The sequence below is a fragment of the Danaus plexippus genome, chromosome 5, assembly GCF_018135715.1.
Source record: "Danaus plexippus chromosome 5, MEX_DaPlex, whole genome shotgun sequence".
In the NCBI taxonomy this organism is placed as follows: domain Eukaryota; kingdom Metazoa; phylum Arthropoda; class Insecta; order Lepidoptera; family Nymphalidae; genus Danaus; species Danaus plexippus.
In genome coordinates, this window is record NC_083539.1 from 8,091,821 (window position 1) to 8,380,178 (window position 288,358).

General features: G+C 32.6%; 21 protein-coding genes and 2 long non-coding RNA genes across 29 annotated transcripts; 13 read left to right on the forward strand and 10 right to left on the reverse strand.

Moving 5' to 3' along the window:
- Positions 1-22,220: 22,220 nt before the first annotated feature.
- On the reverse strand, positions 22,221-25,758 carry LOC116769324 (uncharacterized). The gene is made up of 9 exons (XM_032660390.2): positions 25,622-25,758; positions 24,250-25,552; positions 23,986-24,166; positions 23,744-23,878; positions 23,500-23,596; positions 23,315-23,413; positions 23,086-23,234; positions 22,731-22,904; positions 22,221-22,551 (listed from the first exon to the last, which is right to left on the reverse strand). Exons 1-9 carry the CDS (start codon positions 25,622-25,624, stop codon positions 22,413-22,415), a joined length of 2,280 nt encoding a protein of 759 aa, XP_032516281.2. The 5' UTR covers positions 25,625-25,758; the 3' UTR covers positions 22,221-22,412.
- Positions 25,759-28,496: 2,738 nt separating this feature from the next.
- Positions 28,497-34,908, reverse strand: LOC116768954 (phosphopantothenate--cysteine ligase). 2 transcript variants are annotated; one of them, XM_032659889.2, is made up of 7 exons: positions 34,546-34,908; positions 33,801-33,958; positions 33,466-33,694; positions 31,850-32,064; positions 31,278-31,463; positions 31,065-31,167; positions 28,497-30,896 (listed from the first exon to the last, which is right to left on the reverse strand). In XM_032659889.2, exons 2-7 carry the CDS (start codon positions 33,930-33,932, stop codon positions 30,820-30,822), a joined length of 942 nt encoding a protein of 313 aa, XP_032515780.2. In that variant the 5' UTR covers positions 33,933-33,958; positions 34,546-34,908; the 3' UTR covers positions 28,497-30,819. The 2 variants fall into 2 exon arrangements, with proteins under 2 accessions (XP_032515780.2, XP_032515779.2); XM_032659888.2 differs by having other exon boundaries at positions 33,801-33,955; positions 34,546-34,907.
- Positions 34,909-35,185: 277 nt separating this feature from the next.
- LOC116768953 (putative transporter svop-1) lies at positions 35,186-39,979 on the reverse strand. The gene is made up of 11 exons (XM_032659887.2): positions 39,830-39,979; positions 38,506-38,667; positions 38,274-38,436; positions 38,081-38,202; positions 37,763-38,007; positions 37,560-37,693; positions 37,092-37,218; positions 36,733-36,828; positions 36,222-36,412; positions 35,613-35,740; positions 35,186-35,321 (listed from the first exon to the last, which is right to left on the reverse strand). The coding sequence occupies exons 1-11, from the start codon at positions 39,882-39,884 to the stop codon at positions 35,254-35,256; spliced, it is 1,491 nt and encodes a 496-aa protein (XP_032515778.2). The 5' UTR covers positions 39,885-39,979; the 3' UTR covers positions 35,186-35,253.
- A 2,613-nt stretch (positions 39,980-42,592) lies between these two features.
- LOC116769325 (synaptic vesicle glycoprotein 2C-like) lies at positions 42,593-48,145 on the reverse strand. The gene is made up of 11 exons (XM_061529460.1): positions 48,054-48,145; positions 47,733-47,852; positions 46,372-46,533; positions 45,884-46,046; positions 44,761-44,882; positions 44,437-44,681; positions 44,214-44,362; positions 43,972-44,113; positions 43,450-43,739; positions 43,253-43,380; positions 42,593-43,081 (listed from the first exon to the last, which is right to left on the reverse strand). Exons 2-11 carry the CDS (start codon positions 47,827-47,829, stop codon positions 43,029-43,031), a joined length of 1,551 nt encoding a protein of 516 aa, XP_061385444.1. The 5' UTR covers positions 47,830-47,852; positions 48,054-48,145; the 3' UTR covers positions 42,593-43,028.
- Positions 48,146-53,984: 5,839 nt separating this feature from the next.
- On the forward strand, positions 53,985-61,363 carry LOC116769136 (synaptic vesicle glycoprotein 2C-like). Its single transcript, XM_032660164.2, has 12 exons — positions 53,985-54,213; positions 55,761-55,855; positions 56,215-56,376; positions 56,461-56,623; positions 56,698-56,819; positions 57,016-57,248; positions 57,913-58,061; positions 58,558-58,660; positions 58,753-58,937; positions 59,433-59,531; positions 60,692-60,819; positions 61,261-61,363. The coding sequence occupies exons 2-12, from the start codon at positions 55,765-55,767 to the stop codon at positions 61,317-61,319; spliced, it is 1,494 nt and encodes a 497-aa protein (XP_032516055.2). The 5' UTR covers positions 53,985-54,213; positions 55,761-55,764; the 3' UTR covers positions 61,320-61,363.
- Positions 61,364-67,681: 6,318 nt separating this feature from the next.
- LOC116769137 (uncharacterized) lies at positions 67,682-80,208 on the forward strand. Its single transcript, XM_032660165.2, has 11 exons — positions 67,682-68,126; positions 68,253-68,340; positions 74,659-74,820; positions 75,535-75,697; positions 76,549-76,670; positions 77,331-77,575; positions 78,302-78,459; positions 78,629-78,752; positions 78,914-79,197; positions 79,450-79,577; positions 79,745-80,208. Exons 2-11 carry the CDS (start codon positions 68,262-68,264, stop codon positions 79,843-79,845), a joined length of 1,566 nt encoding a protein of 521 aa, XP_032516056.2. The 5' UTR covers positions 67,682-68,126; positions 68,253-68,261; the 3' UTR covers positions 79,846-80,208.
- Positions 80,209-87,396: 7,188 nt separating this feature from the next.
- Positions 87,397-93,015, forward strand: LOC116769340 (putative transporter svop-1). The gene is made up of 11 exons (XM_061529453.1): positions 87,397-87,426; positions 87,743-87,816; positions 88,047-88,208; positions 90,738-90,900; positions 90,971-91,092; positions 91,175-91,419; positions 91,569-91,726; positions 91,974-92,091; positions 92,173-92,462; positions 92,544-92,671; positions 92,740-93,015. Exons 2-11 carry the CDS (start codon positions 87,753-87,755, stop codon positions 92,835-92,837), a joined length of 1,548 nt encoding a protein of 515 aa, XP_061385437.1. The 5' UTR covers positions 87,397-87,426; positions 87,743-87,752; the 3' UTR covers positions 92,838-93,015.
- Positions 93,016-95,106: 2,091 nt separating this feature from the next.
- LOC116769051 (uncharacterized) lies at positions 95,107-101,748 on the forward strand. The gene is made up of 7 exons (XM_032660028.2): positions 95,107-95,240; positions 95,406-95,579; positions 98,033-98,235; positions 98,677-98,824; positions 99,169-99,437; positions 99,885-100,097; positions 100,699-101,748. The coding sequence occupies exons 1-7, from the start codon at positions 95,189-95,191 to the stop codon at positions 100,750-100,752; spliced, it is 1,113 nt and encodes a 370-aa protein (XP_032515919.1). The 5' UTR covers positions 95,107-95,188; the 3' UTR covers positions 100,753-101,748.
- Positions 101,749-102,281: 533 nt separating this feature from the next.
- On the reverse strand, positions 102,282-109,624 carry LOC116769041 (BTB/POZ domain-containing protein 17). Of its 2 annotated transcripts, XM_061528184.1 has the most exons (13): positions 109,304-109,624; positions 108,986-109,126; positions 107,913-108,092; positions 107,596-107,715; positions 106,735-106,868; positions 106,134-106,250; positions 105,806-105,918; positions 105,239-105,510; positions 104,728-104,820; positions 104,400-104,488; positions 104,214-104,306; positions 103,754-103,835; positions 102,282-102,821 (listed from the first exon to the last, which is right to left on the reverse strand). In XM_061528184.1, the coding sequence occupies exons 1-13, from the start codon at positions 109,391-109,393 to the stop codon at positions 102,762-102,764; spliced, it is 1,584 nt and encodes a 527-aa protein (XP_061384168.1). In that variant the 5' UTR covers positions 109,394-109,624; the 3' UTR covers positions 102,282-102,761. The 2 variants fall into 2 exon arrangements, 1 of the variants encoding a protein (XP_061384168.1); XR_009753689.1 differs by lacking the exon at positions 102,282-102,821 and having other exon boundaries at positions 104,400-104,484.
- A 3,500-nt stretch (positions 109,625-113,124) lies between these two features.
- Positions 113,125-120,630, forward strand: LOC116769193 (peptidyl-prolyl cis-trans isomerase FKBP4). Of its 2 annotated transcripts, none has more exons than XM_061529490.1 (7): positions 113,125-113,486; positions 115,491-115,633; positions 115,947-116,067; positions 116,413-116,805; positions 117,063-117,328; positions 117,521-117,631; positions 118,462-120,630. In XM_061529490.1, exons 1-7 carry the CDS (start codon positions 113,285-113,287, stop codon positions 118,642-118,644), a joined length of 1,419 nt encoding a protein of 472 aa, XP_061385474.1. In that variant the 5' UTR covers positions 113,125-113,284; the 3' UTR covers positions 118,645-120,630. The 2 variants fall into 2 exon arrangements, with proteins under 2 accessions (XP_061385474.1, XP_032516112.2); XM_032660221.2 differs by having other exon boundaries at positions 113,126-113,486; positions 117,521-117,638; positions 118,462-118,525.
- A 62-nt stretch (positions 120,631-120,692) lies between these two features.
- Positions 120,693-127,975, reverse strand: LOC116769192 (zinc finger protein 26-like). The gene is made up of 7 exons (XM_032660220.2): positions 127,732-127,975; positions 126,803-127,194; positions 126,596-126,691; positions 126,049-126,525; positions 125,685-125,894; positions 124,617-125,434; positions 120,693-124,545 (listed from the first exon to the last, which is right to left on the reverse strand). Exons 2-7 carry the CDS (start codon positions 127,066-127,068, stop codon positions 124,229-124,231), a joined length of 2,184 nt encoding a protein of 727 aa, XP_032516111.2. The 5' UTR covers positions 127,069-127,194; positions 127,732-127,975; the 3' UTR covers positions 120,693-124,228.
- A 402-nt stretch (positions 127,976-128,377) lies between these two features.
- On the forward strand, positions 128,378-134,217 carry LOC116769048 (mitochondrial protein C2orf69 homolog). 2 transcript variants are annotated; one of them, XM_032660027.2, is made up of 10 exons: positions 128,378-128,542; positions 130,759-130,912; positions 131,351-131,478; positions 131,806-131,910; positions 132,100-132,202; positions 132,438-132,463; positions 132,719-132,874; positions 133,161-133,267; positions 133,468-133,580; positions 133,960-134,217. In XM_032660027.2, the coding sequence occupies exons 2-10, from the start codon at positions 130,784-130,786 to the stop codon at positions 134,092-134,094; spliced, it is 1,002 nt and encodes a 333-aa protein (XP_032515918.1). In that variant the 5' UTR covers positions 128,378-128,542; positions 130,759-130,783; the 3' UTR covers positions 134,095-134,217. The 2 variants fall into 2 exon arrangements, with proteins under 2 accessions (XP_032515918.1, XP_032515917.2); XM_032660026.2 differs by lacking the exon at positions 128,378-128,542 and having other exon boundaries at positions 130,401-130,912.
- On the forward strand, positions 128,742-130,378 carry LOC133320421 (TWiK family of potassium channels protein 7). The gene has a single exon (XM_061528853.1). The coding sequence runs from the start codon at positions 128,889-128,891 to the stop codon at positions 129,960-129,962; it is 1,074 nt and encodes a 357-aa protein (XP_061384837.1). The 5' UTR covers positions 128,742-128,888; the 3' UTR covers positions 129,963-130,378.
- Positions 134,218-135,221: 1,004 nt separating the features above from the next.
- LOC116769282 (adenomatous polyposis coli protein-like) lies at positions 135,222-171,524 on the reverse strand. Of its 3 annotated transcripts, XM_061529397.1 has the most exons (15): positions 171,409-171,524; positions 170,701-170,765; positions 170,301-170,362; positions 148,039-149,424; positions 146,002-147,955; positions 145,499-145,664; positions 144,975-145,087; positions 142,895-143,013; positions 142,548-142,648; positions 142,327-142,370; positions 142,181-142,251; positions 141,853-141,918; positions 141,658-141,734; positions 140,653-140,723; positions 135,222-140,444 (listed from the first exon to the last, which is right to left on the reverse strand). In XM_061529397.1, the coding sequence occupies exons 4-15, from the start codon at positions 149,407-149,409 to the stop codon at positions 136,231-136,233; spliced, it is 8,367 nt and encodes a 2,788-aa protein (XP_061385381.1). In that variant the 5' UTR covers positions 149,410-149,424; positions 170,301-170,362; positions 170,701-170,765; positions 171,409-171,524; the 3' UTR covers positions 135,222-136,230. The 3 variants fall into 3 exon arrangements, with proteins under 3 accessions (XP_061385381.1, XP_061385379.1, XP_061385378.1); XM_061529395.1 differs by lacking the exons at positions 170,301-170,362; positions 170,701-170,765; positions 171,409-171,524 and adding exons at positions 150,416-150,720; positions 164,651-164,874; XM_061529394.1 differs by lacking the exons at positions 170,301-170,362; positions 170,701-170,765; positions 171,409-171,524 and adding exons at positions 150,416-150,809; positions 164,651-164,874.
- LOC133320784 (uncharacterized) lies at positions 161,311-162,419 on the forward strand. Its single transcript, XR_009753927.1, has 3 exons — positions 161,311-161,366; positions 161,495-161,593; positions 162,221-162,419. It is a non-coding gene; the product is annotated as an uncharacterized LOC133320784 (long non-coding RNA).
- A 192-nt stretch (positions 171,525-171,716) lies between the features above and the next one.
- Positions 171,717-177,183, forward strand: LOC116768995 (FAST kinase domain-containing protein 4). The gene is made up of 11 exons (XM_061528885.1): positions 171,717-171,833; positions 172,038-172,203; positions 172,427-172,611; positions 172,692-172,919; positions 173,070-173,242; positions 173,495-173,720; positions 174,178-174,328; positions 174,803-175,033; positions 175,304-175,370; positions 175,806-175,911; positions 176,669-177,183. The coding sequence occupies exons 2-11, from the start codon at positions 172,038-172,040 to the stop codon at positions 176,783-176,785; spliced, it is 1,650 nt and encodes a 549-aa protein (XP_061384869.1). The 5' UTR covers positions 171,717-171,833; the 3' UTR covers positions 176,786-177,183.
- Positions 177,184-177,813: 630 nt separating this feature from the next.
- On the reverse strand, positions 177,814-182,142 carry LOC116768996 (carbonic anhydrase-like; the record flags this gene model as incomplete). The annotated part of the gene is made up of 7 exons (XM_032659956.2): positions 177,814-177,978; positions 178,462-178,634; positions 178,908-179,031; positions 179,194-179,306; positions 180,796-180,898; positions 181,235-181,361; positions 181,953-182,142. Coding segments are annotated over 7 exons (858 nt in total), but the record flags the coding sequence as incomplete, so codon positions are not given.
- Positions 182,143-190,674: 8,532 nt separating this feature from the next.
- Positions 190,675-198,011, reverse strand: LOC116769079 (carbonic anhydrase 7-like). The gene is made up of 8 exons (XM_032660060.2): positions 197,838-198,011; positions 194,752-194,784; positions 194,497-194,664; positions 193,771-193,894; positions 193,400-193,502; positions 192,731-192,840; positions 192,437-192,560; positions 190,675-192,314 (listed from the first exon to the last, which is right to left on the reverse strand). The coding sequence occupies exons 1-8, from the start codon at positions 197,875-197,877 to the stop codon at positions 192,063-192,065; spliced, it is 954 nt and encodes a 317-aa protein (XP_032515951.2). The 5' UTR covers positions 197,878-198,011; the 3' UTR covers positions 190,675-192,062.
- An 18,216-nt stretch (positions 198,012-216,227) lies between these two features.
- Positions 216,228-225,207, forward strand: LOC116769019 (synaptic vesicle glycoprotein 2C-like). The gene is made up of 11 exons (XM_032659990.2): positions 216,228-216,455; positions 218,158-218,319; positions 218,904-219,066; positions 219,305-219,426; positions 220,156-220,400; positions 220,862-221,010; positions 221,141-221,267; positions 222,234-222,371; positions 223,430-223,575; positions 223,807-223,934; positions 224,637-225,207. Exons 1-11 carry the CDS (start codon positions 216,404-216,406, stop codon positions 224,717-224,719), a joined length of 1,515 nt encoding a protein of 504 aa, XP_032515881.2. The 5' UTR covers positions 216,228-216,403; the 3' UTR covers positions 224,720-225,207.
- A 573-nt stretch (positions 225,208-225,780) lies between these two features.
- LOC116769088 (uncharacterized) lies at positions 225,781-226,486 on the forward strand. Its single transcript, XR_004353427.2, has 3 exons — positions 225,781-225,989; positions 226,160-226,258; positions 226,386-226,486. It is a non-coding gene; the product is annotated as an uncharacterized LOC116769088 (long non-coding RNA).
- Positions 226,487-237,280: 10,794 nt separating this feature from the next.
- Positions 237,281-247,467, forward strand: LOC116769318 (synaptic vesicle glycoprotein 2B-like). Its single transcript, XM_032660381.2, has 11 exons — positions 237,281-237,370; positions 237,928-237,993; positions 241,289-241,450; positions 242,282-242,449; positions 242,677-242,793; positions 244,171-244,400; positions 244,591-244,763; positions 244,857-245,082; positions 245,395-245,672; positions 245,907-246,034; positions 246,418-247,467. The coding sequence occupies exons 1-11, from the start codon at positions 237,340-237,342 to the stop codon at positions 246,540-246,542; spliced, it is 1,704 nt and encodes a 567-aa protein (XP_032516272.1). The 5' UTR covers positions 237,281-237,339; the 3' UTR covers positions 246,543-247,467.
- An 812-nt stretch (positions 247,468-248,279) lies between these two features.
- Positions 248,280-255,459, reverse strand: LOC116769183 (synaptic vesicle glycoprotein 2C-like). The gene is made up of 10 exons (XM_061529083.1): positions 255,341-255,459; positions 254,163-254,321; positions 252,969-253,131; positions 251,570-251,691; positions 250,841-251,091; positions 250,313-250,461; positions 249,800-249,953; positions 249,293-249,576; positions 248,998-249,125; positions 248,280-248,686 (listed from the first exon to the last, which is right to left on the reverse strand). The coding sequence occupies exons 1-10, from the start codon at positions 255,387-255,389 to the stop codon at positions 248,628-248,630; spliced, it is 1,518 nt and encodes a 505-aa protein (XP_061385067.1). The 5' UTR covers positions 255,390-255,459; the 3' UTR covers positions 248,280-248,627.
- A 10,332-nt stretch (positions 255,460-265,791) lies between these two features.
- LOC116769171 (synaptic vesicle glycoprotein 2B-like) lies at positions 265,792-278,567 on the forward strand. Its single transcript, XM_032660198.2, has 11 exons — positions 265,792-266,135; positions 269,434-269,595; positions 270,340-270,502; positions 270,685-270,806; positions 274,893-275,131; positions 275,279-275,424; positions 275,537-275,660; positions 275,893-276,031; positions 276,429-276,585; positions 278,003-278,130; positions 278,342-278,567. Exons 1-11 carry the CDS (start codon positions 265,958-265,960, stop codon positions 278,419-278,421), a joined length of 1,638 nt encoding a protein of 545 aa, XP_032516089.2. The 5' UTR covers positions 265,792-265,957; the 3' UTR covers positions 278,422-278,567.
- Positions 278,568-288,358: the final 9,791 nt, after the last annotated feature.

Here is a 288,358-nt window from a genome sequence, read left to right on the forward strand (position 1 = left end):
ACACGTATAAAATGTTTGGCAATACGACTTGAACAAAGTTATTTTCACCTCTTTACTACAACGTGCAATCCTGTGGGCAAGCATACACTTGGCGGCAAGTGCTCTTCGTTCACGTTCAATATCTGCATGGTCTCTGAGATCCTCGAAAATGTATTCACCAAGATATTTAAATACTTTAACCTGACTTAACTGTTTCTCATTTAGTTTTAAAACCGGTTTGTAGTCGATTACCCTTCCACGGATCCCAAAGACCATGTACTCAGTTTTATTGACATTGTACGTAAGGCCATGTTTTAATGCATATTTCTCACACGTCTTTAAGGGACACCTAATAGAACCAGCCGTAGGACCCAGCAGAACCATGTCGTCTGCGTAACTAAGGTTATTGACACACACACCGTCTATCCAGCATCCGACTGGCTTGCTGCTGAGTCCCACGATTAGTTCGTTTACGTAAAGGTTGAACAGCTTAGGTTATAACCCCCTGCCTCACTCCGCATTCCAATCGATACGAGTCTGACATAGTTTCACCCCACTTTACATGGTTGTCCTGGTTTAGGTACCAATACTTCAATAAATAAAGAACTTCCGGCTGTAAACCCGCTTCTCTAAGTTTCGTCCATAGCAAATCGTAAGAAACTAAATCGAAAGCTTTTGAGAGGTCCAAAAAGCAGGCATACACCGGTGTTCCCCTGCTCGTGTAATATTTGACAGTCTGTTTTAGACACAAAACAGCATTTTCTGTTGAGAGTTCAGGTCAAAATCTAAATTGCGCGTCGTGTATATTCAAATATTTATTCAAATTTTGGTCTATTAGACTGTCCAATACCTTAGCAAGTACCGTGGCTAGTGATATGGGCCTATAATTAGACTGATCAGAAACATCTCCAGTTTTATTTTTAACCAGTTCACCACCGTTCTCATCATATCGGCTGGAAGGTTTTAAGCACAAGGAGTAAAACAACGCCAATACTCTATGTAGACAAACCCCCGCATGTCTTAGATGTTCAATGCTGAGACTATCATGACCAGGCGATTTACCTCTGTTCATTCTTTTAATAGTCTCTGCTACCTGAGCAGCAGAAAAACTCAAAGGTGTGGCCGTAATGGTCTCAGCATCATTCATTGGTGACGCAGGGCCCAAGGGAGAAGTTACTTGAAATTGACTTCTGAACATAGTGGCAATCCCTCCTGGCTCACTGTAACCCCTATGTTCGCAGGTCGACCAGTCCTCACATTTAATTTGTTTGTTGCTTTCCAAAATTTTACAAAACTATGAGGCAACCTGTGTGAGCCAATAATTTTCATTCTAACTTGGTCTTCATGTTTTTGACACCATTTTAATTTACTTTTAAAAATCTTTCTACTCTGTATTCCTTGGTTTGTTCATAAGCAAACAGTCGCGGAACTTACTATGTGCATTCTCATATGCCTCACGTACATGTTTATTCCAGCCGATTACGCGTTTTTTATTATTAAAGGGGCCCTCATATGTAAGTTCAGCTGCTCCGCTAAGAGTAGCAACAATTTGAGAGTACAAATCATCCAATAGATGCTTATGATCGACATCACGACACATTCCGCCTGCACAAGTTTTAAAGGAGTATGTAAAATCGACTTTTTCGAGCTGCTCGCGGCATATGTCGTGATAGCGCTCAATCTGTGCATCAGACCTAGAGCGCCACAATATTTTATTACATACATAATCCGGCGTTTGAATTTTTGAAACCATTATATTTAAGTTACACTCTATTATAAGCGGGAGGTGGTCAGACCAGTACACATCACTATCAATTCTAACATTTGAAACAGTATTCTACGCTGTCAGTGTCACTATACAGTGGTCTAACCACCTCATACTACCATCGATATCACTAATAAATGTAATAGTGCGAGATATGGTGCCCAATTTTTCCACATCAGCACATAACCACTATTTATCTAGAGAATATCGCTGTAACTCTAACCAAAACGGTTCACCTGGGTGTGAATTAAAATCTCCCAAAATATAGACTGCTTCAATAGCATCTATTTCCCCCAAACAGTTCACAAACTCAACACTGTTGTCAGGGGCATCCGTGGGCATATATACAAAAAAAAACAATAAATGATTTTTCGCCTACGGTTCCTTTGATAGCTGCTAGTCTAACACTACAACAATGTGTGACAGAGACAGTGTCAAATACATTTTTTCGCCACAACAATGCAACCCCACCGTGTGGTCTCCCTTTAAGAATACCAGCGGTGGTGTCGACAGCTGTTTTACATGTAAAATCAAAGCTACCACTCACCTTGCCCAGCAACGGCAGGTCATGAGCAAGGAGCCAAGTCTCTTGCAAGGCTATAACATCAGCGGACACACACAAGGCCCGTATTGACTGCAGTGATCTTTTAAAACCTTTACAATTATAAGATACTGACGTACATTTATTTTTGTATAGTCGATTTTTTTTCAACGACATTTGTATTTTTGGATCATCTTTACTTGAATAATAACAACATAAAAGGATGTGAGAGATGAAAAAATAATCTATTCCTTTTTCACTTGAATTATATAATTTTTGGTTCAAGTGTTGTTTTTTTTTGTATATTTGATAATTAGAAGAGGTATTTTTTTGTTTTCTTATAATAAATGAATAATGGCTGATACGTGTTTAATTCTATAAGGTCACTAATTGTTTCTTAATTTTAAATATCACAAACACAGCCGCGTGCATAAGTAGTTAACATAAGAAGAATAATATTTGATAAATTGCATTCACATAAATAATATATAAATAAAAACAAACTATGGGGTTGTATAATACGATAAGTTATCGGCTGCGCAAACAATAAGAACGTCAAAGTGATAAATTAAACAATGATAGTGTACGTCAACTATTTATTGCGAGATTACTCAAGATTATGACACACCCCAGACCTAAGACCCAGACCCTAGACCCTAGCACGTGTGGGTGTTACGTAACAGATCATTCAAATTTACGTTTTTTATAGTCTGTAATATATACTCTTTTAAACTCATTTCACATTCCGTGCATTATTGTTAGCTGTAAATCCATTTGTTGTTTTTCTTTTGTTTTCTTTAGAGTTCAATTGTTTTTATATCTTTTTTTTTTTGAAACTTCAACTGTCTTTTGGACACTATCTTACTTTTTCTTAAAAAATAGTTACAACCATACTTAATCAGTGAAATGTTTGTTTGGAAATAGATAAAGTTGTTTTTTTTTTATTATTAATGTATTAAATTTTATAGACCAAATTGACATACAAAAATCTGCTAGCGTTTAAAAAATTGACAAAAAGCCTTTTTTCTGTATGTTGTTGGTAATGAATCAAAATAATAATTTATAAAATATATAATTTAAATATGAAGTATTTTTTTGTACTTCTTCTTATAACATATCCTGCATATCCGTTTAAAAATTTAATAACATTTAAGTCTTACTTTTTTATAATTGTGAAATGAGGTTGGTTGTCAGATGTCACTTTTAAACACGTGATGTCATCACGCCACTTTTTGTTTTGATACGTCGCTATTACGAATCGTTTCGAGATAAGAGCGGAGCAGAAAAACCTTAATCAATGCGATTAATAAACTCTATTAATATTTCCATATTACTGAATTATAGTTGTTGAAAATATTATGAACTGGATCTTATTAAGTTTATATTACATCTGTCATTTTGTTGCTCGACAAATATAATACTAACAGTGATAAAAAAGCGTGTAAATCCGAAGACTATAGTTTTATTTTAATTTGATATCAACTTATAATTTAACTGAAATAATACATGGCCCAAATTATAAGTCTCAATAAAATTACAAAAATGTTACATATTTTTCCAACATTTTAGCGACAGAAACTTCAAATAATTTCTTAGGAAACAATAGCTTTATGTCCAGATGTATTTACATTATATATTTTAAATGAGACATGTCTTGTCGTCAGTTCAAGAAGCCGGTATCAACTTTTAAACGCGTCGTTAACAAAAGACATCAACGTAAGCCGAGCAACGTGGTTCATTGACAGAATATATCTTCTTAATGTATAATAATTTTAAAATAGATATACGAAATTATTTATATAACGAATGATTCACTTATAATTCTAGATATTACCTTTTTGAATTTCGAATTCCTTTTTACTTGTGTTTTTTTTTTCATTGCAAATACTTGATCTTCCAAAATGCCTAGCCAGATATATCTGCATTCTAATAAGGTTTTACCAGAATCATGTATGGATTAAAAGTATAAAAGGATCAAGAATACATAAAAACATAATGAATAAATACTTACGTATATATATAACCTTTTTTATACACGAGTAGAACTGTTATATTCATATTTTTGTTGACATTTGGCCACAACAATCGTACTGTTATCAGTATCTTATCATGTCATTTCAATTGAAAGCCGCATCGCTATCATCAGCGATAATATAACGTTTTAAATTAGTATCGATACGCTTAAATCAAATATATAATATAAAAAAAATATATAACTATAATTGTTAAGATTTAAGATAGATAGATAGATTATTAGAAAAAAAAAAAGTTGTGGTGGCCTGGAGGTTAAAAGGACCGCCTCTCATACGTGAGGGCGCGGGTTCGAAACTTGGCAAGTACCAATGTGATCTTTTCCGAATCATAATATTTCTAAGAGTATTTAGACACCACTGACGGACGGTGAAGGAAAACATCGTGAGGAAACCTGGTCTTATAATTTCAAATTATAAGATTGAAATCGCCAACCCGTCATGAGTGATTAATTCTCTAACCTTCTCCGTGTGAGAAGAGGCCTTTGCTCAGCAGTGGGCTCCTATAGGCTGGTGATGATGATGAGATAGATTATGATAAATTAAAGCCTCTTATAATTCATAATAATCTGAAGGCTGTAAGATAAAAACACTTCTTCATTTCTCCCCAAATAATTACAACAACAACTACAACATAAATATCGATTTTAACTGAAGTCTAAACATAGCGATAGCTCAAAATAATGAAAATTATGGAATTTTAATTCATATAAGTAAATAATATAAATAGGTACATCACAATACGAGCTCTATTATAAGTATTTTTTCAGCATATAGTAATTGAGTTGCAGTATGAGGTAATATTGCTTAATTATCTACGTATATTTATAAATTGTCTATTTTCTCCAAAAAAAACCTATTTCCTAAGCGGAGCTTTAGTTTGTTTAGTTGATAATTGGAGTCAAATAATGAAATGTTTGCTATTTAAAGTTCGTTACTTTTTTTTTTAGACTCATTACGTACAGTTTCTAGTTTTTAGTAGTGTGAACGGAAATAAATGTATGTTAATGTAAAACTGAATTTACATGGAATGTTGTATGATGCAGAGTAGCCGATGATTCAGAGGCAATTCGAGTCCATTTTCACTCTACCTGTAGTGTCTATTAACCTCAACTACATAATATTTTTTTTTATATAACATAATGAAATATAGATTAAATAGAATTTTTTATATTTAAATATACAATATAAAACTATGCCTAGTGGTGGTGGCCTAGAAGTTAAAGACCCGCCTCTCGTGGATAACGGCGCGGGTTCGAAACCTGGCAAGTACCAATGTGATTTTTTCCGAGTTATATGTACTTCAGAAGAGTATTTAGACACGACTAAGAGGCGGTAAACGAAAATATCGTAAGTAAACCTGGATTTATAATTTCAAATTATAAGTTTATAATCGCCGATCCGCGATGAGCAAGCGTGGTGTTTAATGCTCTAACTTTCTCCGTGTGAGAAGAGGTGAGAAGAGCCCACTGCTGAGCACTGCTCAGCAGTGGGCTCCGTTGGGCTGATGATGATGATGATAAACTATGCGTACTAAATACTATAATAATAATCATTTTGTATTGTAATAATTTTAGATTATTTTCAGTAAATCACATCAAAATTCACATCTTATCTGTCCGTGATCACGGTTGCTGCAAAGTAACCGAAACTTCGGTAATAGGTAGTTGAAAATAATACAAAACGCGTAGTACATCCCGAAATCTTATTTAAATGAATATTCGCGTAAGTCTTCGATATCAATATTAAAATAATTGCAGTAACAGATATAGATTCAGCATAGATAGTAAGTAGGTACCTAAAAGGGATAAGAAGATTAAGTAACAAAATATTTCTATTGAAGTTTTAATGAAATCAAATTTTGAAAGAGAGAAAAGGACTACATTATATAGTGACTTATAGATGTTAGGCTTTATGTTTTGAGAAACTCTTGAAAAAGGAGATCCTAATAAATCATAAAACACGGTAAACAAATTTTTCCCTTTTGCCGTAAAGCCTTAAATTTTGAATATAAAATAAAAGAAATTCATGTGTCAAACATGTTTCAGTATCATTAGTATGTAAATTAAATTTAATTAAATTAGACCTACCACGATACCGTGTTTAAGACTATCGTACATAAGATTTTTGTAATAAGTTATTATCAAACATGAGTTGAATTTATCACGAGTCTATTAATAACACACTATTAGGACCTTACGTGTTTGTCACGAGCCAACCTTTGGTATAACGTGAGTCGAGTCTCACAATTACCAAAAGGAAATAAGTAAATGTAAACTGTATGAATGAAAATGACTGCGTAAATTTGATGGTTTTTGTGGCCGTTTCATCACTAAAATTAAATCACCGTTCAGAACTCGCGAAATATGTTTTTGTTCAGTTCTTACGCTTATTTAGACTGTACCAAGGCTTAAACAAACTTTTTTGGATAAAGATTGTGTTTATAACGGCTAACTAGAACATTTATAGATATATATTTTTTAATTTTTATGTCTTTCAGTTTATTTTTTTAAATTTTATTTATTTAAATACTTTAAATTCTATGCATATAATTTTTTAATGTCAATTTAAAATTCTGAATTAAGATAAAACACACACAGGGGTTATCGGAAAGATATAACTAATAAGACATGTGTCTATCACTCAGAACAGATAAGTAGAGAGATATAGAATATCATGAAAATTTTCATAAATTTTAATCGTTCCCGCTGAAATATACAATTGCTTAGAAAATTTAAAATTTTTAAGATTAATTAAACCATAACTTGAACTTAAGTACAACTTACAAATGTTATAATTGATGTTTTATTTTACACAATTACTTTCGTTTAGTAATTAGCAAAAAAACTTTTGATTCACTTGTGATGTTCACAGAGCGGGGCGGGAAAGAAAAAAAAAAGAAAGCACAGGTAATGTAAAACTTGACATAGACTCAGAAAGGCGCGAAATTTAAATGTTATTATTACAATAATAATACACGCTTCAATACTTTTAAAAATAAGTTCCTTTGACGTTTAAAGGAACTTATTGTCATACAAATGAACCATATATCTAACTTTTATTAAACCAAAATAATGTGGGAACTATTTCATCATGTAATGAAAATTACAAGACGTAATTAAAAATGATATATTTAAAATTAAATTCTTAATGTATTTAATTATTGTATCTTTGATAAATAAATTTAAAAGACCGCTTCTTCGTCACGTCTTTATGTCATGATATGCACGTGGAACTGCTATATACTTTTGGCAAAGAAAAAAAAATTTTTTCTTCCATTCCTATAGCTTACCTTACAGGTTTTTTACAAAAAAGACTATTTATATGTATAAACCTTCCTTTTAGTACTATGATATATTTCTATCGATTAACCTAAAAATGATTGCATAACGTAGTTTTCAAAATTATTTGCTTTCTAAGAAATGTTACGTTCAAGGGTTTTGATCGGTAATATTATTCTTTTTGGAATTATTAACGACGTACTCTGACATGTTGAAGCGGTGCTGATAAATTTTAAGACGAGTCTAAAAAGGCCATTGAACGGTGACGGATCATTTATTCCGTCTCTTCTCCTAACCATTCTTAAGTGGAAAGCACTTCTTAATGTGCTTCATGATGGAAACGGGGAAGGATGGACTGTAGTAGATCAATGATTGCTTCAAATCTCTTATTTATTTAACGAGGCGATATATAAGAATCTGACATGCATGAGTAAAAGTGAAAACTGCCCTTTAGTGATGTGGCCATCAGCTGTAAGTTAACACAAGCTTGGTTCAAGGCTTACATCTTCGACTAGGTATAGTAATGACTTATAAAAACATAGAAAAGATGAAGGAGCTTCAGTCTGCAAATTCGTCTGTAACAAGCTACTGCAAATGGATTAGCTATATTGAAAAACAAGAAATCTCGCGGAAAACTCAAGACTCAATCCATTTGAGTAAAACTAGTATTTGTACAAGAGAACACAAAACTTCCTTGGGCATACATATACATTCTGTACTTTATGCAAGGTAGCGAAGAATTTAGTCGCGAAAGCAATACTTAAGTAGGCTAAAAAGTAGTTAAATCCTTACCTAAGCGTAGGTGCCACGGCCTAAGTGCGAAACACTTGGGTTAAGGTCATTTCAAAGTCAAGTCAATGTACTTTTCTACCAAACTCCCGATAATTAGATATTTAGACTTCTAAATTAAGGTAAGAAAGGTAATTGAGCTATATCCGTCATTGTAATCAGAGAGGTTCAGATAGATAGTACATTTATTTCATTATTAATATAAATATCTTCTGATAGGATTTACTTATCGTAGTACGATCGTGAAGCAGGTGTTCTGTTTAGTCCAAGTTGACGTGGTCAAGCGAGATGCGGAGCATTGAAAGTTTCTTATTCATTTATCTTCGTAAACAATACAATTAACCTAAGTTATTGAATGAAAAAACCCATAATATATGGAAATGCTACTGTTAGAAAAGAGTTATGTAAATATACTTTTTTGATTTGCTCACTACGAAACAATAACGCAATAAATAAAAAAAAAAATACACAGACTAAACATTAAGTTATAAAAATATCTTATCGCTCTGTTATCGAGCACCTGTTTTAAAGTCTGATGCAATGATAAGCGAATGTTACCAGAATGTAAAATGTACTATTTATATTTTATATGATACGTATGATGTATTTTGGATTTCCACTATCCCTGGTTATTGGAATTGGATATAATGGGTAACATTAAATTTGATCTTAGATTTTTTTTCACTGAAAGGCTTTAGTTTTTTATTCGAAACATAATATTAATGTAGTGAGATCTAACACTTTCGCGAGTATTCACTTAAATAAAACTAATATTTTTCGGATTATAATACGCGTATTTTATTAAATTAAAAAAGATGTCACTTCTCGTCTGCTCCGTGATCAAGGTTGCTGAAAAGTAACCGAAATGTTGGGAGTATGTAGTTTATAATATTAGTTTTATTAATATTAATGTGTTTAATTTGTGGAATAAAGTAAATTTTGATAGTATTTAAAGTCCAAAGTTCACAGTTTATATTGAGTTTTGATAAATCCAAAGTAACCTAAAAAGTAATCATCGTTTTTAAGTATCGTCCTGATCATTCTGATGAAATATCTTTTAAGACATGCGAGATAATCATATTTTAAAAATAAAATGGAAGTCAATAGAAAGCATTATTCGATTTTATTTTAAGGAAGTTAATATTAACTTTGTATGAGTTACATTCTTAATATTTTAATACTAATTGCTATTTTCTATAATTTCTTTTATAAAAATAAATCAAATAAATTTAGAGTAACGAATTAAAATATCTTCGTTTGTACAGAGATCAAAAGAACAAATAACGATGATGAAAAATGAGTATGAAGTTACTATATGATAAAACAAACCGTTTTAATTCATGCGACACGTGCTATGTGATAAGAGAGTTTGTGTGAGAGGCGTGGCGGTGTACTGGCTATTACGCAAGTCTTAAAATAGATTTGGGAAGCTGAGCTTATTATCGATACATATCCGCATTTTATTGCGTGTTATTGTAAACTATTACTACTCATGTATTTTTTACGTGTGACTTATTGTATTATAGCTGTAATTTATGATGGGAGTGACATTTTATTTTTTTTATTTATTAATATTGTGGTCAGCATCGATCTAGATCGTATACAACCTTTTTTGTTTCCTTGGAATTAAGACTTTATACAGTACCATATTTATATCAAAAAATACATTTCCATGAATCTATTATGTGTGAAGAAGACTTTTTTTTTTGTTTTTATAGTAATAAAAAAAAAATAACGATTTGAATAAAATATTGTTGTTTAAACTTGTGTAAACTGGATTTAAAAAAATATTGTTGTAGCGTTCAAATTCAATGTTTTAATAAAAAAAATATTTGTTAATATTTAAAGTTTTTATTCATACGGTTTACATTTATTTATTTCCTTTTGATAATTGTGAGACTCGACTCACGTTATACCAAAGGTTGACTCGTGACAAACACGTAAGGTCCAAATAGTGTGTTATTAATAGACTCGTGATAAATTCAACTGATGTTTTATAATAACTTATTATAAGAATCTTACGTAAGATACAATTAAACTCGTTATGGTGTTAGGTTTACAGAGGATAATTAAATTTTAAAATGGCTTCCATTTAAATAATTTCAATAGGAGATATAAAGAATTCTTCGAAAACTTCAACCCTCGTTTATGAATATTCTATATCATTGAAGTGATCAAAGTAAAAGTTATTCATCGAATAAATAGTTTAAATGTTACCTAAAACTAAGTTTTCAGACGAAGCGTGGTTAAATATTAACAGTTAGAATCAGACGTCTCGCTTAACTTCCTTTTTTTAATATGATAACAATGCAGTTTATTTGTCCGTTCTATCAAATCTCTTGTCATAATGTATTGTGTTATTACGTCACACTTATGTTATTCCTTCAGGACATTAAAATTTACAGGCCAACCAGATGACTTATACTTTGAGGTAACTGCTCGAGAGCGGACAAAAATAATGTATAGTTTTTTAACGCACTAATGACGAATGACACATTTATCGATCGAAATCACACTAAGATATTTAGTTGCTACGATTTATATCCATTATCGCTACATAAAATCAAAAATGTTATTTAATGATGTCAGAGCGTGGTTATCACGTAGATATTTTAGATGACAGATAATATACACACATACAGATATACAGATATTATATTTACATTATATACTATACATATATTTTTATATATATATTTCAGGCTACTAATATAATTATTCGCATCCTAAAGGAAAAGTGTAGTATATTATATAGTAATACAAATTTTAGGAACAGATTATTCGTATAAGTATACGTATTAATTAATTTTAATTAATATATATAAATCTTCGATTATTATAAAAAAAAAAATATATGTCATTGACGTTTGTTTCATATTGTAAGGTCGTACGTTTATTGCGTCATACATATAACATATTCAAAAAAGTTTATCGGCTGTATACTTTTGGGTCAAATGGTCTGGGTAGTACAAGAATATGGCTACGCAATTAACGTTGGAATTTTTCTAAAACAAAGCTATTGAGAAAAATCAAGATGACATAGAATTTGAATTAAATATTAGAATGTTATGCCAAAAACTCTAGAAAAAAAATGTGAAAGTCAATCTGTATTCTCAATCGTAATTTTTACGTTACTTTAGCTTTAGTTTAGCTGAGCTGTAAGTTCGAAATAAAAAAAAACCAAATTAAATTAATTTGACTTGTATATTAAGATTTAAATATAAAATGATTTATTTAATTTCTATATTGGTATTCTTTGTCTTTCAACATAAAATCTTCATTTATTTTTAGGAGCTTTAGATTATAAACACGCAATTACTTACGACCGTTCAGCTCGTTGCAAAATTTCTTTCTCAAATACCGAACCATTGTATATATTCAATATGTAATGTTTGGGTATAATGGAAAAGGTCTTTAAAAATAATGCTAGGTATAACTTATTCTTTTTATGTTAAAAAACTTTTTAAAAAATTTGTTTTCTATTACCATTAGGCATATAGCGAATTAAATTGGATTGGATATTAGAACTGTGCCCTTTATTTAACCTTCCTGATTGGTCAAATCAATGTCAACGAACTTTGTATATAAGATAATTTACGAAAGCCCAGATTTTGGAGCTGGTGAGGTGACCTCAGATGTGTTGTAGGAATACGAGAAATTATCGTACATATGATAAGAGCAGTATCAAGTTATAACCAGATATACTTAATTATTACTATTTGATCACTTTGTATATCATTCACTTTTACGTATATAATAGATAAGTTTTATTTATTTATTTATATATAATATAAATATAAAAATGAAAAAGGATGTTTTTATTTTTAAACAGACTTATCATTTAAATCTATAGAGACGAAAACTCTTACTTCTTAGCATTCAACGGATTCTCCGTGCGGGTGCCGCGTCCATCGCGTAGCGAGGAAAGGAGCCTCAACAGCGCCCGGGACTTGCGACCCAGGTGTACGTTTGAAGGGTCCCTATCTAACGCGCGTTTAATGCTCACCTCCACCGTCGAAGGTCCTCTCTCTGCCTTACCATTTAATAATTACTGTAGAAACAAAAATACGTAGATTACTATTTTTATGCAATTAATTATTAACTATAACTTATTGATAATATCACGATTACAGCAGAGTATGAAGTATCATATTATTACTTGAACGTTGCCTAACCCAGTTAGATAAATGCTGGAGACTTAGTCTAGTATCCAAGGATTTTTAATCTCATTGACCCAATTGGCTTTTAATGAGGTGACATGTCAGATTACGATAGAAACTTAAAATTATATTTGTCATGGGTTTTGTATGTCAAATGTCATTTATAGATTTGTCATTAGAATTTCTGTGTATGGTGTGTAGTATAAAAAAAATTGTTTGTCTTCTATTCCGTCATTTCAATTTTCTATTTTAATATAAAGAAATAATAATACTAATAAACGTGCTTATAATAAAAAAAAAGTTTGACGTTTTTCATGCAAAAGGAAACTCTTACGTAACAAATCAAACAAAATACACAATATCGTATCATAAAATTAATGTAACATAAATATAAATAAAACGATAAAATTTATGATAAATAAACCGGTTGTTTCTATTGTGTATGCTGTAAAATGATTGATACACTCCATGAATAATCTTCTTCAAGTGCTCAATGAAAACATCACCTATGTCAGTATTACGAGGTACCATAACCTATGACAGATAATTTTACTACGGTAAATCGAATGACATTGAGCTCCAGTCATCGAACTCACGTAATCACAATTCGGCGGGTTATCCAACACGCGCGAGATAACCTCCAGCCCCTATATAAGACAGAGATAGTTATTCAAATCATCAGTACACAGACAAACGTCAATCATATAACACAAAATTGTCTCGCTGATATAAAATATACAACTTGGACGTTTGAAATTACTGTGTGTAATAGCATTTTATTATTGTATTTAAAAAAGTGTCCAGAAAACAAACAAGATGCGTCCGTTGAACATTATCTTCTTTGTAATCACTGTTCTTCTGCTGCTGGGGCAGCTAGAAGCTCGGCCTCCTAGACGCAACCACGTGCGCAAACGTTCGTGGTGCCTCCTCAAGCTGTGCAGCTATCCGCCGATCTACCACCGAGTCGAGAGTCTTCAATGATCGCTGCTGCATTGGAAATTAATTTTTATAAATTAATTGTCACGATATTTCGAGTATTTACTCGACCTTTCGGCCTATATTAGGCCACCGCCTAATAGATGTAATGTCTGTACTTAAATATGTAATGGAAGTATTTTTTTTTGGTTCTAGTTGATAGTGTAGACTCGATCAAGGTTTCTAGTATTGGTTAGACTTAGACATATGTAGTCATAGGGCTTTTTTACTGTAAGCGATAATTATTAATGTATTTATAGCCAACCAAAGATATAGTCTTCCATATAGGATTGTAGCTACGTAATAAAATATATTTATTCTCTGAAAAATGTTTTTTATTGTTCCAATTTGTGAAAATAAGAAAAATATGAACATTATCAAAAAAGCATAACAAAATAATGTAGCTATTATAGCTATTATTTTGTTATGATTTGAAAGACAAATTATAAAAAAAGGAAATCTTATTAGTTAAATTTCTATGAAGACCAGAAAAACCAAAAAAAAAAATTATAATGTTATTTATATTCGTTATTATTTATTAAATCGAATTGTGCATGGTCAGTGTTTCAATTAAGTAAACAAAGCTAAGATTGAAATTAATTTATTAAAAAAAAATACTTTATAATAGCAATATTTAATTATTGAAATATTTATAGCAACATAAAAACTGTCTCGGTTCACATGGCGTTAAACTGCTCGGAATATAATATCATTGAATTATTTTTTTTGTCATTTTAGGTGTTGTTTTGTTAAAGAAAACGTTAAATTTAAAGAAAATTTCAAACCCGATATTAATTGTCATACATTTGTTTTACGATTCCACGATTAGGACTTTCATTACGTTTGATAGTCGTCTTAGACGATCTGAAAATACAGTTTCATTTTGAAAATATTATATTTTGTAAGAAAATTGGATAACAACAAACATAGAAAATGTATAATGGTTGTTATTTACATCACTTCCGCCGGATAGTTTTAAATGAAGCTTTCAAAATTTAAATTGGGACTTGTATAAATGAAAAATACATTACCAATTTTTTTTTATATTATTTAAGACAAACGCTAAAGTATGTAAATGGTAAATCAATCAATCGATCAATCAATCAATGGTAAATGGTAAATCGTTTATCTAGTTTCATACGCGTATATTTTGTATGTGAGCATATTTACGTTTTATTCGTATCCTAGCTGATCTAGTGTCGCTTGAACCGCATCATGTGAATGGTGGGGTCGTCGTTAATGTAAAGTTATAGCTGAACTTTCTTCTCACAATCTGAGTTATCTCATAGAATAACGTCCCGCACGTCATTACTATATTATCAGCGAGCTGTTTTAAAATTAATATATTAAATATCATTGTTGATAACATTAACAAACTGTTAACTTGCTTTACAAACATTTTCGATCACACACGACGTATTTTTAGTTATGTATAGCATTACTGTCAATATTTCAAATAAATATTTTTTCTACAGACATCACCCATCTTGGTGATATAGTTAATGGGAATCTGTAAAGCCGTTTCGACTGAACGAGCCATAATTTTTTAAATATAAATTTAATATGTTACAACTCTGATAAAATAGAAATGAAAATCTTGATGTAAATATGTCGTTGTAGATAAAGAAAAGTTAAACAAATGTATTTATAAAATACGTATGTATATATTGTTATTATCTCAAGAACAACCGGTCGCTGTATTCATGATTAATGGCGTGATGTACAATATCTCCACATCAAAACAACTCTACGTCTATGATAGACGTAATTGTAATTAGATATTTTCAATTGACATACTCGTGTATCACATGCTATGCACCTCTTTGATGGTTGATTATCTTCGCATCGCCTTTCAGAGATTTTCGGCATAAATAGCTTCTGTTTTGGTATAATTCTGTAGTTTTCGACAGATTAATGTATAAAATTTTATTGTTACTATACTGAGTGGATAATAAAAATGTCTCATCGTGTGTTATGAATGTATTGATGATATACATTTATATTTTTTCTGAAACTTATTAACTGTTAATGTAATAATACTTATAATGATTACAATTGATTTATTGATACGAAATAAGTTTTCTAAATTCTGTATTTTTAAACGTAAAAGTAAGCAATTGAGACAATTTAATGTAACGCTACTTTATATTGTTCTGTGGCTAAGGCAATCTGTTAGGGTGTATTTTGAGTTGTGTAAATTAATATTTTTTTTTGACCGACGATGTCAAGGTTTCTAAGCAAAAAAATCCTATTTAATCTAGATGAATAATGTTAATGTCTTTAAAAAAATACATAGGAGGTTTAACTTAGAAAATTTTAAAATATTCTTTCAATCAAGTTTTAAAACCGTATTAATACTATAAATGGCTTTGAACGGACGAACTGTAAAATAAAGTTTTATGTATTATATAAATTTTATCTTATATCTATATATAAACAACCCTGGTGCAAACGCAGCCTTAGATTGCACTGTGACTATAGGGTTTATCGTGTAGCGAGGGTCACAGGTCGCTCGTTTATTGTAAACAGAGAGTGTTTTCACTGAGCATATTAAGATTGTGCACGTCGTGGGTGGGATAGAATCAAGGACGTTAAAGTTCATTCGAACCCCTTCCATATCTTATCTATCTACGCGTGTATTACAATTGATACATTTATTGAAATTATCAACTGTTTTTCACGATTTTTTTTTCCAAATTCATACTAATTATATAATGTCACTATATCATTCTGTTATGAAGTCATATAGCGTCGGATTAATAAAACATAGTGGCTGTAACAAGTCTTTTTGGAAGGGTTTTTGATGAGATGTACATACTTAAGTATAACTGTAGATGTGTTTTATGTTGTCTTTTAGCTAAAAATTATAGAAAAGAACGATATTATAAAAAAAAATTGGTAACTTCGGTCTTTTTCTCGTCAATTGTCTGTATATAGACTAATTTCTATCCACTTTTTCTAGATTTCCTCAAACTTACCAAGAGTAAGTTCCAAATTAGAGCGCTTTTAGGGCTAACGCGATTGATATTTTCTTTGCAATTAATTTCCAAGTTACACACATGCTCTGTTTTTTTTTATAAAAGTTTTTTGAAGAGATAAGAAATGCAATTAATCTTTGTAAAAACATCTGCAATTAAATTAATCGTAGATATAAAGTGAATAAATATTAATAATTGCTTTTAATTAAAATCCAAACCGAAAGTTATACTTGTATCTTAAGATGAAACGAAACCTCTCAGCATTCCATGGATTCTCCGTGCGGGTTGCAGAGAGAGGAGCATCAACAGTGCCTGAGACTTGCGACCCAGGTGTAGGTTTAAGGGGCCCCTATCTAATTTTTTTTACAAATAAAAGTATATTCGTTTAATGAAAATGAAGATAATTTAAATTTATTTCTATAACATATTATTTTTTATCAAAGTAACTGTAGAAGTGTTGAAAGTGTTGAACTGGCAGCGGAATGGGCTCATACCTTAATGGACTAATACTCGATGGTCCATAAAGGGGTGGATTCTTTTAGTGGAAACAACATACCTCTAGGTGCTGCAGCAACCAGTGTTGTCTGATTTCGGTGATCAAGATCATGACAAGGGTTAGAGGACTTCAAGCAGTGGGTGGTCATAGGCTTATGATAAATTTATTTGGATTTTTCTATGCTTCACACTATATTTTAATTATCCTTCTAATATTATAAACGCGAAAGTCTGTGAGGATGTCTGGACGTTTGTTGCTCTTTCACACAAAAATTACGTAACCCGTTTTAATGAAAATATAGAGTAATGCAGCTTGGATATCATCGGCTAATATCTATCCCGAAAAAAGCAAGATTAGGGTATAAAATTTTCTATTGTGTACGAAGTGACAATATAACTGTTAGTACAAAAAGAATGTAGATGTCGCTTCTGGTTGGTTACAATATCTATTTTTTTACACGCTATAAACATTTATGTCTACGTCTTATCCGAAGTCACGAATATAAAATCGCGGGAAAAACTAGTATTATTATAATATTTGTTTTAAAACAAGATATAGACGACCATAATATAAAAATTGCATTTGACCACAATGACATATAGTCATTACACTATCAATATTCTTTTTTATTAATAATCTTCATCTCTAAAAAGTATGCATGGCATATTTAGCCAAAGTCACGTGAAATAGAGAACACCTTATAGAGATTATTTAACGTATAAAACGTTTTCCACTCGAGGCAACAGCTGATATCTACTATTATCTTATGTCGATGAACTCATCTATGCACATGTTGCTAACTCATTATAAAAGGGTTTTTATAAATGACTTAAGAATCAATTCTTCTTACGTATAACAAAAATGTTACTTATGGAAAAAGAGTTCCTCGTTCTTTTTCACAAATAATCTTCTGTATGCTGTCTGGGTGTATATTAGCGTTTTATAACGGTAAGGTCGTATGTATGAAGAGGTTTTACTGATTGGTTTAGTCGGTAGTATTGAAAGTTATTTGAAATATTCTTAAAATATTTTTTTTTATTGGAAAATTTTCATCATACAAAAAAATTCTATTAATTTTTGGGAAAAAAAGTACAGGTTATGACGTAAGTACCTTCCAAGAGACATTCGCCCTTTAACATATGCTTGCTGGCACGTAGTATATACCCAGGCACTATGCATGCAACTTTCCAGTTTTGACCTGTACACGCCTTTGTCGACCATTTAAAGAAATATATTATTAAATGACATAAATGTTATAGTGTGCATCCAGCCTTATAATATTGACAGAATGTATTGTCCAATGTTATTTATAATGATATCTACATTGAGATTTATTTATTACACGAGTACTGGTGCACTTGAATGTGAGTGCAGGCGCACTTGGGCTTAACGCTGATTGTAAAACTAGTGATATGACGTTGTAGTGACACGAACTTGTCACTAATAATGAAAAGAGAAATGATATACACGTAGTACGTTAATGTACAAAATTATATGGGAAAAAGTATTAATAGTATTATTATTTTTTATTAAAATATAACGAGCATATTTGTACTAATAAAATATCATATAAATAGTGATGCTCCTGTCTCCACGGCGCGAAAAACTGGTCGTGTGTACCACAAGGTCCCTGATGTCATAAGTAATGTGATGGTATTTAGCAAAACCATCACATTGCGTCACATCACGATAGTTTTATGGACATAGGTATAGGTTTTAAGTTTTCGAAATGTATTTGTTATTATAAGTAACATGATCATCATCATCATCATCATCATTGGCCTATCGGAGCAAAGGGTGCAAAGGGTTCAAAGGAGCAAAGGGTTCTCCTCACACGGAGAAGCTTTGAGCGTTAATCACCTCGCTTGCTTAAAGCGTATTGGCGGTCGGCGAAAAAATAATTAATAGAAGAATAAGTACATTTTCTTAGTTCTGAAACTTCTGGCTGGCCTTGGACAGCATCATATAGATTTTAAGTCTTTCCATCAATAACAAAATTCAGCTTTCTACTAGTGCTATTAGCTTTATGAAGTCACTAAATTGTTAGACTATACATAAATATAGTTTGTTATAAAAAATAACTTCATTAATAAAATTCAGATTTCATAGGAATTATAATAATAAAAAAAATAGCGAGTGGAGTCCCTCCGCGCTGAAGAAGTGAAACTTCGTAATGTGAAAATGAATATAGGGGAGGGTAACTATTGATTTTCAATGAATTCATTTTGTTTCTTTAAGACAAACTTTTAAAAATTTGCTTACAATTAAGAATTGACTCATCCATTTACTCTCGCTCCGTCTCTCTTTATTCCTCTCCCCACGAACGTTGAACGTGCAACGCAACCTTGTTGGAAGTCACATTATAAGTTTCACTTCAAAGAATTACATTACACTGTATATTTTTATATAAGCTTTCAACAATGTTTATATTATGAGTGAATAGTGACGAATACAATATTTTGATTGTAAAATTCTAAAATTCATTAATTTTGAATAAAGTTTTTTCAGATTTGATTTGAAATGATTGTATTTTATTTTCCAAGTCATTGTAGGTAACTGTTTACTAGTAGAAGGTCGTGTATGGAATTTTACCAAAGTACTAAAGGATTCGCAAATGAAAATATTTTCATTTACAATATCAATACTTCTGAATTGGGTGAATTTTATTATGAAATATAAAGAAATTAAGCAAAAAACAGAATGTTTCTGTATGAAGGGAGCTATTATAGAAACTTTTTTATGAACTCTGAATTAAATCATATTAAAGTTGTACAAATTTTGCTAACTATTCTTGTTAATAGACATAGTTTTTCTATAATAGAACAAAAACTTCAGAAGTCCATGGTGGAGCAACAATTTTACCATTTACCTATAAAAAAATTACTTCTTCATACAATAATACGTTCTTGTCTGTTTTTTTTTCGTCTGGCAATTATTTTTTTTGTATGGCAACATTTAATCCATGGCACAAAAATGTCATTTTTTAAATTGAAATAATAAACAAAGATTACAAGCTCGGATAGAAGTTTTAAATATGTTTATTTAAAAGTTGTATTTAAGAATTATTATTTTAAACAAATAACATTTAAGGTTAGCTTTCTTTTATCCAATTTTTCAATATGTCATCAAACTTTTTCTTTAAATGGCAATTATATCAAAATAAGCTGACGTAAAACTGGAATAATTAATTACACGGGTAATTACTAATGACAGCTTCATCTAGTCTATGGAGAGAATAAAAAGAAAAAAGACGTTTTGTAAACAATAGTAGGTACATAAATCTAATTTATGTTTGTAATTCACATTTCTAACTCTGAAATGGACGCAGATGAAGTCGCGGCCAATATATATATTATATATATATATATATATATATATATATATAATATATATATATATATATAATATATACATATATAAAAATGGGTCCATATTTCCCTTGGTCACGCCCTCGCACGTTAACGGTTGGACCGATTCCATATTTTTTTTTATTGTTGTGTTTGTTTTCGTCAGGGCAAGGTTGTTATGAAAGAAAATATAAAATTAAAGAAAAATTTACAATAATCTTTATTACAAACTTTTTTAATATACTTTTTGCTGAGCATATATTAAATAGGCAACTGTCAGTTCGGATAGACGCATACCTTCAATATCATTTACAACAAATAGAAACGTTGACCTTGGCAAAATGTTCCAAGACTCCAGTGCGAATGACGCCATAGAATAAAATCATAATTCTAGAGTAACTTTGTATTATTATTTGCTTTAATTAGATTTATATTTGTCACATATACGGACTTTATTCTTGAAATCCACGCTCACGACTTTATTGTTGAAATCCGAGCCCAGTGGTGTGAATGATACTTGTTGTATAATAAAAAGACCAGTTAATAAACAGACATAAAAAATGGTAAATGCGAAATAATGTCTTATATATTTAAGGCAATGACAACCCTTAAAATCACTCGTTTTGACATTTTGACAAGGTCTCATTTTGACAAGGTGGACCTAATATACTATGAAACAAAGTTCCTAATTGTGACTTCAGTAGAAGCTGTTAAATTTTATTACATATCTAAATTAATCCCGGATCGTGTCTCCTCCATTCTACAGGACACTGGCACAACGTACTGTGTACGTCTTTGCACGGATGGAGGCCATATTTAAAACTAACTAATATACTATTAAATGATTTGTATGCATCTATTTATTTACTTTTAAATAAGAAAATCCACTGGAAACATATATTGTAGTTAATGATAATGTTTGTTATGACACTAGATGTATCTGCTGATAAAAAGTTTCATTTTATTTCTAAACCAGAATATAATTTGTAAACAATACGCGCTGCTCTTATCTAATTTATAGTTTTCTAGCGGTTTCTATTTAACTATGTTAGGAGGTTTTAGAACCAAGGTACGTTTTTGAATATAGTAAATAGAAAAGAAAAGTTATTTTTTTGTAAATGGTTACAAATATCTACGAGTTCTCGTAGCAATCGTAGCGGGTCTACGAAATGCGTGTTTTTTTTGTATTGGTTAGTACGTATTTGGAAATAGATTTATAAGAAGTAGATTAAAGAAACCTTTTTGAAAGCCATGTATGACGCATGTCTCTTAAAGTTGTTGCTTAAAACTTATATATTTGATTGAAGGATATAAAAAAATTCTCCTATTTTCTCTTATTGTTAGAATAATAAGATTATGGAACAAAATGAGCAAAGTCACTAAGCAGAAATATCGTTGTAAATTAATTATTGTCGATTGATAACGTCCATGACTAAGATATTTTTTTATAATATGGCCTTCATCCGTGCGAGGACGTGCACAGTATATTCTGCCAATGTGGTGTAGAAGTTATAATTATTTACAATTAAGTTTTATGAATACATATGTCAATTTTTATCATAATTGCCTGCCTACAACCGAGTCATTATATAGGGCGTTTAAACGTATTTAAATACATTAACTATTGAATTATTCTAAGACGCATTAAAAGATTTTCCAGTTCGAGAGTTCATAGATTATAATTACGTTGATTTTAGATATTTGCGATACAAAAATTTTATCTATGTTATTTTCCGTGAATTACTTTAAACTCCTAAATTAACCTTAATACAATATTTCATTTAATCTTTTTATTACTTCAGGTAATGAGATGGAACGTAATATTATTATCGTGTAAAAAATAATTTTAAAAAAATCTATAAAAATACTATAAATAAATAATAAAAAAAAAAACAAAATTTGCATTTTATATTTTCTAAGATTTAACAAGACATTTGGTCTAATGTTACGAATGTTACGTTTAAAAATTTATGAATTAACAGTTGCACATAAATAAATATACACATAAAAAAAGTTTTCGTTTGAATATAGCTTTTACTGGCACATATTTGATGAAACTGTTGTTCGTCTATCATCTGGGTTGCTTGTTGAGGAGACGGTCGAACTTCTTCATGTGCTGCGAGGCAAGTTCCACGTCCACGTCTGTGAGGAAGTAGGCTTCGAAGTTTGGTAACGGTCGAAGCATGAGGTAAAGCCTTTCAGCATATTTCCTTTATAATAAAATAGCAATAATTAAATTGATGTAAATTCATTAAGACAATATTAGTGAGCTTCTGATAATTTTATCTCTACTGTATTAGAAAAGAGAGATTTAAAGACGTAAAATGTATGATGATTCCACCGGTGATAAATTTTAGCTAGACATGCTATCTCATAGTCCATCCACCACCTGGTATCGGTATTTTTATCATAGAGCAGTTCCGCCAGCGCTCTCAGTGCGTGACGACGGGCTGCGGCGGCGGTTGGCGGTCGCTCCCGGAGAACGCGTCTCCCTCCACCGGCCATAGCACAACATACCACCAGCAGACGAGCGGAGGCACAGCGTACAAATGGACTTTTATGTCTAGACATAGATTATACATGAGAGAAAGAGAAAGCATTCCTATTTTGTTGAAATGAATCATTAATTTTTTCTACAGGACTGTCTTTATAGACCTAACCTAAGCTTGCTTGTCTTGTTATAATATACCTATGTATGAATAAGGTTATGTCCTAATCAAAATTTATGTAATTCAGTATCTAACCCAACTCCATATACGCATATAGCGGTAACAGACTGTGTGATGTCGACACTACAGACTATGTCGTCTAGCGCCACGTTAGCGGCGCGCCTCACCGGCCGACTGAAGCTGCCTGTTTTAATAAGTAAAATGGCTATAGCTTCGTAGAAATCCTGGAAAGTAACAGTAGGTTAATTAGGTAGGAAGAGGTTTAATTTATATTATGACTGTATTATAAGTTATTATGACTAACGGGTTTCTTTGTGTAATTAGTGTTCCTTAGAATATCAGCCAGCGAGCTGCAGGCTGCTTTAGCAACCTGTGTACGTGGCGACTCAATGTGTACAATGACCTGAAATATAATCAAACATGTTTGTGTCAGATTTGAATAAAACATTTTTCATAATTAATTCGTAACACTAACTACTTGTTACTGACCTGTCGTATTAATGTCGCGATCCGGTTTTCTGTGATAACACACCAAAATGAGTCCAATGCTTTGGGTAAATTTTCTAAAGTTTCAATCACCTCATGCCTAAAAAACATTTAAGACAAATAAAATTCCTCACAAATTTACCATGTCTTGGATCGCATTTCTTTTGAAAAAAAAAACTTTTGGATAATGCTCTGCGTGATTTAATAAAGTTTTTATACTTATTTTATTGGGAATATGTGGAATTACCAGGACGAAGAACGCAGTCTTTTTAATAATTCTGAACAAAGTGCATCACAGCCCTTTTCAGCTACATCACTCAGTTTGCTATCTCCAGGCGATGAGGTGCTGGTAGGCGAAATACTTCTGTTGCCAGATCTTTGCCTATTTATTTGATCCGATTCCGTTTAAGAACAAGTTTTTTTTATAAAAATATATTAATTAATGTATGTACTCAGTAATATATATATTAAAAAATCTTAATAACAAACCTGATATCGTTTGAGAACATCTTTAACTCCCCTATTTTTCCTTTAATGCTGATAGCATCGTAATCTTTTGAAAATTCTTCGAATTTCGTAGCTAGGTCCATTCTATTTTCAAAACTAGGGAAAACGCCTTCCAGATGAATTGGAGGTAGTTGGTTAGAATTGTTAATCGGTTTTGGAGGATCTGTAAAAGAATAACATATAATACATCTTTTTAAATGAAAAGTATATTGACAATAAAAATGAGCTGGTAATTTGTATAGTTACCACTATTGCCACTTATGAAAGCACTTTCTCCAGACGCCAAATCCCTCCGCGTCATTTCCCAACGGTCTTCAATTTTATAATTTTGACTTTTGTATAGATTCGGTATAGGTTCTTCCCTTTTTGTAGTCATTTGAGGCGTGTTCAAAGAAAATAAGAAATTAAAATGCGTACTATTTGGGCATCTTGGACTCTTTTGAATCGGAGGTAATTTCAGTATGTCATCTGCTGCTGAACCTCCGTTTTTATCGTTCAACATTTTCACTCGAATACCGCAACTATTAACAAATATGGTGTCATTGCTATCCTCATTTCCCGTCAATGTCTTTTCACTCGGTGTGACATCTACGATATTATCTTTTCTATGTGAAGTTTCTTCGGTTAATGGTGTGAGCGGGGAAAAGTTACGGTTGCAATGTTCTGGAGAATGCGTTTGTAATAGCAATAGAGGGCTTTCTGAAATTTTGTTGTACAGTTCCTTAACATCGTGGTCCACAAACTCAAATTCCCCCTCATCAAAGGTATCGTCTTTATTACATTTCTTATGGTAATTATTTTCCATCAGAGAATCCTCTTCCATATCCGAGTCGAATGATGAGTGATAGACACTGGTACTATCGTACGGCGTTTCGTTTTTACTTTCCGACAAATCCTCTTTCGAGTCCTGATCTATAAATCGAATTATTGTATCATTCGAACTTTGTCTTGTTACATCATTTTCCGTCTCCGATTCTTTGTAAATTGAAGATTTGTCTTCTAAGCTATTCGCTAGGATGGGGTGGCTTTCGATGTTTGTATCGTTGAGATTGTTAACGACATCTCTTTCGTCAGTTCCATTAGCATTAACGAGATGGATTCTGTATTCTAAAGTCCTGTTTTCGGTTATCGATACAAATGATGTTTGTGTTTCTAATGTACTGCATTCAATTTTATGTGGATTGCCGTGAACCAATTCAATTATGGTTTTACTTGTTTGCGTGTATGTCTCTTGAGCCAGTATGGATATTTTTGAAGAATTTGTGCACATGGATTGGTCTTTCGCATATATAATGTTGTCTGGAGAATTTCGGTTTACAATGAAACATGTATCGGTTACTTTGTGAGGTGTCAAGTTTTCTTGCGTTTGAAACATCGCCTCACTGACATCACTGTCTTCACAGTCAATGACGTAAGTAGCCTTCGACGTGGAGTTGTTTCCATCCGGGCTGCTGTCGGTGAAATCGAATGAATATACGTTAGATGTGGTTACACTCTTCTGAGAGTCTGTGTATCTGACGTCTCCCACTAGATCTTCGATTTCATCTTCCTAGTAAAGTTATACAGGATGCGATTATTTTTTTTGTTAAAAAGTTTCATCTAGTCAATATATTCTTACCATTGTTATCCAATTTTGAATAAAAATGATATAAAATCACAACATCTAGGCGCAGTGTAACCACATACCAATATTTTAGTTTACTGAATATTTACGTACGTTTCTGACAGGCCATGACACTTTGAACTAAGAAACTGTCAGTTTATCCTTTTTTTGTGTTTATTTGTTGTATTTAAGACAACAGCTTTAACGAGCTACAAGGCAATGTGGCTTTTTCATGAATTGATAGTCATTAAAAACTTAAAATCTATTATCGTTACTAGAATGTTAATGAAATATAGTTTTTAAACGGATTTATAAGGAGGTTATTTATAAGATATAGTTCAGTACTATTTTTATAATATCAGTATTAACCATCCACAAAATGTTTCAAAGAAATTTCGAGACTTTTTAAAAACTTCCTTTTTTCTTGTCACACCTTCAAAACCGCCTCCCTCTTGAAGAAAATTCTAAAATCTTTCAATTTTTAGCCGCCTATCTTGTTCTAACGTATGAATAAATCTAAATAAAGTTCGTAAATATTTAAAGTTTTTTTATTTACGTGTAAGTTGCGCAATAATTTTCAACTCGTGACGTCATGAAGCTCCTGATCACCCTTGTCACTATTTCACACTATGGTGACACACTCGCCCTTTGCAGGTTTAATTAAATATTGAATTTATGCATGACAGTTATATGTTAGGATATCAAACAAGTAACCAAGAAGTTTCAAACATATATTGTGCTCAGTTTCTTAGAGTGTATTAAATATCGTGTATTGCTAAATATTCTTTTATTACAGGAAATAGTCAAGGTTATGCTTATATATGTGTAGGTTATAACTTATAAGGAGACTCATAAATTATAATCGGTTACTATTTGGTATCCGGCTTTTATTATATTCGGTCGAATACTAACTATTTGAGTTAGAGTATGTATGTTATCTACCTATAAAAAAAAATCATTAGGTATATATAATTTTTTTATTTTTCTTATAAACATTTCAGTTGTCTTTGGTACATAAACATCTGTTATATTGGCAAAAGTTAAAAGAAAACTCTATGCCAATGAATTATTATCATAACACAAATTTATAAGAAGTTTATGGTGCAGAAAGACAGATTTTTTTGTACCTTTAGGAAGAAGTAGTTTACTACTTTTTTGAGTAATTTCTTTCGGATGAGTCCATTAGAATAAACGCTTGAGAAATAAAAGAAAAAAATCCGGCTAAACTTACGTTTCATATTCGGCTATTCGGTCAGGGGGTTCCCCGAATTTTCAATATACTGCCGATGTACAAAAAATGATATAATATGAATAAGGAACCCTCATTGAAATACTAATCTTTTTTGCGACATTTTTATTTTAGATATAAATTTTTAGTCATTTTTATTTTTTGGTTTACTATTCCGAACAATGGATTAGTGTTATCTTAACAACCTTAATGTTTTTAATATAATTAGTCTTAATGTTATTAAGAAGGCTGCTTTTTAATGCTGTGGCTTTATTTGCTCTGAAATTGTGGAATATCTTGAGTGCTGTGTGGAGGACACATTGAGAAGGTTATTGGCAATCTTATGTTCAAACGCCACGGTTCACAGGCACCTATTTGAGATTAAGTTTGTACTTTTTTTTTGGTAAAACTCGAGTATGATTCGTAACGTACTAACGCTTTATTTCAATTCAGAGAAGAGTTTACACTTAAGCTCACAGGTGGCGCTAGTTGTACGTAGACAATATTTTGGTACCATAGATAAAATATACAATGTTTTTTACATTTTAAAATTTAAACCGTTTCTTTTTCATTTACTTTAGTAAATAATTTCACAAAAACAAATTTGGGTTCGATTTCCTCATTTCACATCAATTCAATAAACGATATTGGTGTCTGACTAACAGCTATAGGTTCCAACCAATCCAAACACGTTATATCTGAAATATTCTTTAAGTATTGTATGCAAAATATTTGCTAAGTATTTGGGAATATGTATGAGAACTACCCGGAGATATACTCGCTCACTGTACCGTAACCTCCTCTACCATGAGGAGAAAGCATTCATTGTCATAAATTCCTTCCTCCTCAACAATGTAGACACTATCGCAACTTTACAGATGTCGTACAATTTACTGCTGTGTTGAACATGTGTACTATGACAATGCATTTGAGTTTTATATTTGGGCTTTGTCTTCCGTCTTGTGGATCAGCTTTTAGAAGTTACAATAGAAACTTTACCTGCCCTAAGACGTGTACTAGATGGTAGATTGGGAAAAATATTATAAAGCCGATATTAATGGCAAATAAGGTTAGTATAATTTCCAATCAGAAATATTCTCTATTTTAAGTCCAAGTAGTCGAATCCAAAATTAGGTAGAACATCTTTGTTTTTTTTTTAATTTTACCATTAGTTTTCAAGTAAGAACGAAGTAACTTTACCTGCGACAAATGATTCCGATCGACAAGTTAAATTTCTAGAAATTGTATTTGAGTAAGTCATAGAATATTTTGTTTTTTTTTTTGATTATTCAGTAGTAGTGTGCTGATTTCAAAGGTATCGAACGTGTGTCATTAGTACAGATATGTACATTATTCTCCTTTTATGTTAGTCATGAACAGTGCCTACACGAGCAATGGAGAAAGCTGTAGCAGGTTCTTCCTACCGATAGAAATGCATTTTGAGAAAAATGTAGGATAAAAAAGTTATCTATCACAAGTCACAATAACCAAAATTGGTGTTCGCTAGAACATCCGTTTTCAGAACCGGAACTGGTTTGTAGTTAGAGATCATGTCTCGACGCGCTCACGGAAAAAGGTGATATCTGTTATACATAAAAATGTCTTAACCAAACTACACAGCTATTACAGGATTGACATAAATGTATGAAATAAAATACAGTATTATTTTTAAACGATTTTATAAATGATAACACAAATATTATAAATTCGAGAAACATAATTATCAAACCTTACCAATTTTTTTTAAAATTAAATATAATACTATTGCTTACATCTACTATTTCTGTCACACGTAGACGATGAGAATTCGTTAAACAGAAAACGACTTATTGTTAGTAACAACTTAAATATGCTGAATCTCCGTATAAAAAGTAAAGTTGTTATTTTTTTTTTCTCTAACATCTATTTCATTTGTAGCAAAATCTAAGAAATATTTTTTCATGGAATAGATAACGCGGGGAAAGTTTCATGAAAAAAGTAAGTTACTTATATCGACCTCGCGTCTGGATATGAATGTGACTTATGGGATCACATTTATATTTTGATAAACTTTTTTCATTAATTAATTTGAAACACGGAACATTACAATATTTTTCCATCAAAAAGTCAATATGAATATTTACAATGATTTGGATACTGAAAAGAGAATCACTGCCTTTCAAATAATGTTATGAATAAAGTATTTCTCATGAAATGTAATTAAATTCAATGAAAATATACACTGTTTTTGTTAGAATATTGATAATCGAGTTATGGCTTCATAATTTTCATGATAATTACCAAATGCAGCTGTGAAATTGTTGTTCCTTATTCGAAATGTAATAGGTTTTGTGGAAAAAAACACAACAATAAATAACAAATGTGAAGTAACATTTTACGTAAGCGAAAATAGTTAAATAATTATAATAAATTTAAAGAATTCTCATCAATAAAATATATTTACGTATTTTAATTCAAGTACATTGGAATCTCAAAATTAATGCATACACAGATAAAAAAATACCAACCGTCAAGCACTATCGTCTCGCCCTACTTTGAACACGACCACTTCAAAGTAATAGAAACGAGTCAAAATTCATTTACTACCATGACAACATATATACTATCAATAATATATTTATACACTCAATTTAACTCCATTGATATGTACTTTTGTAAAACGACCAATTTCATAGCAACATATTATATGCGATATGGACTATAGTCGAAAATATAACAGCGAATTATCGCAACTCGAACAGTGAAATAATATTAAAAATTTATTTATTTTATAAAAATATACAGCTATTACAAAAAGTATATATATGTATATATTACATTGAGATTATTGATATGGCTACCAGCTGTCACAATAGAAGGTACATTTTAAAATTATTAAAAGGCATCCCCGAAGGTTTCGATTGAAAAAAAAAACCGAACGCAACGCTGATATAACAATCATAAGTAAATCATTACTAACCCAAGTTCATATAATGATGGTCACTCGTCCTCTAGAGTCAGTCACGCCAATAAACATTTACTTAAACTAACACCAATCGTTTAGCACACAATAATTTTCCACCAACACCGATGTAAATTCATTTAACAATAGTTTAAATACCATAAAAAACTCTGAATACACGCGTTTTAGACTGTATTGTCTTCAACTAACTTACTTTTAAATATATTACTCATACAGACTATACGAACAATATCATAACAAATATCTTCACGGAACTTAGTCACCTTCGAGTGTGGATTTTAATATTGTAAACAAATTGTTATTAAGGTAGCTAAACTAACCTTAATAATAATATGGATCCAACAGACTATCCGAAGCAACACGCGAGCTAGTGTGGATCACTATCTTATCGTAACTTATTATAGTCCGAACACCACATATATTTTAAACACACCAAAAAAAACACCAACAACATTAATTTATCATCTACATATCAATATAATCAAAAACACAGCACGATTCTATATATCTATGTACTTGGCAATATTGAAATTCAAACATTCATATTATAACGTTTTTTCTTAAACGTCTCGTCACCGGAGTTATGTCAATACATCTGAGGAGACTTCGAATATGATATCAACTTTTAATTTCACAGCTTTCGATCACTAAATATAAGGACACGATTACATTGTAGAAATATAGTCCAGTATATATATATCTACTATCACATAGTACACAAAGAACGGGGTCAAAACATTATCTTAATTAAGTTTAATACACGGGGAAGGAATATATGTCCAAAGGCCACTAGCCACTCGAATGACTTGGAGAGATACATAAAAAAACATCGCTAAACGATATATACAATCAATTAGTAAAAATTTTAGAGGTAAATCGGATTTACAAACACAACATCGACACTGACAGTCCATCGCGTATAGTCCGCGGTGTAAATAGTCCGCGATGCGTATAGTCCGCGGTGTGTATAGTCCGCCGCGCCTAGTCCGTGAGGTAGAGCCTCGCCAGGCGGGCGCGGGATACTCAGCGTGGACGAGCAGACATGTGCTCGGCGTGCTGGCGGACCAGCTCACCAACTATCATACTCTCGATGTCCACGCCTTTATATTTATGCAATAATTAGACGACACGAAGATTTTGTAATGTACATTTTTTGTACAACGTTATGGAGAAGTAAGAAAAATTAACACTTTTATATTTTTTTTTATTAGCAAATAATATTTTGTTTTGATGAGCTTTATTAAGATGGAATATTATTAACAACTTACCCGCGTGTACTTCTTCCCTGGTTAGTACAATTTCTTGTACGGCGTTAGAGGTGACCAAGATAACCCTGTGATGGCGGGTTTGCAGCAGGTTGGCTACGACCATCTGGAATATTGAAAAAAAAAATGCTTATATTGAAATAGTTAGGAAATTTTTTTTGGCAAGAAATCTCAAGCGTAATATTTGAATCGCTTAAGCAATCTTTATTTGCATACCTTATGCTTATATTTCTCCAACGCAGCCCGGGCTTTAGGTATGAGGAGGTTTTCATCGGTTTCCAGCTTGAACGACACCACGTAAGCTTCAGGCACCCAGAGGTTGACGAGAGGCGCCAACATCTTAGGAACCAGGTGGAGCTGAATCACCGGGGCTCCGCTCGCTGATTGCATCTTGTGGGTTGGCTGACGTCACAATTATATTGGAATTAATACTTATCTATTCTCGCGTGTACTCAGTGATATGAAACTTAGGTTTACGGATTATGCCTCCATAATACGGACTTTTCACGGGTAGACGAGATGAAAGTGTCTGTCAGCTAGTCTTGTTATTTATCATTTACTTTTAATCATAAAATAACAAAAAACGCGTACTGTTACTCAAAATCTTTAGTTTCGTTTATATAAGAATTCTATGTCGTCCCTGAAATATTACGCAAGAAGTTTTTAATGCACATTGGAACTGATGGAAGGCGGATAGTAACTAGAAGTCGAATTGATTCATTTTTATTTGAAACGCAAACCAGTTAAAAAAAATTAAGAATGCAAGCTAAATTTCGCCGTATACTCACGACTCTATCCTTAGGTATATAAAAGTCTGATACAGCCGCGGCCAAGTACAGGACAGCTCTTGCGCCAGTGTGGGCGAGGCATTCACAGGCTGCTCTCAACAACCAGAAGTATTCTGATACTGTTGTGAACGATACATGCAGGAGTGCACCAGCTGCATGAGCGGCCTGATACCGGGCGAGGACCGGAGCGAGTGCGAACACGCTGTCTGGCTTCACTGGAATAACGCCGTACAAGCTAGATATTTTGCAAGGCTATTTGATCACAAGTTACGTGAGCTCTGTTTACGTAGTAATAAGTGATACTTAATAGTACATTTTTGAATGATTAGATTAAAAGTTGAGCCTACGCTGCTATGTATTTTTTTGTCAGACCTTGCTCTAACGTGAACTTGACGTTAACGGGTCATCCTAATGTTAAGGAGGTTTTTGTTTTAAAGTTAAATATAAAAAAATATTTTTTGGAAAAACAAAACTATGAGTATCCGCTCCACTAGAAATCCTTAACATAAAATATTGCTTATGGTGTTTAGTGATTTCTACATCTATAGAATATATGACATTTACAATTGAAAAAAAAAATCAAATTATTCAATTAAGTACTTAAAATAAAAAAAAATGCGATGATAATTTTTTGATATAAAAAAAGACTTGATAATTGTCAGCCAAAATACTACCAACGAATAAACGAAGGTCTTGTTATATATAAGAGATTCTTTGAATAGTTTTTCCGCGAGCCATCACAAGACGTGCTCAAATCGACTCGGTCAAGGTTAATGAGACTCCACAATTAAGTGCCCTCTCTGTGCACACTTTAATGACGGCTTGTAAAACATAAGAAGCGTTCTTATGACACGAAAGTCAGCTACAAAGAAGTAAAGCCTTGCATATTATTTATGAGAGATTAAATAATATTTAAATTTACATATATATATATATATAAGAGGTATATTAGGGATATATGTTAGAAGTCTTTTCATCATACCTGGTTAGATTAACGTGATGATAGTAACAAAATTTTATTAAATTATTATTAACTTTCATACACAGATTATACTGGCATGCGTGAGGTAGGTACTGTTTCGAGTAATCATAGGCCAAAAATGCCTTACATCATTTTTCAAAACAGCTGACGGTCTTAGACTATTTTACCGATTTTAACCAAACATAGCTAACTGGTTACGTACGTTCTAAGGGCGCCTAATAAAAACTAAGATGCCAAAAACGGATATACACACACACACATAAACACACTCGTACAGGTACTCTCACACGCACACACGCACACACACACAGCTAGAATTATCTTATATATACAGTTGCATATAAGATTTGGTCTAAAAATAGTTTCCGTTCTTTTGACAAAATTATTTAAAAGAGATGGTAATTTCGAATGTTATATTAAAGTGTCCTTAGACTATAGCTTTTACTTTATTTTAAGTCACTGTGCATTTTTTCAGTAAATTTATATTTAGGTAAGAATTTTTTACTTATTTGGTATAGACCATAGATAAAAAATGTTTGGTAATAGAATACCTTACTGATATTTGAGACCAGTAAAATAGTTCTTAACTTAATCATAATAAGAAATGTTGAAATAAAGTGTCAGCTATATTAACCAGTTATAGTGGTGTTGGGTCCTCTCTCTTGTAAATCCAGCATATCCAGAAGCTTTTGTCCCGTGAAGTGTCTCGTGAACGGCTCCAACGACTTTTGTCTGTGCATGAATATCACCGCATAGCCGTGCTCGAGGAAGTACTCAGCCGATGCTGAACCCCGTGTACCAGCACTGAAATTATCTACAAAACGAACCGTATTGTGCTCCAACGGCACTGTTGTTCCTCCGGACTGTAAGAAATTTATTAACATGTTCTTAAATTGAAATAATTGTCATATATTGATTTAAAAAATCATATTTTAATTTTAGTTTCCAAAAGTCATGGAAATAGCTTACCGTGACAAGGACAATCTTATTTCCATATTGATCATGTCTCTCACAGAACTCCTTCAACAGAGATCTATTATCTTCAAAGTCAGTTGGAGGCAAATGAACAGCAAAGAATTCTTCCCAGGAACCGCTCGCCATTCTGGATTTTGTTCGGAACGGCACTGCTTTGAAATTCACATGTTAGATACAATGTGTAAATAAAAATATTTTTATATCAAATGAACTTTGTATGTAGCTGTAGGCGCTATGTATAATATTTTTGTACTAGAGGTATATTTAAGAGGCATCAAATATGTATTTAATATCTTAGAATTTTATATTATAATTCAATTAGCATTTTTGGTAATTGGATTACATTAACATAAATAAGTTATTATAAGGTTTCAATATATATAAATCTGTTTTTATGCTGCTGTTCTCTACATTTTATACATATATGATATAAGTACAATTCTATAAAAGCCGCATTATTCATAATAATCCAATTAAAATTACATATTGAGTAGTAGATATGGCAAAAATCATGACACTTTTGGTTTATCTGTACCTTTAAAATTATAATCTCTATATAACATAAATATTTAATATATTTTGTATCTATTTCATTGCCACTATATATTAATGCTAATATATTTTTAAGAATTCATGTTCTGTATTTTAAATAAAACTTAAATTTTTCCATAAATTCGGAACGCATTATTAACTACTTGTTGCTAATTATTTAAGAAGTTATTACTTTTAAGTTACTTACCTAAATTATGAGATTGTTTGACGCGATGGTACAATCTCAGTAGGGAGTGCACTTTCTTAAACAATATGATATTCTTACACGTTTTTTCTGCTAGATATTTAAACCATCACAACACTAAGTCATAACCTCTACTACACGAAAGTATTTAAAGTCTGCCCTAATCGGGTTTATTGGAAAATCGATGCCTTATACACCTTCAAAGAATATGGAACACGAATTGAGTTCAGTGGTGTGTGTTAATTGGGGAAAGATGTCCGAGTTTACGCTGATACATAAGTTCGAGGGCTTCGTTCCTCGATCGATGTCTTTTAATTTGATATTAAAGAAGGCCGCAATACTTCGTTATCTCGGTTATCATTCAAGCAGCTGTGACGGTGTCAGCTGTCAAACTAAACTTCAATCTGACATCGTTGCTTATATATGTTTTAAACTCTTCTTTCCTCACTGAGTAAAAGTTTATACAGACAAAGATTGAAACATTTATTATATCTGTATTTTTTCACTTTACTTAATTTTATATATTAGTCGTATTAGTTTCAAATTGCATTTTTATACAAAACTGTTTGTTAAATAAATAAAACGTCATTTTTTTACTATTTATTTACAACCAAGTTAACAACTTACTTACATTTTAAGGAAGCTATAAATGATGTAAACTTTTCTATTACAGATTCTAATTAGAGATGTTAATTGCTTCCCAATTACGTTCTATTCCAATATTTTTTTTGGTTGCAACTGACGATCATCGACTAGAAAGGCAGCAACTATAGCTGAAGCTGAAAAAAATAAAAAACACTTAGGCTACGCTTACAAATCAAATTTGATAATAAACCATACATCATACAAACAATAAATAAAACTTATCGTACTATTTGCATTATCTACTTAAATATAATTAGTTCACTATTAGTTGTTTAATACTTTTTTTATCATTAACAGTGTATTTAAAAATTGCATTCATTTTATTTATGATAATTATGTCTTATCTTACCAGCTAGAAACTGGTGTTAAACGTAAGTTAAACTCTACAAATGTTCTTGAAATAATTAAATTGTAATTATACTTACATGCGAATATACCACCGTAAATATAGAAACTAATTTCACAGTTATCGTTAAGTAAGCGATTTAGAACTTGCACTGACACAAAAGTTCCTATACGACCAATTGTCATAGTAAACGCAACCGCCAAGGCCCTGGAAGATTAGTATAGTATTAAAAAAATTATCTAAAATAAAAAAAAAATCTTTTCCTTTTTTTCTGATTTTTTATTATTCTATTTGTTTATATTTATTATTTATTAATTTTTATCATAGCAGAATTACTACAGATTAAAGTAAGTCAAACTAATGTACCTACGTCATGTGGACGAACTCAGATTATGTTTTGTTTTCTAAATTGAAATTTATTTTATTACTTAAAAGATAGTGAATCTAATATTTACTTGGAGATATATAAGATGTCTTAACAAATTCCCATAATTCATTACACACTGTAAAAATAACAAAAAAAAAGTTTTCTAGATTATTTTAGGCTTGATATTCGAAGTAAAGCAATTTTCATCGTAATTTTATGGTTTTGAAAAGCTGAATAATCTAAACAAAAAATATTTTAGCTTTCCATTCTACTCTGAAATTTTATTAATTAATAAAATTAAACTAATGAATTATAGCATACCTCAAATAGGTGGGGAACAACGCGACCGCGATCGCGGAGTATAAGCCCAGAGCAATAATCCCAATGAGGAACACGATGTAAAGAACAGCGCTGCCGATGGCGTTTGGGACGAAATTGACCAGGATTCCCGCTATTCCGCAGAATGCTGTTACACATATCACCACATTTCGACGACCTGTCCGGTTTATTATCTGTCGAAGGACTTGCATACACATATGTTCTTTATACTTTTTATAACATTAATGTACTGCACTTATAATACTGGATTATATTTTGGTGTTATTTTTGATAATCTAAGCCTAAGTCTAACGACAAAGTCGTTACAAAATAGTTGCATGGAAGAATTATTTAACATTTAAAACATTTATACTTTATAATCAACAATAATGAAATAAAAACCTGACATAAATTTTATCAATAACTCTAAGTCCCTTGGAAATTATCACTAAGATTTATCTGATATGCAAAAAATTTTTATAGTCGAATAAATAAAACAAATATTGATATTTACCAAACTTATGAGGCCATTTGCAATAGATTGTAGTGCGCTAACTGATAGCACGAGCAATAAGGAGGTGACATTCAAGGCGCAGGGCGCGGTGGTAGTCTAAAAAATACAAATAAAACTAGTGCCATAGAATGTCCTAGTTAGGAGCTAGTTACCAAAAAAGGTTTAGTTCTGATTCGTTTACAAATCGTGTTTAGTTCTCTAACCAAAATATGCTAGTTAAATTGGTCCTGATATACAAAAAACAATAATAGCTATGACAATTTTCTCTATCGTCTTTACATCAATTACAGATAATGTTATGGGATAACAAATATTTATTTTTAATAACTGTATAAATACATTATTGATATAAAACGTACGTCTGGTGGTGTGTTAATACTAGAACGTATTATTGCACAGAGTGTGAGATCAGATCCCTCCCCGGTCTCTAGAATACGGACGAATTGGTTTGATACTGTCGGCAGCCACAACACGAATGATCCCACCCTGGAAAACATATTGTTTACGTATTTTTTATAAGAATTGGAGTTCATTATTAGAGCAAATATATTTATCTACAAGAAGAGGATTCGGAATTATGATCTCCTGATTATCGCGTGGAGTGGGGAAGAATTCCATCAACATTATTTTTCAAAATTTAAATCTAAATTTCGTCATTGTGCTTAAATATAAACCATGAACACTTGAGTCTCGTTGTACGATAGTTATCTTATGGAAACTACCCTCGTAACTTATTATTTAGGCACAGATTGTGTTATGAACAGAGAAAAACATATATTGAAATATATTGAAAAATTACATTTGAAATACTTAAATAGAAACTCAACTGTTGAAATAAGAATAGGGTAGATAGAATTATTGTATTTTTAAGTAACGGTCTCTTGAACAAGGAACTAAATGTGTCCGTAAGCGCTGTTTTAGTCTCTGTGGTCTGTGGTCTGTCTCTTTGGATGTCTAAAACCTAAAACAGATGTTATAAGAAGTATTTAAAATAAAAAATTGAAAATAATATTATGCAATAACTACTTACAGGAAATTCCTTTTTCGACCATATATTATTTATTTTGTGAATTCGACTCACAACAGACAAAGCCTCTCTCTCTAAACCTTTGTTAAAGAGGAACTTTGGACTTTCAGATATAAATAATAAGCCTATTATTGATATTAAGCTTGGAGCGCTATATAAAAGCAAAAGAGATCGCCAGGAGTTCCAGTATATGCCCAGTGTTGGCATGTAATACGAGAAAGAAAGAGGAATAATTGGTATTGCCATCACTGAAAAAAAAGTATACAATTGTTAAAAAAGTGTCTGACATCACGATTATAGGTTCTTATAATGATTGCTAACATGCCATAATTCCCTGCGAGAGTAAGAAAATACTTCCAACAAGCAACACTACTATATTTCGATTAGCCATTGGAACACTTTCGCTAAGAATGGACATAGCTTGAGAAAACTGGCCCGATGAGCTGTAAACGAAGTTAAATGAGTTAAATACTTGATCAGATCAAAATATATAGACATTGTAATATTAACATACAAAAACGTAGATAAAAACTGTAAGATTAACAACATGATCCAGTTTACGGATATAGAAGCTAAGCCGTTAAATACGGCTGAGGAGGAAAGTAAGATGATAAGCATTCTCTTGCGTCCGTAGATATCTGTGAGGTAGCCCCATGGCACAGCCCCCAGTAGTAAAGCTGGAAAAGAGAACGGGTCAAAAACTTTCAAATATTTTAAAAGTCAGAGTTAATTTGATTCTTGTTTACCAATGACAGGAACAGCCGCTAAAAGTCCCTTTTGCGAGGTCGTAGTTTCCAGCTCGCAAGCACTAGCTGGAACTATAATAGTGCTGGCGTAAGCTATACAAACCAGAGATATTATAATAAGACCAGACAGGCTGAGGAGGACCACGCTATACAGCCCAAAACCTGAGGAAACGATTTAAAAATACATTTCTAAAAGTACACTAACAAAACAGATATAGCTATTCAATATTAGGAATGTTGTCTTATAACTTTTGTCATTTTCAAGGTAGGCAAATCAAAAATTCTTGAGATGGATTTTACAAACGAATCAATGGAACCTCTTTCATAACAACAACAATAAAAATACTAATTTAATTCTCAGTATCCCGATATATAAGTCAGGGCTGTGAAGGGAGGCTTGTTTCCTTATGCATTTTATTACAGCGTTATCGATTATGCTACCAATCCTGATGATTCTCTAAGTTAATTTGATCTCGAATAAATGTTCAGGCAGTTATCTTTGTATTCGTCTAACCATAGTATATAAAAACTTGTATAATGCAAAACTGTATACATCTTAATCATTGAGGTAGACCAACTTTATAACAAAATCTGGTTCAACATGTATTCTGTCAATTAAGAAGGCCTAACATATTTGAATCAAATTATTTCAATTATTGCTTTTTGTTATTCGCTGAACTGTTTGTCTTAAAATTCTCAAATATAATAAGTCGAACGGATTGTAAGCACACAATCCATAAAACTATGTTATTGTTGTAATGTGAATTGTGACTATCCTGGCAGTTTTTTTTTTATTTTTACTAACAAATTTAAGAAGAAGATCACTTATTAACAATAATCTAATGTCAGGGTTTGGAATGGAAACACGGTGCATGCATTCAACAACACTTGTAGGTCTTCTGAGAATAGTTATGGTCTTTTTATATCTGTGAGGTATTTATAAGTACGTTACACTTAATCTACTGTATTTCAACCGTAATTAGATTTCTTGCTACTTTTTTTTCAATTTTACATTTTCCTTAATACTATCACGAAAGATCTTTGTACGAATAACTATCAACTACATTTAACTATGGTTACTCATGCTGAGAGTATTCTTTACATATTGGTCAAGAACGTCGCCATTTTTTTTGTCTCCCTCCATTTCTACTGGCAAGCTATTATCAAATACCGGAGGCCTAGTCGAGATATATGATAAATAATTGTAGACACTGTATTCTTCAGATCATAATTATTATTTTGTCTATAATCGTTCACATTGTGAATCTTTTTCTAATACGTTATAGATTAAGTAACAAGAACATTAGAAACCATAAGCGGATACCTGCTTCGTTCAATGCTTCTTCGAATGTGACCTTGCGCCCATCCTGACGATCCATATCATTTAGTGATTTCAAATATAAACAAAAAAATCCTTGCTAATAATCACGTGTTTACGGACTAACGATATATTATATACTGACTTCCAAATTTCACAAACGAACGGCAATCGCGAACAACATTGTTTATTGCTTTAATGTATCCGATAAGTATGTAAAAATGGTCCTAATTCTTTTTTTTATCCGATTTTATGACTAAGAAAATTATTAAAGGTTATTAACATTAAATAAATTAATATTATTAAATGTAAACTTCTGTTACAGAAAAGTAGTGGAAAGGATTTTAAGTCTCTTGTATTAAAATGGTTAGGCCGTCACAGAAGGACTTCTTTACGGTGGGATAAGAGATGCTAGAGAACCTTTATAGTCATGGCTTTGCGGTTAAGATAGAGTTTCCTAACTAAGCACGACATTCTTATAAGTTCTTCTTAAAACTAACAAGCTAAGGGGTGTGTAAATTCGGAAAGAATTACCGCATAGTGCAGTCACAGAAGTAGCACAAAATATTTTTCGTGTTTATTATTTGTATCTAATCACAGGTTGACTGTGTAGATTACATAAAGATCTTATTTCATTACAATAGTAGTGATAATAATACATATTTTATTGTAGCGCTAATATCACAAATCAACAAAATGTATTATTCAACTCAAACAGGTTTCATTGAAAAAGGAATATAAACATGTGTGTGTATTCACATTTGGACGTCTAATTTAGTAATAAGAATGTAGTTGACATTTTCGACTCTGAATACAATCGCTTGTTTGGACAAAACATAGCCAAGGATTGAAGAGATTAGACATTTTAATTCTAAATATGTGTAATATTATATGACTTTACTTTTTAATGTCTAGCAAGTTATTAGTATAAATAAATAAAAAAAATAAAAGCCTTTATTGTTGAACTTATTTTAAATTACAGGTTGTGTTCCTTGTATCTTCTTTTTCAATTTTATTATTAACTAATAGACTATTATACTATTAAACAAACATTTTAATTGCTATAAAACGTTATACTATTAATTAAACCCAACTACTATAACATTTTTAAATCGGCGAACGGTTACTATTAATCAACTTGTCTTCCGACAAAGGCCTCCTCTAATGATTTCCATGTTGTCCTATTCCTTACTGTTCGGCTCCACATTGGACCCGCTATTTTCTTGAGATCATCTTCCCATTTCTTAGTCTGCCTATCTCTGTTTCTTTTACTGTCTCGTGGGCAGCATTCTGTTACTGGTTTACTCCATTTTTTTTATTCCCCCCTTGACATATGGCCTGTCCACCTCCACTTTAGTTGTTTGCACTCGTATATTAAGTATGCATTGTTAAATTTCGTTTTTCTCTTTATGTGTTTTAATCTTTCTCGGTCTTTTCTTTTAACTCCCAAGACACTTCTTTCAATTCCGTTTTGACACATATGTATTTCGTTTGCTAGTTGTTCTGTCACTGCCCACGTTTGACACCCGTACAGTAAGCATGGTAGAATACACATATTATAAACTTTTCTTTTATCTTTCATTGGCATTTCTTCGTTCTTCATTATTTTACTAAGTGACCAATATTTCCATGTATTGGTTATTCTTCTTTCTATTTCCTTTTTCATGCCGTCTTCAGTAGATATTAACTGTCCCAAGTAAATGTATTCATGTACGTATTCTATGTACTCATTATTTTTTTTATGACATCGGTATGCGAGGAATTAGATATAATTTTCGTTTTAGTTAGATTCATTGTTAACCCTGCCTTGCCACTTTCGTCGGCGAGCCGTTGCAGCATCGTTTCGAGTATTTTGGCTTCTCTGAGAATACGATTATATAGTCTGTAAAACGTAAGTGACCCAGTTTTTCCCCGTTTATATTTAGTCCTCCAATTATCCAATTTAGGTTCCTATTTCCTAAATACTATTTCTAAGACGGCTTTGAATAATTTAGGCGAAATAGGGTCACCTTGACGTACGCCTCTCTTGATATGAAATTCTTCACGTATATTTTCTAGTTCTACTTGCGCTGTACTCTTGGTGTAAATATTTTGTAGTATTCGTATCTACTTTGTTTGTACACCCTGTGTTTTTGTCGCATCCCAGATAAATCCATGTTCTAGTGTATCAAATGCTTTGTTAAAATCAACAAACCCTAGATAGTAAGTCTTGTTATATTCTTTATATTTTTGTAATATTTGTCAAAGGCCGTGTATATGATCTATGGTTGAAAAATTTGAACGAAATCCAGCTTGTTGTTAGTACCAAGTTATAAATATACGTCTGTTTTAGTTTTTTAACAGCTAGAACTCCCATAACGACAAAAATATACAAATACATTGTCATTGTACGTAGATAAAGTTTACCCTCATTTGACAAAGTAATTAAAAGAACACCTTATTTACTTCGTAATTATATAAATTTTTATCTAACTTTGTATATTTAATGTTAGGAAATTTATACATATAATGTTATCAACATCATTTCATTTTTATCTATTTAAAATTGTTGAAACGTATAACTAGCTATGGAACACCATAGCTACTTATATAAAGAATAAAATTGTAGAAGACAGAAGTAGTGTGTGAAGCAACGAGTTAATTTGATGGAATGGACATATTATCACACACTGCCAAGTTAGAATTCAAAAGAAAACAAATTCTATTATATAATTATATTTTATTTATAACATATAATAAATTAGCATAACTTATCTATTGATAACTTCCAGTAAAGATCATATACAATAAAAACATTTAAACACAGTATCACATATTATTTACAATCTTAAAATGATAAATACGCTTTTTTATTGTTGCCCAATAGGTAAATTATTTGTTTTTTTTTTTTATAAAAATTTGACAGTCTCAAATTATTTATTTAGTGTAATTTATATATATAATGTTATTTTCTTTGGAAATCAAAATTAATCATATTATATAGTTTCAGACTTTTCAATAATTACCTTAAACTAATGTTTATTTAGTTAATAATAATAAGTTTATTTTTAACCTTACGGGAATTCTTTGAAATTATAATTATATTCACAGTGACTAGTACTAAAAACTTTCCCCTGAGACTCAGACAGTTTTTACCTGATATCCATTTTGCCAGAAACTTTTCTTCCAGACAATTTCTGATGGCTACATCATTAAATCGAGTATTTCATTTATTTGGAACCTTGTCCTTGGGTAAATACCAGGACAATACAACGGCAGCTAAAAAAGAAAAAGGCATTGTTAATTCAGTGTTTGGTCCAGTCGGATAGTAACCAAAATACAACATACAATTTTTGGCTTTTACAGTTTGGTAATGTCCATTGAAGATTTTTTTCAAGCTCATGTGATGGTAATTTAAAATAATAATGAATGATTTAGAAGTATCCTTACTAAGTAATAAAACAGCCCAGCCGTAGAACGTCGCCTCACAATTGGCAGAGATAAGAGCTCCAATCGCATTCACACCAAGAAACGCGCTAGATCTTCCCAGCATCACCGACAAACAGGACGCCATTCCTCTATAAGCCACATTATAGTAAGAAAAAAAAACACAAACGAATTTTAATTAATGCTAGAAGATTTCTTACCTCAATGAAGTAGGGTATAATTCCACAAAATACACACTTAAAATTCCCATAGAGAGGGCACAGAGAAGGAAGAAGAAGAAGAAGATGCCACCTGCGATGGGAGTAGCAATGACGTTCAGGAGTACAGCAGCTACAGCGGATGTTGTTACGATGCAGATCATAGCAAAGCGCTTTCTTGAACCGCAAGTGAGAGAGAGCACTAGGTTACTAGAACTCGCCAAGGCACCGTACGTCATAGCAGAGAAGAGGGTCGTGTCCTGAATTGTATCGTTACATACTTCCTGGATCATCTGAAATATATATTTTATGGGTATATATACTATAAAGGTATATTTATTTGAAGACAAAAATATTCATTTTATGTTTATGGCGAAAGACAAAACTAATACGTATAATATAAGATCACCTTTCCTTTATTTAAGGATACGGTGTGAGATATTAAAATAATGTCTAGAATATTCCAAAACAAATTAGTCCTTATAATTAATTAGAGTTAACGTTGAGCGTGTCATAAACACTAACCGTGTCATTTCCTGAGACGCCAACACTTTCAGTTGAGTATCTGATGATAGTGCAAAGATTCATGCCTTGTCCTCCTCCGGCTTCCAGAACCGAAAATAGATTGTTCATAATGTATGGCAGCCAAAGAATGAAGCCACTCCCACTGCAAGAATAAACGATAAAATGTAACTCATATACTTATTCAATTCATATAATAGTTTTAATAATATGATTAATCATTTTAACGGAAAAGTTCAACTCACGTCATGTAAATGATGGCGACTAAATAAAAGAGCTTCAGAGTAACTTTAAGTAGAGGAGGTTTAAACAGGGCGGCTGTCTGATGCCACATAGTCTTAAAGAATGATTCTTTCTCTGAGGATTGCTCGGCTTTGTCCACGATTTTCTTGACCTGAAATTAGAAAAATCCTCTCACTCATTGTTCATATCGCTGTACTAAAATATATGTATATTTTAATATCTTACATTAAAGGTGTTAGCTTTATTGCCACTATTACATGCGTATATTTTCTTTAGTACTTCTATGGCTTCTTCGTTTTTTCCTATTGAGACCAAAAATTTGGGACTTTCGTGGAACAGTTGCAGTAAACAGGCCGTGGCTGCGCAGGGCAGAGACATGACAAGAGCTAGGAGACGCCAGGATCGGTACTTGATGCTAAGGAAATCAATCCAATACACGAACTCCAATGGAAGTATTGGATAGGCAAATACTGGAACAAGCAACAATATAATATATCATAACACAATATTTTTTTATTCAATGAATGTACCAAGTCGTTAAATACTTACAAGCAACAACAGCCTGCGAACACATGAGAAAACAGTTGCAGAGAAGCATTGTGCGACCGCGATAGAATTCAGGACAACTCTCTCCAAGCAGAGTGTAGGAAGCGGAGTTACTGGCTGAGGTACTAAAAAAAATTACATGTTTCCTTTTGTCATTCAAGAAAACATATTGTTTTCGAAAGGACACATTCGTGTCATCAGATTTGTTTTGTTGCCAAATATAAATGAGTTAAAATCAACATTAAAGCTAACAATAAATATTTTACTTGTGATATATTAAGCCAGTCAAAACATTATTATTTACAAAGTAAACAGAAATGAAATAAATTCACAAAAATACGTTTCAACGATTTAGATAATGTAAACAATTGTGACGCGATACGACATAAAATCATCACAAACTGTAATGACACAACCGCAGTGACAGATACATTATTAGCATTTCTCTGGGAAATACCAACTTAAGTAAATAGAAGTGACGTAAAACGCTCTAAGTAAATGTTGTATATAGACTTAAATCATTATAAGACCAGCTTCTTCGCTTATAAAAGACGTTAAAAATTCGCGTCACATACAAATTTTTGATAAAAATAACAATAAATCGTACTTTTGTTATACATATTTGTTCACAATTATCAAATACATGCCCAATGAAAATGTAACAAATTTCAATAAAATCTATGTTATAAATAAATACACCGAAAAACAATAAAATTTGCTCAGCTTAATTTACAGTTGGATTATACCGTATGCAGAATGTAGATGTTTACCGGTTTTTTTGTTTGTAAGCAAACAAACTGAAAGCGTCTTAAACTTTTTGTTTACATATAGCTGACATCATTCTGTAACTTTTTATTACTCAATGTCAATGGCAAAGTGAACAGCACGCAGCATTTTTTACATCATACTATGCTAAACAGTACTAGTAAATTGTCTTTCACATATTGCCGTCATTAAGAATTTTTAGCTTCCTTGAAAATTTTCCATAACCAAAAACGGAAGTATTTAAACCTAGTTTCAGAAACTTCTCCTTAACAACAACTGAAAGGTCGTTTATTTGTGTTTAATTGACAGACTTATTATAATAAAATAATGAAGCAAATTATGTTTCATTCAAGCTACTCACAAGGTAGAAGATACTAGTTTAAGCAGTGCCATAATCTTCCAATTCGGAGCAAAGCTACTGAGGGCTGCGAACACGAAGCCAATAGACATGGAGAGTACAAGGGTTAGCCGGCGACCCTTGGTGTCGGAGACGTAACCCCAAAGTTGTGCTCCGAGAACCACGCCTTACCATAGAAATGGGCCGATTAATACTTATTCTAAGTATATATAAGAGCAATTACATAAAAATATTAAATGTATAGGCTAAGAGTCCTAGTCCGATGTTGTCCTTTAAACAACTGCATTACAACACAAAACTAAGCTAGAGCTTATATAACCTGTGTAACACCTTTTCCACTACAAAAAATATTCTAATACTAATGATATTCTCATTGCTTTAATTAAATCAACGAGTTTATAAAAAATAGGGTTGATAGAAGGGAATGAAGAAAGATCGAATGTAGTAATCAATTAATTTTACGTACGCGCAACTTATTAAAATTAACTCACCTATAAGCGGAGTAGCCGTCAACAAAGCTCTCTGTTGCATACTCAGCTCCAGGTCGCAGACCGCCGCCGCAACCACGAAGCTGGTGCCGAACAAATCCATACCCATAGCCTGCAACGTCCAGCTACACACCAGCATGAGACCAAGGTTGTATTTGCCGAAACCTGAGGAAATATTTCAAAATATTATAGGAAACTTCTGCTCATGGTTGATATATGATCATATATTTTAAAATATATATTTTTTATTCGTATGTCGATCTTTTCCCTGACTACAAATTTCTGTTATGTATGTTTGTCCTTATGTGTAATTTTCAGTATCTCTCATATTCTTTATTCAGGAAGTATTCATAAAGGATTGTTTTTAACATATACTTCATATATTAATTAATATTTTGTTTTGAATATAAGTTTCATTTTCCATCTACTCTTTTAAACGCAATGAATTGTGACAAAATCAAGTCGGGATTTTGAAAAAACTGTTTTTCTTTCTTTTTGATTTTCTTCTGTTTTCAAGAACGACAGTGTTATGGTTGTATGAAGACACTTAATTATTTAGAGGTCCTTGAACGCAGATATCTAAAAATTTTATTATTCGAACGAAAAAAAATTTATATATTAAAATTAACCTAAGCCATAAAACCTTTTTTTAATTAAAAATCATATTGAGTTCACAAAATCAATACTGAATGCCAAAATAATACATTAATAAATAACTGCCAATACTTCATTTTGTCTGTTATTGATGTGTATTTTTTAGATCAATTGCTTCAAAAAGAAGGTTCTACTGAAGATGGATTAAAAACAGGTTTCAGTAAAAAATTACCAGTTCCTAAACTTTTGAAGTCCTTCAAATTCTTCCAAAAGATTGAATTCTCGAAACAAATACTAAGCATTTTCTAAATCCTAAGAAAACATTTCCCATGTATAACATAATAAAATTCTTTCAATAGTAACGAAAGTATTTCTTTCTAGATGATTAATTGCTCTACTAAATTCTTGGACGATTATGAAATTCTCATGATGTCGATGAAAATATAAGCTTGCCTTGGCTTTGATGTCGATTGTTTCTAAAAAATCATACTCATTTGGGTAAAATAACCAGATATGCTTAACATAAAACAAAAATAGATTATAAATAGTACATTGAGAGCTACAAAAGAAGTAACATGATAAAAAAAATTAATAAGAAAATATATAAAAGCTATCTTGTAACACGAAAGTTGAATTGATTAAGTCACTGAAACGCATAAGTCGTTGGTTTCAGATTTGAAAATTTCTCGTATCAATGAATTTTTCAGTCTAGATTTTCTTATTTAAATTTCAATATAATTTCCATAGTGTTTATCTAAAATAGTAAATACCTGTAGCAGTGATCGCTTCTTCAATAGTAGCCGAATGAAGCGCCTTGTCCTTTTCAGTGTCATATCCTTTTTCTTTAAGTTGATTTTTTAAATGCATCTTGTGGTTTCAAGATCTTCTTTCTATACACAATATATTAAATTTCAGTACACATTTAATATTAATTAAACCCTACCATTTACAAAGAGAGTAAAATATGGTTAATCAAATCTTTAATTGCTTTTAAAGTCTCCCATAATTTTACTATTTCAAGAAATACATTTTTTAATATTACCTACAATTATTTACCACGTATCCAATATATAAAAATTATTATTTCTTACCTTACAGAACTGTAAGTTTAACTAAATAATTAAGAGTTATTTTTATACTTTAACTTAAATGTTAATGAGATCTTTACACTGTCGTAAATAATTTTGAATAATAAAATATCTATCGAAAGTATCAACTTTATATAGCAAGAAAGAAACGCGTCAGTGCGACTTAACACTTTTTTTAACTAGTTTTAGCATCCTACTTCTCTTGTGATTTTTTATTGCAAGCATCTGTACTCTTTCACAAATAAGCAGATATTTAAAGGCAGGTAGCTCGCAAAGTTAAGTACATACATGCTAAAAAATATAAATAATACCAGAACACAGTCTAAAAAGTCTAGTCTATACATATGTAGCCTATGTCTGGACATATCATAGTCTACTAGGCTATGACTAGACTAGTCTATTTGAAATGTAGATAACAACCGAGAGACCGTTTAAGTGTATTCTTGTAAGTTATGAAATTTATGTGACAATAACATCCATAAAAACCGCTTGAAAGTAAAAATGTGTATTAAATTTAATGAGGACGTACGGACGGTAAAATTATTATATATATATATATTGTGAATTGTGATATTAGCGTATCAGTAGCGAGATCTCCTATCAACAGTAAGTTTGTGTACCCTTCGTTGTTTTCTCAACTATTCTATAATTAGCTTCACATTAACCGCTGTTTGTTTGTGTTACGTTGAATAAATAATATATGCTTTTAATATATATGTGTATTGTAAATGAACTTGGAAAACCCCATTTCCTATTTCCCTGTATCTATTCTAGTGCAATGCTATGCAAACTTTGTACGTATAATTTTCACTGCGCCATTCACTGTGCTGCAATTGCTATAAGAAAATACAAAATTTGTAATTGAAAAATTTTCGAAAGCTGAATTTAAAATTATAGAAATATATTGCGATTATCGAGAGAGACTCGCGGATTGCGTTGACATCGATAGTTAATTAAACTCTTATATATAAATCAGATTCTTGTTGATTACGCAAAAATATTAATGACTAAAAAAAAAAACTTTTAATCTAATATGTATGTCGCGCCGACAGCCTTCTCGTATCGAAAATATTCCTTTTCGTGTATTCGTTCATTATAATTGTTTTCAAATTACCCACTTCACCGATGTTAATAATTTTATTAATACATCAGGTGATTAGTTTTTTTCAATTACCCACAATTGTAATACAGAATTTACCATATAAAAGTCCAAGCATAATCGTACTGAATTCATTCAACATTGGTCGCTCTTGGGAGCCACAGTGGTAGAATCTCTGCTACACAATTCTTGACATTCATTGTAAGAATTTGTTAGCAATAAACAAGTATCATTTTGAGTAAAGACTATCTTTGTTTCAAAATGGAAGCCTGTCCATCGTCATCGGTACTTAACGCCCAGACTCGAAAGCCTTTTGAAGGACTCGGGTCTTGGCCAAGGTTTCATGAGGATCCCCTCACTCTCCTATGTTTCAATAAGATATCCACAACCTATACTAAATAAAATATTGTAAGCAGGATTTATTTTAAATAAAAAAAGAGTTTCAAAATCGCAATTCAAATCTTTATATGAAACGTAATAAAATGACTGAAGGTTAAAATAAGTGAAAGTTATTTAATTTGCAGTGAAATCTAACTGGTATGTTATTGTTTTTTTTCACAAAATTTAAAATAAAGTTCTGTGAGTGGGCCAGGTCATTTTTGTTTTAGAAAATTTAGCTTTCATCATAAATTATCTGACATCACGACGTAATGTAGTCGAGATTATAATTATTTATTGCTCTTGGGCTTTTTTGGATAAAACATTTTTTGACACAGTACCATGAAACATTTTAAACGAGATACTCGTACATGTGCGGGGATTAAAACGAAATTTTAATTTAATCATCTCTAAGGTAACAACACTTTCTGTTAAAATAACGTACCGATTTAAAGTGTTATATTATCTGTTTGTATCCTATCTAGTATTTACATTATAATCACAGTCAAAAGCATGTAGTTTATATTTTTGTTATGTCAAATTAGTACTGAAGCAGTACAATAACCACAAGTTTCATCGTCAGACTACAGACGGAGCGTTTACAGTTTTTCATAATACGAGAAGCGATTCGTATGTAATGTGACGTTGCAAACTCTTAATAAGCATGCAGAATAGTAAATTTGTTTAAGATATTACGTATAATTATCTAACTGGGTTTTCCCTAAATAATATTCCGTTTTTCTTTGTCTTGTTTCGTTAAAAATAATCTGTCAGGATAACAAAACAAAACAAATGAGGCTCTATTTCAATAATTTTGATAGAAATTTATTTTATTATATTTTATTTTCTTTGGAAATTTTATATCAGAATTTTTGTTCAACTGCCCGGAAGCCAAATAATACATGATGAATCAAGAACGTTGTTAATAATTAAGAAGAAGAAAAAAAAAAGAATTTTATACACATAGGCTTTTAAACAAAACTGTTTTGTTGTTTTATTTTGTAGAAGAAATAAAATTCGAGGTAAAAAACTTGGGTACACAGTAATTGATATTTGATAAGTCAAATAACTAAGTAACCAAAAATATTATAATAATAAAAACAATAATATGCTTATAACATCGAAAGTGTTCCGCACGTGTGTCCAAACTTGCACGGGAATTCTCAAGATGTGGCGTGATGTTCAAATACTATAGGCACTTTAGAAAATACTGTTAGACGTAAAATTTATTTGAGAACATACCTCGCCTACATGAGTACACTAGTAAATCTCACTGCCCTCATGTGTGAGTTTCCACTATCGGAGTACACTAAACCGAGCATTCTAATCATAACTTTTGCTACTCTTGCATCGGTTTTTGCTACGTCAAAGGATACTTTAATATTTATTACATATACCACCTTAAATCAGCTAAATCAGCCTTGATCTTTGATCTAAGGACCAAAACCCATATTTCGGCGCTGAGACAGCGGGTTGTGTGTGTGGTTCTCGGTGATTCGTCAATCTTGTACGAAGGGGCTTATCATGCCTGAACATATTCCATGTTGATAAGACGTACACTGAGTGACGTGATGCTTGACCAAGCCAAGATGGCTGCAGACTCCCCGCTCCAACTGATCTCATTAGCATAATTTTCGATACTTGTCAATTTTAACACCGATTGGCTAAGCTCGTGGATAATCAATCATGCCTCTAGATGCTTTTTTGCTGCTGCAGCGATAAACTGATCTAAACCGAACGAAGACATTACAGAAGCTTATAGACAAGTACTTTCAAAAGGAGGCTTCTGAGGTAATCATAGTCAATTACATAAAAAACTCTGTGAACGATCTAAAAATTAACTTCTTAACAAAACTGATCACCTCCATGTTTATCAGAGATATTTACGGAATGTAATAGAAAGAAATATTTGAAACAACTTAAATACGGTGAAGCTCCTCGTGATGTATCTTCCCAAAGAACCATTAGCTTAAAACGATTACATAGAGTTTTATAAAAAGCATCATACCTAACATTTATTTACGTAATACGAGAATGTGCGATACAGTGCGATAGAGCAGGTGCACAAGCTGTTACAAGAAATGCAAAAAACCTCTTCTCACATGAGGAAGGTTAGACTATTAATCAGAACGCTTGCTCAAGGCGGATTGCGATTTCAAATTTATAATTTGAAACTATAAGTCCAGGTTTCCTCATGATGTTTTCCTTTATCGTATATATTTTTTTTTAATACTCTAAGAAAGTACATATAACTCCGAAATAAACCACGTTGGTACTTGCCAGGTTTCGAACTGGCGTCCTCATGCAAAAGAGGCGGGCCTTTAACCTCAAGGTCACCACTATTCGGCTAACAGTGCTGAATGAAAACCCCTAAAAGCTTAACCATGGAGTATAGTTTACAAAAACAGATTCGAGTAAACAAAATCGAAAAATAATCTATTCTTCTTTCCCGCGATCGCTTACTCGTAAATTGCATCTGATTAAACTAACAATTTTAATGATATTGAGCTTGTCTAATTACTTATTGTTTCGGTGCTGTTAAGGGACGGTCGATTGTAAACAGAGACAAACAAATCTGACTCGGAATGCTCTGCTGACATCGACCTGGTTAAAACTGTTTACAAATAAATGCCTATAAATAAATAAACAATTAAAACATGGAAATAAATCAATTAATCTAAATGTAAATAAAATTATTTTTTTATTTGTTTATATATTTATAAAAATTTATTGATTACAATTATTTATTACTCGAGTGATGTTTTTTTAGTAGTCCCTTGTACAATGTTTAAACATTGCTCTTTAAAAGCTTATACTTCCATTCGAAGTTTTTGGGAGGTGTGTATGTTTGACTCTTACTATTTTGGGACTTAAAATAACGTGTTTGATGAATACATAAAAAAAAAATCCTAAAATGCAATCGTAGATTCGTAGTATATATTATTTTTAGTGAAGAGATAAGATGGAGGAAAATTTTATAATATTATTGACGAGTGCTATAACTGATAGCTTATCTTGTTTGTGTCGCTGGGGGTGGTTTTATCTGAAAACTTATATTAATCGGTCACGAAAAATCTCGGATGTTACCTTGAAAATAATACAACATGAAGAAACAGAATACGTCAGTGGAAATTAAGTTTTATTTGGACAGAGTACTTTGTATCCGAATGCTTACGCTTCTTGATTATCTACATTAGTACTATCACTTGTAAAGATATGTCGGTCCCTGGAACAAGACCCCCAGGACCCCCAAGAAAGCGATGGCTGGACACCGTGACGCAGGATATGAGAGCCAATGGACTTACCACCGCGGATGCTAAAGACCGTGCAAAGTGAAGGAGTTTGAGCAGGAAGGCAGACCCTGGCTAATGCTGGGATAATTGCCAGGAAGAAGAAGAAGAAGAAGAAGACTATCACTTGTAAAGATGAATGACTCAAATACTGGTGATGATCCGTTTGTAGAAAACAAAAATTTTGGTACAATTTCATCGGAAGTAGATCATTAATGGATATTTTCTAAATGCTTCTGATTCGGAAGAGGCTCGTCAGCGTTTTCTTGGCAGATTTGAATCTGTGGCTATGTTTGTTCATCAATTGTTTGGGTAGCCAGTTCCATTAATGTACATTCAGACACTAAAGTTGAAGTTGTTGTGATATGTTGTATCTTAACTTCAAGAAAAAATATAATAACAAGAAGATTATAATTATTATATTCATATATATATTTTGTCTGTTTTATATTGCTTTTTCTATGCTTTTATTTTCAACAAACAAAAAATTATCGTCTCTTTTCACTTCATTTCTTAAAAAAAATTATTTTAATTGTAATAAATAAAACAAATTAATTTTATGTTACCGGCGACGTTGCTTTGCCTTACATCCTTTAAGTTGTATTTTTTATATCAAACTGAAACAAGAACACAAACATAGCATTATAAATTGATACACCGATGATTACATCGTTAAAACAATGTATAGTTCAATGGACTATCGACAGCTAGTTACAGTAACAATATAATTATATCGGTGTGAAATAAGTTATCAAGAAATTACAATAAATAGTACAATACTATATTAGGGATCCGTAGTTTGAAACCATTGACACGAGACGAAGCCTCTCAGCATTCTAAGGAGCCATCGCGTTGCAGGGAGAGGAGCTTCAACATTGTTTAGAACTAGCGACCCAAGTGTTGGTTGAAAGGTCCCGTATATGCTGAAAAAACTACAAAGCTTGGTAATTTTATAAAGAAATGAAATAAATATAATAAAATAAATTAAAATAATAAAAAAAAGAATTGATATAAATCAATAAAAGCAATTTTGTAATAGAGTAAATTAATTATTAATTATTGCAGTCGTACGATAAATAAATTATTTACTCATAATAACTTATTCTGCCTTCCGTCGGGACATTTGTCAATAAATTTAAGATAACTGAGTGGACTGGTATTGTTTGCTATAATTAATTCCCAGCGATACTCCAAGATAGCATGTAGATTTGTGAGTTGCGAGGACTTTCTACTACAACATTTATCTCACAGACGAATATTTACTATTGTCAATATTCTTGATATATACTGTATGTGACAGAAGATTCGGGAGGAAAATTCTCTTTTGATGTAACCTCGGTGGAATGATTTTCGGTTTATCAACTTAGGCTTGTTTAGTTCATGTGTATAATAACAGGTATGTATATATATACCTATAAGATTTTTCTAAAAAGGTTTGTTACGTGTGCTTAAAATTTAAAAATACTAAAAAATGTTTATTCACCAGCCAACAGTACTTAAATAATCCTATTTTAAATGACTGGAAACTATTATGATAATATTAAAAAGAAATAATTTTATTTATATATTTTTTTTTTAAATGTTTATCTACCTTCTTATTATTTAAGGTTATTTTAATTGTAATGCAATTTTCTAGTTACAATCGCTTACAGGACAGAGATGCATTATATGTAATTTGAACTTTAATTCAAATAAGAAATTTAGAATTTTTATATTTTCTAAATATTTTTTTATTCTGTTTTGACTTTACAATAACACGTTATTAAGATATTTGTAATGCGAATAATGTAAAAACCAGTTAAAGTTTATTATACAAGGTCAGTTCCTTTGTTACTTACGATGCATAAATCTTGTGTTACAATTAAATTAACATAGTATTTATATCAATTGGTTATTTTTTTTAAATTTTAAATTGTTTTATTAATATATTTAATCTGTAATAATGATATTAAAATTATCTGTTATTTAAAGTTGGTTTCGCTGAGTTTTTGAACTTAAGAGATGACGTTGTGAATGACAAATGCTTTTAATGTTTTTTTTGGTTCCGGCCAATGTTTTTTTAAATAAGATTAGAAGAGATTTTTTTTATATAAGATTTTTTTTTCTGTCATCTATTTTCGGAACTATTTGTTGAGGATCTGTTTGACTAAATCATCAAGCAGAATTATTTTTTTAGTTTTGGAGGTAATTATACCTACTAAAACAATTACGTTAAATAATATACACCAATTTACTGAGAAAACAGCTATTTTAAAACTTTCACGTTGAATTTGTATAATTTTTATCAATCAATACAGACTATATATACGTATGTTCTTAAATATGGGGAAATTGATATTTATTATATTTACATATAAAAAAGAAGTTTTGAGTACAATTTCCTTTCGTACGTCTAATTATTAAATAAAAAAATTAAACTTCATTTAAATTGTTAATATTATAAAAGTTATTCTGTCATATATATATTTTATAAATAATCACTGAATACTACAAGAGATTTATTTGATACGATTTTTAATTGATGATAATTGTATACGTTTTGTGATTAGTAATTTTAGGTTTACAACCAAATATATATCTAGTGACAAGGTTATAAAAAACTGAAATATTAATTTCGGTTTCATTAACCTCGTTACATTGGTTTTGAGCAATAGGCTTTTGGACAACAAAAGATATTTAAAAAAAAATTCCACGCCCACACTGCTGTTAGTTTATGACCGAGTTTGTCTTCTAGGCATTGTGTTAAACGATTGTTTTATTAAATTGAAATATTATTTTATAACTTAATACAGAAAACCTATTAACAGGGAACACTTAAATGTTAAATGTCCAATCCTAAGCTATTTATTGACAAATTAGAGAGAATTACTTTAACTTATGTTTGCGCGTATGGTCATTTACCTTATCTGTATACCATATGTTAACTATGTAAATTTTCATTAGAAATATGAAACCGGAAAAAGAAGAGTTGCCCTCACAAAAAAATATCCAGAACAAATATATGGATGTGGATCTGGATAGAGCCTTGGACCTCTCTGGTAAGTGATTTTCACTTTATACATACCTACTTAGGAAAAACAAACAAATAAAACGTGCATTTGATGCATTAAATATCGTTTTTATCAGAATTTTTACTTATACTATTATTCAAAATTTTCTTTGCATGAACGTGTAATAAATGAATTAGATAATAGTTATATTAATTAATAAATTTTTTGAAGATTAATGTTTTATTTACAATAAGAATAGTGTTCTTAAAATATTAACAAAAATATTAAGTAACTTTAAATATATCGATGACAACCTTGACGCAATTTAAATATAAGTATTTCATATATAAAGCATCATCCTTATACAATAAAATAGCAATGTATCCGTTTTACAAATTTACTTTTAGGCGCCGGAAGGTACCAGGTATTCCATTGTGCAATGATGTTGGCCGTTATTAGTACTGTCATCGTTGAAATGATTGGAAACGCATTTATTTTACCAGCTGCGGTGTGTGACCTTGGATTGTCTAATAGTCTACGGGGTTTACTTACATCTGTTCCCAATATCGGTATAATACTTTTATTCCTCCACATATCTTGGTTTTATATTAAAGGTCTTTTTTTTAGTAAAATTTGCTATTATCTGATTATAGGCGTCATATTAACTGCACCCGTTTGGGGCAGGGCAGCCGACGCGTTCGGTAGGAAACCAGTGCTGCTGTTTTCTACAGCAGTTTCAGGAATCTTTGCACTTGTGGCAGCTTTCATGCCGAACCTGATAAGTTTTGCATTATTCAAGTTTGCAAGTTCGTTATTGTAAGTTTTATTAACTAGCAAACTGATTCACTCTTGTGGATTAAGCAAATTTTTATAGGGAACATCTTTTTTAGCCTTTCCTGTCCATCGTCACTGGGTTTCGCGTATGCAGGAGAATTAATGCCACGACAAAAGAGAGATCTAGCAGTTATGATTTGCAATGCACTCTCAATGCTGACATCCACTTTTTGTCCCCGTAAGCAATTTAATTTAATATTTAAACTACATATATTTAATTGAAAAAAAAAATCTTAACGGATAGTCAATCGCTGTTATTAAAATAGTTTTTATTATTTCACCGTCGGCTGCAAGCGAGGTTATATTCTTTGTCTATTTTGAGATTCACGTAAACCTTATAGATCTTGAACTGATTAATCAAAATGTTCTTGCAGTCCTTGCATGGGGCATTCTTTCATATAATTGGGACAGTAGTCCAATACCGCTACGTCCCTGGCGAGTGTTGACAGTTGTATACGCCGCTCCTGTTATATGTGCTGCTATATGGGTCACCCAAGCCAAAGAGAGCCCAAAATTTCTTATGGCTAAAGGCAGACATGAAGAGGCGCTGGATGTCTTGAAGCACATCTACGCTTTTAATACTGGATTAGACAAAGAAAATTATTGTGTGAGTATGATTGTAATTTTTGACATAAATGTGCACAAAAGATACATAAGAATGTCTCCTTGTTATGACAATATCTATGGTGTTGAGATCTAAGACTTTCGCGAGTTTTATTCATTTAAATGAAACTAATATATTTCGGATAATCTACGCAGATTTTATTATTTTAAAACTACATACTCCTGACGTTTCTGTTACTTTGTGGATTACTTTGTGAATAACAAGGACCGACTGACAGACATTTTATGACCCTTTTTTTTTAAACTCCATTTGATTTTTATTGACAATTGACCTGGGTGATATCACTCCACAACTGTTTTTTAAATTGTAATTAGTATGGCTGTTAGCCCTGCGTTTTTAATAGAGCCACCGGTAGGGTTGGCGGATGCTAGGATCAGACCGTAAAGAAGGGTCCTTGAGAGCCCTACCGACAATTACGCTGCGCCATTTTTCTCTCTTAAAAAAATTCAATAAAACAATTAACAGCATTTTTTTATCATACAAGTATACAAATCCTATAGGTAGTTTTTTTGAGACAATAGATTCGTATTAAATAGGCGGTCCTATAACTGTTGGCCTATAACAGAAAAAATTTTGTTACCAAAATCATAGTTGTAATAACAGTATGAAGAGTGCGTCCAAATCAAGTTACTCATTAAATTTTCAGGTAAAATCATTGAAGATTTGTTCCGACGATACAATCGAATATAACAGCGACTCGCCGAGCAGTAAAGAGGATTCATTATCTTTATTAAAACCGCCGCATTTAAAGTGGCTCGTCTTGATTGGTTTCCTTATGTTCGGATTATTTTCACTGTAAGTGATTTATTCAGACATTGTAAGAATAATTTACAATTCTAATATCTGCGACGGTAAAATACTAAGACAATTAACACTAGCCTATTGGTTTGGTTGAAGGATTATGAATTAACCGACGTAAATTGATCGTTGACGTGCTTGCAAGAAAAATATCCGCTCTTTATTATTTAGATATATTATGTCTAAATTATATTTCTTTGACATAAACACAAAGTATTTGGGAGCTGAAAATAATTACATGTTGTTTGTTTTTCAATGTTTTGCTTTTCTTAAGTAATTCGAGATTTTTATGTCTATGAAAAGACAAAGATGTCGATAATTTTTAAAGATAACGATCTTTTATTTTTATGACAAAAAAATCATGATCCCGATATTAAAGAGTGGGTTATTATAAACATAAGCCTATTAAAAATATTCATGTTACCCACGTCAAAGTGTTATCAAATGGACAGATCAGTGAACACAATATATCTGAATATTTTATTTGTATTAGGTTGAACGGGTTGTTTCTGTTCGTGCCTGACACTTTAAACAAAGCGGTGCTGTCAGATAAACCACGAACTGTATGCGAATTAATAAACCAGCCTCAGAATCAGGTAATTTAAAATTCAATAGGAAATCTTTGGCTTTTTTAATATAATATTCGATGATTTGAATGTTGAGATTTTTTTTTAAACATCGTCTTCAGACGTCGGCTGTTTGCTCTGACACTATCTCCTATGGGACCTTCCAAGTCACAGTAATCTGTTCTCTCGTCTATGGAACCCTTGTGATGTTGGTCAGCCTCAGCTCCGTCTCCAAGAGGACCCAGCTCATCATCATGTACAGCCTCGTGGGCGTCACTTGCATCATATCTGCCTTGACTACTAATAAGTAAGTTCAGGGTTCAACAACAGACTAGTTGACTTAAATGAAACTAATATTTTCGGATTATGTACTTTGTAAATATAATAAACTATCCCTAGTAAGAGTATTTACCAAAAATATTATTTGCTCTGCCTGTTTACTATTGTCCATTATTTTATGGATTTATATATTTATTTGAAAGAATTGCTTAATATAATGCATTAATATTGTAGAGCCAGAGATTGTGTAATTCCGTTAAAAGCAATATAATAGCATGTTTCCACTTAAAGCTAAGCCTTTATGAGTGAACTTTATTATGGATGTACTCACACGCACATGCACACACACTCGCACATATATACATATATGTTCATTTATGTACATGACTATCTAAATGTATGTTTATAGGTAACCGTCTTTCTAACTCTACATTTTGTACAAAATGCTTTAAGTCCTTCAGTGTTAAATTACAAAAATCAGTATAATTGTAACAAAAATATAGTTTAATATAAAATTCTTTAGGTTACTGGCAGGCATATCAATGTCGGCGCTTCAAATAACCGCTCTGGGAATCGGTCCGCTAACAGCTTACGCCGTAGAGATGTTCCCAACCACTTTACGGTGAGATGAAGATCACTTTGTTTCGTTTTTGGACTTCTATATAGTTTTATCAATCATGAATACACACAAACGCTGTTACGTACAGTCACAACTTAAAGTTTCAAAGAAAATTATATCACAAAGTCTATTACTTTTCCGGTGTTCACATGTTTAGTTGTCAACGAATTAAAAAAATTGCATGTTCTTAACCTTGTAGTCTTACTGAAACCCAGGTCACAGAATGATAGGGCTGCTGTAATGTGGATAGCATACTTTATGAATAGAAAAGGAACTCAAGAATAAAGCTACGTATATTATAATTGGTAGAGTCATTTAGCAATTAAATTTCATAGAGAATAACTCACTAAAATTCTTTTAATCAATATCGATTAGTAGATGAAAACCATGTAGATTTTTTATAAGCAAAATAGGTGATGACTTCAAAGCTGTTTTTAAATAAATAAATTCTAATTGAATTCTCGTTATTAACGCAAATAACTTCCGTAGCTCAATGCAAACACATCCAAAAGACAATCATAGTAACCACAATAACCGAGGACGATTAGGCGTTGACAATGGTTCAGTTAATTTACTGTTATGCTAGTTAATTCAAATGAAAACACAGAAACAGCAAATAATAATTTGTAGATGTAATATTTTTGTTGCACATATTTAAACTAGCTTTATATCATACATATGTTCAGAGTTTATATTTCATAATCATCATCATCATCAGCCTATCGGAGCAAACTTAGCGAAGGCCTCTTCTCACATGGAGATGGAGCATTAATCACAACGCTTGCTCAAGACGGGTTGGCGATTTCAATCTTATAATTTGAAATTATAAGACCAGGTTTCCTCACGATGTTTTCCTTCACCGTCCGTTAGTGGTGTCTAAATTTTTAGAAAGTACATATGACTCGGAAAAGATCACATTGCTACTTGCCAGGTATCGAACCCGTGCCCTCACGTGGCCTTTAACCTCCAGGCCACCACGACTATCATATTCATAAGCCGGTACTAAAAACACTAATTATTTCTTAGCTTGTTCTTTTACAGGCGAACAAAAGTCAGATTGAAAACCTTGTCTGAAAAAAAGTATGCGAAGTGTGTGCTAGAAAATATCTTTATGTATACATTAAATGTGACTTTGTGATGTAAATGCAAAATTATTACACCAGGGGAACAGCTGTGGGTGCTGTTCTTATGTTTGGACGTGTGGGTTCCGTAGTCGGAGCCAACTTGGCTGGGGTCTTCCTCGCTGGATCCTGTACAGCCACCTTCTATGGCTTCTCAGGACTGTTATTCCGTAAGATATTAATGTTTAATTTATATCCTATACGTCTCTTCTCTGCCTTTTTGCAATTATTTAAAGGTATGAAGGTTTTTATTGAACTTTGTCTTGTAACACTTAAACCATATTTCTTGTTTACCAAAATATTATTTCAATATGAATTAAAAAATATTTATCATCTGATTTTTGAAAACAAATCTTAAAAAACGTGCTATAGTTACATAAATTAAGTGGCTTATGTACCTAATTATTGGAGGTAAAGATCCAAGGCATTAAAAATTGAAATTAGGCAGTATTCATCACATTAGAGGACATGAAATCTTTTTGTTATAACAGAAAATATCGATGACATAATAAATTCAATTTAATTCTTTAATCTGTCACCTTTACTAATGTCACAAATTAAAGAGTTGAAGTCTTGAATGTGAAGCCAACGATGTTTCGTTTTTGTTCCAGTGTGTGCATTTTTGAGTGCCTTCTTACAACGAGAACAAACTACCAACCAAGTTACATGAAGGTGCCTATTGAGTAAACAATTTAGTTTAAAGTTCCTTACATTTTTAAATAAAAAAACAGCTAAGTTACAATACATGTAATTTAATAACCTGTATACAAGGTATTATTTAAAAGTAATTTTGGCAATATAATTAACAATTTAAATGTATTACGTAATAAATATTTTTAATTATTGACATGTGTGATTGTGTACCTTCTTGATCTCCGAACAGGTTCTTATTACGTATTAAGATAACATATTTAATAACCACAAAACGCATATATTTATATTACATTCAAATGTTACATAGTGTTTACTACAGGACGAGTGTATCGGTAATTGAGTTACGCGGTACCCAACACTATTTTCAACATAACAACTAACGCGGTAGTAAAAAATATAACACTTTCAAAATAGATTGAAATCAAAAACTTTAGTCGAAGGTTTTTAAGATTTTTTTTTTATTTATAGCTTTATTCGCACAGAAATCGTCGAATATTTTGCCAATGTCAACGTTTTTATTTAATGGACGTATATTATAATCTTGAGTACTGTTTGGAGAAAACACGAAGGAGGCTGTCTAATAACTGACATTTGTAAAAAATACAATAACTATATTTGACATCACCTTCTCATATGTGACATTTGTTACATTGAAATGCTATGACTTGAATAGCAGACATAAAAATTAAAATTACTTTTGTTTTAAAACAACTTAAACCTAATTTATTCTTACAATATTTCAAGCTACAGTTATCAAATCAATTAATTATTATACTTATTTATTTTTATCTTAATCTTAAATAATGTTATTACATATTTATGTCATTAAAAGTTAGCGAGAGTTATGATTACGATAATATATTTTAACCGATTACATGGTATTCAAATACACGTAAATACAGTCAAAATTGATATCCATACACAAAATAAAAAAATAATAAAAAAAACAAGCTCTGTAAAATATGAGTTTTAAGTAGTTTCAACGTATATTTTTTAGAATATGAAAGGTGTCTTCAGTCTTATAAAAAAATTTAAATTCCTTCTCTATAGCTTTTATTTACATTAGATTAATTATGTAAGTCAAAATTGTAACATATATTTTTTTTTTTTACTTTAAACTGACGGAAATGTAGAAATATACGGAATGAAACTGTATGACACCGAAATTATTTCCTTACTTTCTTTCTTAAACACATTTAATAATATATTTATTATATTTATTTATTTATTATCTATGTTCAATAATAACGTGTTTTTCTACGTAATTATCGTAAAAACGTTTGGTTTAAAATATTAAAATCTTGTTTTATTTTGAATGTAAAATTAATGGCTATTTATAATCAACCGTAGTTCTGATATCAATTTATACGTACAACACGTTTAACTATAATGAGATCTAAGATTTTCACCTCCATAGCCCGTGATCACGCTTGCTGTAAAGTACCCGAAACGTCGGGAGCGTGTACTTAAAACAATAAAACACAAGTAGTATGTAATCCGAAAAATATAATAAGTTTTATTCAAATGTCTTATGATATCTGAAGTGGAATTTTTAAATTTATTTAAATCTGAGATTAATTCGAATGAATTCGAGAGCTGACGTCAGTCGTCGACGCCGCCATATTGGCCTTGGCAGCTCTGCCAAGCGCCTTTTACTCTTATTCTGCTGCCGTCTATAATGGGACATGAATGACAAAATTATTAAAAGAGTATATGTAAACCTCAAACTTGACCCAAAAATTTTTAGGGACCATTTTTAACAAATTATATCACAGTGTAAACTGAGTCAGTATGACACGAAACTTCTTAGCATTCAGTGGATTCACTTCAAGCTCCTCTCTCTACCTAACCAAATTTGAAAAGAGCCTACTAGGTCTGCCTTTGACTCACGTTCCAAGAATGAATTAATGTTAGCTCTGGACAGGCCCAAGTCTTTTAGAAGGTTGTGGAGATATTTACCAGTTATACCTGGTTATACTTATTGGCTTTGATGGCATGGCCTTTGGAGATGTTAGTTACCCAAGGAACAGTAAGCTCTATTAACTCAACGTCCTTTGAAATTCGTGAATACATAAATTGTGTATGATCTGGAGGCCGACGCACAAACATACAACTACAATTTTTCCACGTATAGGTTAAGTTATTCCCTTTCTTTCTTTTATTTTATGCTAAACCAGTTCAAAAGCTAAACATACACATATAGTAACTATCATTATTAAGTAACAATAATCAGTAAGAATTCAGCATATATTTCATACAAGCAGTTTTTTGCGGCATCGCTTGTAATAAAAAAACAATTGGGTATTTTTGGGAAATTATCTTAAAGAAATTTGCATTACTTACATGTGAATATACCTCTAGCATTACGATTATCACAAATAATACTATGAATTAATAAATTTTTGAAATTCCTTCCTTTTTCTTCTTCTGAAGAACTGGTATAGTGCTGCTACCGTTTATCCTTAATTATGTATAAGCAAGCTGACAGCTTCGTTAAAATTCCTCATGCAATTAACAGGCTAGAGGCTAGAAAATTCATCTTAACACAGAGGAAAGAAATAAAATGAGGTCAAGAATAATATTTGCTAGCGATGACTTTTCTATTATTTTATTTCAATGGAGCAGACAATACTTATGTATATATAAATAAATTAAGACTGAACTATTTAACAGAAGCGTTTTATTTTGGTTCATTAATATTAATATTAACTATTAATTCATTTTGTATAATTAAACTTCAAGGGATTATATCATTTCACTTTATTTAAATCATATATATGATTACCTGTGTAGGTCTGTGCTTGTTTAGTTAAACTATTTACCCCCTAAAAGGGGTAAGTACAGTTCGAAGTCCGGACAACCCGAGAACAATAAAAATGTACGTATTGATATCTATGATTTTCTTGAGTACACATTTAGATTAAACTATTTTATTTTCGGATACTAGGCGTTTTATATTATTTTCTATCTACAAGATCATGATTTCGATTCATTTCTTTGCCTGATACTTTTACCTCGTCTGCCCGCGATGACGGTTGCTGTATAAACATACTTCACGTAATTCAGTCGTATTTCACACAATTTATAATTGAACACGATTAAAACTGTATATATTTAAGACACTGACATTACGTAAATCATATTTTATATAAAAATTACGTTAAAAAATGTTTCCAAAATAGATATATGACGTACATATATTGTGTCATGCTTGCTGATTACTCTGTTTTTCCTAACGTAATCCTAAATCAGTATATGTTATCAGAACGTAATACGGTCTGCAAACAATTACAAGTCGGGAAGCCCAGACTCTCGCCATAATACCTTGTTTGTGCTGTGATAATGGTTGTATCTTCATTACAATTTAGATCATGTCATATATTTTAATAACATTAATAAAAATATTTCATTATGCTATCTTCAGTTTTTTTTAAATTTTTTATTCGTCCAAAGAAAACTAGCATTTCCGGATGTTTTTGTTGTTGTTCTTTTATTATTTTAGAACTACATAATCCCTGTCACGATTGCTGTAAATAAAACAAAGATATATCCGAAAAACATAACTTTATTTAAATGAATACACGCTAAAATCTTAGCTATAACTTTGGTTAGTCTCTGCATGTTTATGTAGAGTATGTTAGTTTTAATATATTTGAAGAATTTGTTAAATTTATAAATACAGTGAGAGATTTTTTTTTATTACATACATAAAAATATTGTTGAGTTTTTGTTCAAAAAATATATATAACAAGAATTTTGTATAATAGAAATAAATATTTAATCAATAAGTAGTAATCTATTCAGTCGGTCATCATCAAGATCTTTCAATTTACCTTATTTTTACATTCAGAGGAAAAACTCCAAGTAACAAAATCTTTATTAAAAAAGACAAAAAAAAATATGTTTTATCCTAAAGCAAAGATAAGCCAAAGATAACCATGATAACGTTAAATCGGATTGCCAATAAAATTAATTATTTCAAAGAAACATTGCCGTTGCCAGAAAATTTAAATCCATAACAACTAATTATTATTTTTAATTTAGTTTAAAACTTATAAATACATAAATATATATTTTTTATAAACTTACTCTAACTTTAACATAAAAAAACAAGTAATCGGTGACCCTTCATCAAGCAGGGGAAGTCGAAAATTGGTAAAATGATTAATCTGCGACATTTGCAAATATTTTCTTTCGAGGTTTTTGAAAAATTCATTGAAAAAAAAACATTTACCATATTTATATAAAACCAGTCCATCATCAGAAGTGGTTATATTAAATTACGACTTGTGTGGTAATGATATTTTAAAATTAATCCTCCTTTTTAAAAACCTCTTAAAGGAACTACCGTATCTTAATTATCCATGCATGTCAGCTCTCAAATACCTTTGCCATACTAAGCCATAGTAAGTTTGACAGAAATAAAAAAAAAACTGGAATAAAGTTTTTAAATATTGTCTGAGATTTGACACAAATAAAATAAACACTTATTTTATATACTAAGGACATTAACTTGATAAAAATCAATGAAGACAAACAATAATAATGAATAGGCAGCATGGTCTAAGATTTTAGTCATCCCAAGAAGACGAAAAAAAAAATGAAGCCATGGTACAGATTGAAAAAATAATAGTTTAGGACCTCAACCCGCATTCTTGGACGAAATCTATGAGATGTATTGTTATAATATTGTGTTACTCTGGTTACAAATTTATCAAAAACAACACTTTGCCTTATTAATAGTAGTGTTTTGTGTTGTTTGTATTTATTCGTTCTCTTTTTCGTATTATTAAAAATGTACTTCCATAATACTTTTAACAATCTTATTGTACGTTTCAAATAAATCTTCGTTACAAGAACCTTGTAATAATAAATCATTAACTACATAAATGCAAGTTTGTTTAAATTATATGTAAAGAACAGTGAGAATTTGTATTTTTTTTCTTTGAGTGGTGTATTAAATCATATTATATTTTATTCTAAGAAATTTCGAAGTCATACAAAATACAAATTATTTAAAAAAAAAAACCCCGTACTTTATGTTCAGAGTTAATTTATCTCATGTAGCAAATAAATTATCAAAATAAATGTACACCCTTATCTTATGTGATTCCGTAATATAATAATTTATATAACTTTCAGCTATATAAAACTAAAAGCACAAACGAACAATTATTTATTTGCTTTCTTAATTTTATAGCACTATAGGTATAAGAGATAAAATTTGATTATACAGACGGTAAGACAATGAAGTTACAAACGCAGTAGACAGCCTAAATTTATCACTATAGCGGGGGGCAATTCAGTCCAATAAATTATTTTAAATCTATCAGATAACACATATGTAGGAACTTTCCAGATTATATCACCTCATTAGTTACATGATTTATTTTTTCAAAACAAAGCCATATATTAATAATATAATCTTAATCCGATGACTGGCGATGATTCAATCAGAGGAACATACGAAAACTTATCACTAAAAACGCTTTTATAATGATTCCGTCATTTCTCCATTTTTGCGTACATTATATCAGATAATATATGTTCGTTGCTAAGTGCATTTACGAAGCAATACTGCCACACCTTAAAATTTATAGAGAGCGTTTGATAATTCATTATTGATTATTATTATGAATTAAAAACTGTATTATTTAAACTTTACTTATCACGAATAATGAATTAAAGGATTGAAGCTTGCCATTTAAAAAAACTGGACTAATAACGTTGTTATTCAACTAAAATATAATCACGTCTACAAGTAATATGAATATGCCTGTAATGAAATTATATATATGTTTAAACATTATTAACTAAATAAAACCATGTGGTATGCATTTGTAAGAAGCAGGGTGTTATGTGGGTTTAAGAGTTTATAAAAAATATTTAACAATTCATCTTAAAGCCATTAGTTGCTTGCTTCGTCACACTACGTACTTAGGGTTTCAAATTTTCTATTCATAAATCCTAACACATGATAATCGATATCGGTTTGTGAAAACTCGTAACTCATTTGTTGTGCGGGAAGAAAAATTGTAGTAGGCGTACAGGAGTGGCAATCTCTATCCACGGATACGATCTACTACCGCCTCGCTGATAAAATTTATCCTCTACAATCAAACTACTTTCGAATGTATAATCTGTGGTTTAAGGAACAGATTAAATGTCAAAATTTTTGATAAATATTATAAATTAATTTATAAAACTCGTGATTAATGATGTCAATAATAAAGCATAAACATTACCATATATGTCACATGCAACTGGCTGCAGTCTGTTTCTTAGCTATGCATGTGTGTGTGTGTGTATTTTATTTAATTATGCACAAATACATGCATGTTTTTTGTTATAAAGTAATCTGTTTAACCGGTCTTAGTCATTATTAGGATGGACACAGTTCAGTAAAAGCTTTACAATTCGTTCGAGTGTAAATTTCTTTGTGTTACGTCTATAACGTGTTAATTACGATTTTTTATGCATTTCATATAAAAATTAGATTAATTGAATAGTGAATGTATAGTTGTGCATGACTGCTGAAAATTTTAATCTAAAAAATGTTAGTGCAGGAAAGGAAAATATAATTCGGTTCATACATCGATTTTAAAAACATGAATGAAGATTTCGTTACTGATTAAATCTAAACAATAAAAAGTTTTTAAACATGTCAAAGACCCGTCATTGTCACGGTCAATTGATAACTACAGACCTACAGCACGCTTAACTTAGTACATAGACGACAAGGAGCCTTATTCGTTAATGAGAAGCCGTCCTGATAGCATCCAATGTTACATGCTTAATTAAGACGTGCAATTTATTATCTGAAGTGAGTTTTTATATTTATTTTTATGTAAAAATACATATCGCGAAACAGAATTGTATTTTTTTTTCTGTAAATTATACCGCTATTTAAACAAAAATTAGTAATTAATTTTTAAATATTTGTTTTTAGTTATTGAAAATGACAGCGAACGGAAAAATTGATAAAGGGAATAAAAATGACGCGGTGGCAACACTGGACGAGGCAATGTTACACACAGGTGAGACTGACAAATAAATTTTTTTTTAGGATGTAATTATTAATTTAAGCTGTGATTCTGACAACATATTTTCTATAACAAATATTTTTTAAAACCCAGTGTTAGATCTATATGAAGAAACATTACAAGTTCAAACTATTCACATAGTTGAAAAAAAAAAAACAAAATTATAACTGGCTAAAGGAATCGCTGATATATTTAATTAAAAAAAAATATATAAAATTAGTCTTTATATGAATTAATAATTATAAACAGTATATATTAATTAAAAAGATACATAATGAAAAAATATAAAATTATTGTAATTTATAAAACAGGAAATATAATGCAATTTAGAGTAAAAATCTAGATTCTAGACAATAAATGTGCTTCTGAAATGAACCGGTCGAAGGAAGTTAAACAAACGTGTACCGGTGGAGCAGCTTCACATAAAGATGTGTTGGTTCATGAATAATTAAGTTTTATTATACTTTTATGTTTTTATTTGTATATTATTAATTTATTCATATATTTATTGTAAAATATGGTGTAATATTATCTGGAGGCTAGTTTGGAAGCGATACATTTATGTTATACTGTCTTTACGTTTTATCCTCATCGTATAAATAAAAGTGACATTTGGAAAAACTAGAGGACATTTGGAATAATTATAAAAAAATATATACAAAAACTTATCCTTATATGTTAGTTTCTTTATTGTTTTGATGTAGGTATAGTTATTAATATTTTTTTAGCTGTTTGTAATATTTTTAATCAACAGACCAAAAACAGGGATTTTGTATAAGTTTCACGTCGATATCTGTCTGTCTCTATGTGTGTGTCTATCTGTGGCATCGTAGCTCTCGAATTATCTAGCAATTTTTTCTTAAAAAAGTCATATTGATTACGGCTTTATGCTGTGCTTGGTTAATGTCTGTACAACTAAGCTAGAGTACACGCCGGTTTACAAAAATTACTCGATTAAAGTATGATCTTTAAATCGCCATTAGTTGCTGGGGGCTTTTTTTATTTCCCAAAAAATATATAATATATTTAAATAAGATTGAGTCGCATTATCTTATCTTTGTCAATCATCATGTTTACTTTATATTTCGAATCACCTAATATGTTTTCTGTCACGATAAATTCTAAGTAGCCACTTGACGTACGATCTTAAAACTATGTTAATAATCAATGTAATGCCACACCGAGTGCCATAAGTGGCATTGGCTAGATAACGTTTGAAATATCTAAGATCATTAAATTTTGCAAGTAAACAAACATTTGTGGTGGTAGTTCTTTTAGACGGTAATTTTCATAAGCTTCCACAGATACCCGTACCGGAAACCGTCCAAGTCTTGACATAGAACATAAAATACTAACGTCACGTAACGTAACGTACGTAACGTCCAAATATTGCGTGCGTTCCGAAGCCAATTAAAAATATTACAAAGATATATATACATAGATCTTTTCTCTTTTACTTCTCAGCTAATTAATGATTAATGAGAGCAGATATATATATATTTTACGTACGTATACTGGTAATGATATCTGATCTGATATACGGACCTTGGAACACTAATACAAAATTGCGAAGGAACTTTACCTTATTTCAATTGAAATGAGATAACATTTGATTTCTAACACCAGGCGCAGATTCAACTGTCCTTATATTAACCACATGCATATATATATCAACGGAAATTAATTAATACATAACTTTTGACTGTTTGTATGTTTATACCTCTTATATATTATCAACAAAAACATATAGAGCCATCAATCTGTTTCAAAGTTATGACAAATAGGATAAAATAATTTTGCCGACATATGTTTGTCTGTAAACAGATCTAGCAGATCTAAAAAACAATAATATTATGATTCACACATAGATATATAATATATATGTGTGTGTGTGTACGTGAGTGCGTGTGCGCCTGTGTGCGTATCAATACACGCATGAGCTTGTTTGTTTGTGTCTCACAATGCAAGCTCAGTTCACCCTCCCTAAGTTCTCACGACTGACTCCACAATAAGTACATTGCTTTATGAATAATTAATATTCTAAGACTCGGTTGTATAAACGTTTAGTATGGCACAAGTAACTATATTATTATGATTGTTTTCTATTATTATGTAAATTGAAGAACTGCAGTTATAAATGTAGATATATTATGTTAAAATATTAATATTTTATATATTAAATCAGGATTAACTGAAATTGTAAAGGAGTTTTCATTCCTTTATCCTCTAGTTTCGTTACTTCGTTTCGCTTGTTTTTATCTGTATTAAAAAGGCTGAATGGATTTTGATTGTGCTTTAACTATTATAACATTTTCAACTAAAAACGTCCAAGATAAATTAATTCGATCTTTAAGTTCTTAAAATCTTTATATTTAAACGAATTTGTCCGCGCTGAAATTAATTTAATAAACAATATTATTACTAAAGAATCTTTTATTGCAGAAAAACTAAAAATATGTTTGCAAATTTCAACAAAATATAATTTGAAAAAATTTACCATAATGAGATCCAAGATTTCCGCGAGTTTTATTCATTTAAATTAAACTAATATTTTTCGGATATACTACGCGGATAATATACACGTAGGATACGCGGATCCGTGTTGTATATTCGAAAAATATTAGTTTCATTTAAATGAAAAAAATATACAATTTTTTTAATCACGCAAGCTTTATACTGTATTATAACCATAACTGTCTCATAATATTTAATTTTAAGGTTTCATTTAATGAGTATTTCTCGAATATAGATACGTACACACATGGAAATATGCTGTAAAAATTAATGTTTCTTATATTCAAATTTTATTTAAGATTAATTATTCGTGTCAAAACTATTATTACAGAAACCTTTTATTTTATTCAAATAAGCTAACTCTTGAAACAGCATGACGTAAATACTTCGGAAATGTATGTTAACTTTGTATTCTTAAATAAATAAATCACTATGTTCCTTTAAATTTTCGTCATATTTGAAATAAAATTATTTTAACATAATCAAATACAACGAATATCTTTTTGATTTACCAACCAATTATAATTGTATCTCTGTACCAGCTAAACTGGCAATAAATATTATCAGTGGCATAGATAAAGCAAATTAAACCGTGTTATCGTCTGACCCTCCATAAATATCTAATACATCATAAAATCAAATCGTAATTGATAAACGCGGACCCCTGCGAACTCAAATGCCCACGTCCGAGAAGATAATTCCAGTGTGTAGCCATAAAAGTAAATTCCTACCACAACAGGTCGAGACCAATTATTTGATTTTACCTTACACTATAGTAGATGAAGGAAAGTTTTATCTCACATATACTTTTTTCTAAACGATTATAACTCTATATTCTAATGACATTTCATTATTAAACAAAATAATATCATATCTATGCAGAGAATTAAAATAAAGTAACAATTAAAGTAGGAAAAATTCATGCAGCAAAACAAGTTAATACAATTCTTAGAAAAATAACATTCACAAATACTATTTTATCATAAATATCGTAATTATCATAAAAGGTACGACTACAATAGATATAATATATAAATTACAAAAAAAAAAATAATAGCAACGACTGATACAAGCTATCAGCAAACTAACGTCCGGTCTCTGTTATAAATATAAAAAGGTCGTCAGAATCTTAGAAAGAACAAAAAAAAACATCAAATAACATTATTTATTCATGAAACTAAGCTCTTCGGATACTATGCGTTTTTAATTTTGTAACTACCTACACGTAATCTGGACGTTTCGTTTCCTTTACAGCAACCGAGATCACAGGAAGACGAGATGAAGGTGTCACTGACACTTAGATATAGAATAATAAAAACTAGTAGCATCCAAAAAGTTCAATTTCATTTAAATGAATACACGCGAAAGACTCAGATTATCATTATATAGGTATAATCTATAAAATTACCTGATGTTTAGTTAATCCTAACATACAATCAATGGTCGCTTTTCTCTGTTCATTTATGAAATATAGTTTTTCTATCGAGTTTTTTTTTAACGCCCATTACCTTAATGTACCTCCCGGGAAACCCCGATCATAAAAATCGTCACTATTATATCGTTTAACGCTTAAACAAACACAGCATCTTAATGTTCAGCAAATATTGAGAAAAGAGATGTGTTTATGTTTAAACGTGGTGAGGAAAGTAGGTTGGAATAAAAACAACTTGATAAATTGAAGTCGTATTTTTATGTCATTTCTTAGCAAAAACTCTGGGTGATTTCCTAACCGGGGTTCAGAAGTAGCATTACCAATAATAGGGGTAAATAAAAGCAGGGGCTTCCTGACTGACTGACTCAAAGGAGTAACATAGATGTTATATGACACCAAAATGTCACCGAATTTGAATTGTAAATTGAAATTATTTCATTGAAAAACTCAGTAATAAAAAACAAGATAACAATTTTAAAGTTTATCACAATAAAAAAAAAACACTTCCAGATAAACGAGAAACTGATTTAAAAAAGGTCAAGGAAAAATGTGATGAAATACTTAAGATATTGTTTTATTAAGAAATGCAATAGAATTCTCGTATAGGTTTTCATGCATTAGTAACTCGATTGACTCAACTAAAACAGTCAGTTGGTGTTAACCGTGCCAATGTTCATAAGAATTGATGAAAAAAAAGATAGGCGGAAAGTAATTAAACTTTGTATGAAACGAAGCTATTTTTAAAATATAAAACTCATTATCAAATTTCTTCAGCATGGTTACCACAAGTTTGTCTCGTCACACTACTGACGTATCGTTTCTCGTTTTTAATTATATAACATACGTTAATACAATTGTGGTAATAATGGTAATACTTTATACAAGGTTTATAACAAAAAAAACTATAAATTCTAAGTATTCAATGATACTTTGTAAACTTCTAGTAAGCATATGGCTCACACTTCAACTAAATAGGTCAGGAGCTCTAATACTGGTTCATAGTTTACATATAGCTCAACCATTCTCTCATAATGCAGGTTTCCTGAATGTTTTTTCTTAAACAACTATACATTTGCATGATAAATATATTTTTCGTCATCCGGGAAACGAAACTTACAGTCTCAACGATCATACGAAAAAAAAACGTCAAAATAAAACGTTCATTGTACAGGTATAATTTTTTTGTATTCTATTATTTTAGATTTAATCTCATATATAAGCATTATAACCTAAAGATTGGTATTTTGAAAGTTATTATTCTATAGGAATTAAAAATCCACGAGACGTCATTGAAGATAAAGTCTAAATTCGGCCATTCAATACAAAATATTGATTGATATGAGTAACTTAAATTCAATGTCGTAAAAACAATTTATTAATATGTTTTTTTATAAAGAAAGTAATCAGTGACACGATCAGATTATATATTTCTATACGACCTCGAGTAACCGTTTATAAGGACAGTTCCAAGGACAGTACTTAAAAAATATATATACAAAAGACTTATATATATATCAGATACAAAAGAATTATATATATATATATATATCAGAGCCGGGAATCGAATACACCAGAAATGTTAAAACCAGACTTATAAACCAGAATTAGACTTACCTGAGGTAATTGAACTCTCTCATTTAATTTAAGATATGGAAAAAGAGAACAATGAGCTATGTATGGAAAGAACAATGGAAAATGTAAAGAAAAAAGGCTCTTGATCGGAACTCTCAAGTATGAATAGAGCGGTTGCAGTGACTGGACTATATAACACAAAATAAGCTCTGGAATGATCGTCACTCAAATCACATTAGACGAACTGAATTAAAAATAACCAGTGTAACTCTGCTTGTCTGAAAGCATTAATTAGACGAAACCAAGTTTAGTTTATTGGAAATAAATAGTGTTCCATCTCAGTAAAATCTATATATTTAAATTTTGTGGGTGCTTTTTACGAGTCATATATTTTTTGTTTCGTTATACATATATTATTTAGAAGGAGAACAGATTCAACGTTTAAAAACACAGATAGATAAATTCAATTGCAATTTTTCCTTAATATTTTTCTAATGACAGAGGCAAGGAATTCCACAATATTTTTTTTATAGATATCAATTTTCAAACGAGGAAAAGGAAACTTTATTATAATTTCTCCCATTGTCTTATTTTATATAACTTTATAGGATACAAGGACAAAAATATGTTGGCAATCACTAAAATCGTAATATGAATATTTTCTGTTGCCACATCACTATCTATGTATTTATCCTTTACAAATCAATGATGGTCATAGTCATCATGACTGATCACTATGGATATTGGCAGTAAACTGATTCATCTACATTTGTGTTATATTATTTTGTTTCCAGGCTTCGGTATATACAATATTGTTCATATGCTACTGAGCGGTATGATCTTGATGGGGGTCATTGTCCAGAGCTTACTCATGGGATATGTGATGCCGGCTGCCCAGTGTGACTTGGGACTTTCGCTTCAACAACGAGGCTGGCTGGCTGCTATACCGTTTTTAGGTAATATAGGATCAATTTAAAATCCACTAATAGCCTTGAGTGATATTAATATAGTATCTTTAGAACATTTTTATTTCATTTGATTGTATGATAAAATCGATAAAATATACATATGCATTTGATAAGAATGAACCGCTTTAGGTATTTTACGGACTGTTCTACAAAAAACCCGATAACAATCGTCTGGCGTTGAACGTCGTAGAGACAGGGAACTAAGTGTAGCGAAAACGTATATAAAACACTTAAATAGCATCCGAGTAAATTTTAACTATTTCATAATTTATTCAATTACTTATCAGAAATAGTGATTTCCGATTTTTGCCATGTATAAAGGTAAAATGAATAGTAGCAATATATTGTTATGATAATTCTTGACAAACAAAATATATCTATTACGCTTGAACACGTCAGTAAAAAAATACAACATTATTGTCTAATATTCTTGTTATCTGACCTTATATAAGGTTGGAAATATTAAACTATGTTTATGTGTTTTTATACGTATTATATTTTACCCGACGTTTCATAGAGAAAGGAAATTAAAGTATTTATATTCAATCTTGTTTATATCCGAGAAACAGTCGCGGAAATCTTATATCATAATGTGATCTATCCTTTCTTATTAATTGTAAATCATTTGCAGCACATTCAGCTTGATCTTTGGATGTGATGAACCCTTTTATATGTTTTTCTAACTACCTCTTCATCTACCAGCTATCATCCTGACGTCGTACATGTGGGGTTGGCTGGCTGATACTCGCGGCCGTCGCTTCGTGATGCTGCTCTCGATGGTGCTGTCAGCGTTATTCGGCATCGTATCCAGTTTCGCTCCCAACGTACTGACCTTCGGACTGCTGTCTTTTCTAGCATCAGTCTTGTAAGTATTTGTGACATATTTTTCAATACATATATCATTTCATGCAAATAAGTTAGTCAAATCAATTATAAACTTTTGTAAGTTTTACTGTTGAAGATATGTGAGATTTTCGCTTGTACAGATTTAAATGAAACTAAGTTGCTTTTTTAACGCCTGACCTCTAGAAATCACTTTTAAGTCACAGTTAAAGGACAACACTTAGTGAGATTATTATTTAATTATCGAAGAGTAAAATTTGTAAAAACTATCTCTGAGTGCTTTTTTGTTCTTTAAAATGTATACGTAACTAAAATTGGCCTGTCATAATATTCTTAAGAAAAACAAAACTAGAAGTTTCTAGAAATATTAATAACAATGAGTTTACATATTAGTGTATATTCACGATTGTATTAGGTATATTAATCAATAATTACATATATATATGGACGAAATATAAAGAAGTAACTTAATTTTAAAGAAATACCGTCTAGAATACCTTGGATGAGTAGAATTGGTAGCGAAAAAAATTTATACTTAGGGCTTAAAACAAATCCTAAATCATTTTGTTCGCTGTATTAAAGTACTCCTAGACTCAATACTGATCTGAATTATTCGCTGTTATCAGCAGTAAACATAATTCACTTGAATGTAACAGAACAAATCTGGACATAAATAAACAAAACGTAGACAAAAAAGCTCCTTTTGTGAAGAAATTTTATAACGAACACTATTTTATGTCAAAAAAGTTTAAAATTTTTAGGCTAACGGCAAAGTTTAATCTATAACCAATATATTTAACATAATATGACCGTTATCTCGACCTATTAACGTCAACAATTATCTAAAGATATAATTATCGTAAATTATTCCAGCATGTCCGGCCCATCAGCTGTGGTTTACACTTATCTGGGAGAGTTCACAAACCTTCGACACAGAGATAAAATGGTGGCATTCGGATCATCTTTCGTTGGCATCGGAACTGTTGTGTTACCTGGTAAATATGACGCACATCCTCCTCCGCACCAAAAGTTTTGTCACATTACGAAGAAGTCTTTGTAGTCATGTGTGAGGGTATATGACATATAATCTGGAAACCCTCATTATAGTGTGACAATTCACACTTGTGATAGTATAACTTTTATATCGCGAGGAAATTTGAAGATGGAACCAGATAAAAATTTTCGAAAATTATTTTTAAATAATCAAAATAAAGCTCAGAGAAAGATTAAACAGAATAAAGATATCGTAATTGCTAGTGGATATCCCTGTTTGATGACTTGTGATAATATGGCTGTTTTTCCTCATCATCTATCATAAGTTACGATCATTATACATATAAATTAATGGCTTTTATTTTTTTTATATCGTAATAAAGTCGTAAATACCTTTGACACGTGATAGTCTGCACGTGCAGGAAACTGTGCAATGTCTTAAAATGGGACTGAAAGTGTCGGGAGCTGAAATAACGACATATTTATGACGTCACCAACTTCATCCCTATTCTTGAAATGTCACTTTAAACGTATAACTTAACCTTCAAAACTATTATTACTGCTTGAGCCATATTTAGCTCATTTATTAAAGAGCAATAAAAATACGAATAGCTAATATAAAATGAATGTATTATATAATCATTCATGTATTTAAATTCTAGCCGTGTCCTGGCTTATTCTACCGCTGGAATTCTCCTACCCGATTTCGTTCCTGGATATCTCATATCGACCCTGGAGGCTGTTGGTTGTGGCGTGCTGCATTCCATTCATGATCGGTACCATCTTTCTCATCCTGGCACCGGAGAGCCCGAAATTTCTCAGCGCATCCGGAAACTCGGAAGCAGCTTTGAAAGTTTTGAAGAGAATATATTCTGTTAACAATAGAGTGCCCGAAGACACGTTTCCGGTAAGCAAATTTATATTTTCTATACTGATTCTTATACATACATATATACATATATATATATATATATACCGTGGTTGATATCGTAGGCACACCATGTATATATCTGACAAGGATGTATGGATCTACAACTACGATTACAAGCCAATTAATCACATTCCAAGTTAGTCATATCAATCTCCGTTCTGGTTTTATTATTGCAATTAATAGATATGGAATTTCTATCGATAACTAACCTTACAATATCGTTAACTAACTCAATTTTATTTCTATGGTTAAGATCGTTATCGTATTCTGATGATGAATTGTATTTTATAATTTAGTAATCACGTTCAATATTACGAAAGATCAATTTTCATCTTACGTATAGAACGTAATCACAGTATTAGATATATCATGTCGATTCTCTGTGGAATTCAAAATATGTGGCGCCAAAATCATTACTCATTCATTCAATTCATTCATTCATTCATTCAATTAGACATTAATATTCATTTAAATGAAACTAGTATTATTCGGATATACTACGCGGATTTTATTATTTAAAAATTCACGCCTCGTCTGCCCGTGATCACGGTCGCTGCAAAGTAACCGAAACGTCGGGATTATGTAGTTTTGAAATAATAAAATCCGCGTAGTAAATCCGAATAACACTAGTTTCGTTTAAATGAACACTCGCGAAAATCTTAGATCTCATTATTAATATTCCTTTCCGTGACTTTCTTCCAGGTTAAGAGTCTAGTGTCGGAAGGTCAAGGCGGCAAGTCCTCAACCGGCTTGCACGGTGTGCTGGTTTCAATGCGAGACCAGACCCTGCCGCTGTTCCGAGCACCGCTGTTGCCTTGGACGCTTCTTGCGTGTTTCGTGCAATTTGGAATATTTGCCAAGTAACGTAACTTTTCATTATAAATATTGTTACCACTTTAAAATAATGTTATGTTTAATTCAAAATAAGTGTAAAACTTGTTCTGATAGACCATGCCTCATGAAAAATGATCTAGTTCTCGATATTTATAGCTTTTCTTTTACTCATTTAGTATTCTTTACTATTTTCAGCACTAACGGTTTCTACGTGTGGTTCCCTACAATATTGAACTCTCTGTTGACACACGACGGTGACGAGTCTAGGATCTGTGACGTTCTTCAATCAGGACACAATTTTCCTAATAATAACACGGAAGTTAGTAATATCTCTCATAATATAAATATGAGCAGCCTAACTTGTGCTTTACAATCATCTTTACCAGGACCCTTAATTAATGTCTCGTCTTTAAAGTTGTGAAATACGATTATTCTGTAAATTATGTCAAATATTTTATAGAAGCAACTATTATTTTGCAGGTCGTCTGTGATGATACGATCAATGTGGCGACATTCGAGATGTCCATCTACATCGGCCTCGTGTTTAGTTCCATGTATATCATCGTGGGCTTTCTGGTGGACTTCGTGGGCAAGAAGAGCATCTTGCTGGTGCTCTTACCTTCCACCGGCCTGTGCGGTATCGGAGCCCATCTCGCGTCCAGCAAGAAAATCGCAGTAGTACTGTTCGCCATATTCCAGATGTGCGGTGCATGTATCGGCCTCATGAACGCGGTAGCAGTGGAGCTCTTTCCCACAAAAAATAGGTGATTATTGCCCTTCAATATCAATTATATATATAACTTTATGTCAAACAGACAAAAGAATCGTTCGTATCATTTTAAAAATATACTCACAAGTAATGAAATCACAAATAAGAATAACTATAGTGACTGTCTGTTTGTTGCTAGAGATTCTTAAATAATTATTAGAATTTCGTACACCAGTGAAATATATTTAAATAGTCCTTTAGTGCCGAATAAAAATTGTATCAAATGCTCTTCACCTCAATCCTCCAGAGCTATGGCTATTTGCTTGTCGATGATGATGGGCCGAGTGGGATCGATGGTGGGCTCCAACCTCATCGGATTCTTCCTCTCGACCAACTGCGGACTCAGCTTTTATCTTTTTGGAGGAGTTTTGATAAGTGAGTTCACCAGTTCCTCTTTCCACAAACTTCAAACTTTCGATCAAGACTTGTAAATACTTGTCACTTGACGTTTTTAAATGATATTATTAGCCTTATGATATCCACTGTTTGTTGCGTCTTTGTATTCTTTGCAACGAATTTAAGTATTTTTTTATGATCTGCAGTTTGTGCTTTGTGTTGCTTCGCTCTGCCGGGAAGGAGTGCGAGCGACTCCGCCAAAATCTGTAAGGCAAAGAAAACTGAACAGACAAATGAAACAGCCTGACGTTCAGCGACAAATATACTACAAGAGGCTATTATTAGGACCATTGAAAGAATGAATGAATAGTGAATGGCTGAACGAATGAAGAATTGAATGAAGTAATTGAGCATAATTCTTATCTCTGTATATAAAATGTAAATAAGAGTTTTATCTATGTACAATTTTTCTTCAATGTTCTTAATGGTACGCTTATTTTGTTTATATTTTAAATATAATTAACTCTTTAATCTCTACATTACAAGATTCATTACAAATTTGCAATTGTTTTTAAATAAGCTGTGATGTAAATATAATTAAATTAGACCTAATTATTTATTTAAGTTATTCTTAATTTATGACAATAATTAAACAGATTAAGAAATATTATATTATTGGGTATTATTGCAACTAACTTTCAAAAGCTATGTCATACACACAATTTTTATTTTTTTATTACGCACAATCCATTCGTTCAGAAGTCAAAGTTTTTAATTGACTGTCCTGACAGGTACAACGGTTGTAATGTGAATGAAGTCACGCGACACCTACTATAGATGTCGCTGTCGGTTGGCTGCCATATCTATTTTTTAACTCTATACAAAATCCCTCTCCGCGTCTAATCTCACATGAACAAAGTCAATGGCAAAAACTGGTATTAAAATATATTGTCTTTTATAACTATTTTACTGCCTCCCCAACTTTTAAGTTTTGAAAGATGGCGGCCCCGCCACGATCAACTTGCTGATTTTATATTGTTACAGCGCATGCGCGAAATTTTGTTAAGTTTCACATGTTCTGAAAATGAAACAAACCCATTGAAATTAACCGATACACAGAAAATTCAAGCATACTTAGGCGGAAACTGTTGTCATCGCCGCCCTGCAGCACGGAAACCGAGGGTCTTAGTTTCCGGGAAAACCTGGAGGAGGGCAGGAAAATTTCTGAATTGTGGGCGGCGGTACCAGGACTGCATAGAGTTAGAAGAGCTAGCGAAATGGCGCCTTTAATAAGCGCGACACCACGCATGTGTCGAAGTATTGATTTTCGCACCCTCTGTACTTAAACATGAGTGTCGGAAGAATTGGATAGGGCAATATAAATTTCATAATGTTATAAGTTATTTCTAAGCAATGTGATTTATTTAACGTGTATAATTAATGTAATCATAAGTATTATAATTAAGAAATCTTTTTTTTTTCTATTATTTCTGTAATATATATATATTGTATCTCAATTTGTCCTACTGAAATTTTTGTCTTTCAATTTAAAAACTTTTCGAACCTTTGAATTTCTGGAACAATTTTAATTTAAATATATACATAATTACTAAAAATATTTCATTTTATTTATGAAATATGACAAAGAAATTTTTATATTTTATTTAAGCCAAGAAGTCTCCATTTTCAAGACATTTCTCTATCCGTGGCAAAATATTTACAGTAACTTTTCGATTTATGTTCCCCTGGTACTTCGAATATGTGAAAAACCTGTTTACAATGGGTTGCTAAGATATTTTCTAAGTCATTGAAATTTTCTTCGATCATAACGTAGCAAGCATTTTTATAAAGATTATATTTTATTTAGAAAGAGCGAATTCGGAAAAAAGGTAACCCAATCTTACGTAATTATTTACTTTTGGTGAATAAATAATGAATATCAAATATCATGTTAAAAATAATTACAATACAAAATAACTTAAAAACCAAAACTTGTTGACATGAAGCAACGTCACTCCGATGACGTCTGATTGATCCGCCATTTTAGTCAGAAATACCAGGACATCAGACATTATAAGGGAGTGTTGGAAATTTTCCACCCTCGAAACGCTAACGCAATATTTTCCATCTTACTCACACGTATTGAAAAAATTTCAGTCAGTGAAGTATTTCGAGATTGAAGAATGCGATAAAAAAAATTTGATTTTATGAAATTTAGAATTCGAGTTTATATATTTTTTATCTGTTTTCAATTTTCTTTTTTTCATAAAAGAAAAATAAAAAGCATGGTTCTTCGAATATATTTTATATTAGCAGATTTACAAACAATAATTTAAAAAGCTTTCTGATATATATCCAAATAAAAGCATGTATCCACAGAAAAGAAAATAAAAAAAAATTCGTACCAAAATGAAAATCTTCTAAGGAGGACTTCACATTCCTAAGCAAATTTTCCGAGCATTCTTATTACCAGGAGAACATCACTTTAACGGAGACTAACACAAAGAGTAGGCTGAGATGTTTTACTCTTCGCTTGTAATACCATTTAATATTTTTAATAACAAAATTGAAAATAAATTTTTATACACTCTTCATACATTATTAATATATTATATCAGTTACATATTCGAATTAATAAATATATTAATTTTAATTTATAATAAATGATTCCATTTTATTAAGTAAGACGAGGGGTTGTATAAGTTTGACGGCGATGTGTGCGTGTGCTTGTGCGTGTGCGTGTGCGTGTGTGTGTGTGTGTCGGGTTCGCAATAGTTTTGGAATGAGTCTTAAAAGGCCATCGGAGCTCTATAAACACTTGAGAGTTTTCAAGAGATATATGCTGGGGAAATCCCATGATTACGTCGTTACATCGCTCCCAAAAGACAAAGTACCCCGCAGCTAGAGTCAAGGCTTCAATTCCACAAGCAGTTTATGATAGGAGCACAAAATAACAGAGTACGGTTAGGATCAAGTAAGAAAGTCCAAGATACGGATATATTGAAGTCTTTTATTCGGCAAGACGAGAATGATAAATATACGATCCATGCAATGAGTTTAGAAATGCAGAACGAGTGGTTAGACATAAGATTTTCGCAGCCCATTAGCACTAAAATGGCGCACCTTGATCCATGATTGGTCGCCAGCATTGCTAAAATTCTATCTCAATGCGTTCCAGATGACTCTCCCAGGTCACAGTAATTTAGTAAGATGGGGTAAAGGTACCGAAAAGACTTGCTATATCTGTGGGAAGGCAGTTGGAACTGCTAGGCATTTGTTAGTGGGATGTAAGGTACTCCTGGATAGCGGTCAATGCTCGCGTCGTCACGATAGGGTTCTGGAACTCATACGTGAAGCGATTAGTCTTTCGGTAGCCAGAGCGCAAATGGAAATAACCACAAATGAGCGATCAGTAGCTTTTGAGAGAAAGGCACTAGGGCTATAAAATCAAATGTCAAGCTTTACTCCATCCTTAAAGCGGCTACGGATTGGACTATAATGATGGATACGTATGAAAAATAATATAAAATCCCCGAGGATATTTGTGCTTCGGCCTCCAGAACAGACATATTTACGTATTCGCGAATTTTAAAGCGCGTTGTGATGATAGAGCTTACGGTTCCTTGGAAGAAAACATCCCCGAAGACCATGCCATCAAGGTCAACAAATATTTCGAGCTCACTAACGAACTCACTCGAAATAGGTTCTTCGTGGATTTATACGCGGTAGAATTGGTAGCGAGAAGTATAACAGCTAAATCTCTCTATAACCTATTAAAAGCCTACTCAAGACCGGTCCAGAACTAAAATCAATTCATTCTTAGAACATACTCCGAAGGCAACCCTAGAAGGTTCGGTTCAAATATGGTTAGGAAGAGAGAGCAGCTTGGACGGTGTGAGTGAGCGTTTAATGAGCGTTAGATTGAGTAAGGGATCCCTTAAACCTAAACTCACCTGGGTTGCAAGGGACAGCTCCTCACCCTGCAACGCGATGAACCCGGCACTAGCACGGTGAATCTATGGAATGCTGACAAGTTTCGTCTCTTAAATAATATATATATTGAAATTATACTTATTTGAATTAATTCTACAACTTTTTATTTAACTTGAAATGTATGTATCTTTGTTAGAAGGTTTCTTAGCTTGAAAACTTTCAACTCAGTCTTAAAATGGATAACTTCAAACGATTGATCAAATGTCCTCGACAACTCTAGATAACAACTTATTTTTAGGTATGTGACATCATACTAAAACTAATTTTTTTATCTACATTCTACAGGGATTTCCAACTTGGAAAACCGGAAAAGTTATCGATTTATTAATCAAATTACAACTAACAAAATATACAAAATGTAGAGTGTCGAGTCTGCATTTAATTACTTAAACAGGAACAAAATTTAAAGTTTTAAAAACTACTAACGTACCTATGAAAGTTATGCTATGAAATAGTATGTTTGTTGAATAGTACATTAATTACATATGAGATACAAACTAAGTACTTTTTTAGAAAGAAATTTAAACAGTTAAATCATAGCTTTAATTTAAATTTCAATAGTTTGCTATATATAATAGGAAATCAGACGAAAAATGTATCTTGGTTAGACAAAACTAAATGTGTTGTAGTACTCAATGAAAATGTTCTGACGATCATAGAAGAAGCGTGGTATAGTTATATTTATTAAAAGAGATGTATCCTTACCACAAGTTTACATTATCACAGTCAATACGAAGCGTAAAACGTTTCTCATTCAATAATTTGCGTTAACATAACGAGATCTAAGACTTTCGCGAGTTTTATTCATTTGAATGAAACTAATTTTTTTCGGACATACTACGCGTGCTTTATTTTTGTAAAAAATACATACTCCCGACGTTTCGGTTACTTTGCAGCAACCGTGATCACGGGCAGACGAGGTGTGAGTGTTATGTCATATTAGTTTCATTTAAATAAATTTACGTTAAAACTATAATGTATAGATTTAGGAATAAAAAACTATTAACGATCCGTATTAAGTGTAACGACTTACTCATATTTCCCCCTTTCATATGCGAATCTATTTTTCGAGGTACCATTTACAACCAATATCAAAAATAAATTACAATCCCTAATACATGTATATGTAAGAAATTAGCACTTTACCTCAAATGTTTTGTTTACTCTCAAATGCTTTTGTGTATATATATGTTATTAATATTACATTATTAATCAGTTATCAACTTCATCGCACTGATTTATAGATTATTGAGTATATTGATTTGTTTATAATACTCATCAACGTAAGTAGGTACGGAAATTATTAGTTCCACAGATAATAGCATGTTAATCTAGTTCCAATACTAGAAAAAAGTAATGGATTATTGCACTCTGTGGCGACTGTCGTTTGTGACTTATGACGCTCCCAATATGTGGGGTTGTGGTTTTGTATTAGATAATATTTTTCTTATATATAACCTACATGTTATTGCAGATAAGAATTTAAAAAACAACACAGACTAAACAGTAAACATCTATTCAAGGAACAAAATTAAGGACATCATTAAATAATTACGTGATATCGATAGCGTTGCCAAAAAACCCGTGAAAATTTTCGTGTAAATACGAAGGACATGACGTATTATATCGCTTGAGATCCTTTATCATGTCGATATGAAGCGCTCGGGGTTATACATTTAATCATTTAATATTTTTATTTATAAAATTATTATTTATTGCAGTTAGTGTTGTACACTTAAAAAAATATTGACAATCTTTATCCCTTCCAAACTAATTTCAACACTAAACTAGTTCAGCCCAATATTTTTAATGTCAATTTATAATTAGAAAAATGAATATTCTCTATCCAATATTGTCCAATAAACTGCTCAATACTGGCAATATAGTGGTTAAGGTAGTTTTATAGATTACTCTGATGGGTTACCTATTGCAGTATTTACCTAGGAATGTAGAATTTTTTATTGTATTTATAGTTTATGACATTTAAATTTACTTTTTATTAGAGAAACACAATATATTTCTATTTTCTTGATGAAAGAAATAGATCACTCTTAAAGCATCGTTTGACCTGTCAATTTTATTACTTAATAAGTTAAGGATGATGCAATGTTATATAAAGTGACTTATTTATTTATTTTAATAACTGTTCTTTTTTTGAAAAAATTTTTTTTTCGTACCTCACTACTAAATATGAGTTAAATTGTAGATAATGGTTAAAAGGCAGGTTTTTAGACCTCTTAGTTCACTAAACTTATTGTTCACCCAACATTGCACGGTCACAATATTTAGGGCTTAAAGTTTTTCATACAAATTTAAATCAGTCTTAACGTAGGTTGTTGAACAAATACGGGACACTCTCCGTATGTAGGGTGACAACGCATAGTAAGCATACTGTTTAAATATTATTCAACAAATTCCGATGTACTTAGCAGCATACTTACTGAAATACTAAAGTTCAGAAGTTTATGTAAACACACATTTTAAAGGTGGTAGAGAAAAGCTGTAGACGAGTTACTACAGCTCGAACATGGGCTGGCTCGACCGGGGAAGTACCACCCTCTCATAGAAGATCATAGCCTTTAGTGGCTGTGTTTCGTCAGATGAGTGAGTGAGCCATTTGCCCTTTACCTGTTCCCACCCTTTCCTGCTATTTCCTTATTCCCAGCCCTCCCTTTTCCTCATCAATCAAGGATGGCAATGCATCCGCAACATCTATGTTGCGGATATCCATGGGCGACGGTCACTGCTGCCCATCAAGTAGGCCGTCTGCTCGTTTGCCACCTTTCACATTAAAAAAAAGCCAACTAAATTTTGTTTCACTCAAACATGATTTGGATAAGATCTTTCGAGTATACATTCAGACTTCTGAGGAAATATAATAATTAAATAAATAGTAATAAACAGAAATGAGGTTCATTATTATCCAATAACGCAATTAATATATAAAACCGCTTTTACAATACTTCACATGCTATATACGTACAATTATACATGACCTTCTGTTAGTGGTTAAAATTGACAATGTTAGATCACGGCATGTCTTGACCCTATTTCGGCGGCATATCCACTCTTCCTAAAAAATTTTATCATAAATTTAAAACAATGCACAATTTTTTTTAAGGTCTGACGATTCTAAACAATATGTATAAGTGTGTTTTTTAAAATTACCGTTTCTGACAGCTAAATTAGGAAAATGTATTTAATAAAAATTTTGCGAAACATAAAACTTATTTGTATTAAGTGGACACAAATAAAAAAAATTAATAACTTATAACTCTTTGCGAGTTAAACTAATATAAGAATATATGGCTACAAATACATTTGTTCAACAATAAAACAATTATAATTAACAAACGAGTATGCTTATAACAAGTCAGCAGCCGCACACTACAGACAGAGCGTGTTCAGTTCTTCATAAAAAAAAAACCGTCTCACATCGTAGTATTAACGTAGGTTACAAACTTGTGCTAAACACACTGTTTCACAAATTAAAAAACAAAGTTTTGTTGATGAATTACAGTCACGAGATAGTTAGTATTACATTTTGAGTTATATCACTTCATAAAATACGACACAGAAAAAACTTAAAAACCCAAGAGATAAATGATTTGTACATTAATACTATATACATCATTTTGAATAAACATCTTGTCACAAATAAACTAAATAATGATGCGATGTCTTCTTAAAATACTATTTTAATATACGGCTTGCTCTCATTTTGCCAGAACGTTAAACATTGGCACATCAATTATATTCTATATTAACTAATACGATATACATATTTTACATCGCGGTTTCACGTCTTTTCATATGTATTCATGAACTGCAGAATGTGTAATTGTCTATGAAACAATGTCTTGTTTACCTGGACAAGATGTGACCGAGGCATAGAGTAAGTTTTGACAGAGCTACTCATGATTGTTGTTCAGTCGATTATATAAATATTACGAAGTTCTGCCGTGACAGTACTCTGTGCCGCATACACGACTTGATAAAACCCATCACTATGTCTTGTCATAGATATTATATTACAAAATATAATATAAATTGTTCTACAAAACTTCATTCAGTCCGAGCGATAAATCCGCAAACACCAAGTCCGCAAACAACGGCTCAGAAAATATTAATTTTTCACTAAAAAGTTTATACATGTGTTTATTTTTATGACTTTTATTTATATTTAATTTCGACTGTTTATTTTATCATAGTATAATTAAAATGCCAGGAGCAAATGAAGATGTTCCTAGCAAATGTTCTTACGAGGACGCGGTGAATTTGAGTGGTATGTACTCGATTATATTAAGTGTACAGATACACAAACATTATTAAAACAACTTTAATTAAAAAGTCTGCAAATATGCTTCATGCATAGCGGAATGTTAAGGCCACATATCTAAAGCTTGTTAATAGAACTCTCTGCTAAAACTTCTTAAATTAAAAGCTCTAACTGTTTTTATATATAGCAGAAATAATGAATATTGAATAGGATCTATTTTTATTATTGTATAACAGGTATCGGCAAATACAACGTGTGTCTCCTGATGATCTGCTGCCTGCTCATATTAGCTATGTACATCGATATATTTGGCTTCTCTGTTGCGTTACCGATAGTTGCCTGCGACATGGGACTCTCTACATCCGAGCAAGGCCTACTCTCCGCTATGCCATTGATTGGTAAGATATTTTCATACACACAGAAACAAATTATAAATAAATGTATGCTTTGAAAGTAATAGTAATATAATCTAAATATATACGTACGTGAAAAATACCTAAGTACCAAGGTGATTCTTCCGAGTCATATGTATTTTGTATAGAGTATTTAGACACCACTGACGGACGGTTAATGTTTAATGTTTTCACCATAGCGAGGAAAACTTGACTTATAATTTCAAAATATAAGTTTGAAATCGCCAATCAGCTTTGAGCGAGCGTGCTGATTTATGCTCAACCTCCCCCATGTGAGAAGAGGCTTTTGCTCAGCAGTGGGCTCGGATAGACAGATGACGATATACGTAACGCGCGTGAGAATACTACAGCGCCCCTAACATGAGTAACCCTAACAGACGGTTTTCAAGTTTTCTAACATAAATCTTCGCACGGAATAACTACATTGATAGTATGATTTAAAAACTCGAAACTATGTAGGTTTAATTTGACTATTCATACTTATAGTAAAGCCTCCAAAAGTTACGCCTACTTTAGACAAATAATGGATCAACGCCCTGGAAAACCGTTATGGCACTGTCACCATTTTGAGACCTCAAGAGTATCTAATATATAAATTGTTGGCATCACTTCTTAGATACATCTATAAATAGAAATCGTTAATGGTTTATTAGTAAAAAATAGCTTTAAAAACAATCACTCGGACCCTTTACACTGGTTTAGTGTGAAAGAAGATTAATAGTTATAAATAAATATTTAAATTTGGAATTTTGAATAAAATATAAAAAGCACCAACAACCTAAGAAGGAGTATCCTAAACTGAACAAAAGTATATATATCTTTTTCATCATCAGTCCTAGAGGACACACGAATATATTTTCGGGATAAAGACAGACCATGGAATAACAAGAAAATAAAACACAATAATTTCTTAAATTTTCACGAGTAGCCAATGTTTTAATAAGTTTCCAGTAACATGGTTCACGGTAGCAAGAGATTAAATGTATGACTGTGTGTTATAATTACAAATATATACGAGAAAACAAAGCTAGCCGAAGTGTTATTTTTAAAAGACTTCAAATTGTATGAAATGGGAAGTAACATGAGAATTCTGAAGAGATCAATACTGTAAAATGAACCAATAATTTCCATCGGACTGGTTTGAAACAGAACATTTATATAAAAATTAATTAATTATCATCTCATCGTTTTAGATATTAAAATCTAAACCATATTTCGTTGTATGCCAATAAGTCCTTGCTGTTGTTGTTTGTTATAACTATATAAATATTTTTTTATTGAAATAGAACTATTTATAATCCTTTATCTGAGATGATCAGTTTTCATCATTGTCTCACTTGGACATCCAGCAGTTATTGCCACTTCAATTTCTCCACACACATTAATGTGTGTACCACCTAGAATATTTATATTGCAGTTTTGACAACAAGTAGATATCAGTGTCATAGTTAGTTTACTTAACTGAAATTTCGGTCAGAATTTTATCGTTTAACATCTTAGTAAGCCCAGTCTGGAACATTCGATTTAAGTCATTGTTGGTAACTTGGAATTGTCATGTATCGGACAAACAGAATATTGTAACAAGCTTCTGTCATACGCCTGTATAGTTTAATTGCTTCAATATATTTTTTTGATTTTTTTACAATGATGGTTACTTTTCGACGAAAAACAGTTCTGTTCTCTGTTGTTCGTGTTTTATTTATACCCTGTCGTGTCCTGTGTCAATGAAAATGGAAATATTTGTCCAAAATGTTATTGAATGTATCATCTTTCAGCTATACCCCACACCACACTGTGCAATAAATATTCATAAGCTTTGAATACGGAAAAGTTATGACGTCAGTATCGATTTTTTCTTCAGAAAATAGTCATAAACGGTGATAACGGGTAGGGAAATAATAACACAGGGTCACCGGATACTCACCATGCTTTTTGTTCGTTCAAGTCACGGACATAATTGAAGTAACTTCGTATTTAGGCTTAATCTGATTAATCAGTATTTTTATTTTAGACGTGGGCAAAATCCTTATAACACTAGCATTGACTAAGTTTATTTAGAACTACCTTTTATATTATTTATATCTATCGATATGTATCTAAGATATTGATTTATACCATCAGACTACTACTTCGCCTCGGTGAAATTGAATTTCTCTTCAGCTAAATACTATAAGTCCTATTAAGTGCATATAAATATATGTCTAGAATATATTTATTTATATTACTCGTCAGTAATTTTCTGAGAGCTTTACTTATTATAAATAATAAGTCAAAGAGAATGTATAGGTATAAATTTGTAGACCTGCTCTACTCTTTTCATCTATGATATAAGTATCATAAAGCCGACGGTTGGCGAAATCATAAAAATTCCACTTTCAAGGATCGGTGTGAACTTTACCAGATTTAATTACAGAATAATTTCTAACGTGCCAGTGCTTTTTTTAATTCATTGGCAATTATTTTTATGTTCGCCTTCTTTATGAATTTCGTTTAATTAAATTTGATTATTTTTAGGCGTGATGTTGTCTTCGTACGCGTGGGGTCTCACAGCAGACATTCTGGGTCGACGGAAAACATTATTAATCGCAATGCCCATCGGAATGATTTTGAATATCGCCGCTAGCATGGCCCCGACTTACATAGCACTGGCTATTTTAAAGTTTTTCTCTGCTGCATTGTATGTATTTATTTATTTTCTTATTTAATATAATAATATGTAGCCTGATTAACAAATTCTGCTTTGGCAGTACATCTTCAGCAAACGCCGCCGCTTTTGTGCTGTTAGGTGAAAGTATGCCCAGTAAATATCGTGGTCGGTCTATGTTCCTGATGGCCAGCGCTACCATGTACTGCCAATTTATTATTTGCAGTAAGAATAATCAAAACTCTTTAAACCATAAAGATTTAAGTGATTGTTAAAATAATTATCTCTTCATTCATTTCCTTTACAGTCATTGCCTTACCAGTTATTAAACTGTCGTTTTCTGTGGACGTTTCTTGGCTATTACTCACATACAGACCATGGCGATTGTTGCTGCAAGCTATCAGTCTTCCTGGTATTATTGGTGTGATCGGATTATTATTCACTCTCGAAAGCCCCAAGTTCCTCCTAAGTAAAAACAAAGATGTCGCCGCTCTCGAGGTCCTAACAAGGATTTATACGATAAATAAGGGATTGCCAAAAGATACTTATCCGGTGAGCACTTATTGAATTGTTTAAATAAGTAATGTCTATAAAAACTTATTACATTAAAGCTATTTCTTCTTAAATAATAGTGTCGTTTTAAGCAAAATACGAATCGAAACTATTAAGTTTAATAAAAATTGATTTTTTTGGCGTTTTAGGTAAAAATTATAATTCTAGATGAAATAACAATGCCCGACATTAAGGGTAATGAATCGTTTTTACGAAAAATGTGGAATCAGACCGCACCTCTCTTCAAACCTCCGCTTCTTAAGAACTCACTCATCATTTATTACATTTTACTCTGTGCTTATATGACGTAAGTGTTTTCAGTTTACTTGCAAACATTTTTACACCTATAGGATAGCTTTGAACTAAATTTTATGTATAAACTCCTTTTTGTGATAACTTTAATCTTATCTTTACTATTCATAATCATACTAAGTTTTTTATATGACTCGGGTATTTATTTATATATTTTAACTATAACTTATCACTGGAAGTGGAAATAAAAGTATCGTCTAACATGATCTACAAAAAATAATGTAAGATTTTTCTTTTATCAGGTCAACCGGTTACACTATGTGGGTACCGACAATAACGAATGCATTTTTCGATGGTGAGGAGAGCTGGGGGAAAACATTTTGTGAAGTCGCCAGCACGTCAGCCTCCTCCAGCAACAACGTAAGTTCCTATTCCATAAAATAAAATCCAAATTCCTGTTCCTATTTATTGCAAAAAATTAATGCTGTCTCTGTTTTACAGACCATAACCGATTGCGATGATATAGTGAAGCCAATGACTTTGTATGCCGTCATGTGTTACTCCGGCATTTCTGGAACTCTGAACATATTCTTGACATTTTTGGTCGGACCCCTCGGCAAAAGACGTTTGACAATGCTGGTCTTCGTCGTCGCTATAGTTTGCGGAATAATTCTACTCTTCGTAAGGATACCATTAATGAGCATCGCACTGTTTTACTTCTTCCTCTACGTGGCGCTTATTTTGGGCAACGCAAATACTTATCTCGTAGAACTTAATCCAACTTATTTGAGGTGAGCATGAATTATAAGCAGCATTTTATTGTGATACTTATTAAAGCCGGAACGACATTACTAATGATTGATGTTGAACAGGGGTATGGCTACGTGCCTGTCTGTGGTTGTGGCCCGAGGGTTCGGCTTTATCAGTGTTCAGCTCATCGGAAGATTGCTCGCAGACCACTGCACTTCAACAGTAGCTGGTTACATCGGCCTCATCTCTAGTAAGTTGACAATTATTTTTATTTAATGCGAAAAAAAGGATCTATTTAATTATTTCTTTTCTTTTCAGCTGGTCTGATTGTTTCTTTCTTCCTACCCAAAGATAAATCAATGAAGGACGATGTCAGTTTTACAACTATGGCTGAAGAAGATGGAACAAAGTTGTGAATCTAAGAACCTAGATTTATTATTGTAAATACATAGTACATAATAATAAGTAAAATTAAAAATAATTTACAATCGATCATATCTAAATAACATCTAGTCTATTTTTTAAGTTTATCATGATCCGTAAATTATTTTATCTCTCATAATGTTTATAGAATTAAATAACTAATAATTTATATTTTTAGTATTGTAAAATAAACAAACAAATTAACTGTAAAACTTCTCTTATTTTTTCGTAAAAAAAAATATATCTATCTCAAGATATATTTCTTAAATAAAACTAATATTTTCGAATTACTACAAGTCATTTTATTATTTTTAAAAACTAAATCCTTCCGAAGTTTCTGTACTTTGCAGCAACCGTCCGCAGACGAGATGAAAATATCTGTCAGTTGGTCTTGTTATTTTGTCATCTACCACCATCATCATCATCATCATCATCAGCCTATCGGAAGCCCACTGCTGAGCATAAGCCTCTTCTCGCATGGAGAAGGTTTGAGCATTAATCGCCACGCTTGCTCAAGACGGGTTGGCGATTTCAAACTTATAATTTGAAGATTGATTGATAGATTGAAACCATCTTCTCTATTGAAATTAGGAAGTTCTTAATTTCAATAGCCTCGCGGATTAATCTCGGTATGTACCTGTCCTCACGAGCGAGAATCTGTGGTTTATAGAACCAAATGTAGTGGCTTGGTTTGTCCATTGTGTGTTCACAACACTGCTGACTTTGACGCGCGCCTATTTTTAATGTCTGAGAAATGTTCCTTTACCCTTATACCGATGCTCCTCTTTGCCTGTCCAATGCATGACAAGCCGCAGTCACAATCAAGTTTATATACACCCACTTGTTGTAAAGGAATAGTACTCTCAATAGATCTACAGAATTGGCTCACTTTCTTGACCCAAAGTATTGTCAGGATCGAGATCTAAGATTTTCGCGAGTTTTATTCATTTAAATGAAACTAGTATTATTTGGATATACTACGCGGATTTTATTATTTAAAAAACTACATAATCCCGAGGTTTCGGTTACTTTGCAGCAACCGTGATCACGGTTTTAAATAATAAAATCCGCGTAGTATATCCGAATGATACTAGTTTCATTTATTGTCAGGATTCCTTATAACAAGTATGAATACTTTGGAACATACTGTTTATAGGATACCCCGACATACGGATGAGTATCTCAATGGTAACTCACACCATCACCCTATCCAATTAGATACCGTTGATAAAGTTTTGTTTCAGTGAGCCCAATACCGTTGTGATGCTGACCATCTAGAGGCCGAGCTGCAGCATTTAAACAGTGCTCTCACCACCAAAAACCTGCCCATGCCTCGCCAGCATCACGAGAACCACTTGAGATTAACTTCTTTATTTCCCTTTTGTCGAACTTTTTATTTTAATTAAATTAGCACAGTGTTCTTTTTCACTAATTAATCAGTTCAAAATATAAAAGCCCTCCCAGCACTACACTAAGTTGTTTTTACAGTAAATAACATTCAAATTAAAAATCCAATATGAGAATCTCATTTCTCATTGGAACTGTAATTATGTTAGGTCGATTCGTTGAACATTTCGCTCCGAAAATGTAAAGTAACTTGTGGCCCAATCCAACCTGTAACAAAGTAATCCTATCCTAACGTCCTACTTATACCGCTCGAATCATTGACATGCTGAAAAAACTTATCACTTTATAAAGAGTAGCTTGACAAAGTAAGCTACTAAACAAGAGCATTCTTTCTTCACTTATTCACATAAATCTCTAAAACCATTTTAAAAGTATGTTTGTAAAATTTTATGCTGTTATAGTGTTTTAAAAAAATTATTATTGAATAGAATATAATGGAACAATATTGGAACAAAATACGTATTTATATTTGTGTTTTGGTGACACTTTTTGGGTTTCTGTATAAAGAGGAACCTCTCGGGTTACAATAATCAATAGATAACTTTACATTAGACTATAATATAAATTAATATCTTCTGTAGCATAATAATAATTACAATAATGTAATGCCAACTGCAATGTGAAACAATTGCTTCATTCCTTTAATAGTGTACTCAACAGAGCCCAAAACGTCTTTGTGTGGCCCCCACCAAAGCTTACTATTAAAAGGTATTCATAAAAAACCTTTCAGTCAACTCTTTATAATTCTTGATTGTTGTTTTATATTAAACATTTATTTTAAAAAAATTGCATTCGTTTACCGTGCCATTATTTTATGTATTATAGCAACATTGATCACAAGTTATTTAAATGTCATCACTCCCAAATGTCAAGTATGTCAACGAGTAATGTCATTTGTCAGTGACAGTTATTCACTTTACTGGAACCGCTAACGAGAATGTCGGATTCCACCGGTGATAATTCAAAATCTCGAGTTATAGTTTTAGGAGGTATAATATTATATAACACTACTTATTTTATAAGAATAAGTGCTATGCATTATTATTATTTTATATCTATCTTAGTTTTCCTCTTTTGAAATCTATAACGGTCGGTGTGTTAGTCATCCGGTGACCTAAGTTTTTTTTATTGTCTGATCCTGCGGTTTTATTCAGGGTGCGGCTTCATCGGTCGGAATCTGGTGGATTATTTAATTAGCAATGACTTAGTTAGTCACTTGCGTGTAGTGGATAAAACTCCTCCACAATTGGCCTTCCTGAATCCTACACACTCGAAAGCCTTCGAGGACCCCCGCGTTGAATACAAAAGCGCAAACCTCATAAATCCAGGTGAGTCTTTACATTTGCTAAAATTTAAAGATTTGATCATACCAATTCTCATGCTAAGATTGTTATCTCTCTATAAAATTATTTTATACATAAACACTATCAAATAAAGTTATATAAAATTGTTTTAAACAATATGATAGAGAGTATTAGCACTTAGCTGTTAACAGTGATAGCTATTAGGTACAAATATTTCACCAGCAAAAGTACATCAATTACCTACTCGAGAAGCCATAGTTACAATTAAGTGGGACTCACAAAATTAATGAAACCTTATCTTAATCATTGACATTTTGAGCAGTCGGAATTACTTAAAATTCTGTTTCATATCGGTCGGTGAACAAATTTTTTTATTTATGTGACAACTAATAGCATCTTAGTGCAATATTAAATGTTCTTTACACTCATGTCTTTAAAATCTCAGGAACATTGTGTTCTTAAGAAAGAGTAAATGTGACATGTATATTAATATGTCTTATTAATTATTATCAAGGCAAAATTAGTCTGAAAATATTAATATAAATGACAATTTATCTATATCATATATCTGAATAAAGCCAACACTCGCCTCACAGGAACTGCTGTCAATAAAATTACGCCTGTCTTAAAATATCTGTAATATTTTGACAGTTAGTTTATTTGAGGATTCCCAAAATGTGTATATCATTGTCATGTCCTTGATAACTTATCAATCATGACTCATTTCCATGTAGCAAATTGGTTTGTTTAAATAAAAATACTTATATTCACTGCTAAGTTTTATAATTATATATATATATACATACATATATATATATATGTATGTATATGTGTATATGTGTGTGTGTGTGTGTGTGTCAGTTTTTGTGATACAGTTTGGAATTATTAAAATTTATATCAATATAGATTTAATCAATAACCAATCTATATTGATATTAATTACGAAAACCCAAGGATATCGATATAATAAAAATAAATGTGCCGTTTTATTAAGAAATCGAACCATTTCCTAAGTAATTCGACGGAAAACATATTTATTTATGTGGTATAAAGACAACGGTGATTTGCATTCAGCACTCGTTTAACAGAACGCCCGAACGCTTCCTTTACGATAGTATAAATATTATTACATGCAATATTAGTGACAATCAGCCAATGTACCGCCTTTCAAATATTGATATATTTACTTAAATAGTATTTATATTTTTATATTAATGATTTATTTATTAATATTATTTCCTGAATAATTTTAGTCTTGCCTTTGACGTAAGCTGAAACAGTAGGTATGTTTAGTGGTCAATGAAGAATGAAAAGAATATACGAGCAGTTTCAATCCCGTGCACAACAAGGGGTGTTATGAGTTGACGTCGATGTCTGTTTGTCTGTGTGGGTATATCTGTCTTCGCGTTGTAGCTCAGAAACGGATTTCACGCAGATTTTTTACACCCTCAGAATATTATTGATACATCAGAATAACTTGATGCTTTAAACTCGTTTTAATAAACAGCTGTTCATTTTAGAATGAGTTGCTGCGGTCGATTTAAAAAAGCTCCTTACGTGATTTCTGAACGTTCTAAATAAATGATATCTGATGAAGCCGAGTTCGATATTCCTATAACTATTACTTCACCTGTTTCTCGTTTTATAACTTTATGTATTATTCTTGTAGAATATATTCATTGTTAAGTATTTTGTTTCCAACTTGTTCATAGTCTTTTCTGTATATTATTTACACTGTCTCGTCCAAAACGTCCTATCCTCTTCTAGCATTAGCATTAAGTCTAATCTAGTCCTCTTTGTATACTGAAAATAAACAATAAATAAAAGATAGGAAGTTACATCGTAATAACATACATTAATTGTAAATATCCTTAAGGAAAATTTGTACGTAAATTGGTTCTCAGTCGTTTCGCAACCATCCCCCCTAATGCGTTTATTACGGTAAATTACGTTCGCTTTAATCTCTCAAGCGGGGCCGCCATTAGTAATATGGCACATGCTCTTACATGCCTAAAAACCGACCCCTGTTACTTAATTTATATATAAGGAGATACATAAAGCACTATGTAATATTTTGTAACATTCAATCCTGTTACATAAGACATGATTTAATTATTATGTTTTAAGAAAAATAAGTTTTATTTTCGTCGTGTAATTCGTGGATTTAGACGAAAATAAAGTTATTATAATGATTATTTCAATGGTAGGTATAGTCTCTTACGAGTTACGACACTCAACAATAACACTTAACTCAGTTCTCTCAAGTGTTACTTCATTCTCAATGAAACTGTTATGCCTTGATACCCCTTGAATTATACGGAATTCCAAGATAAATCATAGCTCATATCTTATTAATTACTGTAAAGTTAAACAGTTTTCACGTGACAGCCCAACAAATAATTCATAAATCGTGACACTTTCGCAATTGTAACAAGAATTACAGCCAAGACTAAAAATATTCGCTTCTAAACCTGCAGTATCATGCGCCAGTGCCCTCGAACCGTCGGAGCAACCCTGGTCCTTGGTGGTGAACTGCGCGGGCGAGACTCGCTTTGGTCAGACGGAAGCGGTCTACGCCGAGGGCATCCACAACCTCAGCGTCACAGTGGCTAAGCAATGTGCTCTCATGAAACTACGACTCATTGAAATATCCAGCGGATGCATGTACAGCAGCGACAAGGTATTGTATTGCTGGTATCATAAAACACCAACCTATTTTATTACTGTATTTTTTTGACATTAATTTTAAATGAATTCTTAAATTCAATTCAAGAATATATGGAATGAAAATCTCGATACGTGCTGTATTCCAAGTACCTTAACGTGGTAAACGTGGTTTTAAAAAAATACAATACTCGCGTCGTCACGATAGGGTTCTGGAAATCATACGTGAAGCGGTTAGTCTTTCGGTAGCCAGAGCGCAAAGGGAAATAACCACAAACGAGCGATCAATAGGTTTTGTGAGAGAGAGCACTAGGGCTACAAAATGAAATGTCCAAAAAGATCCATTAAAAAGGAGGTTCATTATTATTTATTGTATTGAATATTTATTTCTACATATATTTACTTGAAATCTAAGAGTAAATTGAACCATATATCAATGAACTGATTGTGATTTCAGCCGCAGAAAGAGGACTGTCCCGTGGAACCGTGGACTGTGGAGGGTAGGATGAAGGCCCGAGTTGAAGAGGAGTTGAAGAACATGGATCTAGACTACACCATCATAAGACCAGCCATAGTATACGGAGTAGGAGATAGGAGGAGTCTCAGTGAGTCCACAACCATTATATAAAGACAATAACAATATTAAATATATATATATAAAGATTATTTCTCATATATTTGACATATTTATAATCGTGTGATAAAAATATTTTATAGCTTCGTAGAATCGTGTACATCAACTGGTTAAGATATTTTATTTAATATGACCTGAATAATATTAAAGTTTGTCTGATATTTATATTGCCTATTAAGATATGGCCTGTTTAATAAAATAGGATTATATGTCTTGTCCGTATCTATTAATATTTAAATGTCTTTGAACTCATGAATAAATTATAACATGAACAAACTGACTCCATATCATAATATAAATATATAATGCTTCCAGCGCCTCGTCTTCTATATGGTGGTATATACAAACACTTGGGAGAGACCATGAAGCTGCTATGGACAGCGGACCTCAAGATGAACACGGTCCACGTGTTAGACGTCTGTCGGGCCGTGTGGACCCTCGCCAGGAGAAACGACGCGATCAGACAGACATACAACCTGGTGGATGACGCCAACAGCACTCAAGGCAATCTCGCAGAGATCGTCTCGGAGATATTCAATATAAACCACGATTACTACGGAACTGCGATATCCACATTGGCTAAGGTATTACTTGTATTGTATATAGGGTTTGTGTGAAAGACTTTGTCTGACCGTCATATATTATACATGCATATAATGTTCTTTGTAGTATATACAGATATGTAACATCGGGTGTAAGAATTTTAAATGTTAGCTATTAGGTCTTTCAACTTAACACCTACCACTACCTTCTCTATAATCTCTAATTGCCAGTTATATAATACATGAGTATATAAGCAAAGAGCAAAAAAAAGACTATCCAAAGGAAGATACAGTACAAATTCTACTATAAACTCAATAGTAAATTCAGATATTTTGCAGTGTTGCCATATAAAAATCCTATTATAAACTAACAACACTTCATATGTTACAATTATAATCTCGATTACTTATATAAGCTAATATCTTAACTATATCTAAGAGTATTAACTATTTTAAGTTTGGTCCTAATATGAACGAAACAAATTTCAGAACGACATAGCCTCAGTAGCTGAAGAGGCGAACGACAAACACCTTACCGCGTGGGCGGATATCTGCCGGAAGTATTCGTTGGAGCACAGTCCCCTGGAACCGAGCGCTGGAGCTGAGCTATTACTGAACAAACAGCTGTGTCTGGACGGAAGCAAACTGAAGGAAATCATGACAATGGACGTGCCCGCGCCCACAGCCTCCGCCCTACTTGAGGTAACTATCCTCACCCTTAGTAAGCGTTGTCACACTCCGTACAGAGAGTTTTCAATATTCATTAATATATCTAGATGATACGTCGCATGAGATTTAATTATTACATTGAAACACGAAATGTTCTACTAACTTAGTTTCTCCTTAAGAGACTGCTATTGACAGTTAAAGCCTTGCCTATTTATTTATTCTTTGTTAACCATAATTAAGAAAAAGAGACTGAATATTAAAAGCATTCTCTAGCAGTCAAAGTCAAAGGAAAAAACATATATACAAAACAATTAGATGATACAAGACGAGAAAATTATATAACTTAATTAAATTAATGCATGTGTCATAAGATTAGATTTAATTTTATGTTCAATCAATTTTGTGGTAATGAAATAAAGCTGCGTGTACATTGTAGATATCATTTATGTACTCGTATATACATGTATGTGTATGGCTTTGTGTGTGACAATCTGGTATACATCTGTGTGTGCAAATAATTTATCTCAATTATTTTTCCTGGAATTATAGCACCGACCTTTTGTTTAATCTATAAAAAAACAAGAATTTAACATTATTGGAATTCCTTGCAATATTTTATATTTCGTTGTTCCAGGTGCTGCAAGATTATGCCTCAATGAATCTATTCCCAAAGGAGCTTCTGATGTGACCGAACCATAGTATATCCGCATTATAAAGAGCTCGGTTTGACTGCTTTTGTTTCCATACAGAAAAAAAACAATGAAGTTAATGGCAACATTGACGCTTAAATTGTCTCTTTACACGATTTATATATTATATATTGGTAAACAACAAAAAGTTAACCTAATCGGTCCATTATGACCGTTCAAGAGTTTTAACATTTAAGATGTGTAATGAGAGCTGTTGTCCAGGGTTTAAAATATAAGTCAGATCTCCACCTGTGATAAAAATCTTTAGATCTTAATATCCTTAACAAATTTTTACAGTAGACTATAACTGAAGACTTGATCTAACAAAAAAGCTAATGCTTTTAAAAAAAACAACAATACCTCTTCATTCCACAATAAAAAAACATTCTCTCAATAAATAACCTCTCATATATTTGAGAGGACCTCTATAAAGTACTTAATTTTAATAAGAATGTAGTACTTAATTTTAACTTTTGATATGAAGTTATTCGGCCGAATCATTTGACGATTTTTGTACCATTAATAAAAAAAAGTCTTTAAAAAATTTACATAAGATCTGTCCTTACATAATATGTATTACATAAAAGCAATTTTCAATTGATTTGAAATTAAGTTTATTTCTTAAAGAAATTAATTTTTAAGTGTAGTACATACAGTACAAGTCTCAAGAGAACCGATGTTTATGATCAGATATGTATTATATAATGTTTTAAAGATTTTTAAACAACGAAATCCGTGTTTGGTTAAAATAATGTCAAAATCAATATATATTTGGTAAATTGATTACAAAATCATGAACAGTTCGTTGACTTTATATGACTTTAGCAATGCTCAATTTTAAAGCTTGTATTGATTTGCTTATAAAATGCTTATACATGTCTAGAAACTAAGTTTCTTATGTATCGCTCAGTACCATTCAATGCATTTATATTGTGACGGAGCCCGACTGTCCTTGTGTTACGATATGCTGAACATGAATAAATTTTATAAATCAATATATTTTATATTTATTGAACCTCGTTAAACATGTCCTTTAATCAGTTTAACTGAATGATTAATTTATACTTAACTGTTAAAATATACATTCAGTTAAACTATTTAAGGTTTTTTCGCTCTATTATAGTGTGTGGCAATTTTACATGATCTAACACCGGGCTTAACTATGAAAACTAAGGACATAATTCAAGAGACGTTTTTCGTCAAACCAAAGCTAGACTTCACTTCTCGAGTGTCGACCGAACAAAAATATAAAGCAGTTATTTTCTTCAACTTAAAAATTTTTAAATCCTGTAATGTGCTAAGAATTGCTAGCTGGGCGTACTCATGTTTTGCTCCACTATGTCCCTATATTGAAACAAAAATCCTTAAAAGATATAATATGCAAATAATCATTTGTATTTATTTTTTTTTATCATAAACTTCAACATCCATTAATACATTTTTTTCTTGTTATGTAAATCCTAAATAAATTACACAACTAAGGTTCATGTAGTGTGTTCATCTAAAGTATATAAAAAATAAGAAAAAATTATTTAAAACATTTAATTCAACAATAGATAAAAACAATATTGCACTCTATACAGACAGCAGTATAGTCACCATAGCATCTGTAGGCGGTCACACGCTGACCTTTCATTGAAAGTATGATGCTGTCTCAACAAACAAACTGACAACACAAAAACAAATGATGCTTAAACGAAAAATATGCTAAAGTTATGTCCGTAGCGACTGATACATGGTTATTTAAATCGATTGTTACATAATATGATAAGGCATACATTGAGTTGGTCGCATATGCATTATTTTTATAACGACCGTATGAGAGTAACACGTAGACGCACTCACCAGCATCACACAGTTCACACAGATCACGTCTATATCAAACCCAACTAAATATTAACGTATATATTAAAATATATCTGACAGTCCGTGTGTGGGCTCGTTACCTCGAGCGGGCGACGGCGGCCGCACGCGCGGTGCTGTGTGCCGCCCTCGTGTGCCGCCTGTGTCATCCGCGGGTGTCGCTGACGTCACAGAAATCAGTCAGGGGCACTATCACCACTTGGATCTGGAAGTCGAAAGCATTAGTTATATCGACTGTTATAATTTATAAATAAATATACTTAATTTAACCTGCTCTACTTTTATATCTTTCACTAAGTCCTCCCCCCCCCTGTCTACTAATTACTTCCATCTTTACTCCCTCTCCCTCTCTCCATCTCTTAATCTCGCCTCCACCCTTTTTTAATAACATAATTAGGCATTACTTTTTGGCGACGCTAGAAAAATGCTTTTCGCATACTATTCAGCCGAGGAAGGGCAGCTGTGATTATGTGGGGCTCCCGGGTATAATGCGCCCAGTCTACCCACTAAGAAACCAGCGTAATTCCTCCTCGCCACAAAGGTGAGGGAGGCTGCGGTAACGCGTTGACTCAGCCCGCGGTCTCCAACTATGGCTATCCGATCGCGAATTTAACGCAAGATGGGTTTGTAGTGGCTTCCAGAGGCGTGCCAGCCTTGGTACGGCACGCCACCCGTCTCAAGGACCTCGTCGAAGCGGGATGGCACACTCCCCGTGTCTGCCGCACCGGCCCCTCCTTAAGGAGGGCGGCGGTCGTGAGCGAGCCGGCTACGCCCGACTCTCCCGCGGTGTTGTTGGCTAGACATTGGGTAGTTTTCCCTCAGCCGTTCCGCTGGCTCTTTTTGCGCCGTGACGGTTTCGCAAAAGGAGAGGACCGCTTGCCGCAAATGATAAGTCGCCCCCTATTTTAGCGACGACGCTTGCTCGTTGCCCAGGATGGACACTCCTCGTGTTGCGCCGTGTCTTCAGCGCAACCACACCCACGGCACACTGGAGTTGGCTCCCTAAAAGCCACACGCCAAAGATATTTCCCAAAGCGTCCATAGCATAATTAGGCAACTTCTACTCCTCCATCTCCCTCTCCTCCCCTCTCCCTGTACTAATCTAATCAGTTCCTTACTCCCCCCCTCCCTCCTCACCCTCAGCTGATCGGCGGCCGGTCCCAGCAGGTGAGTCTTCTGAGACACCTCACAGTTGTCGGAACACTTCGGACACCGCTGGCTGTTACAGAATACAATAAATACACTTTACTAAGTTAAGTCAGACTTACAAAAATATAAGATTTGCCAGCTCTTGACACATAACGTCGGTTTCAGAACGAACAATGTATTTTTCTTTACGTCCGTGATGCATCGCTAAGTGTGGAGGTACAGTTTAGTTCTAGTGTCACAGTAAGCCATCATCAGCACAACTTTGTAAGGAAAAATTATTACATATCGGACAAAGCAAAAATTAAATCTATATTAATAAGATAAACAAAGAAATAAAAATATCTCTGTTGCTTCTTCAATGTCAAAAATAATCTCGGGAATGGACTCGGAGACGTCAATAGAGTAATTTAATCTAAAATTTGATATAAGGATAAAATTAGTGTGTTACCCGCCAGCCTTAGGCGTGTTCGTCGGCGCGGCGGGTCGGTACAGCGGACTGTTCAGCTCGTCGAAGTCCAGCGCACCGTCTATATTAAGTACCCTAAAAAACATGTTTAAATATTAACACGGCGTAGAAATAAAAAAAAATATATTTTAACTAAACGCTAGATATATATGTTATTAATATCATCACCTGTTCTGCGCTGAGAACCTGTGCACTCTCTCCACCACGGAGGCCACGTGCTCCACGCCGTTCTGTACTCCCCACACCAGTATACCTATCTGGCGGTCCACAAACATCACATACACAACGCAAGTCGGAGGCAGATATGTGTTACAACTAATAGCACTATTCAAAACTCTCTCTCCTGTGTACTAATTACTTTTAAATCTGAGACGATATTTATAAATATACTTATGACTTTAATATCCAAATTATATGGAAAATAAAAAGATATTATCATGTGTTGAGAGAGCAGTGTGTCTCCAGCAATACAATCATATAATACTGTAAGCCCTACCTTGACCCTCACGTCGGGATCGTGCGAGGCTCGCTCGGGGACGTTCTGACACGTGATGGAGATGCGAACTGTGCGCAGCACCACCTCAGGTACCTGGGGGATTACACAGCATGTTCACAACACGAATGAAGCTAAATTAAATCAAATATTATTATTTTTCTCTCTCTCTGTTAGTTTTTGGCGTTTCCAAATATGATTCAAAGGTTCATTGACATAAAATTTGATGGTGAAATCGATAGAAGTATATAATTTTCGGATGACACGTCAATATCAAACGAGCTCACGTCTCACTTAAAGTTAAACGGTTACCGTGTGCTATGGATTTCAATTTTTTTATGAGAAAGCTAGTGACTGATTTTTACGGAATATACAAAGAATTAGCTAACAAATAAGAGTAACACAGACACTGACTGATAAATACAGTATGTAACATAAAATGTGAATATATTTATATCAAATAATCCATAAGTATATATTTTGTATGGCAACATATATACAATAGGCTACTAACATCATAATTGCCCGCCCACATAATGAGCATGCTCTTCTTAAACCAGACGCCCTTAGGGTACAGGTCCACGGTCCACTCGGTGAGTTTGTCCGTGACGTCAGCGATGGTGGGTCTGGTGGAGAATATGAAGGTCCTGGTGTGATAACAGGGGAGAGAGTGGAAGTTGTCCACCGCCAGTACGGAACCCCAGATATCCTCAGTGTAGAGACGGGGCGTGAACAACATCCTACCAGCCTCGGACTGCTGGATTTCAGCTATACGCTCGTACTGACCTTATGGGAACACGTATTGTGATTTAAAATATAAAACAATAAATACATATAATTTCACTAGGGCTTCAGTCAATTACAATGTTCAATCTTAACTTTGATATCGGATAGTCATCTCAGTCTTTTCGATTAACAACTCATAATCAGATTTGATTTGAAGCCACAACAATACAATTATCTTGGCTTTCATTTGTATGTATAACAGAATATAATTTTAACCTCAGAATATAGTAATTATCACATATATTACTTACTGTTCAAAACTAATGAACTATGATTGCATGCAGAGATTCCTTACCTGACTGGTAACTCATGGCGATCGCCATTCTCTCCATGAAAAACTCCTTATGTTCTTGAGTGAGCGGACACAGCAACAACTTAGCCAATTGGTTCGGACACATCATCGGAAACCTGAAATATCATCACAGCATATGTAAAATAACAAAAAAAAATCCTTGACAATTTTGATATACATATATAAAAATAATGAAGTGGTTGTATATGAATAATTTTAATAAAATGAACATAACAGAAACAAATGAATTAAGTTTGTAATATGAGGATATTCTTATAGTAATATGTGATCATGTAGTGTGTGTATGTACTGTTGTTACTTAATATCTCACCTGACATGTGAGAAAACAGTTACTATGAGCGAGTCAAAGTGCAACTTGACATCTTGTTCCGGTACATCTGTAGACTGGAGACGCTCCTTCTGCTTATTCAACCAGCGTACCACCAACCTGGAAATTCGTAACATGTCAATGTTAATGTTAATGTTTAAATTATGTTTAATGCTAAATTTATTTCAATACGTAGAAAAATATATAATGTTTTTCAACATGGCAACATTTGAAAATGTGAAAGAAGTTTAGTTCGGCAAACAAATTGAATTACTTACAGACAATTTTACTAAAAATATTGGAACACCGTTTCACTGACAAGAAACTGATTTGAACAGTCCTCTTGGCATAAAATACTAAAGCTGGCGTCTAGTAAACTAGACTTATAAGACAAACCAAATACAATATACATTTTAAAAGCTAAACCTAGTCTAGTGTCTGTAGTAATTATTGCCTAGCATCCTTATACAATTTAACTTATATATAGGTACAAACATTTTCGATCAACTAGAGGAGTGTGAACAAGTTGTGATAATAACTTTCTATGTTAACTATGACTATACACATATATTAGCACCCTGATACATTTTAAGCTAGTACACACTGGTAGAGCGCCATCTCGTTATGCAGCACCAGGTCGCTCTGGTCCATCAACAGCAGCAGTGAGTCGTCTTCCAGCTCCCCAAGCTCTCCCTCCACCACCCATTCAACGTTCCATTTCACGAAGCGGACACACGCCTGGAGAATTTATTTATATAATGTCTTTATTATTTTAGTTACAAGATATTGTACTGAATGATAATCGGTTTAACAGCGACGGCTTTATAAACGAATTGTCTGTTCTGAAACTCAAACAAAATATTACTTTATTCATACAACAGTAAGTTCTCAATTTACGATTCTGAGTATAATTCAGACTCTCCACAAAGTCAAAACCCTCAAGGTTACATTCTCTAGCACCTGACCAAACGTGACAGCAGTATTTCACATACGACCGGATTTGTCTTCGTAGAGACAAAGAAGCTGTAATGCGGGGAGGTTTTGCCATACCTTGGCCAAGACACCAAGTGTCCTTGACTGTACCTTAACCTTTGACTGAAAGAACCTCAACAATTTAAAATGCGAGGACACTTCGACAGCCAGGAACCGAAGGCGGTTCTGTCTAAACAATAAGTAAAAAGATATAATCTGATTTTTGGATCTTTAAAGTAAAAAGCTTTATATCACCCCATTCGGTAATTGCTTGGAATGTCTAATTAGCCATCTCTACCAGGGCCTGTCTCCCAACTCTATTTTATTCCGGTTAGTAATAACTAATCAACAGCTAAGTGACGTCAATGTTTAAAGGACCGTATTTCAGCCAATGAAGACCAAGCTGAATAAACTATATATATGTTACATACAATAAAAATGTATAGTTCTAGATAACAGAATTTATGGCAAGTTTTATATGTGCGCAACTTGCCTTAGCCACCTCATTATGTCCGCATGCCATAGTGTACTGCATCCAGGATATAAGGCGGCCACGTCGAGCAGCTTGAGCTATGTGCTGGGACATGTACTCCAAGCACAGATTCACAAGGTCCTATACAAGGTATAGAATAAGAAAATAATCTTAATTAGAGAAGAAAAAAAAGCATATCTTGATGTGAAATACTTTAAAAATTTATTGATTAATAAATAAATATGTATCTATATATACTTTAGTTGACAGCCATTTCATTGCATTGATTTAATTTTTTAAAATAATTACATTTGTATTACTGTAATCAAAATTCTTACCTTAACATTATATTTATCAGCTAGCGACAGTACTGGCAACACCGATGTGTATGATATCTTGATTTGTCCCGTGTAGAAGTACTTCAGGAAGTGCGGGAACACCGCCACCGCTGATGGAGTCTCTTGAAGAACTATACGACTCTCACGCCACTCACTCCATTCACGATTCATTAACATTATCTGTGATCAATAACATGTTATTATACTGGCAACCCTAAAGTACCGTCATTTGAATAAAATTAAATAAAAAAGTGGTAAAACTAATTTGACACCTGATCAATACTGTTGTAAGACATTGCTATCACACAATTATAGTAAGTATAATCAGACATTACTACACATATTAATTCAATGACTAAAACATTGTATTCAATTACAATTTTTGTTAAAATTATTTAGTGTTTAAAATAATAATTAAATTAATAAAAAAAAAAATCTTTCCAAAATTACCTACAAATTACCTACTTTTACTTTTATTAAATCAATCCAATTAATGAAATATTGATTTTAAAAGAAAATTGATTTTAACCCATGAACTCATAGAGGCAAATATGTCAATAGATTAAATTTAAATAACAAATGTAAACAGAGACAAATCTAAAATTCCATAACGTCATATTGAATAAACTTAGTAAGTACTCACTTTAATAAATACAAACATTTTGCACAAAAAGCACATTGTTTTATTTACACTGGGATTGGACTAAGTGTCAACACTGATAAAAAGTTAAATCCTTTCCACCAACTGCTGTGTGAAGCATCTCATGCCACAAGGCCTTTGCCAACAACCAGAAAAGACTATGTATATATACCTCTATCTTCAATATCAATAGAATTTTTATAGTATAATCTTGCCTTTGCACACACCATTCTAGCGATATATCTTTAAGCAAGATGTACAAAAAACCTACATAACTATGCTCAAGAAAAAAAGGCCTCTAATTTTAATGTCAAATTAAGTTGAAATAGATATTAAATAACAATAATTAAACTCTTAAAATTCAAATGTGGGTCATCAGGTGGAAGGATATAATGCATGATTAAGTTGTTATGGTAATATAAAAAAATCAAACCTGGAACACTTCACTACTAGCACACAGAATGAGCCTATGAGCCGGATAGCTGACACCAGCCACCTCCAGAATAAGGTCGCTCATCAACTGTTCAGCATAAAGTGTGGCAATCTTGAGCAAAACACTTTTTGAGTTGTCCACCTAAAATCATATTCATTTGGTTGTTACTGTAACATTTATTTTACATCAACAGACAAATGTTAAATATATATAAAATAATAAAATGTATTTAATTCGTATAAAATGGTTTTTCTGAGTCGTAACTGTTTAATATCAATTTAAGAGACAGAATGTTTAGTAAGCTTAATGTTTATTTACTTCAAGATCATCATTGTCAGTCTCTTCATCTTTGCTCTGAACCAAGGATGTAGAAGCAGAATCCACTGTTAAATAATCCATTGCACTCATATTATTTTGTTAAGCGAGCATAGTATTAAGTTAAGAAACGAAAGAGTTAAGCATAAAATTATGCAACTTGTATTATCACAATTTTTTATAAAGAGTCAAGCTGTATATGACATTTTTACAACCAATATTTGTAACCAATTCATTTATTGGAAGAAAAATGTTCATAACTTAAAATTATTTTTTTATTTTGCTACAACAAATTACGATAGTCAACACATATGTAGGTACTATGTATAGCTATTAAATACAATCAGTTGATATGTCAAATTTGACAATAGATATAGATAAAGAAAAAAACAAAAATCAAATATCACGTAACAGTGAGAGCCAGTTAAAAATAATTTATTCTTTTATTTTGGAGACAAGTTATTTAACACAGGTTTTTTACAATTAACAGTATAAAAAAAATCCGAAAATTAAACTTACATAAAAACTATTAGTATTTTAAATTTTATTTCAGTAGTCTGTTCATTTGTTTACTATTGTAACAAAAAATTCAATTGTGCCGAACTTTAATATTCCTGAAATCTTATTGTTAAAAATTATATAATAAGGATTTGATTAGCGTCATAATATCAGTTGCTTAGTTATTAGATAAGTAAATACTATAATAATGGGTCTTAAAAAAAAGAAAAACGTTATAATCCTAACATCGTGTATAGCATCTTGTTTTATACTATATCAATTATATTTCTTTCTTACCATATCATCGGCTGATATTGGTCATAAAGTGGTACCAGTTCTAGATTACGATCGTGTTAAAAATTACGTGCAAACTCGTACCAAGCGAGATAAATATATAAACATCCACGGCATTATACGAGGTGTGTATTTCAGAAACGTGAAAGAATACCGACCGGATTCCAACAATGAGTTCTCCTGTCTCACATCCCACCAGAAAATACCCATTGAACAATTAAACGATGACTTTTGTGATTGTGAGGATGGGTCAGATGAGCCCAGTACGACAGCTTGCCCTAATGGGATATTTTACTGCGATACCCAATTTAGCAAGGGTAGTGATGTGTTCAGCATTCCATCGAACAAAGTCAATGATGGCATCTGTGACTGCTGTGATGGGTCGGATGAGTTTGAATATCCTGATGGAACGAAGCTTCTTAGTCAGAATATTAATAACCGGAGATTCTATGTGGACAAGTGTATTTCCAGATGTTTCAGGACTTAATTATTGTAGGATGTGAATTCTTATAGGTTGTATAATTTACTCGTGGAGAACCAAAAACAAATACATACACTAAGTTTATAGTATATGTCTAGGTACTTAAATATTAAATGTAAATAATCTATGTGATTTAATTTGAAATATTAAACATTGCCAGTCTTGTTTTCATATGTAAGAAAATCTTTATATTTAAATAATACTTATTCCTTTTTTTAAGTGTATGATATTTATGGTGTCACTTTTCGTAACAACCATTACTCCAATATGAACAATTTATTATATAAATATTTATTGATACATTGAAATTTACTTCATGAAGGTTTTATAAGTTTTCTGGATCAGTATCTTGCTCAATTCTTACAGCCAAAATCATTAATTTTTTTGTGTGTAAAAGTATAAGCTGTGACAGATAAGTAATTGTTTAATAAAGTAAGAATTTAAAAATGAAATAAGTACTTAGACCACAAGAGATTTTCTCAAATAGGAAAAATGTTATAATTTTTGTTTTGTAAGATTAACTTGATTAATAAACAATATTTGGTTCAAAATGGTGTGGAAGTGTCCATTAGTTAATAATTTTTTATCTATATACTACAAAATGTTACAGCGCTTTATGTGAAGCAGTGCTTACCTGTACCATACTGTTCTAAGTCACTTACAAACAGTAATTTTCTTAAAACTTCAAATAATTTCATGATATTTCAATTAAATTGAAACATTATATAACCAAGTAGGTGTAAATTAAAAAAAAGATTTGTAAGTTTTCTGTCTTAATGAAGCCGTTTCTTTAAAAACATGTGAAGACTGAATATTTATTATTTAACATGTAAATAAAATGTGTTGCGAATCTTGCGAACTTTTTATTATTATAACTAAACAATGATACAAAATTCATATAAATAAACTTAAAATTTTTTGGAAAATAAAAATATCAGAATTTTCCTAAACACACATGAAAATATATAATACTTTCATCAAAATGATATTCTAGAATTTTTTTTCCCAGGAAGTCTGAAAGATAGTTGATGAGCTAAGGACGGACATGAGCTACATGGAATTTTATCATGGAAATTTTGTTTATTTTTAATGGTTTCAGTAGTTTAAAATCACGGTCGCAGCAAATTAATAAACTTAGATATAATTCATTTACTGAATTTTGTTCTATAGTAATTAATCGAAAAGATGTTTCTAAAAATCCATATAAGAGATGCCTCGAATATATGTTTGACCGAATAAGAATATTCGTTCTAACATATACCGAATCGATAATTCGACCGAATTATTCGGTTAATTTTGGCTTCGACAAGACGTCACAACTGGATGAAATAGTAAGTTTTATAAGTGCCAACGACTTCTGAAAAATACCGGCTATGCCATTATACATTTTTGATACTACCAGTACAATAAATCTTCAAAGTTTAAGCGATCCTTAGTGGCTAATTTTAAAGAGCTACTGAGTGTATAACAACTAATTGAATAAAATTATACTATTTGGATATTCGCCCGAATAGGAAAATAGAATGTATGCCAAACATACAGAATAAGTATGTTCGACCGAATTTTGGGACCCATCTCTAACCTAGGTATATCATGATCTTATTGGGACGATAAGAGGTAATAAAATGAGATTGTCTATGAAAGTTATGAGTATGTTTGATGAGTATCCAGGAGTCGAGCTTACGGCCGCATCCAGTATTAAAAGCAAAAAAAAGGTGTAAATTTATTGTATACTAGCTTTTGCCCGCGACTCCGTCCGCGTGAACATCAGAGTTGTTCTCTGCCACTACGGCCACTGAACCCGAATAATACTTCATGCTTTCACCCTTGTAGTGTTGGGATCGGAAATGGGATTCGGTGTCGGCATAAAAGGTAGCCTATATCAGCAATCCCATAGTCCACTGCATGTATAAAAACACAGAAAATTTAGCAGCCTCACTAGGCTTCATTTGACTTTAGTCTAAAATAAAGTTTATATATAGCACTATTTTTGGAGGTGGTGTTTTAAATAAAAAATATTCGATGCAAACAGTTCTTATTCAATTTAAACGGTATACCACCGCCATTTTTTTTTATAAACAAAGAATTTCTGTTTCTGTTTAACGCTTACAGAGCAGAACATTTCAGATAATAGAAAAATATTTCCTCACTTTTGGGCTAAGCAAGGCTTACGATTTCACATGTTATTTCGAAACGTTCCTCGGACAATGCAAAAGGGAAGGAATTTCAGGCAAGTACGTGTGTAACGGTTCATAAATTAGGTACAATATCAGAAAAAATATATATGACATAGTAATTCTAAAACATCAAATGCAATTACCAAAATTTATATTATTTTTTAAATAATAGAGAGTATTAGCGTTTTTAATACAAATCAACATGTCATCATGAACGTTTAATAATAAGCAGGTTTGACATAAATATTAAGAAAATAATATTTAAGAAATTTTAATGGAAAACTGCAATTCGCAGATTTTTTAGTATTGAATTTTTAGGTCAGGTTATCCGTTTGTTTCATCCAGAATATTCCTGTCAAGTTACAAGTCATTCAAATTCATTCGCTTCAGAGTTCAGCCCGCAGGCCGCATTCGAATTCTGACAGGACCCGGTACGGGCGTTCGAGGTCTCTTTTTTTCGAGAAAATTGCAGTTGTGAATAGACGACTTCTATTATTTGTCTCTACTACAAACGATAGTATTTAAACGTCTAAGATGACTGTGGAGGAAGGAGTTGATATCACTAAAGCCCAAGATGGTGGAGTTCTGAAAAGAATTATTAAGGAAGGCAAAGGCACTGAAACTCCGAACGTGGGATGCCAGGTGATCGTGCATTACACTGGAACACTTCTAGATGGAACCAAGTTTGATTCCAGCAAGGACAGAAATGAACCATTTGAATTTCAACTCGGCAAAGGTATTTAACCACGTTAATGAAAATTCTTCGTAGTTTATCATAAATTCAGATTTTAATCGATAACTTGTAATTTCTTTCTGAATAAAATTAGTACATACATTCATTAGTAAGGTCGGGTTTAAAATAAACAAATATAAAATTTAGATAATAAAGACAATAGTAATACATATTTCAAACAATATAAAATTTTAGTCCACCATATTATGATTTGCAATTTAAATTTATATACTCTGGATATTCTGCTTAAATTTTAGATGAACATTTTGAATTATCCTATAATTTATCACAATATTATTGGGTTGAAATGTTAACGAATAAAAGGTTTTGAGTGAATTCTTAATAATATTCACACACAAGTCATATTTGTGAACTGTTACAATTTAAATGTATTCTATTATTATTGTTTCTAAGCCTTTGATACATTTATCTTTAATATGTTTTACATAAAAGAGATATGGATATGCTGTGAAAGATAAATTTTCATCATCAGTCATCATCTTCAGATCCCAGTCTCTGTAATGCGCCAAACTTGCTAGTGGTCGAAGTGGACACCCGCGGTTTCCGATATATTAATCAAATTCATTATACTTGATGAAAAACTAAAAGAAATTCCAATACCAAGATCTAATATAACATATTTGAATGATCCCATTTTCACAGTTTCTCTGGAATCAGCAAATTGTTGAATTTATTCCATTATAAAATAATTTTTTTCATAAAAGTAACCAAAAGTTTGTTTATACTAAAAATTTACCTAAAACATGGGTAAAATTTATTATTTATTTATATGTGGTGTAAGATTTGCCCATACCGTTTTTAAATATAGGTATGCTTCGAGCATCTATAAAGCGTTAGACATTATTTATTCACAGTATATTATCAAACACAACATAGCCTTGTAGGTAGATCACTTTATTATGAAGCTCGGTCATTTAGTCTCGCTACTCAACATTATAAATAGTATGTGATTTTATTAGATTTATTATACAGAACTTTTAATCTCGATTCATTGAAAGTCATGAAATTTATGTCCCAAATATTATAGAACTACACAGATATCATACACTAGAACCTTTGTATGTAGATATAGTCTGTGAAATACAATTGTTTCCAAACTTAACATATACAGTTGTATTTTAATGAAAGTATTAAAATTCGAATATTAATATTAAATTACTTATAAATCTGTGCTTGTGTGTGTGTTTGTGTGCGTGCTTGCTATACCTCTTTGAATACTACACACACACACACACACACATCCATTATATATAACATGCTTGAACATTAACTGGCTAAGATGTTACAAATGTTACAATTCATTGTTCATTTAAGTTATTCCCACAAAAAACTTGTAAACTTCGCTTAAATTTAATTTAATGTCTAGTAAATATTTTTTTGTTTTTAGTTATATATGGTTAATGTTTATAAAACCACTTCCTAACCACAATATGATCAGTTATTATCTTGTTTCCTGATAACTGTATGTTATATAATAGGAGCCGTGTTTTTTTTTAAAATTAAATACTAGTTTTTGTTTATGGATTTATTTATGTTATGTATATTTTAGTCCTTCAGCTTGATTAAAACAAACAAAAAGAAAGACTTTCTCTATACCAAAGAGTTTTTTTTTTTTTTAATAACTTTATCTTGATGAATTGAACATTGAGTCAAAACTTTGTACTTAATTACAGAATAAGTCCGTCTGTAATTAATAATTTTTTTTTTTCTAATTCAAACGAAATGACTATCCTTCGTTTTATTTAAATTAAATATAAAGAAACGTAAGAAAGGTAAGAAACAGGAAAATAATTAAGACAAGAAAATTTTAATTAAAAGGATATTTTCGGATTACTACTCCTTATTTTATTATTTTTAAACTACATACTCCCGACGTTTCGGCTACTTAGGAGCAACCGTGATCACGGACAGACGCGATGAGAATAATTTAAATGTATACTCGCGAAGGTCTTAGATTTCATTAAAGAAATATATATTGTTATATAGATATGGTGATAAAGGGATGGGAAGAAGGCGTTGCGACTATGAAGATGGGCGAGGTCGCGATGTTGATCTGTCAACCGGAATACGCTTACGGCGAGCAGGGCAACCCGCCCAAGATACCGCCCAACGAGACGCTGCAGTTCGAGGTAAGTCACATGTTACTCGTTACAACCCGCGCTGCAGGGTGTACGTATGTTGACGGAAAGCTTAAAACATTTAGAACATTTTTCATATAAAGGATTCAGCATTGTAACTCAGATTGTAACATATTTTGTATAAGTATTGAAAGAAGAAATTTACATACCAATTATTGATTACTATAACATGTAACTCGACTCTAACAGAAGTTTAAGATATAAACAAGTCTGCGTATTGCGTGTCGTATAAGCCATACTTGTAATAGCCAAAAATAGTCGTAGTTTTGTCATAGTATAATGACATCTATTTAATCATCGACAGATCGAGGTGTTGGATTGGAAGCTGGAAGACTTGAGCCCTAACAAGAACAAGGGTATCCTGAGATATGTGGTGGAACAGGGCACAGGGCGAGACTGTCCCAACGATGGCTCAGCTGTTACTGGTGAGGGACAGTCCTATACTGAGTTATTAATTTCTCTGACATTAGCTCTTAGATTTGGCAAAATATTTTTATTATGAATAAACATTAAAAGTAAGGACCTAATATATACAAATACTATGATATATATTTGCATATAAAATATAAATACTTATATAATATTAAATGATACTTTTCAATGTCAGGTAAAAATTTATACAATTTTAACTTTGCCAGATAAGTTAAGAATATATGAGATGAGAATATTGTGATGGAAGGTTCACGTATACGCAATAATATTAATAGTTTTATAAAGAAAAATAATAATGTATCATAGACATAAATATTTAATAATTCAATATATTTTAGTGGAACTGGAAGGAAAGCTTACGGACGGGACCGTGTTCGACAACCGTACGGTTTCCTTTGTGTTGGGGGAGGGCGCTGAAATTAATATATGCCACGGACTGGAACGGGCCATAGAGAAATTCAATCTCAGCGAAAAGTCCATATTGACTATACAGCCGAAATATGCCTTCATGTCCGAGGGCAATTCGGAAATGGGGGTTCCCCCGAACGCTGTAGTGGAGTATACCGTGAAACTGGTCAGCTTCGAGAAGGCCAAGGAGCCGTGGGCGATGAGCGCCGACGAGAGAGTCCAGCAAGCGAAGATATGCAAAGAGAAAGGCACAAATTACTTCAAAGATAACAAGTACCAGATGGCCATCAAGAAGTATAAGAAAGTCTGTACTCTGCTGGAAGGTGAGTCACCAACGCGTCCACGAGAAGCAGAGAAACCGTTAGGATTACTCTGGAAATACAATTAAAGGTTTTAAAAATATTCACAGCGAGCTGTGTCCCGGGTGTCAACATTACTATTGACTTGATAATTATTACGACATTTTTTTGATTCACAACTGTCGCGATCTAATTTAAATAGACGATTTTCTTTGGTACACTATTGTAATGAGCTGCAACTAGCTTTAATAGCGCATAGTAAAATAATGAATGTGTTCCAGACATGGTAGACGACATCACCCAGAAGTCCGAGTACCGCAACGCTGGTAAGAGACTCCTACTGGCGGTTCATCTCAACCTGGCCCTGGTGTATCTGAAGGTGTCGGCTTTCTACCCCGCCAACGACCACGCCAACAAGGCCCTCAAGTTCGACCCCAAGAACGTCAAGGGTCTGTTTAGAAGGGGCCAGGCTCTACTGGCCATCGAGGAGGCGGAGAAAGCGCTCCAAGACTTCGAGAAGGTCGTGCAAGCTGAGCCCGAAAATAAGGTACTAAGGCTAAGAAACAGTTTTCAAAGAATATTAGTTTTAAAATATACCCAGTATGTATTGTTGGAGAGAACATTATATTATAGCAACCGGAGTGTAGCGCTCGCCTGAGGCGGCCGGCGGTGGTTGTCCAGCGAGCTCAACACGTGTGACGATAACTGTCAGTGTTCATATATTTCAATATATCTCCAGGCGGCTGCGAACCAGATCAAGGTGTGCAGGTCGGTGATCGCGAGGCAGAAGCAGAAGGAGAAGCTGCTGTACGCCAACATGTTCGACAAGTTCGCCAAACACGACTCCGAGGTAACAGGTTCGCTGAGCGGCTATTGTTACATTTTATCACCGTATCCGACGCGCGAGATGACCGGATCCGGAAACATTTTAGCGGATTTCGTTACGGAAGTTTAAATTATTAATTATCAATGTATACTCGGTTTTAATTATTCGTAACGCAGTTGATTAAGTAGAGGCGAAAACTATATAGCAGTAAACGTGGCGCGCGGCACACGGGCGATGAACACGGGCTGCCCGCGGCCCGCCTGCAGCAGGCCTTGACTGACTGATATAGGATTTGGTGTTAGAAAAGCGCTCTCCGTCGAAAATGTTCAGAGTAATATTAAGCTCCGTGACCAAGCGACGCTACTCCTTGGTCATTCTCGACACACAAGTGATTTAGCAGTAGCAAGGAACTGTTTGTGTGTTTGTAAAAATCTACGGATATGTTGCGTCTTGATATCCGCGCCGTCGGTTGCAAAGAAAGTGTTAATTTTGTCCGCTATATTGCTTAAATATTTTTAGCTAGGTATTCTATTTTGATCACTCTTCCACGGCCGAGTGAAAAAAATATAACTATCGAATTAGTGGTTTTGTGCCGCTAAGTGTGTTTGAATGATATATTTTGCCTAAAACCACAAAATCTCTGTGCACACCCACAAAACATCTGTGTAATATTAGTCTCAGTTGTGTTGTTATACTATAATAATTATTATTATAATATTTCTTACTCGTTGAAAAAATAAAAATTATATGTAATTATCTACAAGGTACCTAAATATCACACACAGCTAACTTTGTTTGGGAATCACAAAGACAGGTGGTGATGATGGTCGGTACATACGGGGCTGGTGTTATAGGTGGAGAGGCTGCGAGCTAAAGCCGCTGCGGACGCTTACAGCGGCCCGGTGGGGGAGTGGGCGGGGGAGGGAGGGGAGGGAGAGTGGACGGAGAGGGAGCGGGAGAGGAAACCGACTCACTTCGAGAGGGAGAACCCCAACATACTGATGCTAGACGGTGACGGCAGGTTCCAGAACATGTGAACCAGCACAGGCGGTGGAGCGGTCGGAGGGGATATGTTTAATAGTTAAAGCTCGTGTGTATACAAGGTACTAGCCTCACTACTAGATAGGGTCCACATCCAGGCAAGTTCAGATCAGGCTACTACCTACCGGAGGTACGTTCCCGTGGACACTATTCTCACTTAGTTTTTGCATCATCAAACTAAACACAGCAAGTCAGTCGCTCATTCTAAGCTCGTTGCTAGCGGCGTGTCGCGGAACCAAAGAAATATTCACGAGTTGTAATCATTATAATAATATATGTCCTTACCAGCCGTCGCACACTCTGGGAAACTCGTATGACTCGTCCCAAAACTCCGTACCGCGCTTATTTCAAAACTAAATATTCTGTAATTTTGCGCACATACACGTGAAAGTATAAGGTGTAATAGAAAAAAATATAATTTTGAAAATTATGTTATTAATTTATTTAATAAATAAAACTTAAAAAAATACATGCATTTATAAGAAAAATACATTTTTTTTTGTAATTTACTTGCATTAAATAGAATTAAATATCGTTGTATAAACAGCGTCTAACGTGAAAAAAATAATGTACAGAATTCAACAGGCTCCTGTAGATTTTCGTTGACAGCAAGGAGGGACTTGGCGTCATCGAAAAGTGCTCTCGATATAATGTGGTCAAATAAGCTGGTCACAACTATATCACAACCACAAATAAGTATTAATGATACTCACCACTGTAATGACAATGTTATCAATTTTACCTTAACATATAACAGACGATTATGTGAGAAGTAAAAAGATATTGGAAAAAAATAAAAATGTTATCTCGCGATATGTGGCAGAAAACGCGCCAGTATGCGCAACTTTTTTTTTATCTTTGTGTAAACTGATGTGTAAAGATCGTAATACAACCAATAACTCGACAGCGGCAAGCGGGTAAGTGTCTTTAAAAAAAAGGAACCCGAAAATTGTACCACCTTAAACTATATTGCTTAATTTTAATTTATTTATTATACATAATATTACTTGACAAACTTTATGAAAACATTATTAGCATTTCAAAAATGTGTAATACTTAAACATTTGTACCAAAAACTTTCTAGTACCGTGGCTTTGAATTGTAGTGATGTTTTGTGCTAAAATCACATCATTGAACACGAGTCAGCTTTGATGCCTTTTTATATACATTATGGTCGGCAAAAAATAATTAAAAAAATATAGAAAAGAAAGCTTATTTATAAGACTAAATTAATTAATTAGTTTTACTCCATAACAATTTTCACGTGAAACGGTTTTGAGACGGCCTTGTACGAAGCGTTCCCATAGTGTGTTGTTCCGTCTCGCTCTTTGTACATAGTCTATATGATACATTTAATCTTTACAGTAGGTGGTAGGAAATCAGTCAATATTGTAATCTGTGTCTCATATGCTATATAACTGTAAACCAATGTCTAGACAAGTTTTAACTTTGAGAAATTTCAGGCGTTTGGATGAAATTGCTTGTGTACTTATAATATAATTTTTTTAAGTCTTAAAACCTGTGATCTTTAGAACACTTACTGAGATAAAATATAAATTGTAACTTATTTATGTATAAAATGTTTTGTTTTCATTATCTGTGTCTCATAACATGTCAGGCTAGTTGTATGACTCTATGTTAGTGTTGCCAGATATAATGAAATAACGTCCTCAGTGTGCTCCAGACATATATCGAAATAGTTTTCATTCCAAGGCGTAGATATTTTACAACTTAAATGTATTTGATCATAAAGATCTCTGAACCATAATTAATTTGTGATGTCACAGGGACTTGTTTCGTTCTGCCTGGTATATATGTTTACTTGTGATGCGTTCGGATCTCTGTATTGTACTCTTGTGGTCGGTTCAGGAATGTATGGCATCGGTCTTAAACCGATCGTGTGTCCGTTTATATAAATCTGTTCCATTTATTGTAAACCTAGTTGTTACGATTCTAATTATAATAAACATCTAAGTGTTCAATTAATTTTAGAATTTCCCAACACCCTCTATACAAACAAAGGATTCATAATAAAAAAGCAAAGTAACTATTCAGATTTTCTTTATTATGTTGTATTTTTATTTCCGATACAATTCTTATTGGAGTGTAATATCTACTTAACTGAACATGCTTACATTATCGTTCTCTTGAAACAGCACAGTTATTATAAACTATTTACCCTAAACTCTATCTGTTTTAAATAACATACAAAAATATTAACAAAAACTATAATTACTGTATTTATGGAGGCATGCGTTTGCAGAGGTAGATCGGTACATTTATTTAATAATACTGTAAAGCCGGATCACGGGCGGTCGTTACAGTTATAAAAAGCTTAAAATACGTAAAGAAAAAAAAACATACATTATATGGACACCATAACAATAAAGCGCGGGAGGATTTGAAAATGGAAACAATTCAAATACAGCAATACAGCCGTGTGTCGTAAGACAGAAATAACAACGCGGACCATGCTTTACAGTATCTGAACTTACAAGCGATACAACTATCTTAAAAAAAATCCATTCAGGAATCAAATACATCAAAGGTCAGCAATTTTATTTACAATTTCAAAAGCTTCTCGCACAACGTTCTCACGTCAAACATGTCCGTCGCAATACGAACGGTAGAAATTCAACGCGCTCGGCAAATCATACATTCGACCAGCGAATATAAACTACTGCATGTATCCTCGAAGCTAAAAGAAACGCTACATCGAACGCGACATAAAATACACATTTCGCCAAAGTCACGAACTCGCCGAGGATAGGCCGCGGTCCCTGGCCTTCGACGCAGCGAGGAGGAACTCTTACAAACAATTTTATATTTAACACCAACATCGACACAGAAAATAAGACGCTATAAACGATCTAAAATGCAACAACCTTGAAGCGCTAAACGAATATTTCTCATACGAAGTTCCATTTTTAAATCTAATACATCGGTATGTTCGACAGTTAGATTGAGAGAGAGTCACAAAACTCATTTTAAACTTATTCAATGACAGTTAATTTTTTTTTTTTTCAAACTATCTGTTACACATGACGGGTATTGAGGTAGTATTGTTTGACCATCGTTATCAGCGGGTGTTAACTCTTAACTATCGAGATATTTAAATAACACATCCGTAAAATAGAACCACAATACCCTGTGCTCGACTCTAACCTAAAAAACCTATAGCTAGGGACATATAAAGATCGCAAAGGTCACAATCACGACATTTTCTTTTTTTTTTATCAAAAATAATTCTTACATATACCGTATATATCATAGAATAGAAATAATTTAAGATTTAAATACTCATAGTACTTAATATCTTTTAATAAAATTGTAAACGTATGTAGATAAGAGTAAAAACTTTCAAGTGTAACAATTTTATATTTGGAATCGAACTGTCATTAAAATGGCGACGTCAATCTCAATATTGTTACCTTTGCGACGAAATATTATATAGTGTAATAATTTTAATGATTATAGAAGTTTTGAATAAGTACTGTTACACTGAACGACGAGACTTATTAAGACTATGCAACACCACCAATCATTATATACTATTACTGTCGTGACGGAACAAAAAGCACTGCGACACACGATGTTCATTCAAAAAAACAAAAATTTACATACAGCCTTCAGAACGCGGGAACTACATTTTATTTTTTAAATTTCAGTTGGTCGCAGTGTATTTTGCATCAGAGCTAGCGCGAGACAGTTACACTGCGCTGTAGTTAAAACTATAATAATATATCGGAACGAATCAGTGAAACATTACACCACAAGTTTATTTACAAGCTTCATCCAACGTAATCAGACACGACACTAACTTTAGATGGCTAACTACAGCGCAGATACATTAAACGTGTAAGATTCGTTACCGCAAGAGGACCCGGAGGATCCAACATTGCAGAATTTTCAGCTGAACAGCCAATTACTTGCATGACATCACTAGCATTTAATGATAGCAATTTTTTTTGTAATCTCCCAAAGCATGCCGCTAGACTTGCTCGTGCGTATGTCCTTTGCAATCGGTTTCCATACCTGATGCTGTACCGGCCCGCGGACGGCGAGGGTCCGCTGCACGCGGAGCTGATCCTGTTGGTTCTGGTTCACATCTGACTGTTATCCCGGATTAAACTCCAATACATTAAGTTCATCGAACTTATAAATACTTTCCAGTCTTTGGATACGTTTATCACTAAGACCCCCATCTCCGAAACATTTCTTGTAAATATTACACTTTCTCGAAACTATATTCCGGAGATAATATTTTATCATATATTTTTCTCGTGTCTACACTACTATGCAGTCACCTGCCAGGGTGAGTTCGTTCGTCTGTAGTTACCTCGTATGGACCCCTCCAACACTCTACCCTCTGCTCGGTAGATATGTGTACTCATCGCATCTCACCGTCCATACGGGCGACGGCTGTAAATTGTCCTATTTCCTAGTCCTAAGACTATCGCGAATGATGAGACCATACATAACAGACAACACCAACCGCATGTATATCTCTTTAGTGTTTGTCGTTCATCGGTGACGTGTCACTGGACGGTGACGTCATCGCCACGTAGCGGACCGCCGTCAGCGATGACGTCACCGTCCACCGTCAATGCAAGGAGACCGCTGTTATAAATAATGTTTTTGTACTCGTTATACTACGCTCGCTACACTTACATCTAAATATACATAAAATATCACAGCACTATCGATTCACTTACACTAATACCATAAACGCTTTGCGTCCATGACCCCCCGAGCGGAGGAATAATAATAATAATGAAATAAAAGGAATCGAAATCGAAATGCACGAGCACGTCACCGCCGGCCGCCCGCGCGAAAAACAACGTCACGTAACACGCGTAGTAGTAGCAGCTTTACACATAGCAAGGTCACGGTATTTGCGTTTAAAGTTAACAGCGAGCAGCCGGCCGGTGACCGGGAAATGAAGCGCGGTTGAAATGCAAGTTACAGATTGCCGCGAAGATAAGAACAGAGGTACGTTATATTTACACACGCTCACCGAGACCTAGGCTAAGACTAAGACTTTGGAAATCATTCAAAACTATCCGGTCGCAGTTCACGCCCCCGGACAGACTGTAGGAACTGATTTAAACAACTATTGAAAACTACTTGTAAATATCTTAACGTGTATATGCACTGTGTATATAATCTTGTATATAGTGTATAGGCTGTGGTAGTCTTGTGTATAACTCGTCCGGGGACGCGGACCGCGACTCGGCTGCATACAATACAAGATACATATTAAAGCCCGTTTTAATTATCAAATAAATCGAAGAGCAGACTTAACTCGTTCACTCCGCTCCGTACAAATAATTTCGTACAAAACAACACGAACGGCGCTGGAGAGGTTCCGGGTGTAAGCGAACATGAGAGCCTTAACTAAATGAGGTAGTGTAACTATGAATTATGTTAACATTAAATGCTTGGTGGGATATATGTTAAAAGTGTATACTATATCAACATTAAAATACATCATATTGTAAAGTGAGGTACATCATCGTTACTAACTGAGGTAGCTGCGGGTAAGTTACAAAAATATGTCAAATATGTAAAAAAAAACTTTCAAAATATATCTGTGTTCATTATGGACAGTCGGTTGGACTCGACCATTTCTCCGTAACCGTAGGAGTAGTCCTGGTACACCTTGGTGATGATGGGTTCCCATTTGGGGGGGGCGTAGGCTTCGGCGAAGTTGTCGGTGTAGTCGGCCAGCGAGTCGACCAACGAGTCGGCCAACTGGTCGTAGGGCGGGGGCGGCTGGCTGTTGATGAGCAGCGGATCGATGTGAGGCAACATGTGGTCGTCCAGGTCGATGACCCCGCTGAACTCTGGCCCGTACTCGGCGGGGAAGGCGCTGGCTGCCGACGACTCGGAACTCTCTGGAATGTTAAATAATATTTGTTTAAGACGCTACATAATCTCAATATGATTTTGAAAGTTGTCCACTCACCGCCAACGCACACCGTATTGTTCGTGGCCAAGACGTTGACAAACTTCGTGATGTTGCCGATACCCTCGTCGTTTGTGTTCTCGAATATTTCCAACTCCTTCTCGATGACGGCGTGATCGATGCTGTCTGACTCCATGGTGCTGTCGTTCGGTTCGTAATAGATGTATGTGTCCAGTCTGGATTCCTTATTACCAGCCGGTTCCGCGTCTACCTTGAGGTGCGTGTGCTTGTCTTCTCGAGACGCGTCTGTCTTCTGTACACTTCTATCGGCGCCAGGATATTCTTCCACGTTCTCATCGTGGATGTTCTCTTCTTCGTTGTCGATATCTGGTTTCTTATAATTTTTTCCGTCGCCGTTGTGCATTCGACGCAAGTGTTTATGCCAGTTGGGATAGCTGGCGAACGTTTTCGAGCAGACCGGACACTTGTATGGCTTGGAGCCCGTGTGTATGTTCAGATGTTGCTGCAGTTGGCCAATTTTCACGAAACTCTTGTCGCAATAGGTGCAACTGTGGGTTTTGTTCTCGGAGTGCGACTTGAAGTGTTCGATCAGACGATTCTTGGCGTTGTAGACCTTCCCGCACACTTTGCAAATGTGCAAAACAGTTTCAAAATGTTGTGAGATATGTTTCAGTATGAGATGCTTCTCGCTGTAGTTCTTGTTGCAGACCGGACACACATACAGCTTCTTCTTGTGGACGTCGAGATGTCGCTCGCAGGAGGCGAGGCCGGTGAACAACAGGCCACACTGGCGACACCAGTTCCGGTCGGATTGGTGCGCACGTTGGTGGAATACCAATTCTTTTGGTGTGGCAAATCTGCAATTTTAATTACGATAAATCGTATAACCTTATCATCCACTAATGACCGCGACTGCATCTCCGAGGACTTTGGGATGAGGTTCGCAAATAAATCATTATACAATTATAGTTACTGACAATGTAGTCGAAATGGCTACACAAGAAAAACAGCTTCATATCGTTTTCCTAACTAAATACATATAATAAATAATAAATAAAAATAAAATGTATTCTGATGTATAATAATATATTAATTTCATATGCTTACACTTCCTGACAGCCTTCCTCCGGACAGATGACACAGTGTACACCGTGTATATCCCTCAGATGTTCCCTCAGCCTCATCTCCGTCACATAGCGGTGTCCACACTGATAGCAAGTGAACGGCTTCCCCTTACATTCGGCATCGGTCTGACAGGCGGCCGTGTGAGTCACCAGTAGGGAGAGACGGTTGAATGTCTTCCGGCATATGTCACAACTGTAATAAACATTTCAGTTATATTCAGTATATTCATATTAATCTAGTTACAGATAGTTACTTTTAGTATTCAGATATACAATATTATTAAAAGCATTTTATTTAATTACCTAAATGAGTAAAAATATATAGTTCATAGTAAATGAGTACTGACCAAAATCTTCCTTTGGTGAAGTGATTGTAAGCATGATGACTAAATACGGAATACTTCTCAAACTGCTTTGCACACACAATACAGCTGTATATGATATCTTTGTCTCCGTGGTCGCATGAGAAGTGGGCATCAAATTCCATACGGTTCTTGTAAGTCTGGGAGCAATAACTACACGAAATCCCGCCCAATCTCTCAACTGAATTTTCCTCTTTGTCCAAACTCTTTTGTGTTTCAATAGTATTTGTATTAATCACATGTCCAAAATGTTTCTTCAAATGCTCACTGGAGTTTTCTTTATTTGATATATTTTCATTACATATGGGGCAAAAGTATATGAATGCTGAGTGTACGTCTATATGATTCTTGCAGTCTTCCAGAGTGTCTAACTCCTCACCGCACGCTTTACATTCATAAGGAGGACTGTCGTTGTCATTGTGAATAATTTCATGCAATTTCAATTCTTTTTTTGATGTAAATCTGAAAAATCAAACTTTTATTACTAATGAATCTTAAATTATTGCAAATACAAGTCAATAATGACACGTACTCCTTCTTGCAAGTGTTGCATCTGAATCTATGCATTACCATGACATGTTCTCGTAGTGAAGCAAACTTTGAAAATAATTTTGAACAGTGTTCGCATCTGCAAAGTAAAATATTTATTATCAATACTTTTCTAACATCCCAACTTATATAAAGTAGTTAAAGCCAGCCAAAATGTAATAAAAGATAAAACATGTTGTTGTATACGCACTTAAATCTCTCTTTGATGACATGACTTGTGTAACAATGACCACGAAAGCTTGGATAGCCTGAGATTTCTTTTCTACACACTACGCAAGTGTAAACTATGTCCTTGCCGCCAGTTTCGTGTTTAGTGTAATGTAGGTCGTAATCCTTCTTATTTGCATATATCAAGTTACATATGTTACAGTAGATTCCGCCAACTAAATCGATTGTAGTAGGTTTTGGGCTCATGATGGAGCTGGGTCTATTGGGTTGTGTGTGCGAAGCCATCATAGCCTTAATTATGTGCAATCCATTTATTGAGCATCTATGTCTGTCAAATGGGTGTTTGTGCTGCTATTGAATACATTTCCTTAATTGTGTTCCGCAACCTACATGTTTAGAATTTATGTCACTTCCCTGAAATTGTAATCACAATGGGCAATTTTTAGTTAATAATATAAGTTTGAACTTTAAAAATAAATAACAAACAAGCAATCCATATCTCAATGAAAAGAAATAATGCAAGTAATAGATATTTTCCATTGAAAATCGTTTTGCTGTGTAAACATTATCACAAGTGGGGTCAAAGGATTATCATTTGGTTTTTTTTTTTGAAATATCACTTGACATACTAGAGAATTCGTTTTTTATGAATACAAATTTGAATACATTATTAAATATTAATTATCTTTACAAGATGTTAGAAATTTGCCAAATTATAGTATATATCAGTCACTGACGACCTTGACTATACTACTGTTTCAAAGGATCATACATTAAGCAATGTAACATATATGATAGAAAAGTCGCCGGAAAAGCGTGTTATCTTTGGTTTTTTAATTTATGAACAAAAATCTTAAAAATCTTTTACAAAACATTTCGAAGGAATTTTTTTGGAAGAACAAGTACTAGAGGATATGATTTGCTTTAATGTAGAAATTAATTTGTACTTACAAAATCTGGCAAAAACTTATAAATCTATATCGGACAAGTGTCCAACGTTACATTTTACATTACAACAGCCGAAATAAAACATAAACGATAAAAAATGGAACGCCGGACGACAAACAACGCCAAGAAAACGTGTGAATTTTGGATTTGACATCTGTGGGCAAATTGTTGTAGAAAAAAAATCAATATCTTTTTGGAGGCTCCTGGTTATTTCAATTTTATTTTATTCAAATCATTTGCTAAGCTAGAAACCTTAATGTAAAGAAAATAAGAGTTCTTTAAATTCTATACTTGGAATTAACGAAATAATTTTGAAATTCGTATACAATATGTTTTGAATTTTCACATTATATTCATAAATAAAAATATCACCTCTGAATTAAAAACGTAAACTGGCTATTAAAATTTTAATCGTTACAAATTCACAACTTTATTAAAAAAAGATATAAAAAAGTAAGTAATAAAACTGTTATTATTAAATCTTGAAAAGAATTTTATTTTTAGTTGTTAACTTTTTTTTAATTCTTTAAAAACGTAACAACTTTAAAATAATTTATTAAACTTTGTAATAAAACAAAAGTATTCTGAAAATACATGGTATGACCACTAATAATGGCAAAATTGATAATATTAATACTTGACATTGACTTAAAAATATAAACACTACCTACCTATGTAATCGTTGTTTATTTAAAGATATTAGAATTAAACATAAAATTATTCTTTATTCAATTCATTCTTTAAGCTAACTGATTTAAATTGTGTTATATATTTACACTAAAATTATAACTTCTATAAAAAATTTCTTTAAACGGTAAGTGAATATTTACATAAATTTTTAGTAAAATAATAGAGATATAAATTATAAAGTTCTTAAATGTAAACCTCGTTTAATATTGAATGTATTTTTAAAGAAATTCTTGGTAATGTATAAAATTTATAGTGATTTCTTTTTATTTGTCATTTAGATGTAAATTAATTGTTATTATGATTATCTTCGCTACATCACATATGAAGTAACAAATATAAATGTAATGTTTGTAATCAAGAGTACTTTTGGCCCTCCGCCAGGCCGGTTACAAAAATAGTTTGCCACAAACGTCGTAGTCGTCTATACGTAAACCCTGTCAAATTATTATATCGATAATATTTATTTTGAAATGGAACGATCCCATAATTTACACTCGAGTTTCCACGGATCCTTCAGGAGCAAGGAATCGTCGTCGACAACAGGCAGCGATCCCCGTGAAAAAATAAAAGACTGTCTCCGGAAGTTTATAGCATTTATGTTTACACAAGTGGGTGTTGGCGCGCTGGTGGTTTGCTATGCGATCTTAGGTGCTGCGAGCTTCATGCATATAGAGAAAGACAGTCCAGACATGCAGCTAGTGAGAGTCATCAAATGGCGTCAGAGCTGTGTCGAGCAACTGTGGGGCATCACTAACAAGTATAATGTCTTGAACTACACAGCATGGATGGCCAGTAGCAATAGTGTATTGAAAGACTTTCAGAACAACATCACAACGGCAGTTCATCTAGGATATAACGGGAGATCTTCAGAGGATATATGGTCATTCCCAGCTGCTCTTATGTATTCCTTGTCTGTTTTCACAATGATTGGCTATGGTAATGTTGTGCCGAAAACACTGTGGGGAAAGATTGGTACTATTGCATATGCCTGTTTTGGGATACCAATCTATGTACTTTATTTTTGCAATATGGGTAAAGTTTTAGCTCAATCTTTTAAATGGTTATACATAACTGCTTATGAGTGCAGCCGGAGGGAAGACCCTTTGCTAGAAGATGGAGAATTGCAACCGGTCAAAAGAAAGATCACTGTGCCATCTACAGCCTGTTTGTGGGTGATTTCATTCTATATACTGACTGGGACAATCATGTTTGGTGCTTGGGAGAAATGGAATTATCTGGATTCTACATATTTCTGTGTGATAAGTCTCTGCAAGATTGGTTTCGGGGATTTTGTGCCTGGAGCTAACATTGCTGATTCTGCCGAGGGATCTCATCTGAAGCTGGTTATAAACTTTATTTACGTCCTCCTCGGTATGGGATTGGTAGCAATGTGCTACAATCTGATGTGTGAAGATGTAAGGGTCAAAGTTAGGGAGCTGAGACAGGATCTGAAGAATTGTCTGGATGATATAACTTTGAAAATTACGGTTTGCATGAACGACACCAAATATTACCATCAGAAACAAACGAGGCATATTAAATGATACACAAATAATAGTTTAGAGTAGGTTTTCTGTGTACTTGTATGTTACAAGTCTCTTTTAAAATACAATGGTCTGTATTTTAAACATTGCGCTTCAGTTTGGCATTTTGTTTTTTATCTCCGGCTGAGTTATGGGAGCTACTGATCAGTATTTGTACAATTTTTACTAATATTCATGATAAAGAATAAATTTATTTTAATGTTTTGCCTGTTATTAATATATGAAATAACAATTAGTGAATACTTTTCATATTTATTTTTTGACAATATTTTCATGTACTAAAAGATATTCTATTCGTAGAAGGTCTTATTTATAGTTTTAAGCGGAAAATGCTATTTTTATACTTATTAACAATTAATTTGTGACATATCGGATGCTTTCAATTAATGTGATTAAAGTTATGTGCTTATATGTTATTTTTTCTCTAAATATCTGTTTCCAACCCCCGACGCAAAAAGACGAATGTTTAAGTATGACCCAAATGTCTGTGGGCATTTATATTCCTTGTTTAATTACTTTTAAACCACAGAACAGATTTCAATGATTTTTTACATGATTAAGATTTTATATCAGTTATCGTTAGATTAAGACTTACGAACCGGGTTCCAGAGCAAATACTGACGTGATTGATGAGAAAAAAAAAATCGGAAATATAAATACAAGAATTAAATATTTAATAAATTGGTGGAGAATTTGGTTATGTTATAATTGTTTTCGATAAAATGAAGACTACTTTGTTTTATATGAGCTGAACTGTTCAATATGGGTTATTCAAATATTTTTTAATCGTCTGTAGCAATGTATGCCGAGGAGTGAACGCGATGCTGCCTTTTCGTCTCCGACGCGTTTCCGGGTACGAGGGTCGTGTGAATGATGTTATATTTCGTCCGGCGATCAGTGACGCAGCTCGCGGTGCGGAGACGCTGGTCTTCTTTGGAGGAGATGTCCAGGTGAGGGCCTGCTGCCTGCTGGTTGGAACAGAACAGATAGGACTTGATTGATTTTCTGTCATCTCTTCAATACTTGGTTTATTTTAAAATAACATTCTAGCAGTTCATTTAACTAGCTTTTGCCATTTTTGAGGAACGATTTAACAAACTATATATAAACAAATCAAATCACAAATTCAATATTACAACACGTTTTTCACATCACACACAGATTCACATCTCGTCTGCCCGTGATCACGGTTGCTGAAAAGTAACCGAAACGTCGGGAGTATGTAGTTTTTTTACAAAAATAAATCACGCGTAGTTTATCTGAAAAATATTAGTTTCTTTTAAATGAATAAAACTCGCGAAAATCTTAGATCTCGATATTACAACACGCTGGACATTGTTCTGCAATTAAAATGATTTCAATGGATTTATTTTTGTCAATATCTAAAGGACTATCCAGAGGCGATGCAGGCTCACCGTGATAACAGACACTACGTGAAGTGGAACCTTGAGAGCACTGCCCGCATGCTCGGGGAAAGCTTCGTCGACAAACACATCGTGGTTGTGAGACCTTCGAGGTGATTGATAACATTTTTTAATCAGAACCGGGTACCGCTTGACATTTTCACATTTTCCTTTAACACCTTCGAATTTGAAGTCTGCAAATTACATTTCTAGGAAACATTAATCTGGTTTCTACTTCTTACTAGCAAAAACACATTTAGTAATAGTTAACGATTTTCTTTTAATTCTCGTACAAATATAGGTATAACGTATTACTAGGTTACACCATAACACGAGGTGGAACCAGATCGTGGTCAGTTTAAAGGCTCGTTTTTTTTGTTATTATAATATGTGTCGTGTAAGTAGTGACCACGCTGTATATCACTGACGATCATCTGCAGGATAGAGTTCAAGAGCTTCAGTTGTTACGACAACTTTGTTCCAAGTAACAACGCCGGTGTCCCGGACCACACGCCGACACACCACGCCTTGTTACATCTAGAGAGGTGAGTGCTCACTGTCGTATTCAAGTCAGTAGCATTATCATTTTTATTACACAATTTGCATTTTATTTTGTATTAATTCTGATATTTATAAGTTTTTCTTGCATTTTTCGATACTCTGAACCCTAAAGATGAATTAAATTCTCTTAATTAACTTTATATTATGAATATAGTTGACTGTCGTTGTTGTAGATTGCTGAAAAATGTAAGCATCAGAATGAAAACGATGTCAGAGAGAGAACTCTTGGATGTGTTGAGGGATGTGTCGCCGGACAGCAGTGTTGAAGGATGCCGCGTGAGGAATATTCATATACCTATATATATATAGTTTTATTAATTATATTTTAATGAAAGTAAATTTTATTGATGGCTAAGCGTTTATCCGTGACCACGGTTGCTGAAAAGCCGATTTATATGTATAAGGCAGATTGTGACACAGTTTCGTATATTTAGCCGCGTAAATTTGAGTGATGGTTCTAAACCGTCAGGTAGTAAGAGTCGCCTACACCGTGTGTTCCCTTGTGTTTCAGACAGCCGTTCCCCGGGAGCCGAGCTCGTGAGTAGGTTCCGTTCTAGATGTTATTGCGTCCGCATCATTCGGTAACGCTTAATACAAACTTGATGGAAATCGATTTATGTAATTATCGAGTTGTTTTTGGGTTTCTTTTTTTTATATATTTACTTTTTGTTTAGTATATCATATCACGTACATATGCTTCATAAAAAAATTTGCTTCACTCTATTGATTCATATCGATCTGTGACGTCATTCGCGTGTCAATAATCGTCTGTTATTTTATATTCTGTTTCAGAGCTAGAGATCCCTTGTGGTGGAGGGAATCCCTCGCGCTGGACGAGAGTTCCATCTCGCTGGTGGGGTTCAGTAAGGGTTGTGTGGTGCTCAACCAGATAATATACGAGTTCCATTACACACAGACGCTCACGCCCGGAGACGAACACATGATGAGGTATAATCGCTTGAGTTCAGACACAACGATACCATATGCCTAGTTGAACACAAATTTTCGCTTGACGACAAACATAGCTAGAGTATACATACATATATATATATATATATATATATATATATATATATATATATATATTATTTTATTTTTTCTTCATCAAAACTTAAATAGTAGGCAAAATCACTCGATATAGAAATGAATAGATGTTATGTTCTCAAGCGGTGAACTGGCGACTTTGAATCTACCCTCATAGGGGATGACGTTTAATATTGATATATATTGTCAGGTTGTCGGGTCGCATCTGTGACATGTACTGGTTGGACGGCGGACACGCTGGTGGTAAGAACACCTGGCTGACGGCGCGCTCGCTGCTGGAGACGATCGCCACTAGAGGTACCGCTGCCACCACCAAGTAGGAACGGATATAGTGGTACCGTCATTCGAATAGGAACAGGGATGGAAGCTTCACGTGGCTGAATAATTGTACTCATAATGATTATGAACTGTTAAAAAACTTAAATATTTTTGTATATCAGAATATTCCATAGTATTCTCTATGTATCACTAACAGGCGTAAACGTATTATGTAACAGGTGTAAATATTTACATCCACGTCAGTCCCTACCAGATCAAGGACGAGAGTCGTCCGTGGATCGGCAGAGAGGAGAAGATCTTCAGCAGTCTGCTCAAGAAACTCGGTGCTAAGGTACGCTCTACACTCTAAGAGGCTGGATGAAGGATAGGGTAGTTTGATTTTTCTTCACATAAAAACATTGCAAATCTCCTAATAGGTTATTTTTTCATTTATAATGATGGTTGTCTCAGTAAATATAAAGAAATAGTTAGGTATCTCAGTACATACCACTATCCTTTACGTCTGCTTGCTTGAACAAATTGCGGCTACGTTTCCCAATTGTCTTTGGTTGATTCGGTCTGTATTTGTCTTCAACACGCGGGTAAATAAATTGATAGCTTTTTTTTGAGGACGACTTAAATATCCAGGGGAGAGAAATGTAAAAACTAGTGACAAATTGATAGTATGTTATGGATCAGTCGATGAATCTTTTGAACAAATCCGTGTTTAGGTTCACCGTTACACTCACGATCCTCCCGGGCCGCAGTCTCTCCACATGCACTTCTCCGTGCTCGGGAACTTCAAGCAGATCCAGGACTCGAACCCGGGACCCGGCAGCGACTCCGACGATGACACATCCAATTGATGAACTAACATACGTATAGCTATCTAATTACTTGTTTGGCAAAAATGTTAAATGTGTTATTCAAAGATAATGTTCAACTTGTTAAAATTATACTTTTAAGAAATAAATACATAGTATAATTTGTGCATTACTTTTGTTTACTGCTGGCACAATCTATAGTAGCTTTTTGGGCTCATGTAAGCCCCATCATCATCATCAGCCTATCGGAGCCCACTGCTGAGCAAAGACCTCTTCTCACATGGAGAAGGTTAGAGCATTAATCACCACGCTTGCTCAAGACGGGTTGGCGATTTCAATCTTATAATTTGAAATTATAAGACCAGGTTTCCTCACGATGTTTTCCTTCACCGTCCGTCAGTGGTGTCTAAATACTCTTAGAAAGTACATATGACTCGGAAAAGATCACACTGGTACTTGCCAGGTTTCGATGTAAGCTTACTTTTTTTAATAATGTGTAAGTTCTTCCTCGCTCCCCGAACTCTGGGTGTAGAGTACAGAGCCGCTTAAGAAGTGTTATAACACATAATATCAAGAATAATATCTTTCTATGCAGAATGTTAATTCATAAATTTTCTTTAAGCTTAACACATGACGAATATCTATACTAATAAATTAATGTGAAGCGTCTGTCTATAATTAATTCAAAGTAACAGATTTTATGTGAACCACATAGAAGTATACACGATACTAATATCAAAAACATGCGGTTCCTTGGGCAACCAACATCCCCAAAGACCATGCCATCAAGGTCAACAAGTATTACGAGCTCACTAAGAATAGGTTCGTCGAAGGTTTGTATGCGGTAGAAGTGGCAGCGAGAGGTAAAACAGCCAAATCTCTCCAACGTGCTAAGACTTGGGCCTGTCCAGAACTAACATCAGTTCATTCTTGGAACGTGCGTCGATGGCAGCCCTGGTAGGTTCGTTTCAAATTTGGTTAGGTAGAGAGAGGACCTTGGACAGTGGAAGTGAGCGTTGAACGCGAGTTAGATAGGGGCTCATGGAGACTACACCTGGGTCGCAAGTCCCAGGCACTGTTGGGGTTCTTCTCCCTGCAACGTGAATCCTGGAATGCTGAGAGGTGTCGTCTCTTGTAACTTTCATTTAGGTATAAATAAAACTAATGCAGGCGGTAAATTCATTTATTACCATAGAATGACGCAACTTAATACTAATAATATAATAAATCTATCTAGACTGGCTCGTCGGTACAACCGCTACTGGTACAACCAAGAGGAATAACTACGTCTAAACTACGGATGCTACAGTATGGAATTACTCGGAAGCTTCAGCTATTAAGTAAATCATATTAAAGATACCTATACTATATATTAGTTGGAATATTCAAACATAATCTGACAGTCGTATGTTCTAAGTGTATTTGTATTGTGTGAAGCCAGCTCGCTTTCGGACTGACATGTTATCGTTTATGCGAAGCCGTTTAAAGTTCTCAAAAGCCAAAACTACCTCCCTTACCTACCTTTAACTGACTAGACGTAAAAAAATTACGACATAACACACTATGCCCAAAATTTTACTCCGAAGCTATGTGACCTTGCTTGTATAGTTATAATATGAATACTTATGAAAAATATACATGTGAATGGTAACCTTAATAACTATAATATAGAATTATGTACAGGGTTAGCTGATAGCGCTCGATTACCATGAATTGTATAGGAGAAAAGCTCATGTTTTCACACCACAAATTCTATGATGCCGCGGTGGACAGACGGCTGAGAGCATTCGTATGAGGATTATATCAATTCTGTATAAAAAATTGTGACGCTTCATCGACGCGGATTCAGCTTAAAACTATATTATATAAAAATATTTATGAAATATATTTACGTCCCTTTAGTAAATAAATGCAACACATACGAGAAATATAAATAATACGATATAGTATATATATCATTACAGTCGGTCCACGTTTGTAATCAATTAAAAAAAATTCACAAACTTCTTCACGATAAAAAAAAAAATATTAAAAAGTAGCAAGAAATTATCTTTTGATTATTTTTTATTGGGTTGATTGAATATATTCTCTTATAAAAATCAATACAAGAATCATCCGGTGAGATGAAAAACTCAAAATGTTTTAGGGACGGTCCAATCATTTGGTACATAATTAAATTCATGACGTCACCTGACCGCCGCCCTTCCGTAAGAATCCTTTGTTGGCTGGTTTCTTGTTGACATTGGTTTGACTCGCGGCTCTGCCCGGCGTCGTCTTCGGCCTCAGGCTGGGTATCTGCGACACTCGTATGCCGATCGCGGACTTTTGCTTGGTCGCTGTGGACACTGGGCTGAGTTTCGGTTGACCTTCGAACGTGGAACTCCTTATGAGTTTCGGAGTTTCGGCCTTGTCGCTCTCAATCCAAACTCTCTTATCGGCCTTAGCCGGTAATTTCTTCGTCTGCTCGACTTTCTTCCACAGGTTCGCAATTTTGCTTTCCACTTCTTTCGTTTTAGAGGACGCTACAGAATTCACGCTTGAAGTGCTTCCTTGTCGGGAACCGCGTGCCAATACTATAGTTTTGCCGCTGTCGTTGCTCTGTAAGCTGTGGTTGGAAGGCGAGTTTTTCATTATAGGCTCTGAGGCACGTTTTGCTGAATTCTGTTTGGTATTTGGTTTGGCAGTGGAGGTACGGGTTCGATTAAATTGCGGCAACCTCGATGGCGAAGTGTTGGCCAGTGTTTTTGTGGGTGAGGTGGCGGTGCCGGGCCGAGTTCCGACGGACTTTTTACTCGGAACAGGCAGATCTTTTGCGGGTACTGAGCTTTCTTCTTTGGTGAAGGTACCCTGTCTGACTAGAGGTGCGGGTTTGCTGGAAGACGGCGCGTTAGTTGGTTTTTGAGCTAATTTGGATGGGGATTTATTGAGGGCAGTCTTTTTAGGAGAAGTAGTTGGGAGTACTTTAGAAGTCACAGCTGTTTTGGTTGGCGCTTTCACACCTACTGTTTTACTGGTAGTCGGTTTCTGTGTAGGGGCAGACTTTGGAGGGATTTTAACAGCTGCTGGCGTAGCTTGTTTCTTGGGGCTTGGTACGTTTCGTCTGTAAGGTGATACATACAGAGCTTTTTTCCTACCCCTTACGACTTTAGGAGCTTCATGTTCCCTGTCACCTGATTCGTTGGAATCTAAACTTCCATCTCTTCTCTCGGGCTTAATTATTTTCGGTTTCGGCCTCGACGTGGGTGCTTCCGAATCCGACTCCGACAATGCTTTCCCTTCAGAGTGGCTGTCACCTTCGAAGCTGGCAAAGTCACTGCTGCTCGGATTCTGAATTTTATCGCTTTGTAAGTTACGTCGGTAGGAGGCGGTCATTTCTATGTTTTTCAGATTATTAACGACGCACATGTCAACCGACGCCGGACTCTCGATGACGGGCAGATAATTCCTGAAACTTTTAGTGTAAGTTTTCATTTTAGTGGAATTTAATTCGAAGTCGTCCTCATTGTGTCCGCTGTCCACGTCTCTGAACACGTCATCGCTGTGTCGGTCGTCCAGCAGTTGTTGGTGATTCAATTCATTCGAGGACAGGCTGTCGTAACCGGTCGTTGTTTCAACGTTTTCAAAATTAGCGTCTTTTGTGACAAACGTTGGAGAGGGCGGTATGTCTTCGCTAAGTGTCCTGGTCCTGAATCTCTCTGCATCTTCGATGCGTTTCTGTTTGAGAGTCTTTTTTGCAGCCAATCGTTGTTTGAGACTCTCGATTTGAGGATTCAGTTGTTCTCTTTCTTGAGAGGAATCTTGAGAAAGCATATTATGTATGTTGACGGTCTGAGTTTGATACCTAGCTCTGTCCTCTTGTCTTCGTTGCTTAGCGCTCAGTCGCCGTTTGGATTTTGATTCCGAGTTGGCGGTTACATATTCGTCTGATTTATCGCTTTCAGATTTCGTCCAAGTTATAAATTCCTCAGATTCTACTTTCAGTACAACATCGTTGCTAGATACGGTGTCCGTGATAGTATAAGTTTGATATCTGTGCTTTGCAGCACTTCGTTTTTCTTTGGGGGTTAAATATTTAGGATCACGTTGTCTTTTTGGTGTTGATTCGACGCTGCTGATATCTGATGGTAAGGGCGTGCAAGTCTCTGAGCCGGACGGTATGTCAGTGATCACGTTCAGAGTGTTCGATGTACAATCATCGTACACCTGGTGAGCAGTTGTCTGGTCTGCTTCCAAAGTAGACTCTGCTATTTCATCGAACAATGAAGGCGGATTCACTTTGTCTAAGTCGTGGAAGACGTGTGTAAATGTAGAGCACAGTGGGAAGTCCTGAACCGGTTGTTTGTAATCGAATATCAACGGGGTCTTGCTATCTTTAGTCTCGGCCACCTCGGACACAATACTCGACACTGAAATCATGCTTCCATCCATATCGAGATTTTCCATTTCCGACGGAGGTTTGACATTGTCTAATAAACTAAGAGGGATACTATCTAGATGTTCGGAGCTTCCTTGATGCATCGAGTTGCTAAGAGCTCTTTTCATCATGAGAGCAACGGGCAGTGACTTCTTCCTACTTTTTTGTGACTTCCTCGATGTTTGAGCTGACTCATCCCAGTGGCCCGAGGCACTGAGGGAGAGTAGACTACCTAAATTCGATGGCGGTTTCACGTTATCCAAATCCAGCGACGTCAAAGACGTAACGCTATTTTCCATTGCGTATTGGGAACTTTTCAATTGGGCGGCAAGTCTTGCAGCCTCCTTTTCAATAGCTAACGCCATAATAGAATCAAATTTAGGCTCCGCTTCATCCACCAGCGACGTGAAGCTTGGCTCGGGTATATTTTCAATCAGGGCTTTATCATCCAAATGGACGTCGTCAATCTCTGATATCTTTCCGTCTAGTTTGTCAGTCAAATCTGGTTTTGAGAACAAATTAGGGGCTTCGCTTTTTTCTAGCAAGTCTGGGAGAGCCATAGCCGTGTCCACGATCTCGCTCTTCATGGACGACACCATATGAACAGAGCCACTAATTGTAGGGAAAGTGACGTCATCCGGACACGTGTTTTCATTCCAAGTGTCATTATTCTTGGATTCAAACTCCAAGTTCGCCGGACCCCCCATATACGTTACATCCGTCCACTCGGGCTTGTGTTTACTCTTTCTTGTCAATGTACCTGAATCATATTCCTTGTGCTTTTCGTCTTCGCTCCAGGAGCCATCCAAAACATCGGCATACGATTCATTGGATCGATTTAACTCGTCTCTATCAGATTCCACCGTAGTGTTGCAGGACGCCGGCGCCAAACACTCGTTGGATTTATCCATCTCTATGCAGTCCGAGTCTAGAGTTGTATTTCCCGAGTCGACGGTGGGCATTTCATTAGATCGGTCGAAGATGGATATGGGCGTGTCGTTGATGGTGATCTGTATGTCGTCCATGGTGTGTATGGCGGAGTCATCAGAGCCAATGTTGTCTCGCGCGGTGCGTGCGTCGTCTGCGGCCGCGGGACCCGCAGACGGCGCCTCGACGTTTTTTGACTGACTTGACTGAGCGCTCTGATTAGCTGATTGAGTCTCGCCGGCGCCTCGCGCTATAACTTCTTCCAATATCGCCCTATCCTTCGAGTATTCCTCGCCGACCATTTTGTCCAAGGCCCCCTGATGCTTGGTGTCCCGGCGACGTCTCCTATGTGACTCTCTTACTTCCAGTCGATCGTCACTCCTTACTCTTAGTTTAGGTTCCTCCTTCTTTTTCGGTAGTGGCTTCGACATTCCTATCCGTACTGAACGTTCGAACACTTCTTTGTCCGTGGAACCGAATGAATCGTTGCTGAGTGAACTGAGTGAGTTGCTTCTATCCAGCCTGCGTGGTTCGTCGCTTCTGGTGGGCAGGCTCGGGGGTCCATCGTCGTAATACCGGCCGTGACCTCTGAACCTCGACTGATGAGTTCCAGAACCTTCTCCGTGATATGAATACGAGGATCTCGCCACATTGAAATTAGCAAACTCCTGCTCGAGCTTCTTGACTTTGTTGCTCGGCTTAATGTTATAAGCCCCAGATGCGATGTTTCTCTCGAACTCCGGGTCCCGTACCTTGTGACCCCTGTTGGTGATCTTATCGCTTCTATCGAGTGACCTGTTGTGTCTGTTATGTTTCGGTTCCGTCCGTCTCTCTGCCGAGTGTGCCTTGCCTTTGCAATTATCGAGAGTGTATTGCGCTCTAGGGTTGACACTCGACAGCCCCGCTTTCACGGTCTCTTCGAATATCTCCCTATCGGTAGAACCAAACGAGTCTAAACTGAGTGAACTGAGAGAATCGTTTCTGACTAAGTTTTGTGTGACCGGTAACTTTGGCTTTGGAGTCCGCTGGGCTCTCTCGGTCTGTCTTCGACCTGCGAAGGAAAATAAGGACATTTATTGCCAATTTGGTCTCTGTTGTTGATATTAACGATACAAATCTGAATATCGCCAAATAAAAAAAAAATATTGTTTCATGACAACTATTTAAAAATGACAATAAACCGGGTTACAGTGGGTGTGACTAAATAGGAGTTGAGGTTATAAGTCATACTATAATTATAAAACAATGTTGTATGTTACCGAAGTCATCCGGCGGCGGCGGACGTGGCGGGGCTGGGCTGCGACGCTCCTTGGGCGGCAACGGCGGAGGACTGGAGATGAGAAGGTTTGTTATAACGACAACATAGGCCTGATCTACACACGTGTCAGTTACCGACAAGATAAAATCAAAGGTAGTTAGCATTTTTGGGATTTACAATAAAATAAATCATTCATAGCACATCATCACTTTTATTAGGAAAAAAAATAATAAGTGATTAATTATGACGAAGACAACTAAGTCTGGCCACACACAACTCTGCTCTAAAATAGAAGATAGTTAAAGTTTTTGAAGTAAAACTTCTTTACGCACGCTTTGGAGGAAGATTACAAAAGCGTTACGAAAATGTGATCGGGCGAGGCGAATGAAAGTGTGAGGGGATATAAGTTGTGAAGACAGATAGAGAGAGTGTTACGGTTCATGGATGGATGGATGGATGGATGCATGGGTGGTTCGATGGATGGATGGATCGATGGATGGATGGATGCATGGATGGATGGATGCATGGATGGATGGATGCATGGATGGATGGATGCATGGATGGATGCATGGATGGATGCATGGATGAATGGATGCATGGATGAGTGGTTCGATGGATGGATGGATCGATGGATGAATGGCTCGATGGATGGATTGAAGGATGGATGGATTTGTACTAAATTAATATGTGTATATATACGAGTATATACATGTCTGTATTATACGTATATAAACATATGCATATACATATTACATATAGATGGAGCGAAGGAAGTTTTACTTCAGTCGTGTGGTCTAAGGCACACTGGTTTATTTGTTTTTTGATTTTTCAGTTAGGAAAATAAATTGTTTATTGCATATTGCATCATGACTTTTATCATAAAAGAAAAACATAGTATAAGTAAAGAACATATTTTAGGTCAGTTTCACCCATATGACAATCTATATAAAGTTAATCGTGTTAGAAAATAAGGTACAATTTTTAAATGTAAATAACATGAACAGACCTCTCTCGAACGCTCCTGAAGTCGTTAGACATCATCACGGTCTCAGTGGAAGACCTCAAGTGTGCGGGAAGAGACCTCTGTAATAGAAAGAAGTATTTATGTATACATCATATGGAGAAACTAACAGAAATAGTATCTGTTGCTGGTATTGTGATTGTATAGTAAGCGGTTTATTGTTTGATATGTTGTACTAACGTAAACATCGTTCCTCGCTGTGTAGGACGCCGACCCGTCGGACGGAGGGCCCTTGTGCTTCACCACCTGTAATTAATAAGTTATATGTATGTCCGGGTCTTTACTGAGTATTCTACATGTTATTTGCTTTATATATAAACCATAATTGAAGCAACTATGGTGTGTGTGTATATGTATATTGATGTAATGTTTTCTCTAAATGTTTTTGTTAATCCATAAGTCTAACTATTAGTTATGCGGAAGTGTATGTGTGTATGTGTCCAGGTGTACAATGTTAATGATTTCTCATATATATTGTATATAAGTATATTTCCTAGTGTGCGTGTACCTGTTGTATGCCTCGCTCTATGCAGGCTTGCAGCACACCGTCGCTCTGGGGGTCGCTATCGGAATCGCCGTCTGTTTTTAAGTAAGTTATTGAGTATTGATTATTTGTTATTAACATTTAACTCACTAACTATAATAATATAATACCTTTGACGATATCGCTGGCGGAATCTTTAGCTATCTGCTGTGGACTGAAAAAAAACAAACAAATATATGTAAGTACATAATATAATAAAATAAATACGTATAGAAGTCATTCAAAGGCACAGCTAATATATTCATCACAGTGGTCCCAATATCCCATAAATATTTTTATTCTGTAGTCCGACTTGAATTTATGTTATTTCTTCAACGTTAGTGTTGTGTACCTTTCTTCGAGATGTTCCGAGTCGGTGGGTTCGTGTCCCGGCGGTGTCTCGTTGTGCTCCACGCGAGACTCCTTGTTCATTTCTTCACATAATAAAGGCAGCTGGAAAGAGTTGAGTATATATTAAATTTATGAGCTGCAGTCGGCTGTAGCCTTACCAAGAGCGTGCATCAACAAACTACATACGCATAGTTTCTAGTTTTTCCTCTGCTCACTTTGATACTGTCATGTATATGAATTAAAAACAGCAAACTCTCTGTTCGTAGTTACACGGTACAAACCCATGTTAAGGAGACTAGCTACAAGTTTTGTCTAACAGTAGTATATTAGTGTAAGTGTTGTGTGTACCCTCGGTTCGTCGTTGATGGTGAGGCTGGAGAGGCTGGTGTTGGCTGAGAAGTGTGCCGGAGTGTTTTCCACCACGAACTGTGCCGGCCGCTCCTCGAACACAGACGACAATAACTCCACTGGAATATATGATGATAATAAAGGAATTAGTGTATGTTTCATATAAATACAAGCACTTTTGTCAAACAAAAAACATAACATATCAGTTCAGCAAGTCGGTGAGTAATTTATCAATAATAAAGACCTCGGGATACGGTTAGTGGGCTCTCAATTCTGTGTGCGTCAGATACAAGTAAGAAAACATCTGCGATCATCTCGTGCTCCCGATAACTTATGGGAGAAAGCACACCATGTATGTTTTAACAAAAACGAAATTTAATCGAAAAAGGCCCAGCATCTGATGGCATTATAAATGAAATGATTATTGCCTCCATAGACGCCTAGACTTTGCCGGTAACAAAACTATTTAATTTAATTTTATCAAAAAAAGAAATTCCTAAACAATGGACATGTTCTGATGTCATTCTGCTTTTCAAAAAAGGAGACCCGAAATCAATTTCAAATTACAGGCCCATCAGTCTTACGCCGTGTCTGTATATGTCTGTGTTTGCAATGACTCTACTTCGACGTCTTGCCTATATCTCAGACGAACACCAATCAGTAGAACAAGCTGATTTTGTAAAGGGCTTTTCGACGACTGATCACATCCACACTTTGAAACTTATCATTGAAAGATACCACCAGCACGACTTCCACTCTACATATGCTTTATGGATTATAGTAAGGCATTAGACTATATTCCACAGTGCAATTTGGCGAGCTCTATCAAGACAAGGAGTAAACAATGGTCATATCAATATATTGATGGAGAGTTACACTAAGAGCAAAGCTAGAATTAAAATCAGTAAGTGTGGCTCAGCCTTTGAAATTGGAAGGGGAGTGAAGCAGGGTGATTCTTTATCTCCAGAGCTATTTATTGCAGTACTGGAAGACATCTTCAGAGCACTTGATTGGGAAGGTAGAGGATTAAACATATATGGCAAACGTCTCTCGCACCTGCGATTCGCAGGTGACATAGTACTGTTTTCAGAAGACCCAAAGGAAATGGAGTACATGTTAGAGTCACTCAGCAAAGAGAGCAGAAGAGTGGGTCTCGAAATTAACCAGGAGAAAACTCAGGCGATGACAAATAGTGAAATTATACCGCTAAAGTCAGAGTCAATAGACATTGAATACGTCGGAGGCTACACATACTTGGGACATTTAATATCTTTTAAGACATGCAATGATAAAGAAGTGGAGCGAAGAATCAAAATAACATAACAAGTACTGGGCAATGAAAGAGATACCTCAAGAGCAGTCTTCCGGTCTCACTAAAAACGAAAGACACGCAGACATGTTTGGTACCCTGTCTCACCTACGCTTCTCAAACATGGCCGCTGTAGCTAAACAGACTCACAAAGTTAAAGTTTGCCAACATAGCATGGACAGGAGTCTTTCGGGTCTAAAGCTAAGCGACAGAGTGAGAAGCCAAGACATCAGAAATATCAACAAGGTACATGACATAGCTAAAGAAATAATGAGCGAAAAATGGAAGTGGGCTGGACATGTACAAAGATCACCAGGGAACAAATGGTCCAAAATTGGCACGAATTGGTATCCTATACACAAAAAAAGGCGCCAAGGTAGGGCGGTCAAACGCTGGAGTGATGGCATAGTTGCCACGGCTGGAACAACTTGGGAAAGAGCAGCCAGGAATAGAGACATTTGGAGAGAAATGGAGGAGGCTTTCACCGCCAGAGCGGTCCTTACAACAGACTACTAACAAACTAGGATAAGCAAACAGTTACATCACAATCAAAATATTTAAACTGTATAGTTTGTAAGGAATAAATAAAGCTACTATTATTATAACGTTAAAGGCTATTTCTATATCTACGTGACGTTTGTATCTTTCACAAAGGAGCTGCTGAGCCGATATTAATGTAACTTTATCGTAATGTTGCTGATATATAGAGCAGTCGAGTGAAATCTGGGAAGCAGGCTGTATTGATGTACATATATGTTTGTTTGTGTGTACCGTGATGTATGGGAGGAATCCTTGGAGACAGCTGGGCCCGTGGGGAGAGCGGCACGGACTGGCCGGGGGAATCCGGGATCTCGCTGGGGGAGATGCAGCCCGAGGTCAACCGGCTGGGGAATAAACATATATTAGTATTTATATCACAGTCACTAAAATATAAGGAAAAATATGTTTTATATAATAGCGTTTAGAGACTTCTAAAATGATTAGTTTTAAAACAGTAATCAGCTAAGTGCGAGGTGATATCGAGCATGAAGGGTTCTTATCACCATGTTTCAAAAAACATGTTGTCTTTTTGAGCTTCCTTAATTTGTTATTCTATTTGTTCCTTACTATGTTTTGCTGTATCATTCTGTAGAATATCAATAGTCTATCATCATGTTTCTTGTCACAGCCAGATGACGAGCACGGACAGCGAATTCCTAGTAAAGGCTTCCGTTTTACCATCCGGAGCTTTCTTATTTATGAACTCTATTCTTTTAAATGGTATAATATATTTTATACATATTCTTAAACGTTACCTGATCTCCGACACCACCGAGCCCTGATCGTCTTGCTGCGAGCACTCCGGCAGGGATCCCAGCGAGCTGGACCGACTGAACATAAGCGGAGTGTCCTCTATGAAGCGGGGCGGGGTGGACGACTCGATCGACACGGCCTCCGTGGCGAACGTCACCGCCTTAGATCCTGGGAGTTAGTTTATTGTTTAATATTACTATAACCTGTGACGGCGGGTTTGTTTTCTTGACCAACTGTAGATTCTCAGATGTGTTTCTTGTTTACTATAGTATCTCTGGTCCAGTGTTAATGTTAACGATATTTTTCCAGACAAGTGATCGGTTCGTCCCCCGTATGTTGTGTTATTATTAAACGAATGAGGGGATTATTATTTTTATTCTTGAGCTATAATTATTAATTAGGAATACGAGGAAAACTCTACTGTATTTTTGATATAAAATTAATTATATCTCTTTAATACGGACTAACTTATGTTCTTCATACTCATAGCCGAAGCAAGTCTTACCTTCTTTATCTTTTCCTGAACTACTAGTGCTTTGCTCCTGAGGGCTCGGGTCGACATTGATGGATGCCTGAGCGTTCTTCTTGGCCAGGCTGTCTTCTTGTGTGGGTTCGCCCAGACTACTGAGCGAGCTGACCCTGGAGAAGTACCCCGGGGTTCCTTCGTCACAGTAGTTCACAGGTTTCTCGGGACTGATCATTCCCGAGCTGAACTTCGTATCAAAGACGCTTCGTTTCTCCGCTATCGGCTCGGGGACTGCTTGTGGCGGTGACGTTGTGACTTCGTCGTTATTATGCCGCGGCGGGTCTTCTATGGAGCAGGTGTCCTTTTCGTCTGAGTGAGTCATGGCTTCGGGATGTTCCTTCACGCTGGACGTCTTGGGCTTCCCGTCTTTGCCGATTATGCGAAGATCGGACATGGACGTAGCTGTGGAGAAAATAATCGGCGTTTCGTACGGCGTGCCCTCCGTCGCGAAATGCTTTATAGTGTCCTCGTGGACGGAAGGCGCGGGCGGTTCTGATATATCCGAGCCCGTCTCCGACTGGTGTTCCGCGTAACGTAACGAGTAGTCCGTGGGTTGATCTAGATCAGTCTCTTGGTAATCTCCAAAGGTATTCGGGTTATCTTTTTTCGTATACTTTTTGGACTCAGACTTTGATTTTTCTACAGGCTCCGTATCAGTCTTAGTTTCTGAGTATTTCCTACTAAAATCAATCGGTTGGTCGCAAGAATCCTGGTCGACGTCGTAACCGGATTCTGTGTAGTTGGTTCTCATGTCGGTCGAACTCCTCGGAGGTGGTATGGGTGGTTGGGTGTATGGTAAATACGAAGGATCTTTTGTTAAAGTTTGAGATTTGAATGTATCACTTCCTGTGTCCATTTTCATGAGGTCCTTATTTCTGGGCGTCGGCACAGGTACCTTTCCGGTACGTGCGCCTCTCTCAAATACGGAATCAGAATGAGTACTGGTCACCGAGTCCTTGCTGTCGGATCTATTAACATTGTTAGAACTACTTCCTGTAGAACGAGTGACCAGCGCTCCCTTTAAGAGGGTATTGCTGCAGCTCAAGTAACTAGCGAGATGTGCGCTGTGACTTAAAGATATCTGAGAGGAGAGCGTTCCCATGAGCGGCGAGCTGGACGTCATCCTGTGCCTTTCTAGATTCATTGCTATTTGTCTTTCAGTGGCTGTAAAAAGATTCTTCTCATCTCTATTGCTTGTAGTCGGTGAGGTCGCTGGTTCTATGTTGTCACAGGTCTCTGCAAGGTTCTGGTCTAGTTCTTGTTCCAGTGCCTTTTGTTTCCTAGCTACAAGGGTCGGTAAAGCGGGCAAATTCATACTTCTCGCGGTGGTGTCCAGGGATATTATATGTGTCTTCCCGGGTTTAGAATTAAGTAGGTTTTTCAAAGCAGCGCTGGATCCCATAGCTATCATTTTGTGTTTCGAATGAATAAGACTCCTGAGCATCGGTACTGCTCCATGGTCCCACAGGAACTGTTGGTCTTGAGGACATCTCGCCGATAAATTCCAGAGAGTACCACACGAGTTGCTGACTACAGTTAGACTTGGAGACTTGAGGTGTTGTAACAAGACACTTAAACAATTTCTCTCGCGGAGAATTTGCCTGTAATCTTCCCGGACCGCGATATGACTGGACACATTCCGCATGATACCACCCGCGTTCTCCACGATGGCTAACGTCTTCGTTGGTGAATTATAACTTAGCATGTCTACAAGGAAACCCAAAGCGCCATCAACAGAACACAAAGCCACTTTGTTCATGGAACAGTGAGCTGTGAGATTCCAGAGTGCTGAGAGAACAGACTTGAGTGTAGCTTCCTTTTGGCACGTCATAGCGGCTTTTGTCAACCCCTTCACGGCACCCACTTCTCTTAGCACTTGTTTACTATTTGTATCAGCCCTCCAAGATAAATTCCTAAGCACCGCAGCCGTGACCTATAATTTTAGATAAAAAAAAATAAGATATTGACAAGTTACGTATATAAATAGAGGTCTTTATGTTAAGAAAACTATAATACCTGTCTCATGTCATCGTTAGGAGACTCCAGCTGTTCAACCAGCGCCAACATGAAGTCTTTAAATGAGCACAACAACGACTTATTATTTCCGTCCCCAAATGTCAAATTTGTAAGTGTCATACCAGCATACTTCCTCATCGTTATGCATGTGTTATCGTCAGTTCTGCTTCCGTGTGCGGCTTGGTCCCCACTAACAAGCGCCGCTAAGGCTTGCAAACCTCCTAATTGACAAACTACGTGGCGATGCTCTTCATCAAAGGACAATTTCATCAAAGCAGCAACACTCTGGCTAGGATGTTTGGTGGCGTCATCTTCTATCGCTTCTTTGCCTTCTTTCCTAGCTTCAACAACACCTTCTAATACATAACAATACTCCCGGACCTGTTCTAGCAGTCGCCAGACCCTCGCTTCTCTTCTGCCGGCCTTGTCATCCTTTTGAGTGTGTATTATATTACGAAGAGCCTTGGCCGCGCGATCTCGCGTTTCTCTCGGTACTTTTGAGTGGATCAATTGAACCAGTAATGGAATGCATCCAGCTTGCCTCATTGCTATACAACTTTCAATTGATCTACTCATTTCTAACAGTGGCTCGCTAAGATCGGCGTTGTTTTCTGGGGATAAGCTCAAAAGAGATATAAGTGAACACACACATTCCATTTTATTTTCCAAATTTGATGATGGTCTCGGTCCATCTGAGCCGTTGCTAGAGAAACTCCTAACACTTCCTGAATCGTGTGCAGTCCAGACGTCTCTCTCTCCTGGCCAGGTCCCTCTGAAGAGTTGTGAGGCCCTCTTGTCACGTTCGCTCGATCTGGCTGCACTCTCTAAGCCGTAATGAAGTGTGCTTCTGTAATTGGTCCTGTGTGGTCTCTCATCTTGAGACGTGTAAGATGTCTGTGGTTTATTTGTCCTTTTGGGCAGAGCACCGGATTTCTTTTGTGCTTGATTATCATCAGCATCGACTTCATCGTCAAGGAAATTTGGATTAGTTATGTCACTGCGTTCATCAAACTCGTCCGGTGATGGCGAGTGATCGAGGAAATGAGGTTTCGGAATTCGGCATTCAATGTTTGATTTGGATGGGAGCTGGTAATCGTCATCAAGAAAATGCGGTCGGCGGGAGAGGTCAGATTCTAGATCCAGGGTTAGATCTCTGGTACGTGGTTTATTTAAGTTTTGTCTTGGATATTTGAGTCTGGTGTCTTTTGGATCTGGTAAGCGACGTGTATCTGGAGATATTGGAGAAGATGCATCCAGAGGCCCTCGAGGAGGTTCGCTCGAAGTAGAAGGAGTGCATTCTTCACTGGCCGACGGTCCTGAATCAGTCAACGGTGAATTCGATGAATCCATACTGCTCCAAGGATCTACCATTACTTCGTTCTCCAACTGCAACAAATATATCAATGTTTTCATTACACTTTATAAGGAAAAATAAGGCAAGTATCACACGGTAAGGTATTACATGTAAGGTCATCAGGTTCGAGCTAAATGAAACGAAAACGGTATGTAATGTCAGTCCGTTTGTTAGCGGTCAAGGCTGTTTGGTTGCACTTAATAACAATCAGAATAAATGATTTTAATAAAACAATAGCATAAACATAACATGGAAAAGGTTTTTAATGATTACAAAACAGTAATAAATAAATAAATATATATATTCACATTAAAGTATAGAGAGTACATAATTCACTTAATAATCACACATAAATACGAGAAACTCGAGCCGTTTTAATGACGGCAGAAACTTATATATTGCATTACAAATAAAATTCGAGGAAGTGAGTCATATATCGCAACTCTTCAAACATCTAACGCGTCAATAAATAATAGAAAACCAACATCAAAATAATGTTAACCGTCCGCTCTGAATATAAATTAGCAATGACTGAACATTTCTCGGTGAAACATTCAACTGCGATAGCGCATGTGATCATTACGGCTGAATGTATGGTGAAAGTGGACTGTGACGAATCAGCGAGAATTTCTTCAACGTTCCTTTAAACTTGACATTTAATTGTATCAAAGATCTGATTATAGAATACTTCAATTCTTATACATTGAATACATTTTTATTACACAACGTCGGCATGACTGTGATCGTATTTGTTCTGTTTCGATTAACAATGGACAGTCACTGACAGATGTGTGATGAGCGACGCATACCAATGTATCAGAAACACAATAGCGCTGGTAAGAGGAGTCAATATATTGTCTTATTTATAATTATTCTATCACAATAATATTGAAAGCGAAACTTATACTACAATACATTTTTATTCGCGAATACCTTTTCATGATATCAGGGCCAAACGAAACATCTGATGATAATTTCAGTGCAAGTCTACTTAAAGACGCAACGCTACCAACAAGGACTTACCAGATCACTGTCAGTGTTCGTGACATACGTCGGGTTCCCGTTGTCGAGATCGATGCCTGAATCGTTAGGATCGCATCTCTGTCTCTCATTCCTCACGACCTCATGAAAGTTCCTCAGCGTAGTGAACTTGTAACTGTGTTCCGATGAGAAGTCGTCGTAAAGTTTGAACTGGTTAGCATTGAATTCCGTGTCGTTGTCGAGGACGTCCCGACTGTGTGCCTTCGAACGATTCGTCTTCTTGTACGTGAACATCACTTTATAATAGTCTCGATTCATTTTAACACTGATTGTTCATCATTATTATCCTGTTTCGTGTATAACATTAAATTTTTATCAGACGCGTTGGGTCGCGAGCCGTTTTAGTATCGGATGTATTGAACACGGTCGTACTGAACTTGACACATTTACAACCTAAATTAGTTTAACGTACTATGATCTAATTGCCGCTGCCGTGTTCATGAGCGTATGTTATGTACATTTAAATGCATATCTATTAAATACGAATCAATTGCATGGTATATAATTTATTTAAAGTATTTTTTTGTATTTTAAAATTAACTATATTCGATTGATAAATGGTATGTGGAAATAATTATCTTCGCCTTCTATATACTATCTTGTCCCTAAATCTATAATCATGGATGCCTTACAATAAATTTGTTTGGCATAATATATGATATGAATGAAAATAGCTGAGATGTTCCAGATTCCATTGACTGCCGAGTATTGAAGCAGGTAAGAGATGAATCTATAAACCTATCCTCAGCACACGTTGGAATAAACAATAAACAAACCAACGATTATAGAATGAAACTGGGTCACATATTACAGCGACCTTTCCTAAAATATACATAATAATAATAATAAAAAAACATTCATCTTTCATATAAAACAAAAATTACTCGGTTAAAAAAAGGGTTTAAAATAACTATAGTTGAACATTTGTTATAACTACGAAGATAAATTGGAAACAGTCCAAATATTCGTCTGCTGATACCAAGTAAAATAATTTATCATTATTCAAATATTCAGACTGGGGAGACGAATTAACGGTATTCAATAAAGCTATAAACTAGTTTTAGCTCTACAACGTCGATATTCACTAACCTAAGGCGAGTAAGGTATAAAATGATATTGAAATTGTTTGTAAATTAAAAGAAACATCAACAAAATAAGATTTAGTTAATAATTATATCACGATTTCAAAAATATAAAGTACGCAAAGCTTTCCGATACGTACTGCATTGTATATTTGGATAAAATTTCAATGTATACAACGGCATATTTAGGTATAATTTTTCTGTTTCGAAATACTTCTGACCTATAAACACTACGGTTAAGTTAATGAAAAACAATATAAAATTTATCGTGAAGGTGAAAACGTTAAAGCATTTAATGTATTTGTAAATTGAAGTGTCTTGGTTGAATTATCAGCGACGTTCAATACTCGGAAGAACATCCGCCAATTGTTGTCGGTTCCAATACTTCGCGTTTCAATAATAAAAAAACAAAAAAACCTCTTGTGCGCAGACAAACGTAAAGAAAAACCTTTATATATGTTCTGTTTACGATGAACGTAATTCAAGGTTCTCATTTAACTGCTTGGCATCTATTTTACGATCTGATCAGCGTCTATTTTTGTGTAAGATCCGCAGTGCGTGGATGAATTCTGGCAATAATATATATATTTCTATAAAATTACAATTACAATGGAGTATTTCTGATAATCTCACATTTCACGGTCGAAAAGTAATTTTTCCACCGCTGCAAGCATCTATCACCAGATCCCTTGACCCGAATACCATTGGCGACAATAATTCGATGGCCCTCGACTTTTCTCCGCCCCGAGTGGCCGTTAATATTTCTTTATAAGCATATTTCTTTATATCTTTCATAATAACTCTCATATACTATACATCCTACTGTTCTGTGTTACATCACACGTCAGGTTTATGTAACCACACCATCAGTTTGTGGTGATCCACAGAGAACGTTGTACTCGACGCAACAATCAGGTCATTGACTCCGAAATTTAAACAATGCACTCTAGAATTAAGATCATAGTGAATATTTTCAATAAAAAAAAATATATACACATGAATGATTCGTGGTCCTAACGCATCACAAAATATATACTGTCGAAAGACAACTTAAAAATGAAAAAAAAAGAAAAGAAAAAGGAAGCGAATAGACGAAGTTGGAGCAGTGACAACACTAGCACAGGATGTGAGCTAAAAATAGTTGATTAGTTTAGTGGTTTAAAAACGTGAACATAAACTTTGGATTATTATAAATGACGCTAAATATAAATATGTTTTTTTATTAATACCAACTTATACTTAAGATAACGAAAAGCAACAAAGACTTAGCAAATCAGAGCGGTCGAGTAAAAGAAACCGGTGAAAGTGTTCCGGCGATTCGCGATGAACCCATAAAGATAATTGGAGTGAGATGAGCGGCCTTCAATTACATGGGGTCGGTGTAATGGTCGAAAGCAAGCAGACGAAACAATTTGTGACCGCTGGTGTCCTATAAAATATTGCTGTTATAGATAATATTAGTAATTGCTCCTTTTTATAACGTTATTGTGACCCAAATCTGCATACTATTGTAACAACAAAGACTTTAATTGATAAAATAATTAATAGATCGATTCAGCCCACTGCTAATATTAATAACTGTATAAGAACAAAAATGTAATATAAATTGTAACGCAAGTGAAAGTATCCAAACAATTATCAACGGTTCTCGGCTAGATACATGTTGAAAATAGTACCGAGTAGACTTACTACAGGTTTGTATTAACCAAGTTTATAAACTGTACACGATACGTGTGCAGTATGTCGACGTCTACTTACACTGTTTGTCTTCGCGTTATGAAAACGTTTCTACCATTGTGTCACTTGAGTATTTATTAATTTTCCTCGTATATAAATATAACCTTCCTTAATCTGTATGTATTCTTGGATTGATCACGTCGAATATGTTAGCGTCGCAAAGCTATGCTCATACATGTCAGACACAGTGGTCCATTTGAGCCATTAGTAACGTATACATATGTGTATACTATGTAGTAGAAAAAATATACTCATCTCACTCATAACTACTATATCAGTTGTAAACTTAGTTTTTTTTATAAATGATAAATTTTCTTATCCTTTACGCTCACTGCAAGTTTTTCAGCTTTTAATCTACGAGTCTTTGCACATTAAAGTATTAACGATTCTAAATGTCAAACTGTGTTGTGTGTGAGGATGTTGTGTAGTGAGCGTACTTCATTTAAAAAACTGTAATTGTGTACATTTCATTCTAACACCAGATATCTGCATTGCAGCCTAGTAGATTTAATATGTCTGTATTATTACGAGACAATTCAGAACTATAAGAAAATTAAATTTTGGAAGATAAATATCACAGCCATTCTCTAATGCCATTATATAAAATGTAATTTTGATCAGTGAGAGTATTCATTGAATTTACGTGATCAATATCGGCATAGCGTTTGAGAGAAATAAATAAATGAAAATTAATCGTTTTGGTCCACTTATAATAATTAAGATTTTTATTTGATATTCAAATAGAAATATCGTATCAAAATTCATCAATACGAGCAGGATTTGAATATGCGTGCTGCATAACAAAGCAATCTAGATGTATGAGCTATAGTGCCAAATAGATTTCAAATACAAATATTAGCTTAACATAACTTTAAATTCGAATAAATCCTATAAATATACGTATTTATTTAATATGATTATGTTTATATAGCTTGAAAATTGTAATAATTTCTGAACGTTACCTCATTTTTAATAGCCACTATAGAATTATGAAACTAAGGTATTTTTATCCCTCCTCCAAAGATAAGAAATTTCTGAACGTGTAAGATTAAAAAGACGTTAAAAAAATACATTTCAAAATAAATCTAATTTTATCAATCAAATACAACATGTGAAATTTAATAAACCTTTGCATGACTTAAATTTTATCAAGATATCTTTTCTAAGTAAGATCTAAATGTATAAAAGCGTGGTTAGCGAACAAAATGAACAAATTTTTAACAAGTTCAAAGCGAGCATTAAGAAAGTTGTTACTTAAGTATCGTTATTAGGAAACTTATTAATTATTGAATGGTTTTTATTTGGGAAATGTCTCTTACAATATTGTTAATCGACGTGACTGTGGGAACCAGAAACCAGGAATTCGTTTTTTTGTGTTTTTATAATAAAGAAAATAGACAATAGGCGCATGTAATATATGACAAAAAAAATTATCATAACGATGTAATATTCCGTCTAACAATGATGTCAAAATAGAAATAAAAAATTAGCACTATTCCTTAATTTATAAACAAAAAATTTTTTTTTGAACCTTATGTGATACAATTTTATATATTCAGCTCAAAAATATTTAAATGTTTGAACCTTTATTCTATAAAATCTTTTTCAATTCAATACTCTACATTATTTATTTTTTAATTATTATTGCATTTTGTAATATATATAATGCTAAATCTACATAATTAAAAGTGAAAGATGCTACATTAAACAGCCTCTCTACGTAATTTCTATTGTAATGTGTTGTATTATCTGTGCGTATAATCAACATTTCTCATTATAAGACGTCACTAACACTTTCAGTTTTACGTATCGAATGACACTTAACATAAGAAACAAAAAAAAGTGTTCAAAATTATATTTAATCTGTTAGAGTAATAATGTTTCTTTATATGTATATAAAAGCGGCCTTATATATATAATCCAACTACGGTTACATTCGGACACACTGCTCTAAACTAAAAACAAGAGTCATAACGATATATGTTTTCTTTTTAATCTAAGTTTTAAGTGACAACGATATTTAAAGCACGTGATGCTGTGTCCTTAATCATAGAAATGTTCTGTTTAAATCTAAACTTAGCGGAGTCGCTTCTAGTAAAATCATAATGTTGAATTCCCTTTCATAGAGTAGAATCTGAATGATTATGAACGAGCGAAATCTACAACTCACTTGAAAGAACAAATTTAACATAGGTACATTATTTTATATAATAAAAGTTGCAATGATAGGTCATTATTCAGCGGCCGGCTCCCTCGTGGAGGTAGTTGGCAATTTCCTGACGGGTGAGGTCAAGTATGGTGTCGACACTCGTTATCCACCATGAAGGTTTAACATTCGACTGACGGGTTTCAGGCGAAGGTATATTTTATTAGGCTTTATACATACATATGAATATATATTATTAACTTACATGTTTAGAAAAAAATAAGCCACTATACAGATTCATTATATGAATAACAAGCCAAATCTGAAATATTTAACTTGTAGGGAAAGATTCTGTGAAGTCGGCATTTTATATAAATGTTATAGTAGGGTTTCTCAAAGTACATGTTTTTCACGACTTAGAAGGTTTCTTAACAGAATTGAGATAAGCTATGCTTTATTTTTCTTTTAGCAGATCTTTTGCTACACTTAACACTGAAACTGTTGAGGATATTTTATTTAATTTTAGAGTTTTGTTGTCTACCTACATTTTATTTCATGTTAATTTATATACCAGTTGTAAATATATATAATCAAGGTATAATGATTTATTTACCCAAGTAAAAAACAATCTGCTCCTTTATATTATAAACTTAATAATGTTCAGATAATATATTTATAAAACACCTTTTTCATCAATTATTATAGACATATATTTGATATGAATTTAATTTTGTTTGTAAATTAATATTGTGGGTATAACAGGACGTTAGAAGCGGAATAAATTGTAATGAAGACGACGGTGGGTGTAGGAATTATGTCATGTAGGAGTATTGAGGAAGTAGGAACGATTCAATCAAACGCTTTAGACCATGCGATCCAATACAAGAGAAGATTTGGTTAAAAATAAAAGCTTTCATCGCGGATTTCAAAGCAATAAATTTGAATATACGATTACTTCAGTGAAAACGCTAACTGAAAATCCATCCATTATCAGGGAACATCTTTATGCTTATAAATAATTTATATATAAAGGGCATTGAACCTGTAAAAGGTTTTATTGCTGGATTTGTTTTATTTATTAAAAAAAAAAATATAGTATTATACTTTAAAAACTTTCAATCCATCAGCTAGTGTTGTTCTTATTTCACTTTGCTATTAATTTTCTTTAATTAAGCGTAAATAAAAATAAACACTCTCGAATACTGAAACTCATTTATAACTGTATTAAGTAAAGTTAATAACAAAGAAACGTTTTTACAATAAGTCTTGCTTTTTAATATTTTCTACGTTCATTGTACAATAGTCGCTATTCTAAACATGGAAGCCGTAACTTTCATTTCAGATGATCCGAAACGAATGTAATCCGAGTATAAAATTAAATGATCAAGATATCGACATGTAGAGAAAGGTTTTTCATTATAATGTATGTATAAATATTCTGTCATAATTACATATAAATAAAATTCAATGTTAAAATATTAATTTTATATAGCACATGACGACCCAAATATCAACTGGTCGGACCGGTGCGTGACTCACCGGTCCGCCGTACTAGGGCGATGGTGTCTGACGTCTGTGATGTAAGAAAAAGATCGCGCGAAGACACGTTACTTAGCTAACACATACATTCAATTGAAGTTTAATTGATTTATTCATATAATTCTTATAATTAGAAAATATATAAATAAAGAAGATAATTATACATAAATAATAGTACAGTTAGTACAAGTGATATCTTCAAATGGTATAAACTTTAAAATCGTATCATACTTAACGTTAGTTATGAGTCATAGCCAGGTGAACGGCGCCTGCACGTCTGTACGCTTACCAGCAGTTTCTGGCGTCACACAACGAACGGAGCGTTTCGAGTTTATGAATCATAAATGCACTGTGACAATACATATCACGCGTTTTTATAAGAATGAAACTTATAACGCTCTGTAAATAGTGTGACGGTGGAGGCAAGTGATTAACGTAAGCGTATATTATTATCATACGAACGGTTTTTTTGGTAATAGTATTGATTTAATTTTATTGTACGTTTATTAACTATAATTGAATGCTTTTCATGTGTGATATAGACTGGGCATAAAAAAAAAATATATGTATTTTACGTACAAAATAAAAATCAAATTTATATTGTTTTATATTAAAATAAATAAATTTGTTACTTTTCATATAAATTTTGACTCGATTAATAGAAAAACAGTTATTGTTTAGTTCCGACTAATTTAATCATAAATCAGGTTTACAGATTGTCATAAATTTATGTACAAAAGGCTTTAAACTATATATCTTAATTTCTTTTTTATAATGTAAATGTATTTTTTTTTCTTGAACCACATTTTGTACTGTGTTATCTTTCATGACAAGGTCTCACTGCATACCAAGGTTTAGTAAGAAGAAAACAGACTTAAAAAACAACATAAACATTGCATAATATACTTTTTTATATAAAAAATAAAGGTACCTACTAATATCGATTTACAGCGTTGTGTATTATTTTGTACACGAGAGGTAGTTCTAATGATATGTAGAAAATACATCAAAAAGTACAACTGTCTTCCGATTTTTCTGATAAACTGTCTTGACTGATCAGAATATCCTTGTTTATATTAATGAAAATTTTTCTCCTACATGCTTACCCCAAGTCTGCATCCTCACAGTACATACGGCAGGTTAAAATTTTGGTGACCAGTGTTATTAAAGTAGGTTATTGAATGAGAAATGGGAAACGATACGATTGTAGTGTGACGAGACAAACTTGTGCTAAGCATTTTCTTAGACTTTAAGAAAGTAGGGTAATACAAAAGGTTAAGTTATAAGTATTGTGAAAATCTCAGTGAAAGACAATTAGGTATTTTTCAATGTTACATTTCCAACCAGCATTTTTTAATCCTGATTTAAGACATATTATTGTTTAATTTCGGACCACTAACTCATTTCCATTATTTTTTTGTAAAAAATTTACTATAAAATTATATATAAATAAAAATAATGATAAATGGATTCCATTTAAAAACAGTCCAAACGTATTTAATCAATTGAACTTAAATATTGAAATAAAAAAAATATAAAAAAAATCTATTAATTTAATTTAATATTTTCGGTTATATTTAAATCAAACGTACAAACATACAAGGACAATAAATCATATTATTAGATAATAATTATAAAGGCTATAGAAATGTATTATTTTATTTATGTATATGTTTAGGTGTTTTTAGTTAGTCCTAAAAAACAAACGGACTTACAATTAAATATGAATCATTTCAATTACATAATAATAGTTACCAAATGGCAAATATTAATTTAAATATTAAGCAGTGAGACGATGTCCAAGTCTAAGCGAGACGTTATTTACATCAGCGAGAGAAGTGATTTATCTCAAATCAACTTATTTTACGAGCGTTCACTTTGATGGGGGTGAATAGGAATAATTGGAATCTCCAGCGCAGCTTATATGTGTGGACTATTAACGCTTTCGACTCATGGCTTTGACGGTATTGTGCTTACTCCACGTGTGACCCAAATTTAATATTATTTTTTTGTATAGAACAGTACTGTCAACGAGCTTTACATCTGGAAATGTGTCTATAAATACAATGAGTGAGTCACTTTCGTACTATGGAGAATAATGTTTGTTACTATACAATGATAAGTGCATCATGTTTGATATTCAAAAACATAGATATTAATGACTGTTACAATATTTAGAGTATTTAATACGTAAATAATGTTTAATTTTTCACATTTTACATAATGTTTAAACATTATACATTTCATCAAAATTAGTCACGGAATGATAAGAGGAAAGTATACAACTATATTAGTTAAAAATAATATTTTTAATTTATAGTTGTAATGTGGAAAAACCTTACGTAGAAACGTATAATATATATTTAAAAATGATATATATGATACCATAACATTACACCAATAAAACTGTTACAATTTCCTTTATCAAAACTCTTCACGCGAGTTCTTTAAGAGCACTATAAATGACTATCGACAAATCCTTCCGACTCCACCTAGTGTATTAGGTAAATATTTTTGTGCCTAGGTCAATATTCTACCACTTTTACATATTCTATAACCGGTCACCACCCACCACTCGCCCACTTTACCACTATATATCGCGTGTTACCGCCAGCCTTCGATTCGTCGGTTCTTATAAGTGAAAAACATATAAAATTGTGCAAGACAAGTTTAACGAAATATTCTATGAAAGTGAGATCAGAATCTAAAAGCAATAAAGATTTCCAAATAATTTTAATATCTCAGATAAATCTAGAGCTATGAGAGCGATTTGTTTACACCAACTCGAAGAGAAGACTTAAGCCACCACATAAAATGTCATAAGCGTCAACAGATCAAACTAACACCGACAATGCGTACATTCTACACCCAAAACCGATATAGTGCTGAAGTCAAGCCCTCGTAACTTACCATGGGACAATCGCCTCTATTGTAATAGAGCTAATTTTAAAAGTTGTCTAAACTTTTTACCCTCCTACATCCGGTAGTTAAATTTATATGAACGTCTTCGACTTCAGTGACTTTACTGCACTCAATATTTTAAATCTCTTCAACCGAATTTTAAAACACTTTCACGTGTAGAATCATGGCCCGCAAAAGAATTCTATCTGCCATCATAACGGTAAGGTTTCAACGCAACTGCTAGACTAAAGGCAGCGATGCCTTAAATTATTAAGTACCAGCTATATTAGTACTCCATGGTTTGGGCTTATTCGTGCGTAAAGTCTGCGCATTTCACCGATAAGGCACGACACGGAAAAAAATACACGCAAAAACTTTGGCCGAAAACGATAATAAAAAAAAGTAAATGTCACTGTCACTGTCACGATAGTCGAATTATAATGACAGCATTAGATTTATCGTTTTGTTACAGCGGCGAGCGACGGACCCGCACTCGGCCGCCTCCAGACAACAACTGAGAGTTCACAGCTCACACGCACTGCGGGCCAATCACTAGATACAGGGGATGCATAGCATCAACGATACACTGTAATGTATCGAGATAGATTGAATTACAGGAGATAAGATGATAGGATGATATAATTATTTAATACATAGTGTCTTAAGTACTATGGGATATTAGAAATATTAGTAGATTAGTCCACTATTAGAATTAAAAATCAACATAAAATATGATCAATTATCATGATCTACAACCAGGATACTGATGCAAGATAGTTCGAAACGATTATAAAATTTTATATATACTAACAAATTACGTATCTAAACATATTGCGAGAGTAGTGACTTAATAATTATTTATAATTGTTTCACTTAATAACGACTGTACTCTCACCATGAGTTTGCCTGGTCATATTTTACGGTTACTGCATCGTCATATGTACACTCATATGTGAAATTTTATTAATAAAAAATGGAAAACACAATGTTCAATCGTCAACGGTAGTGGTGGTACTGTTTCATATTGTTGCATGCCACAGCCCCCTAAGCAAATTAATACAATTCTATACAAAAACAGGACACACTGTACACGAGTCACACACGAATTAGCAAAGGCCAATGGTCCATCATTACCGGAGCACTAATGTAGTATCACGTAAGAAAGCGCATAATTAAACGCGTCACTGTTACATTTGTATTCTAATTAGCAAGTATATATGTATTCGTTTATCATTATGTATAGAATACTATCAGTGTTAATTGAGATGTTTGTTTGATCACGAGATCTCGCACAATCCGCCGAGCGGATCAAATAGAAAGTTCTAGTTATGTTAATTAGATGTGATAAGACCTACATATATATATAGTGAGCTGTTCACATTACATGTCCTAGTAAATGTTGCCATTAAGTTGCTGATACTCGCGACTCTCTCCGTTAGTTTTCTGGTTGTGTGATGATTTTTGAGTGACCTTGGATTTTTTGAATGACCTTGGATCGGTGTACCGAATGGACAAATATTTGAGCATTGTGTGTATAAAATGTATAGGTTAAATAATTGATTGGTACATTATACTCATAGATATATCTATAATGAGTTATTAATAGAATATCCTGTAAGAGGCATTGCCTTTATAAGGCTGGTATTATTTTTTCAGTTCGCAATACATAAATGCACGGAGAATTCAAAAGTGAACTCTTAACCGTTAGAAGGAAGCGACAATGAAGTCAGACGCCTTTTTTAATTTAAACTAACCGTTGGTATAGCATCTGTAATTACTTGCTTACTGTTAATATAACCGAGAGCCATTTAGGTCTTGACCTAAAAATTTTCAAAGTTTTTTTGGCAAACTTATAAAACATTGAAATGTGTGCAATATGCTTACTCCGGTTTTTTCCATCACACTACATACAGAGCGTCTCCCGTTTTATCATTAATAAATTACTTTAATACTATCATGTGTGAAGATTTATGAATGAAAGCTGTTAACGCATCGTACGTAGCGTGATGATGCCAAATTAGTATAAGCATGCTAAAAACTACTTTCCACTTGTGTTTAACAAATTGCTAATATTCATCAATACGAAGTTACCATTACTAAACATTATATAAATAAACCATATGGAGAATAAAAAACCTGATGTAAGTAAAATAAATATTTATATATATATTTCTTAAAATGGATGGATTAGGATATATTTTGTTCCTAATCTCTATATCATAGTCACTTTGAAAAAAATACTAAATATTGAATAGTCAAATAACATTCCGTAATTATTGGAGGTCTTTAAGATCGATCGAGAAGTGTTTCTAATAGAGAACAGTCCAATTTGTCCAACAGTTTATTCGAGTTCAAACTGAGATAATTCACTTTCGCTTTAAGATCACCGCTACCCGAGACGAAACCTCTTAGCATTCAATGGACGTGCGGGTGCCGGGTCCACCGCGTTGCAGGGAGAGCAGCTTCAACAGTCAAGGACCCAGAAAAGTCTCCTAAAAGGTTCGATAATTCAAACAGAAGGACATGTGTAATATTAGCAGGGTTATAAAACACGATCAAAGAATTCTTAACTTTCAGATAATCTATTCGACTCATTCCTGTGATACAAAATAGTAAAATCGATACATATGGTGTTATAACAGAACACGCGAACCAAGCCGAGGGAAACGGTTAGTAAGTACAAAGTGGTGTACAAACGATAATTAAATCGCCCAACCTACAGAGGTCAGTGAACTCATAGCCATTACTTATATTAACGTAAGCATGAGAACGTTATGATGCATTATGGACATAATAGGCTGGATTCTCTGTTGATATTTTCAAAAAATTTAAGTTTGTTGTTATGGAGGCTCTCCAAACTTTAAATTTTATTATTTGAGGTACAAACTTATATAGATATTGTATATAGAGCAATAATCGACCTATATGTACATGTAAATATATATACCTTTGCCCCGGAACGTGAAGGTTGGAACGAGCATGGTTTCTAGAAATAAGGCAAGCATTTTTTGTTTAGTTTCGATCTGATTAGAAGAAGTACGTTTTAGGACACAAAGACCAAATTAAGCCTTACTTAGTTTATAAGTTCATGAAGAACAACAATTTTGTTTCTGATTTGCACTCGAAGGATTTAAAATACCTCACGAACTTTATTGAAAGTTTACGAAGTAAGAGACGAGAAACAGTATATTTATATAATACATTTAATACAACGTAATATACGGTCATAAATAAAACAGTTTGTTGAGTAAGCATTATAGTCATCGAAGTGAAAACATTGCTAATTAACATTCAAAAGGAAATTACTTATGATACTATGCACCGACGCCAGCATGCGAAGGTTCGATCTATATAGGTACTAGATAATAACGCGGTTTCACTCACTATGACGATTGGGATTTCAATACTATTATTAGTAATAAAAATAAATGTTCGGACGTTGATTAATGTTATATAAAGTTAACAAAATATGTAAGTCATTATTCCTATTCGGAATATAAAGCTTTGTTTCATTGTCTCCAATTACTTCCAAAGCATAGCACTATGATTGGGACATTGCAAAAAAATCGGATTGTTTTTAAATTTGATACAATAGAAATAGATAGAAAAGATTGCGAGTATTTCATTATACGTATCGTAGAAAATTGCTCTATAAGATTCACTAGAACTAGATAAGTGACTCACTAGAACCTTAAAACTGAGTAATTATATTCTTTATTTGTATTATTTAAAGCCATTTAGCACACGTCTTACCCTTACATGTATGTGTCAGACCTCAAATATTCAGTAATGTAACAAGTCAGTCAAACGATTCATTATATCTGAGACCTGTGTGTCATCCTAGGCAAGGGAATAATTATAATATTCATAACAGTGACATTTTAGGATACTACAAATAGCAGCAATCTTCGATCAATTCCTACGCGACTTTTCAACATCGAAAATAGCGTAGGTATCGGAACTATGCAGAACGTGAACTATTATAAACGGAGTCAGTCCTTTAAGTTTAGCTTCAGTTCGAAAATTCAGTTATTGTTTGTAGAATTTAAGTTTGTGGCACATCTAAATTCGTGATTACATTAAGTTAATTGAGAAACATAAAATAAAAAACGCTAAGCGCTAACAATTATATAGAACATGAATATTACTCGCTAGATTCGGTACAAAAATTCATGTTCGATAAATTAAATGTAACCAGGGACATAAAGAAAGCAAAAGCCATATATGGCATTACATAATTCTATGGCGCTCATACCCCCAAAATAAAAGCAAAAGCTGATGTCCCTTCCGTCAATTGTCACAACATAACGCCATGCGCAGAACAAAAAACAATTCACTCAGAGAGCACATCTCTTCAAAACTAGTCTTCAATGAATGTTTCGTAATATGATGTCATGGTGTAATTAACCGACTGTAAATGGGGTCGACTTTCATATAAGATGCACATAAACCGGCTCCATTGCGAAGCAGCTGATTAATTTATGTCAATTGATATATGTACTAATAAATTTTGTTAAACACACAACTGCAATCCTTGCCCTATATTTGTTAGATTTCATACTCCCTTGTAATACTTTATCTCGATCGCGTCTCTCGAAATAACTATATCAGATAAAAATGTTTTTGGATACGCTAGTTTATATATTGACTTTAATCTACCTTCTGTAGTACACACGTAAGGGAGTATGTATTATACGAATGCGCTAACCAAAACACATTAAGCCTTCTCCGACAGAGACACAAGCAATCCAGTATTGCGTTCATAGCTACAAGCCACACGACCAAATCCAATACATCAAAAAACCATTATACCTTGAACTGTCAATAATATCCTGAAATAACTAAGCTTTAAACTGAACCTGCAGCTATATTAGTCACTGTATATATAACTCACACAACCACTACACTGTCACCATAACAGACCGAACAATGCGAAAATGATAAATGTAAAGAATCCTCTCGCCGTTATTAACGACGGAGCTAATAACGCGAAATTTATCTTCCGGCTTACTCCGACATCGTTCCGTTCATGAGAATGGAAGAGTGGATTTTTCTCTCTTTTATTATTTTTTTTTAGTCAGAACTGTCTCTACGTACACCGTCCGGGGCACGCCGGCGAGGCGACTGCTGGGATCGAACTAGACTCAACCCCGGGGAAGGCTGGGTGTCAGTTCATCACGTGCCAGCAATCATGAACTTAATACCTGGAGCATACGGTGCTTATTCGATTGCTGCCCGACTCATAATCGATCGCCTTCATGCTACGGTAGAAGAGCGCAATACTGGAGCCAATCAAACTTCAACTCTATTGGATTGATATCAAAGTGTATTTTTTTGGTTTCGTTATATTTCTGTGAAAAATTCAGGGATGAGGGGACTGTATAGAGGGCGTAGTTCGATGGAACGCCGGTCTATCCGATGGCTTTTATATCGAAAATTACTTTGACCAGAGTTAATATTAATAAACAAACATGTTTTATATAGCCAATGCGACAATATCACTTAATTTACTATAAACAATAAATATAATCTTCCTCAAATTTTATTCTATATATTTTATAACAGGACCTGTACGACTCATTATATACATGTCCCATAATACTTGGTATATCTATATTGAATTGTGTTTGTTTAGAAATTTTATATGTATGGTTGATGACTAAGCCTGCATCATGTTGCAGACGTCGTATGGGCGGGAGATGAGGCGGAATCAATACAATGCAGTGACTGTCAGAGACCTTCACTGCCGTTTATGGCGAAGGTTGTGCGGATTTCGTAATATTAATATGTTTAGTGTTTTTGTTGTCGTATATAAGTACATATTACCTTAATTAATGCACAAAATATATGATTTACAAGACTAATTTTTGCCAGCGACTTCATCCGATTGTATTTGGGACTTGGGTTCAGGGACTAGCTTTCTACGGTATATAGTCTTCATCATATGGTTTTAGACAAAGCATAATTATTACGGAGTCTTGTGACGAGAAGTAAATATACAGACTTAGAGGTTAATTATATGTAAGCTACTTTAGGGAGAGTTTCATCAAAATCAGCCCAATAGTTTAGAGTGACAGAGCAACAAACACCCATACATCCACATAAGCATTCATAACGAAACATTTACTTATAGGTTTTTTTTTATATTCTTGTACAGTCCGAAAATCTAATACTATTCTATTCTACTAGGGTGGGGGTTAGTTGAAACCAAGTCGTTGAATTTAGAATCAATAATATGACGTAGCTTGGTGTGTTGTGATTTACGCTACAATTGTCTTGGGCTTACCTTCGGGAATAAGAAATTCATTCAACTTAAAGGATTGGAACAAATGAGGTAAAATTTTTGTTTCTTCGTAAAACTTAAGGTCACTTATATTTTGGTGCAAAAATATTTTGAGTTCATGCGATTGATTGATTTAAAGCGCGGGCACATTTCAGTCAAAACAATATTGGTCACGATATAATGAAGTGTAAAGATTTCTGAGCACGCATCGCCAGAGGAAGCATCGCTACGGGCATACTAATGACTAAAATATTAATAATTATTACTGCTGTTTATAGAAAAACAATATAATAAGGAGAGGAGAAATAATTAATGAAGAACATCGAAAAACAAAGAAATCTCACGTAAATAATTGAAGTGAACACATGTATGTAGGTACAAAGAAATTAGGTTGTAAGCTTCTTTGTGATAGGACAGTTAAAGGAAATTTAGGCTAAAAAAACTTGTGTCGCGTATATTAATTGATAAGGAATACAGGATACAGGATTTTGAGAGAGAAAACACATAATTTCGCTGTCATCTCAAATATAGACGAAACAAATATGGTTTCCTTTAGCTGTAGCACATGCTTAAGGACCGATATTTGTCATAATTATATACAACAGATTTTATTGAAATCAAACTTACACCTCATTGGTTGGTTTGTTTACCTTAAATCATCTTAGTTGTTAATATTATCCTGCATTACGAGTAATGTAGATTTTCATATGTGAGAATTCCTAAGTCTCAATTTAAATATTTTAACACATCCCCACTTGTTAGGACTAGTCGTTATTTCTTTGAAAAGTACTGTTTAACTTTCTTTTGATCATTTTGTTTTTTGGTGACGCGATACGTTTTTATAATAAATAGTGTCGAGTGAGATAAACATGAAATACTTGTATTGTTGACACTTTATTTAAATTAAGTTCATAGCAGCCGTGGTCGAAAAGAAAACGTGAGATGAAGAGGAAGGGACAGTTGACGGGTGAACGGCACGGAGTTGGTTTAATCGTTTAATAGTGAAGATTTGACGCTTAAAGAGCATTTGCACTTAAGTCGTCTATCTGTGTGGGACGTTGAGATACAAGGGAGGCTGTAGAAAAACTACCTAGTACCAGCACTCCACGATTATCATTTACAGACTGCCTTGAACTTTTTTAAAATACCATACATCGACATATAAAATAACGTAGAACATGTTGGTACGGACTATAAAAGTTATCAAATATGTAGTACCACACGAATTAACTGAGATTTAAGGTTAAAATCGCATAGACGAGGAAACAGCTCCTCGCCTCGACAAAATATGATCTTTTAATTAGTATTACTGTTATTTGCTATGAAAAATGAGTTTATCCCAAAAACCCGAAAATGGTAAATCAGCGGTTAGACAAAAGATAACCTGAACCCGCAGCGAAGAGTTCGATTCAACCGGAAAGTCTTGTGTGTGTGGTGGAGTTATGAAGGTTAGTGTACTTAGAAATTATTCTAGATGGTCCAATTACAATCAGTGCCGAGATATAGAGTGGACGGGTGATGGGAATGTATAAGGTTTATTGATAAAATATCCAGGTTTAGTTAAAAAAAACAGGTTCTCTTACGAGACAAAGTTACGGGTAATACGATCGAAAAACTTTGTGGTTTTCAACTTCTGCTACATCCAGCATTTAGTCCATACCTCGCAGACAGATTGCTATAAATTCAGATTCATAGCTAAACTCACTAAGGAAAAAAAAATTGAATCTAAACATGATCAGATCTTAATTCAAAAAATGATTTTACCGAACATTCAAAGAGTTGAAAGTTGGACAAACCAAAGAATACTTAGGTAGTATTTGGTATATTAAGACTGTCTTATATGATTATTTAATGAACAAAGTTAACATTTGCAACCAATATTAGTTATGATACACCATCTGCACAGTGCATACATGTTCATGCTATACAATAATGAACAGACAAACTCACCATTATACATATAAACGTACAATAGTATTTCTGTCTATTTTAGGTAACTTAAGTCGCGTGTATGATCACGGTCACTGACACGTGATAACCATCAGACCTTTATAGATAATACAATTATAGGACATATTTAATGGACTACACATTTCCGATAACATATAGTGTTTAACTGGTTTTTGTCTGTGACTTCGTCCGCGTGACCTTTGGAATTGGGAACAGAGGGATATGTATAAATTATAAAGTTTTAAAACAGTACATATGTTTGCCAACCGACATCTACAGCCTTCGTCTCATAACTTCAGATAAACTTACACATTGCAAGACGACCAACGCCCTTGGAGAATGAAGAAAAAGAATAAAAATAACGAAGAGTATCCTTATAATGTTTCACTATAACCCCTTCCTAAGATTTTGACTTGATGGAAATGGAACTACATAAGGACAATGCCTTTTCGCATACCTAAATATTTTTGAAAATCGGCCTCTAACTGAAGGAATAGAAACGTAAAGACAAACCGAATTAAAAACATCCCCTTTTTTGAAGTCTGTCAAAAAGAAGCCTAAATTATTAAGGCTTAAGACATTACATATATGAGAGTGAAATTCCAATCATAATCGATTCAGTCATTCAAAGGGATTAGTCGGAACAAACAGACATACAAAAAAACTTCATGATATATATATATATATATAGAAATGATGATTTTCTGTTTGAAATAATAAAATCACTGAGTCTTACTTGATGCATGTTGATCTGTATGTTGTTTTGGCTAATCCCTGAAAAGGCTGTTCTGATTTTGACAGGAATGCACTGACAGATACCTGATGTAATAAAGACTAAAGAAAGCTACTTGTAGCTTAAAAAGTGTATTTATTTATACTACTATAACATTTATATAACTATTGCATGTAGACAAAGTTACGGGCACAGCTAGCTAGTACTAACTTCTTGAGGCTTTCATCACCACGGCAATACGAAGGGGAAATAGAGGATCGATTGAACTGAAATTAGATTAACGTCTACCCTCCAAAGTTCTCGTAATTATTCTTGGTGCAAATTTCTTATTTCCCGTGAGGGTATAGATATTATTTTCGAACAACTGAACGCGGAACAAAATTCATGCATTTTTATTTGAAATTCTTTATGTATTTTTAATAATAAATACATATATATATGTATATGTGTATTTTATTATATTTTATAATATTCACAATACCCTGAAATGCCATTACATTAATGTTCAATTTAGTGGTATTATTACTAAATTTGGGCTTATTAGCACTGTAATATTTGCACCCCTCTTATTTTGATGTAGGGTGAGTGAGTGAGATACATAATCACCTTATGAGTAGGTAGAAGTCTTTCATTGACTTACAAGTTCCATACCACTTGTTTATAAACCTTCAAGACATTCTATCACATAGGTCATAGTGTATGCTAATGCTATTAAGATAGTTATGGTTATTATGTTCCATTTAAATATATAGTTATTTATAATAATAATTTTGATATTTTTCTATGGACTAATTCAGCCATTTTGAAAAAAAAAAAAAAATCAAGTAGAACCCCAAATTATATAAAAGATTTTATCTGAAATTTTTTTGAAAGTACATATGTATATATGTCCATGTTTATGTTATTAGTCATTTAAATGTATTGTTTACATTAAATTTACTATTTATTAATATCTGGTCAAAAGAGTTTGTACAACAAGAAGGTCTTAACACTAATTGCCTTTTCTCACAGTGTTCCTTTTAAACACAAAACATTCAGAATTTATATTCATAGTTCAATTCATAATTAGTATATTTATAACATTTTCCGACAGTCTTTCCATTACTGTTTATAATGTACAAGTTTAAGTAAAGATTATATATTAGAGACAAAACCTCTCAGCATTCAATGGATTCAATGTGAGTGTGCCGGGTCCATTGCATTGCCGTGAGAGGAGCTTCGAGAGTGCGTGGGACTTGCGACCCAGGTGTAGGTTTAAAGGGCACCTATCTAACGCGCGTTAAACGCTCACCTCCACCGTCCAAGCTCCTCTCTCTACCTTACAAAATTTGAAAACAACCTTTTAGGCTGCCTTCGAAGTAAGTTCCAAGAATGAATTGATATTAGTTCTGGACAGGCCCAGTTCTTTTAGGAGGTTGTAGAGAGATTTTCCCGTTATACCTCTATAAATGTTATTGAAAAAAAAGCAAAATGATTAATTTCCTAATATAACTTACCTTTGTTTACAAGTTGTCGGACAGTCCATTGGAGCTAACAGGAACCAACGATCAGTAACACTCTGAATGTTGAGCAAAAAAAAAACCTATATCAATATTAAGTATAACTATATTAAAGTAAAATACTTAAATTTTAACATAAACTGTGACCAACTAAGATAGTTAAAAATAAGCCAGTGATTAAATATACAGATGCTAACATGTACCCTGATTTATTTAGTAACTATGTTATTCAATACCAAGATACTAAGCATTCAAACATACTATCTTTCTTTTATTACTCTGAATAATGATAATGTGACTTGGCTAATCATGGCTATATGTCAAGGAGGTAAGCTCATAAGAAAGCCATTACAAGATTATTAACAAAAGTCAGGACAACAAATATATTTTAACTTACCTAGGACGGGAGGGGGCGCGGGGCGGGCGTGCTCACTGAGCAGCACCAACACCATCTGCCCCCGCCTAAAACAAAACCATTATGTATATTATATTCATTTTATAACTACAGAGTAATAGCTCTCTAATCTGTCATCTATATGACAGAGCATAAAAAGGATGTATATTGATCTAACCAGGTACTGAGATAATAATATAATGTAAATATATCTTTTCTTATAAGCTTGAATATCAATTAATTATATTCTTGAATAATAGTCAATCTGCTCGTCACTGGACTCACAGTCACATTTATATGTGTTTAGTGACAATGTGAAAAGTACGAATCAAAATAATATAGTACATGTCTAAAGAATTACTGTAAAACTAGAATGACGAGTTTGCGGTTTATTTAAAAAAAATATAAACGCTAAATTAAATGATAATAACAAGATTAAAGTAATTTTAATCTTATACGATTTGGTGTAGCCGCATATAATGATATTTTATTAAGTGTAGGTAGATTTGTTTTCATGCATACATTTATATTGAATTTATTGAGCGTGACTGAATTTCATATTAACGTGGATTATTCCAGTATAAAAAATCACACAGTATTCATTGTTTTAACGTTTACACTACACTTAAAAAGTTGTAGTATAGGTGACCACAAGTTAATTGTGACGACACATAAACTATATATTTTAGATATAAAAGCATTCATAGTTACCATTTCCGTGTTATATTTATACGATTTCACTCTTTTCTTATAAAAAATCCTTTAATTTCTTTTAAAATCATAACAAATCTCCCACCTTCAGCCGCTTGCAATTTTATAAAGACGCAGATAATAAATTGTAAGCATGAACTATAAAATATAGATAAGTTATTCAATTAAATTAATTTTAATTGAGTTATATTAAATTGAAGTATTGACTATGTTCCAAATAATATTGTCATAAAAATTAAATACTTTGATTAATTTTATGTTATAACTAATTGAGAATGTAAGTTGGATAACAGGTGTAGATAACATTTGGTTCCTCAAAATTTTGACAGAAATGTCGGTCTGTCAAGGTGACTAGATTTGAACATTTTGTAAATGTTCTAAAAACATAAACTTTAATTACATTTATCGTATTATTTATTAATAAGGTACCCTTACACAGCCTTCTATATATTTAAATTATTGGTCTCTATGCTTCCAAAATATATAAACAAAATTATTGTGATGTAAGAAGGCACATTCGTAGCATTCTTTCTTTCTACAAATTATTAAATCTCCAATTTTTTTATATTTATTAATGTAATTTAATTTTTTGTTCATAAAGTTACTTACAAACATTGTTATTGTTTTAGATGTTGAAGTATAGCGGATTAATGATTTTGAGGTTAGGTTCAAGAAATTTTTTGCGGAATTATTCTGCTACTGGTGCCACTATATTTAAAAATACCACCGAAACTTCTGGCACTGTCACTGATAAAAACGCGGAGGAATCAGCCTTTCCATCAAAGGAAGGCTCAGGTAAAATATACTTTTCTATATCCCTCAGATTAATTGTTATTGTATTAATAATTATGTTAGTCACTGCGTGTATTGGATAAGAAGCATTACGAAGTTGTTAAATATTTCTCGTCTCAACTTTTTTCATTGAGTATACAATTGAGGAGATACTTTTACATATTCAGTAATGTATTGTAATACTGTTAAGTTTTTTACATTTATAAGTATTTTTCATTCCAAATAGGTTTACTAGCAGCAGCATTTGCATCCTTAAATGAGGTAGAGGTTGACAATAGGAAACCTAGTCCGAAATCATTTAAGCAGAGCAAGACACAACAAATTGATGGTCAAATATCTAAAGCCAATGACATAAATAGTCTTCTACTCGTTGCTGAAAATCCTATTGTGTCCAGAAGACATGCTCTTAAGGTGTGTTCATATATTTATTGTATCCATACCACATACTTTAATGAAGAATGTATTTAATTTTTTCTTCCATTGCTGAATAGATGGTCTCAATATTGTCAGAATGGTCGAGCGCCAACAAGGTGAATCTGGCGGACTTTGAAAAGGATCCAAGATTCCTCAAACTCTGCAGGATCCTGGCTCGGACACCGGCCAGTCAAGCTATGAGTTCTCTCACTATGGCAGAAGATTTAAGCACAGTTCTGGGTATCACCGGAGATGATGAGGCGGCAAGGTTGATCGCGAATTTGTCGCTATCCCAAATGATAAAGGTGATTGTTTAATTATTTGATTTATAACCATCATAATATCAAATCATTATAAAAGTGATAAAATATTTTTTACTATACGGTTGTGTGTTCTAAGTAATAGGAATGAAAATTTTACTCAGTGTAATTTTGTGATAATTTTATATATTTTAGGTGATGAAAGCTCTACAACAGAAGGGTCGTAGGAGCACACCATTACTCCGAGCACTGTCGTTTAACATAACCAAACAGTCTGAGCAATTGGATCTAAAGAAATCAGCTGATCTTCTCTTCTCTATGGCTTCTTTGAACTTCCCAGATCCATTATTATTAGATAGGATTTGCAGGTATTTACTAAGTTATAAGTTTTTTCATATACAATTTGAATATTTTCTATTTATATAGAAAGTATTATTATACATTAGCTTATACAATATGAGAATAATTTAGAGTAGTATGTCAGGAATAAAATATAAATAGTAATGATGGAGAAATGACTATTTGTTTTAACTTGAATTTATCTATGAAGAGCACATATTGAAGTTTTATAAAAGTAATATTAAGTCACTTACATTTTATAAAGCCATAATATCTTCCAGTGATACAATAGACTGTCTGCCGTCAAACGAAGACAAGCCAGCAGTGATCAACTCAATCATAGTGTCACTCGGGTTGCTCAAACACCGTCATGAAGCTGTGCTGACAGCACTATCGGAGTGGTTACAGTCACACCGACACATATGTCGAGTTGGAGATATCGCATCAGCTGTTGTTACCTTTGCTACACTGGATTTTATACCGCCACAAGCTGACAGTATTATTGAGGTAATAAAATAATATATCATACTAGTTTTGTATCCGACTCCATCCGCTTCAGAATTAACCTTACAGAGTATAGTACATGTATAGTATGTGTCATGATATATGATACAACTCTTGGGCCCCAACTTTTTTGTAACTGCCCCAAATTTAGGGCCTTATAAGCCATACCCTGTTCTGATGTCTAAACTACATCACTGTAAAATTTTTACAAAAATTATTTGATGGTAGCTTGAAAGGACTACAAACAAGCGTACATAAAATTCTCACAAACTATCGCTTTTATAATATTAGGTATGTAGAAATATGTTGAAGTGTCTTGTTAATGATAAGGAATTGATTTAATGAATACTAACAAAAATATGTTCTGTTATAATAAAGTTTATCCAATGACAACATTATTTTGTCTTTGCAAAACTATGCCTAATTCCGTAGTAATAAAGTACATTTTTCAATCTTCCAGGCAGCATCTCGTCTTAAGGAGGAGGAGATGGCGAAGGCGTCGTCGTGGCTGGACCTGGTGTATGCTCTACTTATCCTGGAGAGGGTGGAGCAGCATCACCTCGTGTCCACCTTACAGCCAGACTTCATCGACAAGCTTCTATCATCTGGAGGTCGGGTTTTGAAACAAATGAAATAGTTCAAACAACGTGTGAACTCAGCCTTATAAAGACGGATTCACATCCAAAATTAATACGCACTTATATTATGCTGTTATATATTCCTCAATTTCTTTCTTATGATGTTTGAAGTTGAAATAGGTGTCGTATATTTATGTAAATGTCTTGTCCCAGTGTTAGCGAGACTAAAAATAAATAATGATTATCATTTTGTTTGACCCGAGTACAATATGTATTGCTCAGCGGCTTATATATTTTACCCAATTTACGTCAGTCTATTGAACGGTTCCCGGAAATTGACAAAATTTGCTCGGTCAGTCAGTCATTCTTTCAACAGTTTAAGATTAGGAAAAAAAAAATGATAGAAAGAAAAGAAAAGACAAAAGAAATGAAAAAACTATGATATAAAGTTATTTCCACACATAACTTATACTATATCCTTGTATTATAATGAAATTTTAATTCCAGAGATTCCAATACCATCACGTCGCAAGCTGATGTCCATAGACGCGTACGTAGGGCTCAAATTCCCATCAAACAAGATCCGCCTCGCTGAGGACATATCAGTGGGAGTTCCTATCATGCATACAAAGGAAAAGGTGCTTTATGTACAGAGCATTATGGACACATTTAAGAGTTTAGTCTCAGCCGAGACGTTCCTGAGACGGGATTGTCAGACGGGAATGGGCTTCTTGTATGGTAAACTTACTCTATTATAATTCAGTTAGTTACAGGAAAATACATTAATATAATATTTAAGAGTATTTTTGGACCTCAAATAGGGAGTCATTGATGCATCCCTTAAATAACTAAATAAGTTTCATAGGGCAAAGAAATATTTGAGGAAATTAACGGAGCCAAGAATTTAAACAGTTGCCTATTTTTATTGAACAGTGCCTTATATATTTATAAAATAAATATTAATTTATTATATATTCAGCTTGTTGAACCCATATACTTTACCCGCAGACGCTGAGTTCGCGGTGGACTCCAAATGCCATCCGGTGCCACTCGATAAAGTTGACAAAAGAAATGAGTGAGTTTTTATTAACAACTGGATTTAATATAATACTAGCTGTCATCAGCGGCGGTTCCTCATTTTAAATCCCCACTGACACCCATCATCTTCCTTATGAGAACAGTAAATGTCACCAAAATCCCTTCATCATAAATAACAGGACCGACGGACAGACATTCACATCTCGTCTGCCCGTGATCACGGTTGCTGAAAAGTAACCGAAACGTCGGGAGTATGTAGTTTTAAAATAATAAAGCACGCGTAGTATATCCGAAATATATGAGTTTCATTTAAATGGATAAAACTAAATGTCTTGATCTCATTATCCCTTCATCATATCTCACTCGGTGACAGTAGACCTCAGAACAATGTCCTTGGGAAATTAACCTTATTTGATCAGCATAACAAACACATAGTATTAGAAAATCATTATATATATAACCTGATCCCCAGCGTTCACCGGATAGCTGTGCTCGGCTTGGACTACCACGACATGAGTCGCGGGACCGCCCACCCCCTGGGAACGATACGCCTGTACGAGCACCTCCTCACGCTCAAGGTGACACGACACAGCATATAATTCTTGTCCGCAACTTAGTTTGTATGAATTTTGTTATGAGGAGTGTACATGAAACTATTATATGATAACTTAAAGACAGCGCCATCTGTATTGGTTCGTAAAAAATAGAAAGAGTCTAATAAAAAAAAAAATAATTGCGCTTGGAGTCCCTCTGACTTGAAGAAGTCAAACTTCGTAATGTTGAATGAAATGAATTGAATGAAAACAGGTCACAATTGATAGCCCGCATACGTTCGGGCACCAAGCATTCGCTCTAGCTCTGACTCCTCAACACCCCTCCCCCCGAGGGGCGTTAGACGTTTAACGCAACATTTTTGGAAATCGCAAAAGAAGCTTCACTTAATAAATAATACCCTATATGTTATTTTGTTACCTGAGCTGTAGTCTTGTGTATGAGAGTATCAGACATTCATAAATCCTCACATTCTTCATACAAAAATCTTCACAAACTTTTACATTAATAATATTAATAAGAATTTACTATAAAAGATCATTGTTATACCTGACATACATATTTATAGTATGATGATTTCTTCTCTTGCACTGGACAGTATGTGAACAAAGTAATGATTGTTATTAGTTAAAATATAATTATTTGTTAGTTTTATAATAAGATTGTTTCTAAAAAAATTGCTTAACTATGAAAGTGTCCAACTTTGCAGTCAAATATCTTAACATTGTCTCTTACTAAGACGAGATGTTTGCAACAGTAACTAATATTATACTTACATTCCAGGGTTACAAAGTACTTAAGATTCCGTACACTGAGTTCAACCCGAAGGACAAGTTGGTGACCAGGGTGCAGTACATAGAGAGCCGTCTGAAGGAACTAGTGAGACAGTCCCGGAGCTAGTGATATTTGTATGATAGTAATGAGACAAACAGTTGCAGATCATCCGACACACAGCATGTAGCATGTATCAGTGACGGTCATAGCTTGATATAAACAACGGCTGATGCCAGCGCATACATGCTTAATACTGTTATGTTATTTTTAAACAAAACAGATAGACAAAATACTTAAGTAAATAAATTATTTCATATTATTAAAGTTTTCAGTGAACAATCTATTAATAACCTTATATGTATATATATATTTTGATTTATATTAAACAAATGTAATTTATATAATATGTTATAATACATATGGAAACTGCTCCTTATTTGATATTAGGTAACACATTGCAACTGACACGCCGTTAGTGTGGAATAATATAGTACGAATGTTATTAACTAGCTGATGCCCGCGGCCTTGGATATATTAGTAATTTTTTTTTTTATTTAATTAGAAAAACACGTCAGTGAACATGTAGTGCTTTTATAAGTGCTGTTTAGTTTGTTTCACCTCATTTGAAGGAATGTATAGCAATTTTTTTTAGATTAATAACGTAAAACATTAAAAAAAGCGAACAACTGTTGTTTTGAGATAAAATTGTTTGGAATATAAAAGTTTTCACATTGGTTCTAATATAATATAAAATTAAATATATATCCTGCATACCAAAGCTTTGTGTGCATTTGGCGGTTACTTGATGAGATTTTTTTCTTGAATTCAAACCTCGCCTCGCACGTAGCTGTTAAATTTATTTGATTAGGGTATGTCTATTTTCAATTAAACACTATTCTTCAGTAATACATTATTTTACAGTTAGGATTTATAACTAGTTCATGAAACAGATTAAAACAGTTTTTTACCAAATACATATATAAAATAGTATATGTATAAATATAACAATCAGCTAAATCACATGAGATCGGATTGTGAAATTGGACTCTATGTATATGAAGATTAAATACAAAATTGGTTTGTCGCTCTTGTATGGTATGTTTGTAAGGGTGTGTATAGACGTGGCTGTTAATATTATTAAATAAAACAGAATGTAATGACAACAATGTTTTTTATTACTATCTGTAAAACGTGTGTTATCCTCCTTACGGGAGTATTTCTTTTCTTAATCATATTTCTCCCCTGACTGTAACCATTACAACTATAGTTAAAAATAGCACCTCCATTGTCATCATGACCTGAACCCCTTTGTCACGAATCTGAAAATGATTTGTTTTTTTTTTATTTTATACAAAAATAAATATCTTGATTATTACTGAATGTCAAATATTATGTTAGTAATAAAATGCATTTCAAACGCACGTGTTTTCTAATAAAATTGTTAATACCAACCTTATCGGATTTATTTTTTGGAAATTTATAATGAAAATTTATTTGATATATAAGTGTAAGTCCGCGGAGTTATTTATGTTAGTGAATATAGAAGCGTGTAAGAATAATTTTAATGATTTTTATTCAGATAATTAATTATTAAAAATCTATGATAGAATGCAACTTAATGCATTTTTTATTCAGCTGTAGTTTTAAATGAGGAATTTCCTAGTAATTATTATTAATTTTTTTGAAAATTTAATTTTTGCTACTACTTATTACCCAGTATATACCTACTTGGAGAGCCTGAGTATAGATAAAAGGAACTGAATTTAAACGATTATCTCCATGAGAGTTATCACCATAATCACCTGGTGATGTTCCTCAAAAAGGCGGCCAGGTACTTCATGACGTCAGTCACGACGATAATGGCCTTGGGTGTGGTGATGAAGGAGTCCGGAGGAGTGAAGATCAGGTGGTGACCGATACGCTGCTGGCTGCGAAAGTTGTGTCTACCCACGCCGACCTTACCGAATAGACGGTACTGGAACATACGATTATATAAAGGGGAATTCATCGACATAGAACACGTTGGTCGGTAACCAAACATAATTTAATACAGCTATCAAGTAATTCGACTAGATTTTGTCTACATTGAAATTTGATTTCTAAACTACTGCTGTCTGGGAAAACTTATAGTATAAGTAGAACGGCACAGATGGCGCCACTTGTAACATTAATGTCAAAATGTCAGGTTAAGCTCCGTTAAACATTCGTACACACGAGCCAGCTGGATATTGTATAACTATAATGTCACCTGTGCGTCTGACATGACGATAGGTTTGTCGAATATAATCCACACCACTACTTCGTTACACTCCGGCGACGTGAGCGAGCCGAGATATGTGAAGTAGGAGTCAGTGTTAGGGCTCAGCAGCTTCCTGGCGTTAATGTATGAGAATTATTTGATCGTAGGAACAATTGCTTATTATTCTGCTATTTAACAGAGATGTAAATATATATTATAATATATTTACATTATAAATATATTTACATATATGATGCCAGTTTTTGCCAGAAATTAATAACAATTACAACATTACCTCAAGTCCAGTAGTACTCCACTAACCCTGTCGCCGATCCTCAGTAATTGAGGAATGTGCTCCATCAGATCTTCAGTAAGCTCCAATTGGTTGTCAGTCAAATCAGCTTGAACCTTGGAAAAAGTTTTTATACAAATGAATAAACTCAGAGTTATTAATGCAAGTAAATTTCATAAAACAACAACAAAAGAGAACTTAATAATTTTATAATAAGTTGTTTTAATTCGTTGCTTTGCTCTTGAATAAGTTGGGTTAGTTATTTGAGTTCTATTTCCTATTTCCACCAGGGATCCTGACTTTCTTATTGAATTTAAACGACTGAAAATGATTGGTTATTTTATAATAATACTTGGATTTAAGGTATATATATTATAGTTAGGATAAGAAATTAAGAATGATACTTTTTAATTTTATATTTCGATGACCGAATAGGAAATGTATTGAATTTTTTTTATCAGGATAATTTTAAACCCTTGTACAATTTTTTATTTCTTACAAAAAATTTATAGGCTTTTGTAACGGAAAATTAACATTTCTATTGTTCTTCACTAGGATTACTTATTTCAACTTGTCGTATTTTTATTCTCATCGAGTCATCATTCATAATGGTGGAAAGGCATCGGATAATGGACAAAACATCGTCAAAATTATGGTTTTAAGATCGACTCAACATTTTTTTGAAAGTTTTTTTAATTTAAATAATTGAATACACTAGTATTTGAAATCAGCAAATAATATAGCTATGTCACTCATTATGTTTATGTTTACAGGACGAAGGATAATTGTCTTTACTATGTCATCTATTCTTGAGTTAAAACTTATTATTTGAATAAAAAATATATAATAAATCTATATTATTTTAATTTGATTTTGTTTATTTTGTTCATGGAAATGGGAAATGGCTTCGGCTTGATGTATAAATATTTTTATAATGATTAATTAACAGGGAATTGGTTTTAATATTATTCAGAAATTTACTTTTTTTGACATTTGCAATTTAAATTGTTTTTTTTATGTGACAGGTGGCAATTGAGCAGACGGCCTACTTGATGGGTAGTAGTGACAGTCGCCCATGGACATCCGCAACATGACTTATGTTGCGTATGCGTTACCAACCTTGGTTATTGAGGAAGAGGGAGGGGTGGGAATAAGGAAATGGCAGGAAAGTGTGGGAGCAGGGAAAGGGCAACCGACTCTCTCACTCTTCGGACGAAACGCAGCCATTAAAGACTACTTCACGCCGATCTTCTGTGAGAGGGTGGTACTTCCCCGGTCGAGCCAGCTCATGTTCGAGCTGCAGTAACTGCAGAAACCACAGCTATGCTCTACCACCTCTAAGGGTGTAGTGGTGTCCAAGAAAAGGCATTTTTACTTTTAATTTTTTTATTAAGTATTTTGTAGTCGTATTCAATCGAGTTCTTTACTAGTCTAGTTCATTTTGAGCAAAACTTTTTTTAAGTAGTATTCTAAGGGTTTTCGTTCAGATAAGCCTCATATTTTGATATTACATGCTTATGTAATATTGTTATCGCTTACAGAATATTGTCAATTGATTAAGAGGATCGATTTCAAAAGCAAAACAAATAAAAAACAGTTACTCACGTTGCAAAAGACAGATACAATTGCCAGGCCGTCCCGTTTGCTGAGAGCTTCCGACACTTTTAGGTCCGCTCGGACGTGTACGAAATGTATCTCCATAGGGAACCTGGTGGAAAAGTACTCTCTTTAAACTATCAATCATCTGTAGAGGCGGAGGAACTTAATTATTTATAATAACTTAGATAAATATCAAGGAGCATCACCCAACTTGAAAATTTTATTAGCGATTTAAACAATACTACTTAATCGGATTGTCCATATGTTATTATATTTTTTAGTTTTTCTCGAGAAAAAGGCTAACGATTTCGATGAGATTTAGATAGGACAGAGTAGGAAGTAGAAAGAGGAGTTGGAAATTAAGATATAAAAATAACAGAAGGTATTTTTTTATATTCAGTTAATTGAAGTTTTTAAAGTTTTTTCAAAAGATACTTATACTTACTTAACGCCGTTAATAGAGTGTTCTGATAGCCAGTGGAAGTGAAGTTGTTCCAAGCGATACAGATACTTCAAAGGACCCCCCGTGATGGTAGGATGCATGCTTTTCTGACCCTCGGTGCTAAATTGAACTGGTAATTATAATTATATAAGTCGCCTAGTAGTGTCAATTTGTAAAAATCGTAATAATTTACCCTGAATTTATCATTTTAATGATGTTTAATTAAGTAGAATAACTTTTCTTTCTAGGAACAATGTTACCTTAAATCTCAAAAAAGTTAATTTGGATTTATTAAAGAAAAGACATCTCTTCATTGAAAATAATAATTTCATTTTGTGAGTTTACGAAATCTAGTGACAGTGTACACTTATTGTTTACGGAAATTATTTTACTAAATAATAAAATACCTTGTATCCATTTTAAATACCACTAGATACATGTAATATTTCATAGTTCAGTTCGGGGCTGGCATAAATTTGAAAAACTTTTTTTTATGGACGACTGTTTTGGGTCTTTGAAAAAAAAAAACTGTCAGGCTTTAATGACATCTGAATTTGGATTAATTAAAAAAAGAATTGTTTACAACAACTGTTGCATTTATTGTTAATTTCTGTATAAATGTTTTGTTCCGCAGTCAGTTCCTAGGTAAGCATTTCAAAATTACATGACATTTGTGTATTATAAATTCAAATATACTAGTGTGGGGATTCAAGGAACTCACTGGTGTGTCCATTATTGATGCCGGATAGAAGTGCACCGTTGTAGCCGATGAATTTGAGAACTCCGTACTTAATGAAATCTCTGTCGAAGTCTTTGATGACGTCAGTTGTCCGGATGTCTATGGGCGATTGCCGCTTCCCTCCTTTCTGACAGTACCCCCCCGGCCAGGCGCTTTCGTCTTGATCGCGAATAATATATTAATTCAAGTGAATATCGAATTTAATAGATAACTTCGTTTAGATATTACGTACCGTCGTAACTCCAGATGGGACCAAATACAACAGATGGAGCCGTTAAATCTGGGTGGTAAAATAAAGTTTATGTTCAATTATAATACTAGTAATATTATATTGTCGAATTTATTTATTAAAATATATGTTAAATTTAAAAAATATGACTCTAAAATGATCTTCCTTAAGGATTATTTTTAACGCAATTGTGAAAATTCAAATAATTGTTCTTAATCGTGGAGTTTTACATGAAATTGAATTAAATTGCTGTCGAAAGTTTTACAACGTTAAAAAAATTTGGCCCTGAACTGTTTTCTTTTTGACCTCCGCTCGAGAGCTCTCACTCTAATTGGCACCAGCGTACTTAAAACGAAAATCTTACATTTAAAATGTCTTTAAAAACAAAATGCTTTGAAAAACCACTATCGCAGAAAAGTTTTCAGTAAGATTTCATTGATTTTTATTTCGTTAAAAGTTAGTAAAACTCACCGAAACACAACAGCGATAAAATCAATAACTTAGACATTTTGTTTCCAATAAATCACTATGATGCAGCTTGAATTGAGATCAACAGCCGACTGACAAAGAAAATTTTCAATCTCAATTGAAATAATAAAATAATAGAATGTTTATCAAACAAAGCTCATTGTTAAGTCACAAAGATTTCGTGGATCCAATAATCGCTGGGAGACAAATATTACTCGTCATCAAAAGTAAAGTAAACATTGATTTTGTTTGTGAAGACTGAGGAACATCTTTATTCTTTCACAGAATTATTCAGTAATCTGTGTTATGTTAAAACGAGACCTGAACAATTGCTTTCATATATCCAGCTCTTAATATATACATAAAACGATGATGATACTAAGATTATAACATATTTTCTATCTTATTATTTAACATCTGCATTTAAGGTTTAATATAATGAGGTCAAAGAATGGGTTGTATCGCTTGCTGAAAGGTATTTGATTGGAGCTTACTTCTGAGATCATCGTCTTGCTGTGGCGTAAGTTTTAGGTGATTTATTGGCACCTAGAAAACTCTCACAGTTCTTTTTTACCGTCCAGATCGCAGGTGAGAAGTCATATTAAAAACATCTCACTACAGGCGACAGATTTTTCAGTCTTTACAGTAGCGCGTCAGCAAAGTACATTTCTAATTATCTCCCTAACTGTTCTGTAAGTGGAAAGTCAGGCAGTGTATTATCAGTGTGTTATAGTTATCTTTTCCTATGCGCAATCCATGAGTGCATGCAAATAAATACATATATTCTTAGGATACAATATAATGTTCGTTACTTAATATAGAAATAAAAGTACATTATATAGAATATCAAAACAAATAACGGATATTTAAATGAAACTAATATATTTCGGATATACTACGCGGATTTTATTATTTTAATATTATTTTAACTACATAATCCCGACATTTCTGTTACTTTTCAGCAACAGTGATCACGGGCAGACGAGATGTGCATTCACATCTCGTAGTATATCCGAAATATATTAGTTTCATTTAAATGAATAAAACTTGCGAAAGTCTTATATCTCATTAAATAAAGAATAAATGGAAAATAATTGATGTTCATTATAAGCATTAAGCAGACAGTTGCTTTAACAGATAGTTTTCTTTACGTTGTTATATGAACTACTGCCATCAAAGAAATTAGTCTTCCGACTCCTTTTTCTGTGAGAATGTAATATTTCATGGAAAAGATCGACCTCTGATCCTTGCGGCGCTAATCTGTAATGATAGTCAAAATTACACCTTAACAATGCACCGGGCTTAAGTTTTTCTGAGCTAAAGCAATATCTTTTTATGATTGACAATTTTGTGTCCTTAGAGATCATAAGAAACGAGGTGTTGCAGATCACCAGTTCTTGCGATTGTTCTGATTGTAAACAATATTTATGGAATTATTTGGCATAGTGTTACCGATCTTTACTCTCGTCGTAGGGATATTATCCACATTATCGTAACGAATTCTATTCTGGGACTGTAGGCACGTGTGCTGCTGCCATTCTTTTAATGTAGGAGCAGGATCTGAGATATTCTACCTGATAAGGTTGTATGGTTGCAGAAAAGCTTGTTACCACTGTACCGTAAACGGAATTGATGATTTCTTATGATGAAGTTTTACAGTAATAAAGTTTAGACAACATAATAATAAGAAAGGCTATAGCTTATCGCGGAACTACCTGCAATTCTTACAGGATCACAACATAATAGTTGTATGAAGACATGTAACACAGTCCAACTAACTGTGTTACTTGATGTATATGTAACTATGAATATAGTTTTAACTCGCTAAAATGTATAAGTTTGTCTAATTACAAGAAGTCGCGAGCAAAAAGAAGTTATTATTATAGTCCTTCCTAAGGTATGTGAGTGCTCACACGGGGAAGAAACGTCCATATATGATAGAAGTAAATGTGACCTCTACGATAAATTGTGAATTACATACGTATGTACATCCTAAGATGCGTCCGACAATATCATGATCATGACAAAAAGGAAAGCTATTAATTAATATATACTGAAAAAAAAATTGTCAGACGAAAAGGTGACAAAAATTCTATGGTACACTTATATGAAATATAAAAAAAAAGTAAAGATCAGAGGTGTCAATTACTTTAGTTGTATACATACAAATGTATGTATGTATGTATTTAACAAAGTGTAAATAGTTTCTAATTCATCTTTCTTAATTTTCATGATCAATCATCAATACATATTATAGAACAAAGTCCCTCCCTACGTCCGTCTGTCTGTCTGTTCGCGATAAACGGAAAAACTACTAAACCGATTATCAAACAGTTATCACCACTCGATAGCGTGTTTCTCGAGGAAAGTTTTAGTGTATAATTTGTTAGGTTTTTGTATTTACTGGTGTGTACATTAACGATATTTGTTGAAGATGTCGGGAAAACATGAGCCGCCCGAGAGATTTTACCGAAAACGCTGCCTAAAGCCTTTGAGATATAACAAAATGAGGTATGGTTCAATACAATATATATCCAATTTTAACTTTTAAAAATATTAAATCTTATCAAAATAAATTAGTTCGTTTTCAAGCCTATATCAATATCTGTAAATTAATTTTTAAATCATTTAAATCGGGCGTACCATTTGAAAGTTGTCATAATGTAAATTTAAAAATTCTCAAAATTTTATATATTTGTAAAGAGCCCGTGCGAAGCCGAGACTGATACCTAGTAAAATCTAAAATTAAGATTAATTTTCTTGTGAAATTGTTACTGTCGAGGAATTGTAGCGGAAATGAGTATCGGTATAATTTCAACTCTCACAATCTTTAAATATCTATAAAGACAATAATTCCTCTATAATTTTATTCACAGATACGTTTTATCTAGTAAACTAACAATGCGTTTCAAGTTCATGTTAGTATATTTATTCATACAATCTTTGGCTTTGATAAATTGAGGCACTAGACTCTACAGCGATCACGTTCAAAGTCAAGGGGCGACATTGAATGCTAAACCGGAACTTGAACATTCAAAAAGTGATATTTTTCATCGTTTAAACAAGTCCATATCATAGATGTATTATAAATGAGACATTCCCATAACTAGTTGCTTTTTACCTTCAGTACTTTACGCAGATGATAATTATAATCAAAACTAATTCTAAAGTATCTTACGGTGAATTTCTTCTTGTTAATTTAATTATATAAGTAAAACTGCAAATCAATGGCTGTGTCGGCTTTTGTCTCGCATCACTCTGCGTGTGCGAGCCGTTCGATTCATCGTTTGTAGCCAAGAGATCGCATGGAGATAGATTTACATATATATGTGTTTAAATCTTTAAAAATACTTTGTAATTTAAGGTCACACAAATTAACTAAAAAAATAGACTTGAAGTAGGAAGATAAAAATAAAATAAACATCACCCTAAAGTAGTTGGTATTACGATTTAATTAATTAAATATTATAAAAAACACTACGTATTTTTATAATTTTAAGGTCGATGCCAAGTAATACTGACATTATCTATAACATTACTAATGTTTCTCACGCCTGAAGTTAGTATAAATGAGCAATGAAAATCAGGTTTCTTGACCAAAATTGTCTTGTTTAGATGAATTTAGATGAGTTTTCGATATGACTACTTTATCATTGATTAAGTCATGCGGGTCAAGCGTGCTATGGCTAAAAGTGCGTCATTTACTTCAGACTTAAACATAGGATATGCATATTCTTTCCCACTCGCCTCACATGACTTCTCATAGGAGTACCGTTATTCTCAAAAGGCACCCCAAGCTTTTTTATATTAAATTAATATCTTTTTTGTCACTCGCTTTTTTTTTTATTATTCAAACAGTTGATTTCTACTTTTAAGTTTAGTATTTTATAAATGCTTGCTTTATGTAGTTTTTTAAACTACTATTTATTTTCTACTCTTTAGTTCACGAACTACGAATGCGTGTTTTTTTAGATGATCATTGATTGCGTGACTATAATTTGTGATTGGTTATATTTAAAATTACTAATATTATTTTTTGTTTTACTCAGCAGGCGCGAGGAGTACCCACTCCGACACAGAGAGGAAGTTACTAACATACAAACATGCAAGTGAAGCTTATAAAATGCGTGTAAAAATAATAAAACAATATTAATGAGAATTCAAAAACCATGGCTAGGGATCGATTTTGGCAGGGAGACAGTTGGAAATCCAGAGAACAGGAACTAAGCGGGTAAAACCATAGTGAGCTGCTGGTATTGTTATGTTACTTTTGAATCTGCCTCAATATCCGAAGGATGCTTTATAAATTTTTCTAGTATTTTATCATCTGACACTGGTTTCCTTATGATAATTACCATCCGAAGAACCTCGCCCAACAAATAAATATTTGTATCAAAGTATTAGGTACTTATATAAATAGTCGAATGTAAATCGCTTCATAAATATCAGAGTTATCTGTGAACATACGTAAAAAATATACGGACTGTTTGAAAAATCTCTTGCTTCTATACAATCATTTAAAATTGTGATTTCAAGATCCAAGTTTTATTTTGTTATTCTAAAACCTACCAACAGGTTTACCAATAACAAAGAATATAACAATATTAAAAAATTTAAAATATTAGGTAAATTGCAAGGCTGACACAAGAAATACAGATAAACAATATTATAACATGTATAATTTCCAAATAAAAACTAAAAGTAAAGAGATAGGAACAAAATCAAATAGATGCAGGAGGTGATGATTTAAATGTCTTTTAAATACTCTCCAATTTTATTGACATCAATAAAACATTTACTTCTTTATAGCTATCTTTAATTAGTTATCTTATATCGTTCACTAATACTATTTCCTTGACTGTAAGAAGTAAGAAAATTAAAAAAAAAATCACCTTGTGAATGTCTTTCGAAACGATGTTACAACTATATAATACTTGTAGATAATATTTACTGCGTGCAAATTTCATATGTAACAAGATAGCCTTTATATGTGTAAGAACAATCTGCCGCATCCTCGTCACTAACAGGATAATGAGCCTTGTACCCTCAAGCAGTAAATATAGAATGTAGACCGGAAACGTTTATGAACCTAGATTTGTTCTTAAGGATGTAACACAGATCTATTGACGTTACACAACTCATTTCCTAGATTTATTTCAAACGTTTTGTACAATAGAATTATAAAAAGATTTTTTATTTGTGTTCCAACAATAATTGTAAATATGTATTGGTTAGCATAGCCTTAGCAAATTAATGCTTTTGTTTTTGATTGGACTAACTAGCGTCATGACATCACGTGGTTATAATATTAATTTTATTATCTGTAATCAATAAATTACTGACTTGCTGTATCAATTTTGATAAAACCTTTTTTTATCTATATCAGCTATAATATTATATAATATTATATATTTATTGCTTTATAAGAAACTAGATTGATCAGGATTTTAGAATGTTATTCGTCATAGATAAAAATAATTAATAAAATAGGAAACAATAATTATTAGTAATATATTGTACTATAAACAGATGAATCACAATTTTGGGTAGAAATATTGTTAAATGTAAGGCGTGATCATTTAATTGCATATTTCGGTTTATTTGAAAAAATAAAAAAAAATATTTTAGGTTAGAACTCAGAGATTATTTTTGTTATAATTATAATGCTGAAAGTTATCTTGATTTTGTAGTTCTTGGTAGAATGAGGGTAGTATATTTCACGGGAGTCTTTAAATTTAATTTTTTATTTAATTTAAATAGTTCTATTTAAATCATAGGTTCGTGTCTTAATGAATCTTCTGATTTCTAGTCTGATATTCCTGATTCCAAATTTTATTTTATATTTAAGTCTATTAAACAGCAAAATATTTTTTAAACTAATTAGAACCTCGACTCCTGACGGCTGCCAATGGACGTGAGCTATCATGAAGTCGTCTATCGTCTGTGCACTGAGGAAAGTTCATGAAAATGTTACGTCAGATTTCCATGGGTTTAATGATGTCACATATCGACCTGGGAAGATTACACCGTATTTTTTTGTAATATTTCTCTGAAGATTTTTCCTGAGAGCCATAACAGGAGTTCGTTTAAAAAAGTGACAAGCATCACCATTCAGAAAGAGTGGTAAATGGTAATGGCATTCCGAACAAAAATTATGCAAATATTTTCGACTAACATTATTCTATAATAAGATATAAGACTTTCGCGAGCACTCATTTAAATAAAAATCATATTTTTCGGATTTACTACGTGAATTGTATTGTAAAAGACTTGGGCTGTCCAGAACTCACATCAATTCATTCTTGGAACGTACTTCGAAGGCAGCCCTAGTAGGTTCTTTTCAAATTTGGTTTGGTAGGGAGAGGAGCTTGGATAGTGGAGGTGAGCGTTTAACGCACGTTAGTTAGGGGCCCCTTAAACCTACAACTGGTTCGTAAGTCCCAGGCACTGTTGAAGCTATCTGCAACGCGAAAGACCCGGCACCCGCACGGTGAATCCATTGAATGCTAAGAGGTTTCGTCTCATTTTAAAAACTACATAATCCAGACGTTTCGGTTACTTTTCAGCAACCGTCTGCCCGTAATCACGGTTTTTAAACACTGTTCTAATAGTCAAGTTGTGTGATCGCTTATATAGACAAAACAGTTTAATATATATGTTTAATAAATAATGGCTATTTACCTAATTATTATATTCGCATTTTGTTATAGTTATATTTAATGGAATTCATATAATCTGTCATATTATCACTAAAAACGACTGTTCGATCTGTCAAAATCTCATGTCATAATCATGTAAGTACTTCTGAGTTCTGCATACATTTTGTAAATAATAGTGAACAAGTGATAGTTATATGTTTATCTTATAACATCTAAACACGGTTGTTTGTTTCGTAACGTCGCTACTATCACCAAATTACTCATGTCATTGTGATCAACGTCATCGCGATCTGATACTAAAGAAGAGTATATTTTTTCCATTTCAATAGAATAGATATATCAAGTACCTCATATATATATATACTTGGTTGCATAAATACAAATAGGCAATTCTTTTCGATAAAAAGTTTAAACGAATACCATTACTGTATTAAGTATAATAATATAGTTTAATTAAAATACTTGTAAAGATATTAGCTTCAACAATGTGTTCAATACACAATCTAAATACATGACAAATATTAAGTTAAGCAATTTCATATAAATCTATCATTTAGTTAAGTTTGAAAATTTAACAGTCATTGATATTTTTGGGTAAGCAGAATAAAGTGGGCTGTTTACTGACATAGAAAATAATGTAATATAGATTAGTACAACTTTGTTTGTAATATGAAAGTTATTTTTTATAGGATATCTCATTTTAATTATCATCATCATCATCATCATCAGCCTATAGGAGCCCACTGCTGAGCAAAGGTCTCTTCTCACACGGAGAAGGTTAGAGCAATAGTCACCACGCTTGCTCAAGACGGGTTGGCGATATCAATCTTATAATTCGAAATTATAAGACCAGGATTCCTCACGATGTTTTCCTTCACCGTCCGTCAGTGGTGTCTTAATACTCTTAGAAAGTACATATGATTCGGAACAGATCACATTGGTACTTGCCAGGTTTCGAACCCTCGCCCTCACGTATGAGAGGCGGGCCTTTTAACCTCCCGGCCACCACAACTTGCCACCATTTTAATTATAACTATGTTTATATTTTAAGGCGTTGAATCTTTTTTATATCTTTGTTTCATCGTTTATGTATCACAGGCAGGTAATTACCATCTCTATTTGTTTTGTTAAAATATGTTTCCTAGAAGCATATTAAATTAAAATAACCTTGTTTTGTATAAACATTTCTTTATTCTTATTCAAGGGATGTTGTAATAAAAAAATAATAATAATAATTTAAATTAATTTATCTTCTTATAACTTAAGAGTTATAAGAAATCAAATATATATATATTTTTAAGTCGTATGTAATGTATTTAAATAGTTAAAGAAATGAATGATAATTCGATTATACTATTGTTGTAAATATTTATTATAATTTATTTAAAAAACAAAAATAAAGAACACAAAAACACAACCAAAATACGGAAAAGTACAGAGAATAGTTGAAATGCAATAACCTAACAACAAATGTATCAGAATCTAAGACAATCTCTTTCACACTTCTAAGTTCTTCATAATTTCACAGCCTATAAATAAAAGTTAATATATTTGTAAGTTTTCTATTTCAGTAACTATTTATTTATAATCTGTTTAACATAAACATTGTCATATATTATAATTTATATTAAAAGTAAACTTACTTACTGTCAAAAACATATAATTTGCTATCACTTATAAAAAAACAGAATTCAAAATTATTTATAAAGTAAAATTACTTTATAGATTGAGATCTATAAATATAAAAATGTCCTTAAAAATCTACAAATAATTAAAAATACGAACAATAATACTTACGATAATGAAATACATTTCATTGACTAGTTTCCTAATATGTTATTTAAATTATTAAATAGCAACTAAAGTACAATTATTAATAACACAATACAATAAAAAAAATATGTTTACACTTTTTAATGTTTTGTATATATTAATTGTATAATATAGAACATTTTTTAAATTGGATAATTTAGTCAAAACGCCATACTAGCGAGTGTTACGAATAAGAACATTCTATTCCCCACGTATTGTTTTGTTTTTTTTTTTTATTTCTTTAAATCGCATTAAGTCTTTTTTATAATTCCAATAACGATACAAGCAGAAGATTGAAAATACCAACAATGAGGCGGAAGAAGTAGCTTCACCTTGATGCGAATTGTCAAAGAGAGTGAGAAAATTATGAAAATCATTTATGACACAATACTTATACATTTACTTATTGAGGATAATAAAATTAATAATTCTTTTAGCGTCCGAAGCATTCTCAAAGTGTTCTGACTTCTTCTTTATCAAATTGATAACAAGGGGAAATAATTTTTGATAAAATCACATCGCATGATGTTATATCGACTAATGGCCTTTTAATTACTTAATTACATTCCTTGTATACTTCAAATAAAGAAAATAATTTTGTAATCATAATTGTTAAATAAATCTCTGCTTTGTGATTGATTCCACTTTAAATTTTAATTAAGTCTGAGTAAAAAAATTATCAAACAAAACATATATACATGCATATAAGGCAGTGGGACTAGGCCTTGTACAAAAGAAGTAAAATAAAATAAAGTCGCGTTTACAACCTCCGAACGTCGGTTTCAGACCTCGAGAACCCTAATATAGATTGAGTTTAGCCCTTAGCCCTATAAGCTGAACTTCGTCACTACTTTCATCTAAAACGTAATTATGATAATTTCAAACACTCTAATTCTACTCACTAATGACTAGTGTCACCTAACTCTAATCAGATTTGCATTCCTTGACTTCATGTCCAAAGAATTTCTTTTTGATATTTACGAGTGTGCATACGCCTTTACTGAAAACCATCGTCATAGCTGAAGACAGGTGGAATAATGAAGCTAGGAGGCCAATGGTGCTGGGCAGAGCTATGGAAGAGCTGGATGCTAAACTGCGATAAATAACTCTGTTGTTTGCTTGAAGACTTCTATAATTGTCTATGCCGCCGACGTCCACTTTACTGAAGAGTTTGTACTGGAAAAATTGTCCTCATTATAGTTTGAATAAAAACGAATCAATTCTTTACTTGAATGAATCCCAGTTTTAACTAAACTGCTGCAAATTATAAATGGTACATGATAATATTGCCAATTTACCTGGGTATCAGATATGATGAGTGGCTTGTCCATAACTAGCCAAGTTACGACCTCCTGACAGAGTGGTGTGGTGAGCGAGCCGTGGTAGGTGTAGAAAGATTGCATATTGGGGCTGAAGAGACGTCTGTATCGGAAATTAATTATTATAAACCAAATTAATGATTTTACAACAAAGTACTCTATCTCCCCTAGCAGAGCAGTTTTCTACTGTTCTCCGGAATCTCAAGTTAGTGGATGATAGTTGCACTGCAAACGTTTGAGCTAATTATAGTTTTTATATATAATAATACATACGTGAGATCCAACACGGTCGGCGGTACAGCGCCCACACTACGTTCTATGAGTTTCGGAAGAGATGGCTGCAGTTCTCCCAGGGCAAATTCACTTTCCTCGCCACTGTGTACCTGATGACATCCACAAGTTATACTAAGGCTATCATGAGATAGATCATAGAATTAACACTGACATGCTTAATGTCATGGAAAAAGATGGCGTCTTCATTAAAATGTGTTATGTTGGTCCATCATTATAGTTTACGTTCGTTGGTAGACAAGAGCTAATTTTATAGATGGAGAGATAAATGAATTATTTGACAGATAAGTGGATAGATGGATAGATACTCGAATGGATAGAACGATAAGTAGATGGATGGATAGAGAAGTAGATGGATAGATAATAATCTTTTTATTTAGTCTTTTAATGTATATCAAATCTACCACCTTAATTTTTTACCAGCTTGATAATTTAAATTTGTGTTATGCAAACCTTTATCTAAATACTTCCAAAGATAATGCTCACTTTTAAGAAAAAAATTTCAATATAAAAATGAATTATTGAATCGTTTGTAATAAGACTTATATTTCATTTAAAATGCATAACGTGTCATAAAAGGATTAAAGTTGACGTGTTATTTATTTTTAGATATAACAAACTAGTTATGTTGCATCTACTTTTGCTAATTACCTGACAGAGAATCCCGATAACAACGATGCCATCAGGTCTTTCTACTGCTTCCTCAGCGGTTAGACCAGTCTTCATGTGCACCATATGAATTTCCATCGGATATCTGAGTAGTTTATCTAATTTAGTATGGTATTGTGACAAAATAGTATCGAATTCATCAAAATGTTCCTATTATATGTCACGCTTTATACCTGAATTCTATTTTAATGAAATTTTAAGTGTTGAAATACTGTGATTACAATAAGATATGTTGTCACGAATCCTGTTCTTGTATTATAGTTTGTATAGCTTATTTTCGTTCTAGTCGTAATAGTGAAGAGCAGGACTTATAATATATATATTCTGTTTAATAAAAATCCCGTTATACTTACTTCATTCCATCTATGGCGTGTTCCGACAACCAATGCAGATGAAATTGCACAAAGCTGTAGTTGCCTCTCAATGGACCGCCGGACACTACAGGACTGGGCTCGTCTTCTTCCAGCGTCCATTTCACTGATAACGATATAAAATACGTCAAATGGTAATGAAAATATTCAATTCAAGTGACATTTAATGTCAGATTATTTGATTTGAATAAAATTTTATCATCATTGTAATAGTTTCATATATTTGTATGTTTCTAAATCACGTTTTACTCAAATGTTTATATCAATTTAATGATATTCGTGAATTATTAGGCGTAAAACGAGCCAATTGTTGGTGCTGTACCGTAAGAATCGGTCTATATTAACGTGGTTAGTGTGAGAGATATTGTTCTTTTGTCATACGTTTTGAAATTAGGCATGGGTTAAAATGAATTTTATGTCGACAATTTATATAATTTGATCTAAAGAAACAGACCAGTCGAGGTCGGAACGTTAGTGTGGCTAATTGTATGTTGATAGCAGAACATTTTTTAATTCAATAGAGAGAGATGGAATTTATGGATATTAATTATATGACAGAAACTGCTTCTACCAGAAAAATAACGTCAAATCTTGTGCATTCTTGGCCATTATATGTTTACCGCTGAGAAACAGATGAAGAAGATATATACAGAGGATTAGAAATGAAAGAAGATTCTGTTTAATTCTGTTTCTCGTTGTGGTACTCACACGTGTGTCCGGTGTTGGCACCACTGACGTTCACGCTACCATATCCCCTGAAAACCAGCGGTCCCTTGATGTGCGTCCCAAGTTTGTCAACTATAGCGTCTCTCGACATTATATTTATTGGAGACTGCTTCTCACCAGTCGTGCATACTCCCGGCCATTTGGTTTCATCTGTTTATAAGAATAATAAAATAATTAATATCATAGCACATAGTGTAATTAAAGCAAGAAGTATTCCAAGAATTAATGTACACTCACAATCGTATGACCAATCTTCAGATGCGGTACAAACTGTAACCAAACAAAGGATATTATAAGTAAATAGAACCGGTAACTTCCATTGTAGTGTCGAAAATTGTTATGTTAAAATTTTTAAATTACATTTCTAAAGCGAACGTTGGTACGAGCGCTTTACTCCGTAATGTATCCAGTGTAAGTTCCCTTTGGGAAATGAATATGAGAAACCTTACGAAATTGCAAGAGTTTGGAAACATTTTAGGATGTTATGTCTATATTAATATTTCTATTATAATATAAATTTATCATATTCTATAGAACAAAAAAATGAAATACAATAATGCCGTTAAATTCGATTAATGACTAATTAATCCAATTAGTTCAATTCAATTAATGAAGTAACAGGATAACTGACGATGCCTATGATCGGTTCATGATTGACTTTATCACCTGTTTAATATTTAGGAGGTATTAAATTTATGTACAGATAACTTTATAATAACAGATGTAAATAAAAATTTGAATGGAATTTTTAACTCATACAACATAATGTTTAAGGACAGATAACATCAGTCTTTGTCTTTGAGAACTGCTGAATAATATTATCTACAAAAACAAAACCACTAGTGGTTTGTTGTTGAATATTTATTTTACAAACAACATTAATACAGTTTTGAAAATAGAAAAAAAAATCTTTTAACTTTACATTATAATAAATAGACTAACGTTTTTATTCTAGCAAAATAATATATATATTTTTTATTATTATTTAAGATATAGTTTACTTAATGATCCGATTGATAAGAGAGATGAAATAATATTTCCACTGTTCCAGATCAATGGGTTATTTATTATAGGCTATCATGACACTATCTGGAGTTGGATGGAAAGAGATTATTGGAAATGATAATGTACTTCGAGATCTTATCTCGTTTTGTAAATGAGAAACAATTTGTGTTCCTAGCTTCCAATTAATGAGCCCGTTTATTCGCTAGAAAGACCTCACAGAAGGCGATCAAAGGAACTTCACCTTAATTAAATGTATGGTATATAACAATTCTTTGCGATTATTCTAACTGCTAATAAAAGTTTTTTTCATTTTGTTTATTTCTTATCTGTGTGCAAGGTTGTCAGATCGTTTTTATTAACATTGGAACAGGGTTAGGCAATATTAATAAAACATCCTCAAGATAATTGTTACGGAATAATATATAAAATAATTATTGTGGAACTCATCTATCGATGGTAAAACTATCACAATAAAGCACGAGTTAGCTCAAGTTTAAACCTGTCACGAGAATGAGCTAGAAAAATTTATGCTCAATAAATAACACAACGGAAAGTGGAAATAGAAATAGGAACTAAATAACGGTTATCTACCGGAGGACAGTGTGTTAATTTTAGTGAAAAAAAATAATAAAAATATTATAATGTACATATGTAAAATAACTAAGTTTATTTATATCTTAAAAATACGACACACGTGGGTTAATTAGGTAATCAAAGGTTAAAAATGGTTCTTTTGCTCTGGTGAACCGATATTAACCAAACTTAGGTGATAACCTGTGAGGATACTGAATTTTAAGTGAAAAAATCGCATCCAATTCGGTCGATCTGTTTCTGAGGTACGTTGCCATAGACAGATAGACACACATACATAGAATTAAAACGCAATTTTACGAAATATCCTATAGAAGATATATTATACTCATTTTACTCTGCAAATTTTCTTAAACTAATACTTAAAAAATAAAATAAAAGTGACTTAAGATTGCTAAACATTGTCAGTGAAAACTGTTTATTTAAATATAAAATTCAATTAGGCTGTTTAATCTAAAAAGCGCTTTAAAGCGTACGCTATAAACCTTTGGATCCGTATTTTCAAAACCGTTTAACACAATTTCAAGCGAGAAAAAAGTAGGCACTGCTTGTTGATTCAGCCTCGTTTCTCAAAGTTAAATGGAGCAAGTTTTTCAGTTTGAAAACGTTCAAATACACTTTTATATTTTCCCTTTCAATTCAGTTCAGGAATAAAAGGGATTTCTGTTAGAATTACTTTCTTTTTAGAAATATATTTTTATATTTGTATATAATAATTATTCATTATATCAATGTCAATGAATTTAATTTTTTTCTTTATAACCAATTATTACTCTTTTCTATTTACTCGTTCTTTAGATAACAATGAAAAATAATATTATTTAAATGTCATTTTGCGTATGAAAACATGAACATTTTTTTTTTAATTTTTAATAACACAAGCATGAAATAAAAAAGAATTGGCTTCATTATAATAAAATCCTTTTACAAATTTCATAAAGATAATAAATGATTATAATATATATTCAGATATATAGTTATATGTATAGTCTGTCAATAATAAAGGACAAAATGTAGGCTCGTTGAATGGGATTCAATGTCACGAGCACAGTGTCAGTATAACAAAGCAAGCATGGATCTGGCACGAGTATATTATAAATAAAGAATATAATAAATATGTAGGTATGCTTGTTATAAGTCAATACATGAACTGCCTTACACTTTATTTACGAAGGAAATTTAAACATATTTTGTTTCAGCCGAGAATGAAAATAAATTGACTTAAAGATCAGGTTCAATAGAAAAAATCGCTTATTTGTTGTGCAATAATAATCATACTTTTTTTTATTGTTATTTATTCATCAATAACTATTTAGGATTTTTTTATAATATGTATTTTTATATTTATTTTGTTGTTTATGTTAAACTAGCCAAAAATATATTAAAATAAAATTTTCACGAAATTTGAATTATATTTTTTTTCTGAGAAGTAAAAAATAATAAAAAAACGAAGATCTGGTATTTCAATCCAAATATTACGTTATAAATTTTAAATAAAAAGTTCTTATATTTTAATAAATAATATATACAACACTTGTTTAAAAGAAAAACGACAATTCTTTAGCGATCGTAAACTGAGCAATGATTAAAATTAAATAGAATTTTTAATATAATAATACTTAATGACGTATTATTTTTATAACAACGAAAATATTTTTCGTATATGTAAACGATAAGTTAATTTAAATAATAGATTGATTTATGAATACAATATAAACATAGCTCACCAGCCGCTGCAGCCAGAAAGAGCACAAACAACATCCACATATTTTATAATTGATGTGCACTGCAACAAAACGCGAAAGCAACTGTCGCTGAAATGTTCATAGCGAAGTTTTTATTTATTTGACTTAGGCTGATTTCGCATGTGACGACACCACACCGTCTCCACCGTCGCCCGTCTGAAAGATAACTAGATCACAACACGCTCAGGGATACGCGTCTGATACAGACGCAACCTTACATTATGAAGATTAATAATCGCTTTTTATGTGTATATTAAATTATATGAGAATTCTATTTGATATACAATTGTGTAATAGTTTCTATTATATTTAATTAATATTTTTTTTATATTTCATTTTATGGCAATGGACTTGTTTCCGGAGAATCCATGGAATGCTGGATGGTTTTCGCCTTAGTATGTGATTTTTTTTATCTGTGCATATTATACACTAAACTTTAAATAGTTCAACGAACATAAAATTTGGTTATGCCATAAAATATCAAAAATTTTATTCTATATAAAGACACACTGTCCGTGTGTCAGACTGCTTGTGCCGCTCAGGTCACCTAATTTACTAATAAAAATCACCTTAAGAAAGCTGATCTTACTAGTTTATATAATTCGTTCTTCCTGTGTGTCCAAAAATAAACTGCACTTCAACTACAAGTCGTAACCTACTTCTAGTTGAGTCCTCGGGGATGTAATGAAAGAAATTAAGAAGAAAATTAGATTTTCTACAATATTTATTAATAATTTTCTTGTCGTGTCTATAATAAAACAATTGGCAACGTAATTTAAAATGATGGAAAAATGAGAGTGAATAGGTTGACAGTAGCACCTTCTCACACATTGGAATCAAAATGGTATCGCGTAGTAATTCTTTGGATGACTTAGATGGTCACATTTCTTAAAGAAAATAAATAATCTAGAAATAAAAAATGGAGTAGAGAATTAAATGTCAACATATCTACTAGTTCAGTACGACAATACATTTATTTATGCTCCTCGTAATAGTCTTAAAAATGGTGAAAAAAATAAAATATCGTTTTTAGGTACGTTATTGCAGTTATCTCCAACAAGTTTATGTGGCCTATATTTACATAAGTACCTGATATTTGCAAATAAAAGAGAAATTACCACCATATTATGTTTACATTGTAAAACTGTCAGTGTCTAAGTTGATACTCGTACTAGGATAAAACATAATTGAATATTGTTTGAAACTAGTATTATATAGTAAGTATCATGTATGGCTGTCTTACTTAAAATATAGAGATATGTTTTATTTTATTTCCACGTAAACAATGAATTAAATATTAAATTGATTTATAATTTTTGGTTCGCGAAGAATAATTTTATATAAAATTTGGTTATATATATATATAATGCATCTATGCATATTTCATTGAAGGCTGTCGCAGTTGGGTTAAATGACGATAACATTTTCTCATTCTTATTTCTTTATTATAGTTATAGTTTTCTCTGAAAGTTGACTTATAATACATTCGTTAATATTAATATGTGCGTAACTTAAACGCCCTGTTAACAGTTTGTACTTTTTAGCTTTCGTATCGTGACCGTGCGGCCACATACTTTAATTGTGTCATTTACAGATGACAGATTGAACGTAGGTATTAACGTAGGTAGGCATTCAAAACTGCTACTGCAACCGGAAACGCTCCGTATGTAGTATGACAAACATTTAGTAAGCGTACGGTTAGTTAGATTTTTGAACAGTTATGAACCACATCTAAATATTGTATATAGAAGATCGTTTAAATATGTTAGATAATATTAAATTCGTATCAGAATAGCTTGTTATTGTTTTATACTAAACCATTCTTTATTATCAATGATTTAATTTTAATCAACACAATATTTCTACAATGACAAAAACTTTACCTGAAAATCATTTATAATAAATGTGAATTTAGTTAATATTGAAATGAAAAATAACTTATTTTTTCATTTCTATATAACTTGGTGGATGAAAGTTATATAATGAGATCTAAGACTTCCGCGAGCATAGTATTTAAATGAAAATAATGAATTAACCTTTACCCCTCTCTCTATACTCTCTCATATGTATTTTATTTTTGTGTTATTCTTATAATATTTTAATATTCAGCGGGTAGATTAAAATAAAATACGTCGCTTAATATTTTAGAATTTAGGTCACTCATTGACATTTATATTTAATCATTCCATACAAAATACAAATATGCAGGAGCAATAAATAAATATTATTCCAACTAGTTTTATAGTAATGCTTAACATTGCTTTTGACATAACTCACTAACAAGTGATAAAGATTAGGTACCTATTAGGTCTAGATTTTATTTGAAAGAAGTTTTTCTACTACAGTGTAAGTGTTTATCTATATATAAGTTCATTAAATTATATTGGAGTGTGTGATTGTAATATTAAAATAATCGCTTTTTTATAATAGGGCATATATATATGAAATATAAATTTATAATAATATATTTCAAAGAGTATTTTAGGCTAATTCTGTATAACAAATTTTGATTACTTTTTGTTGATATAAAATTAAACTTCAACACGGACACGGTCGTGGGAAAAGCTAGTTAAGAATTAAAAAAAAATCAAAACCGTATGGCAGAAGCAGACTAATCTGTGGTATTGTGTTTCAGCTCAGGCCTATCGATTTTATATATGAGTATTTTTTAAGACATTCTGCAGTACTGTATTGTTTTTCAGTATAATGTCTCGTGATGTCTATTATATTTCTGTCTGTTTGTGTGTAAAAAAACAGACATTTGTTGGAGGATCAGTAGGAAAAGAGTCCAAAATATAGATGTGTTTGTTGCGGTAAATATTTTGATTCAGACACGATTAACAAAATATGTCATTGATAATAACATCTAAGACTTTCGAATGACATTTTCATCTCGTCTGCCCGTGATCACGGTTGCTGAAAAGTAGCCGAAACTTCGGGATTATGTAGTTAAAATAATAAAAAAATTCGATCGTCTGTCACACATACACACATCCGAGAATATTAGTTTTATTTACACAATTTTATTTTGCGGTATATAATAAAATAGATAAGTAATATATTCGCTTATAGACAATAACTAGTGTCACGTAAGTTACGTCTATCGTATCAATCATAATAAAAATCATGTATTTGAACGGTGGACTAATTTGTCAATCCGCAATCAAAGATAATATCAACTTTCAAGCAGGACAACAATAAGAGTAGTTCAGATAATACAAACACGTGTTGTTTTCCTTTAATATTAAGATGAACACGCTACAGATGACACGGTTTGCAATTTCGTTCAATTTTGTATGTATATTTATATATATATTTTTTTTAAACTACAAGTTCATATTAGAAGGTATGTTGTAAGCTATTTATTGTATATGTTATCGTTTTAAACACGCTGACCTAATTTAATAAATAATTTGGTAAATGAAAAATTTACTAACTTTATGGTTACTGACATCGCTTGGTTTGTGTTATGAAAGTCATCAGGGGCTTCAAATGGTTCATTAATTTTTATATTTTATATAAATATACAGATCTTAAACTCGGTATGTATAGTCGACCTTAACACGAAAATATGTATTAGAATTGTATGTCTATCAAAAGGAAAGCCCTACATATATATAAACTCCAAAAATGCAACATGTACGTACATATATAAACCGGATGACATAAAAAAAGTAAAATTTTCCACATGTGATTTGCAGTTTATATAAAACAAGTCTCGTGCGAGCTGTCTGTTATTCAAGACAGAGTTGTAGATAGGATTATTGCTGAAACTATCAAAGTACGACACATCTTAATACATGCATATTTATCGATTTTAAGATACAAAATACGTCACTTATCTATGGGTGTTTTTTTATCAGATATATGGAATCTTGAGTATTCCTTGACAATCTATCTTAGCAGCTTTAAGGCCGATCAAATGAGGTATGACTTATACATTTCTTATTTTTTCTCATATCTTTAAAAAAATTGACAGGGACTTTTTCCATAGTAAGTACCTATAAGAACATTTATTGTTAGCAAATATATTGTGAAGGTATACGCAGATGTATGTTCTCATATTTGAAGTGAAATGTATAGCTGAGGGGCTGTTCATGGTGTCTAAATAATTGTGAAGCTAACGGTAATTGTATTATGTGACACAGCATTAAGAGTTTTAATGTGCTGCCTACTTAATATTTTGCGAACTCAATTTAAAACAAACAATCTATAAGTAAATAACAAAACTAGATGCGAAAAATCTAATATTATCTCAAATTTCTTAATCATTATCTTTACGAAAGTCTCTTTTTCTACTGTTCTAATATGATTTGTTCAGTTGCCTTTTACTTTATCAATTTTAAATCAGTTATTTTCTGTCATGCTACTATTACTTCTTTATAAGAATTTAGAAGAAGTAGTAATTACCATGTTCGTATTTTAATTATAAATTATAAATATATGAGGGAATAAGAATTGCTTTCCGTGTAACAATAATCATAAGAGGGAAGTCAGAAAGTTTAATTGTATATATACTATGCTTAAGACAGACTGATTGAGATAAGACACGGGGATAAGCGAACTACCACGACTACAGTGGCTTAATTTCAATAACAATGATTGATGATCTACACAACAAAAGACGACAGAATTTAAAGAATTTTCATAAACTAAAAGAAAAGAAAAAGAAAGAAGCTCGGGATCAGCAGCTTGTTAGTTAACTTGCCGTAAACCTATGACAGTAGTAATATAAAAAAAATTACAGTTTTGAAAAAGTCGAGTATTGTAATACGTTATGCGAAAAATTAGTAAGTTCCTAAAATATAAGTAAAAATTTCAATATGAACATAATTTCTGTATCCAAAATAATATTCAGAAGAAACCTCACATGTATGGTCTACTGCCAAAATTACCATACACAGCGTGACAAAGGTAAGTGTACTCTTGAAATAACGTGATAATAAAGATATCACAGCGATATATATTTTCAACGGGAAACATTTTTCTTTGCAAATAAAAACACAACTATCTTATCAAAGTGTAGTAGCTGTCTACGTAAATCTTAATGTCAGGAGGTTTTAGAGGAAAATTCCCTTTCATATTCGGGTGGTTCCTTAAATGATAAAAAAAAAATGAGATTTGGACAATGAATGTTTATTTTGTTGAATGTAAGTTGTTGATAGCAAACTTCATTTAATTTATCCTATTATTATTTAATAATAACATGCTCTTACAGAACGATATCCTTACTATTAGTTGGCATAATCAAATAAAAGACAGATAGTTTCCCGTTTTACATTGTATAATATATAATGTGACAGTATCAGCCACAGTGTAAATGTAAAACTGGGAACTGTCTCTCTCTATTTTGATGTGACCAGTCCGTGTAACGATACTGATTTGAAAACAATTGGTGTGAGATTTTAGATAATTTTGGCTTTGCAGTTACTTGATCACGGGCAGACGAGGTGATGCCCTTGACAGTTCTGTTTCCAAAAACACTTTTATTGGAGTAATAAGATTGTTCTGTATAAAATCTTTGCATGATGGTTTGGTTGTTTATCAATAAAATTCTATCAAAAACATTAAAAATATATTTGTTAATTTTATTTATAAGGTTAGAATATAGTCCAAAATTTTATATACTAATTGCATTACTTAATTTCTATATATAGAAGTCTTTAAGAGATCAACAAGTATGTTTATTAATTACCTTCGTCTACCAACGTTCTAAGTCGAAGTATAGCCACTGGAGAACAACCTAATGACATCCAAGACTTTCGCGAGTTTTATTCATTTAAATATAACTGATATTTTACTACGCGTGCTTTTTTTTTGTTGAAACTACACCGTAAGCGCATTTTGCCGGCATCCAGAGCGGTACGCCAGAAAATTAAGAAATCGATGGCGGTAGATGATAAATAACAGGACCAACTGACAGACACTCACATCCCGTCTGCCCGTGATCACGGCTGCTGAAAAGTAAACGAAACGCCGGGAGTATGTAGTTTGGTATAATTTTCCAGTCAATCCCATAAAGGAACCATTAATACTCTAGGTATACCATAGACGCACGTAGATTTAATAGGCATATAAAACCTTTTCGGTAATTACTGATAGCAAATGAAGACCAATAAGTTGTGTCGTTACAAACCTACATACTAATAATGTATCATATACATATTTAGTACATATACATACATATTTAGTTAATATGATTAGTATATTTAAAAAAATACCTACAGAATATTACACTTATGAATATTCAGTGTGAACCAAAATAAATCTGATTTCCACCGTCCATATTAAGCGTGAAGGATTGACATCTGTAGAGAAGGAAAATGCATTTTTTGATGATTTGCTGCATCTTGAGCATAACGAATCACTTCAAATATGTTGTAACATTATTCTATAAGGATGTTGAGTAACAGAGCGTGACAGAGCATTATATTGTAATATAATTTATATTTTTGCAAAAATAAGCAGCGCATATGGCATAAATATGCATTACGTGCCATTTTTGAGACGGTAACTCAACTTACAATTAATTTAAAGTATGATAGGATGAGAGTCATGAAATTCCTATTTATTTTAGTCTCGGACAGCGACTAGTTATGATTGGTTTTAATGTATATTTGTGTATAAATCCACTTCTACGCATTGTAAGTCTGCCAAGACTATCAAACCAATTTTTTAAATTTATATACTTGAAACAAAGGTATCTAAATAAAACAAAGTTTTTCGGATAATTCGCTTTATTAAATTATTTTATATGTAATAATCGTTGAGCGTTAAACGCGCATTAGATAGAGGCCCCTTAAACCTACACCTGGGTTGCAAGTCACAGGCACTGTTGAAGCTCCTCTCCTGCAACGAGATGGACCCGGCGCCCGAAGGGTGAAGACATGACATGATGAGAGGTTTCGTCTCACATAATCTTTACGTTTCGGTTCCATCGCAGCAACCGTCATCACGGGCAGACGAGATGAATGTGTCAGTCATAACGTTTTGTGAAAGTCGCGTAAACGAGGTTTTTATCTAAAAAATTTCATTCTGACATTAATTTTCATATATTGTTGGCGGATATAGATTTAATGAGACAATTTAAAATAATAACTGCAAGTTCAGGGTTTTTCTACGATCGTAATGTATTTCTATATATATAGAGTTTTATGTAAATGTGTACTACTCGTGAATTTTTTTGACAACATTATTTATATTCGTATTCTTAGTCTAAGTTGGAATCCTCACACTACGTATTTTTTCACACACATTATATACAATTAAGTGAATCAGAAACGGGAAACGCCTCGTATGTAGTGTGAAAATGTACACTTAGAAACCAATACTAATCTAATATTATCGGTACGATTGTGAGTCGATTTTTAATATATATTATAGGAAATATAGATATCGGTATAAATTATGGAGGGTGACCTTAACAGGCCTTTACAAAGAATAGGAAATGTATAAAACAGAGGCAGCTTAGTTCCTGCCATATGTATCTAATTGTAGTTGTCACTATTTTATTAGATTTGTATCCGTTATATTGTTGTAGAATATAACAATTTCCGATTTATTTATTTTACTGCGTATTTAATCTGTGCTTCAATATATGTCTGGTTTTTATCCACTAGAGCTTGAAAAGTAAGAAAAATTAAAAAAAAATATCATGTGATATTTCTAAAAATGGATAGTTCATGTTTTTTAACACACACATATATATATTATTGTTAGTTATATTAACCAAAATTTATTTGCACAATTTCGTTGTATACGTAACTAAGTGGAAATATGCCAATTTATCGCTTTTGTATCTTTGGACAAGTTAATAAGAGAGATAATCTATCTGATATATAGAAAAGTTGACTGTGCCCGTTTTCTGGTTTAAGGTTATATATGGCTAACTGGCGTCTAGGTACGGCTATGAATATTTTTATGTTAGGTTTACATGAGAGGTAAATATAATGGTGTTGGTTAAATTAAATGATATTTTTCATATAATTATAATATTATTTTACTGTCCCCTACTTTTATTTCAGATAAAGTATGTCTAGGTCGTAATATATAGGAGTTATAATAATTTAAATTATTACGAATGAAAACTTAAGATGAAAAAATAAACTCAAGCGACCTAATACCTCGAGGATATTTTATATTTCAGTGTTTTCTTCTCTTATACTATTTATTATAATTGTAATAACTCATATTGAGATAATTTAAAATCATCTTAATTATAAGTGTACTTTTTTAAAACAATAAGCCAAATATACTGATTCTGAACAGTTCTGAGCAACAGTTTTGATTAATATATAGACAAATCGAATTAAGTGCATGTGGCGAATAAAAATAATTAACAAACAAAAGTAGCCTATATGAAGCATTGCTTATTGTAAATCTTTCTTAGTGATGCTTCACTTCTTATCCGGAAAAATACGAGCAATGAAAACCATGAACCGGCATTTTATTTGAAGCCATTTTAGTCTTTTCCAGATTATTTATATTCTTTTTGAGTTTTAATTATCCTTTGGGTGAAAAACTTTGCGCTATAAGTCAATAATATAGCAATGTTACGTCCTAACTCTGCTAGTTTTTTAAGCGATGAGCGATAAGTGGCCACAATCATCTACACTTAATTATTATTTTAGGATTTATAGTAAAAATATGTCGACCAGAAGCTTTGTCCAATTTGTTTAATATATTAACAAAGAAAACACGTCGGCGACCGCTTAGTGTTGGTAAAAATTTTTGTTTCTTGAAACTTTTATAACTTTATATTTAAAAAAACATATCTCAATATTTTACTTACAAAGTTAGTGTAAAGTTTAATACATAATATTTATCACATTAATTTGGATTTTGTCCAGGTTGCAGTGTGTTCATATTTAATATTTTAAAACAAACTAATCTGCTAAATAGTTGTAAATGAAAATATAGGTGTCATAAATAATACTTCTCCTTTATTAATACATATGCCAGCAACTACTGCAACCTTTGGAAGTTATTTAGTCCAGCATTCATCACCAATCTTTCTTTTATCTTAGAAAGGATCTTTCCTTTTTTTTTGCTGTTGTTTTTTTTTATCCTAAAGGGGACAACCGAGCAGATAGCCTACCTGATGGAGGTAGTACCGTCGCCCATGGACATCCACAACATAGTTTAACGGATGTGTTGCCACCCTTGATTAGGGGGGAGGGGGAGGAAAAGTGAAGGTGTAAGAAAAGGTGGGAAAAGGGAAACGGCAACCGGCTCTCACTCTTCGGACGAAACGCAGCCATTAAAGACTACTTCACGCCGATCTTCTGTGAGAGCATGGTTACTTCCCCGGTCGAGCCAGCCCATGTTCGAGCTGCAGTAACTTGACCACCGCTAGGCTTTACCACCTAAAGAACTTGGTATATTTTGAAATGTCAATTAAATAGTCCAATTAGTTTTTGTGTCAACTTCAAAATATTGTAGAATAAAAAAGAAGTATTTCATTAATTTGTATATCGTCATTGTTATTACATTATTCATTTAAACCTTTCTCATTTCTTATTGTTTTTCCTCGTCTCAGCTTCTCTATCAACATTACATTCTTATTTATAGCTAAAGTCGCGACAGTGTGGAGTTTTAGCCGCCTATCGTTATTAGAAATCGACAAATTAATTCTAAGGTGTTACGTTGACGAGCTGAAACTTTGCTATTATTTTTATTAAACAATATCTCATAACCTTCCTACTACAACTAAATCAGAACTACCAAAGATATTTTATAGTTTAAATAAGCAGCGTTGATTTCGGTGAATGTTATGTGACTGAAAACACTGAAATTGACTATAGAGTCAATTACTACCTTTGTTTCAAATAAGTTCGTTTTTAACATTTTATGAAACAAAAAAAAAATATACCGAAATACCTATAAAACCTATATATATATATATATATATATAGGTTTTCATATTTCGTAAAGAATCATCAAACAAATTATGACACACCAATCGCTGTGATCAATATCAAAGATAAATACTATAAATATAAATTAATACGAAAAATTTGAATGGATTAAGACACTATTTTTAGTAATGATGTTTATATTCCGATTATCAAAAGTATTAAAGAGATAAACTGTTATTGATGTGATCGTTTGCGGCTTTCATGAGTCGAGTTATTGATTATTTTTCTAGAATATTTTGTTTTATTAAAAGTAACGATTCCAAAGGGCGCCCTCAGCGTACATGTTCATTAGGTTGCCATGTATTCTCATGGAACTGTCATATCATGCCTCGAGTTGAAAGCAACATAAGCTCTTACTAGTTCAAATTTGTATCTATAAGAATACTCTAGTATTAAGGAAGGCAGTTACAATTTTATAGACTAGACTCATCATACTGGCTTTTGCTGTTCATAACTTAATAGAAATAATGTGCCTTCAAACGAAATAAGTACAAATTTCTAAGCTCTTATATTCGTGGTCATTTCAAAGGTAAAGGAATCGATTATTAAGTTAAGATAATGCTTTCCGGTAAAGACTGAATCTTTTTAACAATCACAGATTTTTGTTATAAATAAAATAATGATTTTAATGATGCATTACTTTCAGATAATAATTTATTCTGTTTGTCTATTTCGGGTAGCGTTTAGTTTCTATTCTGATGAAATCTTTGATTTTCGCTTGTACTCATTTAAATGAAACTAAACTTTATGTTATAATTACATTATTACTAAACGAGAATTTGAATTGATAAAAATTAATAGATTTTTATGTGAAAAAAATTTTTAAACTTTAATTGGTATACGAATACATATAACGATTGATTCTCAAAGCTTGAGTGTGCGAGTTTAAATATAACAAAGGCTAGCCTTGTAGCCTTGAATTAACAAGTTCAGCCTTCAGATTTCTTTGACACTTGGAATACTGAACCCACAATAATAATATGATAGATTAACAAATCATACAATTTCTGATTAAAAACATTTGTTATAAATAATATTGACGCAGTGTATATTAATTTTTTCATAAGACTCGCGTTGTTATCACGTTTTCTCATTTTATATCCGGCCTTGTTGTTGTAAGTGCCACTTTATGTGCCGAAGCTTTCTTTTTAATTAAATTGAATTTGATTGCAATAATAAAATGATTTCTAAAGAATATTTATAAAATAAACCTTCTGTGAACAATATTATATTGAAAATGTACATTTGTATCTGAAGTCCTATTACAGGTAATGAGATCAAAGACTGTTTTGATTACTTTACAGCGACCGGGATCAGGTGAAAGTGTAATCTGATAACAGATCCATTGACAGGAATCTGTTTGTCGATTGCAGGTGCCAGGCGATGTTTCGCTGTGTGGCGTTACTAATTCTCCATTGTTCCGATCCTTAGAAAACGGTTGGGACTGCAGGTGTCCGATGCTGCCTCATAGGTTCAGGATGCCGCACACTTGATATAAACAAAATTTATAAACCTTTAAAAGTAACATGTAATATTTTTATTACTTCTTACAATAACAGTATGCAGTTCACTGCTCTATGAAAAATAACGTTGAGATTTTTTATTGCTTTACTAGCAGGTTAAATATCTATTATATTTAAATACTATATGTATTCATATTGAACTTTCAGAATATCTTCTGATTGTTGAAAAGGTCAATTAGTATATAAAATTTGTTTACAAATGAAATATATAACATCGTCCTTAAAAACCTTTTCCTAAATACTCGCTTAGTTCAGGTAGAGTTAAGATTTATATTTTGATAGTAAGTTAACTCTGAATAAACACGAGTGTCACTTTAAGTTATTCTCTAGGGATATAACCAAAAAGTGTTCTTTGTACGTAATGTTTTTTGAGTATTTAGGAACCACATGGAATCTTTGACGTGGCTAGTTTTTTTCTAGTAGGAATGTTACTTTAATAAGTATACTGCAATAAAAACCTATTATAAAGTAAAAATTTCAAGCATTTTGAGATGCAAATAAAAATATTTGTCTGTATGTATCAAAGTTTTGAAAAATGTATATGACAGTTACGAGAAGAAATACTTGGTCCCGCCATGTGTACTTCTGTTTTATTTTTTCTCTTTTGTCTATTTCATACAACTTAAGGTGAAGACTCTTTCTTAAATGGAAACTTTTAGAAAAAATATACAGTTCAATCGTTGTATCCCGCAGGCGATTAGAGAGATATTGATGAAAAACATTGTAAGTGGAAAATATTAGCAAACAATTTTAAATAATATTATGACTATGATTAAAATTGAAGTTAGAAAACAATAATATAATAAAATCAGGGTTAAAGAATAATATCATTAATAAAACATGTGTAACAAGTAAAAAAATATATTTATACACCTTTTTCTCATCAAGTATGTTTAGTAAGTAACTTGGGAGTCCCTTTTTTAAAAAATAATATTATTATAAGTTGACCCAGTATGAAGGTGGATTGAGTTCGGGATGCAGGAGGTGCCTCCGATAAGCGAGGCTTCTACAACATAAACGGATTATATCTGCGCTTGCTTTAATATCTAAAAATAGTAATTTTATATTATTATCTAAATTGCGATGTTATCAACAATGTTTCTGCGAAGTGTGCGATGAAAGAATTATAATAATGATAGCATGTAACGTGTGTGATTAATTTTGTGAATATGCTTTTCGTGGTGCTGTTGAAATACGTTCATAGAGAGATTTTTTTTACATTCCGTTCGTAAATACATATATATTTAAGATATATAAAGCTACTAAAGGTAGTAACCAACAATGCTCAGAATATTTATTGTTATAGCTGATATGATTGCTGTAGACAGGCTCCTTAACAAAAGAAGTTGGCTGCACACAAAATACGTTTTAATTCTTGCTTAAACGTTATCAAAGTTATAATTGCTTTCTATTGGTTGAAATAGAAATCAAATTTGATTGGAACTTTAAATTGTCAATAGGCCTTTTAATTATTTTGGACTTTCAGCATTTTGAGACAACAAATATTCTTACAATTACAGGCGAAAGAATAACGTGAAGCAATTATTGTCCCTGCTCCTCTATGAGGCTCTGGTCGAAGACTTAAGGACTTTGTTTGATCTGTTCTTTATTTATTTATTATTATGATTTAATTAATTATAAATCTAATAAAATGTATCAAATTTGTGCTTTGAATGATGAGTGTGAAATATCTATCACTTTTGGTTTTTTACTTTGATTTTGTGGCATAGTCTAAGATGTTCAGTTGTTGTTATTTAACTCAACATCTTAAACTATTTATTTATAGATTTTAGTTTTACAGAATTATAACATTTAGGATTTTCATTGGCAATTGTAGAGAAGAAAAAAAAAGTATGCGTACTATGGTTTTTGTAATAACCTTTCAAGAAAATCTCCAAGATCATAAGACGAGGACGGTCAGTGTCATGTCAAGTTACTGGTTCAACGCTACTTTAGTCTTACTAACATCGAAATATTTTATTATTTGATGAAAATATATTTACTTATGATATCATAAACAAATCATTACCATCATGACATTTACTGTTATGTTTTAACAATATGGATTGTAGGTGACTTCTCAATGGATTATGATATAAGCAAGACGCGATATTTAACGCCTGTAATTTAGATGTTAAAAATACATTGAAGTAATTTTGGTGATTTCATATAATAATTTCTCGAACTATGAAACGATTAGATAAAATTATCATATTATATAATGTTTATAATAAGTCTGAATTTGAAGGTGCAAGTATTTTATCTTTAATCTAATATTTATCAGTTACTTATGCTGTTTGATATATTCTCAAATGACTATCACAAACAATGATTTGTGTCTATGTATATTTTTTGTTTTATATTTCTAAGGTTAATTGAAAATTTCTTTATTTTTTTTTCTACCTAGTAACGTCTTTTCCCCCAATAATTTTATATACAACAGGTTTAGCTTTACTTCATTCACCGCTGTTAAGATCTACATGAGAGAAACAACGATGAATATGAGGCATCCAAAATGCACATAGTTCTCTGTATTCGGAAGCGTGATATCGACGATTGCTTATATTCTGTCAAGCATTACATTTCAACGCCAATCCGCCTGGTAGAGGCTAAAGTCAAGAGATGAACTGTAACCATCCCTCGATAAGAAGAACCTATCCAGCTCATAATAAATTGCGAGTTTGAGTTTTGTCGGTTTTAAGGCACATGATTTTCTTTGAGTGGAGCTAAATGGTCTCACTGAGCTATAGAGAGCCTTATATTAACTCCTAATAAAGTAAGTAAATAAGATGATGTAAACAGGTTTAAGAGACAAACTAACAGGATTTATATAAACATATTTATTGCTATATATTTATTGTTGTGGTTACAATACACCTGTCATAGTTTCCAGTTCCTAGATATCCATCTCCCTAATTAGTTGGAGGTTAACAGATTAATTTACGTCCTTGATTTAATATTCCTATTTTATTGAATTGTTACAATAACCCCTGCGGATAAGATTTTTATTATTAAGTAAATGCGTATTTGCTATGTTTTTTTGGAAAACGAGTACGTTATTATAGAGGAATCAAAGAATAAATTTATTTTTATGGACAGTAAAGAATAATGTCGATATAATGTAATATTAATGAAATGTTTTCTATGTATCAGGCTCTAGCACCGGCTTGCGGCATACCACCAGTAGACAAAATTATCCCGCCAATCGATTCGTCGGGACCTGGTATGTTGTCTGATGAAGTAGTATGAAGGAGGCGTCTGAACAAGTCCCTTGTGATTTGAGCCGCTGACGACACATTACGATGTGGATGACTGGACAGCCGATGATTGAAGGAGTATTAACCTGAATCTTCTACTGACAAAAGACCCATAAAAATAAGCCATCGCAATGGGGTTGAGATTACGTATTTGTTGCGCAGATTGTACCACAGCAGTATCAAACAAGTCATAGACCAGTATTTGGGCAGATGCTACCAATTGCCACCTCACTCTTTTGGACTCCGTGGAGAGGCGTGCAAAAAGATTTTATGGTGACTATGATTAACTAAAAAACAATCTTTTTATCTCGAGACATGTAGCCAGCATCTGGCCAGGTTAAAGGAGCTAGTAAGTATCTCAATAATTTCTAGGATACACTTGCGAAATTATAATATTAATTCCTCCATTCCCTTATCAAATTAAATTTAATATATAATCTACTCTAATAGCTTGTGGTACCGGTTATTACAGCAGCATCTAATATATGGACAGTTTAGCCTTTCAAAATAACCATCTTAAAAAGTTTTCACACATTTAAAATGGAAGAAAATGTACAGCTTTTTTTTACATTTTCTTCTTTCTCTACGTTAAAATGTAGCATTCAACTCCTATATAGACTAAGTATTTTCAATATATTTGAACGGGTTTTATAGCGATTAAAACCTACTAGACCTCATGAAGCATAAATCTCCTCCTTAATCTGTAGGCTATTTGACAAAAACCACTCTTTTCCTTCTGAAACGAACAGGGTCCTCTTCAACAATGTTCATACCGGGAACGTGCCTGGTTCTCAGTAACAGATTGGGTCATTCAAATGCTTAAATCGTTGTCAAACCAATACGAATTGGATTCTTTACTTTCGTTACATAATCAGGTTTACCGAATGCAGCATGCTGACTAAATATTACCCTTTTAACATTATCATATTGATCTAAATTTAACTGTTTTAGAAAAAAAATCCTTAGTAAATGTTTTTTTTTTTGTATTTTAGATCTACAGTTAAGATAAGGAATATCGTGATAAAGCCAAAAATACCTGCTGAAGATTGAAATTAAACAATTAATAATATTGAAGGCTATCTCTTTAATCAGAATTGGACTAATCCTGCTTCCTCTGTAAGCATCCTATCGTGACCCAAGAAGCGAATACTAAAAATACAATTTGTATTCAGAGAAATAGGATTCTCTATGACAGAACACCAAAGACTAGTTGTCTGTTTCATGCCTTACAAAGGAAAAAATAAAGAAACTAAATTTAAAAATTGAGTCTTAGTCAGTCCTATCTCTGGAAGATATATTTTTTGAGATACATTCCATTAGATGGAATCTTTGCTTCAAAATAAAATTAAATAACGACGTACAAATTTTGTGTCGTCTGTAGAATGTGACTAATTCTGCCTCAAAATATAAAGAGTACTGAATGCCGAATAGAGAGATATAAGGAGTTGATATTATGTTGTCATATACAAAAATAGATTCGTCTTCAAATAAGGTAATGTGCAGATTTTGTTTTGGTACCCTTCGTGGTACATATTTTGTTGATCACACACTAACAAACAATTTGGAACCACCACGCAATTTTTGTACGTTCTATTTCCTGAACGTAGTAAATAGAAGTAATTTGCTACGATAAGATAAGGATATTCAATATTAATTTAAATGGACACAGAAATTATAAAGTGAAACATTTAAACATACATAACATAAACATTTTTCGTAACGCTCAACGGAAATATGTATTATTCATTGTATTTTTTATTTGAATATCAATTCCTCATTATACCTAGTTAAATATTTTTATCAATATTCCTTACATTATAGGATGCCTTTAATGGTGAGGTTTCGAGTGCTTTGTTTAAAAATCACATTACTTTGTCCTATAAAAAAGTTATATACCTTTAGGACGAAATGATAAATATAAGTTAGCGGACCCACCGTTGGACTCCGACCCAGAAGAACAACGATTTTGCAACTATGTATTTATGCTGCGCTGCTTCGTATGGGGTTCACGGTGTACGTATTACCAATTTAATATTGAATAAAATATATTCACATAACATAAATTGAATATTAATCAACTTTTTTTTATATTAAATTCAAGTACAAAATATGATATTATTCCATAGTTTGTACAAATTGTAACTAATTAATGAAATTTTTATTTTTAATTTATTATCAATTTTTAATGAATGCACATAACTATTATCTTCACACAGCTTTGATAGAAAATAGCTCTAAATTGTGAATAGTTTACGGTGTTTCAATGCTTCATTGTTCCGGTTTGTAATTAAATGCCTTTTGTGAATAAATACGAGTGTGCACAAGTGTCTATTATCCAATTCCTTGAATGGTAATTGCTGTCTGGTTCTATCGAAAACATTGCTGAATTCAAATATTAATGAATTTAGTTTCGTATTCGTATAAACGAGGAAAGTTACGTCATGTTTCGATATCCGAATCCTCCTGGAAGTGATCGAAATTAAACCTTATTGCAAGTGCAATTGTGGTTCTTTATCAGTTTACACTTTATACAATGCACTCGGAGTTTACGTAGTAAATAGCAAATTTAAGTTAGGTTTTTTGTCAATACATTTCACAGGTTATAATGTATGTATATAATAAAATTTTGTTTTTTCATTTGTCATAATAAATTAGTGGAAGGTCCGAATGGCATATGAAAAAGGCGGACGAGATTACCTTATTTCTTGTAGACGCTCTTAATTTGCTACTCAAAAGATTCTTTATATTAATTCTCATGTGAATCATCTTGAGGGATATTTATTCATGTCTCAGGTGTAAGAATATACAGCCAGCAACATGTCTGATACATTACCCTATAGCAGATATTTCCTTGTGATGTACAATGATCGAATAAATTTTTTACCAACTCTAATATAACAAAACATATACTGCTTTTATTCAGTCAGAAACTTGTATTACTTGCGACTGATTATAATTTAACTTAATTGTTAGGGTGTACATTAGTATATCGCTCACTTAATTATGTCAGAAAGACAGTTCATAATGACTGATATTAATAAAATAAGTAAGTAAGTTATAGAGATAAAAAAAAAAAAATTACCAAAGGACAAACGCCATTTCCTTTATTTTAAAAATTAAATAATGTGAATTCAACATAAATTTCCCTAATTTTACGAGGATATTTTTTAACGTTAGAAAAATATCAATTAAATTAAGTATTAATTACACAAGTTAGCATGACTCAAGTAAAATATTACGTAGCAATGAGATATGACTATAACATTGTGACTTTGCGATTCATTTAAGATACGGTAAATAATATTTAGTTCGTTAAACAAAAGTTTACGGAGGCTAACTTTTCCTTATTGTTTGATATAACTTTAATTCCCTACTATCCTCGCAATATCACATCACAACGTCTGCGACGTGTTCGAAAATTGTAATAATTTATCTAATAAACTAAATAGGAATTTATATATATGTATGTATGTGTTTGCGTCTTAAAATACGTCAAAGTGAATTTAATTAACCGCATAGAATGCCTGAATAGGACTTCATAAATACGATTCAACGATCTATAAATACTTAAATTAAAATATCTTTTTATATATATATACAATGAATAATTTTGTAATCGTTCTTAAGTTTAGAATAATGTCATAAAAACTCCTTATCTGTTTTGTTTATTTAGCGTGTACAGTTGTATTAAACCCTCGTTTCCCGCAGTCACCTCTCAGTTACAACATTCGCAATGACACTTGCGAATAGCTAATTATTTCATATGTGATTAATCAAATCAATTAAATTGTCATAAAGATTTAATGTGTAGATATTTGTAAAGAATAGAAGTGAAGAAATTCGGTGTAAAAATGGTGGTGAAAACGAATACTAAAACCTTCGAGGAGGCTTTATACATGACTGGTGAGTTTAAAAGTGTTATGTATTTGATAAAATTTTATTATTTCACGTAATGATGATGATAAGCACGTTTTAAACTAACCTTAATGACCCTGTCTTAGATAACAGTAAGAACAATTATAAAGACATATTTCAATATCAGTTTTAATTAATTCAGTCTAATTCTTTCGTTGATTGTTTATTTTTTGTACAAAAATATTGAGATTATTGGAGAATGTATTGTCAAAATACAGTTTCATATCTAATTGTTTCAATATTCACATTTGGCTGTATGATCTGAATGTAAAATACAGTTCAAAAAAAATGGTTGTGAAAAAAAAATTCAATGGGCAAAGTTCATGTTATAACATTAAAATACTATTCCCAAAATGCCTATCATAAAACAGAATAATAAGAAGACCAATGAATTAAAATAGAACGTAATTATTATGTTCAAGCAAAAATTTTTGGAACAGTTAAAACGTAGTTAATTTATATGTAATTAAACTTAAATTACAATATTTTATCAAATTTAAAAAAAAACCTCCAACGTTTTCGCTATCGTTTAACGAACTGGCAAGCGTGGAGCACTTAATGAGTAATAAGACGCCAAAAATTGTTGTCATTTTTAATAGGAGCTGATAGTCTTACACTACTGGACCGATATTAACAAAAAATAGCTAAGAACCATCGCAATCTGGCTTGCACATAAAAAAAAACACACATCGATATCGGAATATCCGTTTCTGAGCTATCTATTCCACAGGCAGACAGAGACACACACACATATACACACACGCACACAGACAGCACCGCCAAGCTTATAACATTCATTATAACGTTATAACTATTTGCTTCGGGGTTTTAAAACAAAGACCAACTGAACAAACATTTATGACTCTAATATCTATTCAGTAAATCTTTCCAGCAATACTGGTGGTCCCGAATCCTCCTACTCACAAAATTGTCATCATTACTTGATTGGGCTCAGAAATAAAGACATGAATAGAATTACGAAGTTACTTGATTTTCTATTTAAACTGGTTTCATAACGGTTGCTTTATTGTTGCAGTGCAACACAACAAAAGAGCTTCTGAGATTATAGTTTTTCCCTTACTTCCACTATGAAGAAAATTTTAAAAATATTCTCCGGTTGCAAAGAGCTTTATAAATAATCTACTTCTTCTCTAAGTACCTCTTCAATTCTGAAGGCTTGCTATCAGCTTTCTGATTTTCTTTGTACATATTAGTATCAAACCGAAATAGTTTCTTGTCGAAGGGCATGTCGGTGCATTCCAGTGTTTACTGCAGCCATGATTTTTCTTCGACGTCTCGCAAGCCTTTTGCCCTTTATTTTGCCAAGAATTTACAAATAAGATGGTAAATATATGTATCTATAGTGTTTAAGCATGTGATCTAGATGCCTCATCTTATGTTTTTTGGCACTTGGCATAAATATCAGGAACATTTACGACGGAGTTTGGTTTCATTTCCGATCTTTCAGTCCATTTAAATTGTAAAACCCAGGGGTAGCAAATCATCTGTAAAGACGCCTTTTTATGGTGTCATTCTCCAAGGTCCTTGTGTCGTGAATATTGAAAAGTATCGGATGAGTGTATCATAAAATAAACCTTGCGCTAACCTGGAAGTTCAACAGACTTTTTTCATCATATTATTATTAATCATATAAAATAATAATACTATTCCAAATATGTTATCTTTTCAGGTTTCGGAAGGTTCAACTGCTTGATGATGTTAGTAAATATTAGCGTGATCTTGGCCATGGCATTTGAAGTTGTCTCCGTGGCGTACTTGGTGCCAGCCAGCGCTTGTGAACTGAAAACAACGAACGCTCAACAGGGACTGATGGCGGGAATACCGCTGATGGGTAAGGAGATAATATTTTATTGCATGGTATTACTCTAAACGAAAGCAGTATCAGAATTCTGCTATGGCTGCAATTGACTTAATAGAAATTCATATTTTTTTAGAACTGATTTAATTAACCGTATATAATAACAAAGTCATATTATATATCGCAATAAATCTATTTACTATATATCCATTCAGCTTTTTACTCCATAAATTTTCTCACCCTAAATAAATTAATAACCTACATAAAGCGGAATAAGTAAATTGTTCCTTAAGCAGAATAGTAAGTAATACTTACTTTACAAAAGAAACCTTGTATAACTCACATTGCTATGAACACAAATCGTTTTTCACTCTCATGATAAAATACGAAGATAGATGTGAAAGTAGAAAGCAATTAACAATTTGTCAGCTTCAAAATATTAACAACAATGATTGAAAAATATAAAACGACTGCTGAATTACACTGACCTTGAAATGTTTCTCTTTTGACTCCTGATAATGAAATAACAAATAGATAAAGTTACGTTTACCAACTGATTTAAATTCTGTAAACACAATGCTGTTGGAACATACTCGTGTAACCATTTTTCTTTTTAGGAATAATCGCGACGTCCCATTTCTGGGGATACCTGGCTGATACACGAGGTAGAAGGAAGATACTCATTGTGTGCATGTCATTGGGTTTCTTGGCCGGGTCTTTGTCAGCATTATCACCCAACTGGATCATGTTTAGCGTTTTAAAGTTTTTGTCTTCTTGCGCGTGAGTCTTTATTTTCTAGATAAACGAATATATACAACGTGCAGAAACCTATGTATTTAAAAGATATTCCAAAGAAAGACCTACTTATGATTATTATTAGTATTTAGTCAATATAAAAAGTCGAAATAATATTGTATGATTAATTTTTAAATATGTTTAACGAATGTGATTAAGGTAAATAAGGTATCCTGTTATTCATCTTTAGACAAGTTTCGCTAAACTATTTGATTTTCCATAGAGTATCCGGGACATACGCTTTAGCCTTAACATTACTTAGCGAGTGTACTCCACATCACAAAAGATCCATAATGGTAGCACTCACCAGCACCATTTATCTCACTTCCACGGGAATAATGGCAGGTAATTAAAGTAAAATTAGATATAATTTAAAAATTATTGCAAAAAACATCTACTTATCAGTCAGTTCCTAAGGAATATTCTAGGAGCCCAAGAAAAATCGAACTTCACCCATCTGTTTACAAAAAATAACTGTTTACAAATAATAAACGTATCGTACATGCAAAATCTGGGTTGCTTACTTTTCTTTTAAAGGGGAAAATAGAAGTTAAAGGACAAAAAGGGCAATAAACTACTATCTGGTTAATTGTCAGCTAAACGGATACCAGGTGAAATTCAAAAGAAAATACACATTTTATTATTATTATTAATTAATTTTATGACAAATCTTATTTAATTTAGGCAACATTTTCTTCGCTAAAATATATTTTCCACTTGGTGAACAGATGATTGAAATTCGATCCTAATTGAGATTCTCCGCTAGAGGCATCAGTTAATCATCAGTTCAGTATATGGTTTACTTATTATAGTCATGCAAAAAGTTGGCATACATTAAAGTTTTTAATTTACAGTGCTCAGTCTCTGTTTCCATCAACTAAATAAGAAATATTCTTTTTTATACTATTCTGATGTTAAAATATAGCGAAATTATTAGCTTATCCAATACGAATGGTTGAATAACTTTTCTCAATGATTAGCTGCTTCTGGAAGATCCCAAGTTTTAGAACTGCATAGGTTCAAACCATGAACACGTAATCATAAATGATTGACGGTATTAAATTTTATTTCCAGTGCTAACAATACCCGTGCTGCACCTGGACATGGCTTACCCGATACCATATCTTAATATAGATTTTATCCCGTGGCGTCTCCTGACTTTGGTTTTCGCTTTCCCATGTGCGTTCGCCGCCTTAGCTTTGTACTTCGCCTTCGAGAGTCCCAGGTTCTTACTTCGGATCGGAGAGGAGGAAAAGGCTTTGAATATTATAAAAAGCATATTTTCAATTAATAGTGGAAAGAGCGGTGATGATTTCAATGTATGTGATGTTTTTATAAAATATGTGATTTCTTTTGCACTCGCTGTTTTAGTATGAACGAATTTTTCTCAAAATCAATCGAATATAAGCTTCAAAGATCAGTTGCACTTACATATCAAGTTGAATTAACAGTCTCGTCTTAGTAACACAAATGATTTCGATATATTTTTTTAATATGGAGGTAAAAAACGCGGTTTTGAACTTCCATGCTATATATGAACTTCTATGATGTGAATAGGGATTATGGTAATCAGCGTATATGTAAATAAAAAAATAAGGTATTTAGGGTAATGGCATGCTGTTTAATTACGGTAATTGTATAGGATCGAAGATAATATATGGAAACTACTGATGAATGATTTGATTTTGGAAAAAATCCTATAAATGTGTTTTAACATTGTAGTAGGCTATTCGATTTCATAACATATAAGTAAGCCTTATATAATATACGCATTTTTCAGGTGGACTCATTAATTTTAGGTGAGGACGCTGGCAAGTTTGTAAAAGGTATGTGGGCATCGCTAGCTGCTCAAACAATTCCGCTGTTGAAACCTCCCCTTTTGAAAAATACACTGTTGTTAGGAGTTTTGTTCACTATAATTTATTTTGCGTAAGTATTAATTAAAATTTAGTTACAATTATAGATTTAGTAACTACCGCTTGAGGTATCAAATCTTTGGCTAGATATTTCATGATATTTCTCATCTACTGTTGTTCATATATCGTAATATTTGTTTCAGTTTGAATTCTGTGTTAGTTTGGCTGCCTTTTATAGCGGATGCCATGATGAAATCTATTGAAAAGGGAGATATCAATTTGACCATCTGTGACATGATTCGTCGAGTACAGAATACACCGATAGAAGACGTAGGTTATCGTTTACTAATAGAACATGTTTCATAACAAGAATATCATTTTAAATAACTTAATATTGACAAGTTGTTTTCTTGAAGCATAGAATGATAGATAGACAAAAAAACTGAAACGAGAATAATTAAAATAAAAGTCGTCTTAAGGCTTTGTAATACTTTAAATCAACAAAGGCTTCGCACGACGTCAAATTTATGCAAAGATTTTAAACGCAAATAATTCTATGAAGTTAAATACATACAAGTCAATAAATCAAGTTTATCAGTGTGCCTGCTCTCGCTATGAGATACGTAATCGTAAATTATACTTTTAACTAAACGTAATTATAATAAACTGTCATTATAAAATATACATATAGTTACACGTCAGTCACATTAAAATATATACACTTAATTAACATAATACAATATATGTATGTGTACTAAAATATTAATGTCTTTTTAAGTATTAACAAAATGACATACACGTTGCTATAATGTCACACAACTGAAGACGGGAATATAAAAATAAATAACGCGTCTAACCAAACGTATATGTTTTTTGGAATTCAGTTAAAAAAGTTATAGTCAGTCAGTATAAACAGGTTTGATGTCATTCTAATGTTTTCTTAAGTGACAATAATATGTTAGGAGAAGCCTTAAATTTAAGCCTCCAGATAAGATCGTGCCTAACCAAACAATGTATTTCAGTGTGGAAAATTAGTTATATATAATAATAATTAATTTATAGATATTTTAATGAGATAACTTATTACGAAGTTTTTAATAAATAAAGTAAATGATAATTATAGTTAAATATACATATATTGAGTGATACGTTTCATGACTCAATAAAAATAAAAACTAATCTAAATCTAATGATGTCCTCATAGAATTATTGAGCAAAATTTCTAAAATGGAAAGTCTGGGAATTTCGTGCAAATTGGGAAATTTTGAATCAAATAGTAAGCCATTGTTTTTGCAGGTCAATCAGGACTGCGCCCTCAACGAGTTCGGCATGATCTCAGTGTTTATAATAAGTGTTATGATAGCGACTTTCAATGTTGTTCTCAGCACACTTATCAACAAAATGGGCAGAAAACGTCTCCTGGTTTGTGTACAGGTAATAAATTATTTACATTGCCTGTATTTTCAACTATTTTGGGAACTGTGATACATTTCTACTTCATTTATCAATTTTATTTCTAAATCGGTTCGTCGCTATTGAGACAAGGCTTTTGTTTCAAATCCTAGTACAAATATTTCATCACCGACTTAACTGGCAGGTTGGGTATCTCAATGATAAACGTATATTTCGATGTTAAATTAAACAGGCAATAGAACAATATACAAATAGTACTTCTTATTCATTCGTTTAGTGTCAGACATCCGATTATAAAAGATTAGATTATAAAAGCACTACAAGTAGTATTGAAAATTGTTGTATGTACAATAAAAAAAATTCATCAAGAAACAGTACCCCCTACCACAAGTCTGACTTCGGAACGTTTCTCGACTTTCACTCACAAAACTTTATCCATGACAGTATCAACATAGATTCATGAATGGAAAACTACAAACGCTCCGTATGTAGTTTGACGCAGGAAACTTGTGGCTAGATTACAGTGAAACAGCATTAGACATTTGTCAAGTGTTTTTTATGTACCAAACTCACAGATAAGCCTTGTTTTTACATCTCTATTTAGTGAAGATGTCGGTTAATTGTTACATCAGAGATGAAAAATTACATAATCTTATCACGTCTTAACGTTACCAAGATCAAAAGGCGGAACAAACAAAAAATATATATTTAATGAATTTTTTAAATTGTGAACTCACATATTACCGAAATAAGTCCCTCCGCGTTGAAGAAGTGAAACTTCGTAATGTTGAAATGAAAACAGGAAGCGGTAGAAATTGATGGTTAAGGATTTATAGTGTTTCTTTAAGACAAACTTTATTAACATTACTTACAAAGCACAATTGATTGCCCGCATGCCTTCCAGCGCAACGGATTCCCTCTCGCTCTGTCTCTTCTTTCCCAGCCTCCAGGAGCGTAAAACGTTTAACGCAACCGTGTTAAAGGTTGCATAACAAGTTTCACTTCGTAATAAAAGCTTAGAGTTACCATATTAAGGCTATATGTAGATGTTAGTAATTTAAGTTGAGGTTTTTCGTCAGTTAATAGCTGGCGTGGCGGGTGTATGTGTGAATGCAAGTAGAATGTGGACTGTGAGCGGCGCTTGCCTCATCGTGTTTCTGGCTGGAGTTCTTAACTTCGGATTCCTTTCAACCTTCAGCGTGGATATCTTCCCTACTTCTGTCAAGTAAGCTACTATATTTTATTGAGAATGATCGTAGTTTATATTATTAAGAAAGTTAAGTTTTTATAATTCTTCTCAGCAAGTCCTCTAATTTCATGCCTTTATTGTAATGTAATAAAAATATCTAGTTTATCATCTTGACTTGTTAATAACCAAAAAGATAAATCATTTTTACTCTGTGTGTTTATAATGATTAACCTTTTTCCTTTTTCATCTTTCTTTATCTTTTGTTAGAGCTATGGCTGTATGTCTCACGCTGATGGTGGGACGAGGCAGCTCAGTGCTTGGTATCAGTATTCTTAAGAACATGTTTGTGACGAACTGCGAATTGGCCTTTTATCTTTTTGGAGGTCTCACTGTAGGTAAGACTAAAAATACTTTTTTTAAGAATAGAATGATGATAGAGTTAAATTATTGTATAAGACTATATTAAGGGCCATCTTTCACCTGCTAGAAGTTCAGATCACTTTTTGTCATTAAGCCTCTATTACAATATTTTAACAGTATTTTCTTAGACTAGACAAAGTACGCAGATGAACCAAGTTTTATGCTTATTTTTATTTTTTACGGCTATAGATATGATGAATAAATAATATAATATAATCCACAATAAGTAACCAGCAAGCACGTCTAGTCCTTATACAAATATCAATAGTGATAAAAGAGTTACGCCTCTAAATTATTAATTGAATTAATTTATACTTCAAGCCTTATGTTTTGTTTGCTTCCTTATCTTAAAGGTAGATCCAAGGCACAAAAAAATTTATAATTAGATGATGATTATTTTAAAACAGATAAATTTCAAAATCTGGAGAGGTTAGAGTTTCTTCTCCTAGGTTATCGTTTGGTAAAGGAGTAGGCACTAGAATTATCAATTCTATAGCGCCATGGGTTCAATAGGGTCCTGACTACGTTCTCAATGTATCCAGTGTTACCCGGCTGGGTTGGGTTCAGTATTTAAGTCCCCCGCTATGATATAATGTTAGTTTCTTTATGTTATGTAATTGAAAAATGAAAATTCTACATTCGTCTGATTAATATTTAATACTTAACATCCGCTACAGTTGGCGGTCTGATCGGATTCCTGTTGCCAAGCGATGTCAAAATGGTCAAAAATCACAAAGAGGACACCAAGCAAGAGACTTAAGAAGAAAACTTTTAAATTCTTTCTCTACTTGCACCAGGCACGTACGGGAAATGATTTATGTCGGTTTGAGGTGCCTGTATTATATTCCCTATGGTGATATTTTCTCAAAACGCAGTTCAAAGGTTAAGTTAAGGCGAATATTAATAATATTCTTATTACCAAAGACGCCGATTGATATTTTTGCTACTTAGACAATTGTGTATGACCCGTAATGATAGGACGTTGCAACAAATAAACATTCACAAATCTATTTTTTTTTTGTTTAAAAAGATTTATTTTATAACAGTTAGTGCTTATTTTTAATTAAAAAAAACTATATATGAATTGTGATAGACATACCATAATAGAATATAATATTAAAATGTTTTTGTTTGTCATATTTTTAATGGAAAAGCAATAATTATTGCGATAGGTCCATGGAGGTTTTACTATAAAATATTTGAAGAACAATTAATAACATATATGTTTGTTTTTTATGTTTTAAAAGATTTTTTTTTTAAATAAAAGTATTGAAAATCAATGTCTTTTATTTTTCTTGCATGTCTAAAATCTTAACAACATTTTCGTTAATCTAACGCCTTTTTTTTTGTTCGGGACGCCCCATATTACAACAGTTATCTTCTATTAAAGATGTGATATCATCTTTGTACATTTATATTACAAATAGGAAAATCATTGACTGATTTTTTAAATCAAATTAGTAGTAAACTTTTTAAAAGTAATTTGAATATACATATTTTAGCTCAAAATCTTAAATATAAAGTCCTTCTTATAAAGGAATAAATATCAACAAATTAGTTGATAGATTTTTAACTGATGTTATATGATATGATAATTTCTTTTTAGAATTCCAGTTAATCAACGTAAATGACGCAATAAAAAACTAAAAACGACGCTAAAAATATACAGAAAATATTCTTAAGTTGAGTTAAGCCTTTTGTTCGTCGTATACTTTGCCTCCCGACACCATCAACTGGGTAAGTGTCGCCGACTCAACAAGCTGTTTTCAGACTACCCTCACTTATTTTATAACATGTTTAACAAGGTCGCCATATACTCGGCCATTTTTCCCATGGCTTTACAGTATGAAGGGCGGTGTTTGAGATGTAGGAATAAAATAGTATGATAGTTGCTGATATATATACATATATTAATAATTAATAAAAATGTTTTATCTAAATCCTGTAAATTTCATGAATATATATATATTGGTTTATCTGTTGCGAGTTTTTATAAAAGCACATGGGATTTTTAAAGAAAACGCAAAGAGGTATGTTAAATGTTTATTAAAATAAATATATTTAATTATGGCTATATTATTTTATAGTTTATATATTGCTTGTAAGTCAAGGGTTTTATGTGACGTACTTATTAAATGATAATTTTTTAATATTTTATTCTAATTATTAAGAAATATACATTTTCTTTTATTCACTTCAGGTGGCACAAGAATCTTTATCAGTACCATTACACCAAGATGTCGAATACTCTTAGAGAAATGTTATACTGGGGGACTCCGTCTTCGCTTGTGTTATTTAGGTAATCATTATTTTTGTTATTTACGCCACCTAACGTCAACTTTCGGTATTAAAAAAATCAGCGTCATCTGCTTGCATTAACTATTGTAAAATATATTAAAGTTTTTTTTATTCTATATTATTCGCAGTGACAGAAACACATCACAAAAATTTTATCACAACTTCGTTTGGAACTCGGATCCCAATTGCATTTTTAAATGTTAAAAAACTAAATGCATCAATTTAACACTGACAAGGTGGGTATTATGACTTTATATGCAATGAATGAAATTACACTAAAATTAACCTCACTATGTAATTAATTTTAAGTGTTGTAAGTCAATAATATAAACTGTTCAGAAAGTCTGTTAGTTTGTTTGTTAATACTATGAGGAGTAAAGCATATTATAAGAATTATTCGCACTTTTCAATGACAGCGGATTGCATTTTAATTAAAGTTGTTAACTCAACAAGCCTTGATGATTTTCTTGCATTTTTGTGTATTAGTCGGAAATAATATATTAACATAAGTACACTGCATTATATAGTAAAAGAGGTTTGTTATAACGAATGTTTTGCTCAGCAGATGGCGTTACACACTCACAATACAGCAAGGTTCAAAGTCCAACTGAATTGATAGATTTTTAATGTGAGAATTATATCATGTTATACCAAGTCATAATGAGCGACCGTTTGCTGGTAAGGTTTATTACAAAAATGCAATTGTCAACAGAAATCTTTATTTTTGAGGGCACGTCTTTTCAATATAACAAACATATAATATAAAATAGTATAAAAATAATGTCATCCGTAAAAAAAATCATAGCATCTATCATCCAGATATAAACGTAAATTGCTATCGTAAGTTGAAGTCGATGGAATCCCATGCATTGTCTGTCAGTTTAAAACTAAAAGGCAGTTTTTTTCTTTATTTTCACTGCGTGATTTATGTTTACAACGAAATGATTTTATTGCAAATGTGATCATTGTATTTAAATTTAATTCTGCATGACCAATCAACGCCATTTGTAATATTTCCATTTCTTTTGTTTCATTCTCGATTGAAGTCGTTTTTTTTCTCATTTCAAAAAGTTGTCTATCGGAGCCCGAACGATAGATAACTTTTACAAATTCTCTATACTTATTTTATTCTACTCTGTTCATCTTCTTGATTCTTGATTAAAGGAATTGTTTTTTAATTTTAATCTGACATGGTATTGAATTGTACCCGATTTAGTGGTTTTTTCGATATAAAAAATCTAGAAATCGGGAGTTCTTATTTTAAGATGGGATAGCAATTTTTATAAAACAATAGTTAATGTGAAAGTGTGCAAAGAAGCGTCGTACATAAGGTTGCAATACAGGGTTTTTGGCTCACAAACAGAATACTCCTTCGCGTGGTTACTCTTTAATTAATTATTACTTGCAGTCGTACTCTTAGGGTAAGCAAAGAGCGCAAGTTGTCACTGTGTGTATGAAAACATAGTCGGGATAGCGGTGTTGCCATTGTCAAGCATTTTATTGTAAGGATCAAATTTGTAAATAATTTATTATAAGTGATGATTACACAGATGTGGCTAAAATTTTAGTTAATGATGAATTAAATGATTAGACAATTTTAAGGAATGGATTAATAAGTGTTATAACTGCTAGGCGTTAGAATATTAAATTCTTTATGATATAAATATCAATTGATTTAGGTAAGTTATGTAAAATACATTTTTATATTCACTCATTTTTATTCTTTGTAGAGGAGCTCCTTCAAGATATTATTGTAATGAATTATTACAAAATGTAATTTTAGTTACTAATTATTGTATAAAAATAAATTTTGCAAGCGGTATATTTGTTTAATTTTATTTATATGTACTGATATAAAATCATTCAATTGATTAATATATAAAAAAAACATTTTTTTTTAGAGTTTTGTACCTATACGTTATACATATACGATTAACATATATATTTTATTTTATTGTAAGATAATTAAATTTTTCGTATTTATAACTATGTTTTATACATTTCAAACAATTCATTTATTCATATAAAGCTGTTACCTAATTTTTATATCTTAAATTTTATTGTGATTAATTTAAATAACCAGAAAAGAGATGCTTCACAAAATACTATTTTTATTTTAATATAATAAATCTAAACTACCCACAATATTAAAATTGAACGCACACTATTAATGAAAGAAACGTTTTTAGAAAAGTGGAATTAATTAAGTTGCAATAAACATATTACAGCATGATAATAATTAAATTAGGTATCAGTAGTAGCACGTGTAGAGGCAAGTTATTATTAAGTGTATTGAAAGGCCATTAGGTAATTGGGTGTCATGTCGAGCGGGAACACAAGAAAAATTGTTGTATATACTATAGCTGCATAGTTTAAATGTAAATATTTATATAAAAATAAAGTTTTTTTGTATATCAAGTTTAATCAAACTATTGCTATGATATAATTTCACTGTAATTTTTCTAGAAACCGGTTTGATCGCAGCTTATTTACAGTATTCATAGTTCATTAACCTCCATTGAGTTAACCCGCAGGTTATATGTAAAAGTGAGGGTAGTTTCCATTGATTTTTGTATAAAATCCCCTAGTATTTTTGATGTTTAACTAGCAGGCTTCATTTGAAATTTACACCACGTCATTTGTTGCCAGCCAATACACGTTGTTTCAACCGTTAAGTGACGAAAAATATCATGAAAAACGCAACAACATTTTATGGATATTTAATATGAAAATGTCGCTTTAAGTTTAAAAAAGAGAAAAAAATATTTTCCAATTAAAAATTATATAATAGAATAGCCACCTTCCCCGTGTAATTTTATTTTAAATACATTTTTAAGAAGAAATAATTAACAGCAATTATACATAATTAGTACTTAATTATATGTTCAGGAAATTTATATTAATAAAAAAAGGACTATAGACACAAGGAGGAAGCTAAACGACAGGCTGTTGGCCTAAAGGTATTTACATATGTTAAACCTATTAAAATTTTGCTCTATAATAATATAATAAAACATCTAAGACAATAATTATCATAACCTAACCATTTATGAAAAAAAAACAAAATATGCTTAAATTACGCATATCTGTTCTTCGTTCGTTTGTAGGCTGTATGGAAGGTTGTATTTAGGGCGTAACATTATAAGCTCATTCATCAACTTGTCCAAAAAATGATAATATTGATATCGGATACCGTTCGCTTTAAGATAAATAACTGATTACTTAAAGTTTCAGTGACCGGGGTTGAGAGTTCGACGAAATAAACGCGTGATTAATATGTACGATGGAATTAAAATTTAGAACTATTGCGATATTCCGACAAACTGCGGGAACCGCGACTTTGATATTTGCATATATTTTTAACTGACTTCGAGTAAGTTTACAACTACATATTGCTATAATCATTGTGGTGTATGCTCCTTAATGTGACACAGAAATTCTACTTTTTTTATTGGAATTTAACAGAACCTACTCATGAGGAAAAAAAGTTATAATTTTAAGAACATGGTCGATGGTGTTTAAGGCGAGTGAATTTATTTTAAGAAAATTAATCTTTGATATTGTACAGAAGCATCTATAATTCTATGTTTTAGATAATCAGGGTTGAATACTTAAAAAAAACTGACAAGAATTTTAATGTTCATCATAATGGTAATACCGAGGTTATAGTCTTGTTATTCAGACGAAGTGTGGAAACGCGGCTTGTGTATTTCTATCGGCGTTTTATTTGATTAATGACTACGATATGCTTATTGTATAGAAGGTTAGCGATCGATAAGTCCCGTCTGAAGATCTTAATAAAAGCACTGAGTACACATACAAGTTGTAACTGTGAAGGAACGTCCATTTTTGGGCGCGGGCTGCAAACATCACATGCAAATTGGTTTATTCTTGCTTATGTTTCTCCGAACACCTCCAACTGGGTACAATCGATAACAGAATTATTAATTATCCCGAAAAATATATTCATTAATATTTACCTAATCGTTATAACAACCATGATACAATTAAAAACGGGAAGAAGTATAACGATAGATACTGCAATTTTAAGTCGAGCGAAAGTTCTAGGTGCAATTACTTCGAGCAGTGTATGAAGTAAGGCTCGTTTCAAGTGTTGTTAAAATTAACTATCAAATTTATAGTACATTGTGTGTGATTGTCCAGGTTCAAAGTCAAGGTGCGTCAAAAGTAATCATGATTTACGAGCGATGTACTTTACGCCGTGTTCCTCCACACCGGTTTTCAATTCTTGGTACCGTAATTACATCGTACTTATTTAATTTTTACAACAGTTATGCAACGTCGGAAGGGAATGCGATTCATTTAAAGATGATCATTTTCATAATTAAATGGTATTATTTAAGTTTTTTCGTGAATGCGCCCGTAATGAGGTTTTATTTTGAGATTTATAATAATATTAGCAAGAAATTATGTATAAGAAACAGTTTAATTTTACTTCGAATTTTTAAAATCACTAAACATTTTTGTTTGACTTTCTGTCTATCTGTCTATAGTTAAAGTAATAGTAACAGCTTCATCATCTTATTTGATAAGTTGAATTATATCTTCAGAGCCTTCAGGACAAAGTCGGAGCAATACTAACTCGTCTAAAATTTTGTGTAAAATCAGATATCCTGCTATGCTTAATAGATTTACAAGGAAAATCTTATTTTGTCATAAAGATATCTGAAACACGAAATCTGATACAAAATCAATACAGATATGAATTTTTTAGCCCTGAAACTATGTCATTTAAATGTATCATAGATTATACACTTGTAATGGTCCATATAACAAATTGTTAGCAAAATAAGTTGACCCAGAAAAAACAAGTAAAACCTTATAGTTAGTAAGTAGCTGTTATGAATTATCTAGCGCCTAGGTTACTTAGAACTGTTTTCTAGGAACCGATGTCCTAAGATAACCTGTGCGGTTGATTTAGAGACAGCGTATTAAAGTGACATTTATAATTAGTAAGATTTACTGTGGACGAGAGAAGAGGGCGGGTTGAGAATTTGATTATATTAAAATAGTTTCAAGAATTACATATTTAACTGTGTATAGTTAGTTTAAGGAACCGTTTAATCGATCACAGACATTTTATTTTAAATATATAAAGGTATAATTTTATTTAATTGTTTCATGAATTTTTTATTATAAGTTTATACAAACGTTAATATGTACAGACAGAAAGTTTAAACAATTTTATATATTTATGTATTCGTACACAGGAAGGTTTTCTGCTGTTTCAGAAGCTAAGATTGAATTAGAGTTTTGTTCTGATAGAAATTGTCCCACATAAAATATTACACGTTGGGCCAATTATATATGTAGATTAATTTAATTCTATATACTTTTATACTAATTTCCTTATTGTTGAAATGTTTTTCATTGGTTGCGTTAGCTAATATTCTTATATTACAAACGGCCGAAGAGAAAGTCCTGTTAATGTGGGCTTAATGCAGGCTTCTCGCGTAACCGGCATCTAATAAATACTTATAGTAAAAATATGAAAGTCGATACGATTATATATTTTTTTTACCACAAAATAACTAGACATGGTAATTTATACATGACAGTAACAAACTAAGCTTATTGCTTATAACTCCAAGATATTCATACTATTTTCGTACAGTTAAACTAAGGATAATTTAATATAATTTTAAGTTTCTGTAAAATGTGACACAATTAGAGAATAAGTTCTGCATGAGTATGAAATTCAAGCTATTTAAACGAGTCCTGTCTAATCAGAGCCTCTTTTTGCTTTGAATTTCTCCAAGCTAAATTCAGTGGCAAAAAAGAACGCTGCAAAACGTAGCCTCAATATACAGGTTTCCCTTTGAGTGGATAACCAGCGCTGGGGCGTTCCGTCGTTCGTACAAAAACTGCTACTAATAGGAACAGTACATCTCATTATCCTAGATTTAAACAGATATACTTGTGGATACCAAATGATTTCCATGATTAGGCAAAACAATTAAAGAGTTTTGTGAGATTTTCGCGAATATTCATTTAAATAAAACTAATATTTTCATCTCGTCGCTCGTGTAAAAATCGTTTAGTAAATCCGAAAATAATCAATATTAGTTTAACTTATATAAAATGGTTTATTTCTTATAGATATAACGGTAAATATATGAAACAGTAATAGTTATGGCATGATATCTTGGTTAGCAAAACGATTGGGTTATTACTCCGCAAGTTGCAGGCACCATTCTCATTGCGTAAAGCATCTACAATATAAATAAAAGTTATAAAAATATATTTTATTTTTCGTCTGGATCGCTATTGTCTCGTATGAGAGATCATCTAAGAAGCAGTTTTAACCAGACGTCAAAAAAACCATGTCTTTTTTAAGCTTAAAATCTCTTATTCTTTGTTTTTTTTACAAGATCTTTCTTATAATGTTTATTCTACAACTGTTATATGCATGACGCATTCTTTCGTTCTGATGCTCTTCACCACGTGTTTGGCTAGCATTAATATTGAAAATAAATCGTATGGTACTTTTGAAAGATATTTTTTCACGTATACATTCTAGGTCTTCCTATTAGATTGTTCTTATACACATAATGTAATATTAAAGTATATATATATATATATATACATGTGTGTGTGTGTGCGTATGTGTGTGTGTTTAAAATATATCTTCTTTTGTATTTTCATTCTCGAGCTTTGGTACAATTTGTTCGATAAATGCCTCAAAGTAAGTGTATGAAATCGAGTCATTAGGTTTATTATTCCTTATTTCATAGCTGTCTTTGATTGGTGAAAACATGATGATTTGATGTAACTGCGAGGTGAAACATTTGCGAGAAATTATCTTTTTAAGTTAACCACAAAACTACTCCGAATTAATTGTCACTTAACGATTATCCTGTCCATCGTGAAGCACTTAATTGAGTAATCATACTCAAATGCCTTATATCATTTCGATAATACCTTTACACTGCTGTACTGATATTAAGCTAAAATGCTGGGAACCAAATCAAGGAAACCAGCTTTCAAATGAAAATAACCGCATAGAAATCGGTCCATCCTTTTGAAAACTTTGATGAAACAAATACGCAAACGCACAAGCACAAGACCTAAAAATAAGACACAGTAATCACTCAGTGGCGCGAACTGTCGACTAAATAACGCTTATGCTGTGCTCCCACGGGAACTACACGAATTGTAAGGATAAAATATAACCTATACGTTATTCTGTTATATGACCTATATTATTTTAAATATTTATCCAAATTCTTGAAGAATATTTTATTTGAAACAGCAACAAAAAACTTTACATTCATATATAATCATTGTTAACGTTATTTTTGAGTCATGTGACCTATTTGACGAAAAATTTAAAGGATTTTCTTCTAATACATTGCCTTTTAAGGGTAAAGTTAATCCTTGAATTTATTTCAGAAATTAGAGCTGAATCTTCAAGAACGCAAAAAGAAATAACCACAAACCAGCGATCAATAGGTTTTGTGAGAGAAGGCATTAGGGCTACAAAACTCAATTTCAAGCCTTACTCTATCATTAAAGCGGCTTCGGATTGGACTATAATGATGGATACGTATGAGAAGCAATACAAAATCCTAGAGGATATTCGTGCGTCGTCTTCCAGACCGGACATATTTTAATATTCGCGTATTTTAAAGCGCGTTGTGATAATAGAGCTTACGGTTCCTTGGGAAACCAACATCCCCCAAAGACCATGCCATCAAGGTCAACAAGTATTACGAGCTCACTAACGAACTCACTAAAAATAGGTTCATTGTAAATTTGTACGCGGTAGAAGTAGGAGCGAGAGGTCTAACAGCCAAAACTCTCTACAACCTGCTAAAATACTTGGGCCTGTCAAGCACTAACATCAGTACATTCTTGGAATGTGCGTCGAAGGCTGCCCTAGTGGGTTCCTTTCAAATTTGGTTAGGTAGAGAGAGGAACTTGTTAGATACGGGCCTATTGAGACTACACCTGGGTCGCAAGTCCCAGCCACTGTTGGGACTCCTCTCCCTGCAACGCAATAGACCCGGCACCCGCACGGTGAATCCATGGAATGCTGAGAGATGTCGTCTCGTGTAACCCTCAGTACATATTGCAATAATGGCCTCAACTTCTGTAAGGATCTGTATCCATAAGAATGTTTAAGTTAATGATAACTAAAACTATCTTGAGTATTCATTTAAAAAAATCATTAATTTTTCATATTTAGGTATGGAAAAATCATTCAACATATAGGCTAGTATTAAAGTTATAAAAAATGTCACCTACATTTCAATTTTATTAATGAATGCAACTTTAATTGCACACGAATAAGGTAGATCAGGGAAAACGCAATTTTTATTCTCCTGATACATATTACGTAATGTTATTGTTGTAAATATTTTACTAGAAAAGATGCATTAAACATAATTCTCGTGAAGGCGCCACGTCATATGGTTATCAAATGTCTAATTGGCGATTTACGTAATATAATGTTATTGATAATCTCATCAGCCGGTCCACTTGTTAGTTTCTGTTCTAGAAATGCAATATGCAATTCGTTCTTAAGTTGCGTATGTTGTTGCGAAGCTTTGATTACATTATATACGCTTTTTGTTTGTAAGTGATTGTACGTACACGGACATTTCGTTCAAATAACGTGTAAGCCTTGTATAATTATTAAAGCAAATGCCACGATGTGATGGTTTCGTTTTTTTTTTTTAATTAAATAATATTTCTAATTTGTGTGAGATTTAATTGATCCTGTGAATACAAATAGGAGAAAGGCAAGTAATGTTTTACATTGATACAAAGTAGAATGCTAAATTGATTTTATTAGCTTCACATGTATGTTTGTTTGTATGTTTGTAACCGACTTCTTTGGGCGCGATTTTTTTTGTTAACAAATAGGTAGGCATTTGAATAAATTGTAATCCTATGATATTTTCGGGACCATTTAATTCAAAATTACATATATATATTTTTTATGATATAATTGTTTTTATATAGATTTAGCTTTAATTATTTTTCGTCAATATATCATAATAAAACAATATTAAATTAAACATACCACTTAACAATATTTAAATAGAAACGGTATATTTATATTAATAAATATGAATACAACATCATCTAATTATAGCTAATATTTTTTTAATATACTTTTCTTACTTTTATTACGCCGTATTGCAGAACTCGCCCGTTGTAATTTATAACAAATTTCTCATAATTGGCTGTAATTGTAAATGCAATTATCTTAATTATTTTTTATTGTGATTTATGTTAAAGTATAAAATCAATTGTATTTAATTATTGTCATTCTACATTTATATATAATCAAATAAGTTTATTTCCGGTTTTGAGCAACCACATATATGTGTATCACCGATAAAGATTTTATATATATTAAGTGTAACATAAGTAAGACAGTTTTCTTTACATGGTTCCTGTTATTTTTAGCCGTTTGATTTATCGCGGCGAGTTAGCCATTAGGGTCTAAGAATAGCCTAGCCGCTAACCATCACAGTTTCTTGACTCCGGCTACTTTTAGATGTTTGTATTGCGTGTGTGAGATGCCTTTTTTGAATTACCTGCACATTTTTTTTTATTTCTTTACTATCTTTATATTATTATATGAGCACTCAAAGGACGCTAAAACTAATAATTCCTTGTGTTATATATATACACATTAAATAAATATTCCTAAAGTTCTTTTGTAATCTTCACCTAATTTGGAAATTCTTTAAAAATGTCCGCTTCGTGTAATAATTACATTGCTCTAATGTTTTAATTAACAACACGTTGTTTCACATTAAATAAATAAATTTAAAGTAATTAAATAAATAAAACAACCGCTTTGTAGAAAATATGTTTTACAATTTTTGACTCTGAGTTTCTGTCTATTTGTTCCGTCTAATTTCTGAAGTGGTTGGACACATTTTGACGGGGCTCGCGCTTGCAGATAGCTAATGTAAAAACAAGTAGAAACCTTTTTTATTAGAACTTTATATTTAGTTTCATTAATATAGATAAAAAATTCGGACATAATATATAATTATTTAATGTGCTGTGTCTTAATTAAAACTAATCTCATTCCTTTAACTTTTCAAATGTCCGTCCGAAATTATTGTCTTTGATAGTTTTATGATAAAGGATAAATTATATTGTCTTAGAAACATTAAATTATAAGTACATAGTGTTATAAATATTATATGTCAAATTAATTTATATATTATCTTTATGTTCACTACGAAACACCATTTCTTGTTCTGAAATAGACACAGGAAATATGTCAACGGTCAAAATATTCACATTCTTTTAGAATAACTTACAAGAAACGCGACAGCTCCCAAAGACGTTTTGTTAACTTTAAATAATAAATCCTTTGCTTAAAATTAACAACGTTTCCGTTTTTTGTATTGTAGTGAAATGTTTTACAGTTGTATCAATAAAATTATAAGTCTGATGAATTCCTTAGACTAATAAAACGGTTAGGCTTCTATAATATATGTTATGGAAAAGTGATAGAAAATAAAATATTCTACTGAATCTTACATATATAAAAAAATACATTTTTTGTCTGGTTCAATTTTATAACAAACATAATTATGTTTTTATTAAAATTTTATATAATAATTACATTCATTCTAAGCGAATGTAAAGCCTCGTGCTTAGAGTGTTCCAGAAAATAAAAATTAAACTTGGTTAGTTTTAACATTGGCATATTCCCCGTGATTGCATCGTTGGCAATTGGTCCCATGAAAGTGGTTATTAATAATAATAACCAGGTCTTTTCCAGATCCAACCTCAACTGAGCTTGTCTAGCAACTTCTCTCTATTAAAACAAATTAGTTTAAACGCAAATCTTAGAAATTATCGCAATACATTACATTGATATTAAACATTAATAATAAAATAGAAATGCTCTATGAAAATTATTATTAAATGTTTTAAAGGAGTAGCCTTTCTTTCTGTTCAAACGTTGGGATGTTTTTTTTTTTTTATCTTAACCTATAAGACCTGATGAACCTCAGTCACAATGCCATGGGCATTTAGTACTTAGTGCACAACGAGACTCCGTGGACGATAGTTGCGTGAGTGAAAATGGTTTGTCGAGTGGCGCCGAAAGAGACGCGTAAGAACATTATTTTAAAAAACTAATTACATATAAAATATTAACGTAAAACTATATTAAAATATATTCAGGCAAAATATATATGAATTTTAAGGTTTACTTAATTTAAATAGTATTTATTCACTATTTTATTTATTATTTTTTTTAAGAAAAGTGCTTAAATTCAATAGTATTTATTTAAGTATGAGTCAAAAATACGGTGTTTTTAAAATCTGTCCGTTATCGCGCGTGTAACGATAAAAATTATAATCAAACATGCGTCGGCCACCGTAGGCTGGAACCGAATTAATTTACTAAACAATAAAAAACAATAAATTATGTCAATATCTATGTTTTCAATAATTAAGAAATTTTTGATTTTGAAATAAAAATATTCAGCTCGAATGTAATTTAAATTTGTGCTATGTGATTGAGCAAATTAAATATTCATAGTTTAATTCAATGTTAAAACCACGACCAACAGAATTCCAAGATTCTTCAAATAGTTACACAAATAAGTTGTGTCCAGACTAAGTCTGAGATGGAAACAGGTCTACGACGTGTTCTTTTTGTTGCAGCCTCCCAGAGGGATGGCGCTCAGGAGCAACAAGTAGCAGACTACGAGACCGCCTTGGACGCAGCTGGTTAGTTAGAATATACGGTTTATTACAAAATAACAACAAATTTATAATAAATTCCTAAACATTTTATATGTAACACTTACTTATGTTCAGAATACGAATTAAAGTTAAGACAGAGAAGAGCCTTTAGCTCTACTTAGCTATTATTAATATATATTTTATAAATTTATTCTCATTCCACGTTCGTATATTTTCCGTCTATTTCTTTATGTAAAAATTTACAATTCTATCACAAAATCTTTATCTGTGAATGTTTAGGAATGTGATGTTATAGCGTTCGCAGTTCTGACGTCAAAGATCAAACGTGATTGTTGAATTCATGAACGTGGTTTCTCTATTGCTGATGATGGCAAAAGACCTATTCTTTTTCATATTATCGCACTATTTATTAATAACTAGATCACTCTCCTATATCTTTGTGATATTTTGCTTATTGATATAATTAATGCACTCCTTACTTCCTGTTCTAATATTTTTCACCGTCATAAGTTTGACATATTTTTACCTGACGTACGCTTGCGTGGTCATTTAAATGATTACTTCCACTGTGGAAATATATTTAAGAAACAAAATAAAATAAAACGAGTCACTTAAAAATTGAGTTCCGAGATCTCGGTGCTATTAAGTTATTCATACTTAATGAACCATCACTCAAATTCTTTCCAAGTTCCAAGCCAGTGTCCCGTTAAATTCCCTCCGATACATCACTATGGTCTTGCGCTTCGAGACCTGTTTCAATGTCCTTTTTGCTGTAAGTTTTCATGGGAAGTATTTTTGTGTACATTTAATTTGGACTCACCGTGTTTTTATTTGATCTGCGGTTCATTTTGAAGTCACTGTCTGATGCAATGGGACTCGTTATGTCATATCGGGCCGTCCAGTTACCATAATTTCTGTCTGAAACGAAGTTACCTTTTTAGCTTCATACATTTATGATATATATTATCATAATATAATTCTGATTATATTACGATTTAATTTTTTTTCATTAATAATTCTCACTCACTAGGAACATATCTTTTGTTATATATGTTTGTTATTGATAATATACGTATATTTTTAATTCATAATTACTTTTCTGTATTTTAATATTGTTTTTGAAGTAACGTTCAAATTTTTAAATGCATTCAGAACAAAAACGTTGAGTTCCAATTAGGTGATATTATGTGTTATTTGTTGCCGATATTAATTTATATTGTAGGGTTTTGTTGAGATTAAGTGTTGTATGCTATGTGTGTGTATATTTTATATTCAGTTTACTTATTAAACATGTATATCAAGGTCCAAATATTCTGACATTTTTCCGCGCTGAGGGCTAGATTTTGATACAATTAATGTAACTCCGGATGATGGTTACTTACGAAACTTTTCTATAAATATGAATGTTCGTTATTTACAAGAAAAATCTACTAAGCAGCTTTTAATGAATCTTTAAAAAAACATGATTTATTTGTATTCGTATTGCTTAGTTTTCCATTAATACTTTGATACGATAGTTGTGTATTAAATATAATTTAATAAAGATATGATAGTGAAAACATAAATATTATTCCTATTTTTCAAGTTTCATTAAGATCTATTACAAAAAAAAATCGATTTCTGTTCCAAGTGGCATCAATGAAAATAAATTGGAAAATGTAATTTTCATTACTTGATATTATTTATATGATTTAATACATAAATCGACTGATAGCAATCTTTTATAAATTTCCTTAAAAGTAAAAAGAAGGTATGGGTTTCATTATAATAATATAGAAATAATAAAAAGCCACTGAAAAATATATAATGCCAAGCAAACTGAAAATAACTGTGCACTTGACGGGAATGAGATGCAAATATTTTTGTGAAGCACAAAGAAGTGTTCAAATAAAAAGATTTTATTATATAAATTCTACATTATGCAATTAAAATATGAATTTATAGACGTATGCTTGTAAGTCTGTGGCTAGTTTTTCAATTATTTTCGTTTAAACTGCCAGTCGATCGACAGTTTATTATTATTTAATTTTTAAACTATTCAACGTTATTGAGTTGGCAAATTATTTTTCCAGCTTCATCCAGTGATAGTAACATGTATCGTGGATCCCATGATATGATATAATGATGCAGGGCATGTTTTTGCATGACGAATCAAGTACGATTATAATGTTTTATTATAATTTAAATGTGTTTAAACATTCTAACGTGTTTGCTGCCGTGCTCTCTGTTTTAAAAAGTGAATTCCTTATGAATAAAGATCATGCCATCATTGATACGATATTGTTTGGTGCTGAGTGCCTCCGTACTGTAAATATAGGTCTTGTTATTGTTAGCCTCTGTACCACGGCGATAAATTGGCTGTAAAATTTATGAATCGCTAATAAGTGTTGCATGAAATGTGGTAGAAAACAATGGTTTTTTATTATTTGATAGGTTTATTGTTATTTATAAAAAAACATTCACCGCTCTTCGCGGAATATAAATTTGTGAATATAGTTTTAATAAATAAATAACATACATTTATATAAATGAAACTAATATTTTTCGGATATACTACGCCTGCTTTATTTTTGCAAAAATAAAGCAACATACATTTATGTAAAATATATGACGCCATTTTGTAGAAAATCGACAAAAAAATAATTGTCAATGTCACAACGTTACGTCACTAGTGTTGACAGTGTGAATTTGAATCGTAAATAATTTGTTGCCATTGTAATATTATATTAAAAATAAATTTCTTACAATAAAATCATTAAGATCGTTCAGAATATTTTTCCACCGATAGGAACAACGGATTGTTATTGGCTGTAATTACTCTATTGTTATTTCATTAACAATAATTGTATATATAACAAATGTTATATCATTTTGATATTGTATTAAACATATTGCTGGATATTTAAACAAGTTATACGTAAGAAAATAGTTTAAAATATCAAGTTCCGAGACGTTTGAACAGTTTTAAAACCAAGATTGTTACGAGTTGCGTGAAACTCTGAAGTTTCTGCTTGCAAAGCAAAATTTACAAATAACCAGCCTGTTGCGATAACGTAACCGATTGTTAAATTTAATTATTATTTTTTTTACTATATATCGGAGTTTATCTGGAATTGGGATTGACTCGATTTACTTTCTTAGAATCATTAATTGCATACAGATATTTTTCCATGTCTGGTTTGTGAATAAAATAATACCTACCATGTAATCAAAACAGGTAGTGGTGGCTTGGACTCAACCAAGTATCGCCGGCTACTTCTATAAGTATAACTCTCAAAATTACTTCAATTATCTAATAACATACTGCTTAAATCCCCAGGGTATGGCCGTTTCAGCCGTAGTGTCCTGGGTGCGTGTGCATGCGCGTTCTTCACTACTGGCGTCGAGAACTGTGTCATGTCTTATGTACTTCCGGCAGCGAGGTGCGAGCTGAATCTCACCACCTACCACACAGGACTGATCAATATGGCCTTCATGAGTGGTAAGTACACGATTAGTGCTATGATACAGGTACTTGATAGATTTGCTGGTGGAATATCAAAATATATACGGAGTTTTGAAGACTCGTAAACAATAAAGATGAACAAAAGGAGCCTTTAGAGTTTTTAATAGAATATGGATGAGAAAAAGGAAGGAATCATTGTTTTTTTTACTAATCTCTATAATATCGGGCCAATGATGTTAATGCGTGTTTATTTATGTATCGCCTGGTCTGTGATCTCCAGTGGGCGCGATTGGTTAAACTGATACGCAACCAATTTAGTTTTTAAGCTTGTTTCTGTTAATGAAACATCACTGGACCCGGCCACGGATGTTAGTCATCAATGTATCCTTGTAAATAATAGTTTTGATGCTCTTCTTTAATGTGAATTTAGTTTGATATGCATTTTTTTATATTTGTACACACTTGCACCTCATTATAGCTATAAAAACATGGTCCCATGGGTTTTGCGCCGGTATGGAAAGTTATTACAAAAATAATAATGGGATTTAAGTTATTTTCCTATACTTAAATTATTTTACTACCTCGCATTCGTGTGATAACATTCTTATGGGCTTTTTACCGGGATTTGACTGATTGTTATGAAATGGGTGTTTTTAATTATATTTTTTTTAGATTTAATTTACTAAACCACTTCCTTTGGTTTTATATTTAAATATTTAATTTCTTTTAATCAAATTTAATGTTGTTTCTATGATGTTTTCTGTGTAAATTTCATTATTATGGTCATGGTTAAGTTATGACACAGGCGAGTTTGGACCCGGTTCTATATTGATTCACTCGTTCAATCGTTTCATCGTTTGATTCCAGGGGGTGTAGCAAGTGCATTTTTTTGGGGTATAGTTGCTGACGTATTTGGAAGAAAGAATATCCTGAGTATGACCTTAATAGTCGACTCTACAATACTCCTCGCTCAGAGCACGGTATCAGACTACAGATTGCTCATAGCTGCTAGAGGTATCAATGGATTTCTCATCGGTAAGACTTAACTATTTTTTGTAATGATCTAATATAGTGGGAAATATAAGATTTTTGTAATCGCTGTTTTTCAATATAATTACGTAATTTTGTATTATTAATGTCCTCATAAAGTTTTATTTTATCGTGTTTGTTCAAATAACTTTTAAAATGTATGGTATCAGAGAATACACCTTTAAAGAATATTATAAAAGACGTTATCTTAATATTTATTCCCCATTGTCCAGGTGGACCATCAACGCTAGTTTTCACGTATCTATCAGACCTGGTGGGATTCAAACGTCGCCAATTTTATCTAGATCTCATCGGAATGAGTTTCGTGGTAGCTTGGCTTTTTTTACCAGGTGAATATACTTTTTCAGAACTAATCCTTGAAGATAACCGTACCTATATATTTAATTTAATGAACCTACTAACAAATATCGCAATTATTTTAATGTTCCTGATATAGGAACAACATATCTTGTGCTTTTGTATGTTAAAAAAAATATATTTACACTTTGATCATTTTTCTAAGTGAATTATAATATATGATAGAAGCACAATTTTAACGAAAAATAAGGAAACACCTAATTTCCTTTTAATTATAATAAAATAATAAAATCATTGTAAATATAAATATAAACAACCTTAAATCGTAATCCCTCTGAGATATTAAACTTAGAATCCGTATCAAGGTCCACAGAATAAAAATGAAAAACCTATTTTTTATCTATTCCAACGTATAGTACACACATGTTCTAAGATAAGACCTCATAATACGTCCCACTTTCATTTCCGCTTGTATTTGACGTTCAATCCTAGCTTAGTGTGCTAATGTCCTACAAATCATCTTTTAACTCAATGCCTAGGTCGTAACAGATTCTCGGTAACGGATGATGTGTGTCAGGCCGCTAGACCATGCCAAATTAAAATTACTTATTAGACAGTATTAAAAAAATCTAGGATGAATAATACCTATTCCGTGTTGAACTGAGTACAGTTATATAAAGATATTGCATCTTTTATGATTGTCATAAGAAATGAGCTGTTACTTTGCTTTTCTTTTTAATAATAGCTTTTTTAATAACGACTGGATAGTGAATGACTTGTCATTCCGTGCGGTATAAGGTGGAAATGAAGTTGTACGTACTGAATTTACTATGACAGTAACAACCTATTTAGTCTAGTTTTGAAGATACCTAAATTACAAAAACAACATTATTTTATATTTTTTATGAAAGTTTTTGGTAAGAGCGCCATCTATCGAACAATAATTGCACATCTATCGATTGGCAATAATTAAAAATGCTATGCCAACATGTAGCAAGTTGAATAAATATACCGTTCTGTTGTCAATCATACGCACTATGATCCGTTACTTCTAGTAATGAGAAGTTATTGCTATATTATTATTTTTTGTTTTAATAATCTTAAAGTTAAAAGGACTGTATAATTTCTTTATTTCAATTAAAAGGCAGAATGAATTGAATAGTTTGTAGTTTTTAAATCATTTAATCGGATTGTGTAATCTTTAAACGTTATTTAAAGTAGGTATGCACATACGTAGGTATTTTTATGTCTAGTTAGAGATAAAACAATTCTTTTTTTTATTTAATAAATAAATTATTTTTGTTATTTAGCTTTTTCTCTAACAATCCATTGTAATCCACGACTGTATCGGCGAAGAGTTTTATGCTAGATCGAACATTTTAAGTGATGTGACTATTATTATTTTTCAGCAATCGCTTGGTTAGTGATCCCCATAAAACTAACCTATACCACCATACTCCCCATATACTCCTGGAGACTCTTTCTCGCCCTTGGCAGCATCCCGGGATTCATGGCCGGTATATGGGTGCTGATCCTCCCTGAGAGCCCTAGACTGCTATCAGATACAAATAGAAGTGATAAAGCCTTGAAAATAATTGGCAAAATCCACAAAAGTAACAAAGAAATGACTGAGTTTAAGGTATGTCCATATAAACTATATGATATTTTAATGGTCTTCAGTTGTTTAAGCTTGCTTACAAAAACGAGGTCATTTTTTGCTTGAACATAGAATCTTCTTTTCTAAAATGGAATCTAACGTATACGTACGTCCCGACTCCTTATACACGAATGTTTTAATTGTGAAATCTCTATATTTCATATTTCTCTAGATTAAGAAACTAATACAAGACAATATATTGATGACGAAATCTATGAACGGGGAACAAAACAGGAGCAAAGTCCTCTTCATGGGCGTTATGAAGGATTTGAAGATGTTCGTATCTAAGATGTACGCTAAGAAGTCAACTCTGATACTCTTTGTATTCTTCGCCAACATGGCCGCGTAAGTTTTTACCATATTGATATATAAATCACTTAATTTATGCAATATATAAATATGAACCTTAGTTTTCATCCACAACTTTTATGATTATAGAGGATTCGGTCTGAACTTCTGGATACCCGAACTACTTCTCCGCACTAAAGGCAAGAGTTGTTCGTCAAATATAAGTGTGCCAGAAAACGCAAAATTGTTAAACGCTAGTATACCTTGGGATGATCTACCCAAGGTACTGGAGCTGCGCGGAGGAACTGATGATGAGTACAACGCCACAGTGTTTGATGCCACTGGTGGAGATTGCAGTGAAGATATTGATGATTCGGTATGAAATTATTTTGAATTTTTAAAAATTTACTTACAATTCTTTAAGGATTTCAAAATATAGCGAACTGTTTTGAAATTGCAAGTACATTTTTACACTCTACTTGTTTATATCCTTAGTTTTGGGATCATTAATTGCTTTAAGATTGTGTGCTAAAAATATATAAATGAGACACAGAATAACAGTTAATAGTATAGGGATAAAGTAGAATAATGAGAAGCGTAACGTGGAAACATGTATAAACTTATAATATATCCAGAATACAAGGTCATTCCGTGTCTGCTCAGTTTACAATTTGTGTCCGAATTCCAGATATACACATCGGGCCTGATAGTTGGAGCATGTTGCGTGATTGGTAACGCTGCCTGTGCTCTCATCTCATCTCGCGGCGCTGTCGGCGTGCGTCGTGCTGCAGTACTCTGTGCATTGGCCTGTGCTGCCGCGTGTGTCGTGCTGGCTGCCTGCGTCTGTGCCTGTGCCGCGACAGAACATATAGCGGTTGCCGCTGCCGCTGCCTTAAACGCTGCGTCATTAAACGGGAATGTTCTGCTGATACGATTACTATTGCACGCTCTTCCTGCTAAGTTGAGGTTTGTTTAGGATCTATTATTTTTGCTTAACATAAAATCGCTTGAGGTTTGTTTATCCAACAGTTTAGACTGTTTTAGTTTGTTTGTTATTGAAAAATCTAGAGTTATTAAAAGTGCAAAAGTTAAAGCCACAATTCGTTGTTCTACGGAGATCTATAGAAAAAAAATCTGTAATTATTTTCTAATCGCTAACTATAGGTATCTTCGTTAAATGCCTTTTTTAATACCGTCTAGTGGTCTTGGTGTTTGTTGGGGAGCATGGTGGGGTCGAGCTGGTGGCGTTGCGACCAACTTCGCTGTGGGCGCACTACTTGACTACTCATGTCCGGCACCTTTCATAGCTGTGGCGGCCCTCTTAGCACGTGAGTAGTATTAAGGGCTTGTAATATAAACTCATTAAAGGCTAACCATAGACCAAAAAACTTATCTTGTTTGATGTTTTTTTTTTCAAAATTGTTATGAGTGTCAGAAATATATAATATGGTATATGTACACACACACATTTAAATTTTCATTAACTCTCAAGTCTTTCCAACCATTCACTGGAATTCAAAACGTTTCTAAAGGCTATTACGATTATCCCCTTCGATATTTCGGAAATTTGATGAAGTTGCAATAAAATTTATTTTTTATTTATTTGCACTGTAGATGCCTAAAAAAAAACAACAAACAATATATCACATAAATAGAATACGAGTGTATATACATTATACATGTATGTATGTATATTTTTTTATATTTTCAGTTTCAATCGGTGGTATAATGATGATAAAAATTGATCAAGACAAAACAGCAGACGAAGATAAGAATGGGAGCGAGAGCAGCGGGAAAAATATATACATAGACAGATACATATCAACCCACATGTAGTGTTATACACAGATGATACTTTATATGACATATCTACGTAGCATAAGTTGACAATGAATCTACTTAAAGGTAATATTTTGAACTCGAACAGAACTTATATATAAATATAAATGCGATCAGCTGATTCAAATAATGTCTTCGTTTGTCAAATGACTGAATACAATGACCCCGATGCTGCGGGTTCAAATCCTGCTTGTATTATTTTTCAATACGTTTAAAGTATCCAGAACCATACAGCTTTAAAAGTGATATTAATAATTGTAAGACTTAAAATGTATCCTCCGTGTTGTATTTGTTGTGGAAATTATAAACACGTTAAGAAGCATGTTTCATTGATAAAAAAAAATACGTATATGTTTATATGTAACTATTATAATGTCGCCGATAACCGTAGGAAGGCCAGATAAACAAAATAAAACACGTAAATACACGTGTAAGGTTTTTGTAAGTCCTCAATTAACGTGACACATGCTACAGAAGCAGAAGTGTTTTAAAACTAGCATCCCGTACGTTACGACTACAGCTGACGACAGAATAAATGGCACTCAGAATACTTTAGGTTATATAAGTTAACTGATTCAAGTTATTTTTAATGAAAAGTAAGATTGTTAGATCCCGGCTTAATTTATTAATAATATACACAACGTTCCCTTTATTATTATATTATATTAGTGCTAGGGCGTAGAAAATTTACGTAATTCAACTGGATTTACTGAAAATAAATACAGTGCCTTATGATCTATACCCCATAGTGACAATTAAGTTTTTTATAAAATCAAAAAAATATTTAAGTTACTATATATATATGGTTATTTATTTTGAGTTGAGCTTTGTAATCCGTCCAAAGTAAGATAAGCAGATCATTTTTATTATATATGTCTATCATGTAACACCTAATAATTTTATATACATATATATATATATATATATAATTGCATTCTTCACTTAGTTACTACGATATATATAAAGAATAAATAGCATTGTATAAATATACATGTTTATATTTAAGAAAAAAAGTGCCATTTAGGCTTGAAAATTTTTAATGACATCATTTTATTATATAAGATATCATAAAATACTCTCCAACTGATAAGATTTTGAGAATGAAAGCAAAAATATTTACCTATAATATGTGAGAATAAAAAAAAGGATGCTGTTAACTTTGTGAGATGAAAAACAATGTATGTATTAATTAAATTTAACAATTTTTTAAATATTGTTTATTAATTTTTTTAATTTAATTTTGATAAAAAAGTAATAATTTTTTGTTCGGATAAACCTGTAGCGGTTTTTAAATATTTGTTGTAAAAATTTAAAGATTTGTATAAGTATTTTTTGTCTTGTATATATTGTTATGTATTTAATTTTGCCATAACTTAGATTTAAATGTATTCATAGGAATTAATTTAGATCTCTTAAGACGTAACATATCGATAGCGTAAAATAATATAAGAAAATTATTAATTAGGTGAAGCAGCTTGATCACGACGTGTATTAATATCTGATTTTAAATATATGATTAGTATTCTTCTAAATAAATAGTTTTATTTCATATTAAAAAAAAAAATTAGTAATAATTATCTCATCTAAATACATACAGTTTCTTGTCGAACGTCCTCTAGCAGAATATAATAGTAATGACTGTGGTTCAAAACCATGTACACACACACACACACTCACACACACACAGATATATGTATGTATATAAGAATGAAAAAGTATTAGAAAACCAAGTCACGTGTTTTAAATATTTTTAATGTTTATAAGACTACTATGCTACGTGTCACTCAAACGAAATCACAGATAGGTATACTGTTTAATATATATATATAAAGAAATGTCCCTCATATCCCTCGCTAACATACAATATTATTATGTTTTAAATTATATTTTTAAACATTTATTTATAATACATGGAATGACATTTTCCTTTCGTAATTATTTCTAAAATAAAAACTATAATTTTTCGAAAGCTTTTGTTTAAGAAATCTACTACATCTGAACTTAACTTGAGTTGATCAAGATTATAATTAATTATAACTATAATATACAATTAAATCACAGTTAAAATACATTGAAGATGGATCATGTTCGGCTTTGCAGCGGTTTGTCGTGAGGTAGAAACCACGCGGCAATCGCACTACCTTAAATAGAAAGTCACAGGTGAAACCTCAAACTCATCGTAAATAAACAAATAACTACGCTTAATAATAATTAAAAGCTGTGTACCATTAAAAATACAGATTCCTCATATCAAAGTATTTGAAATTTGTAAATAATTACAATTTAAAAAATAGATAATAAGATAAAGAAAAAAAAATATTTATAACTGCCACTCGTTACAGGCTAGCAGAATTTTACAATTAATATACACGGCGAGCTTTATTTTGATATTGATTCAAATAATTGTCGATTTTGTATAAACAATAAAAAAGTATACAACTATAATACTCACTGAACACCACCAGAGACCATATGTAGAATGTGATGTGGCAGTGGTGGAAGATGAGGTTACCAACCACGTTGATACCCACAAACGTGCTCGTTCGCCCCACCATGATACTGAGACAACAAGCCATGCCCCTGAAACAGAAATCGTAAATTATGTAATGGCAAATACGAAACAAAGAAAAGATTTACTTAGGTCTAAGTCATTCTATTAGAATGTGTTAAATAAACTTATGAGAAAATTTCTGTATACAATCGAATATAAAACCAGAATAAGTATCCCACTAAGTAGTGCCGCTCACCTGCAAGATGTGGGATAGAATTCCACGAAGTAGGCCGCCATGATGCCCATGGCCTGATTGGTGCAAGAGAAAGCCATAAATAGAAACACGCTGGAGATAGGCTCCGGCATCAGATTCAACAGAGCTCCACTCAGGGCAGATATAACGAGGATGGAAATCAACACCAGGCGTCTCCACCTCATGAGGTAGGACAGCGCGAAGTTTAAGAACGAATAGACCACCGCTGACGCCACGAGGGTTATGATCACGTTGTCCTCAATATAACCCAAACAAATGTCTGGGGTCTGAAAATAACAGGTGAGCGATTACACAAAGTACATTCAACAATAGAGACAGTCTTAAAATAACTTTATGTTGGCGAAATTAATTTAAGATTTATAGTTCCAACATCAATAGCATCAAGTTTTGAAGCCTTTACGCTTATTACCAAATATTCCCGCTCTTTAAATTGTAGGAGACTGTGTTCATTGTTCTCGCAAAAAAGATAATTTTAGGATAACCACTTACAATCTTAGTATGATTAGCTTCCATTGTAAAATTGTCAGCTTCAGGTTTGACGGAGATGAGGGTGCAGACGTCACCTTTAGTGTAACCTGTCTGTGATTGGGTCACTTTCAACATATTCAGAACGTACGGAAGCCACACCAGGAGACTGTTATTTCTGTGAATACATTTAATTATTAAATATAATCGAAAAATAAGATTTCTAATAATTTAATCAACAAGATGTTTTACTAAGGACACTTCTTCATTCAATGTTAGACTATAAGGTATTTGTATTAGCATGAGGAAAGTCTTATGTGTGTATTGTTTTGACGAAAGAGCATATTAAATTCTACTAAAGTTATGTTTTTAAAAACCGAAAATGATTCCCTGTATTTTAGTGTAAATTTCTCTTTCATTAATTTATATCTTTTTTAAATTACACTTAATTGTTTTGTTACTTAAAGTATCAGAATTATAAAAGTTTATTTAAAAAAAATTATAGTGTGTTTTTGTAATTTATATAATAAATCTTACGTAAAATATATAACTGAGACGATGAAGAACAGCTGACAGGTTCGCCACAGGAGCGGAGGTCGGAACAGAGGCGCGCTCTGCTCGTAGGCTTTCTTCAATAACGAATATTCCTTCGTGGACACCGAGTCTTCCAGGTATATAGATTTTACCTAAAAGTCATTATATTATTCTCAATTGAACATTATTTTTATAAATATTTCATTAGCTTATATTAGTACCGGCGGTCAGAACATTTTTTTACATTTTAAATATTGTCAATAGATGGCGGTGTTAAACAGTTTTATACTAAGTAAAAACTTTCTGCTATGAGAACTGTGTTTAAGGTTTTGGGGCCTTGTGACAATAAAGTAATGTATGTTATTTATGAAATAACAAAATAATTGACATACACCAATATACTTATCCATACTAATATTATAAGCATGAAAAATAAAAAGCATTCAGGATGTAAATCCCATAAAATATTTATATGGGAAGTGGTAATAGTAGTCTAGTAGGGAAAAATATATTATTTTCATTTAAAATTACCTGTAAATCACTCTTGACACTAGAGTTCCTGTTGTTAATCGCATAGATAGACCTCAGGACTTCTAATGCCTCGTCCTGTCTGTCGACATTTATCAGAAACTTGGGGGATTCATGAAAATAGCAGATGATAACCCCACCAATACCCATGGGTATCGCGAGCACTATCATAAGGAGACGCCATGGAGTAAACTTGATCCCTAAAAACGGTACATCGCTTTCGAAGTTCAGCGACAGAGTTGGGTATGTTAGCACTACAACAATTTTGTTTGTTAAAATTTAATAACTCTGAAAAAAAATACTAAAAGTATTAAAGATTTAAATTAATCTATCAATTTGATGTTTGAGATGCTAAAGAAAAACCAAGCACTACAGTATAGAGAAGAAGTGATAAGAGTTAATGATATTTGTACAGTTAATTCATTTTCCTTGTTTTTGAACTGAAAATTTTTATGCGACTTACAACAGGTTAGGTTGCTTTAAACGTTTGACAGTCCTGGGAGGGGAGGGGTTGAAAAGAGACAGAGCGAGAGGGAATGCGTGGCACACAAACGCATGCGGGCTAAAAATTCCTAAAAAAAGAAACTAAAAATTCCTTAAAAATCAATTTCTAACCCGTCCTTTGTTAAATTTCGATGTTTCACTCCTTCCGCGCGGAGGAAGGAATATTCGTGTATCGTATGATATAAGTTGAGAATCTCAAGAGAAGTAATTTTCTCAATCAACACTCACGGGCAGCGATTCCAGGAGACAACACGACGAAGCAGGTCATCATTAACATGTACTTGCTTCTCACTCGCTGAACACACGACTCCCCCACCAGGGTGTACGCTACGGAGTTGATAGCACAGGAACTGGAACGATAATTGCAAAGTTGGCAGATTAAATTTAATGATATATTGACATTGACACGAGACTCGGATTTACAAACGATTCTTAGACCCAGTTTCACCAGATTTAAATCTAAACCAGGCATTTACTAATGAAACGTCAAAAATATAATGGTCTATCGAGATATCCAAGACGAAAAGTTAACAACGGATTATTAAATATACCGTAAAATTTAAAACTACCAAATCATTCGTTCTTGTTATAAGATGACCAAATTGATGTAATCGCGGTCCACACGACTTGTTTGCTGTAAAGCGCCACCTTATCCCTTGAACTTATTTGTCCCTTAATACGTCACTTGTCACCTAATGTGAATAAATTTTGCATATCGTTATTTGCCCGTTAGATTTAAATTTTTTTACATAATTATAGTTGTCAAACGATTTCACACACATAATTAATATGTTATTATTTTAGGAACTTGTAAACTTCTTTAATATGATGTCGTCAAAATGTTTGAATTAAAAAAAAACACTAAAGATTTAGTTTTCATCATTCCGAATAAAAAAAACAATAGTATTAAGAATAATTTGAACTTTATAAAATTTACTAGCGACATCTGGTGCGTATTTTGCACAAATTATTAATCGGGTTAATTGGATGTGGGTCATATTCATAAATTCTGTAATTAATTACGGTTTTATTCCATTCACGAACACCATGTAAATGATTTAGCGTACGACAATAATTAGAACGTTTCTGGACATCAATTAAACGATGTAACGCGATAGGGACAACGAAAACAGAAGCAAACGAACTTACTGTTTGATGTTAAGACGATTTCCTATTTTGGATTAGATTTAGTTATGTGACAGGTGAGACTAATTTGAAATATTCTTAAATATGTTGTAAAAAATCTTTGAATCAGTGAAGCTTTTTCCAAGATTTTATTAGACCGATTCACTTTTAAGATTCTTTTAGGTAAGACAAAAAGCACAAAGAAAATATTCTATTACTATATAAATTAATCAATAATAATTTATACAAACGACATGATTTAATAAAATATCTTTTATTTATAAAAAAATGGCCAACACTGAAAAAATATAATAAATGCTGATGAGTGTCAACTTCATTTATTTGTGGAACTGACTTTTGAACTATAATTTTGTTGTCTTGCAACTTATTTCATGATAATTTTTAATTTTAACGGAAATTAAATTTGAAAACCAGAGAAAAAACATACTTCTAAATATGATTTTGGAATTTATTCCTCAGGAAGCTTATTTAAAAGACTTACAAACAAACTGAAAAGAACTTAACGAAGGCCAGGAATAACCAATTGGTGGTGATGCTGGCGAGGCAGGAGAGGAGGAATCCAGCCTGGACGGAGATGATCAGGGAGAAGCGCCTGCCGCGAGTGTCTGATATGTATCCCCATACATATGATACTAGCAGGATACCTGCAAAATATATGACCATTATATATATGAGTTTTTTATTGATTTTTTTTCTAAGGCATTTCTTATGTTACGCAAAAGGAATGTGCGTCGTTCTGGGGCATCGTAGTTATTTTACTAGTCGACGGATTTTGATGTGTTTTTTTTCTGTTTTCTTCCTTAGTACTATATACATAGGGCAGCGCAGGAATGTCAGCTATTTACAATATAATGTAAGGCAATATTTGCTTATAATTACTCGATTAAGTCCTTCACGCTTGCCAATAAAACGGTTAAATTGACAATACGTGGGTAGTTTTAAAATATAACACGATATTTTATACACTATATGTATATATATACTCACATTTTTATATATATGTCAGTTTAATATTTCATAAAAAATGTATGAAAACACGAGAAATGTATAGTTATTAGTAATTTATAAAAATTAAATAAATTCATGGTCACATAAATTGAAGATTTTCTATAATGATCACAAGCATGTCCTTAACCCTGGACTATATAAATTCAACTATAGAATCTTTTAGATTGTATCTCAAGTGTTCTGACCAAAATAAATAAAGCTCAGTTTACTTTTGGATGAACAGAATTGTTTCGTGATAAAATCAGAAACGACCGGCTTATTGTGTTAACGAAACTGATGAAATGTCAAACAACGATAATGAATTTATTCATAATAAAGTTATTGAAGGTTTTACCTAATATTTAACAAATAAGTCTAGTAGGCATGGGTTAGAGAACACTGTCTATGTAAAAGAATTTTTAGTTATCTCAAATCTGTTCTGATACAGTAAATTTATGGTCCAATCATGATGTTACAGAACATTTGTCATAAAGACGAAACCTCTTAGCATTCAATGGATTCACCGTGGGGGTGCCGGGTCCATGGCGATACAGGGAGAGGAGCTACAACAGTGCCTGTGACTTACGACCCAGGTGTAGGTTTAGGGGGCCCCTATCTAACGCGCTTTAAACGTTCAGCTCCACCGCCCAAGCTCCTTTCTTTATCTCACCAAATTTGAAAAGCTCACCAATAAACGGCAGTGATGTAAGTATCCCTTTCTGAGTGACTGTGATGTTGAGGTCGCAAGCCGCAGCCACAACCAGCCCGAAGCCGAACATGTCAGTTCCCATGCCCAGGAGAACCAGACCACAGGTCGCAGCCAGCAGGTAGTTATAGCGTCCGTTCCCTGGAATTAGAACATTATATATATATCTAGGAAGAAGATGAAATTCAAACATTCTTGTGATGTTTAATTCTGAATACTTTGAGTCTTTATTATTCAAAAAGATCATCAAAAACTTCAAAGCGCTTGAACATTAAAAACGTTGAATAAAATTCAATATTAATAAAAAAATAATGAAACTTTTCTGAGAAGTTTCTTATAATTTTTTTTTGCTTTATTTTCTTTTATTACAGTTGACCAGAATTGAATCTGAAATTAATGTCTAATATAACATTTAGACACAATCAGCATTAAATGGCAAACATATTCAAAATAAACGATTCTGCACTTATATTATAAAATAAATTAAAATCATTGATATTGAAGGTAGTTCTTTATTTCATTTAAAAAAGTAGTTTATACTCCCAAAATAATGATATTTTAAGATTAATTCAATTGTAAGTATATTCAATCTTTACTAAGTGATATTATTTAATAATAAAAATTAGTAATACAATGGAGACTTTGTATACGTTAACCAAATATCGAAGCATCGCAGAGGCGCAATGTAAACACAAACATGCGGGAATGTATCAAATAAATGTTCATCTAATTGTTACAACTGTACGGGTCAAAATTACTCATAAAAAGCAACTTAACTTTACTAATAATTTAAATTAAATTTATATAAACAATAATAATGTATTAATCGTAACATATTTATAATTAAAACGTTAAAGTCAGCTTGTTTAAAGTAGCATCAGGTGGCATTTATTATGTACAGACAACGAAAACAAAACAGTTTATTTAAAGAAACAAAGCTCGCAAAGATATAGTTTTAAAAATAAATAAGTGAATTTAAACAATAATTATGAAGAAATTACTGGACGCCATAAAAAATTTGTTTAACGTCACAGCTTTATGGCGATCCATTGAATAGAAATTTCAACCACAAATTACAATCGCACATGAACCGCTGATATAATAATCTTGATATTTATTGTTTACGAATGCTGGGTAATGAAACTGTGAGTGTGGTGTACCGGTTCTCTCCAGGGCATCCTCAAATGGGGTCGGTGAATCCTCTTCCATGGCACGACTGTTCCTGAAAACACTGCAGCGAGACTGAATGAACAGTTCTGAAGATTTTCAAAGTCATTTTAACGGCGACGCACACTAGACTGATTTCGCGCCGCGTTTTTTTATCCTGTCATTTTTATTCTAGAGGAAATAGACGCTATCCTATGAGCCCAGTAATTATATTGATACAGTAATACATTATGTTTGATTGTTACTATTTTTTGAAATGAAATTCTTATGGGACTTACGAAAAGGTTGCGTTAAACGTTTGAAACTCCTAGGGGGGGGGGGGGTATACAGAGAGACAGAGCTAGAGGGAATGCTTGGTTCCCGAACGCATGCGGGCAATCAATTGTGACTTGTAAATAATGTTAATAAAGTTTATCTTAAAGAAACACTAAAAACTCCTTAAAGCTCATTTTCTTCCCTTTCCTGTGGTCATTCCAATATTACGAAATTTCGCTTCCACCGCGCGGAGGGATTCCACGCACATATTATTAATTATTTTTTTCGCTTTTAGTGCATTTTCATGAATTTTGATTAACTAAGCTATTCAAAATTCTTCTTTCTTATTTTACAAATAATTGAACTGTTTTAGCAGCTCAGTGTACATGCTCCTCAGTCTTCCAAGATCGTGTAACACCAGCGAATCCCTTGCAATGATTTCACAAGGCACGTACTTATGCCAACACTGACCATCCATTGCTGGTTACCGTAGCAATTTAAATAACATTTGTGACTTAAATATCCAGTGTATGCACGAGAAAAATTATAAGCATACAATTGTATATGGCATTACGCCAAATAGGAATAATATTGGTGTACAAGGTCAATGAAATCGAGTGTTTATAAACGAAAATATCAACCAAGCACGTCACCAGATGCTGACGAGAGAACCTCAAGCTTGGCAAGTCACTCCACAAGAGCTGTTGTGTACAAATATATATTGTGTATCAGCTGTTTCGACCGATAATAATGTTTTTGTTTTTCAGAGCAGGTACCTGTTGTGTATATTCTTAGTTTTAATAATAAATTCTGCAATATTAGTAACAGTACTGCGATTCTGATTTAAAAATGCTTTTAGGACAACAATAACTAACATCCTTTTCTCAGATTAATTTAAATGATGTGATAGATAATAAATCTAAACTATTGAGCCTAAATTATTTTTTGTTGATTGTGAATTAGGATCAAATTATATTTTTTTGTCATAAGTTAAACGTAAGCTTATATTTATATAAATTTGGAATTATATGAATATTTGAGGCTTAAAAAGTTATATGAAAATTAAATCATTTTATTTATACGTAATAGGTACTTATATTTTTCATAAGTTGACAGTTCAACCATTTTTGACAGATATCATGAACACAGCCCGAAGTCACTATATATTTGGATATACATATATATGCTGAAACCAATAGTTATACTCATACTGAACTTTGAATACAAGTTTGAAATTTATTTATCAAATAATTAATGTATGTACGTGTGAAATTAAACCATGAAGCGTCTAAACCAGAAAGCTTTCGCTAGTATGTGTTATTTATCATATATTTTACACGTTAAGGTGTTAGTCTATTCATTTTTAGCTAAATGAAGCCATTTCTTCGAATAACCGTACATTAAAATCGTAAACGAATACGCGATTATATCTTATATAAATACGTCAAAATAGAAAACTGAGAAAATATATCACACGCTACGCTTAACTTACCGCGGCAACTAATTGCTGTGTATTAAACGAATGCAATCCACCTTTGTGAATCTGCGACACGATTTAGTATTATGCAAATGAAAAATTTACATGTTAATGTATTTACAATTATTGTTTAAATGTAATGTTACATATAATACATAATAGTTAATAGTTACATTTAAAGCGAGCATGTTGCATTCATTCCTATCTAGCACTTTCCTGTGAAGCTGCGGATCGGCGTATTGATCGCGTTTTCAAAGATGTTGGAATTCTTAATGAGTTTATAGATGCAGAAGAAGTGGTAAGACATAGGAGATTTTTGATTTTCATAAGCACTAAAATGGCGCACCCTAATTCATAAATAGTCGCCAGCATTGCAAAAATTTGATCACAATGCATGCATGCATTCCAAATGCCTCTCCCACATCAGAGTATTTAGTAAGATGGGGTAAAATAGCAAAAAAAAACTGGCTATATCTGTGGGGAGGCAGTTGGAACTGCTAAACATTTGCTGGTGGCCCGGTGGGTTGTAAGGTACCCCTGGATAGCGGTCAATACTCGCGCCATCACGATACGGTTCTAGTTATCATGTCTGAAGCGTCAGTCTTTCGGTAGCCAAAGGGAAAGCACTAGAGCTATAAAACCAAACGTCAAGCATTAATCTATCCTTAAAGCGGCTCCGGATTCAAATATAATGATGGATACGTATGAAAACAATACGAAATCCCAGAGGATATTTGTGTATCGGCCTCCAAACTGGATATTTTTATGTATTATCGAATTTTAAAGGGCGTTGTGATAATAGAGCTTACTTTTCCTTGGGAAACCATCATCCCAAAGACCATGCCATCAAGGTGAAGAAGTATTACGAGCTTATTAACGAACTCATTAAGAATAGGTTCGCCGTAAGTTTGTACGTGGTAGAAGTAGAAGGGAGAGGTATAACAGCCAAATCTTACTTCAACTTACAAGCTACTAAATATTGGTCCTCTCCAGAAATAACGTCAATTCGTTCTTGGAACGTACTTCGAAAGCAGCTCTAGTAGGTTCTTTTCCAATTTGGTCAGGTAGGGAGAGGAGCTTAGACGGTGGAGGTGAGCGTAAAACGGACGGTAGATATGGGCCCCTTAAATCTACACCTAGGTCGTAAGTTCCAGGCACTGTTGAAGTTCCTCTCCCTGCAACACAATGGTCCCGGCATCCGCGCCGTGAATCCATAGAATGCTAAGAAATTTCGTCTCATATGGCAAGAGAAGTTAAGGTACTTGGTTAGTAATAGTGCTTACTCCCCATAACAACAATATATGTGTTTGTCTGATCTACTCTACAAAGCATTGCTGAGGTCTATACAAATTATATCCTCCGATTTATAATCATCAACAGGTTAGTGCCAAGTTGTAGAATTGCTTTACGCAAAATCATGCATTTCTTGTAAAATATTTAATTTAAATTGCGACACAATAAAGCCAACGACGGAATTTAAATACTTTATGAACCACTAACAGTAATTTTGCTCTAATATTCATTTTGTTTAATATTTGTGGAAATGTATTAGTATATTACATTTTTAAAAATAAGTAGGTATGAGTAATGAGTATTGACGTAGGAGTCATTGAAAATATACAATTGTGGTCAATAGAAAATATTACATCTAGAAATACTATAATAGGTGTTCGCTAATAATAAGATGTATCGAAGCTGGTTTGTATATTTTATATACAGATACAAATAGTTAGAAAAATATATTTAAACCGCCTGTAAAAATAAATTAGCAAAATGTAAAATGTATATATTGCTATATTTTTCTCAAAGAGCAAAATAAACTTACGATAAAATAAACATTCTAATCAGTATAATAATACAAATTATCTTTATTAGGTAATTAATAGTATCTTTATGTTGTACTTATTTTATAACTATAAAAGAATTTCTTATCTGAACAGTATATTAAATGCGTGGACAAGTTGAAAATTGATTACGTTATACTTAAAAAAAAAAATAACTAGGAAATATTTTTCCTTTCTTTTTGTGTATTCATGATGAAATACACCTCTCCACAGTCAAAGATTGTATCGTCACAGTACAAGAGAGGTTCGTTTCTTATTCAATAAGCTACGAGTATCTTAGTTCTGTAACAGGATAATATTTATGAATGAAAAACTCCTAACTATCCGTATGTAGTGAGATGATACCAACTTTCACTAAGAATACTATAAATCTAAAGTAACGGTCTAAAGGTAACGGTGTCATGTGATAGGGACCTCCAACTTCCTACGATAGCTACACATTTTTGACGATCTCAAAGAGATTTTTTGAGACCGCGACGGTACATTCCAATCCGTTAATAGTCAAAGGGTGTGACTATTCCCCATCTCCCAACTCCCCGATAGGTAAAAGGCGTCCTAAAGATGTCATCATAGATCCTAACGATAAAATAGCAACCGACAATACAAACACAAATACACCCACTACACAAAATTACCATACCAACATACACCGCTTTCGCCGGCGAAGACGAGGTCCCGTGTCTTACACGTAGCTCCGGCGTTCTGCCGTCGGGGGACGTCATAAAATTTCATCATCCGATGCCATCCTCCCCTTCCACGACGTCCAAAGCCGAGGTCCGGCCTTTTAGAGGCAACCTTGGGACGGGTGTACCCCTCGGAAACTTCAGGCCCGAATTCAACAGGTAGGTTCCATCGGGCCACCCACCCCTCGCGGTAACGCTGTCAAAGCCATTAGGGTAAATAAAAACAAAAAAACGGTCAGTGAACACTCTATGTAAATTTAGTTTCGACGAACATACTTCCAAATCATCAAAGACCGATGAACATTATTTTTTAAGTATTTTTTTTATTTTTTATTGAACCTTATTTATCGCACAAGCAATGAAATAAAATAACAAATATGTAGTTATTTAATTTTGCAATTCATATTCATCTAATGTACGCTATACACATTTATTTATATTTGTAATTTATTTCACAAAGATTTTTTTTCCTATAAAATTACGACGTTGAAATAATTGATGGAAATCGATTAAAAAATATTTAATGAAATGTTTTTAATTTGAAAAACATCAACACTATGAATTATACGATGAATTATGTGATAAATAATACGATGAATTATGTGATGAAGTCTCATGTTCCAAGCTTCTAGTACGTATATATAAATAGATGTCATTGTATATTGTGTTTGAATTTAAAATCATATATAAGGAGACATTTTCTTGTAAATTATATCTATGACATTTATCATGGCTGTATCTGCTCGGATGAAATAAATAAATAGGACATCTCTCATATATGTTTTTGTTGGTTAAATTTTTTTTGTTGCTATACGAAGCTCTGTCTCGACTCCAACAAGCTATGAAGTCGACAAGAAATATTAAAATTCAACAATAAATGTACAACAGAATATAACAGTATTAAGTACAACTTAATAATAACTTCCTTGTTCCTAATTAGTTAAATGGCTATAGAATTGTCATCGCGTACATCCGGAATTAGTTGATTGATGGATTACCTTAAAGACGCCGCTAAGGATGTTGGCCGAGGAAATGAGAATGCGGGGCGAGTGTTTCAAAATATTAGGAATTTTTAAGATGCTGCTAAGAGCGTAGATGAAGGAACATTCCTATCTGAAAGAAGAAAACTTACGAATGCTGATCATTTCAGTATTGAATATAAACAAAACCATACATCGTGTTAAATGTATGCAGGGTTGGGTCTAAATATATGTATCTACCTTAACATATAAATATACATAATTCTGTCGGTCTGTTTATTCAACTGCTTGTGAATTTTCATTCGAGTTATTTAGACGGCCAATAGTTTTGCAGTTTTACTCGCGTCTACGAGTATTTCGACATTTTTCTTTTAAATTTAAAAAAGTAATTCAATAAAAATTTATTCGTTTAGCAAAGTCAATAATTAAATAGCTAAAATATGGACACTGAAATATCTTAAAACTTAAAAGATAAAAAAAATACATTTTCATAGGTCATTTAAAATATCTATAACAGAACAAACAAAATGAAAAAACCAAATATCAATGTTAAGTCTGCCATTAAACTAAAACAATGTTACTATAAAATTGCATAGCAAAGTAACATTGTTTATATTATTATCGACAACCCTGTTACGGTACCGTATTTGAAACGTATGAAAAATTTAACAAACGTCGCAATGGCAACACAGTGTTGATAAAATATCATGTAGTTAGCGACGTTGCTAGGTCCAAATAACGAAATCCTGACCGTGTGAACCAGAAGATTACTGATGTCTGATACCACACAAGAAATGAGATGGCATTGCTATCCTAACGCCAGGGCAATCATGTCTGAGGTATCGCTTATAACTTTTCATTATATAGTTCTTATTATGAAATTCTTATAAGTTTCGTAGTTTTCCTAGAACCTCCGGCGGCTGTGAAACACCCTGTATAAGAAGCAAGGCTCAACTGTTGTTATTTCTTTGTTCCTTGGCGTTTTTCTGATCACAAATTATAAATATTTCCTTACCTACTTATGAAACACAAATACGCTAACACAAATGAATTGATTCCAATACTAACAATTTCTATGATCAAAATTTATTTTATTCCTCTGTTCTTAAGTATTTTTATATTTTTCTGGATAACATCCAAAATGCAGCGTGTGATAGCTTCACGTCATATCGTTCGATTTTTTTTAAATATCGATTTTAAGACTACGGAAATAACTAAAAGTATATACAATACATGTTTTGGTAATTTTATGACGTCTGATTGAAAACTACGATTTAGAAAAAGTAGCTTCGTATATCTACAAGTGTATCAAATAAGAAGATAATTTATTAATAGTAACTTTATCAGTTATGGAACAGTTGAACTAATATTTGATTTTATAATCAATGTTACAAAAGTGACCCTAACCCGTATAATATTAACCTTCGTATTATCTTGCAATGACTGTTAATATACATATATATATAATATAATATATATATTTAGGTTCGGAAGAATAAGTAACTTAAAAAGAAACTAATTTCAAACAAAACTATTTAATAATTGTTACAAATTAATGAAGTAACTAAAGTAATAGGTTTCTTAATACAAAATGGTTGTTGATATCTCACATGTGTAATAAAAACTAGGAAATGTCTCACGTTGCCGAAATTACAGAGCTCCGAGTGCTCCGACGGTTCGCGAGGAATGCCATGTTTCGATGCAAGACTACAGATGTTTTGATCTTTTTAAGAACCTTTCTAAGAATAATTAATTAGTGGCCAGTGAGTACTTTAACAAATCAAAAAGGAGGTTGCTTATAATATAAATATAATAAGGAAATATATATAAGGAATTTCATGCAAAATATGTCAAAATTTCTAATTATTGAACTAAATTTTAATAAGTAATTTTTTGTTAATAACAATTTTTTTATACCCACATATAACAGGATGTCACCAATACAAGGTAATCATGCAAATTTTATCTTTTTTCAATACTTTTTCCGTCATGTAATTTGTTTAATTAATTTATTGATGAAATAAAATTCCAATTATGTATCGGAGCACTTATTTTTGCATATTTTTTTTTACACGAATAATAATATGAACCAGTCGTACCTAAGTCGATAAAAACACAAATTTCTTTACAATTGTTTTAATTTTATTTTAAAACCAAAAACTTACAATTCTAAGAAGTGAGGGTAAAATTAAATATTCTTTCTAAGCAGCGATTTCGTATAAACACCGAATTATGTCCCTTCTAATTATTTTATAAGTGTGTATATTTTGAGTAATTCCTAATTATTTTTTTTGTCTATTGACCGTTGACGAATGGCATTTCAGTAGTAGTTTTCTGTCATATGACCTGATTCTTTAAAAACGACACCGACTACAGAAAAACAAGTACAGGGACAACACAAAAATTATCAAACATTTATTTCCTTTTGAGAATTCAGATTTATGAAAAGGAGAATATTCTTTGTATAGAATTAAATCTGTGTTCAAAATGACTTATGTTTTTACTCTAATATGATACAGTCTTAAATTTTAATGCTTTAAATAGGTAAAATAATGAGTAATAATTTTTTTCAGGTTATTTTAATGATTTAAGAATTACTCTTTATTTCGAGATAACACGAAAGATTTCACTTTGCAACGAGCGCAGAAAATTTAAGATTATAAGTAATATTTAACAAGTGACGACGGTTTTTTTTTTTATTTAGAACCAAAATTCTCGAAAATACATACTTTTATTCAGATACATTATTTTGAGTCGAGTTCAGTAAAAGATTTATTAACGTAAGGTTATAAATAACGACACTATTAATTCAAATACATAACACGATTACGTAAAATTAGGTTATCTATTGTGTCATGATCATAGTTGTAACATATAGCGATATTATGTTTACTCTAACTATTCAAGATTACCGTCAGAACATTTTGCTTATACAATCCCTTTTCGTGTAATTACGTTTGACAGGTCGCATTAGATTCAATTTACTCTCATATCTTGGTGTAAATGAGTGAATAGATCTGTGTTATAAGTATTTTTAGTTTGTTGGTATAACTATATCTTATAAAACATATATTATGTAATGTTTTTATGCTCGCATGACAAGAGAACTATTGGCTTGATCACTATGACTCGTTTGAAGTTCAAAGTGTTAGAAAGTTATCTTTAAAACAGCGCAGACGAAGCTGAGTTATCGTTTAAAACTCGATGATAGGAATACATAATTTGTAATTAAATTTAAAAGGCCGATTGAAGAAAATTAAAAAAAAAATATGAAAGAAAGCGTTTCTCTAATTGTTTTTCCTGTTGAATTGACATAAAGACCATCGTCAAATAATCATTGACCTGAATAAAAAAATTAATTCTCAAAGGTTTTGATTACAATTAAATCAAATCGTTTATAAAATATAAGTATTTCCTCATATTTATGTTTAATGAAAATCACTCTAATGGGATCACAGCCTTATCGGGCTCGTGGTCTTTCCACGGTTTTTCAGTATTTATTTGTATAAATGAAATTTAAACATCTCTTAACTCATATATATATTTTTTGAGTGTGCCATAACGACTGTGTGTAATAAAAAAATACTTTTATCTACCTTAAACCCATATTATGTTATTTCCACACGAAGGTACTGGTTCTACGAGGCCAGAGGAAGAATATTTTTGTAATTAAACTAATCGATGCTCTTAGATAGCATTAATAAAACATTATCAGAGTAAATGGAAACGATCATGGTGTTTTTTTCATGATTATAATTGCAGAGAGTTTGGTCATCTGGAACTTGCTGACCGGCTTGGAAGGCATGGGATTTTAGGATTTGTGCATAAAGTATGTATGTGATGAAGAACAGAAGATGAGGGATGGTCCTCTGAGGAACGGCTAGAGATTTATACGTGAGGCCGATGATGAGTAAGATGAGATCATATGGAACGAACGGATTTGGCCATCCTGTGACAGCTTTTGAGGATTTCAAGAATGTGTGTAAATTCAAAGATACGTTTCAATGGTTCGTGACGAAATAAGAGTCTTAAAAAACAACAAAGATTTTTTTTTACAAAATTTTTTCTCAATAGGACAACGAATTAAAAAAAATCATATCGTGTGTTGTAATAAATATATATGTGTTACTAATATTATTGTGTTTTACTGTTTGTGTTTGTCAATTGTACTGGAATTTTGGATGATTTTTTTTGGACGATTTTGGAAGCAATGTTTTTATTTGCAAAAAAATTTTATTAAGAAACTTTAAATGAATAGTGTCATTGTGTTGGTTCAAACCAAAATCAACAAGGTATAAAAATTTGGACAGTTTCGCCGAATGCATCTTTAGGATAGGTTCGTGTTGGAATTTACTTGGACAAAAACTGGTTTTACTCTGTTAAAAACTTTTAATCTTTCGGATTTACTTGATTTTTGCATTGAATACTTTGTGAGTCTGGTTTATATGCTCAAATTTTGAAATAGATTATGTGACTATTTGTTCAAATTTCGTGTAAATAATTATAGATAAGGATAAAATTGTATGCTACTCCAAAAGACAGAAATGTTCCTATCAACTGCTTAAATTATTTATATTTTTGGTTTGTTATTTCTGGGACGATGTCTAACGTTTTATCCAAATTAATATCATATATATATATATTTCCTTGGTATTAATTTCGATAAGACCCTATGAAAACAAACATTAGGATCAAAATTCTCTGAAAAGCTATATATACACTATATGACGTTAGGTAGTGTACATTTATATTTGTAGTAATAATAATATTTTCAGTAAATGTTTTCATTAATTTTAAAGTATTGTTTGATATAAAAAATAAGAAAAATTATATAACCACATTAGTTTTTTTTTTATAAATTACGTTCTTAATCATGAAACAAAGTTGGAAATAAATTTAAAAGAAACTTTAAAATATAAAAAAATAAGTTAATAGGTTCAATTGATTGAAAACGAGTCGTCATTTTTAAAACTGAATTCTGATAATGCCAAAGAAATTATTTGAAAGAAATATATAAAACATTTTAGTCCTTAGCGTTATATCATGAACAACAAATGGGTCAGACAGCTCACAGCGTATTAGATATGTTTCGATCTATTTTAGTACTTTCTGCGTGGTAATAGAGTCGGTTATCGTGCGAGGAGTGAATTTTTTTTATCACTCGCTGAATTGCAATGGGTACAGCCGTAGTTATAATTAGGTAGTCCGTTTCTTAAACCCGTCGAGCGCGGACGGTCGAGGGTTCAAATTACTTAACGTATAAATTTATTGAATTATATATTTATGTGAAATATTTTTTTTATAAATTATAAAAAAAATACAATGATAAATATTGCAAACAGTTAACATACGAACGTTATTGAAATTTAATATGGATAATAGTGATAACAGCTCGTCGGAGAGGAGCCTGGAGAGGTTGACAGAAATAAAAGCATTCATTGAGGCTAGTAAGAAAACTAATGAAAAAGCCGAAGAGCTTCAGGTCGATGCTGATAAAAGCCTGTCAAAGCTTAACGAAGTCGTCTTTGACGATGCTTTCGAATTAACCGGTAAGTAACTAATTTGATTGCTTAAAAAGAAGCATAGCTTTTGATAGTGAAAAAACATATATAACCTTAATCATTGATTTATCGCTGAAAGTGAGGCTTTATCCCGCAATCCGTCTTTCTTCTCGTGGGCACAGCTTACAGAATTCCAGAATTTCTCGGTTCAAATACATTCTGTAGATGTTAAGGTTGTGAAAAGAATTTAGAATCAATCTGTGTCAAATTAAATTTGGCAACCACGGTTATAGGTTGCTTGTATTAACTCTGGTTCATTGCACCCTACTGAACTCAGTCTGGCATTACACGGTTGAAAATTAAAAAGCCTTAATATTTTTTCATATAATTTGTCATAACGAACCTAAATTTATGAATATTTAAAGTGTTAAAGTATTTCATTATATTACTTATTCTATTATTCAGTTTTATTCGACTTAAACTAGCATTTTATACGCTTGATTTTGTAATTATTTTTAAAACTTTATATGTAATTAATTTAATTAAGTTTTAATCTGTGAGTTAAACACAGACAAGCGGGTCAAGTTGTTACAGTTTACTGGATAAAGTTTAGTAAGTAATTGATATTTTAGTAAGTAATTTGGATGATTAATTAATTTGCAAGACTTACACTGAACGACAAACATACATATATACATACATTGACATTATATACGAATTTAGAGCAACTTGAATGACCGTAGTTTTAGCTTTCGTTGATCTAGATTGGAATAATCTCGCAGATTGACTTTTTCACTCCTACGCAAAGGTTAGCAGAATTTAGACTGGTTTTTAATGTCCGTTGTAATCAGCAAGCCATCATATTATAAAAGACAATAGTTTCTTCTTATGTTTACCCTCAGTGTACATCATACTAAACACGGAACGTTGAGTTTTACATTTTTATATCTTCACACGTAGTTTCAACGTAGGCTATTGAATGGAAAACGGGAAACGATACGTATGTAGTGTGAAAATAAAAACTTGTGCTAAACTTACTCGTAGAAGGCGAGTTAGAAACAAAAAATTAACAACCTCCCACTAATGCCGTGCAATATATTGAAGTATTTAAATTTGTATGCAACGGTATCTTTATCAAAAACTACAAATTATATTAGAAAAGCTTTTGAAATAGTAAAACGAAGTAAGACTACTTTATTTCACAATATAAGAACATTTTGTTGCAACAATCGACCTTCTAAAATAATTTTTATGCAGCAAAGTAATTAATTCATATAAAATTAGGTTATTTTATACAACATACAATTATTCTTCAAACTGGAACGACTTCACCTGGAGAGCACGTGTTCACGTTTGTTTAAAATGTGTTCGGTGTCTTTATAAGATTAACTACATAACTATCAGCTACACGTTAAAAAATATTATCCAACTGCCCTACATCACAAGTATTGTATCAAACATGTGAAGACGAAAGACAAGAAGACGTTTAAAAGAAAAATAAAAAGAGTTTAAATTATAATTATTACAACAAAACATCACAGCCCCTAGTACGAGTGTTGTTTAACGATAAGAAACGCAGTCTTAGAATTCGGTCTGCGCTATCCAGTACTATAAGTTTCGTGGTTTCTTCCACCCCGACCTTCAGACAGGCTAACAGACATTAGTGAGTGTCAACCGGGCTATTGATAAATTCGTGTATCTAAAACATTTTAATTTTAAACACATTCATTATCATTCGACACATTGCTGTAATATTATCGTCTTATTTTATAATATATATAATTAATTACAATCATAAATTAAATAATTTTTACGGACGAAATACGATTTTCATAATATTAATTTACTAACCAAACTAATATGTCTTTAATTACATTTTCCAAACCGAATAGTTGTTGAGACAATCTTGATCTTCTGTAATCTTGACAATCTTCCCTTGTCAATGGTAAATGAGTCCTATATATATATATATATATATATATAAATATTATATACCGATGGAGATAAAATATTTTTTGTGGCTTAATTTTTTAATTTATTTATCATTTAGATTTTTATGTCCTTGTTCTAGTCCTGTTTAAAGGAAAGCGATGGTTAATAAGTGATAAGACGTCTTTGTTTTTTGAAGAGCTGATAAACAAATGAGATTTAAGACTTTCGCGAGTATTCATTTAAATAGAACTAATGTTTATTACTGGGCGTTTTTTTTTTATTATTTTAAACTACATAATCTCGACGTTTCGGTTACTTTGCTGTAACCGTGATCACACCACATCACATCACAGGCAGACATGATGAAAAAAATAATTATAAATATAAAGATATTTAGTTTAGAGATCTTTAAAGAGAGATCTTAAAATTTTGTATGATGTAAGTAGCCGAAAACTAACACGCAGGGAGGGTTGGCAAAAACCCCCCATTCATAGAATGTTGTGCGGTTCCCCCCTTTTTCTACTGTGTAATGTACTCGTATAATAACATATGAACCCAGCTCCGTTTACTCTGTGTCAAAAATAATTAAAAAATAATAATCAGACAATTCAGTTTTAAGATGAGGTCATACAGTTACAAGGTTTTTGCGATATCGGTTGACGAACTCTTACGAATTATGAATGAAATTACTAGATTACTGTGTACATGTGTACAGGCCCTTATTACACCTTACATTAAAACGTCACGTGCAAACATTAATTCAGACTTTATAATCTAGATAAACATATGTTTTATCATCTGTAACCCGAATAAAAATGATAATAAATTTATTTAATTAATACGGAACGAAAGATTTACAAAATCCATCTTATTTAGTTTTTTTAGTACAAATGCGTATTTTTATATCGATAAATAGGTCTGATGAGACGTTATCTCAGTGTTTTTATTTTCAACTTGTATGAGACATTCCAGTTTGAGAAGAATTTTGATAGTGTGATCAAATATATAACCTGAACTATTATCTGACATCTCATTTGTCTGATTCCTTGATTAACATATAATTATAATTTAAATTAAATTAATCTCGACTTATTTAGAATTAAATATTTTATCAAGCTGTACTATAATAAATATAACGCTAGTGAATAAAAAATAAATCAATATGAATGTCGGTCTTGTTTATTTTTCTTTAAGTATAACGACCCGTTACTCGCGACCGATAAAAACGACTTTATTAGAAGCGATTGTCGCTTGATATATTACAATTCCTGGCGATTGTATGATGTTTATTTTAATATAATTATAGGATATTATAAAGCAATATCAATATCATTTTATATATCTTCTTTGTTATAAGCTCGATTTTATTGTTATTACCCTAATCATGTGTTTACCATTATCTACAATTTTCCAGGTCACGGCAAGTTTAATCACATAGTGCTGATGACCTGCGGTCTTATTATGCTGAACGTGTCCATGGAGTCCGTCGGCATGAGCTACGTGATCACGGCAGCTGAGTGCGAGCTTGGTTTAACGTCCGAGCACAAGGGCCTGATCAATGCGGCAGCTTTCATTGGTGGGTGTAGCTTAGTATGTCCGGGGTTTGTGCTGTGACCAAATGTTACAAACGTTTTTAGACAGCACTCAAGAGCTCAGAGTCCAGACGAAAATATATTATAGGGTCAATTAAATTTTAGAAGTAATTTTTTTATTAACCATTATATTATATCTTTGAAACAAATAAGGTTACAATGTTACAATACCTTTATCAATACAACCTTAATGATTGCGAGGAATTGGATGCCATTTTGGGCTAAAATTTCATTGTAAAATACGTTTACAATACCATGAAGCCGTAAAAATTACAGCGTGTTTTATTACGTACGTTACGTTAAGTTCTGAGTAACCTTACACCTGATAGTAACAGTGATCACAACAAATAGAATTAATTGTATTATTTTAAAACCATTAGCTTCAATTTCTTGACATAATCCATCTATTTACAACAGGGGAATGACAGCTTTTACTGTCTGTTACTATAATTTTGAATTCTTTAATTACTATCAAAATTATTTATTTTTTCGCCTATCACAATATTATATATATCGAAAATAATTTACAAATGATTAATTAAAGTTTTAACATACTAATTTAGAGGATTTTTAATAAATTAAATAGAAGATTTTTAATAAATAAGACTATAATTCTAGCCATTCCTGTATGTCAGGACTATAATCCTAGCCATTTCTCTATGTCAGGACTATAATTCTAGCCATTTCTGTATGTCAGGACTATAATTCTAGCCATTTCCGTATGTCAGGTATAATAAGCACGTCGTTCCTGTGGGGCTACCTCGGGGATCGTTGTGGAAGGCGCGCTGTTATGTTGCCAGCTATGGTTGCTTCAGCTGTCTTCTCGATAGCTTCCTCGTTTTCCACCAACGTCTGGATGCTGCTAGTTTTGAGATTCTTCACTGGATGCCTGTCAGTATGACATTGAATATATTCACCTAGATTATTAAACGCATTCACACTATCGCTTGTACTAAACTTATCTCGTGCAAGAACAAAACTTGTATTACATTGCAGTTTGTATCGAACCTAATCTCCTGGATACCTTTAAGCAATATGTGACCTTAAATTAATGTACTTACGTACCCATTTAGAGTGTCAGCCTCCAGCGCGACCGTGTATGCGTATCTCGGTGAGATGCACACGGGTTCCCGGCGTGCGGCCGCGATCGCTTGGGGTTCAGCCTTCATATCTTTCTCCTTTATGATATTGCCAGGTAAACATTTTTAAATATTCCAATTTTTACACCACGTAGATCTTTTTATTTATTTCTCTACACAATCGATTTCCATGAAGTTAAAATATATCAATTTTCATTTGATCTTCTTTGTTTAAAAGATTAAAATTTAATATTTAATTAAATTTAAATTTTCTTTCATCATCGTATTTATGTATCATCTGGAAATATTCAATTCTATTTAAAATAATCAGTCTAGTACCGCGGTTATCCTTAAGAAAAAGTTCCTAGGAAAAGGTTCTCTTCAGAACTCTTTAGATAGTTACAACTTAAATTAAATACACCAAGTACAATAAATTACCATTTAGATAATCTTTATCCGAAAATAAAGATCAGAGGTGAGTATTTATTATCTTAACATAATTATAATTTAATGTTTACACTTAATTTTACATTTAATCTCGTAGTATTTTCATTGTTGTACAATTTTAATGATCTTTGATAGATAATTTCATTGAACCGGAACATTTAAAACATGTTAAAGTGAATAAAACGGTTAAATAAATAAATAAACACGCCAATTTAATGTGTTTCAACTATTGACCTTTTACGTTTCTTTTAATTCTTAATATACATACATTACAGCGTATATTTTTAATGAAACTAAGTTTTTCGGATACTAGGCGTTTGTATTTTTATAACCCCGTCAACCCGACGTTTCGGTTCCTTTACAGCGACCGTGATCATGGACAAACGAGACGGATGTGTCTCGTAATGTATAATTTTTTATTTTGCCACAAATAATCTCTATTTATAATAAACCTTTTTTCGAGTTATTTACGTGTAATACTTTGTAATGTACATAAGGCAAGCTGTATATCCATACATACAGCTGATGATAAAACAATAGAATATACATACATACATATACCAAAGAGATAAAAAATCTAGCTTCATATAAAACTATTATAATAATTTACTTAAAGTAAGGTTCTATATAAAAAAAAACATTTTAAGTAGTTAATATAACAAACCTTTATAATCCTAATATTCTTATAAATTTACTCCAAAGTATTACCCAATGCGGAAACTTTTGTTATAGTGAACTGGTGTACACAATATCAAGTTCAATCCTGAGTAGTGATTCTCTAACTAATTGGCTCAGTCTACTTACGCACCCTTATTAATAGGGCAATGTCACAACCTGAGCCGTTCAGCGTTTAGTTGACATTCACTCATACTTTGTTTACGAGAAATACATCATACGATCATTATTTTATTATCATAAATATTTAGGATGTTTTATTTTTATGTGAAACTAATCTTTTCGGATACTAAGCGTTTTTTATTATTTTATATCTACATAGCCGACGCGACGTTTCGGCTCCCTTAAAACAACCGTGATCACGGGCAGACCTACTTACAAAATAGTACTATCCCAAAAGCTTAATTTCATTTGAACGAGTACTCGCTAAAATCTTTAATGTCATTATATTATTTCCATACTACTAAACAACTCAATGAGGTTTAAGAATTCAATATAAATATATAATAATATATACAATCCAGTCTAGGTGTAAACTAGATTTTTGGTCAGCTTCGTGTTCAAGTAAATCTTATCTATTTAGTGCGTTATTTGATCGCGACCTTGCTGTGTAACCCATTTATTTATATGTCAAAGTTATTCTACATGTGTACATATATACTGTATGTATGTTTTTGTATGTCAAATATCGAACTTCGGTGTTTTGTTCTGAGTCACGGCAACTGAATAAGGTTACTATATCTCGACATCATCATGTTTATTGTGTCAGAAATCAAAACATATATATTGATAAATTTTAACATTTGATTTTAGTTAAACGGTTTAATTTGTTATCACTAAACTAGAGATAATTTAAATAATATTTTATATTTATGGTATATTCGCGATAATGATATTATGTTATGTTAAGCTAAATATATTGTTTAATAGAAAAGTAGGTAATAGTTACTACGAATGTAAAGTAAATCTTAACGTTCGTTTCATTCACAGATATACAAAAATGAAAGTATTCAAGTAGATTTATGATAAAACGGCAAACGGTTCGTATGTAGTGTGACGATCCAAACTTGGGCTAAGGATACTGACCTAATTTAGTATCCTTAGTACGAATTTCATTTCCCCACACGAACAGTACAAATATGTATTATGTTTTATTAATGAAACTTGGAAAGGAACGGTATTAAACAGACGTGTTTTATTTAAAACATTCATGGCAGGTCAATTCAACTATTAAGTAAAGAGGTTATTCTTATTATACATTTTATTAATAATATTTCGTGTAAAACAGCCATGGTTATATATTGTGAATCGCATAATATTAATCTTGAGAACCACACACATAAAATGCTGATGAGTGTAAAATATTTATGCTTACCTCAAGTCTCTTATCGCACTACACACGATGCGTTTCCCGTCTCTAATTCAACCTACTGTATTTAGTTAAAACTTTATCATTTGACAGTCGTCAGTTATTCAATCGTTATATAAAAACGCGAACAAACACGTTTGAGTTTTTTATTAATATTTTTTTTTTATCAAAATATCGTGTTTATGACCTAAATTAATATTTTTTCTACAAAATACGATCTAAAGTCATACAATCTAATGACTCAAGATTATTTTTGTATTTAATGAAATTTATATTTTATTTCGTTTCTCGAAATTTATTGTATTTTTGATCCAATCTAAATATATCTTCTAAAACTGTGAAATAAAAAGTAAAGATAAGTTTTAGAACCAATTCCTCGTTCTATAGCAATGTTCCAGCAGTGTCTCATACGATTTATAAATGCTTCACGTTTAATAACCAAGGCCTAATGGCCTCGTAATCGCTAAAGAGATTTCATTAAGCCAAAATGGTATTAAGTTAATTGTTTATTGAGCTTGTAAAATTAAAAAGCGGTAATTATAAATGTCTTACCGGCTTATCTCGAGAGAAATTCAATTGGGGCTTTAACAACCTCTCGGACTATTCAGGCTCATTTAAAGAACATGACGATCGTTTAAAAGAATTCTATGCATGCGTATTGGAAGCTGTTTTGCTGAGATTTAAGAAAAAAATCGAAACAAAATCAAATAACTTCAGTCCTTAATTTTTAAAGTGCCCCCAACTTATAAATTTTTATAATAAATTATTGTATTAGCAGGCCATAGGCCAAAAATCCCTTACGGCATTTTGGAAAAGGGATGACACTCGTTAACTGCTGGACCGATATTTAACAAACATAGTTACGAACTGTGTTTCAAATGAAAAGACCTGCAAGAATTAGTTCGACCCATTCGAGAGCTACGACGCCACAAACAGACACACAAAAAGAATACTTTTTCGGCACAGTTGACTATATTTGCTATTAACTTTTGATTTGTTCTTAATAAGTTGAATTAAGTTAGTAGTAGTTACATGAAAACGCCAGTCGGAGTACTCGCTACAACCAGTTTAAATTGTCATATTCCGTTATGACAAGTGATAAATTTAAATAAATCACATGGAAATAAATAATAAGAGAAAAAAAAAACAAAATAACAGAGGAGTTGTATTAATAAGCCAACAGTTTAACTTACTTCAATGTCGTAAAAGAAGAAAATAATAAAACATATATGTATATATTATATAGGTATATATACTTACATTTAACTCGTTAATAAACTGATTTCTTACTTATGTTACACATAGAAGTCTGACTGAGTATGTTTGCTAAATATAAGTAGCAAAGATTATCTGTTAAGACAATTTGTTTTTTAGTAAGTCGAGTAAATAGGAGAAGTTCCTATATTGTCTATCTATCTATGATTATTTTCTCTCTACATTCTCACACTAATTATCTAGTAATTGGTTTCGACATCATGTAGGTCACTTAAAACTTCCTATATTGATTTAAATGCGTATTTTATTATTTTTAAAAAACTACATACTCCCGACCTTTCGGTTACCTTGCAGCAACCGTGATCACGGGCTGACGAGATCCGTAATAAACTGACGCTTAGTAATCCGAAAATATTAGCTTCATTTAAACGAATAGTCGCGACAGTAAAGATCTCCATTCCAGAAGCAGGAGATGAAATCAGTAATGTTGTTCTAGGGTTGGCTTGGTTGATCATCCCTGGGAAATGGTCGTTTTCTCTACTCGGCTTCACGATGGTTCCGTGGCGGGTGTTCATATGGTCATGGTGTGCGCCGGGGCTGGCCGCAGCCCTGGCGTTACTCTGGCTCCCAGAGAGTCCACGATACATCCTTGCATCCAGCGGACCAGAGAAAGCGTTACCCATCCTTGCTAAGATGTTCGCGTACAACAAAAATTCTAAAATTTCAAATTATCCGGTACGTATTGTAACTTATTTATTAAATATACGGTTTATCTAATCTATTAGTTTGGTTCATCAACTCATTACTGCACATAGTCTGCGGAATTAGAGTATGCGGTAAAATCCAGCGATTATATTAAATTATATACAACTATATGTCAAGGTGGAGAGAATAGTAACGGGCAGCATAGAATCCTCGAAGTCGAGCGGGTTCGTGGGCGCTTTGAAGAACATCACCTTGCTATTCCGACCTCCCCTTCTGAGATGTGTCCTGATCTCACACACCCTTATGTTCGCTGTTTTTATGCTGTGAGTATTTAAGAACGATATCCAGAATAACAAGACGAAGGTTTATAATTGAAACTCGATTTAGTTTTTATATTACATTCCATAATGACTTTATTCGGTGCGTTTTTTACAGGTCCAGCGGTCTTTACGTCTGGGTTCCCGACATATTGAACAGCATGCTCCGTAGCACGAGCAGTGAGAGCATCACCATCTGTCAAGTCATAAAGGACAAGTTTGAAGCTGCCAAAAACGTCACAGTGAGTTACATAAACGGAATCCAAAAGAAAAGAATAAAATTACACACGATGAGACAGGAATGTCCAAAAATATCCAAATATATCTGTAGTTTTTGTATTTGTCCCAAAGCAATCAATGGTTATTATAATTTTTGTCATTAATATAAGTTCGTATATTGAATTTAAAAAAACTGCGCAAACATATATATATTTTCCTTCCATTTCTATCAAATTATCTTTCTTAATCTCGCAGCTTCTATCACAAGTGGGTTGTAAATCAGAAGTGGCGGTCCGCGTTTTTCCTATATCCATGGGTATGGGCGCTGTGTTCGCGGTCACTTACCTAGCCATTGGCGTGTTCATTGGCAAGGTTGGCAAGAAAACGTTGTACTGTAAGTGTTTCATTAACCTTAAAGGACAAAAAAACTAATAACAGGGTCACTTTTTTAGTTACACAGCTTAACAGAGTGTATTTATTTTATTTTACAAAAAAAAAGGAAATTTAAGTAAAGTGAGAGTTTTTTTTTCGATTCTACCGATTTTAAAGCAAAAATATTTAATTTAGACAATATTGAAACCATTTTTCTTGTTTAACAAATATGTAATTGGTTGTCAAATATTTATTAAAGAACCTACATACTAAGCAAATAATAATGTCCTACTGTCGATATAATTAAGGTCAGTCAGGTTACTTTAGCATATTGTGTTAATATTTTTTGTTGTTATAAGTGATATTTTACGATTCTATCAAAATTGATTGTTAAATTTGACTAATTTGTATGACCACAGCGTGTATAATGGTGGTGTGTGGTGTTGCAACTGTGGGTGCAGCGTTCGTACCACAGGGCGGTGCTGCCACGGCGTTGCTGATCCTGGCTCTGTGTTCTGGATGTGCTGCTTCAATACTCGCTGCTATAGCTGTAGATGTGTTCCCGACGTGCTTACGGTGAGCACCCAGTACTGCACCCCTACCACGTTTTTTGTATAGTCAAACTAATTCCCAGTCATTCATTCATAATCTTACATGAAAACTAGCATTTAATTCCGTATGTCGTTTAACGAAACATTCGTATAATGAAGGTGCCAGTGTCGCCGTTCCGATCCGCAACATTCACGTAGCGAGGAATAGTTTGACTTACACAAACAAACATGCCAAGTTAATGTAATTATTAACGCACACAGACGCAACTAACATACCAAAGTAACTTGACAGAGTTGTTTGCACTATATCGTCGGTTCATTGACCCGTTGCGTATGACCTGAATGATTTAAATACATGCCGGCATGTTGAAACTATGATCTAAGTATTGACATTTTATATTTATGGTCTGTTGAATTAAACGTAAGTTTTTACGTTCTAACTTGTAGTTATAATCAATCAAACAATAGCTGTATTCACAATAAATGCTTAGTACAAGTAAGTATTTATACGCTTAGTCCCAGTTGCCATCATCATGCTAAATACGCAGCCTAAGAAGCTTTTATTTCATACATAACATATTTTCTTCATTATTTGCACTGTTTTTTTATGTTATGTTAAAAGTGGCTAACGAGCAGACGGCCTACTTGGTGAGCAGTAGTCACCTTCGCCCATGGACATCCGCAACATCTCTGTTGCGGATGCGTTGCCAACCTTGGTTTTTAGGAATAGGGAAGGGTGGGAATAAAGGAATGTCAGGAACAGGTGGGAATAGGGAAAGGGCAACCTGCTCTCTCACTCATCGGACTAATGCAGCCATTTAAGGCTACTTCACGCCGATCTTCTGTGAGAGGGTGGTACTTCCCCGGTCGAGCTAGCCCATGTTCGATTCTGTACACGACTACATCTAGACTCTACCACATACCAAATTTGAATAAGATACGGCAAAAGCTTCGTATGTAGTATAAACTGGTGTTAAGCCTACTGATGTTCATTACCTTATAATATTGAATTGGATTCACCAATTTCAATGTGTCTTTATTTTGAAATTATTATAAGTGAGCGGTCTATTATACGAACACTACAATTGCGGATTAAATAAGTTTATCCTATATAAATTAAAATTTGTATGTGAATATTACTAGGATTAACATATATAATCAGTTCTAAGACTTTCTTGAGTAATCATTTAAATAAAACCGTGATCACTGCTGTTGCAAAGTAACCGAAACGTCGAACTACATACGTAGTTAAATAATAATAAAAAACACGTAGTAAATACGAAAATATTAGTTTCATTTAAATTGTCATACAGTTGATCAAAATATTTAAAATGAGAAAAGTGTTACGGTATTTCAATAGACGCTAAAGACTCTCCGTATCTAGTTTACGCAGACCCTAGTGATACGGGTAACTGGTACTAACTGTCCGTCATGTTCTCCAGGGCTATGGCGATGTGTGTGATGTACATGGTCGGTCGTACTGGCGCTGCCGTGGGCTCCAATCTTCTGGGAGCAACCCTCAACCTGCATTGCGAACAGGCCTTCTGTATCTTTGGAGCCTTCACTGCTGGTGAGAGGACTTTTAGAAGTTTATTGAATTATGTCATGATAGAAGATTATCAGATAATTTTTGTTTAATTTTCAGTACCTTTAACCTTCCTTTCAACCAAATATTATATTAAATGATAGCCACGTTTTATTATAGATAAAAAGATGATTAATTAAAAATGTATATTTTTTGTGAATTTCTGGTAAATATTTAAGTGCTTTTGTGATTACAGGATCGACTCTACTTATTATATTCTGGCCAAAACCTGAAAAGGTTAGAGAGGAATTGGAGCAGCGAGGGCTGATCTACTGACCTGGTAGATGGCAGACGCCGGAACAATCTCAAAATAATTTAAACATTAACGAATAATTCCGCATGAGACTGATTAATGTTACAAGCGTGGAACAAATTTATTTTGTTAAAACACTCTTATATTATGAAATATATTAATAAGTTTATGTTGGTTATTTTTATTGAAAAACAAAAACATACCCTCCATTTACTAATTTTAACAGTAAATTGATCATTGACTACGGTAACTATGTGCTCCTGACTGTTGTAAGGGGACATTTAAAACAGATATTAACGTGTCGTTTTCAAACTTACATGAAAACTAGCCTTTGCGTCGAACTTCGTTCGCGTGGAATAATTACTTTCCTCAGTTTTCATTTTAGTTATCGCCTTTCCCATGTTCTATCGATTACATAACTATGGAAACAAATATATCAAAAATAAAAATATCTCTCTTATATTTATTTATTTAAACAGAAAGCCAACGTTGTATACAATTTTAGATCTTAGTCTTAATTAATACTAAATAATATAATCTATTACATGTGTTATTTGCACCTCACTTATAGGCTAACTCGACATTCGCCTGTACATGATATGTAGTAAAATAACATTCTTTGCATGTCCACTCACGAACAAAAAAATAAAAAAATAATAATCTAATAATGATCTTAAACAATAGCAAATGTAAAACAATTAAAAATAATAACTGATAAAAAACGAGGTACAAAGAAAGTAAAACAATTACAAGCACTGACTTAAGGAAAAAGTAATGAAAACCAAAAAAAGAAAAAGTGTGATCACGAATCATAGTCATAACGCAATTATAATACAGGGCCGATTATAAAATAGTAATAAAAAATAATGATAATACTAAGCCCAAAAAACAAGACAGTCTTCCGCAGTAAATTCCACAGAGACCTTACGTCTAGAATCACTGAGACTAACCTCAAGTAGTCAGATAGCCTTTTGCTAGTCTTTTGAAAGGTAACAGAGAATGCTTGAAAATATCTAACCCAGCTCCTTTAAATACGTTATTATAAGTTAGAATCATTCTGTTGATGGGAGCATTACGGCCGATGTCAGTCCTAGCAAACCTTTCCCTGAACGTATGTTTATTCCTTATGTGGCTCCTTGAGTTATATTTTGGTATCGCCAATCCAACTCTCTCTAACAAATTTGCACTATCAAGATCACCCTTCACAATTCTGTGAAGAAAACATAAATTTATAAATTTTCTACGATTACACAGGGAAGGCGTATGGTAAAGATTTAACATTTATTATAGTATCTCAGCTGTGTTCAGCGCCCCTTAGTGTACTCCACTGCGGTGACGTAATCTACGACAAACTTATTGTTTGCGGTTGGTACAGTACTCGGGTGTAGGGATTGAACCGCAAAATTTAATTTGTTTTTCATTGTGTATTCTTTTCCGGGATAAAGAATACCCAGTATGGTGCCCAGGATGTTGAAGTCTCATCGTAAACCAGCCAGTAGTTTTTAAGTGGTGCTCGTATAAACAGCCCTTCAACATTTTTTTATCACATTTTTGGGTTCGGTGTCAGTCTAGTAACACCCCCTGCTATTTATTTTTTTGATATTTTTAATGTGTAGAATTTCTACTTCTACAGATTTATTATAAGTATAGAAAGCTGGGCCCGCGACTTTCAGCGTGTAATTCCTTGTGAGTTATTAAGTTAATGTATTGGTAATATTATTTAGATCACGTTCGCATGAGGCTTAAGTAAAATAGGCATATATTTTAATAGGACGAAAATACTTCAGCGCAGGGCTTCCAGATAAACTATGTTGAAAGCTGACCCGTCCGGCACTTGAACATAAAGATTTCTAGAACTGCTAACGCGGGAAAGATCGTCATCTAACTGACCATGTGAGAAACAACAGACACCGAGACCTACTTCAGCAACACGAAGTCTGAGGTTGCCGTAAACTAATATTGTGACGATAGATGGCGCACTTAGGAGTGTTTTAGCATCGTGAAAAATACATAAAAAAAATCCTTGAAGCGTGTGTATATCATGTCACGTGTGAAAATTGCATCCGAATGAGTGCTGAACATTTTGAGTTTTTGAAGCCAACCAAATTAACCTTTTCATATATAGATAGATGTTAATAACTGCATTTTCCTCAAGAAGGGAATATTTATAAGAAAAAAATGGGCAAATCCTCAAGTATTTCATAGTGGTGCCATCTATACCATACTTAAGGAACCTTACATAAGGTGATTGATGTCCACCTATAGTTAATAGTTTGAAATATTATTTATAGATGGCGCAAATACTAAAATAGTAATATTTTCTTTTCCCTTTAAAAATTCCACCGTAACGTAGTAATGTGAGATTCAATATTACTCTTTTCTTTTGTTTAGACTGATCCGCTGTTCTTGATTATGTTTCGTTTGTTTTCAATATATTTTACAAAATGGTCACACTAATAGTATTATTCTTAATGTCTTTCATTTCGTTGCTTTTTTATGTTTGTTTAATACATTTATTCTGTTTTAAACGTATAATATGTTAATCTATTGTTTTAGCGCATTTCTCTTAGATTGGCTATTGGGATTTGAAATTTGGGATCATTATTATATTATTTTCATACATATTTAAGTGCTGTGAATATATGATAATCAAATATATACATCGTTAATCGAACCTATTTCATGCTCCGGTCCTCATAGAGTAAACGCGTATTGTTGACATCGGTATGCTTAGTCTGAGTACTTATCCTCGCACTACACACGAAGAGCTTGCAGTTTTCCATAATCCTGTCACATATAGGCACTGCTAAAGCTCCTCTCAATGCAACGCGATGGACGGTGAATCCATGGAATGCTGAGAGGTTTCATCTCTTAACGTAGGTTATTAATGAGAAACGGGAAACGCTTCGTATTGCGTGATCGTTACGTGACGGTAGTAACTCGTACTAAGCATGCAGTTTTGATCAGCCCGGCAAGTCTACTAGCAAAGCTAATGTTATATACATGTCGCGGTAGAAAATAATGAACTAATTGTAGTTCAGATGATAATCTTTGAAATGTCTAATGAAAAATAAATCTCATTACACAATATATTTGCTTTTATATAATTTTGACTCACTTTCATATAAGTATCTCCTCGGGAACCAATCCCGATGTCAGGCGGTATCTTTGACAAACTGTATTTCATAGCTGTACAAAAAACTACGTGTCAAATGTCCTATATATTTATTCGTCGTAGCTTTTTGTCCCCATTCATCAAGTGATGTCACCGTTAGGTGTGAAAGGTTGGGGTTGTTCGTCTCATTATTTGACCATTAGAGTTAATGTCAATCAGATTGTCACAGATAACTACTTAACCCTTCTTTGCCTGTTAATCCTTGATGGGGTGTGATTACAAGAGCACATAATTTGTTTTTTTATTTCTTTCCTGTTTGACTATAAATCGCAGCTTTTTTTGACAGTTCAAAGCCATTCAAAAATATATATATTAATTAATTGCTATGTGAAAAATATAAACTTTAGAATTAATAATTATAAATGAGCCCAGAGGGTCGAATTAATGAGAAAATTCGTATGGCGTTCCGAGTTATTTTGATAAACGTTTTATGACATTATAATGGCTCATCGCGTTATAGAAAAACTTAAATTACGGATCACACTCCCTCACCAGGTAGGAGTTTTTATTGATGTATCTTCAGCGTTCGCAATTTATATTAAAAAAGTCTTGGTAGCTGGTTCTATCGGAAATATACTTTCTAATAATATAATTTTCAAGTATTTAAATACAAGTACTAACGGTTCAGTTGATGGGAACAGAAAAAATATCTCCTACCTTCATGTGGAATTTACACTGAGGTTAGCAATTTTGAAAGATCATAATATAAATTAGAGAACACAAAAAACTATTTAAAAATCTTATTATTGTTATAATTTTATATACAATATTAAAAAATCGTTGTAAAGTCAAAATTTAAACACGTGTGACTTAATTAAGGGGATCACATTATGGGGTGAGTAACTAGCGTGTGTTGGCGGGACATTGTTTTAAATAATAGCGTTCGTATAAGTTGATTCAGTGGAAAAGCTGAGTTAATGTACATTCAAAAAGACTTTGTTCTACCGCAGAAGTCTGTTGAACGAATATTACATTTGATTGTACGGAAAATTTTAAAAATCACTCCATTACATACCTATATTTCTATATAGCTATATATATAAGGCATCAAGTAGATAAAGTTAAATAAAACATAAATATATCCTAAAAATATGACATAAATACAATAATATATAAATAGAAGACAGTAAAAATAAAGATTATTTATATAAAATTTTCCAAAAGGCTTCCTCAACCCCTTGTAACAGTATCTGGAGGGACATTTGACCTTGGTGTTAAAATTTGTGACATTAAATTCGCCCTCAGCACGCTTAGCACGGGTCGGCATCGTTACTACATACGGACAGTAACCAGTTTTTCATTCATAAGTCACCGCACACATTAACTATCGTTGTTTGAAAACCTGTGCTAGGAATACGTTAAGTATTTATAGGTTCGGCAATTGAATATTTATTTAATAGAATTATATTAAATTATTTTCGTAGTGAAGTCCAATGTCCTGCTTAAAAATGAGAATATCTACTTTGATTAAATAAACTTGTTTGTGTTGGATTTAATAAAAATTTAATTGATTTTAAAGAGACGCGTCAGCCTTGCTGAGCGACGTCACTTATTACAGTACGTAATCTTAATATCCTTGTATTTCTTAAAGGTTCTATATTCAACGGTCAACTTCAACGGTCCCCACTGCCCTGTATTGACACAAAAATCATAAACAGTGATATTCTCCTTTCAAATTGTTTTATATTTCGTTTTACTTAACAATAATTATGACTAACAATAAGTTTTTTTTATAAAAATGCCATAATTGACATCACTCACAAGTTATTTTTATGTTGCATCCGTGATTATTGCTGATATATGTATAAAATACAAATAATAATTTCAATTGGCTTTCAATTTTTTTGACTTATCAGATCACCGACAATATTAATAATATATTTAGAGAAACATTAATATCTAAATGATCAAAACACAGCCTAGCTTGCCATCGATGAGAATTGCTACAACGCCTTTTATGTAACAGTTGCTGGGCACGTGGTAACCGTCAAGCCATATGCTACCACGCCGTTACTAAACCGTATTTGATATGGCTCGAACAATTACATTTAAATTCTAGCTTTTCAATTACAGGATTATCAAATGTCCTGATGCATTGGTTGTTTAATATTCGACATACGGTCTTATGACTGTAAGTCCAATAGTGGTATGTGTAATTTTTGCTCGTGACGTCCATTGATGTAAACTCTAACGTTGTTTACAATTGCTTACAAGTTACAAATAATGTTTTGTGTAACAGAATATTGTGTTATAATTATAATTTATTACCACTTAAAGGAAGACTTCAATCACATCACGTGGGACGTTAGAGGTAGCAGTATCGACCTCATCTAAATGTAGCGTTGGACTTGTCTTAATTAGTGTACTCGTATCTTTAGATGATTTTTATGCATAGCATTTGTTAGAGATAAGATCAAATGTCACGGTCTTTGGTCATAACGTACTATACTGTTTCATTTCGATTAGTAATTTTAATATAAAGGTTAATTATTAGTCGAGCTTATATAGGTCTTGTTCTGGATTCCAGGTCATAAGGGAGTCAGGTCTCTCCAGGTTAAGACTGAAAGATAAGTGTCGCTGAAGTATTTGATTAAGAGAGGTATCATAGAAAAATATTTGTCTATAGAGATATTTATATGAAACTAGCACATGACTGTGACCGCGCACCCGCACGGTGAATCCGTGGAATGCTGAGAGGTTTCGTCTCGTCTTAAGATATACTGAACAAGTTTTACATTTTACCAGATGTTTCAGTTTATTAGACCAGCGTTGGTGAGAGCTGATGAAATGCAATATCATAACAATATGAAGTACAAACGCAAAACTTGAATTAATTAAAATAATTTTATCCCCATAGAAGAACTTTAAATTTACTGTTGCTAGAATATTAAGAATTAAAAGTCATTGATTTTCTTAAAAGGTTTAATTGTACAGCTTATTAAGTCGCTGATATAGATTTTGTTACATAATAGCAAGATTTGTATGCATTTGAACTGACATCCAGTTACAAGATTGTTACGAGATGGTTTAATGTTAATGACAATTGTCATCACTTATTTATTTATCTACTTTTCGCATACCATAAAGTTGAACCAGCTCAGTACAAGCCAGGCGCTAGTAAATAAAGCTATTATTTTAAGATTACTACATTTTTTTATTACTTTAAAACTACATACTCCCGACGTTTCGATCACTTCGGAGGACCTCGTGACTCAGTGAGCGCAATCTGCATGCATCCAGAGCGGTACGCTAGCAAATTAAGAAATCGTTGGCGGTAGATGACAAAATAACAAGACCAGCTGACAAACATTTTCATCTCGTCTGTCCGTGATCACGTTGCAGTAATCCGAAAAATGAAAGCTAATCCGAAAATATTAATTTTATTTAAACGAATACTCGCGAAAGTTTTAGATCTCACTAACGGCTTGTAACATCGACCAATAAAAGGAGTTATCCTAAACATTTTGCTAAATATATTCTCTCAGGTAAAGAACAGATATCATTATATCATAATTTAAACTTTACGTTTGTTTTATAATTACAAATGAAGCTCGTAACGGCTAACTCACAGTTCAAACCGCGTGTTAAAGTCCGGTCTGTGAAAAGTCGAAGATATGTCACGAAGGTCAATTGGCTGTATCGTGGGAACCGCGTCACCTGTTCGTCCGTCTGTCTCTACCATCTTTAGGTACTCACGTTCCCATAAGGCACGCTCACCCACCGTGAAGTAGCCACCCTTAACGGTAATGTATGCAAACTTTATTACGTGTTTTCATGGGGAGTGACTGGATCTTTAAAATTAAATTAGCTAATATAATAAAAAATAACGTCAGTTCAGAAGTTTGTCGTAGATACGTAGATATTTAATTTGTATAATGATAAAATAAAATATATATATTAAATAAGGATATAAATAATAATCGCATAACTAGGTATGTAAGGAAACTAAGGCAGTTAGGAATTGCAACTCAACAATTCCAAAAGAACTGTACTTATTACTCATTAGTACTCACGATGAAATAAACGATGATTTTGCCGATTCTGATACTAAAAGTGTTTTGTATATGTTAAGTTCAAATTAATATTGATTTTGTCTAAAATTTAATAAATAATTAAATCTTTAATGTCGAAATTAACATAACAATTTTGTAGATTGCTATTGCTTCTCACGAATATCGGCTTAACAAGTAATGTGGAGGCTGATCGGTGGACAAGATTAACTCTTGTTAGGAGTTAAAAAAAACAAGGTTACTAATAATATAGAATATACTAAATTTGGTAGAAATTTTAAGCAAACAAAGATACCTTCTATAACTATAGGATCACAGATGACTCAAATAGGTATTTAATTAAATAAAACTAATATTTTTCGGATTTACTATGCGAATTTTATTATTTTAACTACATAATCCCGACGTTTCGGTTACTTTGCAGCAACCGTGATCACGGGCAGACGAGATGTGAATGTCTATCAGTTGGTACTGTTATTTATTAATATTTTAAATATTTAATTATTTTTTTTTTCATTCACAGCCCTTAAGGAACACTGAGACAGCGCTTACATACCGAAATTGTAACTGATACAGTGATTTACCTCGGATTTATTATGGCAAATTCATTAGTTCTTATTAGATATTTAATAAAAAAATTTAGTAAAGTTTTATTTTAATTATCCAAAGAATATTTGTTAAATAAGTTACGTTTATACAATGTGAGCTGTTCAAATATTGACGCAAATAATTTTTGTACCTAGTTCTGAAGCAGTCAGTAGTTTGCATAAATTTTTAAAGTAAAGATTTTGTTGAAATCTATAACTTAATGGAATGTGAAGTTGTATAATAGTCTTGAAATTACAAACTTAAATCTATACTGCTGGTATATTAAGAACTATTCTCAGCGAACACAGCTTTAAAATGTTGGCTTCGATATCCATAACTACTTTTGAGTTTTGACGTAATTATAATAATTAATACAAAGCCTTCGTCGTTAATGAGATGGGAACATAATCGAGGCTATAACCAAAATACAAGCCGACCATTAAGAATGTGAAGCGAAAACCGATCAACACATCCAAATAAGTTATTATCGGTTACCAATAAAGGCTGATCAGATCAATCAGGAGTCGAGGCGTTTACTACCGTCATAATGGGGTGCAATCCACTAAACAAACATCCGCCAAACATGCTCCCTATAAATCATTCAGCGGTGATTGGTTACACCCCTATAGAATTTTGTACAGATGGGACACTCTAACTATTGTACCTACACGCTGTATGCTCTAGAAAGATTGCATTACAAGTGAATCAATAAGGTATTGATAACTATGGATTATCTTCTATAAACCAACGATGCAACTAAATAAATTAAGTAGAATTAAACGACTAATTTATGTATAGTTTATTTTTATAAGTAACTTCTTCGTTCGTTACTCTACGTCGTGAACTCTCGCGCATTTTCGCCAAACCAATTATGTCCGTGTGGCGTATTGGTTTCTAACGCGGTTCGGCTTTTTATGGCTACTAATAATGGTTTTATTTTCCAACAACTTAAGATGTTCGAAGCCCCATATTCGGGACTAAATAAACACTAAAAGAGATCCTTTACGTTTAAAATTATGCGCTACTAATGTGTACCTAATTCTCGTGGATAATATTTATATTATGAAACTGAAGATATAGTTCTCCACCGTCTATTGTACTTAAAAAATTGCTAACGCCGAAAAAATCGAATGATATCAAAACCTAAAACTGAGAGAAGTATAACAAAAAAAAGTTAACGAGTTAAAAAAAATATCCCCACCAATAAATACGAGTATTTACATCGGAGAGTCGGCCGCCAAATTGTTGCTCGGAAATTTCTATAATCGGGAATCGAACGCGCACCTACTAATCGGGTATAATCACTTGTTTGTTTTTTTTTTATCACAAAACAATACAAAAAAAGCTACCGCGATTTTATAATTTGATTTGTTAAGGTAGCGTCCCTCAAATACGAGCCTCGGATTAAGTTAAAAATCAAATGATGAATAAAAAATAGTTCTCGGATTGAGGTAAATAAATATTTTAGTATTTTATTTGCTTTGATAATCATTAAATATGATATACCTGGATTATGTATTTTTTGTAATTTGGGTATTTCGACTATATTTATCTTTTTATTTTCATAGAGAGATTATATTATATTTGTCAAAACGTTTTTAACAGTACAAACAATTGTAAATTAATTCAAAAATAATTACAAAATTATATATATATGCATATGTGTGCGTATTGTGTAATTAAATTGATCTAAGACAGAAGGCTTAGTTAAAACTAAACGAGATATGTAAAAATTCGAGGGTCAAATGTCCTGACTATAAAAATAGTTCAGTAATCAGTCAACACATAGACAAGTCAATAGATTTCACTATTAAGTATAGACACTGGAACCGGAGTAAAAGTCTGATGAAATAAAATGAAATACCTAAAGTTTCTTCCAAAATTTTCTAGTTATAAAGTAAAATAACAATCAAAAATAAAATAATTAGTAAGTGCTTACTGTGTTGATGATAATAAACAGATCACTCAACGGATCATCTGACTAAACCCTAAAAGTCTTAAAGATTGTACTGCCGTTTGCCAGTTCTCAAAGATTTTTTCTCTTAGTTCCTCTTTCTATTAATTGCATTATAAAAATAAAAAGCCAATATTTGATGAGATCTATTCGATAATTCTTGTGTTACATAAGTTTATACATACATATATATATTTATATTTATATTATATATATGTATATACCAATCATAT

What these genes read in the sequence shown, in the direction of transcription:
- LOC116769324 (XM_032660390.2), bottom strand. An exon ending in TTTCATAAGTGGCAATAGTG is followed by an intron (nt 24,167 to 24,249) that starts GTAACTATACAA and finishes ATTCTTTTACAG; the next exon opens with ATCCTCCAAAACCGATTAAC. An exon ending in CTAATTACACAAAGAAACCC is followed by an intron (nt 23,235 to 23,314) that starts GTTAGTCATAAT and finishes GTTACTTTCCAG; the next exon opens with GATTTCTACGAAGCTATAGC.
- LOC116768953 (XM_032659887.2), bottom strand. Translation starts at nt 39,884, where the DNA reads ATGGATCGTCAGGATGGGCGCAAGGTCACATTCGAAGAAGCATTGAAC. An exon ending in CTCGCAGGGAATTATGGCAT is followed by an intron (nt 38,008 to 38,080) that starts GTTAGCAATCAT and finishes CTTTTTTTTCAG; the next exon opens with TGATGGCAATACCAATTATT. An exon ending in GGTCGAAAAAGGAATTTCCT is followed by an intron (nt 37,694 to 37,762) that starts GTAAGTAGTTAT and finishes CATCTGTTTTAG; the next exon opens with GTTTTAGACATCCAAAGAGA.
- LOC116769282 (XM_061529395.1), bottom strand. Translation starts at nt 150,691, where the DNA reads ATGAATCGAGACTATTATAAAGTGATGTTCACGTACAAGAAGACGAAT. An exon ending in CTAACGATGACATGAGACAG is followed by an intron (nt 147,956 to 148,038) that starts GTATTATAGTTT and finishes CTAAAATTATAG; the next exon opens with GTCACGGCTGCGGTGCTTAG. An exon ending in GATTCCTCCCATACATCACG is followed by an intron (nt 143,014 to 144,974) that starts GTACACACAAAC and finishes CATATATTCCAG; the next exon opens with TGGAGTTATTGTCGTCTGTG.
- LOC116769079 (XM_032660060.2), bottom strand. Translation starts at nt 197,877, where the DNA reads ATGTGGATGTTGTTTGTGCTCTTTCTGGCTGCAGCGGCTG. An exon ending in TGAAGATTGGTCATACGATT is followed by an intron (nt 194,665 to 194,751) that starts GTGAGTGTACAT and finishes TCTTATAAACAG; the next exon opens with ATGAAACCAAATGGCCGGGA. An exon ending in TTATCGGGATTCTCTGTCAG is followed by an intron (nt 192,841 to 193,399) that starts GTAATTAGCAAA and finishes GGATGTCATCAG; the next exon opens with GTACACAGTGGCGAGGAAAG.
- LOC116769193 (XM_061529490.1), top strand. Translation starts at nt 113,285, where the DNA reads ATGACTGTGGAGGAAGGAGTTGATATCACTAAAGCCCAAGATGGTGGA. An exon ending in ACGAGACGCTGCAGTTCGAG is followed by an intron (nt 115,634 to 115,946) that starts GTAAGTCACATG and finishes AATCATCGACAG; the next exon opens with ATCGAGGTGTTGGATTGGAA. An exon ending in TCGCCAAACACGACTCCGAG is followed by an intron (nt 117,632 to 118,461) that starts GTAACAGGTTCG and finishes CTGGTGTTATAG; the next exon opens with GTGGAGAGGCTGCGAGCTAA.
- LOC116769318 (XM_032660381.2), top strand. Translation starts at nt 237,340, where the DNA reads ATGGTTTGTCGAGTGGCGCCGAAAGAGACGC. An exon ending in GACCGCCTTGGACGCAGCTG is followed by an intron (nt 237,994 to 241,288) that starts GTTAGTTAGAAT and finishes TTAAATCCCCAG; the next exon opens with GGTATGGCCGTTTCAGCCGT. An exon ending in TTCTTCGCCAACATGGCCGC is followed by an intron (nt 244,764 to 244,856) that starts GTAAGTTTTTAC and finishes TTATGATTATAG; the next exon opens with AGGATTCGGTCTGAACTTCT.
- LOC116769325 (XM_061529460.1), bottom strand. Translation starts at nt 47,829, where the DNA reads ATGCATTTAAAAAATCAACTTAAAGAAAAAGGATATGACACTGAAAAG. An exon ending in AGAAGCGATCACTGCTACAG is followed by an intron (nt 46,534 to 47,732) that starts GTATTTACTATT and finishes ATATTTCCTCAG; the next exon opens with GTTTCGGCAAATACAACCTT. An exon ending in ATAAAGCTAACACCTTTAAT is followed by an intron (nt 44,363 to 44,436) that starts GTAAGATATTAA and finishes TTCTAATTTCAG; the next exon opens with GTCAAGAAAATCGTGGACAA.
- LOC133320421 (XM_061528853.1), top strand. Translation starts at nt 128,889, where the DNA reads ATGGAACGATCCCATAATTTACACTCGAGTTTCCACGGATCCTTCAGG.
- LOC116769192 (XM_032660220.2), bottom strand. Translation starts at nt 127,068, where the DNA reads ATGATGGCTTCGCACACACAACCCAATAGACCCAGCTCCATCATGAGC. An exon ending in TGCAACACTTGCAAGAAGGA is followed by an intron (nt 126,526 to 126,595) that starts GTACGTGTCATT and finishes TTGATTTTTCAG; the next exon opens with ATTTACATCAAAAAAAGAAT. An exon ending in TTCACCAAAGGAAGATTTTG is followed by an intron (nt 125,895 to 126,048) that starts GTCAGTACTCAT and finishes TGTTTATTACAG; the next exon opens with TTGTGACATATGCCGGAAGA.
- LOC116769048 (XM_032660027.2), top strand. Translation starts at nt 130,784, where the DNA reads ATGCTGCCTTTTCGTCTCCGACGCGTTTCCGGGTACGAGGGTCGTGTG. An exon ending in GGAGACGATCGCCACTAGAG is followed by an intron (nt 133,268 to 133,467) that starts GTACCGCTGCCA and finishes ATTATGTAACAG; the next exon opens with GTGTAAATATTTACATCCAC. An exon ending in TCAAGAAACTCGGTGCTAAG is followed by an intron (nt 133,581 to 133,959) that starts GTACGCTCTACA and finishes ATCCGTGTTTAG; the next exon opens with GTTCACCGTTACACTCACGA.
- LOC116769137 (XM_032660165.2), top strand. Translation starts at nt 68,262, where the DNA reads ATGACAGCGAACGGAAAAATTGATAAAGGGAATAAAAATGACGCGGTG. An exon ending in TTCCTAATAATAACACGGAA is followed by an intron (nt 78,753 to 78,913) that starts GTTAGTAATATC and finishes ATTATTTTGCAG; the next exon opens with GTCGTCTGTGATGATACGAT. An exon ending in TTTTGGAGGAGTTTTGATAA is followed by an intron (nt 79,578 to 79,744) that starts GTGAGTTCACCA and finishes TATGATCTGCAG; the next exon opens with TTTGTGCTTTGTGTTGCTTC.
- LOC116768954 (XM_032659889.2), bottom strand. Translation starts at nt 33,932, where the DNA reads ATGGCGAGCGGTTCCTGGGAAGAATTCTTTGCTGTTCATTTGCCTCCA. An exon ending in ATAAGATTGTCCTTGTCACG is followed by an intron (nt 33,695 to 33,800) that starts GTAAGCTATTTC and finishes AATTTCTTACAG; the next exon opens with TCCGGAGGAACAACAGTGCC. An exon ending in TGGAGAAATATAAGCATAAG is followed by an intron (nt 31,168 to 31,277) that starts GTATGCAAATAA and finishes TCAATATTCCAG; the next exon opens with ATGGTCGTAGCCAACCTGCT.
- LOC116769041 (XM_061528184.1), bottom strand. Translation starts at nt 109,393, where the DNA reads ATGAGTGCAATGGATTATTTAACAGTGGATTCTGCTTCTACATCCTTG. An exon ending in CGCCATGAGTTACCAGTCAG is followed by an intron (nt 105,511 to 105,805) that starts GTAAGGAATCTC and finishes TGTTCCCATAAG; the next exon opens with GTCAGTACGAGCGTATAGCT. An exon ending in AACACGCCTAAGGCTGGCGG is followed by an intron (nt 103,836 to 104,213) that starts GTAACACACTAA and finishes ATTCTGTAACAG; the next exon opens with CCAGCGGTGTCCGAAGTGTT.
- LOC116769340 (XM_061529453.1), top strand. Translation starts at nt 87,753, where the DNA reads ATGCCAGGAGCAAATGAAGATGTTCCTAGCAAATGTTCTTACGAGGAC. An exon ending in CTGCCAATTTATTATTTGCA is followed by an intron (nt 91,093 to 91,174) that starts GTAAGAATAATC and finishes TTTCCTTTACAG; the next exon opens with TCATTGCCTTACCAGTTATT. An exon ending in CTTAATCCAACTTATTTGAG is followed by an intron (nt 92,463 to 92,543) that starts GTGAGCATGAAT and finishes GATGTTGAACAG; the next exon opens with GGGTATGGCTACGTGCCTGT.
- LOC116769183 (XM_061529083.1), bottom strand. Translation starts at nt 255,389, where the DNA reads ATGGAAGAGGATTCACCGACCCCATTTGAGGATGCCCTGGAGAGAACC. An exon ending in TACATCACTGCCGTTTATTG is followed by an intron (nt 253,132 to 254,162) that starts GTGAGCTTTTCA and finishes TATATTTTGCAG; the next exon opens with GTATCCTGCTAGTATCATAT. An exon ending in GTCTCCTGGAATCGCTGCCC is followed by an intron (nt 251,092 to 251,569) that starts GTGAGTGTTGAT and finishes AAATTGTTGTAG; the next exon opens with TGCTAACATACCCAACTCTG.
- LOC116768995 (XM_061528885.1), top strand. Translation starts at nt 172,038, where the DNA reads ATGTTGAAGTATAGCGGATTAATGATTTTGAGGTTAGGTTCAAGAAAT. An exon ending in CGCTATCCCAAATGATAAAG is followed by an intron (nt 172,920 to 173,069) that starts GTGATTGTTTAA and finishes TATATATTTTAG; the next exon opens with GTGATGAAAGCTCTACAACA. An exon ending in AAGCTGACAGTATTATTGAG is followed by an intron (nt 173,721 to 174,177) that starts GTAATAAAATAA and finishes TCAATCTTCCAG; the next exon opens with GCAGCATCTCGTCTTAAGGA.
- LOC116769171 (XM_032660198.2), top strand. Translation starts at nt 265,958, where the DNA reads ATGGATAATAGTGATAACAGCTCGTCGGAGAGGAGCCTGGAGAGGTTG. An exon ending in ATGTTCGCTGTTTTTATGCT is followed by an intron (nt 275,425 to 275,536) that starts GTGAGTATTTAA and finishes CGTTTTTTACAG; the next exon opens with GTCCAGCGGTCTTTACGTCT. An exon ending in CTTTGGAGCCTTCACTGCTG is followed by an intron (nt 278,131 to 278,341) that starts GTGAGAGGACTT and finishes TTGTGATTACAG; the next exon opens with GATCGACTCTACTTATTATA.
- LOC116769051 (XM_032660028.2), top strand. Translation starts at nt 95,189, where the DNA reads ATGTCGGATTCCACCGGTGATAATTCAAAATCTCGAGTTATAGTTTTA. An exon ending in TCGAGTTATAGTTTTAGGAG is followed by an intron (nt 95,241 to 95,405) that starts GTATAATATTAT and finishes GGTTTTATTCAG; the next exon opens with GGTGCGGCTTCATCGGTCGG. An exon ending in CGATATCCACATTGGCTAAG is followed by an intron (nt 99,438 to 99,884) that starts GTATTACTTGTA and finishes AACAAATTTCAG; the next exon opens with AACGACATAGCCTCAGTAGC.
- LOC116769136 (XM_032660164.2), top strand. Translation starts at nt 55,765, where the DNA reads ATGAAACCGGAAAAAGAAGAGTTGCCCTCACAAAAAAATATCCAGAAC. An exon ending in GACATCCACTTTTTGTCCCC is followed by an intron (nt 56,820 to 57,015) that starts GTAAGCAATTTA and finishes ATGTTCTTGCAG; the next exon opens with TCCTTGCATGGGGCATTCTT. An exon ending in TCTGCCTTGACTACTAATAA is followed by an intron (nt 58,938 to 59,432) that starts GTAAGTTCAGGG and finishes AAAATTCTTTAG; the next exon opens with GTTACTGGCAGGCATATCAA.
- LOC116769019 (XM_032659990.2), top strand. Translation starts at nt 216,404, where the DNA reads ATGGTGGTGAAAACGAATACTAAAACCTTCGAGGAGGCTTTATACATG. An exon ending in GGCGGGAATACCGCTGATGG is followed by an intron (nt 218,320 to 218,903) that starts GTAAGGAGATAA and finishes TTTTCTTTTTAG; the next exon opens with GAATAATCGCGACGTCCCAT. An exon ending in GTCTCCTGGTTTGTGTACAG is followed by an intron (nt 222,372 to 223,429) that starts GTAATAAATTAT and finishes GTTTTTCGTCAG; the next exon opens with TTAATAGCTGGCGTGGCGGG.